General features: G+C 40.0%; 1 protein-coding gene across 1 annotated transcript; it reads right to left on the bottom strand.

The window, feature by feature from the left end:
• Positions 1-32,084: 32,084 nt before the first annotated feature.
• On the bottom strand, positions 32,085-195,004 carry CNBD2 (cyclic nucleotide binding domain containing 2). The gene is made up of 16 exons (XM_053715651.1): positions 194,907-195,004; positions 193,568-194,108; positions 183,077-183,226; positions 180,666-180,734; positions 176,388-176,551; positions 149,297-149,453; positions 148,710-148,861; positions 147,365-147,503; positions 143,563-143,668; positions 92,396-92,492; positions 76,424-76,568; positions 62,176-62,225; positions 47,976-47,994; positions 44,658-44,809; positions 42,692-42,902; positions 32,085-32,862 (listed from the first exon to the last, which is right to left on the bottom strand). Exons 1-16 carry the CDS (start codon positions 195,002-195,004, stop codon positions 32,722-32,724), a joined length of 2,391 nt encoding a protein of 796 aa, XP_053571626.1. The 3' UTR covers positions 32,085-32,721.
• Between the last annotated feature and the right edge of the window lie 80,209 nt (positions 195,005-275,213).

The following is a 275,213-nucleotide window of genomic DNA, read 5'->3' as shown; positions in this document are numbered from 1 at the left end:
AAGTTGTGACATCATGTTCTTTATTTCCGCAATACATACACAGGTTTGCTTGTTTTCTTCTTAATTTTTCTTCTGTTGATAATAGTCCTCTTATGGTCCCTATTTCCATAGGTACTACTGTTGAAGTTGGTTTTTCATGGCTCGTGGAGTAATGTTTCCTGGGGTTGGTGTCAGGCTGATATTTTTCATGTCTTCTTTCCCTATATCTTCTATCTATAGAGATGCTTAACTTGATTAAACCTTCCAGAGTCTCAGGTAACTCGACTCTGGACAGCTCATCTTTTAAGTATTCGGAGAGTCCCAATCGGAACTGGTTTTTAAGGGAAATGGAGTTCCATTGTGAGTCAGTACACCAGAGTTGAAACTCGGCTATGTAGTCCTCCACGGCTCTCTTGCCCTGTCAGGGTTCTCTGATTCGGTCATTGATACTGTTATGTATCACTTTCCAATTCTTTGGACAGATACAATGAATATAAAATGATAGTTTGTAGCTATTTGTTACTACTTCGTTCACACCTGACTTAGTGAGGAAGTTTTAACCCAAATAGCAGAATTTTGGTTTAGAAGATTAAAACAGAGGTTAACACAAATTCACAATGAGTTAATTTGTGTTGGATTTTATATAGGATTGTATGAATAAGAAATAACTAACTCTCTCCTTAATTTTAAGTAAAGCAAGTATAATATCTGATGGAAGATGATTTCTATTTTCTTAACGTTATATCAGAGATGTGAAATTCCTCCTCTTTTAATAAACGGTTTTAGACAAAAGTATAAGTTCAGGAATGAATTAGTATTAATTGAATGTAAACAGTCTCTTAGAGAGAAGTTCGCAATAAGGATGATAATACTTGCGGTTCCGGTCACAGCAGCTGAGCTGTTGTCTTGTTTAACTCCGTTCTCCTCCGGTACTGCTGACAGTCAGGATAACATTTATCCGGTAAGATAGGGTTTGGTATCCAGTGTAAGAATTCATCACCGAAGTTACCTTATGGATATCCAAAAGATCACTCAGTCGATGTCCAGGCACTCGATGGAGGAGCAGTGAATGAGACACTAGCGGTTAGCGTGTGACGTCACACAGCAGTGTGAAATGCTGACAGGCACACGGATCCGTAGCAGAGGAGAGGGAGAGATGATGAGATTCTTTACTTTTGTTTTGAAAGTAAACTCAAATAAAGAGATGAGAGTTTTAAATGAGCAGGTTGAAGATTGAACATTAGTGAGAGGTTTATGAGGAAAGAAATAATTATTTGTAATCCAAGTGATGGGAGAGAAATACGGTCTAGCTAACTATCCCTATACTCTTTCAATAATCAAGCAGGAAACAGATGAAAAGGTGTTCCCTTTATAGATTCAAGCAGGAAGTTGAATGTTAGTGCTTAAAGGAACAGTAGTCCTTAACAGATACCTTGATTCAGGCATGTTAAGCCTGTTACTAGAAAGATTTACCATAAGATATGGCGTAAATATCTTTATTGGTGCGAATCCAAGGGCTACTCATGGAGTAAGGTTAGGATTCCCAGGATTTTAGCTTTTCTCCAAGAAGGTTTGGAGAAAGGGTTGTCAGCAATTTCCTTAAAGGGACAGATTTCTGCTTTGTCTATTCTGTTACACAAACGTCTGTCAGATGTTCCAGACGTTCAATCTTTTTTTCAGGCTCTAACTAGAATTAGGCTTGTGTTTAGACCAATTGCTCCTCCTTGGAGTTTGAATTTAGTTCTTAAAGTTTTTCAAGGGGTTCCGTTTGAACCTATGCATTCTATAGATATTAAGTTGTTATCTTGGAAAGTTTTATTTTTGGTTGCTATTTCTTCTGCTCGCAGAGTATCTGAGCTTTCAGCTTTACAATGTGATTCTCCTTATCTTATTTTCCATTCTGATAAGGTGGTGTTGCGTACCAAACCTGGTTTTCTTCCTAAGGTTGTTTCTAATAAGAATATTAATCAGGAAAATGTTGTTCCTTCTTTGTGTCCTAATCCTTCTTCTAAGAAGGAGTGTCTGTTACATAATTTGGACGTAGTCCATGCCCTGAAGTTTTACTTGCAGGCGACTAAGGAATTTCTTCAATCATCTTCATTATTTGTTGTTTTTTTCTGGGAAGCGTAGGGACCAGAAAGCTACGGCTACCTCTCTTTCTTTTTGGCTGAAGAGTATCATCCGTTTTGCATATGAGACTGCTGGACAGAAGCCTCCTGAAATAATTACGGCTCATTCTACTAGAGCTGTGGCTTCCTCATGGGCATTTAAGAACGATGCTTCTGAACAGATTTGCAAGGCTGCAACTTGGTCGTCTCTAGTCTTCACGCTTTTTCCAAATTTTCCAAATTTGATACCTTTGCCTCGTCAGAGGCTGTTTTTGGGAGAAAGGTCCTTCAAGCAGTGGTGCCTTCCGTTTAGGTTCCTGTCTTGTCCCTCCCTTTCATCCGTGTCCTGTAGCTTTGGTATTGTATCCCATAAGTAAGGATGAAATCCGTGGACTCATCCTATCTTGTAAAAGAAAAGTAAATTTATGCTTATCTGATAAATTTATTTCTTTTACGATATGACGAGTCCACGGCCCGCCCTGTCAATTTTTCAGACAGGTTTTTATATTGTTAAACTTCAGTCACCTCTGCACCTTGGCTTTTCCTTTGTCTTCCTAACTTCGGTCGAATGACTGGAGTGGGAGGGAGGGGAGGAGCTATATATACAGCTCTGCTGTGGTGCTCTTTGCCACTTCCTGCTGACCAGGAGGCGTAATCCCACAAGTAAGGATGAAATCCGTGGACTCGTCATATCGTAAAAGAAATACATTTATCAGGTAAGCATAAATTTCCTTTTTAAAATATATCACAATAGCTACAAATAACTTAATACACCAGAGAAATTTAACTACGATAACCAATTTATATGAAATTTCACAATAGTAAAACTGATTTATAAATATTAAATACAAATTATTTTCTAGCAAATAAAATTATTTAGCATTAATGTGACTAGTTCTAAACTACACAGGACTATGGATATAAACTTAAAACACCAAATATGCTCTTTAAATTACCAGCTGCAATCTAATTATAGCTTTAGAATACCTTTGATTTAAAACATTAAAAATATAGAGCAATCATATACATCACAAAATGAACCAATTTGAAGTTCAGCTTTTTCAGATAAATCCAGTTCACCTTATAAATAAGAGAGGTATTTGCAATTATGGGAATAGGTTAGCCCAGTTTCGCTTATAGTGACTGTGTTCCAAAAGGCAGCAAGGTTATCAGTCAAAGACCCTTTCTCTCCCATTGCATCAAGCTTTTATTAATTGATAAAGCCACCTCTATTTTGTAAGCATAGGTGAACGTTTTGGATATGCACTTCCGGTGCTGTCTCTAATTGGCCCTCGGATCTGAACATTTCATTGGCTTATTGGGAAATGTATAGGTTTTAACAGTCAATTTGTTTGGCTGTCATACTAGTTTTAGTCCACTAGGGGGCAGCAGATAACTAGAAATGCAGTTTCATCATCAATACTGCTACAGTTTAATATCTCACCTTAAAATGTTTATCAGATACACCTACAATTTTCAGTATTAATAAATCATATGTTCCATATGTATGGGGTTATATTATACTATTTACCCTGAGTATTTTCATACTAAACATGAAAATATTCCACTTCATTATGGCACTTAAGAGGATTTTAATACTTTTAGCATGGAACTAATTAATATTTTCTCAATCTACACTTCCCATCTTATATCATAGACATACCATGTGAGTAGCAATCTGATGTAATTTCATATAGCTATATTTACATTTGATTATTATCCCATATTAATATAAACAATGCATATCTGTATATCTCCTGCTGAGTGTATAAAAACACAATTTATATATAATTTATGGGACAATTTACTGTTTTCTCCTAGGTCTGAAATAGGAGACAATGTTGTTATTCTGACACAGTTAAACATTTTAGATTGACCATATAGTTACTTATTAAATTCAGCAAATACTTATCTAATATGTTACTGTTAGGCATTTCTTCTCAGATCCACAAATATATCTTTATATATTAAATATTTGGAAACTATATAGATAGTTTGTTTAAACTTTAACACTTCAAGACCTTTATGCTTTCAAAGTACACATTTTGCTATTAACCCTTTCATGACAGGGTCATAATGTCTACATCGGAATTGAAATCCTGCGATCGTGCACGTGATCGCGAGATTTCAATTATGGGATCGGGTCTGGGGGGCGTCCCTATGATCCTAGGAATGCCCTCCAGACCTCAATGAAATCAAGGAAGCGCAGTTGGCTTCAGGACATCCAACCGCTATGACGTATTTCGACCTAACGGTGCTAAAGCCCAGCGCCGTTTGGACGGAATACAATGGCATAACGCCGTTAAAAGGTTAAGGTTTAAGTTGTCACCAAGTCTGGGGAGGATGTTTATTGAAAACTCAGCATGTATCAATTTGTATTGAAGTGTGAATGGTCCCTCTACCTATAAAACTGGTTCTCTGCATACACTTAAGCTTCAAAGAGTTGAATATTGTAGACCTCTCGGCTGCTTATCCACAAGGGTTAGTTATGTTCACTAATTGAACAAATGTTTACCTTTTGCCCTTAACTTGTCTTAAGCAGTGAGGGGGCAGGGGCTGTAGTGAAACCAATTCATATCAAATTAGATATTAGCTAAAATGAAATAGTAAATTATGTGATACATCTGTAGTTTAATTAATGTTAATTCACAGGTACCCTGACAGCACGTGTACTGGTGTAAGTGTGTGTAGTACAGTCTTTGATTTGCCACCTGTATATACACCGGAACACGTTTTATCTGAGTGACTGCACAAACTATCCAACGGCACTAGCGATACATAATTGCCGATTCAGTCACATGAATAAAATATGAAATCTCTTTTATTGATAATCTATTTAAAAAAATGAAAATTTGAAAATGTGTTTTGTACAAAAACAAACTGTTATTAGACTTGTGCAATTTCGAAAAATTTGTTTCGGTTCGGATCGATTCGGATCGATTCGAATTTCGGTTCGGATCTATTCGAATTCGGAAAAATTCGAATGAATTCGTTTCGGATTCATTCGGATTCGGAAAAAATTTGGTTTGATTCGGTTCGAATCGATTCGGAAATTCGGAATTTCGGTAAGTGTTAGGTGGGATGTGCTGTGTATTACACTAGTATTATGTACTGTATATTAGGTTTAACCCATAGCAGAGTGATAAAACCTAATATACTGTACAATACTAGTGTAATACACGGCCATCCGAATCTACCGAATACATCCGAATCGATTTGGATGTATTCGAATCGATTCGGATGTATTCGATTCGATTCGGATTTATTCGGTAGATTCGGCAGTATTTTAATTCGGAAATTCGAATCGATCCGAATCTCCAAATTTTCCAAGTTTCCGAATCGATCCGAAACGAATCGCACATGTCTAACTGTTATCGTGGGGATGTCTTCAGGTAGTGACCAAGATGGCCGACTTACTTTCGTGCCCTGAGGCACCACTGATTAATTTGCTGCACATTAGTGCATAGAACCTTCATCCAAGATCAATATATGCAAGACTTAAAGGGATAGTCTAGTCAAAATTAAACATTCATGATTCAGCTAGGGCATGCAATTTTAAACAACTTTCCAATTTACTTTTATCATCAAATGCTTGGTGCTTTGCTCTCTTGGTATTCTTTGTGGAAAGCTAAACCTAGGTAGGCTCATATGCTAATTTTTAAGCCGTTGAACTGCCTCTTATCTCAGTGCATTTTGACAGTTAGATAGTGCTAGTTTATGTGTGTCATATAGATAACATTGTACTCACTCATTGTGGAGTTATTTAAGAGCCAGCACTGATTGGCTAACATGTAAGTGTCAAAAAACTGAGATAAGGGAGCAGTCTGCAGAGGCTTAGAAACAAGGTAATCACAGAGGTTAAAAGTATATTAATATAACCATGTTGGTTATGCAAAACTGGGGAATGGGTAATAAAGGGATTATCTATCTTTTTAAACAATAAAATTTCTGGAGTAGACTGTCCCTTTAATACAGGATACTCTGCTGAAAACGCAGACGCAGATTTTGAAGTCTCTATCTCAGGTGCTAAGGTACTGGAGTGGTGGGCCTAAATAGGCGATGCATGTGTGTCTGAAGCTTCTACCTAACACCCCGGTAGAACAAGGTACAACAGCCAATGTGATCTGCATAACAAGGCATATCCTAATACCTCTGATTACGAGGAGCAAACTGCTCTAAAAGTTTATTACTATACCTGTTATTACCCGCATCATGCATGTCTCTTCCGAAAGAGGTGTATATTTGGAGAAGACATCACTTGCCCCTACATAGGAGAGTGGAACTGACATTGCATTCTTACTAGAACATCATGCAGATCACCCATGCAGTGTCTTCTTCTTGGGCCTTTAAGAATGAGGCTTCATTTGAGCAGATCTGTAAGGCTGCTACGTGGTCCTCGTTACATACTTTTACAAATTTGATGTTTTTGCCTCAAAGTGGTGGAGCCTACTGTTTAGGACTGCCTTTCTGTACTTTCCTTCCCTGTTTATTCCGTGTCCTCATCAGCTTGGTTTATTAGTTTCTTATAAGTAATGAATGAATTTGTGTACACTCACTACCATTAGAAAGAAAACATAATTTATGCTTACCTAATAAATTATTTTCTTTCTTGGCAGTGAGAGTCCACAAACCCACCCTGATATTGGGTTATAGACCTATCTCATTATTAAATCTGGACTATAGGATATTTATGAAATTACTGGCAGATAGATTAAAAACAATCCTCCCCAACTTAATACACTCTGACCAGGTGGTGTTCGTGAAGGGCAGAACGTCGGAAAGTAACATCAGAAGAATCCAGCATATTATCTATCACTATATGGATGGGATAGAGAGAAGGGATTCCTCAGCTCTGCCAGAACCCTTTCTCCTATCACTGGATGCAGAGAAGGCCTTTGACAGAGTAGAGTGGGACTTTATGTATCAAGTCCTAGCCAATTTTGGGTTCCATGGCAATTTTTTAAATTTAATCTCAAATGTATACTCTGATGCTAGTTCCACTCTTTTGGAACCACTTGCATCAAAACTGAGAAACATTGAATAGGCTGTAAACTGGATAAGAAGACCTTTCAACTATTGTTATTTGTGGATGACCTGTTGTTGTGTGTAACTACACCAGATAAACAAATAAAGGAAATCATTAGCCAATTAGAAACCTATGGAAGAGTTTCAGGGTATAAAATTAACTTCTCAAAATCTAAAATCTTATGGCTAAAAAAGACCAATTTTAATCTTAATCATCCTTTCTTTCATGTAATTGGCAAGAGTCCATGAGCTAGTGACGTATGGGATATACAATCCTACCAGGAGGGGCAAAGTTTCCTAAACCTCAAAATGCCTATAAATACACCCCTCACCACACCCACAATTCAGTTTTACAAACTTTGCCTCCTATAGAGGTGGTGAAGTTTGTGCTAAGATTTCTACGTTGATATGCGCTTCTCAGCATTGTTGAAGCCCAATTCCTCTCAGTGTACAGCAAATGTCAGAGGGACGTGAAGGGAGTATCACTTATTGAATACGATGATTTCCCTAACGGGGGTCTTTTTCATAGGTTCTCTGTTATCGGTCGTAGAGATTCATCTCCTACCTCCCTTTTCAGATCGACGATATACTCTCAATTTACCATTACCTCTACTAATAACTGTTTTAGTACTGGTTTGGCTATCTGCTATATGTGGATGGGTGTCTTTTGGTAAGTATGTTTTTTATTACTTAAGACACCTCAGCTATGGTTTGGCACTTTATGCATTTATATAAAGTTCTAAATATATGTATTGTACTTATATTTGCCATGAGTCAGGTTCATGTATTTCCTTCTGCAGACTGTCAGTTTCATATTTGGGGAATATAAACATTTTTTAAAAGAAATTTATTTCTTACCTGGGGTTTAGTCTTTTTTTCAATTGACTACTTCTTGCAAATTGCGGGTGGTATTAGGCCCGCGGGTGCGTCAAATGCTAAACTTTATTGCGTCATTCTTGGCGTGAAAATATTTTTGGCGCAAAAAAATACGTCTATGATGCAAGTTCGTCATTTCCGGCGTCATACTTGACGCCGAGACCTTTCACACAGCTGTGTCATTTCCGGTTTAAGTTACGTTGTGCGTCATACTTGGCGCCAAATTTTTTTCATTATTTCAATACCCCATTGATGTTTGCCTCTTGCTTTTTTCTCTATCAGAGGGCTATGCTATTTGCATTTTTTCCCATTCCTGAAACTTTCATATAAGGAAATAGATAATTTTGCTTTATATGTTGTTTTTTCTCTTACATTTTGCAAGATGTCTCAATCTGATCCTGCCTCAGAAGTTTCTGCTGGAACACTGCTGCCTGACATCGGTTCTACCAAAGCTAAGTGCATTTGTTGTAAAATTGTAGAAATTATTTCACCGAATGTCATTTGTAATAGTTGCCATGATAAACTTTTACATGCAGATAGTGTGTCCATCAGTAATAGTACATTGCCAGTTGCAGTTCCTTCAACTTCTAATGTGCATGATATACCTGTAAATTTTAAAGAATTTGTTTCTGATTCTATCCTGAAGGCTTTGTCTGCATTTCCACCTTCTAATAAACGTAAAAGGTCTTTTCAAACTTCTCATTTAGTTGATGAAATTTCAAATGACCAACAACATAATAATTTATCCTCTTCTGATGAGGATCTATCTGATACAGAAGATACTATCTCAGACATTGACACTGACAAATCTACTTATTTATTTAAAATAGAGTATATGCGTTCTTTATTAAAAGAAGTGTTAATTACTTTGGATATTGAGGTAACCAGTCCTCTTGACTAATTTATTATTGTCTAATAAACGTTTAAATGCTGTTTTTAAACCTCCTGTGGTTTCTCCAGGGGTTTTTCCTGTTCCTGAGGCTATTTCTGATATGATTTCTAAGGAATGGAATAAGCCAGGTACTTCTTTTATTCCTTCTTCAAGGTTTAAAAAATGGTATCCTTTACCAGCAAAATCTATAGAGTTTTGGGAAAAAATCCCCAAAGTTGATGGGGCTATTTCTACTCTTGCTAAACGTACCACTATTCCTATGGAAGATAGTTCTTCCTTTAAGGATCCTTTAGATAGGAAGCTTGAATCTTATCTAAGGAAGGCCTATTTATATTCAGGTTATCTTCTCAGACCTGCAATTTCTTTGGCTGATGTTGCGGCTGCATCTACTTTCTGGTTGGAGAATTTAGCGCAACAGGAATTGGATTCTGACTTATCTAGCATTATTCGCTTACTGCAATATGCTAATTATTTTATTTGTGATGCTATTTTTGATATTATCAAAATTGATGTTAGATCCATGTCTTTAGTAATATTAGCTAGAAGAGCTTTGTGGCTTAAATCTTGGAATGCTGATATGACATCTAAGTCTAGATTACTATCTCTTTCTTTCCAAGGTAATAATTTATTTGATTCTCAGTTGGATTCTATTATTTCAACTGTCACTGGGGGAAAGGGAGTTTTTCTGCCTCAGGATTAAAAACCTAAGGGTAAATCTAAGGCTTCTAACCGTTTTCGTTCCTTTCATCAGAATAAGGAACAAAAACTCAATCCTCCACCCAAGGAATCTGCTTCCAATTGGAAGCCTTCCTCAAATTGGAATAAATCCAAGCCATTTAGGAAACCAAAGTCAGCCCCTAAATCCGCATGAAGGTGCGGCCCTCATTCCAGCTCAGCTGGTAGGGGGCAGATTAAGGTTTTTCAAGGATATTTGGATAAAATCTGTCCAAAATCAATGGATTCAGAGCATTGTCTCTCAAGGGTATCGAATAGGATTCAGAGTAAGACCTCCTGTAAGAAGATTTTTTCTCTCACGTATCCCAGCAAATCCAGTAAAAGCTCAGGCTTTCCTGAAGTGTGTTTCAGACCTGGAGTCTTCGGGGGTAATCATGCCAGTTCCTCTTCTGGAACAAGGTTTGGGCTTTTATTCAAATCTATTCATTGTCCCAAAGAAGGAAAATTTATTCAGACCAGTTCTGGATCTGAAGATTTTGAATCGTTATGTAAGAGTACCAACTTTCAAGATGGTGACTATAAGGACTATTCTGCCTTTTGTTCAGCGAGGACATTATATGTCCACAATAGACTTGCAGGATGCATACCTTCATATTCCGATTCATCCAAAACATTATCAGTTTCTGAGATTCTCTTTTCTAGACAAGCATTACCAATTTGTTGCTCTTCCATTTGGCCTAGCAACAGCTCCAAGAATCTTTTCAAAGGTTCTGGGTGCCCTACTCTCTGTAATCAAAGAACAGGGTATTGCAGTGTTTCCTTATTTGGACGATATCTTGGTACTAGCACAGTCTTCACGTACTGCAGAATCTCACACGAATCAACTAGTGTTGTTTCTTCGGAAACATGGTTGGAGGATCAATTTACCAAAAAGTTTCTTGATTCCTCAGACAAGGGTCACCTTTTTAGGCTTCCAGATAGATTCAGTGTCCATGACTCTGTCTCTAACAGACAAGAGACGTTTAAAATTGGTTGCTGCCTGCCGGCACCTTCAGTCTCAGTCATTCCCTTCAGTGGCTATGTGCATGGAAGTTTTAGGTCTCATGACTGCAGCATCGGATGTGATCCCCTTTGCTCATTTTCACATGAGACCTCTACAGCTTTGTATGCTGAATCAATGGTGCAGGGATTATACAAAGATATCACAATTAATATCCTTAAATCCCAATGTACGACACTCTCAAGGGGCTTATTTTGTTCCGCCAACCTGGACTGTGATCACATCAGTTGCGAGTCTTTCAGGTTGGGGAGCTGTTTGGGGATCTCTGACAGCACAAGGGGTTTGGAAATCTCAAGAGGCGAGATTACCAATAAATATTTTAGAACTCCGTGCAATTCTCAGAGCTCTTCAGTTTTGGCCTCTGTTAATGAGAGAACCGTTCATTTGTTTTCAGACTGCAATATCACAACAGTGGCATATGTCAATCATCAGGGTGGGACTCACAGTCCTCAAGCTATGAAAGAAGTATCTCGGATACTTGCTTGGGCGGAATCCAGCTCCTGTCTAATCTCTGTGGTGCATATCCCAGGTGTAGACAATTGGGAGGCGGATTATCTCAGCCGCCAGACTTTACATCCAGGGGAGTGGTCTCTCCATCCAGATGTGTTTTCTCAGATTGTTCAGATGTGGGGTCTTCCAGAGATAGATCTCATGGCCTCTCATCTAAACAAGAAACTTCCCAGATACCTGTCCAGGTCCAGGGATGTTCAGGCGGAAGCAGTGGATGCGCTGACACTTCCTTGGTGTTATCATCCTGCTTACATTTTCCCGCCTCTAGTTCTCCTTCCAAGAGTGATCTCCAAAATCATCATGGATCAATCATTTGTGTTGCTGGTGGCGCCAGCATGGCCACACAGGTTTTGGTATGCGGATCTGGTTCGGATGTCCAGTTGCCCGCCTTAGCCACTTCCGTTACGGCCAGACCTACTATCTCAAGGTCCGTTTTTCCATCAGGATCTCAAATCATTAAATTTGAAGGTATGAAAATTGAACGCTTAGTTTCTCTGACTCAGTGATTAATACTATGTTACAAGCTCGTAAATCTGTCTCTAGAAAGATTTATTATAGAGTTTGGAAGACTTACATTTCATGGTGTTCTTCTCATAAATTCTCCTGGCATTCTTTTAAAATTCCTAGAATTTTACAAGGGTTTATCTGCAAGTACCTTGAAAGGACAAATCTCCGCTCTTTCTGTTTTATTTCACAGAAAGATTGCTATACTTCCTGATATACACTGTTTTGTACAGGCTTTAGTTCGTATTAAGTCATTAAATCAATTTCTCCTCCTTGGAGTGTTAATTTGGTTCTGTAGGCTTTACAGGCTCCTCCATTTGAACCTATGCATTCTTTGGACATTAAACTACTTTCTTGGAAAGTGTTGTTCCTTTTGGCCATCTCTTCTGCTAGAAGAGTTTCTGAGCTATCTGCTCTTTCTTGTGAGTCTCCTTTTCTGATTTTTCATCAGGATAAGGCAGTTTTGCGGACTTCTTTTCAATTTTTACCTAAGGTTGTGAATTCTAACAACATTAATAGAGAAATGGTTGTCCCTTCCTTGTGTCCTAATCCTAAGAATTCTTTGGAAAGACCCTTACATTCTTTGGATGTGGTAAGAGCTTTGAAATATTATGTGGAAGCTACTAAAGATTTCAGGAAGACTTCCAGTCTATTTGTTTTATTTTCTGGTCCTAGAATAGGTCAGAAGGCTTCTGCTATTTCCTTAGCTTCTTGGTTGAAACTTTTGAGTCATCAAGCCTATTTGGAGTCGGGTCAGGCCCCGCCTCAGAGAATTACAGCTCATTTTACTAGATCAGTCTCCACTTTGTGGGCTTTTAAGAATGAAGCTTCAGTTGATCAGATTTGCAAAGCAGAAACTTGGTCCTCTTTGCATACATTTACTAAATTCTACCGTTTTGATGTATTTGCTTCTTCGGAAGCAGTTTTTGGTAGAAAAGTTCTTCAGGCAGCTGTTTCAGTTTGATTCTTCTGCTTTTGATTTAAGTTTTTTTCTTTCAATTATGAAAATAAACTTATTTTTTGGGTTGTGGATTAATTTTTTCAGCGGAAAATGGCTGTTTTTATTTTTTTCCCTCCCTCTCTAGTGACTCTTGAGTGGAGATCCACATCTTGGGTATTGCTATCCCATACATCACTAGCTCATGGACTCTTGCCAATTACATGAAAGAAAACATAATTTATGTAAGAACTTACCTGATAAATTAATTTCTTTCATATTGGCAAGAGTACATGAGGCCCACCCTTTTTATGGTGGTTATGATTTTTTGTATAAAGCACAATTATTTCCAAATTTCCTTTGTTGATGCTTTCTACTCCTTTCTTTATCACCCCACTGCTTGGCTATTCGTTAAACTGAATTGTGGGTGTGGTGAGGGGTGTATTTATAGGCATTTTGAGGTTTGGGAAACTTTGCCCCTCCTGGTAGGATTGTATATCCCATACATCACTAGCTCATGGACTCTTGCCAATATGAAATAAATGAATTTATTAGGTAAGTTCTTACATAAATTATGTTTTTTCAGAAAAACACTTGTTAAAATATTTGGGTATTTGTCTTCTTCTCCTGAAAATTGGTATAAAGACAATATAACGAATATTATAGATAATAGTATTAACAAACTAAAGTGTTGGCATAGCTTTCATCTTTCATTATCTGGTAGAGTTGCATCATATAAAATGTTTGTTCTTCACAAAATTTTGTACACTCTACAAATGTTTCCACTGCTAATTAAACATCAGGACATCAAAAACATTTCAATATGTTCTACGGCAGGGCAGGAAGTCCAGGATTAAAATGAGTAAGCTATACCTTCCTTATAACAGAGGGAGACTAGTGCTACCTAACCTATTGTTTACAACTATGCCACTCTTTTGATATTTTCGTTGGACTGGCTATTTCAAACCACCAAATATACAAACCGAAATATAGATGATAGACTCTGTGAACCTCTTTCCTTGAATTTAGTTCTTTGCGCTTCTAATAAAGAAGTGGGGAAAAAAATCTCTCGTCATCCCTTATTGAGAGATATCCTCAAGGCCTGGAGGGCTTCCATGAAACTTCTGGATATAGAACCTAAATGTTCTAAATGGCTACCTCTTTTAGGGAATAGCCAATTTCCACCAGGCCTAAAGTATCAAAAATGGAGGGAACTTCAGATAACCAACCTTGGGCATCTGTGTGACTTCATGTCTAAGCATATATACAGTTTTGTAGAATTTCAGAATCAGTACAATGTCCTGTCTAAGAATAGATTTCATTTCTTGCAAGCTAAACATTACTTAAACTCAGTTATTCAAGTTGCTCCTGATTCATTTTTTAAAAAGCATCCACTTTTAGATCACCCTAAAGCAATGGTAGGCTCATTATCAGTTATATATTAAATTGTATTATCTTTATTAGAGCAGCAACAGATAAGTGAGCTATATGTCAAATAGGATCTTACCAATATTTAGCTGTGAAAAAATGATACAGAAAAGCTTGGGGGTCTTTTACCAATTAGACAGAACTATGTCTTTTAGGCAATCCCATTTAAGACTTATTCATCAGGATTACAGGATTACCATGGATAGCGCTTGCTTATTGGAGGATGACATTTACCCACCAATAAGCAAGCATAACCCAGGTTCTTAACCAAAAATGGGCCGGCTCCTATGCATCACATTCCTCCTTTTAAATAAAGATAGCAAGAGAATGAAGAAAAATTGATAATAGGAGTAAATTAGAAAAAAAAATCTGGGTTTAGTGTCCCTTTAATATCTCATTATTGGGAGTAAATATAATATTTCTTACTAAATGTGACGACCAGGGTTATCCAACCCTGCGCCAGTCACTTATTTGGCAAAGAAAGGGTTATCAGACTCCTTCTACTCTCACTAATATATCACAATCTAGCCACACCAGGCCAGCTTGTGATTTAGTTCAGTGGGTGCAAGGGTTAACAACACTCTCTAGTCTGTACTAGACTTAAAAGAAATGCCCAAAACTCCCCTTTAATGCCACCCACACTAAACTAACTATGCTGCCACCACTTATGATTTATTAAAGGGAAAATCCTAAGGAAAAACCCAGACTTACACATTAACTCTCAGAATACAATTTAGCAGAGAATAACCTAAATTATACAGTTCTAATACTCCAGTCCTTTCAGTAACGTGGTTCAATTATTAGACAAAGGCCAACACTTAATAAAGGAATTATTTATTATGCCAAAAATATGATGCACAATGCATTATTAATAAAAAGTTGTTACAAATACAATTTCACACAGCAAACAGTTTTTAAAATAAAAAAGGAGAAAAACATATTGAATACTTTACTCGTCTTTGGAATCTGTTACCAGAGAGATGGCATGAAGCAATTGGGTCCTTACTCTGTGTTGTCACAGCCTCCCTTGTAAGAATGACAATCTTATAGTTAAAAATAAGATTCTTATACCTATTTTCCAGAGATCAAGTTGCCTGACCACACCCTCCTGGGCGGGCTAAGAAACCCCCCTGTCTTTATGACCTTCAATAAACTAAGTCTTTGCCTGAAATTATAGAACCCATTATAATTTCTGCTAGGTAAATCTATTTTCAGATATACTGACCGGTAATCTATTAGTTTAATTGGGAGAATCAATCTGATACCAAGTATGACAGGGTTGTCATATTTTTCTTAATTTAATGTCCTAATCTGCTTTAACCACATATATACATTAGACCAATGTCCTTTTATTGACCTCATCAGGATATGGGGAAAAGCACTGTTTTGTATCATGCCATCTCCTGACAGTTTGAGCCATAAAGGTCCCTTCTGTGTACAAGTATTTATAAGGCTCCTGGCACTTCAAAGATAACACAAACACAGGACACACTTCTTCTTGAAAAACAAATTAGCTCACAGGCTAAAGAGAATTAACCCCTTAGCAGCTAAATCATGAGGTATTCGTGACACTAAACAACTAGATTGGGGGCCAAATACTATTTTTTCCAGGTAAAGATTCTGAAAACGAGATCTTTGATCTTTAAAAACTGGATCAATAATAGAGTGCCATCAATTAAACAGCTAAAAAATATGTTGATGTAATCCTGGTGGCATATGATTATAAAATGTACAAATTGGACAACCTCGAGGAATACGTTAAGATTTAGGGGAAGTTAAACTTTTATGGCATCAGAATATAAGAACCAAATAAACCGAATAATTTCAATCAAACCAATTCACTGGAACTGAATTTTGGTAGAGGTGGGGGGAAGGGTTCATGGAGAGGAGCTAGAGTACCAGTTCATATCTCCCTTTTTTCTTTTTTGGGACAGCATTATTATAAGGATCTGTCAGGGCCCAATCTAGGCCCTTAATTAATTAGTCAATTCTTATGATTGTTATCTTTATTCACATCCTTAGACAAGAATTGAACAAGATTTGAGGAAGATTTGAGGCAAGCAAAATATTTTAATTCAAAAAACTTTTGCACTTAACATTCTGCTATGTTTTTTGGACTGCTTTTCCTTTTAACAGTCTCATGTCTATTCCACAAGCATACTCACATGCTCATACCATACCCTTCTCCACACACAGTTTTTATAGGCCCCTCTCTCCTTTCTTCTCCATACCTTAGCTCTCATGAACTACTTTCTATTTTAAAATCTATATCAACAAACTGCACCACCTCCCAGAAATACCCCCACTGCTATAAATCTCATTCTCACCTACTCTTACTTTCCATCTTGATGCTATTAGCCTCAGGCGACATCTCTCCAAATCCTGGGCCCACCCTCATTCCCACCATTACCCAATCACGCACTCCTTATAAGAACTTTAATAAAAGCAACACACATAACCTCATTTCCATCCAATGCATCCCACACGCACACACTCCTTTCGACTGCGCACTATGGAACTCTCACTCTGTCTGCAACAAACTTACAGCCATTCATGACCTGTTTATATCAAATGCTTTCACCATTTTAGCAGTTACAGAAACCTGGTTATCTCCTTCTGACACTGTCTCCATTGCTGCTCTCACACATGGTGGCCTTCACTTTAGCCATACCCCTAGGCCAGGTGAGAAACAAGGCAGCGGTGTTGGCATCTTGCTCTCCCCCTCCTGCACTTATCAATACCTACCTCCAATCCCATCGCTCTCCTTCTCCTCCTTTGAAGTCCACTGTATTCGCCTGTTCTCCCCTCTCTCCCTCAAAGTTGCAGTCATCTATCACCCTCCTGGACCAACCTCCCAATTCTTTGACAACTTTGCCGCCTGGCTTCCTCACTTTCTCTCTTCAAATATACCAACCCTAATTCTTGGGGACTTCAACATTCCCATTGACAACCCAGCTGCCCCTGCTGCCTCTAAACTTCTTTCACTCACATCCTCCTTCGGTCTCTCACAATCCACCCTACTCCCGACTCACCGTGATGGACACTCCATCGACCTGGTATTTTCCTACCTCTGCTCTATATCTGACACCACCTGTTGCCCTTTTCCCATTTCAGACCATCACCTGGTCACCTATAATATTAATGCAAAAGCTAAACCCACTTCTCCATCCCGCCCCCGCACCTGCAGAAATACACATGCTGTGGACCCGCTCCAATTTTAAAAAATCATTCAAAATCTCCTCCCTTATACTTCCACTCTAACCTGCCCTGATCTTGCTACAGCCCACTATAACAAAACTCTCTCCTCTGCACTAGACACACTTGCCCCTCCCCAGCTGCGCAAAATACCACGCAGTCAGTTACAGCCCTGGCATGCTCAGCATACACGCTATTTGCAAAAATGCTCTCGTACTGCTGAGCATGTCTGGAGGAAAACTCACTCTGAACCTGATTTCATACACTATAAGTTTATTCTTCGCTCATACACTTCTGCCCTTCACTTAGCCAAGCAAACCTACTTCTCTTCTCTCATATCTACTCTTTCCTCAAACCCTAAACGACTCTTTTCCACCTTTAACTCTCTCCTCTACCCACCTGCTCCACCACCGTCGTCTGTCTTTAGTGCTCAAGCCCTGGAAGACTACTTTTTAAACAAAACACGTACTATCCGAAGTAACATCCCAACACCAACCTGCAATATTCCAACAGGCCCAATTACTCCCTCTGCCACCCTCTCTATCTTCCATCCAGCCACTGAAAATGAAGTTTCTTCCTTACTATCTTCCTCACGCCTCACTACCTGCCCACTCGACCCTATCCCTTCCCATCTAATACCCTCCCTATCTTCCACCCTCACTCCTGCTCTTACCCACATCTTCAACCTATCTCTCTCTACCGGCTCATTCCCATCTTCTTTCAAACACGCTAAAGTCACTCCCATACTCAAAAAACCCTCCCTCGACCCTAATTCTCCCAAAAGCTACTGCCCCATATCACTGCTTCCACTAACATCAAAACACTAACAAAAACTAGTTTACAATCGCCTAACCCACTTCCTGTCCACCAACTCCTTGCTTGACCCACTGCAATCCGGTTTCCACCCAAAACATTCAACTGAGACTGCCCTTACTCGACCTCTCAGCTGCCTTCGACACAGTTGACCACCCCCTCCTCCTACAGACCCTTAGCTCTTTTGGCCTCTGTGACACTGCTCTTTCCTGGATTCAATCCCATCTTTCCCACAGGTCTTTTTCTGTGTCATTTGCCGGTGACTCCTCCTCTCCTATGCCTCTGTCTGTTGGAGTACCTCAAGGATCTGTTCTGGGTCCTCTACTCTTCTCCATCTATACTTCTTCGCTGGGTAAACGTATCAACAGTTATGGCTTCACCTCAAATATCACATCTATGCTGATGACACCCAGATCTACCTCTCCACCCCTGCTCTCTCTCCCTCTGCCCTTTCTCATGTCAGCGACTGCTTATCTGGTATTTCTTCCTGGATGGCCTCTCACCACCTAAAGATTAACATGTCCAAGACTGAGCTCCTTCTTATCCCCCCCTCAAGTTCAACACCGACTTCTGACTTCTCTATCCCTGTTGACGGCATCACCATTTCCCCATCGCCCCAAGTCCGCTGCCTCGGAGTCACACTTGACTCAAATCTATCCTTCGTCCCCCATATCCAATCGCTTTCTACATCCTGCCGCAACCATCTACGCAATATTTCCAAAATTCGCCCTTTTCTGAGTGCTGACACCACAAAGCAAATAATCCACTCCCTTGTTATCTCCCGACTTGACTACTGCAATAACCTACTCGCTGGCCTTCCTCTTTCCCGCCTCTCCCCCCTTCAATCCATCCTAAATGCCTCCGCCAGGCTGATCCACCTTTCCTGTCGATCTGCATCACCTCTCTGCGAGTCCCTTCATTGGCTCCCCATTCACAGCAGAATTAAATTTAAAATTCTCACCCTTACATACAAAGCTCTCACCAACGCCACTCCCCTCTACCTATCCTCTCTAATACACAAGTATACTCCAGCCCGTCCACTAAGATCCAACAATTACCTGCTCCTTACATCCGCAACCATCACCTCTTCTCATGCTAGACTGCAGGACTTCTGTCGTGCAGCACCTACCTTCTGGAACACTCTCCCTCGTGCTGTCAGGCTTTGCCCTAATCTGTCTTCCTTTAAATGTTCCCTGAAGACTTTTCTGTTCAGGGAAGCCTACCACCCAACTCAATAATAAATTAACTTCACTTACCTAACATTTCCCTCATCTAACTCTGTATTAACATCTTTCCAAATCTTGCAGTCCTCACCTCCTGTTTTCTCAACCTCCTACCCTTCTAGATTGGGTAGGAATAGGGCCCTCAATCCCTCCTGTATGTGTTTGTAAATTTTGTCCTGTCTTTTACAAGTCTTGTATTGTTTTATTTAAATGAATTGTATCCATGGACAGCGCTGCGGAATATGTTGGCGCTTCATAAATAAAGTATAATAATAATAACATCCTACTTGTCTTAGACAATGTTTGTCTTTTCTTATGAATACAAAGCTAAAACATTTGAACGATATGTACACTTTTTCTGTATTTAAATTTTTTGAAATATAGTAAAAAAAAAAAGGAGGAGGCTTCATTTGAGCAGATCTGTAAGGCTGCTACGTGGTCCTCTTTACATACTTTTACAAAGTTTTACAAATTTTATGTTTTTGCCTCAGCGGAGGCTTCTTTTGGGAGAAAGATTCTTCAAGTGGTGGAGCCTTCTGTTTAGAACTGCCTTTCTGTACTTCCCCTCCCTATTTATTCCATGTCCTCATCAGCTTGGTTTGTTAGTTTCCCACCAGTAATGAATGAATTTGTGTCCTCTCACTGCCATTAGAAAGAAAACATAATTTATGCAGTGAGAGTCCATAAACCCACCCTAATATTCTGTGTGGCGGCAGTCTTCTGGCACCTCTGTACCCCTTGTATCTCTCTACTTTTTATTATCCTTGGCTTGAACTGCTGGGATGGTGGGGGATATTTGGGGCTCTCTGAGAGTGACTGGGCAACTTAGAGTCACTTATGAAGGAAACTTTTGTGACTGAATGTAATTACTCACCGTCAGTGATTTGTTGCTTTAATTAATACATTGGATATAGGTCTACACATATATTTCTAAAAGAGCTCCAATAATACCAATATATACACTTTTGCCGTCAGTTATAGGCTAATGCCAGACAGTGTCAGACCCTCACTCAAAGATATCTTTAATAAGGATAATAGTACTATGGACATATCGGATGTTTTTCAGCAAATTGAAAGAGCCTTGATAAAGGAATATCAGGTCTGGTGGGACAAACCCTCACTTGAGAAATATATACACATAGATATAATACCAAGGGGGCTTAGGCTTAGCCCTCTTTTATTGTCACAGAAGAAGCCATTTGAATAGGTGTGAACAAACATCAAAGCAGCCTATAAGGAAGCAAGTCATGTTTTCAGACACTGATCCAGATTCAAATGAAGATGGAGAGGTCCAGAGTTTTGTGGACTTTATGTTGATTGGCTCCTCTTCTGAAGAGGATGAGTTTAAAATTGAAGTAGTTGATACTTGAGGATCTGGTGCAGTCACTGCAAACTCAGTCATCTCCTTGCCTCCAGTCACAACCAGTATACTAAAACCTAAGAATAGGACTAGACAAGGTAATTAATATAGCAAGGTCCTAAATAGAGAAGATAACCCACAATCAGTCAGAGGATCAGGTTTTTCAATAACAGGGCAGGGAGACAGGAAACAACAGGTACAGAGCGAACAGTATCCATTGAGGAGAGGAAGACAGAACAGGTACAAGAACTAAAATGTATTAATTTGTTAACAGTAACACTAAGCATAGAATAAATGGGGGTCCTCAAACTAGGTTTATATTTTGTTTCCTCTGCAGACTTCAATGTTTTTGACACTTTAGTAGACCTTAACAGGTTTATTAGTGTATTGACCCTCAAAAAATATTATCATAACAATAAGTCTGAGGTTAAGTTGGATCAAAAATTGGAGCATGGAGAGAGAACAGTACAATATGATTTATTTGATTTTAGAGCGGCCTCTGATTTCTTGAAATTGTATAATTTAGAATAGGAAATTTTGGTCCTATCACCTGGAAAGAGCTTCCATAGTGGATTTAAGCCGAAATCAATTTTTTACCCTACCCAGACTAGGGGAATAGTTTTGGAAGCGTTTGCACAAGAGAGTAGAGGATGATCTATTAAATCTATACAGTAAAACTCAGCTATATAAACAAAATCTCACTTCAGGTTAAAAAATAGGAGTTTAAAAAGTTGAGAGAGAGAAGATATTATTATCAAGGAATCGGACAAATTTGGCTCTATAGTTATCTTAGATAAGGGATATTATATCCAGGAGGCCCTTAGACAGCTTATAGATATTGATCTTTACAAAGTTTTACCAAGTAATTCTACTCTTTCTTTCCGGGAGGAATTTAGGAGTTTACTGGATGATGGATTGGAATTAGGAATAATAGCATAGCAACCTTTAAATATTTGTATGTCAGTGATCCAGTGATTCCTATTTTTCACTACTTACCAAAGGTCCACAAGTCTATTATAGCTGTAAAAGGGAGACCAATAGTGTCCGGCATTGGCTAAATTTCTCTAATTGGGTGCAGTCTTTATTGTAGTCCTTAGTATGGAAACTTTCCTCAAAGACACAAAACATCTTTTGAAATGTTGATAATTTTACTTGGACAAAACATCACAGTTGATTGATAGACGTGTTGGGCTTGTACTCTACAATATCTCAAAAGAAGGGGCTAATGGCCATTGAATATATGCTTAATCATTTTAGTCATTACAATCAACATTGAAATCATATGTACAGAAAGATTTTTGTTTTTTGTTGACTCACAATTATTTTGAATTTTATCAGGTATACTATCTGCAGAGACTTGGTACGGCAATGGGAGTGAGGTTTTCTCCTGCTTATGCCAACCGTATTATGAGTTGGTAGGAGGTCTCCGACATCTATGAAGATAGGAATCCATATCATGAAACTAGTTGGGTATAAAAGACATATTGATGACCTGTTGTTTATATGGTCTGGGACTTAGGAGGAGAGTCAGCAATTTGTACAATGTCTCAATAATAACCAAGTGGGTCTACAGTTTACAGGGGTTTTTCACAAAACTAAGATTTCATATCTGGATGTAACACTAGAACATAGGGTATGGTTACTATCTCTTTGTACACCAAACCGATTACAGCAAATCCTTTGTTGCATGCCAGGGGTTGTCATCCTTGCCACATGATTACAGAGTGGCAAAGGCCCAGTTCCTGAGGATCAGGCAAAATTGCATAGAGAATTAAATATTCCTGGCAGAGAGCAGAGCACTAATGTCTAAGCACGGGGTTACCCAGAAGGACCAATCTTGAAAGCTTTTAACATGGATAAAGATACACTACTTTACCCCAAGCAGGTTTGTACTGGAAATGTGAACAAAAATTAGTTAACATTTGTAACCACCTAAAATAATCAATACACTGCTATATGTAATATTGTATGTAACAATCTCCCTATTTTATGAGCAGATGATCAACTTAAGGAAATAGTTGGAGGCTGGTGTAAATTTGTTTCCAGAAGAGATGTGACCATAGGCAACATGATATCACCAAGTGCACTCAGGAGACCAAAACAAAAGACTAGTTGGTTGTCATGTAAGGGGCATTATCACTGTGGAACTGGGAGATATACGGCTTGTGATTTTACACAGGTCAGCAAGATTATTCAATCTAGTAGCACACAGAGAGTGTATTAACTGCAGATCTGAATATTCAATTTATATAACTTGTAAGGTACAATATGTTGGGTGCACTACATGTGAGACACAAATCAGGATCAGGGTACACCTCAGAGATTTTGAAAAAGGGGACCCATGTGCGGATGCAGACAAACATTTCATTTATGAGCATCAACAAAATGTTAATAGATATACTTGGATGATAATTGATTTGGTAATATCAAAACCATTAGGGGGCAACAGAATACAGGATCTCTATAGAAGGGAAGCCTTCTGGATATTTACCCTTAGAACCAGTAAACCCTTGGGAATGAATATTGAAGATGACTTCATTAATTACTGGCAGTAGTTCTATTTTTTCCAGAAAGAAAAATATTGAATACTGGCACTGGGACTGTTAACTTAGTAGAATAAGACTGTGTACTAATGAGCCTCCACAGTCCGGTGCTAGCTCCCATTAATCACAACATACTAACAAGAGAAAAGAAAAGTAAGAAGTAAGGGGATTTTAGCAATCCATCTACTTAATAAATATAAATATAATAATAGGATTCGCACTCCTTAGCTTCTCAAAGCATGCCAAGGTGTTATCAGGGGTTGTAGATATTCAAAGAACACCCAGCATACTGGGTGTTCTTTGAGTGCCATTTGACAAAGGGACCGGATTGGTACCCTAAACGTTATGGATTTTATGGGCTGAAATAAAAGCTACGTTTTATGGAATGAAGTCCAGTGAGTGCTTTCTTTTCTTTGAATATATATATATATATATATATATATATATACACACACACACACACAATAAAATATAACTTTTATTATTAAGTATTAAACTAGAGAGGTATCACCTCTTCATATAAATAACTCCACCAACGGCTAAAAAAGTGTGATTCACCCCTCTGTTTCCTTGCCTATAACTGCATACTTCGGCATCAGGAGACAGGGGCGAAAAGCACACTGGTTAACCTTATCACACAAACGTATTTCGGCCTTGAAACAGGCCTTTGTCAATGTAATTTGATAAAAATAACATAACACTGAGAAAGGCCTGTTTCCAGGCCGAAATGCGTTTGAGAGTGAATCACACTTTTGTTGGTGATGTTGGTTATTTATATGAAGAAGTGATACCTCTCTAGTTTTATACTTGATAATAAAAGTTATATTTTAATGTGTATACATATTAAGTAGATGGAGTGCTAAAATCCCCCTACTTGTTACTTTTCTTTCCTCTTGTTATTAGTTCTATTTTGAAAGGCTGGTAGTAGTGCAAATAAATATATTTAGGCATTACCTAAGAATATTGAAATTTGATTTTGGTTATGATTCAGTATATTGTAATTAATAGTACCGCATATCTTACTGATCAGTGATATGCGAGGGCTGTCTGTATAAAATAATATTGAATAGATTAACATAAGAACTACATATAGGGACCGATTTATCAATGTGCCGGCAGACATAATCCTTTGTAGCGGATCATGTCCGCCCCACATCGATAAATGCAGACAGCGTGTGAAATGCTTGTGCAATGCAGATTCGGGGCCAATAGGCAGCTAGCAGGGGGTGTCAATCATCCCAATCGTATCCTCAGAGGTGGCGGACCGCTGCGTCTTAACTTTTGTTTTCGGCGAGCCTTGCGGAAACAGCTGCTTTGACAGCTTTATAAATCGGCCCCTTAATATCACAAGAGAGGAATTTGTCTGACCTCATAATATAGGTGATAGTAGATCTGGTCCCTCACAAAATGTAGTCACAATTCCTTGATAGTCAATAACAAGGGGGAATGTAAACATCTTTGGAATTTAGTATAATTCTAAGGAATGAATATGAAGATGATGTAACATTTAAAGGGACAGTCTATTCCAGAATTTGTATTGTTTAAAAAGATAGATAATCCCTTTATTAATCATTCCCCAGTTTTGCATAACTAACAGTTATATTAATACACTTTTTACCTCTGTGATTACCTTGTATCTAAGTCTCTGCAGACTGCCCCCCTATTTCTGTTCTTTTGACAGACTTGCATTTTAGCCATTCAGTGCCCTCTCATAAGTAACTCCACGAGTGTAAGCACAATGTTATCCATATGACACACATGAACTTATACCCTCTAGCTGTGAAAGACTGAAATGCATTGAGATAAGAGGTGGCCTTTAAGGGCTTAGAAATTAGCATATGAGTCTACCTAGGTTTAGCTTTCAACTAAGAATACCAAGAGAACAAAGCAAATTTGATGATAAAAGTAAATTCAAAAGTTGTTTTAAATGACATGCCCTATCTGACTCAGGAAAGTTTAATTTTGACTAGACTGTCCCTTTAGCGACAAATAACATAATTTATGTAAGAACTTACCTGATAAATTCATTTCTTTCATATTAACAAGAGTCCATGAGCTAGTGACGTATGGGATATACATTCCTACCAGGAGGGGCAAAGTTTCCCAAACCTTAAAATGCCTATAAATACACCCCTCACCACACCCACAAATCAGTTTAACGAATAGCCAAGAAGTGGGGTGATAAGAAAAAGTGCGAAGCATATAAAATAAGGAATTGGAATAATTGTGCTTTATACAAAAAAATCATAACCACCACAAAAAAGGGTGGGCCTCATGGACTCTTGTTAATATGAAAGAAATGAATTTATCAGGTAAGTTCTTACATAAATTATGTTTTCTTTCATGTAATTAACAAGAGTCCATGAGCTAGTGACGTATGGGATAATGACTACCCAAGATGTGGATCTTTCCACACAAGAGTCACTAGAGAGGGAGGGATAAAATAAAGACAGCCAATTCCTGCTGAAAATAATCCACACCCAAAATAAAGTTTAACAAAAAACATAAGCAGAAGATTCAAACTGAAACCGCTGCCTGAAGAACTTTTCTACCAAAAACTGCTTCAGAAGAAGAAAATACATCAAATGGTAGAATTTAGTAAAAGTATGCAAAGAAGACCAAGTTGCTGCTTTGCAGATCTGGTCAACCGAAGCTTCATTCCTAAACGCCCAGGAAGTAGATACTGACCTAGTAGAATGAGCTGTAATTCTTTGAGGCGGAGTTTTACCCGACTCAACATAGGCAAGATGAATTAAAGATTTCAACCAAGATGCCAAAGAAATGGCAGAAGCTTTCTGGCCTTTCCTAGAACCGGAAAAGATAACAAATAGACTAGAAGTCTTACGGAAAGATTTCGTAGCTTCAACATAATATTTCAAAGCTCTAACAACATCCAAAGAATGCAATGATTTCTCCTTAGAATTCTTAGGATTAGGACATAATGAAGGAACCACAATTTCTCTACTAATGTTGTTGGAATTCACAACTTTAGGTAAAAATTCAAAAGAAGTTCGCAACACCGCCTTATCCTGATGAAAAATCAGAAAAGGAGACTCACACGAAAGAGCAGATAATTCAGAAACTCTTCTAGCAGAAGAGATGGCCAAAAGGAACAAAACTTTCCAAGAAAGTAATTTAATGTCCAATGAATGCATAGGTTCAAACGGAGGAGCTTGAAGAGCTCCCAGAACCAAATTCAAACTCCAAGGAGGAGAAATTGACTTAATGACAGGTTTTATATGAACCAAAGCTTGTACAAAACAATGAATATCAGGAAGAATAGCAATCTTTCTGTGAAAAAGAACAGAAAGAGCAGAGATTTGTCCTTTCAAAGAACTTGCGGACAAACCCTTATCCAAACCATCCTGAAGAAATTGTAAAATTCTCGGTATTCTAAAAGAATGCCAAGAAAAATGATGAGAAAGACACCATGAAATATAAGTCTTCCAGACTCTATAATATATCTCTCGAGATACAGATTTACGAGCCTGTAACATAGTATTAATCACGGAGTCAGAGAAACCTCTATGACCAAGAATCAAGCGTTCAATCTCCATACCTTTAAATTTAAGGATTTCAGATCCGGATGGAAAAAAGGACCTTGTGACAGAAGGTCTGGTCTTAACGGAAGAGTCCATGGCTGGCAAGATGCCATCCGGACAAGATCCGCATACCAAAACCTGTGAGGCCATGCCGGAGCTATTAGCAGAACAAACGAGCATTCCCTCAGAATCTTGGAGATTACTCTTGGAAGAAGAACTAGAGGCGGAAAGATATAGGCAGGATGATACTTCCAAGGAAGTGATAATGCATCCACTGCCTCCGCCTGAGGATCCCGGGATCTGGACAGATACCTGGGAAGTTTCTTGTTTAGATGAGAGGCCATCAGATCTATCTCTGGGAGCCCCCACAATTGAACAATCTGAAGAAATACCTCTGGGTGAAGAGACCATTCGCCCGGATGCAACGTTTGGCGACTGAGATAATCCGCTTCCCAATTGTCTACACCTGGGATATGAACCGCAGAGATTAGACAGGAGCTGGATTCCGCCCAAACCAAAATTCGAGATACTTCTTTCATAGCCAGAGGACTGTGAGTCCCTCCTTGATGATTGATGTATGCCACAGTTGTGACATTGTCTGTCTGAAAACAAATGAACGATTCTCTCTTCAGAAGAGGCCAAAACTGAAGAGCTCTGAAAATTGCACGGAGTTCCAAAATATTGATCGGTAATCTCACCTCCTGAGATTCCCAAACTCCTTGTGCCGTCAGAGATCCCCACACAGCTCCCCAACCTGTGAGACTTGCATCTGTTGAAATTACAGTCCAGGTCGGAAGAACAAAAGAAGCCCCCTGAATTAAACGATGGTGATTTGTCCACCACGTTAGAGAGTGTCGAACAATCGGTTTTAAAGATATTAATTGAGATATCTTCGTGTAATCCCTGCACCATTGGTTCAGCATACAGAGCTGAAGAGGTCGCATGTGAAAACGAGCAAAGGGGATCGCGTCCGATGCAGCAGTCATAAGACCTAGAATTTCCATGCATAAGGCTACCGAAGGGAATGATTGTGACTGAAGGTTTCGACAAGCTGTAATCAATTTTAGACGTCTCTTGTCTGTTAAAGACAGAGTCATGGACACTGAATCTATCTGGAAACCCAGAAAGGTTACCCTTGTTTGAGGAATCAAAGAACTTTTTGGTAAATTGATCCTCCAACCATGATCTTGAAGAAACAACACAAGTCGATTCGTATGAGACTCTGCTAAATGTAAAGACGGAGCAAGTACCAAGATATCGTCCAAATAAGGAAATACCACAATACCCTGTTCTCTGATTACAGACAGAAGGGCACCGAGAATCTTTGTGAAAATTCTTGGAGCTGTAGCAAGGCCAAACGGTAGAGCCACAAATTGGTAATGCTTGTCTAGAAAAGAGAATCTCAGGAACTGATAATGATCTGGATGAATCGGAATATGCAGATATGCATCCTGTAAATCTATTGTGGACATATAATTCCCTTGCTGAACAAAAGGCAATATAGTCCTTACAGTTACCATCTTGAACGTTGGTATCCTTACATAACGATTCAATAATTTTAGATCCAGAACTGGTCTGAAGGAATTCTCCTTCTTTGGTACAATGAAGAGATTTGAATAAAACCCCATCCCCTGTTCCGGAACTGGAACTGGCATAATTACTCCAGCCAACTCTAGATCTGAAACACAATTCAGAAATGCTTGAGCTTTCACTGGATTTACTGGGACATGGGAAAGAAAAAATCTCTTTGCAGGAGGTCTCATCTTGAAACCAATTCTGTACCCTTCTGAAACAATGTTCTGAATCCAAAGATTGTGAACAGATTTGATCCAAATTTCTTTGAAAAAACGTAACCTGCCCCCTACCAGCTGAACTGGAATGAGGGCCGTACCTTCATGTGAACTTAGAAGCAGGCTTTGCCTTTCTAGCAGGCTTGGATTTATTCCAGACTGGAGATGGTTTCCAAACTGAAACTGCTCCTGAGGACGAAGGATCAGGCTTTTGTTCTTTGTTGAAACGAAAGGAACGAAAACGATTGTTAGCCCTGTTTTTACCTTTAGATTTTTTATCCTGTGGTAAAAAAGTTCCTTTCCCACCAGTAACAGTTGAAATAATAGAATCCAACTGAGAACCAAATAATTTGTTTCCCTGGAAAGAAATGGAAAGTAGAGTTGATTTAGAAGCCATATCAGCATTCCAAGTCTTAAGCCATAAAGCTCTTCTGGCTAAGATAGCCAGAGACATAAATCTAACATCAACTCTAATAATATCAAAAATGGCATCACAGATGAAATTATTAGCATGCTGGAGAAGAATAATAATATCATGAGAATCACGATTTGTTACTTGTTGCGCTAGAGTTTCCAACCAAAAAGTTGAAGCTGCAGCAACATCAGCCAATGATATAGCAGGTCTAAGAAGATTACCTGAACATAGATAAGCTTTTCTTAGAAAAGATTCAATTTTTCTATCTAAAGGATCCTTAAACGAGGTACCATCTGACGTAGGAATGGTAGTACGTTTAGCAAGGGTAGAAATAGCCCCATCAACTTTAGGGATTTTGTCCCAAAATTCTAACCTGTCAGGCGGAACAGGATATAATTGCTTAAAACGTTTAGAAGGAGTAAATGAATTACCCAATTTATCCCATTCCTTAGCAATTACTGCAGAAATAGCATTAGGAACAGGAAAGACTTCTGGAATAACCGCAGGAGCTTTAAAAACCTTATCCAAACGTATAGAATTAGTATCAAGAGGACTAGAATCCTCTATTTCTAAAGCAATTAGTACTTCTTTAAGTAAAGAGCGAATAAATTCCATCTTAAATAAATATGAAGATTTATCAGCATCAATCTCTGAGACAGAATCCTCTGAACTAGAAGAGTCCAAAGAATCAGAATGATGGTGTTCATTTAAAAATTCATCTGTAGAGAGAGAAGATTTAAAAGACTTTTTACGTTTACTAGAAGGAGAAATAACAGACAAAGCCTTCTTTATGGATTCAGAAACAAAATCTCTTATGTTATCAGGAACATTCTGCACCTTAGATGTTGAGGGAACTGCAACAGGCAATGGTACATCACTAAAGGAAATATTATCTGCTTTAACAAGTTTGTCATGACAATTAATACAAACAACAGCTGGAGAAATAGCTACCAAAAGTTTACAGCAGATACACTTAGCTTTGGTAGATCCAGCAGGCAGTGGTTTTCCTGTAGTATCTTCTGGCTCAGATGCAACGTGAGACATCTTGCAATATGTAAGAGAAAAAACAACATATAAAGCAAAATAAATCAAATTCCTTATAAGACAGTTTCAGGAATGGGAAAAAAATGCCAAACATCAAGCTTCTAGCAACCAGAAGCAAATGAAAATGAGACTGAAATAATGTGGAGACAAAAGCGACGCCCATATTTTTTAGCGCCAAATAAGACGCCCACATTATTTGGCGCCTAAATGCTTTTGGCGCCAAAAATGACGCCACATCCGGAACGCCGACATTTTTGGCACAAAATAACGTCAAAAAATGACGCAACTTCCGGCGACACGTATGACGCCGGAAACGGAAATGAATTTTTGCGCCAAAAAAATCCGCGCCAAAAATGACGCAATAAAATGAAGCATTTTCAGCCCCCGCGAGCCTAACAGCCCACAGGGAAAAAAGTCAAATTTTTGAGGTAAGACAAAATATGATAATTTAAAGCATAATCCCAAATATGAAACTGACTGTCTGGAAATAAGGAAAGTTGAACATTCTGAGTCAAGGCAAATAAATGTTTGAATACATATATTTAGAACTTTATAAATAAAGTGCCCAACCATAGCTTAGAGTGTCACAGAAAATAAGACTTACTTACCCCAGGACACTCATCTACATGTTTGTAGAAAGCCAAACCAGTACTGAAACGAGAATCAGTAGAGGAAATGGTAAATATAAGAGTATATCGTCGATCTGAAAAGGGAGGTAAGAGATGAATCTCTACGACCGATAACAGAGAACCTTATGAAATAGACCCCGTAGAAGGAGATCACTGCATTCAATAGGCAATACTCTCCTCACATCCCTCTGACATTCACTGCACGCTGAGAGGAAAACCGGGCTCCAACTTGCTGCGGAGCGCATATCAACGTAGAATCTAGCACAAACTTACTTCACCACCTCCCTTGGAGGCAAAGTTTGTAAAACTGATTTGTGGGTGTGGTGAGGGGTGTATTTATAGGCATTTTAAGGTTTGGGAAACTTTGCCCCTCCTGGTAGGAATGTATATCCCATACGTCACTAGCTCATGGACTCTTGTTAATTACATGAAAGAAAATGTAAATTGTAACAACTATTGATTAGCACATTGTTTCACTAATAATGGCACTGTCTCTTTTAATCTTCTGAGCTAAGTCGTATAGACATCTAAAATACTGTAACCAATTACAATGGGAGGAAGCGAATATCAGCTTCACAGGTGATGGTGTCAAGTGTTCTATGATTAAAGGGACATTCTGGTCAAATTTTAAATGCACACAGATTAATTACATCTTTGGATAGAAACATATTTGCAATATAAATGTATTGGCAAAAATGCTTCTAGTAAAAGTTATCACTGTTTTAGTGTTAACATTTTTCTCTGCACATGCATGTGAAGCATAACTAGATATTGTCACTGCACCTACATTTTAAATATTACAGCTGCTCAGATGATCAGTGGGGCTTGTATCATGTCAGCAATTAACAAACTGAGTCATTACCAGATGGCACATGCACCTTAGGCGCTCTGAGCAAGTGCTGTGTTTAAAATGCTGGTGCACGGTCCATACTTAAAAAAAACGTTTGAAACCGTGATAGTTTTTATTAGAAGCATTTTAGCTAATGCATGTATATTACAAAAATGCTTCTGTTCAATACCGAAATGCACCCATGTGGTTTCCAATTTTGGCTGGAATATCTCTTTAAGGCTGTCAGAGCCGAAACGCGTAAGACGTGCCTGGCATGCCTGTACTAATTTTATAGTATCCATGTGAGCCATGTTTTAATATGCAGTTTCTTAATAAATAATATTTTTTAGCAGCTCCATGTTTTGTACTTGGTATGTACCCAGTCTTGCCTATATTTTGAGGGCACCTGCCAAAAAGTTATCTCCAGTGTTTGAATATCAGAATCTTCTCTGAGGCTCTGGCAGTTTTTATTTTCAACCATACAGTGTAACAGGAAGTCATAGATCTTAATAGATTTACATTTATAATTATGCGAATACTGTACAGACTCTTCTGGAAATATACAAACCTGTTTTGTATAAAAGTCTAATTCCATAGTGGCATTAATTGTCAAGTAAATGTTTGCAAAACTATCCTATTTATAAAAGAAGCCGTATATTTGAAAGGGTCATTTTTTTCATTACACATTCCTTAATATAATCAGTTTCTGAAAGTGCCATTGCAGAATAAGTGTAGAGAAAACTGTATTCTACTAGCAGTTACAAGGTTAAAGGGACATTGTACACTAGATTTTTCTTTGTATAAATGTTTTGTAGATGATAAATTTATATAGTTAATCTGGGAGTGTTTTTGTAACAATGTGTTACAATGTGAGTTTTGCTTATTTTTTTAAGAGCATTGTGCTGATTTTCGGACTTCTAACCAAGCCCCACAGTGTCAGATGTATACACACGTTTACAGACTCCGGCAGGATCCTGTTTATGTTATTTGTCTTTTCATATGCAGCGAAGGGGGAATTGTTTGCTCGTTTTGTTTTTCCAGCCCCTTTCAGTGGGTTTCCCAGACTAACCTCATCAACAGAGCTAAACTGGGAGCTTCTAAGTAAGTTTTTAAAAAGTTTTATGCTGGATTTTTACATCAGTATCTGTTCATATTATTCTTTATAATATTGTCTGTTACATGCACTTATGTGATAATTGGAGTATACTGCCCCTTTAAGCAAAACTGCTCGACTTTCCACTTGTAGGACTGTGACGTTCTAGATCATTTCATCGGTAAGATGTAGGTTTTGTCCTGTTAGTCCGCAATCAGATTTTTTTTTTTAAATTCTACCACACAGCCAAGTCACCACATGATTCTCTTCCCGCACAGCTTCGGGATATCAATCCCATGGATCAGACGGATAGAAGCATGAATAGGAGGCAGAGAGTTTTCCTCTTTTCTTCCTGGGTCAGGGACTTTTTGCTTTTTTGGTGCTGTCCAGAACTATAAATGCAAAAAGGAAGTCAAGTTTTGCTAGCGATAACATTAGTCAAGATTTGTGTTCAAAGCTGATTTACATAATAACATTGTAGATGAGGTTGAAAGAAGTCAGACGTCCATCAAGTTCAACCTATACAGATCCTACAAGATTTACAATAAAGAAGCTGACAATTGGACTTACATTAAAGGGACATGAACCCCAATTTGTTTTCTTCCATGATTCAGAGTTTGCAATTTAAAATAACTTTCCAATTTATTTGTATTATCTAATTTGGTTTGTTCTTTTTGTATCCTTTGTTGAAAATAATACCTATGTATGCTCAGAAGCTACTGATTGGTGGCTGCACATATACCTCTTTACCTCTTGTCATTGTCTAGCTCACAGTAGGATTGCTGCTTCTTCAACAAAGGATATCAAGAGAATGAAGCAAATTAGATCATAGAAGTAAATTGGAAAGTTTTTTTAAATTGTATGATATATCGGAATCATGAAAGAAGCATTTGTGTTTCATGTCTCTTTAATAAAAATAGAAAGGTGACTCATTTAACACAAGGAATAATATCCATGAGTTCTGTTTCTAGCCAAAAATCTATCTAAGACATTTTTTAAATCTATCTAAGGTATTGACATTTACTAGCTCCTTAGGCAATGAGTTCCACAATTTTATTACTCTTATAGTGAAACAAAAAGTTCTTTCCTCTAGCCTTAAATTGTAACCTCTTGTCACAAACAATTAAAGGCATTGTTAGATGTGTTGACTTGTTTTTAGATTTGTAATACTAGTATTCATGACCAATGGGATACATTATTCACCACGCTCATCTACCTGCCCTCCATATTACCTCTGTTAATATTTGTGTTTAATAGGTGTGGCTGTATTAAATCCTTTTTTTATAGTTTTATTTAATGCCCCTTTAAAAAAAATTTTTTTAAGGGGACATTAAAGTAAAAATTATACTTTCATGATTCATATAAAGCATATAATTTAAGAAATATATTTTTGTCAAATTCTTCATTCTGTTCGTATGCTTTGTTGAAGGAACAGCAATGCACTAATGGGAGCTAGCTGAACACAATGGGTGAGACAATGACAAGAGGTATATATGTGCAGCCACCCAGTAGTGCATTACTGCTCTGAAACCTACCTAAGTATGCTTTTAAACAAAGGATACTGAGAGAATAAAGCAAACAGATGTAAACAGGAAAGTTGATTAAAATAGCATGCTCTGTCTGAATTAATGGAATTTTGAGGGAATCGGCTATATAAAGAAAGGAGGGTTTCAAGCATGTGAACTAATGAATCAGATGCGAGCAGGTTTTGTAGAACAGACAAATTAAACACATGGCTACATGCAGTCTCTAATGGATGAGGGGACTTCCTGTGAATCTAAAGTTAAAATGTGCAGTAACATCCTGTGAAGAACACAAATGCAAAGAAAGCCATGTGCAAAGTTATAGAGCTATTCAGACATAAATAACCATATGCTGTATTCAGAAATGATAAATGATTAACATAGAAATACACAGCTTCCGACATGGCTCTCACATTAATACCTAAATATATCATACTAGTTCTAAAGCCTGGTCCCACCCCTTGCTCTCTCTCTCCCCCTCTCTTTTGTGCTCTCTCCCCCTCTCTTTTGTGCTCTCTTTCTCCCCCTCTCTTATGCTCTCTCTCCCCCCCTCTCTTTTGCGCTCTCTCTATCCCCCCTCTCTTTTGCTCTGTCCCTCTCTCCTTTTTTTGCTCTCTCTCTCCCCCTCTCTCCCCCTCTCTTTTGCTCTGTCTCTCTCCCCTCTCTTTTGCTCTCTCTCTCCATCCCTCTTTTGCTCTCTCTCTCCCCCTTCTCTTTTGCGCTCTCTCTCGCGCCACCTCTCTTTTGCTCTCTCTCTCCCCCCTCTCTTTTGCGCTCTCTCCCCCTCTCTTTTGCGCTCTCTTTCTCCCCCTCTCTTATGCTCTCTCTCCCCCCCTCTCTTTTGCGCTCTCTCTATCCCCCCTCTCTTTTGCTCTGTCCCTCTCTCCTTTTTTTGCTCTCTCCATCCCTCTCTTTTGCTCTCTCTCTCCCCCTCTCTCCCCCTCTCTTTTGCTCTGTCTCTCTCCCCTCTCTTTTGCTCTCTCTCTCCATCCCTCTTTTGCTCTCTCTCTCCCCCCCCCTCTCTTTTGCTCTCTCTCCCCCTCTCTATTGCTCTCTCTCCCCCCCTCTCTTTTGCTCTCTCTCTCCATCCCTCTCTTTTGCTCTCTCTCTCCTCCCATCTCTTTTGCTCTCTCCCCCTCTCTTTTGCTCTCTCTCCCCCTCTCTATTGCTCTCTCTCCCCCTCTCTTTTTTGCTCTCTCTTCCCTCTATTCTGCCCTTTCCCCTCTATTCTGCTCTTTCCCCTCTCTTTTGCTCTTTACCCTCTATTTTGCTCTCTCTCCCCCCCTCTTCTGCACTTCCCCCTCTTTAGCTCTTTCCTATCTCTTTTTGTCTCTCCCCCTCTCTTTCTATTTCTCTCCCCTCTCTTTTGCGCTCTCTCCCCCTCTCTTTTGTGCTCTCTCTCGCTCCACCTCTCTTTTGCTCTCTCTCTCCCCCTCTCTTTTGCGCTCTATCTCCCCCCTCTCTTTTGCGTTCTCTCTCTCTTTTGCGCTCTCTCTCTCCCCCCTCTTTTGCGCACTCTCTCTCCCCCTCTCTTTTGCGCTCTCTCTCTCTCCCCCTCTCTTTTGCGCTCTCTCTTTCTCCCCTCTCTTTTGCGCTCTCTCTCTCCCCCTCTCTTTTGTGCTCTCTCTCCCCCCCTCTCTTTTGCACTGTCTCTCTCTCTTTTTTGCTCTCTCTCTCCATCCCTCTCTTTTGCTCTTTCTCTCCTTCCCTCTCTTTTGCTCTCTCCCCCCTCTCTTTTGCTCTGTCTCTCTCCCCTCTCTTTTGCTCTCTCTCTCCATCCCTCTCTTTTGCTCTCTCTCCTCCTCTCTTTTGCTCTCTCTCTTCCCCCTCTCTTTTGCTCCCTCTCTCCCCCTCTCTTTTTCTTTCTTTTCCCCCTCTCTTTTGCTCTCTCTCCCCTCTCTTTTGCGCTCTCTCTCCCCTTCTCTTTTATGCTCTCTCTCTCCCCCTCTCTTTTGCGCTCTCTCTCCCCCCATCTTTTGCGCGCTCTCTCTCCCCTCTCTTTTGCGCTCTCTTTCTCCCCCTCTCTCATGCGCGCTCTCTCTCTCCCCCTCTCTTTTGCGCTCTCTTTCTCCCCCTCTCTTATGCTCTCTCTCCCCCCCTCTCTTTTGCGCTCTCTCTATCCCCCCTCTCTTTTGCTCTGTCCCTCTCACCTTTTTTTGCTCTCTCCATCCCTCTCTTTTGCTCTCTCTCTCCCCCTCTCTCCCCCTCTCTTTTGCTCTGTCTCTCTCCCCTCTCTTTTGCTCTCTCTCTCCATCCCTCTTTTGCTCTCTCTCCCCCTCTCTATTGCTCTCTCTCCCCCCCTCTCTTTTGCTCTCTCTCTCCATCCCTCTCTTTTGCTCTCTCTCTCCTCCCATCTCTTTTGCTCTCTCCCCCTCTCTTTTGCTCTCTCTCCCCCTCTCTATTGCTCTCTCTCCCCCTCTCTTTTTTGCTCTCTCTTCCCTCTATTCTGCCCTTTCCCCTCTATTCTGCTCTTTCCCCTCTCTTTTGCTCTTTACCCTCTATTTTGCTCTCTCTCCCCCCCTCTTCTGCACTTCCCCCTCTTTAGCTCTTTCCTATCTCTTTTTGTCTCTCCCCCTCTCTTTCTATTTCTCTCCCCTCTCTTTTGCGCTCTCTCCCCCTCTCTTTTGTGCTCTCTCTCGCTCCACCTCTCTTTTGCTCCCTCTCTCCCCCTCTCTTTTGCACTCTATCTCCCCCCTCTCTTTTGCGTTCTCTCTCCCCCCTCTTTTGCGCACTCTCTCTCCCCCTCTCTTTTGCGCTCTCTCTCTCCCCCTCTCTTTTGCGCTCTCTCTTTCTCCCCTCTCTTTTGCGCTCTCTCTCTCCCCCTCTCTTTTGTGCTCTCTCTCCCCCCCCCCTCTTTTGCGCTCTCTCCCCCTCTCTTTTGCACTGTCTCTCTCTCTTTTTTGCTCTCTCTCTCCATCCCTCTCTTTTGCTCTTTCTCTCCTTCCCTCTCTTTTGCTCTCTCCCCCCTCTCTTTTGCTCTGTCTCTCTCCCCTCTCTTTTGCTCTCTCTCTCCATCCCTCTCTTTTGCAATCTCTCCTCCTCTCTTTTGCTCTCTCTCTTCCCCCTCTCTTTTGCTCCCTCTCTCCCCCTCTCTTTTTCTTTCTTTTCCCCCTCTCTTTTGCTCTCTCTCCCCTCTCTTTTGCGCTCTCTCTCCCCTTCTCTTTTATGCTCTCTCTCTCCCCCTCTCTTTTGCGCTCTCTCTCCCCCCATCTTTTGCGCGCTCTCTCTCCCCTCTCTTTTGCGCTCTCTTTCTCCCCCTCTCTCATGCGCGCTCTCTCTCTCCCCCTCTCTTTTGCGCTCTCTTTCTCCCCCTCTCTTATGCTCTCTCTCCCCCCCTCTCTTTTGCGCACTCTCTCTCCCCCTCTCTTTTGCGCTCTCTCTCTCCCCCTCTCTTTTGCGCTCTCTCTTTCTCCCCTCTCTTTTGCGCTCTCTCTCTCCCCCTCTCTTTTGTGCTCTCTCTCCCCCCCCCTCTTTTGCGCACTCTCTCTCCCCCTCTCTTTTGCGCTCTCTCTCTCCCCCTCTCTTTTGCGCTCTCTCTTTCTCCCCTCTCTTTTGCGCTCTCTCTCTCCCCCTCTCTTTTGTGCTCTCTCTCCCCCCCCCTCTTTTGCGCTCTCTCCCCCTCTCTTTTGCACTGTCTCTCTCTCTTTTTTGCTCTCTCTCTCCCCCTTCTCTTTTGCGCTCTCTCTCGCGCGCACTCTCTCTCCCCCTCTCTTTTGCGCTCTCTCTCTCTCCCCCTCTCTTTTGCGCTCTCTCTTTCTCCCCTCTCTTTTGCGCTCTCTCTCTCCCCCTCTCTTTTGTGCTCTCTCTCCCCCTCTCTTTTGCACTGTCTCTCTCTCTTTTTTGCTCTCTCTCTCCATCCCTCTCTTTTGCTCTTTCTCTCCTTCCCTCTCTTTTGCTCTCTCCCCCCTCTCTTTTGCTCTGTCTCTCTCCCCTCTCTTTTGCTCTCTCTCTCCATCCCTCTCTTTTGCTCTCTCTCCTCCTCTCTTTTGCTCTCTCTCTTCCCCCTCTCTTTTGCTCCCTCTCTCCCCCTCTCTTTTTCTTTCTTTTCCCCCTCTCTTTTGCTCTCTCTCCCCTCTCTTTTGCGCTCTCTCTCCCCTTCTCTTTTATGCTCTCTCTCTCCCCCTCTCTTTTGCGCTCTCTCTCCCCCCATCTTTTGCGCGCTCTCTCTCCCCTCTCTTTTGCGCTCTCTTTCTCCCCCTCTCTCATGCGCGCTCTCTCTCTCCCCCTCTCTTTTGCGCTCTCTTTCTCCCCCTCTCTTATGCTCTCTCTCCCCCCCTCTCTTTTGCGCTCTCTCTATCCCCCCTCTCTTTTGCTCTGTCCCTCTCACCTTTTTTTGCTCTCTCCATCCCTCTCTTTTGCTCTCTCTCTCCCCCTCTCTCCCCCTCTCTTTTGCTCTGTCTCTCTCCCCTCTCTTTTGCTCTCTCTCTCCATCCCTCTTTTGCTCTCTCTCTCCCCCCCCCTCTCTTTTGCTCTCTCTCCCCCTCTCTATTGCTCTCTCTCCCCCCCCTCTCTTTTGCTCTCTCTCTCCATCCCTCTCTTTTGCTCTCTCTCTCCTCCCATCTCTTTTGCTCTCTCCCCCTCTCTTTTGCTCTCTCTCCCCCTCTCTATTGCTCTCTCTCCCCCTCTCTTTTTTGCTCTCTCTTCCCTCTATTCTGCCCTTTCCCCTCTATTCTGCTCTTTCCCCTCTCTTTTGCTCTTTACCCTCTATTTTGCTCTCTCTCCCCCCCTCTTCTGCACTTCCCCCTCTTTAGCTCTTTCCTATCTCTTTTTGTCTCTCCCCCTCTCTTTCTATTTCTCTCCCCTCTCTTTTGCGCTCTCTCCCCCTCTCTTTTGTGCTCTCTCTCGCTCCACCTCTCTTTTGCTCCCTCTCTCCCCCTCTCTTTTGCGCTCTATCTCCCCCCTCTCTTTTGCGTTCTCTCTCTCTTTTGCGCTCTCTCTCTCCCCCCTCTTTTGCGCACTCTCTCTCCCCCTCTCTTTTGCGCTCTCTCTCTCCCCCTCTCTTTTGCGCTCTCTCTTTCTCCCCTCTCTTTTGCGCTCTCTCTCTCCCCCTCTCTTTTGTGCTCTCTCTCCCCCCCCCTCTTTTGCGCTCTCTCCCCCTCTCTTTTGCACTGTCTCTCTCTCTTTTTTGCTCTCTCTCTCCATCCCTCTCTTTTGCTCTTTCTCTCCTTCCCTCTCTTTTGCTCTCTCCCCCCTCTCTTTTGCTCTGTCTCTCTCCCCTCTCTTTTGCTCTCTCTCTCCATCCCTCTCTTTTGCACTCTCTCCTCCTCTCTTTTGCTCTCTCTCTTCCCCCTCTCTTTTGCTCCCTCTCTCCCCCTCTCTTTTTCTTTCTTTTCCCCCTCTCTTTTGCTCTCTCTCCCCTCTCTTTTGCGCTCTCTCTCCCCTTCTCTTTTATGCTCTCTCTCTCCCCCTCTCTTTTGCGCTCTCTCTCCCCCCCATCTTTTGCGCGCTCTCTCTCCCCTCTCTTTTGCGCTCTCTTTCTCCCCCTCTCTCATGCGCGCTCTCTCTCTCCCCCTCTCTTTTGCGCTCTCTTTCTCCCCCTCTCTTATGCTCTCTCTCCCCCCCTCTCTTTTGCGCTCTCTCTATCTCCCCTCTCTTTTGCTCTGTCCCTCTCTCCTTTTTTTGCTCTCTCAGCCCTCTCTTTTGCTCTCTCTCTCCCCCTCTCTCCCCCTCTCTTTTGCTCTCTCTCTCCATCCCTCTTTTGCTCTCTCTGTCCCCCCTCTCTTTTGCTCTCTCTCCCCCTCTCTATTGCTCTCTCTCCCCCCCTCTCTTTTGCTCTCTCTCTCCATCCCTCTCTTTTGCTCTCTCTCTCCTCCCATCTCTTTTGCTCTCTCCCCCTCTCTTTTGCTCTCTCTCCCCCTCTCTATTGCTCTCTCTCCCCCTCTCTTTTTTGCTCTCTCTTCCCTCTATTCTGCCCTTTCCCCTCTATTCTGCTCTTTCCCCTCTCTTTTGCTCTTTACCCTCTATTTTGCTCTCTCTCCCCCCCCTCTTCTGCACTTCCCCCTCTTTAGCTCTTTCCTATCTCTTTTTGTCTCTCCCCCTCTCTTTCTATTTCTCTCCCCTCTCTTTTGCGCTCTCTCTCGCTCCACCTCTCTTTTGCTCTCTCTCTCCCCCCTCTCTTTTGCTCCCTCTCTCCCCCTCTCTTTTGCGCTCTATCTCCCCCCTCTCTTTTGCGTTCTCTCTCTCTTTTGCGCTCTCTCTCTCCCCCCTCTTTTGCGCACTCTCTCTCCCCCTCTCTTTTGCGCTCTCTCTCTCCCCCTCTCTTTTGCGCTCTCTCTTTCTCCCCTCTCTTTTGCGCTCTCTCTCTCCCCCTCTCTTTTGTGCTCTCCCCCCATCTCTTTTGCGCTCTCTCCCCCTCTTTTTTGCTCTCTCTCTCCATCCCTCTCTTTTGCTCTTTCTCTCCTTCCCTCTCTTTTGCTCTCTCCCCCCCTCTCTTTTGCTCTGTCTCTCTCCCCTCTCTTTTGCTCTCTCTCCATCCCTCTCTTTTGCTCTCTCTCCTCCTCTCTTTTGCTGTCTCTCTTCCCCCTCTCTTTTGCTCCCTCTCTCCCCCTCTCTTTTTCTTTCTTTTCCCCCTCTCTTTTGCTCTCTCTCCCCTCTATTTTGCGCTCTCTCTCCCCTTCTCTTTTATGCTCTCTCTCTCCCCCTCTCTTTTGCGCTCTCTCTCCCCCCATCTTTTGCGCGCTCTCTCTCCCCTCTCTTTTGCGCTCTCTTTCTCCCCCTCTCTCATGCGCGCTCTCTCTCTCCCCCTCTCTTTTGCGCTCTCTTTCTCCCCCTCTCTTTTGCGCTCTCTCTCTCTCCCCCTCTCTTTTGCGCTCTCTCTCTCTCCCCCTCTCTTTTGCGCTCTCTCTCTCTCCCCCTCTCTTTTGCGCTCTCTCTCTCTCCCCCTCTCTTTTGCGCTCTCTCTCTCTCCCCCTCTCTTTTGCGCTCTCTCTCTCTCCCCCCTCTCTTTTGTACTATCTCTCCCCCCTCTCTTTTGCACTCTCTCTCTCCCTCCTCTCTTTTGCTCTGTCTCTCTCTCTCCTTTTTTTGCTCTCTCTCTCTCCATCCCTCTCTTTTACTCTCTCTCCATCCCTCTCTTTTGCGCTCTCTCCCCCCCTCTCTTTTGCGCTCTCTCTCTCCCCCCTCTCTTTTGCTCTGTCTCTCTCTCCTTTTTTTGCTCTCTCCATCCCTCTCTTTTTCTCTCTCTCTCCATCCCTCTCTTTTGCTCTCTCTCTCCCCCTCTCTTTTGCTCTGTCTCTCTCCCCTCTCTTTTGCTCTCTCTCTCTCCATCCCTCTTTTGCTCTCTCTCTCCCCCTCTCTATTGCTCTCTCCCCCCCTCTCTTTTGCTCTCTCTCCTCTCTATTGCTCTCTCTCCCCCCTCTCTTTTGCTCTCTCCTCCCCTCTCTTTTGCTCTCTCCCCCTCTCTATTGCTCTCTCTCCACCCTCTCTTTTGCTCTCTCTCCCTCTCTTTTTCTCTCCCTCCCCCTCTCTATTGCTCTCTCTCCCCCTCTCTTTTTTGCTCTCTCTTCCCTCTATTCTGCTCTTCCCCCTCTATTCTGCTCTTTCCCCTCTCTTTTGCTCTTTACCCTCTATTTTGCTCTCTCTCCCCCCCTCTTCTGCACTTCCCCCTCTTTAGCTCTTTCTTATCTCTTTTTGTCTCTCCCCCTCTCTTTCTATTTCTCTCCCCTCTCTGTTGCGCCGACCGCACCCAACCACGCCCTGCCACGCCCGGCCACACACCCACCTCGCACGACCACACCCCGGACGTGCCCATCACGCCTGGCCATGTCCACGCTCCCTCCCGGCCATGCCCACTTTCGACGCAAACACCAACATGGATTGTCAGGTAAGGCCAGGTGTGTTTGTCCTTGTGCTGTCTCTACTGCGCATGACAGCTTCGGACAAACACACTTGGCCTTTAATATAATAGGATGACCGTCATGCAATATGTCACTTGTCTGAGAAACCACATGTAGTTGTCATGTGGTTGTCTCGTGCTCAGGAAGAATACAAGGACAGCTCACAAGAGGATCTTAGCTACTATTCTGACCACACAATATTTAGCAGCATGTAAGTAATGAGAGAGGAGAACAAACTACTGGCGCTCACTTCACCTGCACACAGATGATTGTCCTTACTCATCACCACTTAATAAAATATTTCCGACACACACCTAGGGTTGCCACCGTGACCTCAGCCATGTTTTCCTGGAAACTTATGAGTTACACATGCAGGGTGTACATGTATTGTACTGTTTATCAGCACTATTCATGTGATGTTCAGAGGCACAATACATGTTCTGCCCTGCTTACCCTGCAGCATGTGTAACTCATAAGTGTCCAGGTAAATATAGCCTAGGTGGTAACCCTACCCACACCGGGGTCATTAACAACTAAATACATTTTATAAGCATAGCATTGAGGTTATTCCCCACTTCCCTCTAGTCATGGGTGCCACCATGTTGAAACCTATCTTTCACTGCATTCAAGTACTGTCCTGTTTGGACATCTGCAGCAACTCTCCTTCAGACAACTGTAGTTATTATTATTATTATTATTATTGGTTATTTCTAGAGCGCCAACAGATTCCGCAGCGCTAGTTTCAATATGGAAGGATCCATAATAATTTATTTTGTGTTTAACATCCCTTTAAATGCTGATGTTGGCCCATCTTGCTCTAATTCTGTTTATGCAGTCACAACAGGCTGTCATTTATTACACACCTTCTCACCATCTTTGTTTTGAGTACCCAGCTGTAGGATCCCTGTTCTGTCTGCAGCTTTATTGCATGGTCTTGCCTTGGCTTGAGTTGAGGGATGTTTTTGATGCACTTTTGGATGAGTGCACTGGCTGGAGCTCAAATGACTCACAAGGTCCGATTTAAACACTTTCCATCTGTTCTGTTGCAAGAAGATCCTGCAGAGCTCATTGTCACTAAAATAATCAGAATTAGACATTAGAAGAACAGGACATAACAGTTGTTACCTCAGATGAGTTAGTGCACTTAAAGTGATGGTAAATTCATATTCATACCAACTGCTCAACATTTTTTAAAAGCTCTTATACTAACTAGCATATCGATATGCTTTTTTAATATTAAAAACATCAGTTTACTGAATAACTTCAATTTTATTACGGTAACGTTACAGTTTATATTCAGTCTCTCTTGGAAATTTTCTAAGCTACTGCTTTGATTGACTTACGTCTTACGCTACTTGTGCATTTGAAATAGAGAATCCTAGAGCTGAGGGTTCTCTATTTCAAATGCGCAAGTAGCGTAAGAGTTGCGCATGCGCATTACAATTAGAGAGTTCAGAGCACAGGGAGCGTGCAGGTACTTTTTAGCATGGGGCACATGGTGAGCCGATGATTGGCTAAAATGTATGTCAATCAAAGCAGTAGCTTAGAAAATGTTCGAGAGAGGCTGAATATAAAACTGTAACGTTACCATAATAATATTGAAGTTATTCAGTAAACTGATGTTTTTAACATCAAAAAAAGCATATCGATATGCTAGTTAGGATAAGAGCTTTTAAAATATGTTGAGCAGTTGGTATGAATTTACCACCACTTTAAACTAAACAGGAAATAGATCATGCTCCTGTTTCCTATAGGGGAAAAGTACTTCATACAGCAAAGGGGGGTAGTGTTATCCCTGGTTAGACCACTTTACGATTAATACCACTACTGATTAGTAAATCTAGAAGGAGATAGACAGGAAGTGATTCAAGGAAAGGCAAAAAAAAAACAGGTGCCCTATGTTGAAAACCAAAACATAACTGAAGAACATGTGGCCTTAAAGGGACAGTAAGCACATTGAGATTTTTATTTAAAATGCTTGGTTAGGTGAAATAAAACTTTGCAATATAATTTCATTTTTTATTTTGCCCCTTTTCATTTAGCTCTTAAAATTATGGATTTTCTCACTTTTGGATCTGTAAAAGCACGCAATAGACTTTTCAAGGCTGGCCATGCTACATATATGTCCCTTAAATCCACCTGATTTTGTTTCTCGTGTACATATGTAAATGTTGGGTAAAATCCCATAAGACTGTGCGAATTAGATAGGGATTTGGCGATATCTGAGTGTATTTCCATAAATTACCCCTAGATAAATTCTTGGATGGTTTCAATGAAGCTAACATTGCTCTGGAAGAATTGAAGTGTGAACGTTTGTTTTCTTGTGCAATAGAGAAGGATCCAGCTTTTACCTGCTTGCCACACACACTTTAATAGTATAGAGAGGACCATAGGTTGCCTGATGCTGGACCATTATAGACTACCCCCTGTAAAAGGAACCTGATTTCAGTTTTAATTGAATCACTTACTTTATTAGAGGGGAGGATACAGCTCCCCTCATCCTCAGCAATTGACCCTGTTCCTGGCTTCTTGTAAAGTATCTGAATTCCATCTACTGTATAAAGTGGCCCAATGTCAACTCTCCATTCGATTAAACTAAATGTTCCTGGTCCCAGTAGCAATTTTGTTTCAGGACACCCACAACCACATATAAATAAAAGGGGAACATCAAAGAGCCCAGGAACTTTACATGCTTAGTGTTGTGTCCCTTTAACTACCCAGGAAACATATCAGGCATGTGACATCTCTCTGCGCCTCCACCAATCAACTAAATGTTTTCAATATGCAAGTAGATAAATGAAAGAACCTCAGTCACATGACTACATATACCTGGGGTATGGAATAATTTGTTCTTTGAGTTTCTCCAGAGTGGTGACATCGGCCAGTTCAGAGAATTTGTCCAGTCTGATGCGGATGACCTCTGCCCCCTGACTGATAATGACCATTGACCTGGGATCCCGATGATTTAATGTAGGGAGGAGCTGTGAGTTAAGGACATAAACAGTTAATACAATACACGGATATCACTGACCTCAGGGACCTCCCTGCTCAGGACATGCACTTGCAGAAGATTTATTCTAGGGCACAAATCCTTTTTATATTTTATACATCACTTTTTATCAGATACCTCTTTGCACTTTAAAATGTCAAGTTATACAATTGTTACTGTCTGGATCTTTTGTATAGTTTACTGTAAACATAGCAGAATGCTTCTTTACGTCACCTTGATTCAACCCAAACTGTGTAATCTGTAAACTTAACATAACACTTTGATCTTTTTTAATCTTTGATAGATATTGTGAATTAAACCATTACTTCATTCTATTGTCATCCTTTACTGAAAAACATACCTAGGCTTGAGAGCACTACTGGGAGCTAGCTCCTTATAGGTGGCTACACACATATGCCTCTTGTCATTGGTTCACTCCTATGTGCTCAGGTAGCTCCCAGTAGTGCATTGACTTTATATGTTTAACCTCTTCACAGGCATTAAGCACATAGTTACATGGAAGCAACAGTGCAATAATATAATGCTTAAAGGGACATAATACTCATATGCTAATTCACTTGAAAGTGATTCAGCATAACTGTAAAAAGCTGACAGGAAAATATCAACTGAGAATATCTATGTAGAAAAGGAAGATATTTTACCTCACAATTCAACTCACCAGAGTAAGTGCTGTGTAAAAAGTTATCTTTAAGTTACTGCCCAGCTGTAAGTAAAAAAAGAGGAAGAAATGAACAGCAGCCAATCAGCATCAGCAGTTCTGAAGTTGTGAACTGTGATCTCATGAGATTTCATAGTAAACTGAATAGAGAAATAACATGAGTGTGCAGGTCCTGGGACAGGCATACTGATTTGCTGCTAAAGTCCTTTACAATGCGGTGTGAATACTTAGGACATTTTGAAGTAAAATATCTTTTTACATAAAGATGTTCAGGAGATATTTTCTAGTTAGTTTTTTACAGCTATGCTGCATCAGTTTCGTGTGCTTCAACATTTGGGTATCATGTCCCTTTAAACACATGTAAATTTAATATTATGAACCTAGAGCTTTCTGGAAACAGAAGATTATTCAGGTCTACCAGTATTTTGTATCACCCTGTGTTTGAAGACTTTTGTCTTGTCTATTGATAGCTAAAGATGAACTCTTATATCTATTTTCATTACATGCACCATTCTTGTGCATGCTCGAACAAGATGGTGCTAACCATGCCAACAATGGAGATGGCCCTTTGTGATAATGAATCCGGCCAATTTAAAACCAGTACTAGATATATCATCATTATCAATTAAATGTACAAAAGAAAACATATCTACAAGATATCGACAGTGGCAATGAGCAAAGAGAGAGGAGATTGTCAGGGGAGGCGAGAAGACTAGACCAGCACAATGGGGATGAACGGCCTGGTCAGTTGTTCTGAGTGTCTGGGCGGCTGAAAGTAGATGGATTTCTTTCATGTATTGATTCCTTAAAGGGACAGTCTAGTCAAAATTAAACTTTCACAATTCAGATAGGGATGCAATTTTAAACAACTTTCCAAATTACTTTTATTATCAAATTTGCTTTGTTCTCATTGTATTCTTTTTTGAAAGCTAAACCTAAGTAGGCTCAAATTGATTTCTAAACCGTTGAAAACCGCCTTTTATCTCAGTGCATTTTGACAGTTTTTCACAGTTAGACAGTGCTAGTTCATGTGTGTAATATAGATAACATTGTGCTCACTCCCGTGGAGTTATTTAGGAGTCAGCATTGATTGGTTAAAATTAATGTCTGTCAAAAGCACTAAGATAAGGGGGCAGTTTGCAGATACCAGGTAATCACAGAGTTAAAAAAACATATATTAATATAACTGTGTTGGTTATGCAAAACTGGGGAATATGTAATAAAGGCAGTATCTATCTTTTTAAAAAAACATAATTTATGCTTACCAGATAAATTCCTTTACTTCTGGATAGTTCCACTGCTTCATTCCTTACTGTTGGGAAATATAACACCTGGCCACCAGGAGGCGGCAAAGACACCCCAGCCAAAGGCTTAAATATCCCTCCCACTTCCTCATTACCCCAGTCATTCTGCCGAGGGAAAAAGGAAAAGTAGAAGAAATATCAGGGTATAAATGGTGCCAGAAAAATAAGATAAATAATAGGGGGCCACCCTTAGACAAGAAAAAACGGACGGGGGCCGTGGACTCTCCCTATCCGGAAGGAAAGGAATTTATCTGGTAAGCATAAATGATGTTTTCCTTCCTAAGATAGGGAGAGCCCACAGCTTCATTCCTTACTTAACTATACCCAAGCTCCAGAGGACACTGAATGAATAACGGGAGGGAACAAAAAGGAAGAAACAGACCATATTCTGAGGGCACCACAGCCTGCAAAACTTTTCTCCCGAAAGCTGCTTCAGCCGAAGTAAAAACATCAAACTAGTAAAAATTAGAAAAAGTATGTAAGGAGGACCAGGTAGCCGCCTTACAAATTTGATCCATAGAGGCCTCGTTCTTAAAGGCCCAAGAGGAAGCCACTGCTCTAGTGGAATGAGTCGTTATCCTCTCAGGAGGATGATGCCCCGCTGTCTCGTAAGCTAAGCGGATAACACTCCTTAACCAAAAAGATAGGGCAGTCAAGGTAGCCTTCTGCCCCTTACGCTTCCCCGAATAGACAACAAACAAAGAGGAAGATTGTCTAAACTCCTTAGTAGCCTGAAGAAAGAACTTTAAGGCGCAAACCACATCCAAATGGTGAAGTAAACGTTCCTTCTATGAAGAAAGATTAGGACACAAGGAAGGAACCACAATCTCTTGTTGCGATCTGACACAACCTTAGGAAGAAAACCTAATTTAGTACGTAAAACTGCCTTATCTGCGGGGGCGGAGCTTGCTGGCGACCAAGATGGACGCAGGGGTATAGAGCTCAGGAGTCAGGTCGGCGTAATTAGCATGTAAAACCCATCGGAATGGGATGTTAATACACTTAAGGAGGATTTAGGCTCTGAGCGTCAGTGGGGAACATCATACGGAAATCTGATCACTCCTACCACATTGTGCCCGAGGACAGCCACCATTTTGGCCTGAGGCCTACTTTAGCCGGTCATAGAGCTGGATCTAATGCAGTGAGGTGGATTGGAGGATCTTTCTTATGAGGACAGGTGGCTCCTGTAACGGCCTTGTCGCTCACTTCAGCTTACCCTGCTCAGCAATAAGAGCACACAATGTAGGGCCACGGCACTTCCACGTGGCGGATCACAAAGACAGGCACGGGAACTTGTGAGTACTTGCAGAGCACCAGATAAGCAGCGCACACATGGCAGAACTGCGGATTATACACATTAAAGTACAGCTTCTTAACGCAGAGAGAGACCAACATTACTATCACTCACTCAGGGATTTGGAGCAGAAATAAACATGGCCAGAAATAACAATAAACGAGTGAGTGCCTGAGCCATGAGAGTACACATGTGACCTACACATATATACAGTAGTAGGGCCCAACGACATAAAACCAACCCTATATTGCTATACATACCCTGCTACAGGAATATATTCCCAGAACAGTGGTCTTATAGACGCTGATTCAGCACCCCTTTTGTACTGCGTCAGCTCAATGGCGGCAAAAAGAGGTCCACGATCAGATAAACTGAATAAAACACAACCTGTATCTAAGCCAAAGGTACACGCTTTTTTCAAGTCCATGGACGCTACTATTGCTGAACCCTCAGATAAATCTGAAAAGATAAGATCTGACTCATCAGATTCAGAAATGAATCCTGAGAGGGAAGCTCCAATAACTAAAGCGGACCTACAGGCTCTACCTTCCAAAGAGGACTTTAATTCTTTCATCACGCAAGTTGGCGAAATTATCAAAAACAGTATGTCAAAAAAAAAAAGAAGAAAATTAATGAGATTGGAAACCGCATCGTTCAGTTGGAGGAAGATATGGAGCAAACAGATAAAGCATTGGACCTTCAATGTAGACAAACTTCTCATAACTACTCTCTGATTCAGCAACTACAAGATCAGGTCGAAGACCTGGATAACAGGGGGAGATGCGAGAATCTGCGGATTAGAGGCATCACAGAAAATATAAAATCGGCAGAGCTGCTACATTACTTACAAAAATTATTCAATACCTTGCTGGATCATGAGGAAGATATGGAATTTCCTCTAGATCGATATCACTGGGCCTTGAGACCCCCTCCAAAGGGTTCAGACCCCCCCCCCCCAAGAGATGTTGTAATCAAATTTACCAGCTTCAGAGATAAGGAAAACATTCTAACTGCTGCCAGAAAGAAGTAAAATAGAAACTCTTTGGACTCATACCCACCGGCCTCAACTGAACGTCAGACTTCAGTCACCTGAAATTCTTATGAGCCAACGTGGAACCATCTATTGACTGTCAGGTATTGGGCCCTAGGGCCTGGAGGCCATTGAGGGCCTTCAGTTTAGAGAGCTCACTGCTGTGAATGACTTCTTGCCCTATATCTAAAAGATCACCATATAGAAATTAAGGCCTAGATTTGGAGTTCGGCGGTAGCCGTCAAAACCAGCGTTAGAGGCTCCTAACGCTGGTTTTGGGCGCCCGCTGGTATTTGGAGTCATTGATTAAAGGGTCTAACGCTCACTTTTCAGCCGCGACTTTTCCATACCGCAGATCCCCCTACGCCATTTGCGTATCCTATCTTTTCAATGGGATCTTTCTAACGCCGGTATTTAGAGTCGTTTCTGAAGTGAGCGTTAGAGCTCTAACGACAAAATTCCAGCCGCCTGAAAATAGCAGGAGTTAAGAGCTTTCTGGCTAACGCCGGTTCATAAAGCTCTTAACTACTGTACCCTAAAGTACACTAACACCCATAAACTACCTATGTACCCCTTAACCGAGCTCCCCCCACATCGCCGCCACTCGATTAAAATTTTTAACCCCTAATCTGCCGACCGCCACCTACGTTATACTTATGTACCCCTAATCTGCTGCCCCTAACCCCGCCGACCCCTGTATTACAGTTATTAACCCCTAACCTGCCCCCCACAACGTCGCCGCCAGCTACTTAAAATAATTAACCCCTAATCTTCCGACCGCAAAGCGCCGCCACCTATGTTATCCCTATGTACCCCTAATCTGCTACCCCTAACACCGCCGACCCCTATATTATATTTATTAACCCCTAATCTGCCCCCCTCAACGTCGCCGACACCTGCCTACACTTATTAACCCCTAATCTGCCGAGCGGACCTGAGCGCTACTATAATAAAGTTATTAACCCCTAACCCGCCTCACTAACCCTATAATAAATAGTATTAACCCCCTAATCTGCCCTCCCTAACATCGCCGACACCTAACTTCAATTATTAACCCCTAATCTGACGACCGGAGCTCACCGCTATTCTAATAAATGGATTAACCCCTAAAGCTAAGTCTAACCCTAACACTAACACCCCCCTAACTTAAATATAATTTACATCTAACGAAATTAATTAACTCTTATTAAATAAATTATTCCTATTTAAAGCTAAATACTTACCTGTAAAATAAATCCTAATATAGCTACAATATAAATTATAATTATATTATAGCTATTTTAGGATTAATATTTATTTTACAGGCAACTTGGTATTTATTTTAACTAGGTACAATAGCTATTAAATAGTTAAGAACTATTTAATAGTTACCTAGTTAAAATAATAACAAATTTACCTGTAAAATAAATCCTAACCTAAGATATAATTAAACCTAACACTACCCTATCAATAAAATAATTAAATAAACTACCTACAATTACCTACAATTAACCTAACACTACACTATCAATAAATTAATTAAACACAATTCCTACAAATAAATACAATTAAATAAACTAGCTAAAGTACAAAAAATAAAAAAGAACTAAGTTACAAAAAATAAAAAAATATTTACAAACATAAGAAAAATATTACAACAATTTTAAAATAATTACACCTACTCTAAGCCCCCTAATAAAATAACAAAGCCCCCCAAAATAAAAAATTCCCTACCCTATTCTAAATTAAAAAAGTTACAAGCTCTTTTACCTTACCAGCCCTGAACAGGGCCCTTTGCGGGGCATGCCCCAAGAATTTCAGCTCTTTTGCCTGTAAAAGAATAAATACAATACCCCCCCCCCAACATTACAACCCACCACCCACATACCCCTAATCTAACCCAAACCCCCCTTAAATAAACCTAACACTAAGCCCCTGAAGATCTTCCTACCTTGTCTTCACCATCCAGGTATCACCGATCCGTCCTGGCTCCAACATCTTCATCCAACCCAAGCGGGGGTTGGCGATCCATCATCCGGTGCTGAAGAGGTCCAGAAGAGGCTCCAAAGTCTTCCTCCTATCCGGCAAGAAGAGGACATCCGGACCGGCAAACATCTTCTCCAAGCGGCATCTTCGATCTTCTTCCATCCGGTGCGGAGCGGGTCCATCTTGAAGCAGGCGACGCGGATCCATCCTCTTCTTCCGATGTCTCCCGACTAATGACGGTTCCTTTAAGGGACGTCATCCAAGATGGCGTCCCTCGAATTCCGATTGGCTGATAGGATTCTATCAGCCAATCGGAATTAAGGTAGGAATTTTCTGATTGGCTGATGGAATCAGCCAATCAGAATCAAGTTCAATCCGATTGGCTGATCCAATCAGCCAATCAGATTGAGCTCGCATTCTATTGGCTGATCGGAACAGCCAATAGAATGCGAGCTCAATCTGATTGGCTGATTGGATCAGCCAATCGGATTGAACTTGATTCTGATTGGCTGATTCCATCAGCCAATCAGAAAATTCCTACCTTAATTTCCGATTGGCTGATAGAATCCTATCAGCCAATCGGAATTCGAGGGACGCCATCTTGGATGACGTCCCTTAAAGGAACCGTCATTAGTCGGGAGACATCGGAAGAAGAGGATGGATCCGCGTCGCCTGCTTCAAGATGGACCCGCTCCGCACCGGATGGAAGAAGATCGAAGATGCCGCTTGGAGAAGATGTTTGCCGGTCCGGATGTCCTCTTCTTGCCGGATAGGAGGAAGACTTTGGAGCCTCTTCTGGACCTCTTCAGCACCGGATGATGGATCGCCAACCCCCGCTTGGGTTGGATGAAGATGTTGGAGCCAGGACGGATCGGTGATACCTGGATGGTGAAGACAAGGTAGGAAGATCTTCAGGGGCTTAGTGTTAGGTTTATTTAAGGGGGGTTTGGGTTAGATTAGGGGTATGTGGGTGGTGGGTTGTAATGTTGGGGGGGGTATTGTATTTATTCTTTTACAGGCAAAAGAGCTGAAATTCTTGGGGCATGCCCCGCAAAGGGCCCTGTTCAGGGCTGGTAAGGTAAAAGAGCTTGTAACTTTTTTAATTTAGAATAGGGTAGGGAATTTTTTATTTTGGGGGGCTTTGTTATTTTATTAGGGGGCTTAGAGTAGGTGTAATTAGTTTAAAATTGTTGTAATATTTTTCTTATGTTTGTAAATATTTTTTTATTTTTTGTAACTTAGTTCTTTTTTATTTTTTGTACTTTAGCTAGTTTATTTAATTGTATTTATTTGTAGGAATTGTGTTTAATTAATTTATTGATAGTGTAGTGTTAGGTTAATTGTAGGTAATTGTAGGTAGTTTATTTAATTATTTTATTGATAGGGTAGTGTTAGGTTTAATTATATCTTAGGTTAGGATTTATTTTACAGGTAAATTTGTTATTATTTTAACTAGGTAACTATTAAATAGTTCTTAACTATTTAATAGCTATTGTACCTAGTTATAATAAATACCAAGTTGCCTGTAAAATAAATATTAATCCTAAAATAGCTATAATATAATTATAATTTATATTGTAGCTATATTAGGATTTATTTTACAGGTAAGTATTTAGCTTTAAATAGGAATCATTTATTTAATAAGAGTTAATTTATTTCGTTAGATGTAAATTATATTTAAGTTAGGGGGGTGTTAGTGTTAGGGTTAGACTTAGCTTTAGGGGTTAATCAATTTATTAGAATAGCGGTGAGCTCCGGTCGTCAGATTAGGGGTTAATAATTGAAGTTAGGTGTCGGCGATGTTAGGGAGGGCAGATTAGGGGGTTAATACTATTTATGATAGGGTTAGTGAGGCGGATTAGGGGTTAATAACTTTATTATAGTAGCGCTCAGGTCCGCTCGGCAGATTAGGGGTTAATAATTGAAGTTAGGTTTCGGCGATGTTAGGGAGGGCAGATTAGGGGTTAATACTATTTATGATAGGGTTAGTGAGGCGGATTAGGGGTTAATAACTTTATTATAGTAGCGCTCAGGTCCGCTCGGCAGATTAGGGGTTAATAAGTGTAGGCAGGTGTCGGCGACGTTGAGGGGGGCAGATTAGGGGTTAATAAATATAATATAGGGGTCGGCGATGTTAGGGCAGCAGATTAGGGGTACATAGGGATAACGTAGGTTGCGGCGGTTTACGGAGCGGCAGATTAGGGGTTAAAAAAAATATGCAGGGGTCAGCGATAGCGGGGGCGGCAGATTAGGGGTTAATAAGTGTAAGGCTAGGGGTGTTTAGACTCGGGGTACATGTTAGGGTGTTAGGTGCAGACGTAGGAAGTGTTTCCCCATAGCAAACAATGGGGCTGCGTTAGGAGCTGAACGCTGCTTTTTTGCAGGTGTTAGGTTTTTTTTCAGCTCAAACAGCCCCATTGTTTCCTATGGGAGAATTGTGCACGAGCACGTTTTTGAGGCTGGCCGCGTCCGTAAGCAACTCTGGTATCGAGAGTTGCATTTGCGGTAAAAATGCTCTACGCTCCTTTTTTGGAGCCTAACGCAGCATTTGTTTGAACTCTCGATACCAGAGTTAAATTTATGGTGCGGCCAGAAAAAAGCCCGCGGAGCGTTAACAGCCCTTTTACCGCCAAACTCCAAATCTAGGCCTAAGGGACCTGCAAGATTTAACTCAGCCGATCACTGTGCATATGGGGTACACCCCTGATTTTCAAATGCCTAGTTTAAAGAATAAGCTTACCCCATATAGCTACCCCCTGTTCTCCCTTTCCCCCCTCCCTCTAATAGACTCTGAACGACCTCCCCTCTCTCTCATACTTGGCGGGTTAAACATCCTGGACAGAAATTTTTTACCTTTTATTCTAACCCCCATAAAAGTTACTCCCGGATAGACTATAATTTTATAGACCAACTAAGTTACTGTTTACTTAAAGATGCAGATATAGCACCAATTAGCTGTTCGGACCACTCTATGGTTAGCATAGATTTGACTTGGTCAGATGCACCACTGGCCCCTTTCCAATGGCGATTGGATGACTATCTCCTCAAAAGCCCTATACTGAACACGAAATTAACAGAACACATTAAGGAATATTTTGCTTTCAATAACTTACCTGAGACCGCTCCTCTTACTCTGTGGGAAGCGCTTAAAACAGTAATACACGGTGAACTCGTAAAACATAAAGAACATCTCACTAAACAATACAGGACAATTTATTCGGACATTTCAAAGACTATTCGGGATCTAGAAACACAACATAAGATAAACCCCTCGGTAGCCAACACAGTCCTACTTCTACGGAAAGCAAGAAATGAGCTTAATCACCTATTATATAAAGAGGCCCAAAAGAAGGCATTACGCCTTAAAAAGATCTATTTTGCGGACTCTAATAAAATAGGCTCATCTTTAGCCAAAACATTAAAGCAACGGAAGCTTAGGAATTACATATATAAACTTAAAGACTCTGAAAGCCATGAGGTAGTAGGTAGTCATCAGATAGCAGACCAATTCAGAACATTCTATAGCAAGTTGTATAACCTCCCGCCCCCTCTATACTCGCAATCCCATACAGCCACTGAACAATATGTAGCAAATGCCCAACTTGCCATATTGCCTAAAGAAATCTCTGATCAACAGAGGAATCTATCTCGGTCCAAGAAACCTTGACAGCTATTAAATCGCTTCCCCTAAACAAAAGGCCGGGTCCCGATGGATTTACTAATCTCTATTACAAACAGTATGCTCCACTCCTTGCCCCTCACCTGACCTCTTTGTTTCAAATTATAGACGATAAACAACCCTGGTCCCAACAAAGTTTGGAAGCGCATATCACCGTCCTACTGAAGGCAGGCAAGGACTCAACTAAAGCTGAAAATTATAGCCCAATATCGCTTCTTAACACAGACATAAAACTGTACGCTAAAATTCTGTCCTCCCGTCTTAATAAAATTCTCCCCCAGCTTACACATCCTGATCAGTCGGGATTCATACCCAAGAGAGAGGCACGGGATAATACGATTAGGGTCTTACACCTAGTGGAATATGACGGTCGGTCGAAACAGTCTGCAATCTTAGTCTCTACAGACGCTGAGAAGGCGTTCGACAGGCTGAACTGGAAATTTTTAAAAATATGTTTGTCTGCCTTCGGGATAGGAACAAAAATGATACATAGAATCCTAAGCCTATATACTCGTCTATCTGCAAAGGTTAAAGTAAACGGTACTATGTCGGACAACTTTGTAATTCGGAATGGCACACGACAGGGTGGTCCACTGTCGCCGCTTCTTTTTGCAATTTCCATTAAGGTTTTGGCCTCCAACATAAGACAGAATCCAGATATTGAGGGGGTGAGGCTAGGACCCGATGAGTATAAAACCACTCTTTACACGGATGATGTCCTGGCTCTTCCCACCTCCCCGGTGTCGTCTCTCCCATCAGAGTTTCAGCTGTTTGGCGATCACTCAGATTTTCTAATAAATGCCCAGAAATCTGAGATTCGAAATATCTCCATGCCCCGAAAGGAGTTTGAATCTTTGCGCTTACTTTGCCCATACAATTTGACTCATGAAAAAATTAAATACTTAGGTGTCTTTCTAACTCCAGCTAGCAGTAAATTGTATAAATATAACTATCTCCCCCTACTTCATAAGATCCGTAAGTATTTTAACACATGGCGGGATAAACCCATCTCTTGGTGGGGCCGAAAACAAAGAAGATGACCACCCTCCAACAAATTGTGTACATACTTCAAGCGGTCCCTATACACTTGCCTCACTCTTTTTTGTCTGAATTGCAGTCCCTAATAAACACCTTCATATGGGGGGGTATTAAACCCCAAATTAATAGAAGAATACTCTTGAGCCCTCTGGGCAGAGGGTGTATGGGTTTGCCGTCTATCTTGCAATATTACAACGCAGTAGCTCTCTAAAGGGTGGCTGAATGGCATGACTACCCCTGTTTTAAATCAAGATTACTTATTTACTCTTACTTACTGAACTCACCAGCCCTTCGACCCTTGTGTTGGCTCAAGGAGGCCAGTAGACCGGCCTTGGTGAAACATTCACTATTATACACTAATTTTTTTAAGACATGGGACCATGTGCGTACCAGGATAAAGGAAATCTCCTCTATGATCTCTCCGATGTCACCTATCCCTTTAAACGCAGAATTAGTGGGATGCCTTATCCCGAAAGCGGTGTCAGGTGGGTCTTGGTCAAAGTATTTCTTTCATTAAATTAACAAACAAAGGGAAGCTTAAGGACCGAACACAACTGGCTTAAACATGCACAATTAACTCACCTAGTTAGTACATCACACCACAAGCATGATCTCCTCAGGGAGCCCACGAATTTCGAGCGCCTTTGCTTGAAAGAAACATTGCCCCGGGGGTCTCTATCGATAGTAAAGAAACTACTGGACGATGTAACTATGGCCCTATCCCATCCGTATATCGCCCATTGGTAAGCAGAACTGGGGGTTACATTAACAGAAAAACAATGGAATAATATATTTTACCACACGCATAAGTCATCTTCATCCCTTAGAATTCTTGAATTAAACCATAAACTGATGGTACCTCACTCAAACGCATATACCCAAATGCCAGTGCTTCTTGCTGGAGAGGGTGTGGCATGATAGGCACTATGTCCCACATTTGGTGGCAGTGCAGCTCCATTTCTCACTTTTGGGAAAATGTGGAGAGTTTTTTTAAAGGTTTACTGGGGAATACTTTCACACTTACGCCAGCCACTGCCTTTTTTAATTACAAAGCTAGTAGACAATGTAAAATAAGGTGGAAACTGTTACAAATAGGGCTAAATAGCGCTAGACAGTTAATAGCATGGAAATGGAAGACTTCACTAACCCCTACGATACAGGAATGGATATGTAACACATCGGAGCTCCTCTCCTGTGAGGAATACTCCTATCTCAGAAATGGGAACTTAGCCTTCTTTCAGGAGGTTCAGTTTTATTAGGAATCTACAATACACTCAAGCCAGCTACCATAAGGAGTATACAAAATTACTCCCCCTGCCCCCCCACATCTTCCCAGTCGAGCCTCCACATTTTTCTCCTTCCTCTCTCTTCTCTCACCTCCCCCACCCTCTTTTCCCTCCCCCCCATCCTTTCTCGAAGGTCAAATTACTTGGCAACCATCTGGTAGACATGTTCCTTTAATATGTTTGTCAAAAAAGCAGAGGTAGTCTCGGGTTGTTTAGATGTGGTCTAGTGTAAATCTAGCTGTGGATAGCATGTGCCCTAAGACTTGTACCATAAGTGAAATGTTGAGGCTTTGGGACTTTTTTGAATCATGCCCGTCAGTTCTTTTGAGGGTCAGAGATGAGAACATGAAAATGGTATGCTAGAAGAAGACATTCACCCTCTGCGATCCGGTAAAGATTAATATATGGGGAGAAGTCTTTGAGTAATTGCTTAAATGTATTATTTGGATAACAGCTGCACAAGTTGTGCAAAGGTATTGAGCTATATTGTTGTTGTTTTTTTTATGTTTATTCACTTGTAACATGCATTGCTTCAAAATAAAGCTTTCGAAAATTTTAAAGAAAAAAAGCCTTATCTGCATGAAAAATCAAATAAGGGAACTCACATCGCAAAGCAAAGATCTCAAACTCTGCGCGCAGAGGCAATAGCCATTAAAAAAGAGAACCTTTCAAGATAACAATTTTAATGTCAACGGAATGCCTGTTGCAAAACACGAAGAACAAGATTTAGGCTCCAATGAGGAGCCCCAGATCTAAACACAGGTCTGATCCTAATCAGAGCCTTAACAAAGGACTGCACGTCTGGAAGCTCAGCCAGCCTTTTGTACAATAAAACAAATTGGGCCAAAATCTGTCCTCTTAGGGAACTAGCAGAAAGGCCCTCCTTCAGTCAATCCCGGAGAAAAGATAAGATCCTGGCAACCTTAACTCTGTGCCAGGAAAAACCACGCTCTTCACACCAGAATAAGTAGGTCCTCCACCCTTTGTGGTAGATACGCCGAGTATCTGGTTTACGAGCATCAATGACTCTTTCAGAGAAACCTCTCTTTGCTAAGACTAAGTGTTCAATCTCCACGCAGTCAGCCTCAGAGAACCTAGATTTTGATGAACAAATGGACCTTGTAACAGCAGGTTTCTGCGAAAAGATAACTTCAACGGAGAAGATGAGGACATCCCCACTAGATCCGCGAACCAGGTCCTTCGTGGCCACGATGGAGCAATCAGGATTACTGATACCCGCTCCTGCCTGATGCGGGCCACCACTTGAGGAAGAAGCGGTAATGGAGGATAAAGATATATTAGTTTGAACCTCCAAGGCAATGCTAATGCATCTATTAGATCTGCTTGGGGATCCCATGACCCGTACCAGGGTAGCTTGGTATGAGATCTATCTCCGGCATCCCCCACTTGCTGCATATCTCTGCAAACACCTTGGGATGGAGAGACCATTCCCCTGGGTGAAATGATTGCCTGCTGAGAAAAAACGCCTCCCAGTTGTCCACACCCGGAATGTGGATCGCTGACAGCGAACAGCTGTGGGCCTCCGCCCACCACAGAATCTGAGATACTTCCTTCATCGCCAAGGAACTTCTTGTTCCCCCCTGATGGTTGATGTAAGCCACCGAGGATATATTGTCTGATTGGAATCTGATAAACTGGGACGAACCCAGAAGTGGCTAAGCCTTCAAGGCATAGAAGATTGCCCGTAGTTCCAAAATTGGGGCACTCACCATCTCTTAGACCCATACAGTTAACAGAGAAAACGCTATCCTCAGGTTGAAGTCTTAGCCGGAATGGAGGAAATGAACATAGCCCACATGCTATGAAAAGTACAGCAAGTTAATAGGAGCTCTGCAACACTTTCAAGAACAAAAGTGAAACCTGTTTGCTCCAGCCAAAAACACAGTCTATGAGCCCAGAAAATAAAATCACACAAAGCAGCATGTAAATAATTAATACACTAATTAATTAACCCCAACTGTTCAATAAACCCCCCTCAGAGGATATTAACCCTGGATCCTATCAAGGTATAAAGGAGCCACACTGTGACCCTGTTATAGCATTTTATATTTAAAAAATTGAAACAATCTTACCTCCAGGATCCATGCTGTGGAACAGAACACAGCCTCTCAAGTGTGACAGTCTTATAGCAGCGCTCCTGACATGGACTTGAGTGAGAGAAAGCAGGCAGTGAAACTCGGCAAAACACTGATTGCTTAGGAGCTGTAAGCAGTAGTCTACATCTCCAGACTCTAACTTTCATCAATACTCTCATTGAGAGGTTGACATGACTACTTAAAACTCCAGTCCTATCTCGAAGGGCAGATACCCTTTCTTCAGGACTCTCCGAATCTTCTGACAATTCTCTGCCACCTCCTATCATAACGAAAGGCAAAGAATTACTGGGGTAATGAGGAAGTGGGAGGGATATTTAAGCCTTTGGCTGGGGTGTCTTTGCCTCCTCCTGGTGGCCAGGTGTTGTATTTCCAAACAGTAAGGAATGAAGCTGTGGACTCTCCCTATCTTAGGAAGGAAATATGATGTTTCAAGTAGACTGTGCCATTAATGGTGGAATATAAAGGGAATTATCAAGCTCAGCTGTGTTTGATTCTGTAAGATTGTGACTGCTCTAATACAAAAAAAAATCATCCTATTCAGTTTTTCAGATCTCAAACGAGAATCAACCCTAATGTCTGAAGTGAAAGCAAAAAAGAACTAGAATTATCAAATGATTTTGTTAGAAGGTCTAATACAGTGTATGTGACACAGGAGACAAAGATTACAGCAATAAAATCTGCTTTTGAGATCAAGAAGTAGAGGTGAGTGTAATGAAAGCAGCAAGAGGTATAAACACATTATAACTCTGAAATGGAGTCAGTGGAGGACAGTTCTAGCTGAAGATTATAAATCATTTACTCAGGAAGTATGTGATCTCAGTCTCAGTCTGAGACCAATTGTAAGAGCAGAGCATAGAAGCACTGATTTTTTAGAACAAGGTGAGAAAAGTAAATTCACACCCTCTTTTGCCTTTAACCCCTTCGATACTGGGAATTTCAGAGAAAAACGTGCCCAAAGTACTGGGCAATTTTTCAGCACTTTTGCTATCACTTCAATTAAACAGAAATAGAGCCCTTGTTTGTTTGTAGACAACCCAACGTATTAATCTTGGTGGTCCTTTGTATATTTCATGCCCCTATTTGGCCACCAAAAACGTTCCCCCCCCACCCTGATACCTATCTGATCCCTCACATACACCTACACCCCCCCCCCTCATTGCCCCCCATATTATGTATTGGCAGACAGTCTGCCAGTATGCAGTTAAGGGCTTTTATTTATTTATTTGATTTTTGAAATTTCTATTTTTTTATATTTATGTTGTGTAGATCCCACCTCCCTGATCCCCCCTCTCCCCCTGCTTACCCACCAAATTTGTTACTGGCACCCAGTCTTTATTTTATATCTATTCATTTTTTTTTTGTAATGTATGTAGGGGCCCCCCTTTTTCCCCCTCCAAGATCACCATTTTCTGAAGTGTAGGGTCCCCTCTTCAGGAGATTTTTTGCGTAGTATAGGTCCCCCATCTCTCCCTCTGTCTTCATACCTTTTCTCTATTGTAGAGAACCCCGCCCCTCCCTTCTCCACATAGCAGCTCACCCGCCTCCCTCCTTCCCTCCCACCACTCTCACCCAGCACTAACAATGATCGTTACAGAGAGGGACACAGCCAGTGTTACTCTCTGTAACGATCAGCAATCTGACTTCATATGGTAAGGAAGCCCAATCAGATTGTCAAGAATGCTTTTGAGCACTAGAGAGCAGCAGTGTCTGCAGAGTGTAACATTGCTAAATGCATTTTTTCAAAACTGCTGCCATATAGTGGTCCAGACACATGCACACTCCTGCTCCTACCTACATATGCTCTTAAACAAAATATACCAAGAGAAGAAAGTAAAGTTGATAACAATGATCATGATAGCTACACACAAAAATAATTTTATCAAATATTTTATCATGCACTGCATGTCACCTCACAGATGTAAGAAAACAGTTTATTTCCAGTGTCCCATATGAAACTTTGAGATTAGAAGATTTATAAACTTTGCATCTACTTTTATTATTTACTGATAACTTGTGTGCAGTTTACAACATGTAGGGTGCATCACTAGGGTGTTTATCAGGACTGGTAATCTTTATTATTATTGGTCCATCACTTTAAACAAAAACCACCAGTTTTAAATGGTTGATATATTGTAATAACATTTATAAGGCTACAGCTCATAATATTGTGTTACATTTTAAAATGTTTACTACTGAGTTATAGTAAAAATACTGCTGTTCCTCCGTCTGCATTTCATACTAGCTTCCTCCAATCGTTGTGTACGCCACAAGCTGGCAGCCAGAAGGAGCACACAATGATTGGAGAAAGCCAGATTCGTGATCGATCTGCTAAATACAGTATGAGATGCGGGCGGAGAAATTGTATTATGTTTACCATAACTCAGTTAATATTTTAAAAATGAAGCGTCTTTCAAAATGTTAATGAATTAAAGTGCCCCTGTTTTAAAGTTTACTTTTATATACTGGCCAGTAATTTGTTAAAGTTTACAATCACTTTAAAGAGATATGAAACCCGAGAAATTAATTTGTGATTCAGACACTCACGAGAGTCGGCTTCCATATGCTCCAATGGGAGCCTTGTTCTGATGCCGTCATACACAGCACAGAACCTAAGCGCAGCGAAGAGGGTAAGTCGTGCAGCAAGTTGACAGTAGCAATAACCAGCCACTTGTAATTGCTAGTTATTTATCGTGCTCCCACAAACAGACACAATTTGCCCGTTTGTGGGCGTGCGATAAATTAGCGCTCCACTTGTCATCTTGCCCTTTATGCGGAATTACGTATTGAACATAATATTCATTTTAGCTCTGCAGTGTTTGTGGTGACGCTGACTGTATTGTTACAAGCTAAATGTGTTTGTACAAATAAAAGGCGCAGCTTAGCACACTATTGTAACAATTCTCTACTTCAGTCCTTCAGGAGCCCATAAAAAGTCCGTTTTATTCCTCACCTGTTCCTGGGTCAGCCGGCCGTCCCTCTCTAAGCAGGACTCAATATAATGCACATCCACACCTTTCTGCAAGAAAAAAGCACATCTGTTGTGAGACACATTAGGACATTTTACACTAATGGTCTGAAACACAAAGAAAAGAAAGAACAAGAAAACAAGAGAGAAAGAAAAGTAAAATGGCAGCCGTAGGTTGAATGGACAGCACAGAGATGCAGTGTACAGATACCTTTACTGTCTATCACTAAAATGAATATTTCTTTCATGTAATTAGCAAGAGTCCATGAGCTAGTGACGTATGGGATATACATTCCTACCAGGAGGGGCAAAGTTTCCCAAACCTTAAAATGCCTATAAATACACCCCTCACCACACCCACAATTCAGTTTTTACAAACTTTGCCTCCCGTGGAGGTGGTGAAGTAAGTTTGTGCTAGATTCTACGTTGATATGCGCTTCGCAGCAGGCTGGAGCCCGGTTTTCCTCTCAGAGTGCAGTGAATGTCAGAGGGATGTGAGGAGAGTATTGCCTATTTGAATACCATGGTCTCCTTTTACGGGATCTATTTCATAGGTTCTCTGTTATCGGTCGTAGAGATTCATCTCTTACCTCCCTTTTCAGATCGACGATATACTCTTATATACCATTACCTCTACTGATTCTCGTTTCAGTACTGGTTTGGCTATCTGCTATATGTAGATGAGTGTCCTGGGGTAAGTAAGTCTTATTTTTTGTGACACTCTAAGCTATGGTTGGGCACTTTATACGTAAAGTTCTAAATATATGTCTTTAAACTTATATTTGCCATGATTCAGCATAATCAGTATTCCTTCTTTCAGACTGTCAGTTTCATTATTTGGGAAAATGCATATGAATAAAATATTTTTTCTTACCTTAAAGAAATTTTCTAATTGACTTTTTTCCTTGCGGGCTGTTAGGCTCGCGGGGGCAGAAAATGCTTCTATTTATTGCGTCATTCTTTGCGCAAACTTTTTTGGCGCAAAATGTTGTCATTTCCGACGCCATAGTTGACGCCGGAAGTTTACACGTGGTTGCGTCATTTTTTGACGCATGTGTGTTACAGACTTTTTTTGTGCCAAAAAGTGTAGGCGTCATACTTGGCGCCAAAAAATGTGGGCGTCATACTTGGCGCCAAAAAATGTGGGCATCATACTTGGCGCCAAAAAATGTGGGCGCCATACTTGGCGCCACTTTTTTCACATTATTTAAGTCTCACTTTTTTGTGGCTTCTGGTTGCTAGAGGCTTGTTTGTTTTGCATTTTTCCCCATTCCTCAAACTGTCATTTAAGGAATTTGATAATTTTGCTTTATATGTTGTATTTTTTTCTATTACATATTGCAAGATTTTCCATAAATTATTCCTGGATCAGAACATACTGAGGGATTCCTGTTGACTAAGAAGTCCTACCAAAGCTAAGTTAATTTATTTTAAATGTTATGAATATTTATCTTTAGCTATGGTTTGTAATAAGTTATCATGATAAACTTTTACATGCAGAATCCATTAGTATTTATGCTTTATGTATTGCTTTTCTTTTTACATCTTATGTACAAGATATACTAAGAAAATTTATAAGAATATTTTTCTGATTCTAGGTTAAGGCTTTGTCTGACTTTGCGCCTTCTATTAAAAAAATTTTAGGTCTTTTTCAAACTTCTTTTTGATGAAGTTTCAAATGACCAACAACATACTGAATTATCCTTCTCTGATGATGTTTTTTCTCTTTCAGAACTTTTCTTCATCAGATATTGACACTAACAAATCTACTTTTTTATTTTTTTTTGTTGAAAAGGTGTTGATTATTTTGGATATTGAGGTAACTAGTTCTTTTTCAAAACTAGCTAACATTTTATTTCTGCTTATTTTATCTTCTGTGTCTTCAGAGGTTTTTTTCCATTCCTTCATACTAGGGAATGGAATAGGCTGACAATTTTCTTCAAAGGTTTTAAATTATATTCTTTGCCGGCAGTTAAATTCAATTTTGAGGGTTCTCCAATTTAATGGGGCTATCTCTACTCCTGCTAAATTATGCTATTGTTTCTATAGCAAAATAGTATTTATTTTCTTTTTAAATGGTTGTATCCTATTTAAGGAAATTTTTTTATTTTCAGGTACTTTTCTTGGACCTGTAATTTATTTGGATGATGTTGCTTTTGCTCCATTTTTTCTGTTTACTTTAAAGATCAAGTATCAGATTATGTATTATTTAGCATTGTTAAGGGACTAAGTCTACTGCTCATTTGAGGTTCAGACTGGGTGCTGTTGCATTTGTCTTGTTGTCTTGCATTTTTGTTTATGCAAGTCCGGTGTGTTCTGGTCCCTTAACTGGATTAACATGCTAATAATTTTATTTGTTTCTTCATTTTTATTGAATATTTTCACAAATGAGGTTTAATCCATGTCTTTAGCTGTTTTTAGCTAGAAGAAATTTTGTGATTTCTAAAAAATCTTTATTTCTTTTTTTCCAAGATAATCAATTATTTGATTCATATTAAATTCATTTCTTAACTGTTACTCTGGGCTTCAAGATTAAGTTCTTAGACTAAAACTTTAAGCTTATTTTAGTTTGGTTGTTCTTACTAAAGAACAAAATTCTAAATTCTTACCCAAGTAACATGTTTTTATTTAGAAGTTTTTTTGGTTCTATTCGGTCCAAAATTCTTAGATTTTGGGTACAAAATAAAATTTCAAGTAAAACTGTCTGTGAGAAGTCTTTTTCTCTCTATTATATTCCAGCTATTCCAGTAAGGCTAATACTTTCCTTAATGTGTTTCAGTCCCATATATTTTGGGTAATGTTGAAGTGCGGTTGATCACCTGTTGAGGATCAAGCGCTGCTCAGATCTGGAATCTTCTGGGGTATTTATTCCAGTTCCATTTTTAGGATCTGGGTTTTGGGGTTTTATTCAAACTATTCATTGTTCCAAAGATAGAAAATCTTTTTATTATATAAATGTACTATCTCTTAGATTGGTATTTATATGGTCTATTCTGACTTTTCTTTGGTCAGTTATAGCATTATTTGTTTTAATTAGATACAATAGATGCATATCTTCATTTCTCTTTTCATTCAGATTATTTTTATTTTCTGAGACTACGGAATCTCATATGATTCAATTTTGTTTTTTCAAGACATGGTTAGAGGATCTTTTTATCAAAAGCTCTTGATTCCTCACACAAGGGTCACCTTTTTTAGGTTTCCAGATAGATTGTGTCACTGTCTTTGTCTCTAACAGATAAGTGATTTTTTTCTTATTGGGTTCCGTTTGTCGGTACCTTCAGTCTCTACTATTTCCTTCAGTTGCTATATATGCATGGAAATTTAGGTCTTATAGCTGCAGCATTGGATTCATTTTCCTTTGCTCATTTTCATAGAAAACCTTTCCATTTTTTTATGCTGCATAATGGTGCAGGGATTCTAGGATTTCACTTTTTAAATCTTCGAATTCTATGTTTATCTATCTTTGATTCGGTGGTTAAGATCACCATCATTTAGTTCTACAGGTCTCTTCGATTCTTTCAACCTGGACCATGATCTCTATAGATGCAAGTCTTTTAGGTTGGGAGGCTGTCTGAGGTTCTCTGTCAGCACAAGGGGTTTGGAAATCTCAGGAGACGAGATTACCATTTGATATTTTGGAATTATCATTCTGTCTATATCTTCCGCCTCTAGTTCTTCAAAAATTCTAATGGAGCGTTCGTTTGTACTGCTGGTGGTTCCAGCATGGCCTCACAGGTTTTGGTATGCGGATCTCATTCGGATGGCCAGTTGCCAACCTTGGACATTTCCGTTAAGACCAGACCTTTTATCTCAAGGCCCATTTTTCCATCAGGATCTCAAATCATTTAATTTCCATCAGGATCTCAAATCATTTAATTTGATTCGGTGGTTAAGATCACCATCATTTAGTTCTCAGAATCTCAAATCATTTAATTTGATTCGGTGGTTAAGATCACCATCATTTAGTTCTACAGGTCTCTTCGATTCTTTCAACCTGGACCATGATCTCTATAGATGCAAGTCTTTTAGGTTGGGAGGCTGTCTGAGGTTCTCTGTCAGCACAAGGGGTTTGGAAATCTCAGGAGACGAGATTACCATTTGATATTTTGGAATTATCATTCTGTCTATATCTTCCGCCTCTAGTTCTTCAAAAATTCTAATGGAGCGTTCGTTTGTACTGCTGGTGGTTCCAGCATGGCCTCACAGGTTTTGGTATGCGGATCTCATTCGGATGGCCAGTTGCCAACCTTGGACATTTCCGTTAAGACCAGACCTTTTATCTCAAGGCCCATTTTTCCATCAGGATCTCAAATCATTTAATTTGAAGATATGGAGATTGAACTTTTGATTCTTAGTCATAGAGGTTTCTCTGACTCAGTGATTAATACTATGTTACAGGTTTGTAAATCTGTCTCTAGAAAGATTTATTATCGAGTTTGGAAGACTTTCATTTCTTGGTGTTCTTCTCATAAATTCTTTTGGCATTCTTTTAGAATTCCTAGAATTTTACAATTTTTCAGGTTGGTTTTGTCTGCAAGTTATTTGAAAGGACAAATGTCTACTCTTTCTGTTCTTTTTCACAGAAAGATTGCTATTCATTCTGATATTCATTGTTTTGTACAGGCTTTGGTTTGTATCAAGCCTGTCATTAAGTCAATATCTCCTCCTTGGAGTCTCAATTTGGTACTGAGGGCTTTACAGGCTCCTCCGTTTGAACCTTTGCGTTCTCTGGACATTAAAATTACTTTCTTGGAAAGTATTGTTCCTTTTGGTTTTCTCTTCTGCTAGAAGAGTTTCTGAGTTTTCTGCTCTTTCTTGTGGATCTCCTTTTCTGATTTTTCATCAGGGTAAGGCAGTGTTCCTTCCTGTTATTCATTATTTTGTTCAGGCTTTGGTTCTTATCAAACCTGTCATTAAGCCAATTTCTCCTCCTTGGAGTTTTAATTTGGTTCTAAAGGCTTTACATGCTCTTCTATTTGAGCATATGTTTTCTCTAGACACTATTTACTTTCATGGAAAGCATTGTTCTTTTTAGACATCTCTTCAGCTAGAACAATTTTTAATTATTTGTTCTTTCTTGTGAGTCTCCTTTTTCTGTTTTTTTCATCAGGATAAGGTGGTTTTTGCTATCCTCATTTCAATTTTTACCTAAAGTTGTGATTGCTATCAACATTAGGGAGGAATTATTGTCTTTTACTAAGACTTCTTTGGTAAGATTCTTACATTCTTTGGATATGGTAAGAGTTTTGAAATCTTATGTTGAAGCTATTCAGATTTCAGCTAGTCTTCTAGTCTATTTGTTATCTTTTCTGGTGTTAGGAAGGTCAAAAGGCTTCTGCCATTTATTTGGCATCTTGCTTAAACTTTTGATTCATCATGCTTATTTGGAGTCGGGTGGATTTCCGCCTCGGAGGATTATGGTTCATTCTACTAGGTAAGTTTCTACTTCCTGGGTTTTTTAAGAATGAAGCTTCTGTTGATCAGATTTGCAAAGCAATGACTTGGTCTTCTTTGCATACTTTTACTATGTTCTACCATTTTGATGTTTTCTCTTTAGAAGCAGTTTTGGTAGAATGGTACTTCAGGCAGCTGTTTCAGTTTGATTCTTCTGCTTATATTTTCAGTTTTTTTCATTATAAAAATTGAAACTTTTTTGATTTGGGTAGTGGATTAATTTTTCAGCGGAATTGGCTGTCTTTATTTTATCCCTCCCTCTCTAGTGACTCTTGCGTGGAAGTTCCACATCTTGGGTATTTATTATCCCATACGTCACTAGCTCATGGACTCTTGCTAATTACATGAAAGAAAACATAATTTATGTAAGAACTTACCTGATAAATTCATTTCTTTCATATTAGCAAGAGTCCATGAGGCCCACCCTTTTTTATGGTGGTTATGATTTTTTGTATAAAAGCACAATTATTTTCCAGTTCCCTTTTTTTATGCTTTTTAACGCCTTATTTTATCACCTCACCACTTGGCTATTCGTTAAACTGAATTGTGGGTGTGGTGATGGGTGTATTTATAGGCATTTTGAGGTTTGGGAAACTTTGCCCCTCCTGGTAGGATTGTATATCCCATACGTCACTAGCTCATGGACTCTTGCCAATATGAAATAAATGAATTTATCAGGTAAGTTCTTACATAAATTATGTTTTTAACGTGCATTAGCAGAAAATATCTATCACTCATACCCTTCCTGAAAAACTTTTTCTTAATTCCACATTACCCTCTGTTACTTACATTTGCCTCCAGATAATTAGAAAGATAAATCTACAACACACTTTCATCCAACTCTTCACTTCATCAATCAGACTTTTGTTCTAAACACCACACAGAAATGGCCCTCCACAAAAGTAACAAATGGTCTTGTCACTGCTAAAATGTACAAGTTCCTATGGATTTCAAAACCATCTCTATGCAAACAACACCCAAATCTACCTCAGGTAACAACCTGTCTTTATGCAGTTTCCTCATGGATGTCTTCATACTAGCTACATCTTAATATCTCAAAAACTGAGAATGTCACTTTTATTCAGGTCTGCTGTCTCAGAGTCACATTAAACTCTTCCCATATCCAAGTACTTGCCAAATCCAGCTTAACCAAGACACCATAAAATATTAAATTCACTCATTGTTTTTAGAGACCTTTCTCAACTATCGTTTGTCCTCTCTCCAATCCATCATGAATGCCACTGCCAGAATAACTCCCCTCACTCAAACAAGAGCATCAGTCATTCCACTCGGCTTCCTATATGCGACTGAATCAAATATAAAAAAAAAAACAATTACTAATGTACAAAGCTCTAATCAATCTTGCACCCAATTATATTTCCACACTTATCTACATATATTCCCCTAACCGTCATCTCCGATCTACCTATGACCTACATCTGTCCCCCTAGGTCATCATCTCCTCTCATCTTCAAAACTACTCTCGTGCTGCACCTACTCTTTACCTTACTCTGTGAGATTGTCTGGCACATTGCAAAGCTTTAAGTTCTCTTGTTCATCACTATCTCACATTTATAAACCATTCTACAAGCTCAGAAAGAAGCCCCTACACCTTTTGCCTCACTCACCAATAACCTCTAGACTGTAAGCTCTTGGGAGCAGGTTCCTCTCCCACCTGTTTTAAATACATTGTCAAGTCTAAATGTATTGTACTGTATACCCCATGACCAGTTATTCAGTGTTGTGGAATATTGTGGCTCTTTACAAATACATAATAAAAATACTAATGACCATTAACAGGAAGTACTTATAAGTCAATTAGCATTAGTAGGAAGTAACTATCAACCACAGAGTATTAACAGGAAGTGCACAACCAATACTGCTGTATTTATAATTATCTAATACTATCCCAGAGCACAGCAACATGTAGTTTTTGTTTCAATACTGCTGTATTCATTTAAATCTAAACAGATTTTTATTTTTTTTATTTTTTTTAATAGAATAATTTTTATTGAGGTTATATATGTGTGGTACAACTTATACGATGTAAAATGAATACACATTATAAAGACTCAAAAATACAAAAACTTTGCGAGGGGAGGCTGAAAAGAACCTCCTCTCTTAAAACCTTGTTGAGTGCTACTTTTTAATATGAATTATATAATTTTTCGTAAATGTCCCTTTAGGAAATAAATATATATATATATATATATATATATATATATATATATATATATATATCATTCAAAAGAGACATGCACTCACTTCCCTTTCATCAATGAATTGCATGAATATGCAGTAGAAGAAATGGGAGGACACTCACAGGTCTTATGTAAAAATATTTCTTTTTATTTATATATTTCACAACATAGCAAAGACGACGTTTCTGCTGTTCTAGACAGCCTTTTTTCAAGACAATCTTACTGTTTAGAACATAATGGCTGACACTTGTATCCTGAATCATGGCGTTGTCAGCCATTATGTTCTAAACAGTAAGATTGTCTTGAAAAAAGGTTGTCTAGAACAGCTGAAACATCGACTTTGCTGTTGTGAAATACATAAATAAAAATAATATTTTTGGATAAGACCTGTGAGTGCCCTCCCACTTATTACACTATATATATTTATTTATTTATTTATTTTTTTTTTTTTTCAAATAATAAAAAATCATTTGCAAATTCTGTTTGCTGTTAGTTACTGATATTTGTATTATTAGATAAGGCGTGTGCACTTATCTAATAATCATTCATGAGAAATGTGTAACTAGCCCTATTCCTCTCACGATGAAGTGGACCAGGCAAAACCTTCCACTGTAGCCACTGCCCCTCTCAGTGCATCAGGAGAAAAGTACTTGGATTATTAAAGGGAAATTACGGTCAAAATTTAACTGCACATAGATGAATTACATCTTTGAACAGAAACATATTTGCAATAAAAATGTATTGGGGAAAATGCTTTGAGTAAAAGTTATCACTGTTTTAGTGTTAACAATTTTCTCTGCACGTGCACGTGATGCATAGTTCGAGATTCTCAGTGCAGCAGTATTTTAATAACTGCAGCTGCGCAGACCACCAGTGGGGCTTGTATCATGTTAGCAATTAACACATTGAGTCATTACCAGATGGTACAAGCACATTAGGCTCTCTGAGCAAGTGCTGTGTTTAAAATGCTGGTGCTCGGTGCATACTTAAATACACGTTTGAAAAAGCTATAGCTTAAATTAGAAGCATTTTTGCTAATTTATGTCTATTACAAAAATGATTCTATTCAAAATTGAAATGCATTCATGTGGATTTCAGTTTTGGTTGGAATGTCCTTTAATTTATCAGACTCTCTACAGACTTGTGTGGCTTTAAAGGGACATTAAACACAAAATACATGCTAGATAGAATGATACATTCAAAGAAAAACACTGAAACACTGGGAGCTGCCATGTTGTAACTTGTGTCACTTTCTTGCAGACGTTTGGATTTTTTCTCTTTTTTAACTCCTGTGTCAGCAAAGATAATGGACTACAAACGACCCTCAATTAACAGACCTCACATGTTACCAGCAACAAGAAACGAAATGGTTACAGCACGGGGAAATAATACAGAGCCTCTAGAAAATACTGTCAATTTCACATTATCATCACCACCAACACTTTCACCTCAAAGGTTTCAATGTGATGTGTATACGAGTTGTTCTTGACAAGAACAACTCGTATACACATTGTAGGCTGTGCGTGAGTATGAGCATTGAATATGGGCATTACAGTTATGTTAGAAAGCATGATCATACTCACGCACAGCCCACAATGCTGCAACACATAATAAGAGCCTGTACATTGCTACAAAGTAATAACACGGAACGGCTTGTAATGCTAGCGCTTCTGGCATTCGACAATGCGATCACTGACGGGGCTCAGTCTGAAAACGGAGGGGGGACAGCTGGCAGGCAAGCAACCAATTAGAAGGGGGAACAGGGTGCTTGGCACGGGGCCCAGTGAGTGTGATTCCCTATTCCCCTGCACAGTTGAATAGTCAGGGAGGGGATTGTAATGGACATGTATTAGCAGCTACAGCATGGGGGCTGGCTATAAGGACACTAGCTAGGAAGCGAGGAAAAACTCCTTGCTTTGTAGCTAGTGTTTCCTACGAACGTATTCTTATTTAGTGACACTTTATCATCAATTTTATAAGCTTTAGAAGAAAAATTGCCAAAACATGTCAATTACAAACTTTATTTTTTTTTTATTCTTTATTTGAATACCCCATATTTTTTTGAGTGTATAATGTCCCTTTAAGTTTCACACGTGAGCATGCTGATACTCGGCTGATAAACTTAATTTGAGAGACAAAACTCTGTTAGCTGAAATATGTTCTCCCTTCGTGCCACCTCTGTCAAATACTACCTGATCCCTACTGAATGTTATAGCCCTTACTCAGATGAATAACCTGCTACGTACACAACACAGTCTTTACAATGTACAAAAGAGCTGGAGGCTGTGATTGGCTATTTTGTGGCCCAGATTGGGTAGTCTACTTGTACCTTTGATTGGATGATGCAGGCCCCTACACTTGGCTGTTTGCTAATTATTTTCTTGTGCACTAGACATCTTCCTCCAGTAAAAAACGGAGCTCTCTCATCTCGTACATCTGAAGACTTGACACACAAGGGCGTGTGATGGTTTTAGGGGTGCTCTTCATTACTGTAGCACCCTCAAACCTTAAAGGTGTTCCACTAACAGAAAATAGAGAGGTAAAGAAGGAAGAATGGGGGGGGCGGAGCCAGCTAGCGAAGTGGATGGACGCACAGTAACAGAGCTCCCGGCCAAAACTTCAATACTAAGGATTTATCCACCTTTATTCTATACTTAAGATTTTCAGAAATGATATCCTGTTCTTAACTTTACACCTAGGAAGAACCTGGGAGCTCACAACAGTACGGCATTACTTATGCTCATAATATGTCTGACCCACTCGCATAAAAATTACTGACAGCTGGGAAAACAGCATCGCCAAGCCCAACAGCTCCACTATGCTCCTGTGACCCAGAGAATAACCAGACCGCCACCGTGAGTAACCCAGACATCAGACACTGAATAGCTGCCAGTGTCACAACCGGAATTCAAAGTGTGAAGCGCCATCTTGGACCGCATGGTTGCACCTATACTAATTTAACAGTATGCATGTACAGGCATTCTATGCAGCCGTTGTGGATTTGATCGCAGATTTTGAGAGGAAGACACGCAATTGCCTGGACAATTCATGTGAGACCACACGGACAGAAGATATAACTGCTGAAGAACATATTTTGAAGCTTGAGGAGAGCCCACAGAATGCAGCCCCAGTCACTCCGTTCATATATGAAGCACCCACGCGGCAACCAGAGGGGTCAGAAATAGCTCAGAAAGGAAGCATGCGAGCTGCCGAGTTCACTGCATCGGACGAGCAGCATGGCTACTTTAGGAAACACAGATTGAAACACGGAGCTGCAGATTACCCCATGGCCTCAGCGGCCTTACCTCACACTTTCATGAAAGCTCCCGGTCTCAAGTCCCGCCAACTGTTAAACTTTGCTCCTGCACCAGTGCCTAGCACCACCAGCAGCAATGAGACTCCCTCCGATCCGCCTGTACTTCTCAAGGAACAAGAGCAGTATATTTCATGGGGCCAGCGGACTGGTATTGGTTAATATGAACATAGCATCCGAGATACCTGGTCACTAAGACTCCTTTACAATTTTCTTTATGGCAATGTTTCCCATGCTTGGATTGGACTGTCTTGAGTACCCCATACGATAAGTGTTCATATTATTAAAAATTGTTTTTCCTAGTATACACACATTTGGCTTTAGCGATCAACAACAGTACTCTCCCCTTATGTATAAGCTGTCTATTTAACCTTAAGTCTTTTGGAATAACTTATTTGTATATATTATCTGCAGATGTATAAATTACAGCCGTCTTACACAGTTTATTTTAAGCATGGCTTATATTCCAATGGGTTAGGATTAATTTACATATCACTGGAGACTACCTTAAGATTATTAACTATGTGTATATTTAGATACCCTATACTTGCATACAGGCAGGACATAGATAGATATATCCTTTTTTTATACTACCTTCTCCAATATTTGTTGTTTTGCAACTTACCACCTCTTATAACAAAATGTATAAAGTTAAAGCTTGGCTGTGTAAGGCCCAGCAGATACTATCGTTTACACTGCAGAGTTAATATGTCCTATGCATGACCCTTTGTATTTGTGGAGACCATGTCTCTATAGAGCTAGCCTTATTATATAGTGGACTAACTAAGCTAATAGCAGAATCCACATTCTCATAGACTATTAGTATACACACTATGGTCATACTCTCCTGTATAGATTGTTCTGTTTTTTTTGTCTACACAACATTCAGACGGCACACTAAGCTTTGTTTACTTTATGCTAACAAGTGTGTCTTACAAGTTAACAGCAATGCTTGTACGCCCTATTATATTTTAAAGCATTCGCAAGCCTTTTATTGTCTACACCTTCTGGGACACTGAATCCACATGCCTTATTACATACTCCTCCATGTTTGTGGGCTTTTATAATGACTGAACATGCAAGGCATGGGCGTGAGAGCTGAGAGCATGTCATCCCGCTGCCAGCGGCCGGGGCGGCGGGATGCCTTTCTTTAACAAATTTTGTAGCTCCATAGCAGAGTTTCAGATACAGTCTTACACCACATTACATACCAATATACATAAGTAAAGCCCTAACCTATTGCTTTAAGCTCAACATTTAGATCCTCCCCTAGTATCCTACCTACAATTGCTGTAAAACCATAGCAAACCTATGTGAATTCTACAACACTTATGTGTCACTACAGTTTGGGAGCTCTGTAACCATACTATTGATTAATAACTACCCTTTGTAGAAGGTGTTTATGTGTACATGATTATTGATCTAATTGCTCACCTTGTGTCAATGTTATTGAAGTGACCTTACTTATCAATCTGTAAGTGTTGTGTAATCATGACATACTTCTGCACTATCAATGGTTCTTATATTTGCATATTTATATAAGAGAGATGCAACAGTACTGCTAACTAAAACCTATTCTATGTTATGACCTTAGTCCCTCCAGGTTGCCCCTCCTTCTAGAGCAGGCTAGACCCTTACCTATACTTAGCTTTTTTATTCCTTATGTTCAGCTTACCACTCCCCCCCCCCCCCCATAGTGGAATATACATCCTAACTTAGAAGAGCCATCTTTGTGACTATCTTGCCCTCTCCACACCATTATCCATATACATCCCACCTTATTACTCAAATACTAGAATGATTTCGCCTTTTCTCACACCCTAAATTTATAGACTTTTCTAAACATCTCCTATATAATTAATTAAGCCTAAAAGGTCTTAAATACCCATTTAGGGAATTCTATCTTCTTGTGTAAAAATAGCTTCACAAAAAAAATAACCTTTTTGGAGCCAATAACTGGAGCATGAGTAATTAGGGCTCCATCGTGTACTTAAACCACCTCCCCCCCCCCTAACCACACTAATGTACCCTCTATTTGTGAGGGACTCAATACGCGGTTTGTCTTGTATATACCGCAATCTAACTACTGCTTTTCTCATTTCCTTAGCCTTATTTCCATCATAATACTTAAGTAGAGAGTCTGTAAGACCATCCGGATCAGCAGGTCTGATCACTGTTGTCTTCCATTTATATGTTTGCTCCTCATACTGCATTTGGTAGCCCCAATTAAGGTACTAGCTTGGATATTCCATTTCAGGCTCCATCTTTTGTTACAGGAAGCAAATATTATATTTAAACACTCCACTACAGATTCTATCTATCACTACAGGAAGAGACTATCATTTCACATCTTTATAGCATTATATCTCTGGCTATATTCTAACTACCCTATTCACTACAAGTAAGTTACTATACGCTTGAATCTTCACAAATTATGAGTAACCCTGTGGATTCTCCAGCATTCCAAATTCACAACCCTAATGTTTTTTGTTATATGTTTCCTCAGGTCCTCAGGAACAATTTTGCTATTAATTCTGTAAATGGAGGTTTATCATTGAGATCCAAAAGCGGTCTCCTAGTTACAAGCTCCTTCTTTCGCCTTATTTTATCCCACTACTTTTGTTGGCCCAAAAGTGATATATTGTATCTTGTAGAAGGTCCATATCAGATTAACATCTTATCTGTCTAATGTTTGTAAATTGTTGGCTAAACGTCTCTTGAATGTTTATTTGGTTTCTCCTGTAAAAGTGAAGCCTATTTCATATGACAAAAGAATATGTTATTATGATCTATGTACCCCTTTCACTAAACCTCAATAAAAAATATTAAAAAAAAAAAAAAAAAAAAAAAAAAAAAAAAAAAAAAAAGAAGGAAGAATGGGGATTCCAAAATAAAACTAAATAGTTAGTGGCAGATGAAGTCTGCACTTACTGCTCTCTTGTACAGCACAATTTTATGGTCTTGAATTGGCCTTAATTTGAGCAGCTGCAGTTGTGCATCTAATAAACAAGTCATGTGTACAGTAAGACAGGGCTGCCCCGAAATTCTGTCTGCCGGACAGATAGCTCAGCAATGCCGGACAGATAGCTCAGCAATGCCAGACAGATAGCTCAGCATGCTACTACACTGTGGCTGAGCGCTGTAGCAACCCAAGGGTTGCAGGTTCGATCCCCGGCAAGGTCCACTCAGCCTTTCATCCTTCCGAGGTCGATAAAATGAGCAGCTTACGAGTGATTAGCCGCACTTTACAAGTACCCAATACATACATACAGACTTACAAAGTACTGGCCGGGCCGGAGGGAGTCTATTCGCAGGTAGACAGCAGCTACAAGTCCTTTTGGCACTTCAAGACTCCTGGGAACTACAGCAGAGGACACGGGAAACTGGTTCCTCATAGTGATGTCCTCTGCAGATAAGAAACCCCTGAATAATAAGGAAAGTGGTTAACATCCAATAAATAAACAGTTTATTATTATATGAAATCATTATTCATCAGGGTATGATTGCTAATTGCAAAGACTAATCATTTAGCTTGTAAGCTCACTTTAGAACTGTGCCCCAAACCTGTTCTGTTTGTTGGATCTTCTGTATAGCATTGTGAAACATGATGGTTCATTTCAAATACCTACTAAATATAATTATTGATAATAAGCAAGTTGCTGGAAGGCTAATTTGGACTTTTTTTTTTTAAAAAGTGATGTAGATTCTAGATCACCTATGGCATGGCTCTAAATGCAGAACAAAATGCTATGAAAAGATATAAGTGCCTGCAAAATATACTTTACTAAAAATTATTTTCATATAACTGTTTATCACTAATAAGGCTGGGCAGGACCTCTTGGTACTGGGGTATCCTTTGGTGGCGTCCTCTAAAGTGTGTATAGGCACTGACATTCTTTAAAATGTAACTGTTTGGCTGAGGTGTCTGCACATGCATCTGATCTGTGGGTTATATATATTAAAAACACATACACAGTTACTCACACAGACACAAAAATCCACACACACATTTATATATATATATATATATACATATATACACACATATATATATATACAAAAATACATACACATGCAAATTGCCAAACACATATTATACTGTGTGTGTATATATATATATATATATATATATATATATATATATATATATATATATATATATATATATAAAACATAATTTATGTAAGAACTTACCTGATAAATTCATTTATTTCATATTAGCAAGAGTCCATGAGCTAGTGACGTATGGAATATACATTCCTACCAGGAGGGGAAAAGTTTCCCAAACCTTAAAATGCCTATAAATACACCCCTCACCACACCCACAATTCAGTTTAACGAATAGCCAAGAAGTGGGGTGATAAGAAAGGAGTGAAAGCATCAAAAATAAGGAATTGGAATAATTGTGCTTTATACAAAAAAATCATAACCACCACAAAAAGGGTGGGCCTCATGGACTCTTGCTAATATGAAAGAAATGAATTTATCAGGTAAGTTCTTACATAAATTATGTTTTCTTTCATGTAATTAGCAAGAGTCCATGAGCTAGTGACGTATGGGATAGCAGATACCCAAGATGTGGAACTTCCACGCAAGAGTCACTAGAGAGGGAGGGATAAAATAAAGACAGCCAATTCCGCTGAAAAATTAATCCACTACCTAAATCAAAAGTTTCAATTTTTATAATGAAAAAAACTGAAATTATAAGCAGAAGAATCAAACTGAAACAGCTGCCTGAAGTACCATTCTACCAAAACTGCTTCTGAAGAAGAGAAAACATCAAAATGGTAGAATTTAGTAAAAGTATGCAAAGAAGACTAAGTCATTGCTTTGCAAATCTGAACAACAGAAGCTTCATTCTTAAAAAGCCCAGAAAGTAGACACTTACCTAGTAGAATGAGCCGTAATCCTCTGAGGCGGGAATCAACCCGACTCCAAATAAGCATGGTGAATCAAAAGTTTAACCAAGATGCCAAAGAAATGGCAGAAGCCTTTTGACCTTCCTAAAACCAGAAAAGATAACAAATAGACTAGAAGTCTGTCTGAAATCTGAATAGCTTCAACATAGGATTTCAAAACTCTTACCATATCCAAAGAATGTAAGAATCTTACCAAAGAAGTCTTAGGAAAAGACAATAATTCCTCCCTAAGGTTGTTAGAATTCACAACTTTAGGTAAGAATTGAAATGAGGACAGCAAAAAACACCTTATCCTGATGAAAAAATCAGAAAAAGGAGATTCACAAGAAAGAACAGATAATTCAAAAACTGTTCTAGCTGAAGAGATGTCTAAAAAGAACAATACTTTCCATGAAAGTAAATAATGTCCAGAGAAAGCATATGCTCAAATAGAAGAGCCTGTAAAGCCTTCAGAACCAAATTAAGACTCCAAGGAGGAGAAATTGGCTTAATGACAGGTTTAATACGAACCAAAGCCTGAACAAAATAATGAATATCAGGAAGTAACACTGCCTTATCCTGATGAAAAATCAGAAAAGGAGATCCACAAGAAAGAGCAGATAACTCAGAAACTCTTCTAGCAGAAGAGATAGCCAAAAGGAACAATACTTTCCAAGAAAGTAATTTAATGTCCAAAGAATGCATAGGTTCAAACGGAGGAGCCTGTAAAGCCCTCAGTACCAAATTGAGACTCCAAGGAGGAGAGATTGACTTAATGACAGGCTTGATACGAACCAAAGTCTGTACAAAACAATGAATATCAGGATGATTAGCAATCTTTCTGTGAAAAAGAACAGAAAGAATAGAGATTTGTCCTTTCAAAGAACTTGCAGACAAACCCTTATCCAAACCATCCTGAAGAAATTGTAAAAATTCTAGAAATTCTAAAAGAATGCCAAGAGAATTTATGAGAAGAACACCAAGAAATGTAATTCTTCCAAATTCGATAATAAATCTTTCAAGAGACAGATTTACGAGCCTGTAACATAGCATTAATCACTGAGTCAGAGAAACCTCTATGACTAAGAATCAAGCGGTATCTCCATACCTTCAAATTTAATGATTTGAGATCCTGATGGAAAAATGGGCCTTGAGATAGAAGGTCTGGTCTTAACGGAAGTGTCCAAGGTTGGCAACTGGCCATCCGAATGAGATCCGCATACCAAAACCTGTGAGGCCATGCTGGAGCCACCAGCAGTACAAACGAATGCTCCATTAGAATTTTAGAAATCACTTTTGGAAGAAGAACTAGAGGCGGAAAGATATAGGCAGAATTATAATTCCAAGGAAGTGTCAATGCATACGCTACTTCCGCCTGAGGATCCCCGGACCTGAATAGGCTCCTGGGAAGTTCCTTGTTTAGATGAGATGCCAACAGATCTATTTCTGGAAGCCCTCACATCTGAAAAATTTAAAAACATATCTGGGTAAAGAGACCATTCTCCTGGATGTAAAGCTTGATTATCAGAGATAATCCGCTTCCCAAATGTCTATACCTGGGAAAAAAAACACAGAATTTAGATTGGAGCTGCATTTAGCCCAAGCAAATATCCGAGATACTTCTGTCACAGCCTAAGGACTGATAGTCCCACCCTGATGATTGACATACACCACAGTTGTGACATTGTCTGAAAAAAACAATAAATGTCTCTTCTTCAAAAAGAAACCAACTGAAGAACTCTGAGAATGCACGGAGTTCCAAAATATCAAATGGTAATCTCGCCTCCTGAGATTTCCAAACCCCTTGTGCTGACAGAGATCCTCAGACAGCCTCCCAACCTAAAAGACTCGCATCTGTAGAGATCATGGTCCAGGTTTAAAGAATCGAAGAGACCTGTAGAACTAAATGATGGTGATCTTAATCACTGAATCAAAGATAGATAAACATTAGGATTCGAAGATTTAAAAAGTGAAAACCTAGAATCCCTGCACCATTATTCAGCATAAAAAACTGGAAAGGTTTTCTATGAAAATTAGCAAAGGGAATTGAATCCAATGCTGCAGCCATAAGACCTAAAACTTCCATGCATATATAGCAACTGAAGGAAATAATAGAGACTGAAGGTACCGACAGACGGAACCCAATAACATTTTCACTTGTCTGTTAGAGACAAAGACAGTGACACAAACTATCTGGAAACCTAAAAAAGGTGACCCTTGTGTGAGGAATCAAGAGTTTTTGAGAAAAAGATCCTCTAACCATGTCTTGAAAAAAGAAGGTTGAATCATATGAGATTCCGCAGTCTCAGAAAATAAAAATAATCTGAATGAAAACAGAAAATGAAGATATGCATCTATTGTATCTAATGAAAACAAATAATGCTATCACTGACCAAAAAAAGGCAGAATAGACCATATAAATACCAATCTAAAAGATGGTACATTTATATAAAAAAGATTTTCTATCTTTGGAACAATGAATAGTTTTGAATAAAACCCCAAAACTCAGTTCCTAAAAATGGAACTGGAATAAATACCCCAGAAGATTCCAGGTCTGAGCAGCGCTTGAGCCCCAACGGGTGGTCAGCCGCGCTTCAACATTACCCAAATATATAGGACTGAAACACACTTAAGGAAAGTGTTAGCCTTACTGGAATAGCTGGAATATAATAGAGAAAAAAAGACTTCTCCCAGACGGTTTTACTCTGAATTTTATTCTGTACCCAAAATCTAAGGAATTTGGACCGAATAGAACCAAACAAATTTCAAAAAAGTCTTAACCTGCCCCTTACCAGCCAAGCTGGAATACGGCACATACACGCACATTTAGGGAGCTGATTTTGAACTAAAAAACTTCCAATTAAAAACATGTTACTTGGGTAAGAATTTAGGATTTCGTTCCTTAGTAAGAACAACCAAACTAATATAAGCTTAAAGTTTTAGAACTCAATCTTGAAGCCCAGAGTAACAGTTAAGAATTGAATCCAATTATAATTGATTATCTTGGAAAAAAAGAAATATGGATTTTTTAGAAATCACAAAATTCTTCTAGCTAAAACAGCTAAAGACATAGATTAAACCTCATTTGCGAAAATATTCAATAAAATGAAGACACAAATGAAATTATTAGCATATTAAGGACCAGTCAACACACTGGACTTGCATAATCAACAAATGCAAGACAACAAGACAAATGCAACAGCACCTAGTATGAATCTCAAATGAGCAGTAGATTTTGTCCCTTTAACAATGCTAAATAAATCATAATCTGATACTTGATCTTAAAGTAAACAGAAAAATGAAGCAACTGCAACATCATCCAAATAAATCACAGGTCCAAGCAAAGTACCTGAAAATAAATAATTTTCCTTAAATAAGATACAACCATCTAAAAGGAAAATAAATACTATTTTGCTATAGAAACAATAGCATATTTAGCAGGAGTAGAGATAGCCCCATTAAATTGGAGAACCCTCAAAATTGAATTTAACTGCCGGCAAAGAATATAATTTAAAACCTTTGAAGAAGGAAGAAAATTCTCAGCCTATTCCATTCCCTAGTATGAGGAACTGGAAAAAAACCTCTGAAAACACAGAAGATAAAATAAGCAGAAATAAAATGTTAGCTAGTCTTAAAAAAGAACTAGTTACCTCAATATCCAAAATAATCAACACCTTTTCAACAAAGAACAAATGTACTCTAATAAAAAATAAAAAAGTAGATTTGTTAGTGTCAATATCTGATGAAGAAAATTCTGAATGAGAAAAAACATCATCAGAGAAGGATAAATCAGTATGTTGTTGGTCATTTGAAACTTCAACAATTAAAAAAGAAGTTTGAAAAAGACCTAAAAATTTTATTAGAAGGCATGATGTCAGACAAAGCCTTTAAAATAGAATCAGAAAAATATTGTTATAAATTTTCTAAGTATATCTTGTATATAAGATGTAAAAAGAATAGCAATACATAAAGCATAAATACTAATGGATTCTGCATGTAAAAGTTTATCATGATAACTTATAACAAACCATAGCTAAAGATAAACATTCATAACATTTAAAATAAATGAACTTAGCTTTGGTAGGACTGAACTAAGTCAGCAGGAATCCCTCAGTATGTTTTGAAACAGGAACAGTGTACGAGAAATCTTGTAATATGTAATAGAAAAAAACAACATATAAAGCAAAATTATCAAATTCCTTAAATGACAGTTTCAGGAATGGGAAAAAATGCAAAATAACAAGCTTCTAGAAACCAGAAGCAATGAAAAAATGAGACTTAAATAATGTGAGAAAAAAAGTGGAACAAAAAAAGACGCCTACATTTTTGGCGCCAAGAATGACGCCCACATTATTGGCGCTAAGTACAACGCCCATATTTTTTGGCGCCAAGTATGACACCACATCCTCTGACGCCGAAACCGACGCCCAACATTTTGCGCCAAAAAAGTTAGCGCCAAAAATGAAGCATTTTCTGCCCCCGCGAGCCTAACAGCCCGCAGGGAAAAATAGTCAATTGAAAATTTTTCAAGGTAAGAAAAAATATATATTTATATGCATTATCCCAAAATAATGAAACTGACAGTCTGAATGAAGGAATACTGATTATCCTGAATCATGGCAAATATAAGTTTAAACACATATATTTAGAACTTTACATATAAAGTGCCCAACCATAGCTTAGAGTGTCACAAAAAATAAGATTTACTTACCCCAGGACACTCATCTACATATAGTAGATAGCCAAACCAGTACTGAAACGAGAATCAGTAGAGGTAATGGTATATAAGAGTATATCGTCGATCTGAAAAGGGAGGTAGGAGAAGAAATCTCTACGACCGATAACAGAGAACCTATGAAATATATCCCCTAGAGGAAGACCATTGTATTCAAATAGGCAATACTCTCTTCACATCCCTCTGACATTCACTGCACTCTGAGAGGAAAACCGGGCTTCAACCTGCTGCGTAGAATCTAGCACAAACTTACTTCACCACCTCCATGGGAGGCAAAGTTTGTAAAACTGAATTGTGGGTGTGGTGAGGGGTGTATTTATAGGCATTTTAAGGTTTGGGAAACTTTGCCCCTCCTGGTAGGAATGTATATCCCATACGTCACTAGCTCATGGACTCTTGCTAATTACATGAAATATATATATATATATACATACATATATATACATACATACACACACACACATAAATTCATACACATGCACAGACACACACACACAGTCACAGACATATTCCCACTCAGACACACACACACATTCTCACACCTAGACACACACAAATTAACATGCACACTCACACACACAAATATTAACACAGACACACACACATTCAAACACATACACACATTGAGACACACATACACATTCACACACACTTATTTACACACCTAGACACACACAAATTGACAGGCACACACACACACACAGACACAAATGCACATATACAAACATACATACACACATACACATTCACACAGATACACACACACAAATGCACACACATTGACACACGTTAACACACATATGGATGTCCTGACTTAGGCCTAGTTTCCATTGAGGTGGCAAGGTTTGGAAACTGGTGGTAACATAAAACATCTCCATAGACTTTAGTTCAAATAATTTTTTATTGAATACAATATTGTTAAAGCAAAAACAGAGTCAAATGTAAGGACACATTTGTACAGGTTTCATTGTAAGATAACTATATGTCATATACAAGAAGCTACAAAGTATCAATTTTTAAAGGCAACATGACGGTAATGATAAATTACATCTTTTTTTTCTTTTCTTTGATAATATCTAGTCCGTCTCATACACTTAGTAAAAAAAAAACCCATAACTGTCCCTAACCCCCCCTCCCCCATTTAACTCCCCTCCCCCTCCAGGTGGTGCCATACAATCTCCAAAGAAAACTAGCAATCATTAAAATATAAATGTACCTAAAAAGACCACATATATCTTATCAATGGGTATTTCCTTGTTCAGAGTTCCAAGACACAAGTAATCCAGAAGGCCACTTATATCCCCGTTTCCTTCTCTGCCTTTCTCAGATAGTACTCTGACCTAAAATCCAATAAAACCAGATCTTCTGAAACTGCTCTGGTTGTCCCTGCGACCAAGCTGCCAGTTCCGACAAGGTGTACGTATCTGTAATCTTTCCCACCACTTCCTGCCATGTGGGTACCCCAACTTTCCAATGTCGGGCTATGCAGATTCTTAAACATGTGCAGAGTATTCTAATAAACTTGTTGGTTGTCGTGTTGAATGGTTTTACCCTTTCGTGTAGTAAGGCCTGCGACATTGTGAGATTAACTCTGTCCCCCAACAAGTTACCTATCAATTCTGACAGTTTCTCCCACAATGATTGAACCCTTTGGCAATCCCACCACATGTGTCTATATGTGCCTTTTTCCTGACAACCCCTATAACAATATCCACTGTGCGACGAGACCAAGTAGGCTGTCCGTTCAGGTGTCAGATACCATCTAAACATTACTTTGATGCAATTTTCCCTCATGTCCACACTAATCAGACCCCCATAAGAGTTCAGCATCAATTCGTTCCACTCACTCGTACCCCACACCTCTGCTGTGTCTCTCTCCCATCTCTCTGTCACAGCTAACTTAGTGTCATATTTAGCTTTCTGTATTAAGACGTAAAGCCGAGAGATCAGTTTTTTCCCCCTAGTAGATGTCCTTACTATTCTCTCAAGTTCAGTGAGTGGGCATGCTTGTTTGTGTTTCGTGTATGCTGCTATTACCGAGCTAATCTGCAAGTACAAAAACCATTGCAGCTTTTCCGGTTCAATTTGATCCCTAATTTGGTTAAACGTAAGTATTTTGAGGCCCGGCAAAAAATCGGCCACACTATATAGGCCTTTGTTCGCCCATTTATCCACTAACTTTCTCAAATCCCTAGGTAGCAGAAACCTGATAGGCCTTAGTAAAGATTCCGGACTACATAACCGTAGACCTATCGCGATTTTATTCCATAATCGAATTGCTTCTAGCGTTATTGGCGATCTATATGCCCCCGATTTTGTAAGTGCCTCCGGGTCCCATATAATGTCTGCCGCTCTAGAACTGCTCGCTATCTCCGCCTCTACCTGTGGCCACACCAACCCAATGTTTTGTTTATTTAAGATAACCGTCTGTGCCAGTCTAGAGGCCTGAAAATATTCTACAAGGTTTGGAACCCCAACTCCCCCTGCCTGCCTATGCAGCTTCAACAGCTGTGAGGCTATCCTAGTTCTACCGTCTCCTCTCAAGAATTTTAGAAGATCAACCTGTAGTGTTTCTAGCTCCGGGAGGGGTATGTTAGTCGGTATAGCTCGGAATAAGTACATTAATCTTGGAAGGACATTCATCTTGATAGACATTAGCCTACAGTACCATGAAAAATGATGTTTCTTCCACCTCCTCAGGTCATTTCTAATAGCATTATAAGCAGGGATATAATTTAATCTATAAATATCCGTCAGTTTGTCGCCCACTTTTAACCCATGAGAATGCAAAATTCAACCCAATTGCTTTCTTAGGCCTAGATTTGGAGTTCGGCGGTAAAAGGGCTGTTAACGCTCCGCGGGTTTTTTTCTGGCCGCACCATAAATTTAACTCTGGTATCGAGAGTTCAAACAAATGCTGCGTTAGGCTCCAAAAAAGGAGCGTAGAGCATATTTACCGCAAATGCAACTCTCGATACCAGAGTTGCTTACGGACGCGGCCGGCATCAAAAACGTGCTCGTGCACGATTCTCCCATAGGAAACAATGGGGCAGTTTGAGCTGAAAAAAAACCTAACACCTGCAAAAAAGCAGCGTTCAGCTCTTAACGCAGCCCCATTGTTTCCTATGGGGAAACACTTCCTACGTCTGCACCTAACACTCTAACATGTACCCCGAGTCTAAACACCCCTAACCTTACACTTATTAACCCCTAATCTGCCGCCCCCGCTATCGCTGACCCCTGCATTACACTTTTAACCCCTAATCTGCCGCTCCGTAAACCGCCGCCACCTACGTTATCCCTATGTACCCCTAATCTGCTGCCCTAACATCGCCGACCCCTATGTTATATTTATTAACCCCTAATCTGCCCCCCACAACGTCGCCGACACCTGCCTACACTTATTAACCCCTAATCTGCCGAGCGGACCTGAGCGCTACTATAATAAAGTTATTAACCCCTAATCCGCCTCACTAACCCTATCATAAATAGTATTAACCCCTAATCTGCCCTCCCTAACATCGCCGACACCTACCTTCAATTATTAACCCCTAATCTGCCGACCGGAGCTCACCGCTATTCTAATAAATGTATTAACCCCTAAAGCTAAGTCTAACCCTAACACTAACACCCCCCTAAGTTAAATATAATTTTTATCTAACGAAATAAATTAACTCTTATTAAATAAATGATTCCTATTTAAAGCTAAATACTTACCTGTAAAATAAATCCTAATATAGCTACAATATAAATTATAATTATATTATAGCTATTTTAGGATTAATATTTATTTTACAGGCAACTTTGTAATTATTTTAACCAGGTACAATAGCTATTAAATAGTTAAGAACTATTTAATAGTTACCTAGTTAAAATAATAACAAATTTACCTGTAAAATAAATCCTAACCTAAGATATAATTAAACCTAACACTACCCTATCAATAAAATAATTAAATAAACTACCTACAATTACCTACAATTAACCTAACACTACACTATCAATAAATTAATTAAACACAATTGCTACAAATAAATACAATTAAATAAACTATCTAAAGTACAAAAAATAAAAAAGAACTAAGTTACAGAAAATAATAAAATATTTACAAACATAAGAAAAATATTACAACAATTTTAAACTAATTACACCTACTCTAAGCCCCCTAATAAAATAACAAAGCCCCCCAAAATAAAAAATTCCCTACCCTATTCTAAAATACAAATATTACAAGCTCTTTTACCTTACCAGCCCTGAACAGGGCCCTTTGCGGGGCATGCCCCAAGAATTTCAGCTCTTTTGCCTGTAAAAAAAAACATACAATACCCCCCCCCCAACATTACAACCCACCACCCACATACCCCTAATCTAACCCAAACCCCCCTTAAATAAACCTAACACTAATCCCCTGAAGATCTTCCTACCTTGTCTTCACCATACCAGGTTCACCGATCCGTCCTGGCTCCAAGATCTTCATCCAACCCAAGCGGGGGTTGGCGATCCATAATCCGGTGCTCCAAAGTCTTCCTCCTATCCGGCAAGAAGAGGACATCCGGACCGGCAAACATCTTCTCCAAGCGGCATCTTCTATCTTCTTCCATCCGATGACGACCGGCTCCATCTTGAAGACCTCCAGCGCGGATCCATCCTCTTCTTCCGACGACTAGACGACGAATGACGGTTCCTTTAAGGGACGTCATCCAAGATGGCGTCCCTCGAATTCCGATTGGCTGATAGGATTCTATCAGCCAATCGGAATTAAGGTAGGAATTTTCTGATTGGCTGATGGAATCAGCCAATCAGAATATAGTTCAATCCGATTGGCTGATCCAATCAGCCAATCAGATTGAGCTCGCATTCTATTGGCTGATCGGAACAGCCAATAGAATGCGAGCTCAATCTGATTGGCTGATTGGATCAGCCAATCGGATTGAACTATATTCTGATTGGCTGATTCCATCAGCCAATCAGAAAATTCCTACCTTAATTCCGATTGGCTGATAGAATCCTATCAGCCAATCGGAATTCGAGGGACGCCATCTTGGATGACGTCCCTTAAAGGAACCGTCATTCGTCGTCTAGTCGTCGGAAGAAGAGGATGGATCCGCGCTGGAGGTCTTCAAGATGGAGCCGGTCGTCTTCGGATGGAAGAAGATAGAAGATGCCGCTTGGAGAAGATGTTTGCCGGTCCGGATGTCCTCTTCTTGCCGGATAGGAGGAAGACTTTGGAGCACCGGATTATGGATCGCCAACCCCCGCTTGGGTTGGATGAAGATCTTGGAGCCAGGACGGATCGGTGAACCTGGTATGGTGAAGACAAGGTAGGAAGATCTTCAGGGGATTAGTGTTAGGTTTATTTAAGGGGGGTTTGGGTTAGATTAGGGGTATGTGGGTGGTGGGTTGTAATGTTGGGGGGGGGGTATTGTATGTTTTTTTTTACAGGCAAAAGAGCTGAAATTCTTGGGGCATGCCCCGCAAAGGGCCCTGTTCAGGGCTGGTAAGGTAAAAGAGCTTGTAATATTTGTATTTTAGAATAGGGTAGGGAATTTTTTATTTTGGGGGGCTTTGTTATTTTATTAGGGGGCTTAGAGTAGGTGTAATTAGTTTAAAATTGTTGTAATATTTTTCTTATGTTTGTAAATATTTTATTATTTTCTGTAACTTAGTTCTTTTTTATTTTTTGTACTTTAGATAGTTTATTTAATTGTATTTATTTGTAGCAATTGTGTTTAATTAATTTATTGATAGTGTAGTGTTAGGTTAATTGTAGGTAATTGTAGGTAGTTTATTTAATTATTTTATTGATAGGGTAGTGTTAGGTTTAATTATATCTTAGGTTAGGATTTATTTTACAGGTAAATTTGTAATTATTTTAACTAGGTAACTATTAAATAGTTCTTAACTATTTAATAGCTATTGTACCTGGTTAAAATAATTACAAAGTTGCCTGTAAAATAAATATTAATCCTAAAATAGCTATAATATAATTATAATTTATATTGTAGCTATATTAGGATGTATTTTACAGGTAAGTATTTAGCTTTAAATAGGAATTATTTATTTAATAAGAGTTAATTTATTTCGTTAGATAAAAATTATATTTAACTTAGGGGGGTGTTAGTGTTAGGGTTAGACTTAGCTTTAGGGGTTAATACATTTATTAGAATAGCGGTGAGCTCCGGTCGGCAGATTAGGGGTTAATAATTGAAGGTAGGTGTCGGCGATGTTAGGGAGGGCAGATTAGGGGTTAATACTATTTATGATAGGGTTAGTGAGGCGGATTAGGGGTTAATAACTTTATTATAGTAGCGCTCAGGTCCGCTCGGCAGATTAGGGGTTAATAAGTGTAGGTAGGTGTCGGCGACGTTGAGGGGGGCAGATTAGGGGTTAATAAATATAACATAGGGGTCGGCGATGTTAGGGGTAGCAGATTAGGGGTACATAGGGATAACGTAGGTGGCGGCGATTTGCGGTCGGAAGATTAGGGGTTAATAAGTGTAGGTAGGTGTCGGCGACGTTGAGGGGGGCAGATTAGGGGTTAATAAATATAACATAGGGGTCGGCGATGTTAGGGGTAGCAGATTAGGGGTACATAAGTATAACGTAGGTGGCGGTCGGCAGATTAGGGGTTAAAAATTTTAATCAAGTGGCGGCGATGTGGGGGGACCTCGGTTTAGGGGTACATAGGTAGTTTATGGGTGTTAGTGTACTTTAGGGTACAGTAGTTAAGAGCTTTATAAACCGGCGTTAGCCAGAAAGCTCTTAACTCCTGCTATTTTCAGGCGGCTGGAATCTTGTCGTTAGAGCTCTAACGCTCACTGCAGAAACGACTCTAAATACCGGCGTTAGGAAGATCCCATTGAAAAGATAGGCTACGCAAATGGCGTAGGGGGATCTGCGGTATGGAAAAGTCGCGGCTGAAAAGTGAGCGTTAGACCCTTTAATCACTGACTCCAAATACCAGCGGGCGGCCAAAACCAGCGTTAGGAGCCTCTAACGCTGGTTTTGACGGCTACCGCCGAACTCTAAATCTAGGCCTTAGTATGCTGAGGTAAATTGACCGCCAGCGCCTCGCACTTATCAGAGTTTATCTTATAGCCTGAAATCCCTGCGTATTCTCCCAAGATGTTATGAAGATGTGGCAAGGAACTTATTGGCTTGGTGAGTGTTAGCAACACGTCATCGGCAAACAGCATCAAATCTCCATAGACTTTAAAGGGACACTGAACCAAATTTTTTTCTTTCCTGATTCAGATAGAGCATGCAATTTTAAGCAACTTTCTAATTTACTCCTATTATCAATTTTTCTTCGTTCTCTTTCTATCTTTATTTGAAAAAAATGCATCTAAGCTTTTTTTGGTTCAGAACTCTCGACAGCACTTTTTTATTGGTTGAGGAATTTATCCACCAATCAGCAAGAACAACACAGGTTGTTCACCAAAAATGGGCCGGCATCTAAACTTACATTCTTCTATTTCAAATAAAGATACCAAGAGAATGAAGAAAATTTGATAATAGGAGTAAATTAGAAAGTTACTTAAAATGTCATGCTCTATCTGAATCACGAAAGAAAAAATTTGGGTTCAGTGTCCCTTTAAGGGAGATAAATGTAACTAGGCCTTACTTGACATACGCATACATATAGGGCTAGATTACAAATATAGAGCTAATTTATCGCGTGCCCATAAATAACCATTACAAGTGGGTGGTTAATGATACTGCGAACTTGCGGTAGCCATTAGCGCTCCAAAAATTAACTGATGGTCAGACCTCTGTTTAACTTTACAAATATCCACCAATTGTCCCCAAAATAAAGTGTGAGGTCCCTTTTTAAATTAAAAAAAAATTGTAGCATTTTTATTTTTGTTTAAAAAAAACTGCACAAAGCAGTTTTTAGTGGGCTTAACATTGCATTCTATGGGGAACTGTGTGTTCTCTATAAATATACTGTATATGTATGTGCTTATATACATATATATTTAAAATCTGCTGCCCATTGCTGCGCGACTTACCTCCTTTGCTGTGCTAGGTTCTCGGCCGTGTCTTGGAGTCTATGGAAGCGCGCTCTAGTTAGCGCAATGCTTTCCTGCAAAGCGAACACGAGGCCATATTCACATTGCACCTAACTTGTGATACCAGCGCATATTTACGTACACTGGTATTACTTAGTGGAGTGCAAATATCATGCTCGCGATATTTTGCGCTCTACTCGTAATCTGGACCATAATGCATTTTGTAAATCACATTAGACCTCTGTGTTATGCATATATATATATATATATATATATATATATATATATAGTATGTTCTGTAAATCACATTAGGGGGCCGATTTATTATAGTGCAAGCGGACATGATCCGCTGTAGGCATTTGTTGCGACAGCCGCAAAACCCGACAACTGCAAAACCCGGTGTCGGCAATTTTTAGTTGAATCAAACAATCACATATACGGCACAGCATACAAGTTACACATGTATATTTTACCCGTCGCCCGCAGTTTTTTCTCCTATAAACTAACATAGAACCAGCGTCACCAGTCAGTATCATATATTTAGCACAAGGACTTACGTGCGCAGAATGGAGAAATATTACTCAATTTTCACCTTGCCGCATATAGGCAGGCGCAGCAAGCCTTGTGCTGAGTATAAAAGTACTGTAACTCCCTGGAAGCCTTAACAAACACCCAACGCATGCGCAATATCATCCCCTAAACCGCCATCCCCCCACATCACAATAACTAATAAAAGTATTAACCCCATATCCGCTATCCCCCCACAACGCAAACCACTATATAAACCTATTAACTCCTAAACCACCAACCCCCAACAATGCAAACTATAATATAAACCTATTAACCTCTAAACCGCCAATTCTCCCACAACGCAAACTACATAATTAAACTGTTAACGCCTAAACCACCATCCCCCCCACATCACAATAACTAATAAAAGTATTAACCCCATATCCCCCATCCCCCCACATCACAATAACTAATAAAAGTATTAACCCCATATCCACCATCCCCCCACATCACAATAACTAATAAAAGTATTAACCCCATATCCGCCATCCCCCCACATCACAATAACTAATAAAAGTATTAACCCCATATCCGCTATCCCCCCACAATGCAAACCACTATATAAACCTATTAACTCCTAAACCACCAACCCCCAACAATGCAAACTATAATATAAACCTATTAATCTCTAAACCGCCAACCCCCCCACAACGCAAACTACATAATTAAACTGTTAACACCTAAACCACCAACCCCCCAATGCAGAGTATCTAATTACACTATTAACCCCTAAACAGCCAACCCCCACAATGCAAAGTATTAACCTAATAACTAAGCCCCCTACCGAACACCCCCTAACTTAACCCCAATTAAAATACACTTACATAAAATAAAAAATACTAACTACAATAAAAACAAATAAAAAAATTACAAAAAACAAAAAACATAAATTACTAAAAAAAACAAAAAAAACTAACATTACATAAAAAATATAAACCTAACATTACAAAAAATAAAAAAAACTAACATTATAGAAAATAACGAAATTATCCAAAATATAGAGTTATTCCTAATCTAATACCCCTTTCTACTGACCTATTCGCCAAGATCCTGATTTGCTCAGCGCTGAAGCTTCTGCTCTCATTGTTTTCATCGTCCTCCTTTGTTCTGTGAATTTTGGAGATTGATTTCTCTAGAAAGTAAAACAAATGGAATTTTTTTATGTCAGCGAGATTCTAAACTGTGTTTTCTTTGTATAATATTTATTAAAATTGAAAAGAAATGGAAGTGAATTACAGTAACATCTTATCAAAAGATAACCTATATGGGTTAAAATATATTTTTAATGATTTAAGAAATGTTTTGTATAGATCACCTTAGCTACCATAAAGAACTGCAATGCACTGTAAGGAAAAATATGAAGGGATAATTAAAGTATATATATATATATTCACACAAACACACACTACTGTGCAAAATGTATATACAGGATATATATATATATATATATTCACACAAACACACACTACTGTGCAAAATGTATATACAGTATATATATATATATATATATATATATATATATATATATATATATATGTATATTCACACAAACACACACTACTGTGCAAAATGTATATACAGTATATATATATATATATTCACACAAACACACACTACTGTGCAAAATGTATATACAGTATATATATATATATATATATATGTATATTCACACAAACACACACTACTGTGCAAAATGTATATACAGTATATATATATATATATATATATTCACACAAACACACACTACTGTGCAAAATGTATATACAGTATATATATATATATATATTCACACAAACACACACTACTGTGCAAAATGTATATACAGTATATATATATATATATATATATATATATATATATATATATATATATATAAATATAAAATTCCGAAAGAGTTGGGACAGTATGGAAAATGGAAAAAAAAACAAACATTCAATTGAAAATTCAATTCACCCTGTACTATATTGAAAACACATTATTTGATGTTTTACTTTGTGATTTTAATGTATTTTTGAAAATATACACTCATTTCAGATCTGATGACTGCAACACGTTCCAAAAAAGTTGGGACGGGGGAATTTAGGACTAATAGCGATGTGACAAGTTGAAATAAGGTGGTGATGGGAAACAGGTGAGGGAATCGTGTAATAATAGTATATAAGAAGCCTCCAAAAAAGGCCTAGTCCTTTAAGAGCAAGGATAGGTCGATGCTCACCATTCTGCCAACAGATGCGTCTGCGAATAATCCAACACTTTGAGAACAACATTCCCCAAAGACAAACAGTAGGATTTTGGGCATTTCATCTTCTACAGTGTACAATATAATTAAAAGATTTAAGGAATCCGGTCAAATCTTGGTGCATGATCTCCAATCCCTCAGACGTCACTATCTCAAAAACTGCCAGGCGTCTGTACTGGATATCCGGACATGAGCTAGGAAATACTTTGGTAAACCTTTGTCAGTTAACACTATTCGCCGCTGCAGCCACAGATGCAAATTAAGGCTTTACTATGCAAAGCAGAAGCCATTCATCAACACTGTTCAGAAGCGCCGCCGACTTCTCTGGGCTCTGTCTCATCTGAGATGAACAGAAGCACAGTGGAATTGTGTTTTGTGGACCGGTGAGTCAACATTTCAAATAGTTTTTGGAAAAAACAGCCATTGTGTTCTCCGGGCCAAAGAGGAAAAGAATCATCCAAGCTGTTATCAGCGTCAGGTCCAAAAGCCAGCGTCTGTCATGGTATGGTGGTGTGCCAGTGACCATGGCATGAGTAACTTACACATCTGTGAAGGCACCATTAATGCAGAAAGATATGTTTACATTTTAGAGCAACATATGCTGCCATCCAGACATAATCTTTTCCATGGAAGTCCCTGCATTTTCCAGCAAAGCTAAACCACATTCTGCCCGGATGACGAGTGCAGGGTTGCGCAAGCAAAGAGTGGTGCTAGCCTGCCTGTAGTCCTGACCTGTCCCCGATTGAGAATGTGTGGCGCATTATGAATCGCAAAATAAGGCAACGAAGGCCCTGTACATATATATAACAATGGAGTGATAATATAAATATAAATATATATATATATATATACATACATACACACACTCTACTCTGCAAAGGCTTATACATATATACACTACTGTGCCCTTTGTAGTTTAAATAATTGTTATTAATATTATGAGAATGAGATTACAACACAACATACATCAATATATGACAAATAATGTTACATTTTGCTTCCCATGCTAAAGGTTGACATGGTTGTGACCTTAAGAGGTTGTTCACAGTTTTTTAAGGAACACGGCATGTAGGTTGTTCCAAACATCTTTGAGAAATAAGTGTTAACCACAGCTCTTCTGTCTGTTTAGGCAGCTTCAGTTGATACTTCATGTACTCCCAGACAGACTTGACGTTGAAATCAGGTATCTGTGGGGGCCATACCATAATTTCCAGGACTTCTACATAATTTCCAGGGCATAAGTTGGCTGTATGTTTCTGGCCATTGTCATGCTGCAGAATAAATTTGGGGACAATCAGATGCCTTTCTGATGGTATTGTGTGATGGATAAATATCTGCCTGTACTCAGCATTGAGGAGACCCTTCATTCTGACCAAACCCCAAACTCCGGAACAGTGTTGCGCTATTCTTTTACTGCTCATGAGTGCTAACTGCGCTCAAGGTAAAAATGTAGCACTGTCAAGTTAGAGCTGGTATTACAAGTTGAAAGTGAAAAGTTATAGTGAGAGCGAAAGACTCAGACGTACTAACTTAAGGACTTCAGATATCACAACCACGCTAACTCCCTTTTCCCATATACTTCTATGGGGATTTCTAAAGAAAGACTTTACATTTATCGTTCACACTCTACCCCACTCTAACCCAAAACTGCACTAGATCAATTGTGGTAAAGCCGATGGTGCGTTACTTTAAATTCCTATGTTTTCCACTTAGAAGAAAATGTTCTTTTTATTTTTTAATATATATTTCTATATATATTTGAATATCTTTTTGTAAAATATATATCTATAGTACTATAAACAGATTAATATATGCACATATATATACTATATACAGATATATATCGAAATATATATTTAAAAAAATTCTAAGTGAAGAACATAGGAATTTCAAGCATTTCTATTCAAAAGACATTCAAACATTAACGGCTAGATTTGGAGTTTGGCGGTAAAAGGGCTGTTAACGCTCCGCGGGTTTTTTTCTGGCCGCACCATAAATTTAACTCTGGTATCGAGAGTTCAAACAAATGCTGCGTTAGGCTCCAAAAAAGGAGCGTAGAGCATTTTTACCGCAAATGCAACTCTCGATACCAGAGTTGCTTACGGACGCGGCCGGCCTCAAAAACGTGCTCGTGCACGATTCTCCCATAGGAAACAATGGGGCTGTTTGAGCTGAAAAAAAACCTAACACCTGCAAAAAAGCAGCGTTCAGCTCCTAACGCAGCCCCATTGTTTCCTATGGGGAAACACTTCCTACGTCTGCACCTAACACTCTAACATGTACCCCGAGTCTAAACACCCCTAGCCTTACACTTATTAACCTCTAATCTGCCGCCCCCGCTATCGCTGACCCCTGCATATTATTATTAACCCCTAATCTGCCGCTCCGTAAACCGCCGCTACTTACGTTATCCCTATGTACCCCTAATCTGCCGCCCCCGCTATCGCTGACCCCTGCATTACACTTTTAACCCCTAATCTGCCGCTCCGTAAACCGCCGCCACCTACGTTATCCCTATGTACCCCTAATCTGCTGCCCTAACATCGCCGACCCCTATGTTATATTTATTAACCCCTAATCTGCCCCCCACAACGTCGCCGACACCTACCTACACTTATTAACCCCTAATCTGCCGAGCGGACCTGAGCGCTACTATAATAAAGTTATTAACCCCTAATCCGCCTCACTAACCCTATCATAAATAGTATTAACCCCTAATCTGCCCTCCCTAACATCGCCGACACCTACCTTCAATTATTAACCCCTAATCTGCCGACCGGAGCTCACCGCTATTCTAATAAATGTATTAACCCCTAAAGCTAAGTCTAACCCTAACACTAACACCCCCCTAAGTTAAATATAATTTTTATCTAACGAAATAAATTAACTCTTATTAAATAAATGATTCCTATTTAAAGCTAAATACTTACCTGTAAAATAAACCCTAATATAGCTACAATATAAATTACATTTATATTATAGCTATTTTAGGATTAATATTTATTTTACAGGCAACTTTGTATTTATTTTAACCAGGTACAATAGCTATTAAATAGTTAAGAACTATTTAATAGTTACCTAGTTAAAATAATTACAAATTTACCTGTAAAATAAATCCTAACCTAAGTTATAATTAAACCTAACACTACCCTATCAATAAAATAATTAAATAAACTACCTACAATTACCTACAATTAACCTAACACTACACTATCAATAAATTAATTAAACACAATTGCTACAAATAAATACAATTAAATAAACTATCTAAAGTACAAAAAATAAAAAAGAACTAAGTTACAGAAAATAAAAAAATATTTACAAACATAAGAAAAATATTACAACAATTTTAAACTAATTACACCTACTCTAAGCCCCCTAATAAAATAACAAAGACCCCCAAAATAAAAAATTCCCTACCCTATTCTAAAATACAAAAATTACAAGCTCTTTTACCTTACCAGCCCTGAACAGGGCCCTTTGCGGGGCATGCCCCAAGAATTTCAGCTCTTTTGCCTGTAAAAAAAAACATACAATACCCCCCCCCCAACATTACAACCCACCACCCACATACCCCTAATCTAACCCAAACCCCCCTTAAATAAACCTAACACTAAGCCCCTGATGATCTTCCTACCTTGTCTTCACCATGCCAGGTTCACCGATCCGTCCTGGCTCCAAGATCTTCATCCAACCCAAGCGGGGGTTGGCGATCCATAATCCGGTGCTCCAAAGTCTTCCTCCTATCCGGCAAGAAGAGGACATCCGGACCGGCAAACATCTTCTCCAAGCGGCATCTTCTATGTTCTTCCATCCGATGACGACCGGCTCCATCTTGAAGACCTCCAGCGCGGATCCATCCTCTTCTTCCGACGACTAGACGACGAATGACGGTTCCTTTAAGGGACGTCATCCAAGATGGCGTCCCTCGAATTCCGATTGGCTGATAGGATTCTATCAGCCAATCGGAATTAAGGTAGGAATTTTCTGATTGGCTGATGGAATCAGCCAATCAGAATCAAGTTCAATCCGATTGGCTGATCCAATCAGCCAATCAGATTGAGCTCGCATTCTATTGGCTGTTCCGATCAGCCAATAGAATGCGAGCTCAATCTGATTGGCTGATTGGATCAGCCAATCGGATTGAACTTGATTCTGATTGGCTGATTCCATCAGCCAATCAGAAAATTCCTACCTTAATTCCGATTGGCTGATAGAATCCTATCAGCCAATCGGAATTCGAGGGACGCCATCTTGGATGACGTCCCTTAAAGGAACCGTCATTCGTCGTCTAGTCGTCGGAAGAAGAGGATGGATCCGCGCTGGAGGTCTTCAAGATGGAGCCGGTCGTCATCGGATGGAAGAACATAGAAGATGCCGCTTGGAGAAGATGTTTGCCGGTCCGGATGTCCTCTTCTTGCCGGATAGGAGGAAGACTTTGGAGCACCGGATTATGGATCGCCAACCCCCGCTTGGGTTGGATGAAGATCTTGGAGCCAGGACGGATCGGTGAACCTGGCATGGTGAAGACAAGGTAGGAAGATCATCAGGGGCTTAGTGTTAGGTTTATTTAAGGGGGGTTTGGGTTAGATTAGGGGTATGTGGGTGGTGGGTTGTAATGTTGGGGGGGGGGTATTGTATGTTTTTTTTTACAGGCAAAAGAGCTGAAATTCTTGGGGCATGCCCCGCAAAGGGCCCTGTTCAGGGCTGGTAAGGTAAAAGAGCTTGTAATTTTTGTATTTTAGAATAGGGTAGGGAATTTTTTATTTTGGGGGTCTTTGTTATTTTATTAGGGGGCTTAGAGTAGGTGTAATTAGTTTAAAATTGTTGTAATATTTTTCTTATGTTTGTAAATATTTTATTATTTTCTGTAACTTAGTTCTTTTTTATTTTTTGTACTTTAGATAGTTTATTTAATTGTATTTATTTGTAGCAATTGTGTTTAATTAATTTATTGATAGTGTAGTGTTAGGTTAATTGTAGGTAATTGTAGGTAGTTTATTTAATTATTTTATTGATAGGGTAGTGTTAGGTTTAATTATATCTTAGGTTAGGATTTATTTTACAGGTAAATTTGTAATTATTTTAACTAGGTAACTATTAAATAGTTCTTAACTATTTAATAGCTATTGTACCTGGTTAAAATAAATACAAAGTTACCTGTAAAATAAATATTAATCCTAAAATAGCTATAATATAAATGTAATTTATATTGTAGCTATATTAGGATTTATTTTACAGGTAAGTATTTAGCTTTAAATAGGAATCATTTATTTAATAAGAGTTAATTTATTTCGTTAGATAAAAATTATATTTAACTTAGGGGGGTGTTAGTGTTAGGGTTAGACTTAGCTTTAGGGGTTAATACATTTATTAGAATAGCGGTGAGCTCCGGTCGGCAGATTAGGGGTTAATAATTGAAGGTAGGTGTTGGCGATGTTAGGGAGGGCAGATTAGGGGTTAATACTATTTATGATAGGGTTAGTGAGGCGGATTAGGGGTTAATAACTTTATTATAGTAGCGCTCAGGTCCGCTCGGCAGATTAGGGGTTAATAAGTGTAGGTAGGTGTCGGCGACGTTGTGGGGGGCAGATTAGGGGTTAATAAATATAACATAGGGGTCGGCGATGTTAGGGGCAGAAGATTAGGGGTACATAGGGATAACGTAGGTGGCGGCGATTTGCGGTCGGAAGATTAGGGGTTAATTATTTTAAGTAGCTTGCGGCGACGTTGTGGGGGGCAAGTTAGGGGTTAATAAATATAATATAGGGGTCGGCGGGGTTAGGGGCAGCAGATTAGGGGTACATAAGTATAACGTAGGTGGCGGTCGGCAGATTAGGGGTTAAAAATTTTAATCGAGTGGCGGCGATGTGGGGGGACCTCGGTTTAGGGGTACATAGGTAGTTTATGGGTGTTAGTGTACTTTAGGGTACAGTAGTTAAGAGCTTTATGAACCGGCGTTAGCCAGAAAGCTCTTAACTCCTGCTTTTTTCAGGCGGCTGGAATCTTGTCGTTAGAGCTCTAACGCTCACTGCAGAAACGACTCTAAATACCAGCGTTAGAAAGATCCCATTGAAAAGATAGGCTACGCAAATGGCGTAGGGGGATCTGCGGTATGGAAAAGTCGCGGCTGTAAAGTGAGCGTTAGACCCTTTAATCACTGACTCCAAATACCAGCGGGCGGCCAAAACCAGCGTTAGGAGCCTCTAACGCTGGTTTTGACGGCTACCGCCGAACTCTAAATCTAGGCCTAAAATTGTTAAAAAAATGTTATTGCATGTTTCAAAATATTTGACTTGAAATGGCACAAAATTGTATGTATGTATACAGTATATATATTTGGGAAATAGACATATGAGTGCTGCCAACATTGCTGCAGAGGTTGAAGGGGAGGGTAAGTCAACCTATCAGTGTTCAGACCATACGCTGCACACTGCACCAAATTGGTCTGCATGGCTGTCGTCCAAAAAGGAAGCCTCTTCTAAAGATGATGCACAAGAAAGCCCGCAAACAGTTTGCTGAAAACAAGCAGACTAAGGACATGGATTACTGGAACCATGTCCTGTGGTCCGATGAGACCAAGATAACTCCCATATATATGGTTGAGATGGTGTCAAGCGTGTGTGGCAGCAACCAGGTGAGGAGTACAAAGACAAGTGTGTCTTGCCTACAGTCAAGCATGGTGGTGGGAGTGTCATTGTCTGGGCCTGCATGAGTGCTGCCAGCACTGGGGAGCTACAGTTTATTGAGGGAACCATGAATGCCAACATGTACTGTGACATACTGAAGCTCTATGGTTTTCTTAGTATGGGGGGTAGAGCTATTGGTAGTTCCTCACACTTCTCAAGATTAATTTTATATCCTGAGATCTTTGAAAATCTATCGAGAATATTATATAAGTTCGGGAGAGATATCAAGGGCTTTGTGATTGTAACTAAGATATCTTCTGCAAACAGGGTCAGTTTGTAGTCGTGATTAGCTATTTTTGCACCGGTTATGTCTGGGGACAAACATATTCTAGCTGCTAGGGGTTCTATGCAGAGTGCGAATATTAGGGGAGAAAGAGGGCACCCCTTTCTGGTTCCATTCCATATGGGAAATGGTTTAGACCTATATCCTGCCAAAACCACCTGTGCTGTGGGATTAGAGTAGATCGCTTGGATTGCCTTAATAAAGGGACCATCAAAGCCCATATGTTGGAGAACCTTCATCATATATCTCCAGTCTACCCTATTGAACGCCTTCTCCACATCTAACGATAGGAGCAGAGAAGTCGTTTTCTCTCTACCAAGGTGATCTATGTTTATTTATGTTTATTATATTATCAGGGGCCTCCCTATTCACCACAAATCCCACCTGGTCTGGGTGGACAAGTGAGGGTAGTATTGTTTTCAAACGATTGGCCAGTATTTTGGTAAAGATCTTTAGATCCTGATTGATAAGCGATATAGGGCGATAGCTGGAACACAGTTTAAGATTTTTCCCTGCTTTAGGCATAACCACTATTTTAGCTCCTAGTAGCTCCCTCTGTATCTCATGGCCTTCTAAGAGGTGATTACAGAATTTTGTGAGGTGAGTCAGCAATGTTGTACAAAATAGTTTATAATAGTCTCCCGGGAATCCATCCAGACCCGCCGTTTTTCCCACCTTTAATTCTTTTATGACCCGTATGACCTCTACAGGAGATATGGGGGCATTCACAATTTCCGTATCTTTCTCAGAGATGACTGGAAGGTGGGCATCCAGCATCCAGTAGGAAGTCATGGGTGCCCTGTGCAGTGAATGTACAGTCTTGTGCCCGTCATAAAGTTGTCCGTAGTACCTTGCGAACTCATCAACTATCATACTATTGTATTACAGTCTGCCTGTTGGATGAGAGGGATAGCCATGGCTTTATTTTTCTCTTGTATTTGGTGTGCTAAATATCTATCTGGCTTGTTAACAAATATGAAGCATTGTACTTTCAATTTATGCAGTGTTCTAGTGGCATTCGTAGTCAATAAACTAGCTAACGCTGTTCTCTTCAATTGTAAAGTCCGCAAGGTGCCAGTATTGGGTGTGAGTCTATGTACCTTCTCTAAGTTGGCTATCTCCTGATGGAGTTCAGATATCTGTTGTCATTTTTGTCTAGTATATGCCGCCTTTCCCTGAATTAGTAAGCCCCTCAAATATGCTTTATGAGCTGCCCACGTGTAGAGGGGGTTGGAAGTGGTGTTTACATTTATGTCCCAATATTCTCTAAGATGTTTTAGATGTGTTCCTGGGCTAAAGGTTGTTTGAAATATTGTGGGTCATAAGTCCACGATTTTTCTTGTTTGGTATCTTGTACCCCATCTAATAGTAAAGATACTATGGAGTGGTCGGACCACACACAGATATGGATCTCAGAGGATAGCAAGACTGGATGAAAAACTTGGCTGGCATAAATATAATCAATCCTTGTGTAGATTTTATGGGCGGCAGAGTAATAGGAGGTGTCAGTTGTGGTACCGTATAAGGCCTGCCAAGTGTCTATAAGAGTGTGGGATGTAAGGTGTTCTCGTATATATTTAACATCACGGTTGTGTTGTTGTTTCTTGTGAGATAAAGCCTCCCGATTGGGTGCTGTGATTGGAGACAGGTCAATGTTAAAATCCCCAGCCATAATGATCCTATTCTGAGACCATTGAGTCAGGAGATAAGATATCTGGGAAAAGAATTCTGCTTGTTTTTCGTTGGGTGCGTATATATTACAAAGCACTATATTGGTGTTGTCAATTTGACCTTTAACTATTAGATATCTCCCTTCCTCATCTATGATTGTGGATTCATGTATAAAGTTAAGGGCCTAATGGATTAAAATGGATACTCCCCTTTTTTTAGTAGAGGCAGTTGCATGAAAATGTTGTTGAAAGTGTCTGGACCAGTATTTAGGAACATGATGTCTAAGAAAATGGGTCTCCTGTAAGAAAAGGATGTTAGCCTTAATATTTATATATTGGTTCATAGCCACTCGTCTTTTAACATCCGTGTTCAGACCTCTTACATTGTGAGAAATCAGTTTAATTTTTGGGGCCATCAGGGTAAGTATTGTTTGGAGCTATAGAGCAGCTAAAAAGTATCTTTATAATGCTATTACACCAAGTATCTTTCTGGAGGGAAGCATCTGCTAACCAATCCCATATAGGGTCTGTGGGGAACACATGGCATGTATCAGTGACTTGTGGGTCCAAGCCGAGAATATGTTTGGTTGTGTGGGTATAGTAAAAAAGTAACAAACTAACCATAAAAAAACATAGTCATTTCCCCGCGAGAGGGTTAAGTAATAGAACAGATAACATTGAAATATTAAAATAAATCTGCAAGTGCTATATATCAGAAATGAACAATAACAGGTGAAACCCCCTCCATAGGCATATATTGTCTGCAGTAGACACCCATCCTACCTCTGGGTTGCCCATGAACCTGCATATATCATCATCAATAATCTGGTAGCACATAAAGGGAGTCCCACAATGCAAACGTTCATTAAACATTACAACTGTAGAAAGTCTTATAGCTAACAACTCTCCAGTACAGCTCAGTGGAGAATCTCAAAAAAGGATACTCTGTTCGAGATGGTTAGGCCCTCCAAACATCTTTGGGCCTTCTTCTGTCATCTCCTCACCTCTAGAAGATTTCTGGGACATAAATCTGTATTTCAATTAATTTTGGGACGTCTTTTGCCTGTTGTTTTCCATTTGGGTAGAGTGCTTGATTTTCAGCTGTGCTTGAGGTTCCAGTTGCAATACTGAAACCGCCGGATCAGGCATTTTTGGTGTCTCTAGTCCCAATCTTTGACACAGATCCGGAATGTCAGTCGCCTCCTTAATGGTTATGGTCAGGTTGTCCTTTAGGATATAAAGAGCAAAGGGGAACCCCCACTTGTATTGCTTTCTTAATAATTGCGTGAGAGGGCGCAGAGAGTTCCGTCTTTGTAAAGTTCTAATGGACAGGTCTTGGTAAAATTTAACAACTGACCCTTGGAATTTGAAGGTGGGGGTATTTCTGGATGCCGAGAGTATCATTTCCGTATCCTGGAAAAGTAGCATTTTCACTATTACATTGGTGGAGCCTCCCCCCTGGGTTTAGCTTTCAGGGCCCTGTTGGCCTTTTCCATGGTGAATTCCATATCTCCTTTGTTTCCCGTTATGCTTCTGAAGAGCTGTTGCAGGTAGGTGGTATTCACAGACAGTCTCCGGTGGGTATCCTAATGGATTGAATGGTAGATATTGTCGGGAAGAAGAACAGCCTTGTACAGGATGGGGAACCACTGGAGATCTTATATGCTGGGAGAGAGGCCCACACCACATATTCTAAGTTTACATATATATATGGTACCGGAGTGACTGGAGTATTACAGGGGGTCACTCTGTTGCATTATGAGTGGTATGTTCTAGCAGATTATTCCCCTGAGATCCATACATAATATCTTTTCTGTGGGACACAGGTTGTCTAGCCTCCAGGGGAAACTATAGAGTGTGAAAGTCACTAATGTAGCACTTGCACAGTATGCGTCTGAAGTTTAGAAGGCACGCATATTCCTGGGTGTTGTTTGCATCTATTTATTCAAGAGTGCAATGTTTCAGGTCTATCTCTGCTCCCCAGGGTCAGTGTCCTCACAGGACGATAAACGGAGAAGGGGACTCAGGATATGACCCACCATCACTGAGGATGGCAGGAAAAGGGGGGGGGGAGAGTAGTGCCTTAATATAATTAAGTTGTTGCTGCTGAATTTGGGCTCCCAAAACTGTGGGCCATAACAGAACCGGTGGGTGAGGCCCTGTAGGGGGCTAGTGGTTGTTATATCCTGTGGTGCTACGGATCCACAACTTGAGTATGAGGAGATTTTAAATTTTATTTCACAACATGCCAGTCCAAGTTCCCAGTGGGCTATAAAATATCTGTGACCCGGTACACTAGTTGCAACCAGCACCGTCTTAATGAGAGCAAATGTGTGATGCTGGTCCTGTAACTTACAGATTAGTACCAACCCAGTGGTGTTTCAGTTGTCAGGTGTCCCAGAGTCTAAGTCTGTTGGTCTAGTGTATATGAATGATCGATTGTTGCTTCTCATCCACCCCTGGTGGGGTTGCTGACACTTTTGTTGGCTTTCTTAGGGCCTGGAGTCCCGAAGAAGGCCACAGCCCCGGACTTTCCTAGAAATTTGCTGGTTCTCTGTTTCTGGTGTATTGTGAACCCTCTCAAAAATGTCCCAAATCAGCACCGGACTGTCTGTGTTCATGTATTTTGCACCCAGGAAGATTTTTTAAGGCAGAGTACCTCTGTTAAATGCACAAATACACTTTTAAAGATCAAGATCTGCACAGAGCTTCACAGTGGTGCTGCTGCTCAGGTTTCTGGCAAACTCCGCCTCCTTCCTTAGACATGTTAACGGAGCACTGAATTGAATTTAATGGGGTATTAAATTGTGTGTATTATATATACAATCAGGTTAACTTTCAGCACTCCTGAACATTGAATTGTGTGTATTATATATATATATATACTGTAGTATATTCTCAGCTATCCAGCACCATTCTCTTCCAGACCCATTTTTTGCTATTTATGACACCCCTCTCACCCCCTCCCTCCCTTCCATCTGTTGTGTTTAGTGTTTTACTATATCAGATTGATCAGTATTGCTTCAGACCTGATGAAGAAAAGAAAACTCTCAAAAGCTTGTATTTGAAATATTATGTTAGTCCAATAAAAAAGGTATCACTGCATACTGCAATACTCTGGTATTTGAGCATCTTATCTACTGGACTAATGCAGCTAATAAAATCTTTACTATATATTTATATATATAAATTATTGGAAAAAGTTTCAGTCCCAGCTGAAAAACAGAATTTATGTTTACCTGATAAATTTCTTTCTCCTACGGTGTATCCGGTCCACGGCTTCATCCTTACTTGTGGGATATTCTCATTCCCTACAGGAAGTGGCAAAGAGAGCACACAGCAAAGCTGTCCATATAGCTCCCCCTCTGGCTCCGCCCCCTAGTCATTCGACCGACGGTTAGGAGAAAAAGGAGAACCATAGGGTGCAGTGGTGACTGTAGTGTACAAAAATAAAAATTTAAACCTGACTAAATGCCAGGGCGGGCCGTGGACCGGATACACCGTAGGAGAAAGAAATTTATCAGGTAAACATAAATTCTGTTTTCTCCTACATTGGTGTATCCGGTCCACGGCTTCATCCTTACTTGTGGGAACCAATACCAAAGCTTTAGGACACGGATGAAGGGAGGGAACAAGTCAGGTAACCTAAACGGAAGGCACCACTGCTTGTAAAACCTTTCTCCCAAAAATAGCCTACAAAGAAGCATAAGTATCGAATTTGTAAAATTTTGCAAATGTATGCAGTGAAGACCACGTTGCTGCCTTACAGATCTGTTCAACAGAAGCCTCGTTCTTGAAAGCCCATGTGGAAGCCACAGCTCTAGTAGAATGAGCTGTAATTCGTTCAGGAGGCTGCCGTCCGGCAGTCTCATAAGCCAATCGGATGATGCTTTTAAGCCAGAAGGAGAGAGAGGTCGCAGTAGCTTTCTGACCTCTCCTCTTACCAGAATAGACGACAAACAAGGATGATGTCTGTCTGAAATCCTTTGTTGCTTCTAGATAGAATTTTAAAGCACGAACCACATCTAGATTGTGTAACAAACGTTCCTTTTTAGAAACTGGATTTGGACACAGAGAAGGAACAACTATTTCCTGGTTAATATTCCTATTGGAAACCACTTTTGGAAGAAAACCAGGCTTGGTACGTAAAACTACCTTATCCGTATGAAACACCAGATAGGGTGAATTACATTGCAAAGCCGACAATTCAGAAACTCTTCTAGCAGAAGAAATAGCAACCAAAAACAAAACTTTCCAAGATAGTAACTTAATATCTATGGAATGTAAAGGTTCAAACGGAACCCCTTGAAGAACTGAAAGAACTAAGTTTAGACTCCATGGAGGAGTCACAGGTCTGTAGACAGGCTTGATTCTGACTAACGCCTGTACGAACGCCTGAACATCTGGCACGGCTGCCAGACGTTTGAGCAACAAGACAGACAGAGCAGATATCTGTCCTTTTAGAGAACTAGCTGACAGACCTTTCTCCAAACCCTCTTGGAGAAAGGAAAGTATCCTTGGAATCCTAATCTTACTCCATGAGTAACCCTTGGATTCGCACCAGCAAAGATATTTCCGCCATATCTTATGGTAAATTTTCCTGGTGACAGGCTTTCTAGCCTGGATCAGAGTATCTATAACTGATTCCGAAAACCCACGCTTGGCTAGAATCAAGCGTTCAATCTCCAAGCAGTCAGTTGCAGAGAAACTAGGTTTGGATGTTCGAATGGACCTTGTACTAGAAGGTCCTGTCTCAAAGGTAGCTTCCATGGTGGAGCCGATGACATATTCACCAGGTCTGCATACCAAGTCCTGCGTGGCCACGCAGGAGCTATTAGAATTACCGAAGCCTTCTCCTGTTTGATCCTGGCTACTAGCTTGGGGAGGAGAGGAAACGGTGGAAAGACATAAGCTAGATTGAACGACCAAGGCGCCACTAAGGCATCTATCAATGTCGCCTTGGGATCCCTGGACCTGGACCCGTAGCGTGGAACCTTGGAGTTCTGTCAAGACGCCATCAGATCCAGATCTGGAATGCCCCATAGTTGAGTTAACTGGGCAAAAACCTCCGGATGAAGTTCCCACTCCCCCGGATGGAAAGTCTGACGACTCAGATAATCCTCTTCCCAGTTGTCTACACCTGGGATGTGAATTGCTGATAGGTGGCAGGAGTGATCTTCTGCCCAATTGATGATCCTGGATACCTCACTCATCGCCAGGGAACTCTGATGATTGATGTACGCTACAGTCGTCATGTTGTCCGACTGAAATCTTATGAATTTGGCCTCCGCTAGTTGAGGCCATGCCAGGAGCGCATTGAATATCGCTCTTAGTTCCAAAATGTTTATCGGGAGAAGAGATTCTTCCCGAGACCATAGACCCTGACTTTTCAGGGAGTCCCAGACCGCGCCCCAGCCTAAGAGACTGGCGTCGGTCGTGACAATGATCCACTCCGGTCTGCGGAAACTCATTCCCTGAGACAGGTGATCCTGAGACAACCACCAGAGGAGCGAGTCTCTGGTTCTCTGGTCCATTTGTATCTGGGGAGACAAATCTGCATAATCCCCATTCCACTGCTTGAGCATGCACAGTTGCAGTGGTCTGAGATGAATTCTGGCAAAAGGAACTACGTCCATTGCCGCAACCATTAGACCGATTACCTCCATGCACTGAGCCACGGAAGGCTGAGGAATGGCATGAAGAACTCGACAAGCATTTGAAAGTTTTGACTTCCTGACCTCCGTCAGAATTTTTTTTATCTCTACCGAGTCTATTATTGTTCCCAGGAAGGGAACCCTTGTGACCGGGGAAAGAGAACTTTTTTCTATGTTCACCTTCCACCCGTGAGACCTTAGAAAGGCTAGAACAATATCCGTATGAGCCTTTGCTTTGTGGAAGGACGAAGCCTGAATTAAGATGTCGTCTAGGTAAGGTGCTACCGCAATGCCCCTTGGCCTTAGCACTGCAAGAAGGGACCCTAACACCTTTGTGAAAATTCTTGGAGCAGTGGCCAATCCGAAGGGAAGAGCCACAAACTAATAATGTTTGTCCAGGAAGGCGAACCTTAGGAACTGATGGTGAACCTTGTGGATCGGAATATGCAGGTATGCATCCTTTAGGTCCACGGTAGTCATATATTGACCCTTCTGGATCATCGGTAAAATTGTTCGAATAGTTTCCATTTTGAATGATGGAACTCTGAGGAATTTGTTTAGGATTTTTAAATCCAGAATTGGCCTGAACGTTCCCTCCTTTTTGGGAACTACAAACAGGTTTGAGTAAAAACCCAGTCCTTGTTCTGCTTTTGGAACTGGGTGTATCACTCCCATCTTTAAAAAGGTCTTCTACGCAATGTAAGAATGCCCGTCTCTTTGTCTGGTCTAAAGTCAAGCGAGACATGTGAAACCTCCCTTTTGGAGGAAGGTCCTTGAATTCTAGGAGATACCCCTGAGAGACAATCTCTAAAGCCCAGGGGTCTGGGACATCTCTTGCCCAAGCCTGAGCAAAGAGAGAGAGTCTGCCCCCTACCAGATCCGGTCCCGGATCGGGGGCTATCCTTTCATGCTGATTTGGTAGCAGCAGCAGGCTTTTTGGCCTGTTTTCCCTTGTTCTAGCCTTGCAATGGTTTCCATGCTGGTTTGGGCTGGGATGCGTTACCCTCTTGTCTAGAGGCTGTAGAGCTAGGAGCCGATCCGTTCCTGAAATTGCGAAAGGAACGAAAATTAGACTTATTTTTTGCTTTGAAAGGTCTTCCTGTGGAAGGGCATGGCCCTTTCCCCCAGTGATGTCAGAAATAATCTCTTTCAATTCTGTCCCGAATAGGGTCTTACCCTTGAAAGGAATATTAAGCAATTTTGTTTTGGATGATACATCCACCGACCAAGATTTTAGCCAAAGCGCTCTGCGCGCCACTATTGCAAAACCTGAATTTTTCGCCGCTAATTTTGCCAATTGAAAAGCGGCATCTAAAATAAAGGAATTAGCCAACTTCAGTGCGTGAATTCTGTCCATGACCTCCTCATAAGGAGTCTCCTTCTGGAGCGAAATTTTTAGTTCATCGAACCAAAAAGACGCCGCCGTGGTGACAGGAATAATGCACGAAATTGGTTGCAGAAGGAAACCTTGCTGAACAAAAATTTTCTTAAGTAACCCTTCTAGTTTTTTATCCATAGGATCTTTGAAAGCGCAACTGTCCTCTATTGGTATAGTTGTGCGCTTAGCTAATGTTGAAACTGCCCCCTCTACCTTAGGGACCGTCTGCCATGCGTCCCTTCTGGGGTCAACAATGGGGAACATTTTCTTAAATATATGAGGGGGAACAAATGGTACACCTGGCTTCTCCCACTCCTTAGTCACTATATCTGCCACCCTCTTGGGTATTGGAAACGCATCAGAGTGCACTGGGACTTCTAAAAATTTGTCCATTTTGCACAATTTTTCTGGAATCACCAAAGGATCACAATCATCGAGTGTAGCTAGCACCTCCTTAAGTAGGGCGCGGAGGTGTTCTAGTTTAAATTTAAATGCAATGGTATCAGTCTCTGCCTGCTGAGAAACTTTTCCTGTGTCAGAAATTTCTCCCTCAGACAGGCCCTCCCTCACCGCCAACTCAGATTGATGTGAGGGTACCACAGATGAATTATCCCCTGCGTCTGCTTGCTCATCCTCTGTATTTAAAACTGAGCAATCACGCTTTCTAGGGAAAACTGGCAGTTTGGATAAAAAGGCTTCTAAAGAATTATTCATTACTGCCGCTAATTGCTGCATAGTAACAGCCATAGGCGCGTCAGATGTACTAGGTATCGCTTGCGCGGGCAAAGCTGGCGTTGACACAGAAGGAGAGGATGATGAACTATCCCCACTACCTTCATTTAAAGAATCATCTTGGGCAACATTTTTAAAAGTGACATTACTGTCCTTTATCTGTTTGGACGCTATTGCGCACTTTACACATACATTTAATGGGGGAACCACCTTGGTCTCCATGCACACAGAACATAGGCTATCTGAAGGCACAGACATGTTAGACAGACTTAGGCAGAGTTTTAATGCAATAAAAATTATTTTATACAAAACCGTTACTGTCTCTTTAAATAATAAAAGTGTACACTTTATTACTGAAACGACAGAAAACCATCAAAGAAATATCCAATCTTTATGAAATTTTCATCACAGTGTCTTAATGCTTTGAAAGTATTGCACACCAATTTTTAGACAATTTAACCCTTAAATGCCCAAACCGGAGCTAATAACAGTAATTAACCGGTTAAAGACACTACAGTCCAATGCCACAGTCTCTGCTGCGGCGTTTACCTTCCTTAGGGGTTATTCAAATAAGTAATAAGCCTCTCTGAAGTCCTTTTCCAAGCCTCTGGATACTCCACGTGAAGCTGTATGAACTGCCTAGTGAAAAGCAACTGCGTAACTGAGGCGCGAAAATGAGGCCTCCTTCCTCTGCATTCCAGAGTGAAGGGGCCTTTCTGACAAGACTAGGTGTCTAAACAATTGCCAGGCGTAAATAAAATTCCCCAAAAGTGTTTCAAGTCTGAAAAACACTTAAAATGTCACATAAACATGATAAAAAGTAATCGACTTAGCCCACAGTAGTGTCAACCAGCATAGAGCCCTAGTTATAAGCCTTAATTCTGTTACTGAGTCTAAGAAAATGGCTTACCTATCCCAGAAGGGATAACTGACAGTCTTCTAGCATTACTTGGTCTTGTTAGAAAAATGACTGATCATACCTGAAGCAGATAAGCCTGCAAACTGTTCCCCCCAACTGAAGTTCTCTGGTTTCAACAGTCCTGCGTGGGAACAGCAATGGATTTTAGTTACTGGTGCTAAAATCATACTCCTCTTTTAACAGAAATCTTCATCACTTTCTGTTGTAGAGTAAATAGTACAAACCGGCACTATTTTAAAATAACAAACTCTTGATAGAAGAAATAAAAACTACAACTAACACCACATACTCTTTACCACCCCCGTGGAGATGCTACTTGTTCAGAGCGGCAAAGAGAATGACTGGGGGGTGGAGCCAGAGGGGGAGCTATATGGACAGCTTTGCTGTGTGCTCTCTTTGCCACTTCCTGTAGGGAATGAGAATATCCCACAAGTAAGGATGAAGCCGTGGACCGGATACACCAATGTAGGAGAAACCTGATAAGTTCACCACTTGGTGTTCTCAAGTTTTGTCTATGTGCTTAAGGCATTCATAGTCTAACTAGTTGTTTATGTCTACCTACCACCTGTGTGCATGTATACATATATGTACAACCTTAATTATTTGACTGACCTTCTCGCCTTTCCTTTTGGCATTACACACTCTCGTATGAAGTTTTGTCAAGCTAGGTATATAAAATTGCCATATTTGAATATCACCTCCTTTTTTCCTAAAAAGACATACGATGTTTCCCATTGTTTTAAATCATGTTTAATATCATGTGAATAGCAATAGCAATGTCAAAAGTGATGTTGCATAATATACAGCTCCATTTATATTAGCCAGGATGTGTGTACATATGTACTGTATATAGCAAATTTCACAATTAGATTTATGTATTTCAAGGTTTCCCTAATCTTACGGATTTAAGGTAGTATCCCTTTAAATTGTATAAGGCATCAGATTGCAGCATTTGTTTTAACCAATCATTACACCTTTGATGTTTTAAAAAGGTGAACAGGTGTAAGATCCTTAGCTATGATTACGTTTGAATAGACGAAACATGTTAGTGGATCTTGCTGCATATTGTCTCTCTGTGTGACCTATGGATTTATTTTCACCTAAGTTGTGTAATTAAGTATTATATGTTTTAACTATGATCTGCTACAGAACTTTTTTCTTCTATTATCAATACCGGGCAGCAGGGACGGATTTTGTGCTCTTGGATCCTTAGAACATCTAATTGATGACAGCTACGGTATTTGGAGGAATGGATTGGATCAGCAGAGTCACATGCTTTCCCCTTCCTGCACAGTAGGACGCCTGCGTTTACTATGAGACGCAGAGTGCTTTGACCGCTCCTGAAGCTAACCCTGGATAAAGACATTGCCCTGACCAGCAGCGGTGAGTGATTTAGGTCTGTGTGACCGCATAAGCAAGGGCTGCTTTTGAGTCTGCCGTAGTGCTTTACCGGTGGGGTGTGAAGGTCTGTCCATACATGCAAAGCACTTTAAATTGTCTACTTCTGGCGTGTTAAAGGGAATACAGGGACTCAGGTCTATGATACGCTATATATTTCTCTGACCTATTATATGTTTCCAGGTACGTGGCTAATTGTATACACTTGCTTTAAGCCTCTTAATGCTATAGATGACATGAATGTATCATCTTAAAGGATCAGTGAACACTTGTTGCCTTTAAATGTTATATATATAGAATTCGAAACAGGCATGCACTCGCTGGATTTGTGAAAGTAAGGTGCATTTATTGGCACATCAAAAAACAGGTAACGCTTTGTGGATCAATCACCCCTTCATCCGGGGTGTCACTTGGTCTGATGAAGGGGTGATTGATCCCCAAAGCGTTACCTGTTTTTTGATGTGCCAATAAAAGCACCTTATTTTCACAAATCCAGCGAGTGCATGCCTGTTTCGAATTCTATATCCACATTCGCCTGCACCCTGGTAGATGCCGCTTGAGTGGGAATGCGCTCTCTTCTGCAATTTATATTTATATATACTTCTGAGCCTTTCCCAGCCAAACACTTTTCCATATAACCATATACTCATCAAGAAATCCTGCTATACACCAGATCCCCTTTTTTTTTTTTAAATAAATCAATATAAATGTTATATTTTTTAATTAAAAAAAGTGTATTTATGAGTGTAATCATTTATTTTAATGTGTTTTAGATGTATTTTTTTAACCCTTATACTTTACTTCAGGTCTCAAGTCACGCTAATTTTTCTAGCAGGATATCGTCCACACTAAACCTTCTCTGGTAAATTTGATTTACCATGGACTTGTAAAATAAAGTTGCAATGTTAGCGTGGTCTAGCGAAACTGCTTATTACGCCCCCCACTATCATTAAAGTGTCACTTGTAACCTAGACCTCCATTTGCAGAAATACAGTCCCAAACTTGCAAGGAACCTCTACCATACTTCACTGTTGCCTGTAGATACTCATTCTTGTACCGCTCTCCAGCCCTTCGGCAAACAAACTGACCTCTTCTATCAGTCCAGAGTATCTGCTGATATTTTTCTACACCCCAGTTCCTGTGTTTTAGTCACTTGGTCTTGTTGAATCTACACATTTAAATATGTCCCTTCTCTTTGTGACTTTGTGGGTCAATTTTCTAATTGCTGCTTATTTATTGTAAATCAGGTCATCTCTGTATAGGTTAAACTCGATGGGCTTCTATCTTCTTTCAACCTCATCTACTATTTTACTTTGTTGTTTTGCTTTGGTATGTTAAATCACGACATTAAAGGGACAGTCTAGTCAAACTTTAACTTTCATGATTCAGATAGGGCATGCAATTTTTTTTTTTTAAAACCAAAACACAATTCCAAAAATCAGAAATAATACATTTGTTGTCTTGTTCAGAAAAGAGAGAATAAAAACAAAAGAGAAATTGAAAATTGCAAAACTATTAAGACTCAGTGTGGCCTGATGGCCTTGCTTAGTTTAAAGGACCAGTCAACACAGTAGATTTGCATAATCAACAAATGCACGATAACAAGATAATGCAATAGCACTTAGTCTGAACTTCAAATGAGTAGTAGATTTTTTTTCTGACAATTTTAAAAGTTATGTCTTTTTCCACTCCCCCTGTACCATGTGACAGCCATCAGCCAATCACAAATGCATACACGTACCATGTGACAGCCATCAGCCATTCACAAATGCATACACACTTATTCTTGCACATGCTCAGTAGGAGCTAGTGACTCAAAAAGTTTAAATATAAAAAGACTGTGCACATTTAGTTAATGAAAGTAAATTGGAAAGTTGTTTAAAATGGCATGCTCTATCTGAATAATGAAAGTTTAATTTTGATTGAGTGTCCCTTTAAACAATATTATGTTAATTCTGCTTAACCTGTATATTTAAGATTATCTTAATTACCATTCATAGGCGTAGATTTGGAGTTTGGCAGTAAAAGGGCTGTTAACGCTCCGCGGGCTTTTTTCTGGCCGCACCATAAATTTAACTCTGGTATCGAGAGTTCAAACAAATGCTGCGTTAGGCTCCAAAAAAAGGAGCGTAGAGCATTTTTACCGCAAATGCAACTCTCGATACCAGAGTTGCTTACGGACGCGGCCGGCCTCAAAAACGTGCTCGTGCACGATTCTCCCATAGGAAACAATGGGGCTGTTTGAGCTGAAAAGAAACCTAACACCTGCAAAAAAGCAGCGTTCAGCTCCTAACGCAGCCCCATTGTTTCCTATGGGGAAACACTTCCTACGTCTGCACCTAACACTCTAACATGTACCCCGAGTCTAAACACCCCTACCCTTACACGTATTAACCCCTAATCTGCCGCCCCCGCTATCGCTGACCCCTGCATATTTTTTTTTAACCCCTAATCTGCCGCTCCGTAAACCGCCGCAACCTACGTTATCCCTATGTACCCCTAATCTGCTGCCCTAACATCGCCGACCCCTATATTATATTTATTAACCCCTAATCTGCCCCCCTCAACGTCGCCGACACCTGCCTACACTTATTAACCCCTAATCTGCCGAGCGGACCTGAGCGCTACTATAATAAAGTTATTAACCCCTAATCCGCCTCACTAACCCTATCATAAATAGTATTAACAGATAATAGTGGTGGTATTCTAGCGCTAAGAGTGCCCTAAGCTGTAACCAAAAAATGGGGTCTAACCTCCCCCAGAAAAAAGTAATACTGAGACACAAGGATCGGTACAGCGCCAAAAGGCCAAGGGACAAATATACAAAACTGCCGATACGTTAAAAATGTGGATTTATTACAATCAGATAAAACAATAAATTGTACAATAAGATAAAACCAAATGGTGTAGTGGCAAAAAATTGCCAAGCAAGTATTAAAAAATGTATAAAACCATAGGACGGTAAGTTAATTCAAAAAATTATAAAATCAGAAATAACTTGGCATTCATATAATTAACGTAGAAGTCTAGGGTACATAAAAAGGTTGATAACGCTGTCTGAGAATTCAATGGGTGGGATGTGGTGGGTCAGTGGAGTAGGTTATGGATCCATATTTGGTGTACACTGTGGTGAAGTGTGGGAGGTGCGTGCAAAGTTATGCAAAGTTATGAGAATAACCCTTTTCAGAGTAGACCTGGATATGGATGCTTGAAAGCTGCCAGAGAACAAATACAATGTGGCAAAATACAACACAGTTAAAATGGTAACAGGTAGAATGTGGCAGAGTGCAACACAGTGGAAATAATAAAACTTGATGTAAGATCACAAATAAAAGGTACACATAAAATAATGTCGAGTGGAGACTAGGACTCCGACACAAAAACAGAGGATATCCAATCCAAAAATAGTGAGGGATCCTAAAAAACAGATAAGGTGACAATTAAAAGTCAAATATATAGTCAATGAAAAAATAAAAAATCCAAAAAATGATGCTCAACAAAGGGGGATGGAGAACAAAGTGGGTGCAAAAATCGGTGCGAAAAAATCGGAAAAGGCAGGCATAAAAAGTTAATCCATTTGTTATCCAAATGTGACCAATAGGTGATCCAAATATATCACAGTGGTGAAAAAAATCAAAGTCTAATCACAACAAAGCCAGGTGAAAAAAAGAAATGTAAAACAAAGTGTAATGGGTGAGACAAGGTAAAATCCAGGGATCCCAATGAACTTTAGGCAATCAGCGGCTCAATATTGTCGTCCCTAGTAGATTCCTGTAACCCAAATAACAACATAGCGTAATACAGTTAAAAATAGTAATAATCGAGTTGAAAAGATGCTTACCAAAGGGTCTACGCGTTTCGGTCCTCAAAAGACCTTTTTCAAGACTCTGTTCCGATCAGCCAATAGAATGCGAGCTCAATCTGATTGGCTGATTGGATCAGCCAATCGGATTGAACTTGATTCTGATTGGCTGATTCCATCAGCCAATCAGAAAATTCCTACCTTAATTCCGATTGGCTGATAGAATCCTATCAGCCAATTGGAATTCGAGGGACGCCATCTTGGATGACGTCCCTTAAAGGAACCGTCATTAGTCGGGAGACAACGGAAGAAGAGGATGGATCCGCGTCGCCTGCTTCAAGATGGACCCGCTCCGCACCGGATGGAAGAAGATCGAAGATGCCGCTTGGAGAAGATGTTTGCCGGTCCGGATGTCCTCTTCTTGCCGGATAGGAGGAAGACTTTGGAGCCTCTTCTGGACCTCTTCAGCACCGGATGATGGATCGCCAACCCCCGCTTGGGTTGGATGAAGATGTTGGAGCCAGGACGGATCGGTGAACCTGGTATGGTGAAGACAAGGTAGGAAGATCTTCAGGGGCTTAGTGTTAGGTTTATTTAAGGGGGGTTTGGGTTAGATTAGGGGTATGTGGGTGGTGGGTTGTAATGTTGGGGGGGGGTATTGCATTTATTCTTTTACAGGCAAAAGAGCTGAAATTCTTGGGGCATGCCCCGCAAAGGGCCCTGTTCAGGGCTGGTAAGGTAAAAGAGCTTGTAACTTTTTTAATTTAGAATAGGGTAGGGAATTTTTTATTTTGGGGGGCTTTGTTATTTTATTAGGGGGCTTAGAGTAGGTGTAATTAGTTTAAAATTGTTGTAATATTTTTCTTATGTTTGTAAATATTTTTTTATTTTTTGTAACTTAGTTCTTTTTTATTTTTTGTACTTTAGCTAGTTTATTTAATTGTATTTATTTGTAGCAATTGTGTTTAATTAATTTATTGATAGTGTAGTGTTAGGTTAATTGTAGGTAGTTTATTTAATTATTTTATTGATAGGGTAGTGTTAGGTTTAATTATATCTTAGGTTAGGATTTATTTTACAGGTAAATTTGTTATTATTTTAACTAGGTAACTATTAAATAGTTCTTAACTATTTAATTGCTATTGTACCTGGTTAAAATAATTACAAAGTTGCCTGTAAAATAAATATTAATCCTAAAATAGCTACAATGTAATTATAATTTATATTGTAGCTATATTAGGATTTATTTTACAGGTAAGTATTTAGCTTTAAATAGGAATCATTTATTTAATAAGAGTTAATTAATTTCGTTAGATGTAAATTATATTTAAGTTATGGGGGTGTTAGTGTTAGGGTTAGACTTAGCGTTAGGGGTTAATACATTTATTAGAATAGCGGTGAGCTCCGCTTGGAAGATTAGGGGTTAATAATTGAAGGTAGGTGTCGGCGATGTTAGGGAGGGCAGATTAGGGGTTAATACTATTTATGATAGGGTTAGTGAGGCGGATTAGGAGTTAATAACTTTATTATAGTAGCGCTCAGGTCCGCTCGGCAGATTAGGGGTTAATAAGTGTAGGCAGATGTCGGCGACGTTGAGGGGGGCAGATTAGGGGTTAATAAATATAATATAGGGGTCGGCGGTGTTAGGGGTAGCAGATTAGGGGTACATAGGGATAACGTAGGTGGCGGCGCTTTGCGGTCGGAAGATTAGGGGTTAATTATTTTAAGTAGCTGGCGGCGACGTTGTGGGGGGCAGGTTAGGGGTTAATAAATGTAATACAGGGCTCGGTGGGGTTAGGGGCAGCAGATTAGGGGTACATAAGTATAACGTAGGTGGCGGTCGGCAGATTAGGGGTTAAAAATTTTAATCGAGTGGCGGCGATGTGGGGGGAGCTCGGTTTAGGGGTGCATAGGTAGTTTATGGGTGTTAGTGTACTTTAGGGTACAGTAGTTAAGAGCTTTATGAACCGGCGTTAGCCAGAAAGCTCTTAACTCCTGCTATTTTCAGGCGGCTGGAATTTTGTCGTTAGAGCTCTAACGCTCACTTCAGAAACGACTCTAAATACCGGCATTAGAAAGATCCCATTGAAAAGATAGGATACGCAAATGGCGTAGGGGGATCTGCGGTATGGAAAAGTCGCGGCTGAAAAGTGAGCGTTAGACCCTTTAATCACTGACTCCAAATATCAGCGGGCGGCCAAAACCAGCGTTAGGAGCCTCTAACGCTGGTTTTGACGGCTACCGCCGAACTCCAAATCTAGGCCATAGTATTGTTACATCTTATACATTTATCTATGAAAAAATGTCGGGGTTTTATCTGCTTTTTCAGCCCTACCCTATTTCTCCTCCCTTGCCAAAGAAATTCTATAAGTGCGCTATTAATCAATCGTACATCTTTTTCTAATAGTGTTATTGATGTATTTTAAAGAATGTAGAGTAGTTTCGGGAGGAGAGCCATATTAAATAAAGCAATCCGACCAGATAATGATATTGGCAGATTTTTCCAGTTCTTAAGTTTTTCTTTGATCACCTTCAACACTGGGGGAATATTAAGATTGTAGAGATCTGTAGTTTTGATTGGGATATAGATCCCTAGATATTTAAAGGAGTCCGTAACCTGCCTGAGCGGGATGTTTGTTATAGAGTTTTTATTGTTTCTAAGCCAAAATATTTCAGATTTAGTGAAGTTCACTTTATATCCCGAAAAGGAACCAAAATGGTCATTATACAAAAAAGCTTCAGCATATTTAATTTGGTATTTGTCATATAGACAAGCAGATCATCTGCATAAAGCCCAATTTTAATTTCATGGTTATGAATTTTGATACCATCCAGAGATTGTCTTATTTTAATTGCCAAAGGCTCGATAGCGATGTTAAAAAGAAGCGGGGAGAGAGGGCAACCCTGACGCGTCTCTCTACCTAAAAGATTAGGAGAAGAAAAATTATTATTTACTATCAATTTTGTAGCAGGTTGAGTATAAAGGTTCGCTATGAAATCAGTAAACTTGCCCCTGATACCGAAATGAAGTGAAGAATAAATATGTTCATGAATAATTTAATCGAATGCTTTCTCGGCATCGATAAATATAATAGCAAGATCATGTATGCCCTCTCCCCCGCTATCCACGCAAGACATTGCCTCATAATATTCTGTTACGACCAAGACCTCCCTAATTTTTGCCGCGGAGTTCCTATTATTTAGGAACCCTGATTGGTCTGTATGAATAATTTTTGCAAGTGCCCCTTGTAATCTAGACGCCAGGACTGCAGCTAAGATTATGTAGTCGGCGTTGAGGAGAGCTATTGGTCTATATGACTCCTTGCAAGAGGGATCTTTACCTCCTTTAAGTATCAGTGTTGTATAAGACTGAGAAAAAGAGGGCGGGATAGATTTACCATCAATGTAGAAACTATTAAAAAGAGCGCAGAGGTGTGGAATAGCTTCATTAAAGATAATTTTATAAAATTCGCTAGGAAGACCATCAGGGCCAGCTGCTTTATTCAGAGACAATTTATATATTATTTTTCCAATCTCTTCTATCATGACAGGGGCGTTAAGACTATTAGAAACTTCTGGAGCCAGAACAGGATTTTTAATCTCGCGCCAAAAGTCGGCTGATTTCTCTACATCCTTGACTTTGAGCGTATAAAGCTCTTTAAAATATTCATGAAATACATTCAAAATATCATCGGATTTGGTAAGGTATTCCCCTTTATGCTGAAGTTTATCTATATTTGAATGTTTTTTTTTTCATTTTTGATTATTTAGCCAACATTCTGCCTGACTTGTTGCCGTAACTGTACATTCTGGCCTGGGTTTTCAACTCTTTTTGTGTTTCTTGGGATAAGACAAAAGTGTCCCTTTCATTTTTTGCTCTCTCATATTTTGCCCAGTTAAGAGGGGTTTTATTAAGTAAATATTGATTGTAAGAATTAAGCAAAAATTTGCCTGATTCTTTTTCCCGAGATCTAATTTTTTTAAGTAAAACAGCGTTATATGCAATAATTTCTCCCCTCATCACTGCTTTCGCAGTCCCCCAGAATATTTCAGGGTTTTTCAAATATTCCCTATTAAAGTGTGCATATTCTTTATATTTATTTACAAGACAATTTTTAAATTTTTAGTCAGATGCTAAATGATATGGGGAAAAAAAGCGTGCTGGGGTAGAATATGTATGAGCTAGTTGTAGCACGAGAGAAATAGGTGCATGATCTGAGATTAAAATCGGCATTATTGCCGACTTGATCTTTGCTGTTAGAATGCGCTCATCGACCAAAAATATGTCGATTCTAGACAGCGTCTTATGAGCCTTTGAAAGGCACGTAAACAACTGGGTAGTTGGGTTCTGATTTCTCCATATATCACATAGAGCTAAGTTATGCATATTTTTTTATACATCTTAGATTCTAGATTGTCCCTTTTTTGTTTCGGACATTTAATATCTTGTCCTAGCCTATCTAGTGGACATTGAGGTGCCATGTTGAAATCACCACCGACAATTAAGAAACCTTCTGCATAGGATAAAAGCTTCGACTGTAAAGTGTTCCAGTATTCTGGATCGAACACATTTGGACCATATATATTACAGAGCGTGTACATCCTCTGAGCAATCTTTAATTTTAGTAGAACATATCTCCCCCCCGGATCGGCCACCGAGTGAACAACTTCTGGATTTATTTTTTTACCTATTAATATTGCTACCCCCTCTTTCTCTTAACACCGGCAGCAAAATCTCTTTAACCCAGGAAGTTTTTAATTTTAAAGTTTCCTCTGCAGTTAAATGAGTTTCTTGAATGAAACCAATATCAGTTTGGGATTTACGTAGTTGTGTAAGAATTGCCTTTCGTTTAATAGGTGTAGAAATCCCTCCTACATTCCATGACACTATTTTACATTTATCTGTCCGATCCATTTAAAATAATAGAAAGAGGAAAAAAAAAAACTTTTTTAATTTAAAATTGTCCCACACGTGGGGGAAAGGAGTCCCACGACCTTTTTCTGTCCAAGGACAGGGGTCTTCCCTAATGAAAACCTGCATTTCAAAACATTCCATTTTTTAACTTTCACAGTTTATTACACTCCTGTATTGAATTATGGTGTCAAGTGTTTTATAAAAGTTTTCAGCCAAGCTGATTTCTTTGAACCAATGCGTTTCTTCCTGCACTATAACCTTAAGTTTGTGAGGATATATTATCATTGCTCGGTAACCTTTTTGTATAAATTTGGAACATATGGGAGCGAGCTCCCGTCTTTTTGCTGCTGTGTCGGCTGAAAAGTCTTGAAACATTAAGATTGTGGCCCCTTCAAATGTAATTGGCTGTTGTCTACGATAGTACTGAAATAGGGTAATTTTGTCCTGATAGTTTAATAACTTTGCTATAACCGGTCTAGGTCTATTTCTGCCTTTGTTATCTGTACGCGGGGATCCTAATCTATGTGCTCTCTCAACCAAAATAGGTTGATGTGTGGATGGTATTTTCAAAATTCTAGGCAATAAATCTGAAATAAAGGATATAAGATTCTCATTTTGTTGTTCCTCTGGAAGACCTATGATTCTTATGTTGTTCCTTCTGGAACAATTCTCTAAATCTTCTAATTTGTTTAGAATTTTTTGCAAATTAATATTTGCTGTTTCAAGTTTAGAACTATGTAGAGTCGTTAGGTCTTCCAGATCAAATACCCTTTGTTCCACTTCTTGTAGTCTAGTGGAGAACTGCCGAACTTCCTGCGTTAACAGGAGAATATCTTGTCTGAGTTCAATTTTAAGGGCGTCAAATTTTGGGGAGAGAGCATCCGAAATGCTAGTAACCAAATTTTGAATACTTGTTGCTTCTTGTAGCACTGATGCATTTGCCAAGATTGGTTGTATATCAGTAACAGTTTCTTGCGTGTTCTTCAATTTCCTATCCCTCTGTCTGGCTGCCATGGCTGGAGAGGGAGTCTTATGTGCGGTGTGTAAAAATGTATCCATGTGCCGGAAAGATCAAAAAAGTGAAAAATTGTTAGCGTAGCGTGGGAAGAGTTATAGTGAGGTGCTCTGTAAACATAGAAAAAACCGTGAGGGAGTGAGGTTTGGGGAGGTAGTTATACCTCAGAAAGGAGAAGTGAAGGAAAAGTGATTAGTGCAGGAGAAGTGAAGGAAAAGTGATTAGTGCAGGACAAGTGAGAAGGGGAAAGAAGAAAAGAAAAAAAAAATTGAGAAAGAGCCTATATAGGGGTGCTTTAATTAATTATGTGGGAGGTCCAGCCATGGAGGTGAGGAAGAGGGGGTATTTGTTGAAACTGTGTAGACTTTGTCGCAGTAGATTACACCCAGTTATCAAAAAACTAAGTTTTTAAGTCTCCACAACAAGATTAATATATGTTAAAGCTGTATGAACAACATCACCAATAGGTAAGCTGGAGAAGATAAATCTTTAAAAAATCTCCTGAGTTTCAAGAAGTAGAGAGACTATATTTCAGGGGATTCTACAACTAAGAAATTACCCTTCCTTTCTTAACTTATCTTTATAGTTCTTATGCTATTAACATCATAGCTCTAGTAATATTATCTGTTTTGCTCACTTTAAATACAGTTTAGAATATGCTGCAGGTAGATAAACATATAAACTTGTATCGTAACAGTTATCTAAGAAAAGAAAAAAAAAATCTGTGTTGATCTATACCTATGCCCGTTTGACTTTTATTAAACTCAGGGATTATAGAGTTTCACTTCCCTTCTTTTTATTCCTGTAGATACACCTTGAATAGGATTATAGCTTTAAGCAACTATCAAATTATCATGCCAGTGTGGGGTCATAAATCAGGCTATCCAAGTAGCAACCTGAAATCTGTCTCTACAGATTATACATCACTAGTTCTCATTAGATGCAATTTTGCTGAAATGTGGATAGAGAAGTAATTAATTTTTCAGAGACTCTAAGAAATATATATCCTTGCTTCACCTCAAATACAATTTGTTATATTACAGTCAATTACAGGGCTTAGCTCCTATTGTAGCAGTTATCTGTTCTATGAGGAAAAGCTTGTATTAGGCTATGTCATGCATTACAAAGGAAAATAAGGCAATTTCTTTTTGCTGTAGAGGAAGTGGAAATCTAAGATATAACATTTCTAGAGTTTCCCCCTATTTCAGCCAGACCTTGGTTGTACAGAGGAAAAAAAAAAAAAAAAAAAAGAGGCCCTATAGAACTACACCTACACAGATTAATATGTACAAATTAGTAAAAACCAAAATAATAACAATTTACTGCCACATTTTTCCCACTCTGTTCGGTGTAGCCGGCAGGGAGAATAGGAGAATAGAAATTATAATAAGCAGTCCCCGCTAAGTTTTTTAGCTAAGCTATATATTTTTTTTTTTTTTTTCTCTTCCCTTCCCTTAAACCATTAGATTACTTGCTAACTACCACCAATCAGGGTGAGAAACAATACTATAGTACCTTATAAGTAATTTAATTTTTATAGAACCAAGGGAAAAGATTACTTCTCTTTTCTCTCTTCTTTCTCATCCCCATCCTCTCCTTATAACATATCAACTTAAACCTTAGGTGATATAATTACACGGGCCAATGTTCATCTGCCCACGAATGAGCACTTTAAACAGTTATAATAAATTTGAGCTCAGTCCAAGTAGGAATCTTTGAAAAAAGTCAAATGCTCTAGGGGTTTGCATAAATGAAGGTATGTCCCCCAATTTTCCCCATACAGCCAAGGTAATGTTCACTTCCCGTAACTCCCTTAGCCGGTTCTTGCCCCTATCTGTAGGAATATTTTCCTGTCAAGGGAAGAAAAGGCAGGGAACATAGATTCTGTATGGTCAGTCAACTACAACTTTACCCGCTGTTGACTCCGGGGATGTCTATGATGGAGAAAAAGGCCTTTTTTCCAATGTGGCCCTCCCCCGCGCAGCACCGGTGGAGGAGGGAAGCGCTCAGTCAGGCTCAGCAGAGATAAGAAATGCTGCCCGACTTCCTTGGATCTAAACCAGCATGTAGAGGCGGAGAGTGGAAGGTGGCCAGCTCCAGACCCGGGAGAATGAATGAAGCGGTCCGTGCCCCTCGCGCAGCACCGGTGGGAGGGGACACCAGAACCGAAGGCAGAAGCGGGTCTCTGAGCCTTTCTGCCCCTCACTCCCTCGTAGATAGGCACAGAGAACAACTCGGGTCCCTGACGATCCGGTCAACCAGGCAGCCTTGGCTCCACAGCGGGGCCACACACAGTGTCAAGTAGGCAAAGCAGCTGCAACTCTCACAGGCTCGACCTTGGCAAAAGACAGCCGGCTCTCCACTCCAGGTTTAGCAGCCACTAAGGAGTTAGCCGTAGAAAGGATCTCAACCAAACAGGTCTGCAGAGCCAAGCCAAGCACATCCTCAGCTCCTACTCAGGCATGTCGCCAGGTTGCCGCAGGTTAGGTAAAGCCTCCAACTTTTACTGCTTGTATCAATCAATAGCGAGATAACAAAATCTTTCAAATAGCTGCAGGTTACAGCCCAGTGCAATGTCGTGGCACTGTATTCGTTCCAGAAGCGGTAGATCAGCTAAGCAAGTCTCCCATGGTCTGTGGGTTTAGGCGCGAGAATTTCGCCAAGAGCCTGCAGTGGAGGTAATACTGAACAGGTGTTTCAAACGACCACACACCTGAGCTCCTCCTCCGGAACCCTCTCAGCTCAGGGCATGCAATTTTAAACAACTTTCCAATTTACTTTTATCATCAAATTTGCTTTGTTCTCTTGGTATTCTTTCTTGAAAGCTAAACCTAGGCAGGCTCATATGCTAATTTCTAAGCCCCTGAACACTGCCCCTTATCTCAGTGCATTTTTACAGTTTTTCACAGATAGGCAGTGCTAGTTCATGTGTGCTATATAGATAACATTCCGCTCACTGCCGTGGAGGTTTTTATGAGTCAACACTGGCTAAAATGCAAGTCTGTCAAAAGTACTGAAATAAGGGGGCAGTCTGTGGAGGCTTAGATACAAGGTAATCACTGAAGTAAAAAAATATAACTGTGTTGGTTATGCAAAACTGGGGAATGGTAATAAAAGGATCATCTATCTTTAAAAACAATAAACATTCTGAAGCATTTTGTGTTGAGTGCCATATGCCTAGCATGGCTATTGGATAAGAGGTGAAAAGGTCAGCTCTTGAAGAAAAAAATACATTTGTGGTAGGCGGCCAGAGAAGGGTAATGTAAGAAAACAATTAAACTAATCAAATTAGGTTACATCAAATAAGTTTTAAAATGATGAAGGAAGGTCAGGTTAATTTAATCCTTTCATTCTATATAGCTTTATTGGATCATTTAAATTTACTATCATTTTAATCAGAGGCTGTCTATTATAGAACCATATTTATATTTTTTATATAGTTAATCTTTTGTTTACATAGATGTAAATTTAAAGAGATAGGCTCATTAGCAGCAATGCACTACTGGGAGCTAGCTGGTGATTGGTGGCTACACGTATATGCCTTTTGACATTGGATCACTAGATGTGTTCAGCTAGCTCCCAGTAAGTATATCTAGAGATACCAAGAGAATGAAACAAATTTGATAATAGGAGTAAATTGGAAATTTGTTTAATATTGTATGTTCTATTTGAATCATGTAAGAAAATGTTTGAGGTTCCTGTCCCTTTAAGCCAGGGGTTACAAACTCATTTGAGTCGCGGGACATTTTCTATATAAGTATAACTCACGTAGGCCGCACACCACCTACATAACTTGCCATTGCTAAACAAAGCAGTGATGTTTGCTATAACTGTATAGAAACATTGTTTTCTGTAACGCAGAAATACGCTCTAATGCTTTTAAGAAGGGAACACACACGTTCCATATGGTTGCTTTCCCATGTCCATGATTTTTTTCTCTCTCTATCAGCCCTGTACCGAGCATGCTCACAGTTTAGCATAGGCATGTGCACAGTGTAACATTTCCTCTGCATTATAATCAGTGGATCACAATGCTGTCGGCATAGCGATATACTGTTTATATAGTGATATATCTGTTATGATAGCTGCCAATAATTTATTTACTATATATATATATATATATATATATATATATATATATATATATATAAATAAAAATCTAAAGGGCTAGATTACATGGGGAGCGCTAATTTATCATGCGCCGGTAAATTGGCAAATGCGCCTTTTAACGGGCATGCAATGAAAAAAAAAACAATCCACGGGACGTGCATGCTCTATAGCACACAATTGCAAATTGAGGAACCGAGTGATCGCTTGAAAGTATCGGTCTTCAACTGATATGGAATCTGTCGTTTGCGAATACCAAAAATCTGCATATATTTATACATAGAGCATCTCCAGAGCTGTTATTATTTATTAACTATTAAGTTGATCATTTATATTATATAGCCGCATCAGAAGAATCATTAGATCCATTAAGTCATTTGAGCATTTTTAACTTCAAAAATCTCAATTCTCAAAAATTTTACATTTCTAATTTTATTTATCAATCCCAATGTTAAAAATTTATAAATAATAGAAACGAAGTCTATATTTATCAATTTGATATTATCCTAACAAAAATAAAATTAATTAATTGATTTGAGACTGAATTAGTGAAATATCTTGATATATTAAATAAAATTTAATATTACAATTTTGTAATCTAATTTAATTAATTATATGTATATAATGTATATTTAAACCATTTATGAAATTTAATTTTTAGATAGAATATATGAGACTACGTGTAAATAAATCCATGTTACCAATTCACAATATTTGTGGTCTTATCTTACTATGGTAACTACATTCCTTAGAAATATACTAAGAAACAGTACTATTCCATGTTCATTATAATTACTTTTATTCTATTATTAGAACAAACTGCTTAGCATTATATCAATTTATTTTAGAAATGTATTTTTTTATATTGGCAATAATGATCCGCAATAATCACCTTTGGGAATGCTCAATTTTAATAAATAAAATAAACTACATTTACGTTATTAATGTATTTATCTTTTTCTATTTTACTTATCTTACTATTTAGCAATCCTATAAAATGTGTATATATGTGTATATATATATATATATATATATATAATATATATATGTTTCTGTAAAAATCTTGATTAATCTACATTTATTGTTATTTATGTTAATCTCTGTCTCTGTTTATATTTATGTCTAAATATCTATCTATATATCTTTCGGTATAAATTAAATTCAGTATAAATGTTTTTTACTTGATGTTTTCCTTGTCACTGTATCTTTCTATCTATCTCTCTATCTATTTAATTATCTATCTATCTAGCTTTCTATCTATTTATCTATCTATCTAAATGTGAACCTGTCTCCACATATTATTCTTTATGGATTATCTTTCTCTCTCTCTCTCTCTCTCTCTCTCTCTCTCTCTCTCTTTGTCTTTCTCTCTCTATCTATCTATCTATTTATCTATCTCAATTATTTTTGGTCTCCACTTATTGATCATTATGTATTCTCTGTCTAATTATCTATCAATATAACTATCTATATATCTATCTAAATGTAAACATGTTTCCAATTATTCTTCTTGATGTATTCTCGTTCTCTCTCTCACTCTCTCTTTTTATCTATCTATCTTTCTATATATCTATCTATATAGTGATCTATCTATTTTTCTAAGTGATTGTCTGTCTCCAATGATTGTTCATCAAGAATTCTCTTTCTCTCAGTCTATCTATGTATCCAAATTATGATTGGTCAAAAAAACAGAATTTATGTTTACCTGATAAATTACTTTCTCCAACGGTGTGTCCGGTCCACGGCGTCATCCTTACTTGTGGGATTATTCTCTTCCCCAACAGGAAATGGCAAAGAGCCCAGCAAAGCTGGTCACATGATCCCTCCTAGGCTCCGCCTTCCCCAGTCATTCGACCGACGTAAAGGAGGAATATTTGCATAGGAGAAATCATATGATACCGTGGTGACTGTAGTTAAAGAAAATAAATTATCAGACCTGATTAAAAAAACCAGGGCGGGCCGTGGACCGGACACACCGTTGGAGAAAGTAATTTATCAGGTAAACATAAATTCTGTTTTCTCCAACATAGGTGTGTCCGGTCCACGGCGTCATCCTTACTTGTGGGAACCAATACCAAAGCTTTAGGACACGGATGAAGGGAGGGAGCAAATCAGGTCACCTAAATGGAAGGCACCACGGCTTGCAAAACCTTTCTCCCAAAAATAGCCTCAGAAGAAGCAAAAGTATCAAACTTGTAAAATTTGGTAAAAGTGTGCAGTGAAGACCAAGTCGCTGCCTTACATATCTGATCAACAGAAGCCTCGTTCTTGAAGGCCCATGTGGAAGCCACAGCCCTAGTGGAATGAGCTGTGATTCTTTCCGGAGGCTGCCGTCCGGCAGTCTCATAAGCCAATCTGATGATGCTTTTAATCCAAAAAGAGAGAGAGGTAGAAGTTGCTTTTTGACCTCTCCTTTTACCAGAATAAACAACAAACAAGGAAGATGTTTGTCTAAAATCCTTTGTAGCATCTAAATAGAATTTTAGAGCGCGAACAACATCCAAATTGTGCAACAAACGTTCCTTCTTTGAAACTGGATTCGGACACAAAGAAGGCACGACTATCTCCTGGTTAATGTTTTTGTTAGAAACAACTTTCGGAAGAAAACCAGGTTTAGTACGTAAAACCACCTTATCTGCATGGAACACCAGATAAGGAGGAGAACACTGCAGAGCAGATAATTCTGAAACTCTTCTAGCAGAAGAAATTGCAACCAAAAACAAAACTTTCCAAGATAATAACTTAATATCAACGGAATGTAAGGGTTCAAACGGAACCCCCTGAAGAACTGAAAGAACTAAATTGAGACTCCAAGGAGGAGTCAAAGGTTTGTAAACAGGCTTGATTCTAACCAGAGCCTGAACAAAGGCTTGAACATCTGGCACAGCTGCCAGCTTTTTGTGAAGTAACACAGACAAGGCAGAAATCTGTCCCTTCAAGGAACTTGCAGATAATCCTTTCTCCAATCCTTCTTGAAGAAAGGATAGAATCTTAGGAATTTTTACCTTGTCCCAAGGGAATCCTTTAGATTCACACCAACAGATATATTTTTTCCATATTTGGTGATAAATTTTTCTAGTTACAGGCTTTCTGGCCTGAACAAGAGTATCAATAACAGAATCTGAGAACCCTCGCTTTGATAAGATCAAGCGTTCAATCTCCAAGCAGTCAGTTGGAGTGAGACCAGATTCGGATGTTCGAACGGACCTTGAACAAGAAGGTCTCGTCTCAAAGGTAGCTTCCATGGTGGAGCCGATGACATATTCACCAGGTCTGCATACCAAGTCCTGCGTGGCCACGCAGGAGCTATCAAGATCACCGATGCCCTCTCCTGATTGATCCTGGCTACCAGCCTGGGGATGAGAGGAAACGGCGGGAATACATAAGCTAGTTTGAAGGTCCAAGGTGCTACTAGTGCATCTACTAGAGTCGCCTTGGGATCCCTGGATCTGGACCCGTAGCAAGGAACCTTGAAGTTCTGACGAGAGGCCATCAGATCCATGTCTGGAATGCCCCACAGTTGAGTAATTTGGGCAAAGATTTCCGGATGGAGTTCCCACTCCCCCGGATGTAATGTCTGACGACTCAGAAAATCCGCTTCCCAATTTTCCACTCCTGGGATGTGGATTGCAGACAAGTGGCAGGAGTGAGTCTCCGCCCATTGAATGATTTTGGTCACTTCTTCCATCGCCAGGGAACTCCTTGTTCCCCCCTGATGGTTGATGTACGCAACAGTCGTCATGTTGTCTGATTGAAACCGTATGACCCACTCTGGTCTGCGGAAGCTCATCCCCTGTGACAGGTTGTCCAGGGACAGCCACCAACGGAGTGAATCTCTGGTCCTCTGATTTACTTGTATCGTCGGAGACAAGTCTGTATAGTCCCCATTCCACTGACTGAGCATGCACAGTTGTAATGGTCTTAGATGAATGCGCGCAAAAGGAACTATGTCCATTGCCGCTACCATCAAACCTATTACTTCCATGCACTGCGCTATGGAAGGAAGAGGAACGGAATGAAGTATTTGACAAGAGTTTAGAAGTTTTGTTTTTCTGGCCTCTGTCAGAAAAATCCTCATTTCTAAGGAGTCTATTATTGTTCCCAAGAAGGGAACCCTCGTTGACGGAGATAGAGAACTCTTTTCTACGTTCACTTTCCATCCGTGAGATCTGAGAAAGGCCAGGACAATGTCCGTGTGAGCCTTTGCTAGAGGAAGGGACGACGCTTGAATCAGAATGTCGTCCAAGTAAGGTACTACTGCAATGCCCCTTGGTCTTAGCACCGCTAGAAGGGACCCTAGTACCTTTGTGAAAATCCTTGGAGCAGTGGCTATTCCGAACGGAAGTGCCACGAACTGGTAATGCTTGTCCAGGAATGCGAACCTTAGGAACCGATGATGTTCCTTGTGGATAGGAATATGTAGATACGCATCCTTTAAATCCACCGTGGTCATGAATTGACCTTCCTGGATGGAAGGAAGAATTGTTCGAATGGTTTCCATTTTGAACGATGGAACCTTGAGAAACTTGTTTAGGATCTTGAGATCTAAGATTGGTCTGAACGTTCCCTCTTTTTTGGGAACTACGAACAGATTGGAGTAGAACCCCATCCCTTGTTCTCCTAATGGAACAGGATGAATCACTCCCATTTTTAACAGGTCTTCTACACAATGTAAGAATGCCTGTTTTTTTATGTGGTCTGAAGACAATTGAGACCTGTGGAACCTCCCCCTTGGGGGAAGCCCTTTGAATTCCAGAAGATAACCTTGGGAGACTATTTCTAGCGCCCAAGGATCCAGAACATCTCTTGCCCAAGCCTGAGCGAAGAGAGAGAGTCTGCCCCCCACCAGATCCGGTCCCGGATCGGGGGCCAACATCTCATGCTGTCTTGGTAGCAGTGGCAGGTTTCTTGGCCTGCTTTCCCTTGTTCCAGCCTTGCATTGGTCTCCAGGCTGGCTTGGCTTGAGAAGTATTACCCTCTTGCTTAGAGGACGTAGCACTTGGGGCTGGTCCATTTCTACGAAAGGGACGAAAATTAGGTTTATTTTTGGCCTTGAAAGACCTATCCTGAGGAAGGGCGTGGCCCTTGCCCCCAGTGATATCAGAGATAATCTCTTTCAAGTCAGGGCCAAACAGCGTTTTCCCCTTGAAAGGAATGTTAAGCAATTTGTTCTTGGAAGACGCATCCGCTGACCAAGATTTTAACCAAAGCGCTCTGCGTGCCACAATAGCAAACCCAGAATTTTTCGCCGCTAACCTAGCCAATTGCAAAGTGGCGTCTAGGGTGAAAGAATTAGCCAATTTGAGAGCACGGATTCTGTCCATAATCTCCTCATAAGAAGGAGAATTACTAGTGATCGCCTTTTCTAGCTCATCGAACCAGAAACACGCGGCTGTAGTGACAGGGACAATGCATGAAATTGGTTGTAGAAGGTAACCTTGCTGAACAAACATCTTTTTAAGCAAACCTTCTAATTTTTTATCCATAGGATCTTTGAAAGCACAACTATCTTCTATGGGTATAGTGGTGCGTTTGTTTAGAGTAGAAACCGCCCCCTCGACCTTGGGGACTGTCTGCCATAAGTCCTTTCTGGGGTCGACCATAGGAAACAATTTTTTAAATATGGGGGGAGGGACGAAAGGTATACCGGGCCTTTCCCATTCTTTATTTACAATGTCCGCCACCCGCTTGGGTATAGGAAAAGCTTCGGGGGGCCCCGGGACCTCTAGGAACTTGTCCATTTTACATAGTTTCTCTGGGATGACCAAATTCTCACAATCATCCAGAGTGGATAACACCTCCTTAAGCAGAGCGCGGAGATGTTCCAACTTGAATTTAAATGTAATCACATCAGGTTCAGCTTGTTGAGAAATTTTCCCTGAATCTGAAATTTCTCCCTCAGACAAAACCTCCCTGGCCCCTGGTGTAGGGGCCCTTCAGAAACAATATCATCAGCGTCCTCATGCTCTTCAGTATTTTCTAAAACAGAGCAGTCGCGCTTTCGCTGATAAGTGGGCATTTTGGCTAAAATGTTTTTGATAGAATTATCCATTACAGCCGTTAATTGTTGCATAGTAAGGAGTATTGGCGCGCTAGATGTACTAGGGGCCTCTTGTGTGGGCAAGACTGGTGTAGACGAAGGAGGGGATGATGCAGTACCATGCTTACTCCCCTCACTTGAGGAATCATCTTGGGCATCATTTTCTCTAAATTTTGTGTCACATAAATCACATCTATTTAAATGAGAAGGGACCTTGGCTTCCCCACATTCAGAACACAGTCTATCTGGTAGTTCAGACATGTTAAACAGGCATAAACTTGATAACAAAGTACAAAAAACGTTTTAAAATAAAACCGTTACTGTCACTTTAAATTTTAAACTGAACACACTTTATTACTGCAATTGCGAAAAAGTATGAAGGAATTGTTCAAAATTCACCAAAATTTCACCACAGTGTCTTAAAGCCTTAAAAGTATTGCACACCAAATTTGGAAGCTTTAACCCTTAAAATAACGGAACCGGAGCCGTTTTTATATTTAACCCCTTTACAGTCCCTGGTATCTGCTTTGCTGAGACCCAACCAAGCCCAAAGGGGAATACGATACCAAATGACGCCTTCAGAAAGTCTTTTCTATGTATCAGAGCTCCTCACACATGCAACTGCATGTCATGCTTCTCAAAAACAAGTGCGCAATACAGGCGCGAAAATGAGACTCTGCCTATGATTGGGGAAAGCCCCTAGAGAATAAGGTGTCCAATACAGTGCCTGCCGGTTATTTTACAAAATTCCCAAGATTAAAATAATTCCTCAAGGCTATGGAGTATAAAATATGTTTATATATAAATCGATTTAGCCCAGAAAATGTCTACAGTCTTAAAAAGCCCTTGTGAAGCCCTTATTTACTGTCTAATAAAATGGCTTACCGGATCCCATAGGGAAAATGACAGCTTCCAGCATTACATCGTCTTGTTAGAATGTGTCATACCTCAAGCAGCAAAAGTCTGCTCACTGTTCCCCCAACTGAAGTTAATTCCTCTCAACAGTCCTGTGTGGAACAGCCATCGATTTTAGTAACGGTTGCTAAAATCATTTTCCTCTTACAAACAGAAATCTTCATCTCTTTTCTGTTTCAGAGTAAATAGTACATACCAGCACTATTTTAAAATAACAAACTCTTGATTGAATAATAAAAACTACAGTTAAACACTAAAAAACTCTAAGCCATCTCCGTGGAGATGTTGCCTGTACAACGGCAAAGAGAATGACTGGGGAAGGCGGAGCCTAGGAGGGATCATGTGACCAGCTTTGATGGGCTCTTTGCCATTTCCTGTTGGGGAAGAGAATAATCCCACAAGTAAGGATGACGCCGTGGACCGGACACACCTATGTTGGAGAAATATTCTTCTCTATGTATTCTCTTTATATCACTTTCTATATCTCTTTCTTTCTTTATTTATCTTTGTATGTATCTATTTATTTATCTATCAATCTAAATGTTTGTCTCCACTAATTTTTATTTATGTATTCTCTGTCTATTTATTTCTCTGTATTTCTATCTATTTATATATTTAAACGTGGATCTGTCTCCACTTATTATTTTATATGTATTCTCTTTCTCTCTCCCTATTTCTCTCTCTATTTATCCATCTATTTATGTATCTATCTATCTATCTATCTATCTATCTGTGTATCTATCTATCTATCTATCTATCTATCTTTCTACTTATCTATAATATTGTCTGTCTATACTTATTGTTCTTTATGTATTCTCCTTCTCTACCTCTATCTATATATCTATCTATCTCAATTTATTTATTTGTTTCATTATTTTTTCTCTGGTTTTTTTTTCTATCTAAATATTTATATCAATATGATTCTGCTGCTTGCGCTAAAAGAATAGTATTCAATGGATCGATTTATTCAATAAATACTATGTTGCGCTCTGAGGATATCACATTTTAACGTATGCGCAGAGTAAGTATATCTGATTTTTTTTTATTTATAAGTTTTATTTTTATTGAGGGAAACAAAAATAAACAAACATTTTGCTCGTATAACAGAAAGTTCACATAAAACAAGGTAAATTGTTTTTACAAATTGCATAATATAATGTTAGGGGAGCAAACCCAATACTTCCCTCATTTTTTATCCCCCTCGTCAATTAAAACAGCAGAGACCCTTTTTGGGCCTGAATGAAATTTTCTAGTCTGGGGATTTTAAGATAGGATAGGTCACTTATGGGCCTATACTATCCGGTCGCCTTCCTATGTCGCAAGGACCACAGGTGAGTCCAAGAGACAAACAACAAAAAAGGGTAAAGGGAGGGCGAATGGATATAAAGGTTCAATATTCGCTGTGTTGGGGCTCGGAGAGCAAACAGAAGTTCTCCGAACTGGGCAGAGACTACATAACTCTGCCAAAATAAACAGAGGAAGGAAAAGGGAAAAGGAGCATAAAGTAATACGGAGGGATAATTATGCCTCTAAATTCACATGTTGGATAAGGTTTTTTACAATTATAATCACTAGGTATTTATGGACACTGGGAGTCTATTAGATAGCTAGGGACGTTCTAGGGCTTTTCATGACATAAATAACAATATAAGAAACAGCACAGAGCCCATATCTTTATCAGCAGACACTAAATTATAATAATCTACCTGCTACGGACTTCAGGAAATCCATGCTGCTCTCCCTAACACTATAGATAAGCCTCTATATCGCTATAGGAGTTTGGTGGGATCGCAGGTCACTATAGACAGTCATAAATCCCTTATTCATTTGGATAAGCTAATGTGCCAATATAAGTACCTGTACTCTGCTAAGCTATAAACACTAGTATACAAGGATGAGCTGTTTAACATATACCAATTAAATGACCTATGAATTAACCTCCGTATATGCATCTTACAGGGCAATAAACAATAATACAGTGGGATACTTTAGGATACAGTAGCATGGGGACAATAGTAATTGTATGTGAAAAGGGGTGGGATAAGCGCTCTGTATGGGAGCTCACCAGATAAAGAAATATGATATAATATATTCTATTAGTTTAAAGAGAAAGGAGCCAAGTGATATATAAAAGGTTTAATGAAAAATGTATATTAGTCATATGTGAATATCGTAGTAATGAATACCGTAATATACACTATACACAAATTGGTTAAAATTACATATATGATGCCGGCATCGACTGAGTTAAAATATAGCTAAAAATTAGGCCATATACATTAAATGTAAATGTTAGTTGTAAATATTTAAAAAACAATTAGTACTGTAATGTAGCATAGATATCTAAAACATAAGTACAACCTTGATTAGGCAGAGATATATATAATAGCAATATATCGATTAACAGAAAAGAGTATGGCTGCAGAGAGCTAATAATTTCAAACCGCTCTTGTGTCTGGAGCAAAGCAAGCCGTGAGCTGTGTGCGTCACGACATCTGACTAATCAAAGTCCTCCAATCCTGTGAGCCAAAATGAATACAAATTTGAAACAAAAGAGTCTCAGTAGAAAATAGACACTTTATGTCACTTATAATACTTGCGAGTGTTCAATGATTTTCTTTAAAGTCCGTGATGATGTATTTTCAGCTGTTCAGAACAGCGCGATGTGGATTTCTTTTAAAAAATATTCTTCAAATGAATCTTTGAAATTATTTTTTACATAGAATAGGAACAGTATCACTATCACTCTTTATATATATATATATATATATATACACAAATTCTGAAAAAAGGTCTCACTTTTGCACCGACTTGCAAGATGAATAAGTTTGAAACTTTAATAAATGTTAATTTGTCCGCAAACTAACTCTGAAAAAAAAATTTTTAACAACCCCTCTAACTAGAACACAAAATAAAGCTAGCAAATACATACATTCCAACCTAAAAGAAAAATCATCTTTTTACCCCATGCAAGAAAAAGGTGATTTTATCAAAAACTTTGAAACTAAAGTTAAAGAAGACATTGACAAATTAGAAACCAATAATAAAATAAAAGATAATCTCAAACCAAATGAACGTAAAATATTAAAATCATTGCAAGATAACAAAGAAATTATAATAAAACCCACCGACAAAGGCGGGGGAATTGTAATTATGGATGTACAATATTATTTAGATGAATCATATAGACTTCTACATGATAACACCACCTACACCAGCCTTAAACATAACCCTATAGAATCTCAAAAAAAAGAAATTAAATGTAATGCTAGATAAGGCCAAGACCTCCAGGGTCATCACAGATTCTGAATTTAATTTTCTTACAATAGATTTTCCAAAAACCCCCACTTTTTACTTTCTGCCAAAAATCCATAAGCATCTCACCAAACCCCCAGGACGTCCCATTATATCTGGAATTGAATCAATATCCTCCAATCTCTACCAATACGTTGATCATTATCTTCAAAATTATGTCATACAGCTACCATCATACTTAAAAGATTCCACCCACTTTCTAAATATCTTGAACGAAATAAAATGGCAAAATAATTACACTATGGTTACATGTGATGTTAATTCATTATATACAAATATTGATCACAACCTTGGACTAAAAGCTATTACTCACTATTTAGATAAAGATCATAATCTATTATATGAACAAAATAAATTTATTTTAGACAGTATAGATTTTATTTTAAAGAACAATAGTTTTATGTTTAACAACAAATTCTTCCTCCAGACCAGGGGTACCGCCATGGGCACAAGGTTCGCTCCCAGTTATGCAAATTTATTTATGGGCCTTTTTGAAGAATCATTTATTACTAACGGCCAATGGGGAGCGAACCTTGTGCTCTACAAAAGATATATTGACGATATATTCCTGGTCTGGAGGGGTGACCATGAGGTTCTAGAACTATTTCTGGAAGATATGAACACTAACAATTTAGGCCTGACCTTCACATACGAATATATAGTATGAAATTGATGCATTTCTTAGACATTGAAGTCGAAATTATAGATAATTTAATAAAAACCAGAAATTACTTCAAAACCATAGATTCAAATAACTTTATTCATTATCAAAATAGGTGGAAGGATAATATCCCAAAAAGCCAAATGCTCAGAGTCAGAAAGAACTGTTCTGACTTAGAATCTTATGACATACAATCTAATATTTTACTCGATAGATTCACAGATAAAGGATATAATAAGAAAAAAATCCAGAACACCATCACATCACAGAGAACTCACTCTCCCCTAGTGAACAAAACTTTATTCCTTTCATCACTGAATACAATTCACACCATAAAGAGATCAGAACAATTCTCACTAAACATTGGCACTATATTGTACAAGATCCCATACTTGGAACCATAGTCAAAAAAAAGCCAGATCTCACATTAAAGAAAGCAAAAAATCTTAAAAGCTATCTATCACCGAGTGAATTTAAAAGGAAAAAGAATAATTTTATTGATATTGATTTGAATAATGAAAAAATATTTGGATTTTATCCATGTTACAAGTGTAAATCTTGCAAATACAGCAGTAGAAACAAAAATATAATCTCTACTAATCAACTATTTACATTTACCATTAAAGATACCATAAAATGCAGTGACTCAAATGTAATATACTGCATAAAATGCTCATGTGATTTATTTTATATAGGCCAAACGAGTCGTACACTCAAAGATCGAATAAGAGAACATATCTGGAATATCGAGCATAAGACTACTAAAACTATACTGTACAAACACTTTACTGAAATACACTCTGGAGATCTCAAATGCTTTCATTTTTGGGGTATGAAAAAAATTCAACAAAGCTCGAGAGGGGGAAATGTAGAAAAAACACTTTTAAAAAAAGAAGCAGAATTAATTTTCAAATTTAAAACAGTGCACCCATGGGGATTAAATAGTGCCTTTGACCTTAATTCTATTCTATAATCATTTTAAACTATCCTATCCTCCTCATACATAATATCACTATATGTAAGTTTTTTTCTATAATAATTATCACATACACATATTATATATTGGAATCCTATACAATATATAATATATATGTTTCAGTATACAGTACAACTATAGATTTGAAGTTAAATAACTACACACATCTCCTTCTACTCACTCAAAGCACTTGCTCATTTCCTTTTAAACTTTCTGCTAGTCTACTATGTACATAGGGTTACATATTTCCCTTTAAATATTAACCAATATCTATCTATCAAATAAATTGTAAATGCAATATAAGCAAAATGAAATATCAGTAACAAATCTAATATGAGAATTCCGAATATGAATATGTTTGATATAACTAGCGGATATCCATCCACAGACATATTCATATTTCTTTATATTACACCTATATGTGTCATGTGTAGAGCCGTGTATAAATGGGTACCATATATACAAAAATACAAAAAAACACTAATATATTTTTTATTATTATTTTTCTTTTATTATCCAGTTATAAATGTGTATATATACGATTGATATACAAATGAAAACTTTCTTCTTCTGAGATTGTGACCTATTGACTCACTGATACATGTTACTAATACATACTTTCATTACTGACAAACAAACCACTTTGAGGCCAGCATAGTTAACTATGACCTCACACCACCACACCTGATGCTGAGTACATATCCCTCTATATAAAGCGTCAGTTACATTAAGTAAGCATCTTGATAAAGGCAGCTAACACTGCCGAAACGCGTAGATTTGCTTACTTTCACTACAAACCTATTCATACTGATTGTCATATGTTACAACTCACAGGTTCATTTCGACCTCTATGATAAATATAGAGAGAGATATATGAATAATCCCTGTGTGTAACTTTCTCTCAGTGCTGATCTATATCCTCTTTCCTCTCACGGCACAAAAAACAGGTTCATTTCTACCTCCCTGCAAGCATTGAGGTAGATGTAAGAGTAATTCCTGTGTGCCCATCTATTGCATTGTGTTTGCATTATAGTAAGAATTCCCTGCTGTATAGAAAAATCATTCACAAATTACAGCGGATACTATACAGGCCGGAACCTACTTTGGACAAAGAATCATCTACCAAAAGGGAGAAAGACGGATCCACATCGCGCTGTTCTGAACAGCTGAAAATACATCATCACGGACTTTAAAGAAAATCATTGAACACTCACAAGTATTATAAGTGACATAAAGTGTCTATTTTCTACTGAGACTCTTTTGTTTCAAATTTGTATTCATTTTGGCTCACAGGATTGGAGGACTTTGATTAGTCAGGTGTCGTGACGCACACAGCTCACGGCTTGCTTTCTCATTGCTGCTTCTAACGGCTAACAGTTTGGACTCACTCGATATTTGCTCCAGACACAAGAGCGGTTTGAAATTATTAGCTCTCTGCAGCCATACTCTTTTCTGTTAATCGATATATTGTTATTATATATATATCTCTGCCTAATCAAGGTTGTACTTATGTTTTAGATATCTATGCTACATTACAGTACTAATTGTTTTTTAAATATTTACATCTAACATTTACATTTAATGTATATGGCCTAATTTTTAGCTATATTTTAACTCAGTCGATGCTGGCATCATATATGTAATTTTAACCAATTTGTGTATAGTGTATATTACGGTATTCATTACTACGATATTCACATATGACTAATATACATTTTTCATTAAACCTTTTATATATCACTTGGCTCCTTTCTCTTTAAACTAATAGAATATATTATATCATATTTCTTTATCTGGTGAGCTCCCATACAGAGCGCTTATCCCACCCCTTTCACATACAATGCACTTATAGTCAGTATATGGAGATTTACTAGACTACCAAGGAATTTAAGCTTACACCGTTTTTTCTAGCACTCACACCACATTTTTTACTTTTTTTTTCCCCGACAATAGTAATGGGTCAAAATATCAGTAGTTTGCAGCATAAATAATTTTTCATCTCTAACACATAGAAAAGACATCATCAGACAATAAAGTCGTCATAAGACAGGAGGAAAAGTTAGGAGCCCATGTAATAGGAGAGAAGGGTAGGATGCAGCATGGTTACTGGGAGTTAATGTATTGTGTCTATCTATAAATTAGTTTGAAGAATAATAAATGTGCACAGATAAGTGAGCTGTTTCACAATACACGAGAGTAGCCAGATCCACGTTAAAGTGCATCACACAGTCCCTCACGAGACTCCAATACCTAACCCACTCAGTTTTCTCAATGTCTGCGGTATATTTGGCGTTCAAACCATTCTCTGTGAGCGGAACCCTTTTGCAGATTTGTGCGCCAGGCAAATCAGTGAGGCTTAACCGATGCGAAAAATTCAGCTGCCTCTGTAGTGTAGGGGTATGCGATCCCCAAAGTCTTCTCTTTCTCGTAGGTCTCTGAGGCTTCCCTTGACCTGATCGCTTTGTGATCCTGTGATGGTCTGATTGTTTAACAGACCCTGTTGCAGCTAAGGCTCCAGTTATCTTGCGTGATAGGAAGATTGTCTTTATGTGGACTTGTCCACTATGTGTCTTGATCTGGTCGATCGGCTGCTCTGCAATGCTAGGCAAGGCGTTCGCTTTAGGGTAGGAGGCTGCTTCTTCAGAGCCATGGTTCTCATCCTGTATTCCCTCCGGAAAATTGCGGCTCCTAATGAGTGACTCTATGCGTCTCTATAATCTGCCGTAGTGATCACTTAGTAACTTCTCTAAAGTCCCCCATGTTATGCTAGGAACACAATCCATAGCTGTTGGACAGGGTTAGAATGCGATCTGCAGCAGAATATTATTGGAGTATGCGGTAGGAGCTTCCCTTTAAACTCTGTATGCGCCCCCTTAACCCAGGTGGCCAGGGGGGGGGGAAAATGCCTCGTTCATGTAGGTAGGCCGCAGCCACCCGGAATCAAATATAAAGACATTTAATATGGCTTAAAATAGGTTCCTTCAGCTCGTCCTGAGCTCATGCGGCTTTTAACAAGAACCCATAATGTAGATTATGTCTTCAGCTAGTAAAATTTTATAGATTGTTGAGGATTCCTGACGAGCTGCAGACAATGCGTCCTGTCATGGCCGCTGCTTGGACGTGCCCCCAGTATATCTGATTTTAATGCTTGCGCATAGTAAGTTTATCGGTTTTCGAACGCATGCACAGAGTAAGTATATAGGATTTTAACGCATGCGCATAGTAAGGGCTCCACGGGTGCGCGCTTCAGACATACGTATAGAGAGGGTGAGACCGCTCTATACGTCACCCTGTGAATAACACGTAAGTGCTGGATGGGAGGAGTTAGATCGAAATCGAACCTAAGTTAGTATTTCAAATATTTAATAAATGATTTATATTTCAACAACAACAAAAAAAGTAGCGGTTTGAATACAGATGTGTAAACCAAGTATTAGGAGGCTTCAGATTTTGTAAAATTGACATTCACTTTAAGTGTGCAGGTTATACAAATTTATTACAATAAAAACACAGAGTAGACTGAGATAATAAAACGATTACACAGTAATATTGAGAAAACAGATGAAACAAAAAGTAAATCAAAAATGATAAAATATGATAAAAATATAAATAAGTGTACACTTAATGGTGTCAATGACCCATATCCACTGAAAAAAACTGAAGTGGATTGAAGAAACCCAAACAAAATAATATAAATGTATTTGGTATATTAAACCAAATTCGGGAAAAAAAGGGAGAGGGGATGAATATATAGTGTCCGAAATATAGTGTCCAAAATATGAGGCTATATCCAAAAACGTATAGCAGTGTCCAAAATAGAAGTATAAATAGAAGACCCGGTGTGGTCTTCTGCTGCTGTAGTCCATCTGCTTCAAGGTTCGATGTATTGTGCATTCAGAGATGATATTTTGAATACCTTGTTTGTAATGAGTGGTTATTTGAGTTACTGTTGCCTTTCTATAATCTTGAACCAGTCTGCACATTCTCTGACCTCTGACATCAACAAGGCATTGTCTTCCACACAACTGCCGCTCACTGGATATTTTCTCTTTTTTTGCACCATTCTCTGTAAACCTTAGAGATGGTTGTGCATGAAAATCCCAGTAGATCAGCAGTTTTTTAAATACTCAGACCAGCCCGTCTGGCACCAACAACCATGCCAAGTTCAAAGTCATTTAAATCCCCTCTCTTCCCCATTCTGATGCTCGGCTTGAACATCAGCAAGTCGTCTTCATCGCGTCTAGATGCCTAAATGCATTGAGTTGGTGCCATGTGATTGGCTGATTAGCAATTTGAACAGGTGTACCTAATAAAATGGCCGGTGAGTGTACAGTATATTTTTATGTGTTAATATGTTTTATTACACATATAAACACATAAATATATATGTATATAAGCATATATAAATATATTTAAATCTGCTGCCCATCGTTGCTCATGGTTCCCATGCCGTGTCTCATCGCATGAGAACGAGGCTCCCGTTGGAGCCTATAGAAGCATGCTCTATTGAGCGCAAAGCTTCCATGCAATGCATTGCACTCTACTAGTAATCTGGCCCACAATATATATATATATATATCTCAAATATAAAGTACTGTATGTGATTATAGTTAAAAAAAAAAATTATGGAAAAGAATGGGCAAAAATGATGTGTGCTGCTGCCATAGTAATGAACACATATAAGAAGTGCTGCATGTGTCAAATAAATTGTTATGCACTTATCTGTGTTTGCCTTTTTTTGTTATAACAATGTGGCTCGTTGAAGTCTGAATAGTTTTAATGATCTTGCTACCGTAGCGCAGCTGCTCACCATACGAGTGAGTCGCAATGCCGGAATAAAGGGATACAGTCATTAAAATGGAGAGTTGAATGGAGGTTATTATTATTATTTATTATCAGGTATTTGTAGAGCACCAACAGATAACGCATGCGCAACCCTAACAGTAAGCGCACTCGATCTTTAAGTAATAAGGATATTATAATTAGTATTTTTCATATTATTTTTCATGGAGGTGTCGCAGGTCGCAAAAAATTAGGCTGGGCTGCCAGTTTGGCACCCCTGCTTATAAGCCATTAAACATCTAATTTCTGTAAAATGTGTGCTTGTCTCACATTCCCTAGAGGCAAATACAAAATTCTATAACCTGCAAATCAAATAGTTGGTTTGAGTCAATTTGCAGACCTATGTTACAAATGTTGCTTTTTGGCTTCTCCAGTCCAGGGAGTGTGGAACAAGCACATTTTTATACACAAAAGCAGGAGGTGTTTAATATACCTTTAAAGGTTTCATACCAGGGCTCACTCTAGACCTCCTAAAGGCACCACTGTGTCACATAAGTTATTTTTATACAATTAGTAATATATATATATATATATATATATATATATATATATACATACATACACCTGTATATATAAATACACTTTTCCTTTTCATGACAATGCTTCTTTATTCCAAACAAGACTTGTGGTACCTAAAGCCATTATTCATTACCCAGAGGGAGCATCGGTCTCCCTAGCAGTGTTTCATGCTGTTTGATCCACTTCAGGAAGGAAGGACATTGACTGAGGTCAACCAAGCGCAGAACTTCACAGCGACCCTGTGAGCAGAAGCAACAGCACATCATTTTGTGGGTCATTTTACAAAATTATAGCCATTTGTAAACAGTAAATGTTACCCTTAAATCAAGTCAAATTGTCAGTTATTACACTGCTGCTAAACCCTTAGGGGCACTGGTGGAATTAACAATTTAAGCTTCACCATAATTGTTATCTATAAATTGTAACCTGCTCTACAAGAGGAATACAATAAGCACCTAATCGCACCCATGGTTTCTTCATTCAACACATATTGGAGGGATCGGCTATACTAGTAGGTGAGCTGAAAAAAACATGAAGAATACAAGTTTGACTTTAAAGATAAGATAGTAAATAATTCACATATTTGATGGATCTTATCCTGGAAGTGCTAAACCAGGATTTCTGGGTACTCACAACATATCAGCTGCTAGTAACCAGCACTCAGGTTTCATTGCTTTATTCTTTCTGGTAAAAAAAACTACATTCTGCTTTTCCAGCAGGCTGTGGTGCTGTAGATACCCAATGCGTGAATTAGCGCTTCCAATACAAGGTCATCAAGCATAAGAGTTGTGGTTACTATTTTTATCATTGGGAGATAATTACATTACGCATGTGTTTTTTCATACTGCACATACAGCAACCTGGCTGGACAGGAGGTCTGTAATTTCCACAGGGGATTGACTTCAGAGCTGGAGCTATCTAGTGCATGGGGGGTGGGGTTTATACATGCTGTCAGCACAGGAGGAGGGGTTTAGCTGGCTACTTGAGCGCAAAATGTGTCAGCGCAGGAGGAGGGGGTTGAGCTGGCTACTTGAGCGGCACATGAGGAGAAGGGGCTGAGTGAGCTACTTGGTGCAGATTGACACGTGTGACAGCACAGGAGGGGGTGGGTGGTTTGTGTGATGGAGTGGTACTACTGATGTGAGTGAGAAATTTTGAAGGATGTCAGTGGTCTGGTCCCTGGGAAATGTATAAATTTTAGCCATTGACTTTGTCAACAGTATAAACCTCTTTTCTGCCCTCGCGCTGTCACTTGTCTCTGTTGTTCACGTGGGCAGTGTGACTGGCAGGCCGAGGACAGTGTTTGGAGCGGGAGTAGATGGTAAGAAGAAAGGGTTGTTGGAACTTGGAAAGGAATATAGTTTGTTCTGGGATGGGTCGATGCGCAACAACTTTTTATATAATGTATGGCTGCTTATAAAAACAAGGTACTAAAAACCAGTTATTATAGGCTTTTATCTGGAGATCCCACTTATTATAAGTCACTGATTGACCTGAAAATCTACTTACCAAAAAAGAAAGAGATTACCTTATACCAGCAAAACCTAATGTAGCATTTTATTACCACCTAACTAAAATTGATAAGGATAAAACCAAACCACCCGTTGTCCTATAATTGCTGGTATAGGTAGTCTCACCAATAATTTATCCGCTTCGATTGATTTTTTTTCTTGCAAAAATATGTTGTTGGTCTGGATTCTTATGTTAAGGACTCTTCGGATTTACTTGATAAATTTTCTTCTTTGTCTTTCCAGAAGCATTACATATGGATGACTTGTGGCGTGAATGCACTTTATTGTAATATCACTCATTCTTTGGGAGTTGCTACTGTGCAAAACTTTTTTTGTCCAAATTCCTTAACAGACTAATTTTTTGCTTAAATTAATTTATTTTATTCTGACTCACAATTACTTTATTTATCAAGATGAATATTATCTTCAAGTCAATATATGATTCTGTATATGGGGCAAACCTGGTCTTCTATGGCCGCTACATTGATGACTTGTTTTATATTTGGGAGGGAGATATTTAATCGGCCTCCTCTTTTTTGTCACACATTTAAATACCAATAACATGGGAATTTCTTTCACTTATCATATAGATCCCTACTCGATAGTGTATTTGGATTTGGTTTTATTTTTCTCTTCTGATGGTACTATTTGTTCTAAAACACATTTCAAGCCTGTGGAGAGCGATAGTTATCTACCATCGGATTAGTAGTAACTGTAGTTTTTTTTAAAAATTATGAACAAAGTAAAATCCTAATGAATACATTCTTAGAAAAAGAATACCCTTTAAAAATAGTAGAAGAAGGTTACAAGAGAGCAAGATCTCTTGAAAGAAAGGACCGACAGACCAACGAGAAACTGCCTTTCTGGCCTTGTCAGCCTCTTAGTCCATCGGTATGTTGATATATTTTAAAAAAGGGGGCGGACTCAAAAAGTGCCAGTGAGTGGCAATGTGTCATCTCCCGTAGGAAGTAATAGGGATCACAGCTTCTGCAAAAGTATGCTAACATTGTTTCTTTTTGACACTTTCAGTGGGAGGGGGCGTATTTGAAGTGTTCCTACACAGCACAGACAGTGCGCTCACTGAAACCAAAGATGGTTTCTGTGTAGGAACACTTAAAGGAACAGTTTACTCAAAAATGTTCTCCCCTTTAATTTGTTCCCAATGATCCACTTTACCTGCTGGAGAGTATTAAATGGTTTACATTCCATTTTCCATTGCCCTTATATTGGCATTTGAAATAGTTTATTTAGCTTGTGGTATCCCCACCCATCCTGAAAGATTTTGGCCTCAAGGCCAAGCTGTGTTTACACAGCCAGTAGAAGAAATGACACTCCCATTGGGCTATAGAAGAGATAAGGTAATAAAATGTTAATTTTCCATTGTTCACTCCAAGTATTAATGATTGGTTTATGGACAGATATAAGATAAAGAAGCAGGTATATATACACAAGGTGATAAGGTAATGAGATTGTATTATACCTAAAAGCTCAACCCATTTTATTAGGTTTGGCTTAAAAACACAAAATCAGCTAATTCATATACACAAAAAAGCAAATCTCATACATGTTATACTCTGCAGCTAGTAAAAAAAGTAATTGGAAAACCATTAAGGGAAAAACTATGTTATAGTATAGTGCCTTTGTGACCTTAGTCTAAGTATACCTACACTACCTGCCTCACACTGTAAAGTCTTGCCGATGAAAAGGTGGCGAGACAAATATGGCTGACACCCTACTTGTAACCTGTACTCCCACACTATGCCTACCCCTACGTCATATTTTAGCTATACTCCCCCTGGAACACCCAGCTAACTCCCCAATACCACCTACACATACGTCATGTTTTAGCTACACTCCTCTGGAACGCCCAGCTAACTTCTACAGACTGCCTACACCTATGTCATATCTTTCCTATACTCCCCCTGGAACGACCAGCTAACTTCCACAGAATGCCTACACCTTCATCATGTCTGCAATATACCTGACTAATAAAGTATACAATTAAAAAACTCCCTATGATAGATAGATAGATGGAGAGTGTATTGTGATGCCCCCTATAGTCAGACAAAACTTATTTTCCCCTAGTGGGTGAGAACTACGATTATAGTGGAATTTCTAAATAGTTGTTTAATATGAGCACTAGACATTTGTACACATATGATTGAAGTGGCCATATGCAGTGAAGCTTCCCCACGAGCTATTATAGCTTAAAAGTCACCCAACAGGTAAGGGTGAAACCCAGTCTCTTATCTGAACATGTAAACTAGGAGGCAGTTGTAATATCTTTACTGCTATCAAAGACTATTTAGGTCCTGGTGTGAAGCTCACTTCCATCCTTCACTAGTCAGGTAATTGTGTGAAGTTGTATTGTTACAGTATCATTTTATGTGAACCACTTAATACTTTATTCCTGTATAAACTTACCTTTGTGACAAAGATGATATTTTTTGTCTCGCTGGTGTCATTCACCATGACCTGGCTGTGATGACTCTCTTCTGTCTTGCAGTGGTCTGCCAGTGTTTCCAGGGACTGATCTGACCAGCTGGAGAACAAGTCGAGAGACCTAGGCAGCAGTCAATATAAGTTCATTCAAGCATGTCTGATCTGATCAAGGTCAAGTTTCAAATAAGGTTGAGGATTTCAATTATAAATAGGGAGATTTAGCTTATTAAACAGTAATACAATTAAGTCCAATATACATGTAAATGTCTGGCACATTAGAATTCTAAAATGCACTTCACCAGAATACCAGGATATCGTTCTTTGTTATACATTCTACCAAGATATCAGTATGGATAGCATTATGGAAGCTGCTCTATTGCACGACTAGCACAATGGAACGCAGTCTATCAGGAACTCTTTAATCTGCCAGTTAAACTCTAAGGGTATATTAGTATGACTCCCTCCAAGGAAGGTACTTCTGTAGGACATTGGTTTATCTTTTCCGTGATGGTCTTATTTTACTAGGATACTACTCTATGGAAGTCACATTACTGTGATATCAATATGACCCGCTCTAATGAAAAGTACTAGGATCACAGACATTCAGAGTCATTCTATGGAAGGACCCCTCTTTCAGTTGTTTTAAAATTGTCTAAATAAAATGTTATATTTTGTGTAGATTTTCTTTCTCTTTTTTTTATTAACTTAAAACTTTTATGTTTCACAGAGAAATATTTAATTATACTGTTATCTCTTTAACTATGTTGCTATGTTGAGTCTAGAAATAAAATTAAAAAAAAAATATGATACAGGTCCAGATAGACAAACATGATCTCCACAAATTATCTCTACTATTATTTTAATCACTTTGCATTTTATACATAAAAAGAATATTAATATTTAAAGACCAAATAAATAAATAATCCCTCATTTTGAAAGGAAAATTAAATATTGTAGAATTGCATATTAAACAATTTCATAATAAAAAGACTATAAAATAGCACTTACAGGCAGTAGAATTTTTTTTCCCTGACAAGTTTCCTTTCATTTCTCTGTCTCCTTTATCAGGTGACACCCATCAACCAATCACACTCATAAACATATATGAGCTGTGAACTTTTTGCTCTTCTTTTTTTTTTTTCCAAAAATTGCATTTTCTATCAGAATCAAAAAAGTTCAATGTATACCTTCATGCCTCTTTAAGACATACACAGTAACAGTATCCATTGTAGGGAAGTGTGAGGCTTGTAAAATGCACTGGAGGGACACATTATGGCTCCTGTGCTTAATGTGCATGTACATTAAATTATACCATCTGCCCCCTCACCTGAAGAAATTGAATCTGTACTCCAGCTCCTTCTTAAGCTCTTTGTCCAGTTTGTTTCTGAAGAATTCCTCCCTGTCCACTGCTAGAAACTCTGTATCTTCCATACAAATAACTGTAGCATTTCGTCTCAGGCCTTTTAGAAGAGCCACTTCCTAAGGACAGCAAACAAGTTACAAAACTTCATACATCAGTGTTTTACATCTTCCATTCTGGGGTCAATGGCCAATCGATTAACACATGGGGCTGCAGATTCATATTTTAGAAGCCATAAGGGCTGCATTCAAATTTATAAAACAAATAATAAAATATTTCTTAAAAATCTCAAGGTACACAGGGCTACATTTAGGTAAGGATGCAGGTTATCCTCTGTCTGCTGTTCTCCTTTACTCATTCCCACTCCAGAAATTGCTTATGAGTATCAGCCATCTTGTTTGCCCAGTCATCTGAAGTCTCTAAATCACACATTCTTAGTTACCCAAAAGCCATTGATGCAGGCTGCATGTGGCCCAAGGGCCACCAGTCAGTCATTTCTGCCTTAGCTCATCATACTACATGTGTGTGCAAAAAAGGGTTCTGTCTATCCTTACCCCAAAGCTGGCTCCTTTGTGAAGCAGTATGGGCTCTGGGTCCAAGAGGGCACTGCTACCATCCTCATCTTGAGTGATTGCAATGACCCCAGAGAACACAAAGTAGAAACTGTCCCCTCGATGTCCTTTACGCACAACAATCCTCCCACGTCCAAACCTAGGAGAAAAATTCAGAACTTTTATAAGCTCCAAATAAACCAAATGTGGAGAAATGTTGCTATCTTAACTGTAATAAACCACTGCCGAGATAAGTCCACGTTTACTATGTTATTCTATGATAAAGGACAGTGTGATAGACAGTAGAAGACTCCATATACTATTAATATGTATAGCTTGAAGGAGAAGCCAGAGAGAAGTGATGTGATAACGTAAGTGCATTAAAGGGTCATAATACTCATATACTAAATCACTTGAAACTGATGCAGCATAACTGTAAAAAGCTGACAGGAAAATATCACCTGAGCATCTCTATGTAAAAAAGGAAGATATTTTACCTCACAATTTCCTCAGCTCACCAGATTAAGTCCTGTGTAAAAAGTTATACTTCAGCTGCAGGTAAAAAAAAAAAAAAATATGAAGAAATGAACTGCAGCCAATAAGCATCAGCAGTGCTGAGGTCATGAACTCTTTTACTGTGATCTCATGAGATTTCATAGTAAACTTCCTTAAACTGAATAGGGAAACCGCATGAGTGTGCACAAGGCTCACTCCCTTGCCTGTCCCGCGACAGACATACTGATTTGCTGCTTAAAGTCCTTTACAATGGGATGTGAATATTTAGGACATTTTGAGGTAAAATATCTTTCTTTTTTACATAGAGATGTTCAGGTGATATTTTCTAGTCAGCTTTTTACAGCTATGCCGCATTACTTTTAAGTGTTTCAACATTTGGGTATCATGTCCCTTTAAAGGGACATAATGCTCATATGCTAAATCACTTGAAACCGATGCAGTATAAATGTAAAAAGCTGACAGGAAAATATCACCTGAGCATCTCTATGTAAAAAGGAAGATATTTTACCTCACAATCTCCTCAGCTCAGCAGAGTAAGTTCTGTGTAAAAAGTTATACTCAGCTGCTGCTCAGCTGCGGGTAAAAAATAAATAAATGAAGAAATGAACAGCAGCCAATCAACATCAGCAGTGCTGAGGTCATGAACTTTTACTGTGATCTCATGAGATTTAACTTAGCTCTCATGAGATTTCATTGTAAACTTCCTTAAGCTGAATAGGGAAATAAGATGAGAGTGCACGTAAGCTCGCTCCTTCTGCTATCCCGGGACAGACATACTGATTTGCTGCTTAGAAGTCCTTTACAATGGGATGTGGCTACTGAGAAACTTTTGAGGCAAAATATCTTTCTTTTTTACATAGAGATATTCAGGTGATATTTTCTAGTCAGCTTTTTACAGCTATACTGCATCACTTTCAAGTGTTTGAACATTTGGGTATTATGGCCCTTTAAGGGATTTAATAAAGTTCTGGAAGAAATTATTTAAAAATAAGATTCAGTAGTATTTTTTGTATGCACTTCTTTAGAGAAAGGGGTGTTTTTAATGTATTAGACATCTAAAAGAGGTAGTAAGGAGAAACTGTATGGGAAATCAAGAATGCTTGGGAATACTAAGACTTATGGTTCTTATCTGCTATCAAATGTATGCTTTCATGTTATACTTCTCAGGCTTTTCCTTATACAGAATATGAATTAGTGAGTTTGCATCTTATTTTGTAAGATCCTGTTTGTAGCGATCTATAAAATAACATAATAACCTCTCTTTTTTTCTGCAATTAATACCTATTCCTATACCACCAAGCAGCCCTCTGGCCTTACTTGTTATGCTGCTGCATTGTTTTCCAATCTCTCATTTAATATTAAATAATAATTCCAAAGTCATGTTTCTCTACTATTACTCAGCTAGATTACGAGTTTGGTGTTATGAGTGAAAAAGCATCGTTATGGCCCATAACAATGCTTTTTCCCCTACCGCTGCTATTACAAGTCTTGTCAGAATAGCTGAACCGCACACTTTTTTGGCTGTCACGCAACGTCAGTACCGCACTTTAAGAAAAGTCCTTTTTCAATGGGACTCCCATAGCGCCGGTATTACAAGTTTTGCTGTGAGGCCAAAAAGTGAGCGGTACAGCCTAAAATGACAAGATCCGTACCGCCATCTAACCCTAAATCTAACCCTAAGCCTAACGTAACCCTAACCCTAACACCCCCTAACTTAAATATAATTAAAACTTACTATTATTACCTAAATAATTCCTATTTAAAACTAAATACAAACTTACCTGTAAAATAAACCCTAAGATAGCTACAATATAACTAATAGTTATATTTTAGCTAGCTTAGGTTTTATTTTTATTTTACAGGTAAGTTTGTTATTAACTATTTACTAGCTACCTAGTTAAAATAAATACAAATTTACCTGTAAAATAAAACCTAACCTGAGTTACACTAACACCTAACATTACAATAAAATTAAATAAATTAAATTAATAAAATAAAATTATCTAAATTACAAAAAAAATAAACACTAAATTACGCAAAATAAAAAAAGAAATTATCAAAAATAAAAACGAATTAGTCCTAATCTAATAGCCCTATCAAAATAAAAAAGCACCCCCAAAATAAAAAAAAACTCTAGCCTACACTAAAATGCCAATAGCCCTATAAAAGGGCCTTTTGCGGGGGATTGCCCCAAAGAAATCAGCTCTTTTACCTGTAAACAAAAATACAGACAACCCCCCAACACTAAAACCCACAACCCACACAACCAAACCCCCCAAATAAAAAAATCTAAATAAACCTAAGCTTCCCATTGCCCTGAAAGGGGCATTTGGATGGACATTTCCCTTAAAAGGGCATTTAGTTCTTTTACATTGCCCAAACCCTAATCTAAAAATAAAACCCACCCAATAAACCCTTAAAACCCTTGATTGGAATAGCCAATAGAATGCGAGCTCAATCCTATTGGCTGATTGCAACAGCCAATAGGATATTTTCACCTTTAATTCCTATTGGCTGATAGAATTCTATCAGCCAATCGGATTGTAAGGGACGCCATTTTGTATGACGTCATTTAAAGGGAAACTTCATTCTTCAGCGAACATTGTAAGAAGAGGATGCTCCGCGCCGGATGTCTTGAAGACGGACCTGCTCCGCGCCGGATGGATTAAGATAGAAGATGTCGTCTGGATGAAGACTTCTGCCCGCTTGGATGAAGACTTCTGCCGCCTTTGAGGATGGATGCCCGGTCTTCAAAAACTAAGTGGATCGTCGGGGGTTAGTGTTAGGTTTTTTTAAGGATTTATTGGGTGGGTTTTATTTTTAGATTAGGGTTTGGGCAATGTAAAAGAACTAAATGCCCATCCAAATGCCTTTTTCAGGGAAATGGGGAGCTTAGGTTTATATGATAGGTTTTTATTTGGGGGTTTGGTTGTGTGGGTGGTCGGTTTTAGTGTTGGGGGGTTGTTTGTACTTTTTTTTTTTTTTACAGGTAAAAGAGCTGATTTCTTTGGGGCAATGCCCCGCAAAAGGCCCTTTTAAGGGCTATTGGTAATTTAGTGTAGGCTAGGGGGGTTATTTGGGGGGGGGGGGCTTTTTTTATTTTGATAGGGCTATTAGATTAGGATTAATTCATTTTTATTTTTGATCATTTATTTTTTTATTTTGTGTAATTTAGTGTGTTTTTTTTGTAATTTAGATAATTGTATTTTGTTAGTTTAATTTATTTAATTTTATTGTAATGTTAGGTGTTAGTGTAACTCAGGTTAGGTTTTATTTTACAGGTACATTTGTATTTATTTTAACTAGGTAGCTAGTAAATAGTTAATAACTATTTACTAACTAGTCTACCTAGTTAAAATAAATACAAACTTAGCTGTGAAATAAAAATAGCAACTAAGATAGCTACAATGTAACTATTAGTTATATTGTAGCTAGCTTAGGGTTTATTTTACAGGTAAGTGAGTATTTATTTTTAAATAGGAATTATTTAGTAATTAATAGTAAGTTTTATTTAGAATTATTTTAATTATGTTAAAGTTAGGGGTGTTAGGGTTACTTTAGGGTTAGACTTAGGGTTACATTAGGCTTTAATATATTTATTTAGTGTTAGTGATGTGGGAGGCCAGAGGTTTAGGGGTTAATAACTTTAGTATAGTGGTGGCAGCAACATTGGGGGCAGCAGATTAGGGGTTAATAACTAATGTAGGTGGCGGCAGATTAGGGGTTAATAACTGTAATGTAGGTGGTGGCGATGTTAGGGGCAGCAGATTAGGGGTGTTAAGACGTAGTTTTTATGTTATGGTGTTTAAACATACATTTTTTTTTCCCCATAGACATCAATGGGGCTGCGTTACAGAGCTTTTGTTTCTGCGATCGCAGGTGTTAGGCTTTTTTTGCCGGCTCTCCCCATTGATGTCTATGGGGAAATCGTGCATGAGCACGTCAAAACACCGCTTGTACAGGTAGCCCTCAATTTACGCCAGGGTTAGGTTGCAGAAGGAATAGTTGTAAATCAAAACCGTTGTAAATTGAAACCCAGTTTATAATGTAAGTCAATGGAAAGTGAGGGAGATAGGTTCCAGGCCTCTCTCAAAATTGTCATAAGTAACACCTAATACATTATTTTTAAAGCTTTGAAATGAAGACTTTAAATGCTAAACAGCATTATAAACCTCATAAAATAATCACACAACACAGACTTCACTTGCATTTTTCTGCAAACAGTTCTTTCTATGCATTCCAATCTGGACTGATTTATAGACAGGAAGCTCTTGTTCCTTTGAAATCTGCTCGATAGCTCAGGTCTGGTTAAACTGATTAATTTCAGCTTGCTTGGCTTTGCTGCAACACAAGCGGACAGCTCCACCTACTGGATATTTTAATAAATGCACTGCTTCTCAATGCTTTTCAATAGCAGTCACATGACTGGAAAAAAGTTTGTTGTTCTGAAACGGTGTAAATTGAACCATTGTAAAACGAGGGCCACCTGTATTTGGGTGCGGTATGGAGCTCAACGCAACCATATTGCCCGCACAAGCCGTTTTTTTGCAAACCTGTAATAGCAGCGCAATGAAAAGGTGAGCAGTGAAAATAACGTACAAGTAATTAGCGAGCCAGCCATAACGCAAAACTCGTAATCTGGCTGATTGTCAATAAACTGCTGTTAAGTCACTAATTAACCTTTTTGGTTTCTGCATCCTAAATTTACACTGTAATGTTAAACTTTAGATCCTCCTTTGCCCAATCCTTCATATCACTAGTCATTTGATTAAACATTCCTTCAGTGTCAACTCTAATACAAATGGTTGTACCATCTGCAAATAAACCTTCTTTCAATTGAAGCCTGCTACCAATATCACTGATGAGTTGGGTAAACAAAACAAGTCTATACATAGAACTCTGGGGCACACCACTAGTAGCTTTACCTTACTGTGAATGTACCCCATATATTTTAACAAATTGCCATGTATTCCTAAGCCATCGTCCTACCTACTCAACTATTCTTGAGACGCATCCAAGACAATACAGTTTACAAACTATGTTCTGTGGAACAATGTCATAAGCTTTACTAAAATATACAAAATAAAATATATCTACGGATTCACTCCTGTCTAGTATGTCAGTTACATAGTCAAATAAATCATATGATATGATCTTCCTGTAGTAAGACCATGCAATATTGTATCCTCTAAGTTGTTTGCCTTTATGTGACACAATATTCTTTCTTTTAGAAGAGTTTTTTTTTCCCCCATTAACTTTTCTACTATTGAAATTTTACTGGCAACTAGTTTTTCCTACTGCCCTTCTCATCAAGAGGAACTACATTAGCAATGCTCAGTCATTCAGAACCAGCCCTTTTAACAGTGACTGATTAACAGATCAGCTAATGGTGCAGCTAGCACAGATCAAAGTTCCCTTAAAACAGTTGGATGAGTAGTATTTGAACCCACAGGTTTATTTGGTTGATTTTTATTCTTTTTATTTTTTTTAATAAGGACATTACAAATATTATATTTCCAATATACAGTACAGACATATCAAATATTTTCTTCATATTCGATGATTTAGAGAAATGCAGTCCTCATTTTTTTTGACCCCTTAAGCTCAATAGGTCAATCTTGGACCTGCAGTGATGTGATGGACTTAAAGATAGAGGTTTAGAATTAACATATTAAAGAAACAAAAAAGATTTGCATCTAAAAATGAGATATTACAGTAACATGGTAAATCAAATAATAACTGAGAACAGAGATGCAAATAGCCAGAACTGTGAAGATCAACATTACATTATATATCCCAGATGCCTAGGGCCTGATGAAAAGGAGTATATAAAGATTTGAAAGACACTACTTCTCAGTGATAGTACTACTTTGTTGTTTCCAAGTTGATATACGGTGGCAAATAATTAGCTATTGAAGACTATTACTTAATATAGGAGGATACTTTAAAATCTCTGATAACCCCTCATGTGTATTCTATGTTTTATTTTATCAGATATACATTGGCGCTGCTACTACTAAATATGTGCAAGCCCCCCTGTGTGTTGCCTTGGGTGCCGGCCGCCGGCCACACCCAGGTAGGCAATATATAGGTTTAAGATATGCGCTATGTTATCAAAAATCAGTGTCATCATATCAACTATGTGCTAGTGGGTTAGATTTTGCTACAGCTAACCTATAATCAGCTTCTCCCATTCTATGTGTGCAGTATCTATATTTGATATATAATATTGTGCATGCATGAGCAGTATATGTTTAATTCATACAAGCATTTGTTAAACAGCACAATTAAAACGTCACCATTTTTCAACATATAATTCTCCAACAGTTATAGCCTATAGAGACAGTAGTACTACATCTTTAACATAAACAGTTTCTCCCGCTCTGTTTTCAATATCTGTTTATCATGCGTAGTGCTATAAGGGTTGTGTATATAAAAGCAGGATAAGTATAAGCTCAACAGGATGGTAATATACAATTCAATTAAAACATTCATTAATACTTTTCAACATGGAACACTTTGGCAGTTATATATTATATTTTACTCTCTTAACCCCCAGAGTTTATCTGTGTTAAGTACATAGCTTTGGCCTCTTCAATATGAATAACTGGAAAAGGATCATTGACACCTCTCATCAGCTGGATTATATTTCCAAATGGTATGTCTGCGGAAGGTGTTCCTGAGGAACTCAGATTACATATTGAGCTGTATGGCATAGTGATGTTTCCACCTTGCGGTGTGGGGTCTAGAAAAGCGTCAGGAGGGTCCTTAGGAAAAAGTGGAATTAGTGTCTCTGATCTTACAGTCTCCCGGGCCCCCCCCCCCAAGACCCAGAGGCGGCTGCTCTGACTCTGGTTTCTGTCCCGACCATGAGGACGGACTTGTTGTTCCGGTATGATCCCAGGACGATTTTATAATTAGAGGTACTCCCCACTGGCCACTGGTGGAACTTAGATGGTTGATGTTTCCAATTTGTTTCTCCTCCGAGTGGTCTGGTTGTGGAGTAAGGAACATGGCTTGTGGATCTTTCCAACACAAGCTATCCACATGCATGTAGTTATCGCTCAGCTTTGTCAACAAGAATGGAGTTATTGGGTAGCCTGTTTACTGAGAGAACTCCCAGTCTTCTGCCAGTTAAATTATGTGGACTCCTCGGACCTTAAAGGTAAGTTGGGCTTGTAGATCTTAGGGCGCTGCATAATCGAATGTGCCGACTTTGCTGGTGGTGCTCTGTCCATGAGAAGTTGAAGCTCTTGTTCTGAGAGTGTTTTATCTATTAATGTTTGAAACAGAGTCTCCAGTTTGGCGATCATTAGATCATGCATGTTAGAAGAGTCTTCTGCCCACGTGGCGGTGTTAGGAATCATTGTCATTCCTTACTGTGTTGTTGTGCTGCGTAAAGGTTTATTCCTGCTTGTTGAGATAAGTATTATAGGCAATCTGGGGTATTAAAGAAGCTTGGAGTACAGTTAGTTCTGGCAGAGTACCCCGGCAGGCCAGGGGGGGATACTGCCTGTGAGTTCGCTGCTGCTACAGACCTCAGGTGTCCTTTTATGTTGCTAGGATTATCTATACAGCAACTTAAGCTGAATTAAGGGAGCGAGTTATGTAAAGGTACGATTTCAATCGTATGTGATGTTAGATGCTGTGGTTATGGATCAATAATCGGCGGATTATGTTCTCCTCTCCCGGAGCTCCAGAAAAATGTGACCGATCAGTGCCGCTGCTTGGACACGCCCCCTTATTTGGTTGATTTTTGACAATCGCAAACAAATCATTTATAAAAAAATAAAATAAAAGTGAACAGCACTCAAAAAATGTATTATATATATATATATATAAAGAAAATAACTCATTGTGTAGTTCATTTAACATATCTAAACAAGTCAGGAGGCTTGCTTTTCCCAGAAAACATCTGGATACTCTGTTTCCAATGCAGCATAGGATTCTGGGTAAGATATGCAAATGAGGTTCACAATGACTCACTTTTTTACTTTAGTCAGCTTTTATGCAGACTCCCTTTATGCCATAGCATTGCTGTATACACAGCTTTTAAGCTTAGCTAGGGTTAGTACAGTGATTCAGACCATCCCAGGACAGCTGTTCATGTTTTTTGACACTCATCAGCTGGGAGTAGGTGAACCAGTGCTGGGTGAAGTTGATTTCTGGGTGAAATACAACAACTTTTTAAATTATGGGGAGGTGAAAAACATAATATATGCTTACCAGATAAATTTATTTCTCTTGTAGTGTATCCAGTCCACGGATCATCCATTACTTGTGGGATATTCTCCTTCCCAACAGGAAGTTGCAAGAGGATCACCCACAGCAGAGCTGCTATATAGCTCCTCCTCTCACTGTCATATCCAGTCATTCGACCGAAACAAGACGAGAAAGGAGAAACCATAGGGTGCAGGTGTGACTGTAGTTTAATTAAAATTTAGACATGCCTTAAAAGGACAGGGCGGGCCGTGGACTGGATACACTACAAGAGAAATAAATTTATCAGGTAAGCATAAATTATGTTTTCTCTTGTTAAGTGTATCCAGTCCACGGATCATCCATTACTTGTGGGATACCAATACCAAAGCTAAAGTACACGGATGATGGAAGGGACAAGGCAGGAACTTAAACGGAAGGAACCACTGCCTGTAGAACCTTTCTCCCAAAAACAGCCTCCGAAGAAGCAAAAGTGTCAAATTTGTAAAATTTTGAAAAGGTGTGAAGCGAAGACCAAGTCGCAGCCTTGCAAATCTGTTCAACAGAGGCCTCATTTTTAAAGGCCCAGGTGGAAGCCACAGCTCTAGTAGAATGAGCTGTAATCCTTTCAGGGGCTGCTGTCCAGCAGTCTCATAGGCTAAACGTATTATGCTCCGAAGCCAAAAGGAGAGAGAGGTTGCCGAAGCTTTTTGACCTCTCCTCTGTCCAGAGTAAACGACAAACAGGGCAGATGTTTGACGAAAATCTTTAGTAGCCTGTAAGTAGAACTTCAAGGCACGGACTACGTCCAGATTATGTAAAAGACGTTTCTTCTTTGAAGAAGGATTAGGACACAATGATGGAACAACAATCTATTGATTGATATTCCTGTTAGAAACCACCTTAGGTAAAAACCCAGGTTTGGTACGCAGAACTACCTTGTCTGACTGAAAAATCAGATAAGGAGAATCACAATGTAAGGCAGATAACTCAGAGACTCTTCGAGCCGAGGAAATAGCCATCAAAAACAGAACTTTCCAAGATAAAAATGTAATATCAATGGAATGAAGGGGTTCAAACGGAACTCCCTGAAGAACTTTAAGAACCAAGTTTAAGCTCCACGGAGGAGCAACAGTTTTAAACACAGGCTTAATCCTAACCAAAGCCTGACAAAATGCCTGGACGTCTGGAACTTCTGACAGACGCTTGTGCAAAAGAATAGACAGAGCAGAGATCTGTCCTTTTAAAGAACTAGCTGATAAGCCTTTGTCCAAACCCTCTTGGAGAAAGGACAATATCCTAGGAATCCTAACCTTACTCCATGAGTAACTCTTGGATTCACACCAATAAAGGTATTTACGCCATATCTTATGTTAGATTTTCCTGGTGACAGGCTTCCGAGCCTGTATTAAGGTATTAATGACTGACTCGGAGAAGCCACGCCTTGATAGAATCAAGCGTTCAATCTCCATGCAGTCAGTCTCAGAGAAATTAGATTTGGATGATTGAAAGGACCTTGTATTAGAAGGTCCTGCCTCAGAGGCAGAGTCCATGGTGGAAGGGATGACATGTCCACTAGGTCTGCATACCAGGTCCTGCGTGGCCACGCAGGCGCTATCAGAATCACTGATGCTCTCTCCTGTTTGATTTTGGCAATCAGTCGAGGGAGCAGAGGAAACGGTGGAAACACATAGGCCAGGTTGAAGAACCAAGGAGCTGCTAGAGCATCTATCAGCGTTGCTCCCGGGTCCCTGGACCTGGATCCGTAACAAGGAAGCTTGGCGCTCTGGCGAGACGCCATGAGATCCAGTTCTGGTTTGCCCCAACGATGGACCAAACCGGATGAAAAGTCTGACGACTTAGAAAATCCGCCTCCCAGTTCTCTACGCCTGGGATGTGGATCACTGACAGGTGGCAAGAGTGAGACTCTGCCCAGCGAATTATCTTTGAGACTTCTAACATCGCTAGGGAACTCCTGGTTCCCCCTTGATGGTTGATGTAAGCAACAGTCGTGATGTTGTCCGACTGAAATCTGATGAACCTCAGTGTTGCTAACTGAGGCCAATCTAGAAGAGCATTGAATATTGCTCTAAACTCCAGAATATTTATTGGGAGGAGTTTCTCCTCCTGAGTCCATGATCCCTAAGCCTTCAGGGAGTTCCAGACTGCGCCCCAACCTAGAAGGCTGGCATCTGTTGTTACAATCGTCCAATCTGGCCTGCGAAAGGTCATACCCTTGGACAGATGGACCCAAGAAAGCCACCAGAGAAGAGAATCTCTGGTCTCTTGATCCAGATTTAGTAGAGGGGACAAATCTGAGTAATCCCCATTCCACTGACTTGGCATGCATAATTGCAGCAGTCTGAGATGCAGGCGCGCAAATGGCACTATGTCCGTTGCCGCTACCATTAAGCCGATTACTTCCATGCACTGAGCCACTGACAGGCGTGGAATGGAATGAAGGACATGGCAAGCATTTAGAAGTTTTGATAACCTGGACTCCGTCAGGTAAATTTTCATCTCTACAGAATCTATAAGAGTCCCTAGGAAGGAGACTCTTGTGAGTGGTGATAGAGAACTCTTTTCCATGTTCACTTTCCACCCATGCGACCTCAGAAATACCAGAACTATCTCTGTATGAGACTTGGCAATTTGAAAGCTTGACGCCTGTATCAGGATGTCGTCTAGATACGGAGCCACCACTATGCCTTGCGGTCTTAGAACCGCCAGAAGTGAGCCCAGAACCTTTGTAAAAATTCTCGGGGCAGTAGCTAACCCGAAGGGAAGAGCTACAAATTGGTAATGCCTGCCTAGAAAGGCAAACCTTTGTGATCTTTGTGAATCGGTATGTGAAGGTAGGCATCCTCTGTGGTCATGTACTGACCCTCTTGGATCATGGGTAGGATGGTCCGAATAGTTTCCATTTTGAATGATGGAACTCTGAGGAATTTGTTTAAGATCTTTAGATCCAAGATTGGTCTGAAGGTTCCCTCTTTCTTGGGAACCACAAACAGATTTGAATAAAATCCCTGTCCTTGTTCCATCCGCGGAACTGGATGGATCACTCCCATTACTAGGAGGTCTTGCACACAGCTTAGGAATGCCTCTTTCTTTATCTGGTTTGCTGATAACCTTGAAGATGAAATCTCCCTTGTGGAGGAGAAGCTTTGAAGTCCAGAAGATATCCCTGAGATATGATCTCCAACTCCCAGGGATCCTGAACATCTCTTGCCCATGCCTGGGCGAAGAGAGAAAGTCTGCCCCCCACTAGGTCCGTTTCCAGATAGGGGGCCGTTCCTTCATGCTGTCTTGGGGGCAGCAGCAGGCTTTCTGGCCTGCTTGCCCTTGTTCCAGGACTGGTTAGGTTTCCAGGCCTGTCTGGAATGAGCAACAGTTCCCTCTTGTTTTGAAGCGGAGGAAGTTGATGATGCTCCTGCCTTGAAATTTCAAAAGGCACGAAAATTAGACTGTTTGGCTTTTGATTTGGCCCTGTCCTGAGGAAGGGTATGACCCTTGCCTCCAGTAATGTCAGCAATAATTTCCTTCAAGCCAGGCCCAAATAGGGTCTGCCCCTTGAAAGGAATGTTGAGTAATTTAGACTTTGAAGTCACGTCAACTGACCAGGATTTAAGCCATAGCGCCCTACGCGCCTGGATGGCGAATCCAGAATTCTTAGCCGTTAGTTTAGTCAAATGAACAATGGCATCAGAAACAAATGAGTTAGCTAGCTTAAGCGTTCTAAGCTTGTCAATAATTTCATTCAATGGAGCTGTCTGGATGGCCTCTTCCAGGGCCTCAAACCAGAATGCCGCCACAGCCGTGACAGGCGCAATGCATGCAAGGGGCTGCAAAATAAAACCTTGTTGAATAAACATTTTCTTAAGGTAACCCTCCAATTTTTTATCCATTGGATCTGAAAAAGCACAACTGTCCTCAACCGGGATAGTGATATGCTTTGCTAAAGTAGAAACTGCTCCCTCCACCTTAGGGACCGTCTGCCATAAGTCCTGTGTAGTGGCGTCTATTGGAAACATTTTTCTAAATATAGGAGGTGGGGAAAAAGGCACACCGGATCTATCCCACTCCTTGCTAATAATTTCTGTAAGCCTTTTAGGTATAGGAAAAACGTCAGTACACACCGGCACCGCATAGTATCTATCCAGCCTACACAATTTCTCTGGAATGGCAACTGTGTTACAGTCATTCAGAGCAGCTAATACCTCCCCAAGCAATACACGGAGGTTCTCAAGCTTAAATTTAAAATTAGAAATCTCTGAATCAGGTTTCCCCGAGACAGAGATGTCACCCACAGACTGAAGCTCTCCGTCCTCATGTTCTGCATATTGTGACGCAGTATCAGACATGGCTCTAACAGCATTTGCGCGCTCTGTATCTCTCCTAACCCCAGAGCTATCGCGCTTGCCTCTTAATGCAGGCAATCTAGATAATACCTCTGACAGGGTATTATTCATGATTGCAGCCATGTCCTGCAAGGTATCGCTATGGGCGTCCCTGATGTAATTGGCGCCATATTAGCGTGCGTCCCCTGAGCGGGAGGCGAAGGGTCTGACACGTGGGGAGAGTTAGTCGGCATAACTTCCCCCTCGACAGAACCCTCTGGTGATAATTCTTTTATAGATAAAGACTGATCTTTACTGTTAAGGTGAAATCAATACATTTAGTACACATTCTCCTATGGGGCTCCACCATGGCTTTCAAACATAATGAACAAGTAGGTTCCTCTGTGTCAGACATGTTTAAACAGACTAGCAATGAGACTAGCAAGCTTGGAAAACACTTTAAAACAAGTTTACAAGCAATATAAAAAATGTTACTCTGCCTTTAAGAAACACAAATTTTCCCAAATTGTGAAATAACAGTGAAAAAATGCAGTTACACTAACAAAATTTTTACAGTGTATGTAATAAGTTAGCAGAGCATGGCACCCACTTGCAAATGGATGATTAACCCCTTAATACCAAAAACGGAATAACAAATAAAACGTTTTTTAAACAGTCACAACAACTGCCACAGCTCTACTGTGGCTTTTTACCTCCCTCAATACGACTTTTGAAGCCTTTTGAGCCCTTCAGAGAAGTCCTGGATCATGCAGGAAGAAGCTGGAAGTCTGTGTCTGTAATTTTTGCTGCTCAAAAAAGCGCTAAAATAGGCCCCTCCCACTCATATTACAACAGTGGGAAGCCTCAGGGAACTGTTTCTAGGCAAAATTCAAGCCAGCCATGTGGAAAAAACTAGGCCCCAATAAGTTTTATCACCAAACATATTTAAAAAACGATTAAACATGCCAGCAAACGTTTTAAAATACACTTTTATAAGAGTATGTATCTCTATTAATAATCCTGATACCAGTCGCTATCACTGCATTTAAGGCTTTACTTACATTACTTCGGTATCAGCAGCATTTTCTAGCAAATTCCATCCCTAGAAAAATATTTTAACTGCACATACCTTATTGCAGGAAAACCTGCCCGCTATTCCCCCTCTGAAGTTACCTCACTCCTCAGAATATGTAAGAACAGCAAAGGATCTTAGTTACGTCTGCTAAGATCATAGAAAACGCAGGCAGATTCTTCTTCTAAATACTGCCTGAAATAAGCAGTACACTCCGGTATCATTTAAAAATAACAAACTTTTGATTGAAGAAATAAACTAAGTATAAAACACCACAGTCCTCTTACGACCTTCATCTTAGTTGAGAGTTGCAAGAGAATGACTGGATATGACAGTGAGGGGAGGAGCTATATAGCAGCTCTGCTGTGGGTGATCCTCTTGCAACTTCCTGTTGGGAAGGAGAATATCCCACAAGTAATGGATGATCCGTGGACTGGATACACTTAACAAGAGAAAGTGAGTTTAAAATCCCCCACTAAGCACAAAATATTAAGAAAATAATGAATTGTGTAATTCATTTAACAAATCTAAACAAGTCCGGAGGCTTGCTTTTCCCAGAAAACCTCTGGATACTGGGATGATCTGAATCACTGTACTAACCCAAGCTGTGTATACAGCGATTATATGGCGTAAAGGGAGTCTACATAAAAGCAGACTGAAGTAAAAAAGTGAGTCATTGTGAACCTCATTTGCATATCTCACCCAGAATCCTATGCTGCATTGGAAACAGTCTATCTAGAGGTATTCTAGGAAAACATAAATTATGCTTACCTGATAATTTTCTTTTCTTCAGATGGAAAGAGTCCACAGCTGTGTTCATTACTTTGGGGAATTCAGAACCTGGCCACCAGGAGGAGGCAAAGATACCCCTCCCACTTCCCTCATCCCCCAGTCATTCTACCGAGGAACAAGGAACAGTAGAAGAAATATCAGCGTGAAAAGGTGCCAGAAGAACAAAAAACAGACGCCCAACAGAAAAAATACGGGTGGGGAGCTGTGGACTCCTTCCATCTGAAGAAAAGAAAATTATTAGGTAAGCATAATTTATGTTTTTCTTCATAAATGGAAAGAGTCCACAACTGCATTCATTACTTTTGGGAAAACAAAACCGAAGCTATAAAGGACACTAAATGCTAAAACGGGAGGGTACAAAAGGTGGCCCATTCTGAGGGCACCAGGCCTGAAACCCCTACCCATTAAAAAACCCGCTTTGTCCAAAGCCGAGAAAACTTTGAAAAGGACACTGACCCACAGAAGTTCACAAGCCTTGCTAGAGACCACAGAAAATAGACTCGACAGAGCCAACACGCCTCCAAGAGACACCATCGCCCAGCAGACGGTTCCCCACAACACACCCCTTACGAGAGAAAGGATCAACTACCGTAAACCTCCCAAAAGGAAGAGAACATGGAGAAACCAGATAAGGATACCTGAAAGACCCTAAATAGGGTACAACAAGTTCGAAATAAAATAAGGAAAACCTCCAGACCAAGTCAAGCTCACAGAGACCAAAAACTAGTCCTGAGAACAAGGGGAGGCAACGCCCAGACCCCAAAGAGTACAGAAACCACAAGACTAGGACCGGGATCCGAAAACAGAGAAGAAAACTTCTCCTATTACAGATCGAACGCACCCTAAATAACAACTGAAGACGAAGTCCTCAAGTTGGAAGGAACGCAGAATATCATGATATTCAGAAGCCAAAATACGTGCCGCAACCCAGATAGAAAACACCTGCATCAAGCACACGCAATAGTCATACGAGGATGACTTGAAACAAAAATACTTGCAGAGCAAGTAACGTGCAGCTGAAGTAGATTTGATAAAAATGCACTACCCAGAAATGGGAATCAAACCTAAATTGTCAACAGACCTAAGCTGTTGCTCTAACCAATATACCAGATCAGAGCAACAACCCCACCTTCAAACTGTGAAACATCCACTGAGTAGTGGACACATCACAAGCGGCTATCCACAAGCCACCAAAGCTACTCACATAACTTGACCATGGAGAAGCACCGAAACCTCAAAGAGGCTCACTGTACCTCAAGACCCGAGGACTAACTCCAGATCCCAGATTCTGCTCCCAGCACCAGACCAGACCAGCAACAGGAAGGTCTGACAGCAGGGGAACAAAAAGGACCCAATATCCGGTCCAGAAAGAGTTCACCCAATAGAGTTCGGGTGCCAACCCAAATAGGTCCCTCAATTAGGAACTCCCAAGAGAACCTCATAGAGAAGAATGGAGAAATGCAGAAGATCACCATAAGACCCAGCACAATACTATGACAGTCTCAACACGGAGACTTCATCTACATCGATGGAACAAAACAACAAACTATAGGGTAAAATACCCATTCCATCACCTGCCCACAAGACAGGACAGCCAACCTTCCGAGAGAGGAATTCCACCTCCTAAAGGAGAACAAAACTACCCCCCAAGGGGGAGAGCACAGAAAACAGCGCACAAGCCCCAAACAGGAAGCCGTAGTCTGATGAAAACAAAAGCTGATTGAAAAATCATCCAGACCTCAAAAACACAGAAGAACTCCCAATGAAGGAGAGCACCCATCATTCAAAGGACAGGACAGACCAAAAGGAGCGTTTCAAAAAATGTCCAGATCCTGGCCAAGCTGCAAACAGCTCAACTAACTAGACCATAAGTCATAGCCAATGTTCCCTGAAAAAACTAGAATGCTCTGAACCAGCCACAGGATCATAAGGTTCCGGACATCCGGAAAAAGATCCAAGACAAAAACTATAGGTTCGAGCCCAGAAGGTGCTGAACCAACCACACCTCAAGGAACACAAGTACCCCTTCTGAAAACAGACCTCACCGGGGAATGACCGGACTAATCTAGAAAAACGGAAAACAAGAGTCACTCGAAAATTCCCAACTCCAAGGAAGAGAACACCCCTAGCCGGAGTCCAGCACTGCAAAAGGTAGAGCACAACAGAGTCGCTACAAGACTCTGGAGCCCAAAAGGCGTGAAGAACAACACCAAGACAGCTAAGACCAAGGGAAAACATTGAGGACCAAGTCGTCCGAAGAGAGAGTAGACAAGGCTAGAGCAAACCACGAGGCCACGCCAGTGTGCCCCTAAATGTCTCCATAAACACCTCCGAGTATGTAACCAGAGGAACCCACCTAAGGAAAAAGAATGCAAAGCATCCCAACCCTGGTAGAAAAACTCCTAAGCAAAGCTTGGAGAAGGAGACAACAGAGCCTATCATCACCAATAGGGAAAAACTAACTCCCAAAAACAGGAAAAGGCCACAGGCCCTCTAAGAAAGTGGCTAAACCGCAAAGGATAACGGACAAAGTCCGTAAGTCCCTAAGGAGAGACCGAAAAGCCCCTAAAAGGCAAGACCACCAGGAACTGGTGGCAAGGAGGCCCTAAATCCTCCAAACCTTCACCTACGTGGGAAGGAACTGTCAGGGTTTTCTCCCTGTTGTGTTTGCCATGTGCTGCTGGCATCCATTTTACTCACCTCTCTTCCTGACTATGGTGCATTGTGGGGGATGCTGCTCAATTCCTGCACTTCCTTTTATGGCCAGACTGGTGTGCATCATCCATGTGAGACAGGATGCAGTCTCAGAATTGTGATGTCATCACTTATTATTTAAAGGGCCTCTGTTCAGTATGCTTTGCCTTTGCGTTGTCTCAGACCTGTTTGTGAGAGTTCCTGTGTATTACCTGGCTGCCTGACGTCCTTCCTGGTTCCTGATCCTTGGCTTGTTCCTGGCTCCTGACTCGGCTCGTCTGACTACCAGCTCTGGTTTTGACTCCTGGCTTGTTATTTGACTTGTGGAATTTTTATTATTTTTTGCTATTATTAAAGGTGTGTTTGCACTTCTCGTCTCAGTCTGATTCCTGGCACCCTGACATTACGCAAAGGCCATGAATCCTGATGGTGCTATTAATCCACCTTTACCTGCCATCATTTCCAGGATGGATGTACAGGATCACCGCTTGGATCAATTTGCACTAGCCCTGCAAACCCTGCTGACTCGCACTGCACATTTGGACCAAAGTGTCCCGCAAGTTATGGCTGCTCCTGTTTCCGTTGCTGCACCTATGCCTACCAGGAGCATATCTGGTTCTGCACCTCTACCTCAGCGATATGGAGGCGATCCTATTCAGTGCAGAGGGTTTTTGAAGCAGGTGGGCATTTACTTTGAGATGTTACCTGACGTTTCCCTCTGACAGAGCTAAGGTGGGATTTCTCATCTCGTTACTCTCTGACACAGCTCTTGCCTGGGCTAATCCCTTGTGGGAGACTAATAAACCTATAATTTCAAATTACCCTGAATTTGTGGCCTCCTTTTCGAAGGGTATTTGATGTTCCAGCTCGCTCCTCCTCTGCTGCTAAATGACTCATGTCCATTCAGCAAGGTACAAGATCTGTTGCTCAGTATGCTATTCAGTTCCGTACGCTTGCCGCAGAGGTAGGTTGGAACAATGAAGCCCTTGTTGCCGCCTTTTTTCATGGGCTCTCTGATGCGATTAAAGACGAAGTTGCTGCCAGAGATTTACCAGAGGATCTTGAGGCATTGGTATCTTTTTTTATCCTAATTGACATCAGACTCAGAGAGAGGCCCTCTTTCAAGGAGAGCTTGCGGAAGCCTCCTGTTCCGTTGTCTCCTACGTGTTTGTTCCCACCCATGCCTCCCTCTCCTCCCATGTCTCCTGGTCCTGAGTCACCAGGTACTACTGAGCCAATGCAGCTGGGATTCACGCATCTCTCCACGGCGGAGAGGGCCTTTAGGAGGACGGAGGGGCTCTGCCTCTATTGTGGGTTACAGGGTCACCATTTAAAGTCTTGTCCTACACGGCCGGGAAACGCTCAGTCTCACACCTAAGGTCCCGTAGGGGGCAGACCTTGGGTGGTTTATCCTCGTCCCCGGAACCGCTTAAGGAGAAACCTTTGGTCACGGTTGTCTTTTCCTGGGTGGACTCCTCCACAGTCACTCAGGCTCTTGTTGACTCCGGTGCTGCGGGCTATTTCATTGACAGTGCTTTTGTATCAAAGCACTCCATTCCTGTTTTGCCTCGGTCCGTTCCGCTTGCTATTGAGGCCATTGATGGCAGGTCTCTTCAGCCCGCACTCGTTACTCACGAAACTGCTAAGTTGTCCATGGCTGTTGGGGCTCTGCATTTTGAAACCCTCCAGTTCCAGGTGATAAACTCTCCGCATTTTCCAGTTGTTCTGGGTTATCCTTGGCTCCAAAAGCACAATCCCAGTCTCGACTGGCGCAGGTCTGAAATTTTGTCGTGGTCCCCGCAATGTATTTCCACTTGTCTTCGGAAACCAGTTAAAGTCTTGTGCACTTCTTTGGTTTCTCAATTGCCAGGGGAGTACCGAGAGTTCCTAGACGTGTTTGACAAGGTGCGTGCCGGTACGTTGCCTCCTCACCGGTCCTACGATTGTGCCATAGACCTGCAACCCGGAGCCATTGCTCCTCGGGGCCGGGTGTACCCTCTGTCTGTTGCAGAGAATTGTGCTATGGAGGAGTATGTTGCCGATGCTCTGTCGCGGGGGATCATCCGCAAATCCTGCTCTCCTGCAGGGGCTGGCTTCTTCTTTGTGAAGAAAAAGGGTGGCGAGTTAAGACCATGTATCGATTATAGGGGTCTTAATCGTCTTACCATTAAGAATGCTTACCCTATTCCACTTATTAAGGAACTCTTTGACCGCCTCAAGGGAGCTACGGTCTTTACTAAACTTGATTTGAGAGGAGCGTACAATCTCATTAGGATTAAGGAGGGCCACGAATGGAAAACAGCATTTAACACCAGGAGCGGACATTATGAGTATCTTGTAATGCCCTTTGGCCTATGTAATGCTCCTGCTGTTTTTCAGGAATTTATTAATGATGTCCTACGAGATATGTTGCAACAGTGTGTTGTGGTGTACTTAGACGACATCCTCATACACTCACCCACACTTGAGGCTCATCGTTCTGATGTTACACAGGTTCTTCAGAGACTGCGTGAGAATGGCCTGTTTTGTAAACTCGAGAAATGTGAGTTCCATCAGACTCAAGTAACCTTCCTAGGTTATGTTATCTCCGTTGCAGGGTTCTCCATGGATCCTGACAAGTTATCTGCAGTTCTGCAGTGGCCTCGCCTAGTTGGTCTTCAGTCTATTCAACGTTTTTTGGGGTTCGCCAATTACTATAGAAAGTTTATTAAAAACTTTTCTTCCTTGGTCAAACCTATCACAGACATGACCAGTAAAGAGAATGATCCACTCCATTGGTCACCTACCGCCATTAAGGCCTTCTATAGTCTTAAGACTGCCTTTGCTGCCGCTCCAGTTCTGGCTCATCCTAACCCTGTCCTGCCTTTCGTTCTTGAGGTCGATGCGTCTGAGACTGGAGTAGGTGCCCTCTTGTCTCAACGTCCTACACCTGACGGTTCCTTGCATCCGTGTGGTTTCTTCTCTAAGAAATTGTCTCCAGCGGAGTGCAATTGTGAAATTGGCGACAGGGAATTACTGGCCATAATTTTGGCACTTAAGGAATGGAGGCATCTTCTCGAGGGTACTAGCGTGCCAGTGCTCATTCTTACTGACCACAAGAATTGAACTTATCTATCTGAAGCAAAACGTTTGTCGCCCCGACAGGCCAGATGGGCGCTATTTTTGTCTCGGTTTAATTATGTGGTCTCCTACCTGCCTGGTAGTAAGAATGTTAGGGCTGATGCCCTCTCTCGACAATTTTTGTCTCTGTCCAAGGAGGAGTCTGTACCTACTCCAGTTATACCTCCTGACCATATTTTGGCTACCATACGTACTAATTTGACTTCTCCCTTGGGGGAGGAGATCCTGGCTGCACAAACCAATGCACCTCCTGAGAAACCTAGTGGTAAGTGTTTTGTTCCTGAGACTCTTCGAACTAAACTTTTGCACACTTACCACTATCCTAAAGCCGCAGGTCACCCAGGCAAGAACCAAATGATTTGGTCTGTCACACGACAATTCTGGTGGCCAGGTCTTCGTTTTGATGTTGCTGCGTTTGTTGCCTCCTGCTCAGTTTGTGCACAGAATAAGACTCCTCGACATCTTCCTGTGGGTCTTCTTCAACCTATTGCTAATGGTCAAGCTCCCTGTTTCCAATGGCAATACTGTTATCCTTATGGTGGTTGACCGTTTTTCTAAAATGTCACATTGCATTCCCTTGATGAAGCTGCCTACCGCTCAGGAGCTTGCTTCAATTTTTGCCCGGGAGGTCTTCCGTTTACATGGGTTACCTAAGGAGATAGTGTCGGACCGGGGTAGCCAGTTTGTCTCCAGATTTTGGCGTTCCTTTTGTGCTCAAATGGGGATCTAGCTTTCCTTCTCCTCAGCATATCACCCTCAATCCAATGGGGCTGCGGAAAGGTCTAATCATGCTCTGGAACAGTTCCTCCATTGCTATGTCTCAGATCACCACAATAATTGGCCTGAACTGTTACCTTGGGCAGAGTTTGCTCGTAATAGTGCTATTAATGCTTCCTCCAAGATATCCCCGTTCATGGCGAATTATGGGTTTCAACCATCCTTGTTGCCCGATTCATTCATGTCTCAGGGTATTCCGCTTTGGAGGAGCATCTCCGGCAACTCCGTTCCACGTGGGTGCAGATTCAGGATTGCCTTCATCGTTCTATGCAGCGCCAAAAGTTCCAAGCTGATAGTAGGCTGATAGTAGACGTCTACCCGCACCTTCCTACCAGGTTGGTGAGAGAGTTTGGCTGTCGTCCCGCAACTTGAACCTTCGTGTGCCTTCCAATAAATTGGCTCCCCGTTATGTTGGTCCTTTTCGAATACTCCGACGGGTTAATCCTGTGGCCTACGCTCTTGACCTTCATCCTGCTATGCGCATCTCCAATGTTTTTCATGTCTCCCTCTTGAAACCATTGTAATCGGTTTACCACTGTGTTGCCTCGTCCCTGTCCTATCTTTGTTGACAACCATGAGGAGTATGAGGTCAGCAGCATCATTGACTCTCGTATGTCCAGGGGCCGTGTACAGTATTTGGTTCACTGGAGAGGCTACGGTCCGGAAGAAGCGTTCTTGTGTTCCCTCCTCTGATGTTCATGCTCACGCCCTCCTCCGTGCCTTCCATGCCCGTTTCCCCAAAAAGCCTTTTGTCCTCCCGCGGGGGAGGGGTCGTTGAGGGGAGGGTACTGTCAGGGTTTTCTCCCTGTTGTGTTTGCCATGTGCTGCTGGCAGCCATTTTACTCACCTCTCTTCCTGACTATGGTGCATTGTGGGGGATGCTGCTCAATTCCTGCACTTCCTTTTATGGCCAGACTGGTATGCATCATCCATGTGAGACAGGATGCAGTCTCTGAAATGTGATGTCATCACTTATTATTTAAAGGGCCTCTATTCAGTATGCTTTGCCTTTGCGTTGTCTCAGACCTGTTTGTGAGAGTTCCTGTGCATTACCTGGCTGCCTGACGTCCTTCCTGGTTCCTGATCCCTGGCTTGTTCCTGACTCTGCTGTTTTCCTTGTTCCTGATTCCGGCTCGTCTGACTATTCGCTTTGGCTCCTGACTTGGCTCGTCTGACTACCAGCTCTGGTTTTGACTCCTGGCTTGTTATTTGACTTGTGGACTTTTTATTATTTTTTGCTATTAATAAAGGTGTGATTATTTTTGCACTTCTCGTCTCAGTCTGATTCCTGGCACCCTGACAGGAACACTCCAAGTCCCGACAGTCATCGGAAAAAACTGAATGTGTCGCAGCGGAACTCAACCGAATCCCAGACGACCACCTAAAAAGGCTAATGAGGACTGAACCAATCCTCCACGCCACACAAACCCTTAGGTCCTTCTAGAATGCTCAATAGAACTTCTAAATTAAAAACAATAATAATAATAATGTGAAGCACTCTGAGCCTTAACCGGAGCAGCCAGGCAGAACAGAAGCTCTGAGTCTGAAATAGGGAAAGAAGGAACTGAACCCAAGCAGGACTATCCTGCAATCAAGGGCCCAAAGCCTCATATATTCACCCAGAGGGAGAATAAACGGCAGATAAACAAAGGACCAAACACGTCCTCTAGAGCAAACTTCCATAGAAGTAAACAGTGCGATCAAAAGGTCGAGAGAATCTATTTCATAAAAAAAAAAAATCCCGAAGGAAATAACACAAACATGAGCTGTAATCAATAAACAATCATCCGAACTGGGGTGAATAAGGAAGGCACCTATAGGTTATCGCCCATAAGAACAGACGCACCCGCAGGAATAGCCCAACAGGGACCCTGTTCTACCAAGCTCAGAACTGGAAAAAGATGAAAAAGATACTCAACCAATAAGCCTATAAGAGGAATACTTCATCCCCTTATATCTAATTCTGAAAGCTATTCGAAGACGGAGACTGAGGATTCTTAGATCCATTAAGGATCGGATCTTCCAATGACTCCAAAGCGTGTCTCATTAGAACACGAAGGCGCGCCAGTCTATACTGAAAAGCACAGCATAACCCTGCCAGAGCAAAAGACGACTCCGGCCCCGAAGGTTGACCCCCTGAATCCTCAGGGACAGTCGTTCCCCCCCAGAGAGCTGAACAGGCCATCCCATGCCTGAGGAGCCCCGGATAACGGAACACGAACAATATCTGAAGCAACTTTCTGGAAGTTGCAGGTTCGCCAGCGCCAAAATTATGGACATGCGACATCGTCGTGCCGAAACCCCCCGGAGGGAACAAGCCACCTTCCTGAGAAGGATAAGCAAAGTCTGGGTTACCTGCATGCGTAGTAAGAGATGGTGGAAGGGAACTCGCCACTCGGAGGACAGAAGTCTCAGAGGTGGATGGCTCAGCGGCCCCTTGATTCCCAGATCTCAAGGAATTGAGCACTCTAATACGGCATTCAGAACATAACTGATAGGCTTGTATCATCTGGGGCAATACGCATTCTGCGCAAGGAGTAGAATCTGAAACAGAGACGTCCGTCTCCACAAAATCAGACTCTTCTATAACTAGGATACTGAATTCAAAAGAGTGGACTAAAAAATCTAAACGGCACCTGACACCCACAATGACTGGGGCACTTACCACCTCCTATGAAACAGACACCAGCAGACCAGAATTTCTCTGTCACCACACAGTCAGGAATGCGGAAATGGAGCACAAAAACTTGACCACGCCCGGTCACCAGGTGAACCATATAGTCAAAAAAAAGTGTGCCCCACTACAAGGTTGCGTCACTTTCCAAAATCCGTTATGTTCCACAAGCCAGGAGCCAAAATAACACTACACATAAGCAGGTTGAATCATATAACAAACATGATTAAAAAAAAAAAAACCTGTTCAATAACCCCCCTCAGGAGATATTAACCCTGGATTCTAAGATACAAAAAAGGAGCCTCACTGAGACCCTGTAATAATTTAGTCCCGCGAGGTGGTAGCCCCCTCGGGAAAACATCTGTAATACAGGACATTTCATGCAGAAAGTAAAAGGAAACAATCTTACCGGAATCTACACCGTGGAACAGGAACACGGCCCTTCAAGTGTGACAGATAGTAGCATCACTTCTGCCATGGACTTGAGAGAAGAAAGCAGGCAGCGAAACTCGTCAACGCCGATTGCTTGTGGAGCTGTTATTATGAGTCGGGATGGTTTCGCAGAAAGACTCTCCCTGCATCTCCGGACTCTAACTTTCATCCATGCTTTCACTGAAAGGCTGACAGGACTACTTAAAACTCCAGTCCCATTCTGAAGAGTACTACCCACCATAAGAGACTATCGAAAAAACTTCTGAAACTTCTCTGCCAACCTCCTGGGACAAAAGGCAAAGAATGACTGGGGGATGAGGGAAGTGGGAGGGGTATTTAAGCCTTTTGCTGGGGTGTTTTTGCCTCCTCCTGGTGGCCAGGTTCCGAATTCCCAAAAGTAATGAATGCAGCTGTGGAGTCTTTCCATTTATGAAGAAAAAGCAAATCTTCTGACTTGTTTAGATTTGTTAAATAAACTACACAATTAGTTATTTTCTTTATATTTTGTGCTTAGTAGAGGATTTTAATTTCACTTTTCACCTCCTCATAATTTAAAAAGTTGTTTTATTTATATATATATATATATATATACACATACACACACACACAGTACATATATATATATATATATATATATATATATATATATATATATAATTAAAGGCACAGTCTAGGCCAAAATAAACTTTCATGATTCAGATAGAGCATGCAATTTTAAACAATTTTGCAATTTACTTTTATCACCAATTTTGATTTGTTCTCTTGGTATTCTTAGTTGAAAGCTTAACATAGGAGGTTCATATGCTAATTTCTTAGACCTTGAAGCCCACCTCTTTCAGATTGCATTTTAACAGTTTTTCACCACTAGAGGGTGTAAGTTCACATATTTCATATAGATAACACTGTGCTTGTGCACGAGAAGTTATCTGGGAGCAGGCACTGATTGGCTAGACTGCAAGTCTGTCAAAAGAACTGAAAAAAGGGGCAGTTTGCTGAGGCTTAGATACAAGATAATCACAGAGGTTAAAAGTATATTATTATAACTGTGTTGGTTCTGCAAAACTGGGAAATGGGTAATAAAGGGATTATCTATCTTTCAAAACAATAAAAATTCTGGTGTAGACTGTCCCTTTAATTATATTTAAGTATAAATATTTACAGATACATATAGGAATATCTATTTAAAAATACTTATTCCCCTATGTGCAGAACATTGGAATATTAAATATTTACATATTTTTGTCTGTGAGGAATATCATGAGGTTAAGAATACCTCGTTTTTGGATAAAATATTTGTAATAAGATTTTTTCTGAATTAAACAGAAGGTAGAGGAAATACCCTATTAACAGAAATGTTATGATAATAAAATCACACTTGCTATAGATACTGTATATATGAAACCTATGCCCTCTTTTTGTGTGTGTTTCATTTATAGAGATGCTGAGGGTATAAGTTTTTTTTGGTGGTCATCAGTAATTCTTTCATGTCCACTGATATTTAACCTGAATATGTGCTTAGTTTATGAGTTTCAAAAAGATAAAGTAGAAGGAACATTTTATCAAGCACTGAAAAATGCAAGAAATAAGTTTATTCTTGGTATTACTGCAAGAATATTTTATGTTTGTTTACTACTCATCTATATCTATGTATTTAGGGCACAGGTTGATATTTTATTATGCCTGAAAGAACTTCTGATGACACCAAACACCACACCTCCTCTGATGGCTGTCAATCACCCCATGTTTCCCATAAAGCACTGCTGCTCAGAGCTCCCTAGTGTTCAGACCTCTGTTTCTAGTGTCCAGTTTCCTGCCTGTTATTACCGTGTATGAACCATAGCTGCCTGCCCTGACCTTCCTGTCTGTTTACCGCTTATGAACCTTTGCCACCTGTATCGACCCCTGGCCTGTTTATACGACTATGATTACGGATCTCCCTATATTGGCTGTGGTTACCTGCTCTGTTATATAGTGACTGTGTTCAACTATACTCAAGGTCTGCATGATTATACGGCTATATCTGCTTACGCATTGCCCTATAAATTATATCTATCCCACGCCACTGGGTTCCACCTATTATCCTCCAAGATCTGTTACGTGCTTGACAGATACGAACTATGATTGTTTGATGAGATGGATGAATATTCTGTGATTGATCCCCTTTTTTTTGTTTTCTCTGCTACCTTGTCTTATGTGCAAAAAACAATTTAAAAAAGGTGAAAAAACAACAAAGACCATTGACTAAGCCCAGAAGACATTTCTTTTTTGAGTTAAATATATTTAGTTTTTAATTTTACAAATATGTTTTTTAAAGTTTGCTTTATTATACATCCATATATGTATTTATTGGATGTCTTGAGTTTTTACAATTTTTTTTAACTTTTTTCAGCGACCCTTTATTTTTTAACTGTGCCAAATGATTTATTATATTATATAAGTTTGCTATTATGTTTTACAGCTGCGTCATCTGCTACTGACCTCCGGTAATAGACAACTCTGGCCAGCATAAGCTGCATCTGGGTACTGTATCTCCTAAAGCTCAGGATTCCCATCATCATGCTGCGGATAAAGCGAATGTCCTGTTCCGATCTCTCTTCCGGCCTGAGCAGGGCAACCTCAATGGCCTTTTCAGGAAAGGTAAACTACATGGTAAGAAATTAAAGATATGTATGGATTTTACTGTTCATTGGGTAGTTACATCACAACTCCTCTATATAACATTACTACCCATAATGCAAATGTCTCATGCGTCACACATGTATTTCTCTTTCTGTGTAGCGCAGCACACTCCCTTATTGTGCTGGGCAGAATCTTCTGCTGCTAGATATGATAACCCTCTATAATAAATTATCTACAGTGTCTCTGGTTAAAGGGACACTCAACTCAAAATTATACTTTCATGATTCAGATAGCAGCAATTTTAAACTAATTTCCAATTTACTTCCATTAACAAAATGTACACATTATTTTTATATTTACACTTTTCTAATGAGCATGTGCAAGAATTCAGAGAATATTCGTATATACATTTGTGATTGGCTGATGGCTGTCACATGATGCAGTGGGAGTAGAAATAGACATAACTTTAAAATTTGTTAGAAAAAAAAAATCTAGTACTCATTTGAAGTTCAGACTATGGGGCCGAATTATCATTGTCTGGCAGACATGCTAGCAGGGGGTGTCAATCAACCCGATCGTATGCGATCGGGTGGATTGATGTCCGCAGCCTCAGAGGCTCTTATGAAGCTCTTAAGACCGTTGCTTTATAACTGCTGTTTTTGCGGAAACAGGGGCATCAGGGGACGTTTGGCCCTAGATAAATAGGAAGTGCTAGAGCATTGTCTTTTTATCATGCATTTGTTGATTATGCAAATATACTGTATTTACTGGCCCTTTAAGCTCATTACTTTCATAATTTTCCTTTTGTTAAAACTGGAGCCGTTTCTGGTCCAATCGCTTGCAAGTATCATATGACCACAGGTGCCGCAAGGTACATCAGGCAATGATGTTACGCTCTTTGTTTTCACGCAACATTAAACAGTAAATAAACACTAGACATAATGATGTATTCAAAGGTTAGCCCAATTATTATACACAGGTTTTGTTTAAAAAAATATATAAAATTATGTGAACTTTTAAAGGGACACTGAACCCAATTTTTTTCTTTCGTGATTCAGATAGAGCATGACATTTTAAGCAACTTTCTAATTTATTCCTATTATCACATTTTCTTCATTCTCTTGGTATCTTTATTTGAAATGCAAGAATGTAAGTTTAGATGCCGGCCTATTTTTGGTAAACAACCTGGGTTGTCCTTGCTGATTGGTGGATACATTCATCCACCAATAAAAAAGTGCTGTCCAGAGTCCTAAACCAAAAAAAAAGCTTAGATGCCTTCTTTTTCAAATGAAGATAGCAAGAGAACGAAGAAAAATTGATAATAGGAGTAAATTAGAAAGTTGCTTAAAATCGCATGCTCTATCTGAATCACAAAAGAAAAAAATTGGGTTCAGTGTCCCTTTAATTTTGTGCTACCATGTTGAGGTATATGTTTCATTTGAAGTGATGGTAAACTTTACACGTTGTAGAATCAGGTCTGGAATCTAAGTGATATTTTCCACAGACTTTAATTCAGCAATTCTAAAGGTGCGCTATCACGTAAAGGGAACAAAAATTTCACAATTCAGATAGGGCTATGTGATTTTAAACAACTTTCCAATGCACTTTTATCTTCAAATTTGCTTTGTTATCTTAGTATTCTTTTTTGAAAGCTAAACCTAGGTAGGTTTAAACTGATTTCTAAACCATTGAAGGCTGCCTCTTATCTCAGTGCATTTTGTCAGTTTTCACAGTTAGACAGTGCTAGTTCATTTGTGTCATATACAGAGCATTGTGCTCACTCACGTGGAGTTATTTATGAGTCTGAATTAATTGGCTAAAATTCAAGTTTGTCAAAAGGACTGAGATAAGGGGGCAGTCTGCAAAGGCTTAGATACAAGGTAATCACAGAGGTAAAAAGTGTATTAATATAAGTGTGTTGGTTATCCAAAACTGGAGAATCTATACTATAATCGCGTTTGTAACATGTCCGTAGCCAGTTGCGTACGCATCCTCAAAGGAATGTTGGCTGCGTGCGGCAGCCAAAAGAATGTTGGCTGCGCGCACAGCCAGAAGAATCCTGCATCCAGGTGGATTCCGAAAATGCCAGGGTGGATTCTTTCACCACCGTGCCATTTTCGAAATTCACCTGGATGCAGCGTAGCCGTAGGCAAACCCGAAGCCTTAAAAAAAAAAAAAAAGCATGCAACCGCCGGCATGAAATAACTAAAAAACACATAACCACCCGAAAGAAATAAAAAAAAAAAGGAACCGCTCGCACGAAGTATAACAAAAAAAAAACCTAACCTCCCGCACAAAGTATTAACAAACACCTAAACTGCCAACCCCCACATCGCAAAACAATAAAATAATTAACCCCTAATCTGCAAATAACATAATTAAAATATTAACCCCTAAACCGCCAACCCCCCACATTGCAATAAACCTAATTAATCTATTAACCCTTAAACCTCAAAAACCCCACATCACAATAAACCTATTTAACCTATTAACTCTTAAACCGCCAACTCCCCACATCCCAAATAACCATAATTAACCTATTAACCCCTAAACCGCAAAACCCCCACATCGCAATAAACCTAATTAATATATTAACCCCTATACCGCCAACCCCCCCACAACGCAAATAACTAATTTAATTACTAAGCCCCCTAACCTAACACCCCCTAAATGAACCCCAATTACTATTAAATTACAATTAAAATAAAAAATCCTGACATTAAATTACAAAAAATAAAGTCTAACATTACAGAAAAAATAAACAAAAATAAAAAAAATTATACCTATTCCCTATGAAAATAAAATAGCCCCCCCAAAATAAAAACACCCCCTAATCTAAACTACCAATAGCCCTTAAAAGGGCCTTTTGTAGGGCATTGCCCTAAGTTAAATAGCTCTTTTAAATTTAAAAATTACTAAATCCCCCTGAACAGTAAAAAACCCCCACCCACCAAACCCCCCAAAATAAAAACTAACACTAAAAAAAACTAAACTACCCATTGCCCCTTAAAAGGGCATTCAGCTTTTTTACTGCCTTGAAATGGCAATCAGCTCTTTTCCATCCCAAAAAACACTAATCTAAAAAAAAAAGCCACCATAAAAAATAAAAAAAAACCCTAAGACTAAGCCCCAAATAGGTACTCACCGTTCCTGAAGTCCCGCAGAGAAGGTCTTCTTCCAGGCGACTCCATCATCTTCTATCTTCATCCGGAGCGAAGGTGGCGCAGAGCTGGCTTCCCCGATGCACGGATCCTCAACAGCAGCAGTCCTCGGCGGCGTGGAGGCTCCTCTTCATGCGATCATCCTTCGCACACTGAAGATTGAATGCAAGGTACCCCATATTTATTGGGGTACCTTACATTCCTATTGGCTGAAATTTTGAAATCAGCCAATAGGATGAGAGCTACTGAAATCTTATTGGCTGATTTGAACAGCCAATAGATTTCAGTAGCTCTAATCCTATTGGCTGATTTCAAAATTTCAGCCAATAGGAATGCAAGGTACCCCAAATTGAATGAGGTACCTTGCATTAGATCTTCAGTGTACGACGAACATCGGATGGAGAGGAGCCTCCACGCCTATAAGGACCACCACCGAGGACCATCGCCATTGAGGAGCGCCGCCGAGGATCCACGCATCGGGAAAGACAGCTCCGCACCTCCGCTCTGCGCCGCCTTCGTTCCAGATGAAGATAGAAGATGATGGAGCCACCTGGAAGAAGACCTTCTCCGCCGGACTTCAGGAACGGTGAGTACCTATTTGGAGCTTAGTCTTAGGTTTTTTTTTATTTTTTAGGGTGACTATTTTTTTTTAGATTAGTGTTTTTTGGGATGGAAAAGAGCTTTGTTTACTTTTTTCTGTAATTTTACTTTTTTTTATTTTTTGTAATTTAAGCTTGGGGGTGTGTATTTTTTAAAACATAGACTGCCCCCTGGGCAGGCTTATCGCCTAGTGGTAAATAAAGGGATTATCTATCTTTTTAAACAATACATAGTTTTCAAGTATACAGGGGTGTCAAACTGACGTTATTTGCAAATAATCAATTAGTGTTGCCAAGGAACACAACATTAAAAAATACAATTCACAAACATAGCAATGGCAAGATATGAGTTTAGTAATTACAAACGGCTTCCTCACCTCATACTGACTTTTGAACACCTTCGTATCAAATGCAAGGGACACTTTATTTCTTCTCTTGTTTTTATCCTGTAAATATAAACATTAGACAGAAATGTATAACAAAAACATAAATTCATTATTGCAAAAGGAATCTGTTTACTAATTGTGTCTCTTTAAAGGGACGGTTAACATCAAAATGGAACTTTCATTATTTAGATGGAACATGCAATTTAAAAAATAAAATTCCAATTGACTTCTGTTATCTAATGTGTTTCATTTTCCTCGTATCCATTGTTGAAGAGAAAACCTAGGTATGCTCATAGGAGCTCAGTAGCGTGCATGTGTCTTTAGCAGTCTATGACAGAACGGTTTGCAACAATATATAACATTGCATTGTATAACGCTAAGCATGTTAAAGGGACATTGTACTAACATTTTCTGTCATCACTAAGAAAGAGAAGCATTTTACTCTGGACTATACATTAACTACTGAGCTATAGTGAAGAAAGATGTGTTGGGTATGAGATGAGAAGTGTCAGTGGCTTATCAGAACAATTGCTGAAAACCAGACAAAGTTATCCAACTCCTTCCTTTCCACTATCTCCAGTCTCAGCTTGTGACGCTCTCTCTTGCAGTCCTATTGGTAAACACAAACTGATCTCCATTACCTACCCTGAGCTTGCAACGCTTAAAGGGACAGTCTACACTAGAATTTTTATTGTTTTAAAAGATAGATAATCCCTTTATTACCCATTCCCTAGTTTTGCATAACCAACACAGTTATATAAATACACGTTTTACCTCTGTAATTACCTTGTTTCTAAGCCTCTGCAAACTAGCCCCTTATTTCAGTTCTTTTGACAGACATGCATTTTAGCCAATCCGTGCTGGCTCCTAGGAGCTCCACGTGCATGAGCACAGTGTTATCTATATGACACACATGAACTAACACCCTCTAGTGGTGAAAAACTGTCAAAATGCCCTGAGAGAAGAGGCGGCCTTCAAGGGCTTAGAAATTAGCATATGAACTTCCTAGCTTTAGCTTTCAACTAAGAATACAGAACAAAGCAAAATTGGTAATAAAAGTAAGCTGGAAAATTGTTTAAAATTGCATGCCCTATCTGAATCATGAAAGTTTATTTTGGACTAGACTGTCCCTTTAAAGAGTCATTAAACCCCTGATAATTACAGGAGTTTTCTGTTGTCATGAAATCAATTAGCATATTGTCCAAGTGTGAAAACCTTTGAAATGATGATTATGCCTGTAGTATCATTACCTATACTGAAGTATTGGCTATAAAATGGCTATGTAAATATAGCTTACAGGAGAAATTACAGTCCGAGTGGGGGTAAGAGAGATAAGTAATAAAATGTTAATTTTCAATTGTTCTCATTATTTTATAACTTTCTGTACAAACACATGCTTTTTGAGAGATCTGATTTCCCTGAAAGCTTACCCCATGTTAATGGGCTGTGGTTTCAAAGAACAAAACCAGCTATTTCATATACAAAACTAAACCCAAATAATCTATTTCTCGTGCATTGTATGCTCTTCGGCTGGTATAACAAATCATTGGAAACACATTAAAGGAAATAACAATTTTACAGTGCACTGTCCCTTTAACCCATCATTTCCTGCAGTTGTTTTTCAATGGCTTAACCATTTTCCATTTGGAATAGACTATTTCGACTTGGTACTGAAGTAGACAAGGTTAGCCACAGTTATTTCCTTGTTTAGCAGTATCTTATCTCTGCTGGGACTCATTATGGACAGATATGCAGTAGGGTGAGAATTGTGATGACAGTGTTGTGTGCACAGACTTAAATTACAGGAAGGGGGACAAAGTAAATAAAATTATATGGGAAAGTTTTTTCTATACATAATTAATTTAAGCTGTTTAAATTATAATGTTGAAGTGATTCATGTCTCTTTAAAGCAGTGGTCTCAAAGTACCGGCCCTGGGGGCATATCCAGCCCAAACATTATGATTTAAACTGCTTTTTTTTTTTACAAATTATTTTTTTTCTCCCATTTTCCGGACCCCTGTATCATGTGACAGACTAGTATACATATATCCAGTGAGCTTGTGCACATGCTCAGTAGGATCTTGTTCCACAGAACATGTGAATATAAAAAGACTGTGCAAAATTTGATAATGGAAGTAATTTGGAAAGTGTCTTAAAACTGCATGCTCATTCTGAATCATTAAAGTTTATTTTAACTTGAGTGTCCCTTTAAGTTACTGCTTTTGAACAAAAGATGCCAAGAGGAGTAAGACATTTTGATAATAGAAGTAGATTAGACAGTTGTTTAAAATGGCATGGTCTATCTGAATTATGAAAGAAAAAGTTGGGTTTAATGTCCCTTTAAGGTTCTGCAGCACTAGTTGTTAACTAAGTTACTACTAATATGCTTTAAGATTATTCACCTCTTCTTCATAGGTTGTCTCCTCGGATGGGAAGTTGGACACTTGGACTGCTCCCCAGAATGATGAGCCCCGAGCCTCCTCTGCATTATGGATAATGGTCCGAATGACCTTTTGCAGAAATATTACCTTGTGAACTACATCCCAGAGGTGCTGCAAATAAAAGAGGATACAGCCAGGGTGAAATTAATTACAGAAGAAGTTTGAACAGCTATAGGAGCGCTTAGGATCCCTAATAGGAATCTTAGCTGAGTAGAGTCAAAAGTATTTAGACTAAACCAAATATTTATAAATGGTTTTTTAAAAATACGTATTTATTATACAATATTTATTTTACAATGTTAAAAACAGTGTTAAAAACAATATCTTACAATATAGAATCGGTAAGCAAAGGTGTATACACTTTTACCCTGATGTTTAGGTAATAAGAGTATATACTATAGTATTAACCCTAATTGAACATAAATCTCTATATGAACGTATAACTCTCTGTCTGACCATATATCTCTATATGGGCATGTATCTATACCTCACAATATGAATATAGGATCACTTTGCAGATAATTTGAATTTTCTGGTTCACAGTATGTAATTCAGACCTTAAGAGACTTTTCAGCCATAAGGTAAAAAACACATAAGATAAAAAACAACATACGTGAATTTCCAATATATGTGATAACGTGATAATCCTTAAAAAAGTAAACAATAAAAGGTGGTAATCCTTGAAAAAGTTGAAAATGTATAAAAAGTGAATAAAAAAGGAAAAAAAAAATTTTTTGAATAAAAATGTTTTTCAAAAAACAAAAAAACAAAAAACAAAATAAAAGCCGGTGTACACCTTAAAGGCTTTAGTGTGGATATCCTTGCAAATAGTGACAAAATCGTGTAAAAAATATATATATATATAATTGTGAGAAAAGTCTTAGTTCAATCTGATGTTCTTTATGTGACAGTTTATATCCGGTGTGTGTTGATGTCGATATTCTTTTAAATGATGTTTAAATCCTAGTGTTCCTTTAGTCCAAATGTCGATATTCACAGAAATTCACAGATTCTTCTATGTCCTAAATAGAAGAAAATAAACAAACATAGTGCAATATGCCTATCCAAATGTGGCTTAAATGGTATAGAACTCACCGATTGGGGACCTGAGCCTTCAATATCAGTATACGATCTACGCGTTTCGATCCTGCTGGATCTTTCTCAAGACTGATATGGCTCTATATGGTCCTGTCTTAAATAGGCTGTTTGGGCCCAAAACCGCCAAAAATAATGGCACCAAAATTGCTTCTCTTCCGGGATTCTTTTACCCGGAAGTATTGCTTCAATGTGTTCTAGCCCTCCAATGTTGTTTTGCTATAATGGAGGTGTGTATGTACACGCCATCTCCAAACAACCCCCTGTTGCGCCGCACCGGAAGTTACACGTGGGCGAGATTGAAAGCGAAACCTGGAGTGATGCTAAATATATGACGTCACTTCCGGATTTTCGCTCTCGACTCCATATTTGTCATGGGATATTCTCTTATCTCAGATCCCCTTTGTGAGTTCTGATACCTTACATTTCTTTGCCAACTTAGGTACTGATGCATAATTGATTGGGAATATATATCCAATATCAAGATGTAATTAAAAATATATATTATGACATTATATGTTAAAAAATATATATTATGACATTATATGTTAAAAAATAATAATGATTGAATCAGCCAATCAGATTCAAGTTCAATCCAATTGGCTGATCCAATCAGCCAATCAGATTGAGCTCGCATTCTATTGGCTGTTCCGATCAGCCAATAGAATGCGAGCTCAATCTGATTGGCTGATTGGATCAGCCAATCGGATTGAACTTGAATCTGATTGGCTGATTCAATCAGCCAATCAGATTTTTCTAACTTAATTCCGATTGGCTGATAGAATCCTATCAGCCAATCGGAATTTGGCGGACGCCATCTTGGATGACGTCATTTAAAGGTACCTCATTCGTAGTTCAGTAGTCGTCCGGGATGGATGCTCCGTGGCGGCGGAGCGAAGAAAGAAGATTGAAGATGCCGCCGGAAGAATGAAGACTTTGCTGCCGCTTGGAGGAAGACATCGCCGGAGGAAGAATTCTTCTTTGCCGCTTGGAGGAAGACATCGCCGGAGGAAGAATTCTTCTTTGCCGCTTGGAGGAAGACATCGCCCGGATCGGATCAGGAGTTCGGCCCGGTGTGGTGAAGACAAGGTAGGGAGATCTTCAGGGGGGTAGTGTTAGGCTTTTTTAAGGGGGGTTTGGGTGGTTTTAGAATAGGGGTATGTGGGTGGTGGGTTGTAATGGGGGGGGTATTGTATTTGTATGCAAAAGAGCTGAATTCTTTGGGGCATGCCCCACAAAAGGCCCTTTTAAGGGCTGGTAAGGTAAAGAGCTTTGAAATTTGTTTAATTTAGAATAGGGCAGGGATTTTTTTTTTATTTTGGGGGTTTATTATTTTATTAGGGGGCTTAGAATAGGTGTAATTAGCTTAAAAATCTTGTAATTTTTTTTTATTTTTTGTAATTTAGTGTTTGTTTTTTTTTGTAATTTAGTTTAGTTAATTTAATTGTATTTTTAGATAGATGTTTGTAGTTTATTTAATTTATTGATAGTGTAGGTGTATTTGTAACTTAGGTTAGGATTTATTTTACAGGTAATTGGGTAATTATTTTAACTAGGTAGATATTAAATAGTTAATAACTATTTAATAGCTATTATACCTAGTTAAAATAATTAACAATTTACCTGTAAAATAAATATTAACCCTAACATAGCTACAATGTAATTATTAATTATATTGTAGCTATCTTAGGGTTTATTTTATAGGTAAGTATTTAGATTTAAATAGGAATATTTTAGTTTATAAATGAATTAGATTAATTTAATATAAATTTAGTTAGGGGTGTTAGGGTTAGATAGAGTTAATATAGTTAATATAAATACTATAGTAACTATATTAACCCTAATATAATTAGGGTTAATATAGTTAATATATATAATGTAATACCTATATTAACTATAATATACTTAGGGTTATTATAGATAATATAGCTGGCGGCGGGGTAGGTAGATTAAATTAGAGGTTAATCATTTTAATAGAGATGGGGGCGGTGTAAGGGGCTTACATTAGGGGTTAATAATATTAATATAGCTGGCGGCGGTATAGGGGGATTAGATTAGGGGTTAATAATTTTTATATAGGTGGCGGCGGTGTAAGGGGTCAGATTAGGGGATAGATAAGGTAGATGACAGCGGTGTAAGGGGTTCTAATTAGGGGATAGATAAGGTAGATGGCGGCGGTTTTAGGGGCTCACAGTAGGGGGTTAGTTTATGTAGATGGCGGCGGGGTCCGGGAGCGGCGGTTTAGGGGTTAATAACTTTATTAGGGATTTCGGGGGGGGGGGGGATCGCGGTTGACAGGTAGATAGACATTGCGCATGCGTTAGGTGTTAGGTTTATTTTAGAAGATCGCGGTTGACAGGGAGATAGACATTGCGCATGCGTTAGGTTTATTTTAGAAGATCGCGGTTGACAGGGAGATAGACATTGCGCATGCATTAGGTGTTAGGTTTGTTTTAGCAGCCAGTTTAGGGAGTTACGGGGCTCCAATAGTCAGCGTGAGGCTTCTTATGGCTGCTTTTTGTGGCGAGGTGAAAATGGAGTAAGTTTTCTCCATTTTCGCCACGTAAGTCCTTACGCTGCATATTGGATACCAAACTGCACTGGTTTGGTATACCTGACTATAGCCCAAAAAACTACTAGGTTACGCCGTATATGTGATACCAAACCCGCGCAAATATTGGCGTCGCTGGCTTTTGCGGGCGACGATTTTTATCGGATGGACCCCCATGTATGGATGTCAGTGATCACCACATTTATTATGGAAAAGAGAAAGGCCAGCAATGTTATATAAAGATGACAACGGTACTACTGAATATCTACAGAATGGGAATTTGTAATTAGTAGTGTGGAAAAAAGCAATATGAGATGGTCCAAAAAATGTGTTATTTCTTTATACACAACAGGCTAGATTACAAGTGGAGTGCAATCAATAGAGTAAGTTATCTTTTGCGCAACCTCGCACATAGGATAACACACAATCTGATATTAGAAGTGCATTTTTTTAATCCAATATTTATTGAGAAAATATTATTTGTATATACAAAATATACAAATGTTTCCATACATTGTTATAATGTATCTTATATAATACAAAAGCATAATAAAATCTTACAACATAAATATGCTCCAATTAAGTGGATTAAATATTTTAGCCAAAGCATCTTAAAGTGACTATTTTTTTTTAGCATCTTATACTTTTTATGGATATCTCAGGGAATGTTATCAGTGAGCTCATATTGCAAGTGGTTATTTAAATGTTGTACTTAATTGCAATTAAAAATACCACTGTAAAAATCTTGTGCTTTTTAAGACCTGAAGTAAACACTTATTATTAATAGTGCAGCACAGAATTCCATGAAGAATTGCAATAATGATGCCCCTTTAGCTTAGCATGTGAGTGATATCCATAGAATTACATTATGTGAGGGATTTAGTGCACCCAATGTAATCTGATATGTAGACTGCTGCTCAAGCACTAAAAAATAACTTGTAATATGAGTCCTATTGATTATGCTTGAGTGATGTTAATGAACAAAAGTGCTAACATTTTTGTACTCCACTTGTAATATAAACAAAGCTAGACATAACATCACAGCGCAATGTTCGCGGTTTAGAACTTGGTTCATATATAAGGTTGCCACCTCAGCCATGTTTTCCTGGACAGTTATGAGTTATACATACTGCAGTGTGTGCAGGGAGGAACATGTATTTTGCAATCCAGCAACACTGTTCATGTTATGTCCAGAGGGAGAATACATGTTCCTCTCTGCGCACCCTGCAGCATGTATAACTCATAACTGTCCTGGAAAACATAGCTGAGGTGGCAACAGGGATAGGCACAGACAAAAGCTGTGGCGGACATTTTCCAAAGTACAGACCTTAGTGAAGGAAACCAAGGTACATTTGAAATTAAAAACATTATTATATAGTGCTTGGTGTTATTATACTGATGCAGATACCACTGATCCTATAATCAGCCCTTGTCTGGCTATACCCATGTGCCAGTGTCACTACTGTACATTATATAGTGCTTGGTGTTATTATACTGATGCAGATACCACTGATTCTATAACCAGCCCTCTTCTGGCTATACGCATGTGCCAGTGTCACTACTGTATCATTATATAGCGCTGGGTGTTATTATACTGATGCAGATACCACTGATGCTATAACCAGCCCTCCTCTGGCTATACGCATGTGCCAGTGTCACTACTGTGTCTTTGTATAGTGCTGGGTGTTATTATACTGATGCAGATACCACTGATCCTATAATCAGCCCTCCTCTGGCTATACCCATGTGCCAGTGTCACTACTGTGTCATTATATAGCGCTGGGGGTTATTATACTGATGCAGATACCACTGATGCTATAACCAGCCCTCCTCTGGCTATACGCATGTGCCAGTGTCACTACTGTGTCATTATATAGCGCTGGGGGTTATTATACTGATGCAGATACCACTGATGCTATAACCAGCCCTCCTCTGGCTATACGCATGTGCCAGTGTCACTACTGTGTCATTATATAGCGCTGGGGGTTATTATACTGATGCAGATACCACTGATGCTATAAACAGCCCTCCTCTGGCTATACGCATGTGCCAGTGTCACTACTGTGTCATTATATAGCGCTGGGTGTTATTATACTGATGCAGATACCACTGATCCTATAACCAGCTCTCCTCTGTCTATACCCATGTGCCAGTGTCACTACTGTGTCATTATATAGCGCTGGGTGTTATTATACTGATGCAGATACCACTGATCCTATAACCAGCCCTCCTCTGGCTATACCCATGTGCCAGTGTCACTACTGTGTCATTATATAGCGCTGGTCGTTATTATACTGATGCAGATACCACTGACCCTATAACCAGCCCTTGTCTGTCTATACCCATGTGCCAGTGTCACTACTGTGTCATTATATAGTGCTGGGTGTTATTATACTGATGCAGATACCACTGACCCTATAACCAGCCCTTGTCTTGCTATACCCATGTGCCAGTATCACTACTGTGTCATTATAGAGTGCTTGGTGTTATTATACTGATGCAGATACCACTGATTCTATAACCAGCCCTTGTCTGTCTATACGCATGTGCCAGTTTCACTACTGTGTCTTTGTATAGAGCTGGGTGTTATTATACAGATGCAGATACACATCCAGTATTTCACTCAGACTTTATTCCATAACGTATCACCCAATATCACTAGCAGTCTTTTGACAAGCCACTATCTTTATTCACACTACATATTTTATTTTTTTTAATCAGAAAGAAAATATATACTAAGGTTGTGGCGGACACTGCAAGGGCTAGTCACGGACACCAGTGTCCGTGTACGGACACCTTGCCTATCCCTGGGTGGCAACCCTATTCATATATGATGTATAGAGTCTGCACAATATATAGCCTACTCCTCCGTGCAAATAACTAAAGCTGTACTGACTGCAGAACACACTGTTACCCCACAAATACCTCCCTCAGCTTTTATTAACCAATACAAAGTGCCAGCGTTTTTGTCAGGCCTGTGGAGGAGGCAAATTAAAACCAAACTTGGTATTAACCCAAGAGAAACAGGATTACTTTAGAGACCATCCTGGAGTAATTTGATGATCATCAAACTACTTTAGAAATCCTTTGCCAATTATCAGACATCATCAGGCTCTAAAGTCATCAGCTAAGGTAAAACATTCTGGGTGATGACTTCAGAATGATTAGCAGATTACCTTAGTGATTACTTCACATGAACAGCCAGTGAATGACTCTAGACTCATCTCATCTAAATATTTCGACATGTGGGCAAACTTCAGGATGGCTTCTGATGACTAATCTGGAGTCATTGATTACTTAAGAATGACTCCTGTAATATCATCCTTATTTCCAATGTAAATTTATTAAATGACACTTTATATATTGTTTCCACTGAGTACTGATGATTTTTAGATACCAGTTGAGTTTTTATAAAAAAATGTGTTTTATATTGTTCTTTATCATTTTAGTTATTTGTATATGGAGTATTATTCTCTTGATGATTAGCACATCACCTACTTGTATATTCTACAAGTATAAACTACTGCTTCCTTGGTAATCTGTGTAACAGATGTATGTTTATCTGTTTGTGCTTTCAACATATTGTTTATTGTATATTGATAACTTGTTTTATACCAAAGTCTTTTAATAAAGAGGAATTGAGGGTGGAGTCCCTGTGTTTTCTACAACACAATACATAAGGGGCCAATGGATAAATAAACATGATAACAGCAATATAATATGCCATCTGGCACAGATTGGGTTGGGTGACTGCTTCTATAAGAGATTACAGTCTAAGCAAAATAGTTGGTGCCCATGGGCAAAATTCACTAAGGGGTCTCTCTGACTTCATCATCCTTACCAACATCTCTATTTCACCAGCTCAATATTATTCTGTAAGGTAGATACAATAAAGTCCCCCCCCTCTCTAATAGAGCCCTAACTGCCCCACATATTGTGGGATTGTCACAGTGTGAGAGTTCTGCCCCACTGTCTCTTCTGGAGCATTCCCTTTCCTATAAATATCCTGGTTTTCTAAGTAAAATGAGGGATCACACGCACAATGCCACACAACCAACCCTACTCTACTTATGGTCATCCAAACTAATTTCTTGTACCTGTCCCCTGAATCCCATCCCCTCAAAACTACTGCCCTTCCTCTCTTCTACTCTTACTCCAATCCTCATGCATATCTTCAATTTCTCCCTCAGATGGTATATTTCCCTCATCTCTTAAACAAGGACTAATCACACCTATCCTCAAAAAATCTTCTTTCAATCCAATATCCTCATCCAACTACCGCCCTATTTCCCTACTCCCCCTTGCCTCAAAACTTCTGCAATGGCTTGTATATACACGTTATCCCATTTCCTCACATTAAATTCCCTCCTTGATCCATTGCAATCTGGATTTTGCCACCAACACTCCACAGAGATTGCAATCATTAAGGTTACTAATGACCTAATTACAGCAAATTCAAAAGGCCACTTCCCTCTGCTAATCCTTTTCCATATCTGCCTGTAGCCTTTGACACCATTGACCACCCTCTCTTGCTCCAATCCTTCCAATCCTTTGGCATTTGCGACACAGCCCTTGTGTGGTTCTCCTCCTACCTCCTTTAGTGTCGCCTTCTCTGGCATGTCCTCGGCCGCTTTATCACTTTCTGTCGGGTTTCCACAAGCCTCTGTCCGTGGTACCCTTCTCTTCTCAATTTATACATACTCCTTAGGTCATCCTTAGGCTCCTTAATAAAGTCACACAGGCTTCAATATCATTTGTATGCTGATACCCAAATCTACCTCTCTGCACCAGACCTATCACCTCCTTTGCCAACATGTGTCACTTACTGTCTCATAACCTTAAGCTTATTATCTCTCCCCCTTCTTCCAAAATCTCTACTTTTTAGTTGATAATAACATCATTAAAGTCCCATAAAACATGTTGAGATCTGTGCATATCCTAAAAGGGTTAATTAAGTAAAAATAGTTTGCATAAAAAAAATGTTTAAAAATTGCTGGCAAGTATCTTAAATTAATTTTAAAATAAGCAAAATTAGTTACATAGCCATGCTGCCTGGATTAGTCTGATTCACACCCTTATCAGTGTTTAGCATCAGAAACACAGGCATTGTATTTCACATCAGCTTACTGACTTCTAAGCATGCTCCAGCAGATGACTGTACAGGGCTGAATTCTACTAAAAGCAAATGTAGATATAGATACAGACATAGAACAACATTTGTGGGGGGAGTTAGAGCTGTACAATTCAGAAACTAAAAAGAAATGGTTAATGGCGAGGCACTGCAGTATAAATTTGCAGGTAAAGTAAAAAGTACATATTATATTTTGTCTCTATCCCAACTTGGTTTATGTCCCTTTAACCCAACCTCACATGCCCAATGTTTTCGGGTCACACTTGACTCAGATCTTTCTTTCACTCCCCACAACCAGTCTTTGGACAATTCCTGTTATGTATACCTTAAAAACATGTAAAAAAAATGTACCACTTCTTCACACATGAAACAACTAGGATTTTAGTCCACTCTCTTATTATTTCCAGCTTTGACTATTGCAACTCCATCATCTGGTGCACCTCTCTGCCCATCCCTTCACTGACTTCCTCTAACCTCCAGAATAAAACACAAAATCCTGTCTCACATTCAAGGCCCTCTATGGCACTGCTCCTACCTATATCTCAGAACTCCTCTCCAGATACTCTCTGTGACAGATCCCAGCTACCCCGACTGGGTAGCTCCGCCAATGGATCCTCCCGATGCCTGGAACCTGCCGCTATGTAGCAGAGAAAGTGATTATAGCAGGAGCCCACCCATATAACTAGACAGACTAGCATTCAGGTGAAACAAGAACTGATTTTATTGGAAAACACATACTCCTTTTATACACAAACACAGGGTCTTATCTTGCTCCCAAATCTCCCGCCATTCCCGCTCCTCCAGACAGGCTGGCACCTGCCATAGCAGCCACAGTCCCACAGAAACCCAGGAAACAGAGGTGGTGGTTTCGGGGTGATCCCGGGAGAGCGGCGGCACTTCCAGGGTATTATTTGAAAGCTCTCGGTCCCCAGATGCCACAGACCAAATAGTGATCCGTTACTGGGGACCAGAGTTAAAGCACGGTAAAGATAGGGGGGTAGGGGTGTCTAAAACCGCTGGTTCCCAAAGGAGCTCCCCTCCGACAATCACCCCACCTCTTGTCCTCCCTAGGGACTACCAATCCCCAAAAGAGTAGAGCTGTAAGGCAAAGGGCCGCTGGAGAGACCAGGGGTAAAGTTAAAGGGTGTCCAGTGGGAAGCAGCCAACTGGGAGTTCCAGGATCCCGGCTAGCCTGAGAGGGGTTAGACGGGTATCTGTTGCAGTGCGGCCGGCCGGCAGTTCCAGGAGCCCGGCCAACCTAGAAGGGTTTTCCCGGTCAGAGATAAAACACAAAATCTTGTCTCACATTCAAGGCCCTCTATGGCACTGATAGGTGTGACAAAGTTCACATTAAAAAAAGCAGGTCTGGGGATCACGGTTGCTCTAAGGAGCCCAAATCCGCTGAGAAATGAGAGGGGGTGAGGTAGTAGGGGGTAGGGGTTTAACCCTTGCAGCCAGGTATCCGTGACAACTCCCCCCTTCCAGTTCGGCATTTCCATCGGTTTTTCCCGGCCTATACTGAATGTCAATGTCAATGGCTGCAGGGCTAAACTCCACTGCAACAATCTTCCATTGTCTCCGGAAACTCTGTTAAGCCATATGAGGGGGTTGTGGTCGGTGAGGATGGTGAAGGGTCTCCTATAGAGGTAGGGCTTTAGCTTCTCAGGGCCCATACCAGGGCCAGACATTCCTCCACCGCTGCGTAGCCTACCTCTCTGGGTAACAGCTTTCTACTAATGTAGGCTACGGGGTGGTCCTGCCCCTCTTCATCTGCCTGGCTTAACACAGCTCCCAACCCGAACATGGAGGCATCTGTGTGGACAGAAAAACGTTTGGTGGGGATAGGAGCTGCCAGTACTGGAGCAGAGACTAAGGCAGACTTAAGGCTCTGGAAGGCAGCTTCGCACTTGGGGGACCACAGGACCTGTCGGGGCAGTCGTTTAAGGGTCAGGTCTGTCAGGGGGACAAATCTTTGGTAGTAACCGGCTGTTCCCAGGAATGCTAGCACTTGGATTTTGGTTCGGGGAGTGGGCCAGTTGGCCACTGCCTCAACTTTACCTGGCTCTGGCCACTGCTTTCCGTAGCCCACTTGGTGGCCTAGGTACTGGACCTCTGAGCGACCAATGGTACATTTATCGGGCTTCAGAGTCAGCCCGGCTGCTCTGAGGCAATCTAAAATGACACCTAAGTGGACCAAATGGCTCTTCCAGGTGTCGCTATAGATGGCGATGTCGTGCAGGTATGCACAGGCATAGTCCTGGAGGCCATCCAGTAGACGATCCACCATCCTTTGGAAGGTGGCTGGAGCGTTCTTCATCCCAAACAGCATTACTTTGAACTGGTAGAGGCTGAAGGGGGTGATGAAGGCAGACTTAGGGTCTAAAGGGATCTGCCAGTATCCCTTGCAGAGGTCAAAGGTGGTTAGGAAGTTGCCACAGGCAATTCTATCTAATAGGTCATCGACTCAGGGCATAGGGTAGGCATCAGTGGTGGTTCTGTCATTGAGCTCACAGTAGTCGATGCAGAACCGGGTAGCCCCTCCTTTTTGGGTACTAACACCACCGGGGAGGCCCAGGGGCTGCTGGACAGTTTAACAACACCAAGGTCCAGCATTCCCCAGAGTTCATGGTGCATGCTGTCCCTGACTGCCATTGGAACCCTGTAGGATGCCTGTCCCTGAGGAGCCTGTCCCAGGGTCTCCACTCGGTGTATGGCCGTTGTGGTGTACCCAGGGACAGTAGAGAACATATCTTGTCTCTCTTCCAGGAGGTGTCGGATTCTCTGTGCAGTCCCTAGCCTCTCGTCTAGGGGTATGTCGGCCACGCCTTGGGGGGTCTCACCTGATCCGGGGAGCTCTGGCATTGGAAGACTAGATAGTGGCTACATCCTTGGCCCTTTCTACATAGGCCTTCAACATGTTCATATGAAAGGTCCGGTGGATCCAGTCATCTGAGCATTTGGTGACCAGGTAGGTGGTGTCATTCAGTTGTTCCACTACCCTGTAGGGTCCTTACCAGGAGGCCTGTAGCTTGTCTGTTTTGACAGGCTTCAGGGCAAGGACCTTATGTCCTACTGTCATGGTTCGGGAACGAGCATTTGGGTCGTACCACATCTTTTGGTTACGTTGGGCGACCTGAAGGTTCTCTCGCACCTGTTCGGTGAGATCTTTCAGTCGGTCCCTGAGCTGAAGAACGTACCCCCCAACTGAGTGTTTTTCCCCCCCTGTAGTCCCTTCCCAATGGGCTCTTAATAAATCAAGGGGTCCCCTTATCTTCCAGCCATATACTAATTAAAGGGGGAGAAGCCTGTGGATTCCTGGGGCACCTCTCTATATGCAAAGAGGAGGTGTGGCAGGAATCGTTCCCAGTCCTTTTGAGTGGCCCAGAACGTCCTAAGCAGCTGCTTAAGTGTCCCGTTGAACCTATTCATCTGGGGATGGTAGGGGGCACTATGCAGAGGTTTGATCCCGCACAATTTACACTATTGCTGGGTGAATTCTGCAGTGAACAGCGTTCCCTGATCAGAAATCACCTCCCGGGGGAAGCCTACCCATGTGAATATCCAGAGCATTGCATCTGCTATAGTCTCCGCCTGGATATTGGCTAAGGGGATTGCCTCCCTGTATCTAGTGGCATAGTCTACTACTGTAAGGATGTACCTTTTTCCAGAGTGGCTGGGTCGAGCTAACGGACCCACTATATCGACTGCAATCCTGCTAAAGGTTTCATCAATAATGGGAAGGGGGTGCAGGGGGGCCTTAGTATGGTCTCCGGTCTTACCTACTTTCTGGCACACTTTGCAAGACTTACAGTAGTCCCTAATGTCTGCTGTAATTCCTGGCCAGAAATAGGTTTGGGTCAGGTGGTGGTGAGTTCTGGACTGGCCTAAATGTCCAGCTAAAGGAATATCATGTCTTATCCCCAGTAAGTCGGACTGAAACCTCTTTGGTACAACCAACTGACGTTTGGGCACTGGTTCTTTTCTCCTCTCAGAGATCCGGTACAGGAGCCCTCTTTCCCACTGGAACCATTCCTACCCGGGGCCCTGGGGGTCAGTTTCTACTTGGTCCTGTTAAGGGGTTATGGTCGGGTCGTTCAGGGTCTCCTGGGCAAAGTTGGAGGGGGATGCCCAGGGGGTTTGGTCGGGAGATAGGGTTGGGGGGGAAAGTCGGGACAAGGGGAAGTCAGGTAGGAATGTCTCACCTGGGTCCCCGGAGCTGGTGCAGTAGCTTGGCGTCTGGCTAGCTGATGAGTGGTTACTGGGTAGGCATCCGGGGAGTTATTCCCCACAAAGACTGAGGCCAGGTGTCAGAGGTCATTTCCCAACAAGACCTCGGCTGGTAGCTGTTGCATGACGCCCACCTCTACATCATGGGAGCTGGCTCCCCAGTTCAGATGTACCCAAGCTGTGGGGGTATGTAACACGGCTCCTCCAGCCACCTGAATGGCAAGGGTCCTCCTGGGTTCGACTGGATGTGGAGGCTAAGTGGGGTTGGATCAGGAAGACAGTGGCGCCAGTGGCCCTTAATCCCTGGGCCGCCTGCCCATTGACTCAGATGTCCTGGTGATGGTGCCAGCGGTTATCTTGGGTCACCAAGCTGATTTCATGCAGAACGCCAACTTTTTCATCTGGCCATTCTGCATAGCTATCAGGACCCGCCACATAGGCGCAGTGGGCAGTGGCCTGGTAGGTCCTGGGTGGAGTGGTCCCCCACTGAGCCGAGGAGGAGTTCCTCGGCTGCTGGGCTGTTTTTTTTAGCTTTGTTGGACAGAACCATTGGAAGTGGCCGAGTTGTCCACACTTGTAGAACCCCCCTGTATTGCTGGCCCCGGCCGGGGAAACAGGAGCCGGCCAGGCTTGGGGCTGTTGGGGGTCGAGCAGGAGTGGTAGCAGAGCAGGGTACGGGTGGGCGTTCTGGGGCCGCCTGGCACTGGGCATCCACATACTGATCTGCCAGGGAGGCTGCTTAGTCAGCTGTCGTAGGTCTTTTGTCCTTGACCCAGTCCTGTACCTCTGCCAGAGTGCGGTTATAAAACTGCTCCAAAAGAACTAGCTGTACCACTTCACCAAGAGTGGTTATGTTGCAACCTGTGAACCATGCGTCCAAAGACCAGGCTAACCGGTGGGTCCACTCTGTATAGGGCTGTCCCTCTTGTCTTTTCAGTTCTCTGAACTTCAGTCGGTGTGCCTCCGACATGAGTCCATACCGGGCAAGGATGCGCTCTCTCACCTGATCATAGTTGGCTTGGTCTTCCGTGGGTACAGTGTGGAAAGCCTCCAAAGCCCTGCCGGACAATTTCGGGAGCAGGATAGTGACTCGGTCGGCATTGGCGACCCCATGCAACCGACACTGGGTCTCAAACAGCTGAAGATAGCAGTTGATCTCCTCCATTCCATCATCCTGGAAAGCCCAGAAGGCAGCATGGGGTAGCTTCTTGGGTCTGGTAGGAGAAGCTAGGGGGTCCGGCACAATTCCCCCCATAGACTTCTGCAGCTCCATCAAGTGTACCTTAGTGGTCGCACTAGATCTGCCTCTGGAGATCCGACATGGTGTTCTCTGGGGTTGAGGCGGTACTGGGTCGTCTACTGCTTTGGTTGTCATGCGACCCACCCGCCAGCTCGTTAGCCTGATCACCCATCACCTCAGCTACGAGTGCAGTTTTTGTCTTGTTACCAGCTACTCCTCCTCAGGCTTGCAATAAACTCTGCAGTTCATCCTTCCAGAGCCTGTGATATTTTTCCATCCAGCAAGGACTTCAGGTGGTGGTTTGGATGTTCCAGGTAATCAAAAGCATCCCACCGCTGCCACCACTGTGACGGATCCCGGCTACCCTGACTGGGTAGCTCCGCCAATAGATCCTTCAGATGCCTGGAACCTGCCATGTAGTGGAGAAAGTGTTTATAGCAGGAGTCCACCCAAATAACTAGACAGACTAGCATTCAGGTGAAACAAGAACTGATTTTATTGGAAAACACACACTACTTTTATACACAAACACAGGGTTTAATCTTGCTCCCAAATCTCCCACCATTCCCGCCCCTCCAGACAGGTTGGCGCCTGCCATAGCAGCCACAGTCCCACAGAGGACATAAAGGACACAGGGGTGGTGGCACTTCCAGGGTGTTATTTGAAAGCTCCTCGGTCCCCAGATGTCACAGTCCAAAAAGTGGCATGATTCGTTACTCCTTACCTGAGTTACAGCCCGGTAAAGATAGGGGGGTAGGGGTGTCCAAAACCTCCTGTTCCCAAAGGAGCTCCCCTCCGGCAATCACCCCACCTCTTATCCTCCCTAGGGACTAACAATCCCCAAAAGAGAGGTGCTCTGAGGCAAAGGGCGGCTGGAGCGACCAGGGGTAAAAGTTAGCGGGTGTCCAGTGTGAAGCGGCCAACCGTGAGTTCTGGGAACACGGCTAGCCTGAGAGGGGATAGGCAGGTATCCATTGCGGTGCGGTCAGCAGTTCCAGGAGCCCAGCCAGCCTAGAAGGGTTTTCCCAGTCAGAGATCAGCTTTTTTCTGACAAAGTTCATATTACAAAACAACAGGTTTGGGAGATCGCAGTTGCTCTCAGGAGCCCAAATCCACTGAGAAATGAGAGGGGGTGAGGTAGTAGGGGGTAGGGGTTTAACCCTTGCAGCACGGTATCCGTGACACTCTCCCTCCCGTTCTCTTTGCTCTGCTGGCGACCTCCTTCTCGCCTCCTCTCTTGGTACATCCTTACATTTCCGTCTACAGGACTTCTCCAGATTGGTCCCTATCTTGTGGAACTCTCTGCCTTGCTCCACAAGAGTCTCCTCTAGTTTTCATAGTTCCAAGCATGCCTTAAAGACTCTACTGTTCAGGGATGTATTCAATATACACTAACATTTTCTTACTTTAGTTCCACTCCTGCTTTTTTTCATTCCCTGAACCCCCTTAGCAGGTAAGCCTACAAGCCCAGCTGTTTTGTAGATCACTTTCACGAGAGCTGATTTACAACAGTGGTTCTCTTGGCAGGGCCCTCTACTATTTGTCTTCTATAAATGTTATCTACATATAATACCTATGTGTACAGCACTGCAGAATCTGTTGGCACACTACAAATAACTCATAATAATAATTGTAGTATTGCTTGCATATAACATATGAATTTAACAACTGTAAAGTCAGCAGTGCACTACTGGGAGCTAGCTGAATACATCTGCTGAGCCAATGAAAAGAGTCCTATGTGTAAAACCACCAATCCCCAGCTAGCTCCCATTAGTGCATTACTGCTCTTGAGTCTACTTATGTATGCTTTGCAAAAAAAATAAACTAACAAAGTGCATTTGAAAATTTGTTAACATGACATGATCTATCTGAACCAGGAAAGTAAAAATTTGACCTTTATGTCCCTTTAAGGCATTGTAGTGTGCTAAAATAAATGAATAGCTGTTTATTGATATTGATATTTTATTTATAAATGTATCTAAAATGATCAGACAAAATATATTAGTATACAAGTACAAATGTATCCGATAGTGACTATACACATCTGATCTAGTCACATTTATCTTCCCCTCCCTATTAAACCTTTTCTTAAAGGGACAAGCAAGTCAAAACTAAACTGTAATGATTTAGATAAAATGTACAGTTAAATAAAAAATGTCCAATGGTCAAATGTATTGTATCTCTTGGTATCCTTTGATGAAGTGCATACATAGTAGGAGCATGAACTATATGGGAGCAATGGTTTGCAAAAATGTAATACATATAGGGCTAGATTACAAGTGGCGTGCTATCGTAGCACGGGACAGAATAAGCAATATTGTGACCGCGCTAACTGGCACGCATTATTAGTGGAAAGTTAATGGTTGTGCTCGAGCGAAAGCAAAATTTGCCCTCAACAGATTAGCACACTTGAAGCCCTAGTGTAAGGGCTAAAAAAAAAAGTTGCACCAAACACAACATAAATACTATATGAATATATACAGGTATGTATGTAAACAGTTAAGTAGAGAAATTAGCAAACACTACACAATGCAGACTGCAAGGTGTGGCTCCCTTATTAACCGTTTCACTGCTGGGCCCCACACAAAACTGGCCTTAGAGGGAACACTTGACAACAGTTTTGAAAAGTGTTGTGCCACCTCAAACCTCCTGCATCCCTGGTCAGCATCAACCACTGTGTGTTTGGCACAAGGGAATTTAATGCCTCATTTCACCCATTATGCCCACTTTACAACAATAATATAATATATTTTGTTGCTTTGCAGCCTGAAATAAAGACAGACACAGTTTTTGTTTATGCGGTTGTAATTATAACATCCAAGTGAAAGATATAACACCAACATGTCAGGCAAAAATAAAGACAATTCAAAAACAGAATCACTGAGTTGCAAAAAGGATCACACCCTCCTAAAATTACTTGTAAACTCAATCAGGTGTAGCTAATCACCTTCTCAGTCTTTTGGCCTTCAACTGTGATCAGCTGTGGGCATATTGATTAGCTCAGCATGAAAAGAGCTTTCCTGTAGCATCTCAGTCCCTGGTAGTGCAACTGAAGCAAATAATCAACTATGGGTGGCAAGGCACTGTCAAAAGATGTCTGGGATATTGTTGTGGACAGGCACAAGTCAGGAGATGGATACAAAAGAATATCAAAGGTTTTATCAATGCCTAGAAGCACAGTGAAGTCTATTATTAAGTGGAAGGTATTTGGTACAACATAGACCCTCTCTGGATCAGGACATCGCTCCAAACTGGATGAAAGAGCTAGGAGGAAACTAGTCAAAGAGGCTACCAAGAGGCCCACAGCAACTCTGAAGCAGTTGCAGAAATTTATATGACAAAGAGTTGTCATTGTGTGCATGTGACAACAATATCAAGAATTCTCCACAAATGTGGCTTGTATGGGAGGGTTGCAAGAAAAAAGCCACTCCTCAAGAAAGGCCACATGCAGTCACGACTGAGCTTTGCCATAACACACCTAGGGGATTCTGAGGCCACATGGAAAAAGGTGTTATGGTCATATGAGACTAAAATTGAATTATTTGGCCTCAACACCAAACGATATGTCTGGAGGAAATCCAATATTGCTCACCATCCAAATAACACCATACCTTCAGTAAAGCATGGAGGTGGTAATATCCTGATATGGGGTGTTTCTCTGCAGCAGGCACTGGAGCACTTGTCAGGATAGAAGGAATAATGGATGGGGCAAAATACCATTAAATTCTTAAGGAAAATCTGCTGCCCTCTTCCAGGAAGTTGTCAATGGGAAGAAGGTTTACCTTCCAACATTACAATGACCCAAAGCACACAGCAAAAATGACCACACAATGGTTGAAGGAGAAAAGGGTGAATGTCCTTGCATGGCCTAGTTAGAGCCCAGACTTAATTGAATAAACAAACAGTCAGGCTGCACAGCAGGTCACTCAAAGACATCCACATTTAATGGGATAAAAGATACATATATTACCTAGACAGACACGGTAGGAGACAAGGCAGCCTGATGCGTTTTGCACCCTTTAGTAGTGCTTAATCCCATTAAATGTAGATGTCTTTGAGTGACCCGTTGCGCAGTCTGTTTGTTTACGCTACATTGGCGGTTTGGTTCCCGCCTCCTAGGCTAGCATCTTGTCTGATTTGACGTGACCTCTTTTCTCTGCTGCTGTTTTTTGAATGACGTCAGTGTCCTGCGACCTACCACTCTAGCGGAGCGCCGGCAGTTGCGGTCTCTGATTTACCTTGGATTAAACCTCATTGAATATCTGAAGACTGCAGTCCACAAACAGTCACCATCAAATGTAACGGAACTGGATCAGTTCTGCAAAGAAGAGTGGGCAAATATTGCACAGTCTAGATGAGCAAAGTTAGTAGAGACATATCCCAACAGACTAAAGGCTGTAATTAAAGCAAAAGGTGGTTCAACAAAATACTGACACAAGGGGGTGATCCTTTTTCCAACTCAGTGATTCTGTATTTGAATTGTCTTTATTTTTGGTTGACATGTTGGGGTTATATCTTTCACTTGGATGTTATAAGCTGCACTGAGTAATTACAACTGGATAAACAAAAACTGTGTCTGTTTTATTTCAGGCTGTAAAGCAACAAAATGTGATTATTATTTTTTTAAGGGGGGTGATTCTTTTCAATACCCACTATATATTACACCATGACCTATATACTGTATATGCTGCTTGTCCTGAGAACATGAACAAACACATAGATTCCCTGTTACAATCACATCACAACAGAATAAGATATAACAAGAGCCTCATATTAGGTTATCATAAGCCACTAAATTGCAGCGTCACCCGCATACTCCTGGCTAATCAGTGTTTTACCTCCAGGAGTGTTTCACTGCAGTCCTATAGTAACTGACTATTTATTAACTCGGAGGGTCACAGAGGGGTAAGGACCAGAGCGTTTAACATACAGAGCCCATGTCTCACTACTTCAGAGAGCTTTTAATGTGCATATAGATTGTTTTTGTTTATATTAACTGGACTTGTTTAAATTATTTGTTACGGATTTATTTAGTAATAATAAAAAATATATATATGGTTACATTGAGCACCTATAATTAAAACTAAAATATTACCTACAGCATGATTCAATTATGAAGGTAACTATATATAAATTGTACCAAATTGTGATTGTCGTAGCAATTATAATAGTATTAGTGTAACAGTAACCCAATACTATAAATAATAAAGCTTTGTGTTATATATATATATATATACAGGGAGTGCAGAATTATTAGGCAAATTAGTATTTTGACCACATCATCCTCTTTATGCATGTTGTCTTACTCCAAGCTGTATAGGCTCGAAAGCCTACTACCAATTAAGCGTATTAGGTGATGTGAATCTCTGTAATGAGAAGGGGTGTGGTCTAATGACATCAACACCCTATATCAGGTGTGCATAATTATTAGGCAACTTCCTTTCCTTTGGCAAAATGGGTCAAAAGAAGGACTTGACAGGCTCAGAAAAGTCAAAAATAGTGAGATATCTTTCAGAGGGATGCAGCATTCTTAAAATTGCAAAGCTTCTGAAGCGTGATCATCGAACAATCAAGCGTTTCATTCAAAATAGTCAACCGGGTCGCAAGAAGCGTGTGGAAAAACCAAGGCGCAAAATAAATGCCCATGAACTGAGAAAAGTCAAGCGTGCAGCTGCCAAGATGCCACTTGCCACCAGTTTGGCCATATTTCAGAGCTGCAACATCACTGGAGTGCCCAAAAGCACAAGGTGTGCAATACTCAGAGACATGGCCAAGGTAAGAAAGGCTGAAAGACGACCACCACTGAACAAGACACACAAGCTGAAACGTCAAGACTGGGCCAAGAAATATCTCAAGACTGATTTTTCTAAGGTTTCATGGACTGATGAAATGAGAGCGAGTCTTGATGGGCCAGATGGATGGGCCCGTGGCTGGATTGGTAAAGGGCAGAGAGCTCCAGTCCGACTCAGACGCCAGCAAGGTGGAGGTGGAGTACTGGTTTGGGCTGGTATCATCAAAGATGAGCTTGTGGGGCCTTTTCGGGTTGAGGATGGAGTCAAGCTCAACTCCCAGTCCTACTGCCAGTTTCTGGAAGACACCTTCTTCAAGCAGTGGTACAGGAAGAAGTCTGCATCCTTCAAGAAAAACATGATTTTCATGCAGGACAATGCTCCATCACACGCGTCCAAGTACTCCACAGCGTGGCTGGCAAGAAAGGGTATAAAAGAAGAAAATCTAATGACATGGCCTCCTTGTTCACCTGATCTGAACCCCATTGAGAACCTGTGGTCCATCATCAAATGTGAGATTTACAAGGAGGGAAAACAGTACACCTCTCTGAACAGTGTCTGGGAGGCTGTGGTTGCTGCTGCACGCAATGTTGATGGTGAACAGATCAAAACACTGACAGAATCCATGGATGGCAGGCTTTTGAGTGTCCTTGCAAAGAAAGGTGGCTATATTGGTCACTGATTTGTTTATGTTTTGTTTTTGAATGTCAGAAATGTATATTTGTGAATGTTGAGATGTTATATTGGTTTCACTGGTAAAAATAAATAATTGAAATGGGTATATATTTGTTTTTTGTTAAGTTGCCTAATAATTATGCACAGTAATAGTCACCTGCACACACAGATATCCCCCTAAAATAGCTATAACTAAAAACAAACTAAAAACTACTTCCAAAACTATTCAGCTTTGATATTAATAAGTTTTTTGGGTTCATTGAGAACATGGTGGTTGTTCAATAATAAAATTAATCCTCAAAAATACAACTTGCCTAATAATTCTGCACTCCCTGTATATATATATATATATATGTGTGTGTGTCTCTATATGTATACATATGTATTTATGTATTTATATGTGTATATACTGTATGTATTTACAATGTATCAAATAAAAAGACTAATCATCTGTTGCAAATAAAAGTCTATTTTATTGTATAGAAAGTATATACATGTTTTTGTTATATGTATTTACAGACATATGTACACATATAAAACACATAAATACATATGTATAGATATAAATACATACATTTAAAAGGGGCTTTAACATACACATACATACATAAACATGTCTAAATATCTATATGTACTGTATATGAAAAAAAATATTTATGCAATATTATTTTTATTTTTTTTATTGAAGTTTAAATTAGGCATACAGGCAGTGAAAAATAGTGAAATATAGTAGCAAGACTGTTCAATACAAATTGCACATCACAGTAGTCAATATATGTAAAAAACAGAGAATCACACATTAGTGATGTTACACTGACACCATTATAATATCCAACTTGCATATAGTATGCCTGCACATCTGTAAGCCTTCTACAAACTCAGGCGGCCACTTTTGGACCTCTTATGAAGTAAGTAGTATAGCAGAAGGCGTCTTGTTGCAAGATGACCACTCTTGGGACTTAGAAAATTAAACTTCTGTTTTATAATATTATAACATATTGCTTTAAAAGGTCAACAGATTAAACAAATATATAATATATAAACTGGTATACTGTCTTATTAAAATATGCGAGGGTAAGGTTGTTAAGATCAAACAGGTGCGGCTCCAGAGTAAAAAACAAGAGTTTAAATATAGAAATAGTAACATGAAGTCATCTTAACCCCTTAACGACCAAGGACGTATGCCACACGTCCTCAAAAAAAATACAGTTAATGACCGAGGACGTGTGGCATACATCCTTGGTCTGGAAAGCAGCTGGAAGCGATCCTGCTCGCTTCCAGCTGCTTTCCGGTTATTGCAGTGATGCCTCGATATCGAGGCATCCTGCAATAACCCCCCTTGGCCATCCGATGCAGAGAGAGCCACTCTGTGGCCCTCTCTGCACCGGACATCGGTGGCCGGTATCGTTGGTGGGTGGGAGCAAGTCTGGGAGGCGGGTGGGCGGCCATCGATGTGCCCGAATGAAGTGGAGGGGGGCGGGACAGGTGGGAGCGCGCACGGGAGCGCGCACGTGCATGGGGGGCGGCGGGCGGGCGCGTGCACGGGGCGGGAGGGAACCACTACACTGCAGAAAAATAAAGGTTAATAAAAGTAAAAAAACAAACATTTAAAAAAAAAATAATAATAATCTAAGGGATCTGGAAGGGGTGGGGAGTTGATCTGGGGGGGGGGAAGCTACACTACAGAAAAGGGCAATTAAATAAAAAAAAAAAACACTTTTTTTACTAAACTGGGTACTGGCAGACAGCTGCCAGTACCCAAGATGGCGCCCATTAAGGCAGAGGGGGAGGGTTAGAGATCTGTTTGGTGGGGGATCAGTGAGGTTGGGGGCTAAGGGGGATCCTACACAGTAGAATATGTAAATATGCCAAGAAAAAAAACAAATATAGCTTTTATTTTAGTACTGGCAGAGTTTCTGCCAGTACTTAAGATGGCGGGGACAATTGTGGGGTGGGGAGGGAAGAGAGCTGTTTGGGAGGGATCAGGGGGTCTGATGTTTCAGGTGGGAGGCTGAGCTCTACACTAAAGCTAAAATTAACCCTGCAAGCTCCCTACAAGCTACATAATTAACCCCATCACTGCTAGACATAATACACGTGTGATGCGCAGCAGCATTTGGCGGCCTTCTAATTACCAAAAAGCAACGCCAAAGTCATATATGTCTGCTATTTCTGAACAAAGGGGATCCCAGAGAAGCATTTAAAACCATTTGTGCCATAATTGCACAAGCTGTTTGTAAATAATTTCAGTGAGAAACCTAAAGTTTGTGAAAAAGTTTGTGAAATAGGAAACGTTTTTTTTAATTTGATCGCATTTGGCGGTGAAATGGTGGCATGAAAATGATGAAATATACCAAAATGGGCCTAGATCAATACTTTGGGTAGTCTACTACACTACACTAAAGCTAAAATTAACCCTACAAGCTCCCTACAAGCTACATAATTAACCCCTTCACTGCTGGGCATAATACACGTGTAGTGCGCAGTGGCATTTAGCATCCTTCTAATTGCTAAAAAGCAATGCCAAAGCCATATATGTCTGCTATTTCTGAACAAAGGGGATCCCAGAGAAGAATTTACAACCATTTAAGCCATAATTGCACAAGCTGTTTGTAAATAATTTCAGTGAGAAACCAAAAGTTTGTGAAAAAAATTAGTGAAAAAGTGAACGATTTTTTGTATTTAATCGCATTTGGCGGCGAAATGATGGCATGAAATATACCAAAATGGGCCTAGATCAATACTTTGGGATGTCTACTAAAAAATATATATATATACATGTCAATGGATATTCAGAGATTCCTGACAGATATCAGTGTTCTAATGCAACTAGCGCTAATTTTGAAAAATAATGGTTTGGAAATAGCAAAGTGCTACTTGTATTTATGGCCCTATAACTTACAAAAAAAAGCAAAGAAGATGTAAACATTGGGTATTTCTAAACTCAGGACAAAATTTAGAAACTATTTAGCATGGGTGTTTTTTGGTGGTTGTAGATGTGTAACAGATTTTGGGGGTCAAAGTTAGAAAAAGTGTGTTTTTTTCAATTTTTTCCTCATATTTTATAATTATTTTTACAGTAAATTATAAGATTTGATGAAAATAATGGTATCTTTAGAAAGTCCATTTAATGGCGAGAAAAACGGTATATAATATGTGTGGGTACAGTAAATGAGTAAGAGGAAAATTACAGCTAAACACAAACACAGCAGAAATGTAAAAATAGCCTTGGTCCCAAACGGACAGAAAATGGAAAAGTGCTGTGGTCATTAAGGGGTTAATTGACATGTCTTGCAGAGAGGGGATTGCTGCCATAATAATAGTACCAACTGCAGTGCATTAACATTGCTTATATAATAAATTGGCAATATCAGCTAAGTATGATACACGCAGGCTATAGAGGCCTTGTATATATGTAACCAGAGGTCTAAGATAGTTACGGCTAGATTTAGAGTTTTGTCGGTAACGACCCGTGTAGCTAACGCATGCTTTTTTCCCCCCCGCACCTTTTAAATACCGCTGGTATTTAGAGTTCACAGAATGGCTGCGTTAGGCTCCAAAAAAGGAACGTAGAGCATAATTTACCGCCACTGCAACTCTCAATACCAGCGGTGCTTACGGACGCGGCCAGCTTCAAAAACGTGCTCGTGCACGATTCCCCCATAGGAAACAATAGGGCGTTTGAGCTGAAAAAAAAACCTAACACCTGCAAAAAAGCAGCGTTCAGCTCCTAACGCAGCCCCATTGTTTCCTATGGGAAAACACTTCCTATGTCTGCACCTAACACCCTAACATGTACCCCGAGTCTAAACACCCCTAACCTTACACTTATTAACCCCTAATCTGCCGCTCCGTACACCGCCGCAACCTACATTATAGCTATGTACCCCTAATCTGCTGCCCCTAACACCGCCGACCCCTATATTATATTTATTAACCCCTAATCTGCCCCCCACAACGCCGCCGCCAGCTACCTACAATAATTAACCCCTAATCTGCCAACCGGACCTCACCGCTACTATAATAAATGTATTAACCCCTAATCCGCCTCACTCCCGCTTCAATAACCCTATAATAAATAGTATTAACCCCTAATCTGCCCTCCCTAACATCACTGACACCTAACTTCAAGTATTAACCCCTAATCTGCCGACTGGACCTCACCGCTACTCTAATAAATTTATTAACCCCTAAAGCTAAGTCTAACACTAACACCCCCCCTAAGTTAAATATAATTTTAATCTAACTAAATAAATTAACTCTTATTAAATAAATTAATCCTATTTAAAGCTAAATACTTACCTGTAAAATAAACCCTAATATAGCTACAATAATAATAATATAATTATATTGTAGCTATTTTAGGATTAATATTTATTTTACAGGCAACTTTGTAATTATTTTAACCAGGTACAATAGCTATTAAATAGTTAATAACTATTTAATAGCTACCTAGTTAAAATAATTACAAAATTACCTGTAAAATAAATCCTAACCTAAGTTACAATTCAACCTAACACTACACTATCAATAAATTAATTACATAAAATACCTACAAATAAATACAATTAAATAAACTAACTAAAGTACAAAAAATAATAAAATCATTTACAAACATTAGAAAAATATTGCAACAATTTTAAGCTAATTACACCTACTCTAAGCCCCCTAATAAAATAACAAAGCCCCCCAAAATAAAAAAAATGCCCTACCCTATTCTAAAATTAAAATAGAAAAGCTCTTTTACCTTACCAGCCCTTAAAAGGGCCTTTTGCGGGGCATGCCCCAAAGAAAACAGCTCTTTTGCCTGTAAAAAAAAAAACATACAATACCCCCCAACATTACAACCCACCACCCACACACCCCTAATCTAACCCAAACCCCCCTTAAATAAACCTAACACTAAGCCCCTGAAGATCATCCTACCTTATCTTCACCACGCCGGGTATCACCGATCTGTCCAGGCTCCGAAGTCTTCATCCAAGCCCAAGCGGGGGCTGAAGATGTCCATGATCCGGCTGAAGTCTTGGCCTTCTTCACCGACGACTTCCCGACGAATGACGGTTCCTTTAAGGGACGTCATCCAAGATGGTGTCCCTCGAATTCCGATTGGCTGATAGGATTTTATCAGCCAATCGGAATTAAGGTAGGAAAATTCTGATTGGCTGATGGAATCAGCCAATCAGATTCAAGTTCAATCCGATTGGCTGATCCAATCAGCCAATCAGATTGAGCTTGCATTCTATTGGCTGTTCCGATCAGCCAATAGAATGCGAGCTCAATCTGATTGGCTGATCCAATCAGCCAATCGGATTGAACTTGAATCTGATTGGCTGATTCAATCAGCCAATCAGAATTTCCTACCTTAATTCCGATTGGCTGATAGAATCCTATCAGCCAATCGGAATTCGAGGATGACGTCCCTTAAAGGAACCGTCATTCGTCGGGAAGTCGTCGGTGAAGAAGGATGTTCCGCGTCGGCGGGATGAAGATGGATCCGGAAGAAAGAAGATTGAAGATGCCGCTTGATAGAAGACTTCAGCTGGATCATGGACCTCTTCAGTTCCCGCTTGGATCAAGACTTCAGCCGGATCATGGACATCTTCAGCCGCCGCTTGGGCTTGGATGAAGACTTCGGAGCCTGGACGGATCGGTGATACCCGGCGTGGTAAAGATAAGGTAGGATGATCTTCAGGGGCTTAGTGTTAGGTTTATTTAAGGGGGGTTTGGGTTAGATTAGGGGTATGTGGGTGGTGGGTTGTAATGTTGGGGGGGTATTGTATGTTATTTTTTACAGGCAAAAGAGCGGTTTTCTTTGGGGCATGCCCCGCAAAAGGCCCTTTTAAGGGCTGGTAAGGTAAAAGAGCTTTTCTATTTTAATTTTAGAATAGGGTAGGGCATTTTTTTATTTTGGGGGGCTTTGTTATTTTATTAGGGGGCTTAGAGTAGGTGTAATTAGCTTAAAATTGTTGCAATATTTTTCTAATGTTTGTAAATTATTTTTTTATTTTTTGTAACTTAGTTCTTTTTTTATTTTTTGTACTTTAGTTAGTTTATTTAATTGTATTTATTTGTAGGTATTTTATGTAATTAATTTATTGATAGTGTAGTGTTAGGTTTAATTGTAACTTAGGTTAGGATTTATTTTACAGGTAATTTTGTAATTATTTTAACTAGGTAGCTATTAAATAGTTATTAACTATTTAATAGCTATTGTACCTGGTTAAAATAAATACAAAGTTGCCTGTAAAATAAATATAAATCCTAAAATAGCTACAATATAATTATAATTTATATTGTAGCTATAGTAGGGTTTATTTTACAGGTAAGTATTTAGCTTTAATTAGGATTAATTTATTTAATAAGAGTTAATTTATTTCGTTAGATAAAAATTATATTTAACTTAGGGGGGTGTTAGTGTTAGGGTTAGACTTAGCTTTAGGGGTTAATAAATTTAATAGAGTAGCGGTGAGGTCCGGTCGGCAGATTAGGGGTTAATACTTGAAGTTAGGTGTCGGTGATGTTAGGGAGGGCAGATTAGGGGTTAATACTATTTATTATAGGGTTGGTGAGGCGGATTAGGGGTTAATAACTTTATTATAGTAGCGGTGAGGTCCGGTCGGCAGATTAGGGGTTAATAATTGTAGGTAAGGTAGCAGCGACGCTGGGGGCGGCAGATTAGGGGTTAATAAATATAATATAGGGGTCGGCGATGTTAGGGGCAGCAGATTAGGGGTACATAAGTATAACGTAGGTGGCGGCGGTGTGCGGTCGGCAGATTAGGGGTTAAAATAAATTAATAGAGTGCCGGCGATGTGGGGAGGCCTCAGTTTAGGGGTGCATAAGTAGTTCATGGGTGTTAGTGTACTTTAGAGCACAGTAGTTAAGAGCTTTATCAACCGGCGTTAGCCCAGAAAGCTCTTAACTCCTGGCTTTTCTCTGCGGCTGGAGTTTTGTCGTTAGATTTCTAACGCTCACTTCAGCCAAGACTCTAAATACCGGCGTTAGAAAGATACCATTAAAAAATAGGATACGGAAATGGCGTAGGGGGATCTGCGGTATGGAAAACTCGCGGCTGGAAAGTGAGCGTTAGACCCTTACCTACACGACTCTAAATACCAGCGGTAGCCCAAAACCAGCATTAGGAGCCTCTAACGCTGGTTTTGACGGCTAACGCCAAACTCTAAATCTAGGCGTTATTTAGCATTATCTAGGAGTAATTTTATGCAACTATGATCAGGGAAAGGATCCTCAGATTTTAAATATAGTTAAGTTTTGCCGCACCAGCCGCATGCGGCGCCACTCTAGATCTTATAGGGAGGAGATATGATAATTTCCTGATATATTATTGAAATTAGATATAATTTATACATTGCTATGCATCAACATTAATATCACATATATGATTGTCCTAGCAATAAAAGGCGAATTAGAAAAGAATGTGCCCGTTCAGAAGTTCTATGAATAATGGGAATTCTTAGAGATTTTAGTAACGCAGGTTAGCACACACAGAATGAGATGATCATAAAACTATGAGTGGCCATTACAGTGGGTGACACAAACATACAGACAGCAATAGTCCTCATATACAGTTCCAAACTATTCAATAGCATAAGAGGTGGGGAAAAGTCAGTGTAAAATACTTTTATTTCGGGAAAATCCATATAGACCATATAAACAGCTTATGTAAAACTGGGAAACAACTATTAGAACTAATTGCAAGCTGACAACGGTTCCTTATGAAAAGTACTGCTAGGTTGTCAGCCTATTCCTATCCTCTGAGAAACCTTGTCCTTTGCAAAATGAACAGTCTGCAAGAAAAGGATAGTTATACCCGCCAGTAGTGATGTCGCCAGGGGTGTACATCGTGAGGATGGTCGATCTGGAAAGTCCAGTCTCTGTATCCCGCTTTGCTGAAGTAGTTTGTAAATAGAGCAACACCAAAGTGAAGTACCCCGTTCCCAAGCGCCAGGACGAGGGGAGAAAGTTGAATACTTAGTGACCCCTGGGATGGCAGGAAGCAATGTTGTATGTATCCCAGCGCCTACGAACATCTCAGGAGCCGCAACAAGACAATGAAAATCTTCTGCCGGTATATCAGCTGAGGGCCAAACTGCCAGAGGTTTCGTCGGCAAGATTCTCCTCCTCTTCTCCATATGAGATTTCTCCACCTGGTCTGTAGCATCACGGGATGACTCTGCATGATACCTGCTTTGGTTAGGTAGGTGCAAGATTCTCGCATCGCAATTAGCATTCTCATCTGTGGCTCCGACAGGAAAATGATCAGTGTCGCCATACCCATCTAGGTATGTAGGCAGAAGGTCTTGAAATGCCTTAAGAATAAATATACTAATGTCCTCCATTGTGATAAAGGGTAGAGGGTGCTTGCAGTGACACACAAGAGAGCACTGCGCACTCGACGGTTCCGGGATTGTAGCCGCCGAGGGGGGTTTAAGTGAGGCCTTCTCCTCCTCTAAAAACTGCCTCGATTTAGAGCCCGGAACGCTGGTGCTGGGTAGAAAATAATTAGCAATTTCGGACGCACGCAGTTAGGGCTCCATGTACTAAGAGGCGGGCGGACAGCTTCTTAACTCGCGAAGCTGTCCGCCCGCCTCCGCTACACACGGGCAGCGGATCTATTGATCCGCTTGCCCGTATGTATCATTACACACTCAGCGGAGTGTGTAATGCCCGCCCCTTCAGTCGCGCGACCAATCACGCGACTGAAGGGGCTGTCAATCACCGAGAGCGAGCGAGCTCTCGGTGATTTTGCTTCGCCACCTAAGAGGTGGCGTAGGGTGTAGGAAGCAGCGGTCTACTGCTTCTTACATTGCGGGAAGCAGGCTCGCATATGCGAACCTGCCCCGCAAAGGCTCCGGAGCAGCTTACGCTGCTTCGTACATGGAGCCCTTAGAATGAACAATTGCATTCATAGTAAGCTGTGGATGCCTTCATAAGCAAGAGTTATTCAGTAGATTAGCTTGAGACACGGTGCCAGCTCTCAGCATTGCGACCTGTCATGGCCGCTGCCCGGAAGTTCCCCCCGCAATATTATTTTTTAATAAAGTGTATACTGTGTATTTACTGAAAATATTTTACATTCCAGTTTTCTGCAGATAGCAGAATATGTTCTATGTATTTATAAATAGATATCCCTATATATATATATATATATATATATATATATATATATATATATATATATATATATATATACTGTATACCTATTTATAATTATATATATATATATATATATATATATATAAACCTGATGATATTTTGGTACAATATATAATAAGTATGTATGAATAAATAAAACATATTATTCTATGTGAAAAACATTGGAATGTGAAATATTCATATTTTCATGTTCGGTTAGCACACTTGAGAATGTGCGTTCAGGTTAGCGCTTGAGTGGGGTGTTTGTTTTTTCTCCATTGACTTCTATGAGGGAATAGGTTATCGCGCGTGTGCAATATTCTAACGTAGGCTTTTCAGGTTAGCTCGCGAGCAATAACTTTTTACTTTCAACTTGTAATACGAGTGCAACATGACACACGCAAAAATTGACTTCTGACACATTTATCGTGCAAGCGAAAGCGCTAAATAGTGCTCCACTCATAATCTGGCCCTAAATATGGTATTTCCCTGTATACTTTCTTAAATTAAAAAAAAATGACTTCATAATTTAAATTTTGCTGTGTATTTTTCATACAAATTATAATGATCCCTTCTATCAACATGATTTTTAAAGGGTATTTAATTTGCAATTTTTTACTTACTAATTACAATTCACTTTTTAAAATGATTATTTTATTGAGCCCTACTGTATGTGTCTCTCCCTAAGCACAAAAAAACATAATTTATGCTTACCTGATAAATTTATTTTTCTTGTGGTGTATCCAGTCAACGGATTATCCATTACTTGGATATTCTCATTCCCAACAGGAAGTTGCAAGAGGACACCCACAGCAGAGCTGTCTATATAGCTCCTTCCCTAACTGCCATATCCAGCCATTCGAACGAAAACAAGCAGAGAAAGGAGAAACCATAGGGTGCAGTGGTGACTGTAGTTTAAATTTAAAAATTACCTGCCTTAAAATGACAGGGCGGGCCGTGGACTGGATACACCACAAGAGAAATAAATTTATCAGGTAAGCATAAATTATGTTTTCTCTTGTAAGGTGTATCCAGTCCACGGATCATCCATTACTTGTGGGATACCAATACCAAAGCTAAAGTACACGGATGAAGGGAGGGACAAGGCAGGTACTTAAACGGAAGGTACCACTGCCTGTAAAACCTTTCTCCCAAAAATAGCCTCCGAAGAAGCAAAAGTATAAAATTTGTAGAATTTTGAAAAAGTATGAAGCGAAGACCAAGTCGCCGCCTTGCAAATCTGTTCAACAGAAGCCTCATTTTTAAAGGCCCATGTGGAAGCCACAGCTCTAGTAGAATGAGCTGTAATCCTTTCAGGAGGCTGCTGGCCAGCAGTCTCATAAGCTAAGCGTATTATACTTCTTAGCCAAAGCGAAAGAGAAGTTGCCGAAGCCTTTTGGCCTTTCCTCTGTCCAGAGTAGACAACAAACAATGCAGATGTTTGACGAAAATCTGTAGTAGCTTGTAAATAATACTTTAAAGCACGAACCACGTCAAGATTGTGTAATAGACGTTCCTTCTTTGAAGAAGGATTAGGACACAATGATGAAACAACAATCTCCTGATTGATATTCTTATTAGATACCACCTTAGGTAAAAACCCAGGTTTGGTGCGCAGAACTACCTTATCTGCATGGAAGATCAGATAAGGAGAATCACATTGTAAGGCAGATAACTCGGAAACTCTACGAGCCGAGGAAATAGCTACCAAAAAAAGAACTTTCCAAGATAAAAGCTTAATATCTATGGAATGAAGAGGTTCAAACGGAACCCCTTGAAGAACTTTAAGAACCAAATTTAAACTCCATGGCGGAGCAACTGGTTTAAACACAGGCTTGATTGTAACTAAAGCCTGACAAAAAGCCTGAACGGATGGAACATCCGCCAGACGCTTGTGCAAAAGAATAGACAGAGCAGAAATCTGTCCCTTTAAAGAACTAGCTGACAATCCTTTTTCCAATCCTTCTTGGAGAAAAGATAATATCCTGGGAATCCTGACTTTACTCCATGAGTAACCCTTGGATTCACACCAATAAAGATATTTACGCCATATCTTATGATAGATTTTCCTGGTGACAGGCTTTCGTGCCTGAATTAGGGTATCAATGACTGACTCGGAGAAGCCACGCTTTGATAAAATCAAGGGTTCAATCTCCAGGCAGTCAGTCTCAGAGAAATTAGATTTGGATGGTTGAACGGACCCTGAAGTAGAAGGTCCTGTCTCAGAGGCAGAGTCCATGGTGGAAAGGATGACATGTCCACCAGATCTGCATACCAAGTCCTGCGTGGCCACGCAGGCACTATCAAGATCACCGATGCTCTCTCCTGCTTGATTTTGGCAATCAGACGAGGGAGCAGAGGAAACGGTGGAAACACATAAACCAGGTTGAAGGACCAAGGCGCTGCTAGAGCATCTATCAGCGTCGCCTTGGGATCCCTGAACCTGGATCTGTAACAAGGAAGCTTGGCGTTCTGGCGAGACGCCATGAGATCCAGTTCTGGTTTGCCCCAACGATGAATCAATTGTGCAAACACCTCCGGATGGAGTTCCCACTCCCCCGGATGAAAAGTCTGACGACTTAGAAAATCCGCCTCCCAGTTCTCTACACCTGGGATATGGATAGCTGATAGGTGGCAAGAGTGAATCTCTGTCCAGTGAATTATCTTTGAGACTTCTAACATCGCCAGGGAACTCTTTGTTCCCCCTTGATGGTTGATGTAAGCCACAGTCGTGATGTTGTCCGACTGAAATCTGATGAACCTCATTGTCGCTAGCTGAGGCCAAGCCTGAAGAGCATTGAATATCGCTCTCAGTTCCAGAATGTTTATTGGAAGGAGTGTCTCCTCCTGAGTCCATGATCCCTGAGCCTTCAGGGAGTTCCAGATTGCCCCCCAGCCTAGAAGGCTGGCATCTGTCATTACAATTGTCCAATCTGGCCTGCGAAAGGTCATACCTTTGGACAGATTGACCCGAGATAGCCACCAGAGAAGAGAATCCCTGGTCTCTTGATCCAGATTTAGTAGAGGGGACAAATCTGTGTAATCCCCATTCCACTGACTGAGCATGCAGAGTTGCAGCGGTCTGAGATGTAGGCGTGCAAAAGGCACTATGTCCATTGCTGCTACCATTAAGCCGATTACTTCCATGCTCTGAGCCACCGAAGGGCGAGGAATGGAATAAAGAACACGGCAGGAATTTAGAAGTTTTGATAACCTGGTCTCCGTCAGGTAAATCTTCATTTCTACAGAATCTATCAGAGTCCCTAGAAAGGAAAATCTTGTGAGGGGGGATAGAGAACTCTTTTCCTCGTTCACTTTCCACCCATGCGACCTCAGAAATGGCAGAACTATGTCCGTATGAGACTTGGCAATTTGGAAGTTTGACGCCTGTATCAGGATGTCGTCTAAATAAGGGGCCACTGCTATGCCCCTTGGTCTTAGGACCGCCAGAAGCGATCCCAGAACCTTCGTAAAAATTCTTGGGGCTGTAGCTAATCGAAAAGGGAAGAGCTACAAAATGGTAATGCCTGTCTAGGAAGGCAAACTTGAGAAACCGATGATGATCTTTGTGTATCGGAATGTGAAGATAAGCATCCTTCAAATCCACTGTAGTCATATATTGACCCTCCTGGATCATAGGTAGGATGGTACGAAGAGTCTCCATCTTGAATGATGGAACTCTTAGGAATTTGTTTAAGATCTTGAGATCTAAAATTGGTCTGAAGGTTCCCTCTTTTTTGGGAACCACAAACAGATTTGAGTAAAATCCCTGTCCCTGTTCCTCCCTTGGAACTGGATGGTCTTGTACACAGTGTAAGAATGCCTCTCTCTTTATCTGGTTTGCAGATAATTGTGAAAGGTGAAATCTCCCTTTTGGAGGGGAAGCTTTGAAGTCCAGAAGATATCCCTGGGATATAATTTCCAATGCCCAGGGATCCTGGACATCTCTTGGCCAAGCCTGGGCGAAGAGCGGAAGTCTGCCCCCTACTAGATCCGTTACCGGATAGGGGGCCGTTCCTTCATGCTGTCTTAGAGGCAGCAGCAGGATTTTTGGCCTGCTTACCTTTGTTCCCGGTCTGGTTAGGTCTCCAGACCGACTTGGACTGAGCAAAAGTTCCCTCTTGTTTCGCATTAGAGGAAGTTGATGCCGCACATGCCTTGAAGTTTCGAAAGGTACGAAAATTAGACTGTTTGGCCCTTGATTTGGACCTATCCTGAGGAAGGGCATGACCTTTTCCTCCAGTGATATCAGCAATGATCTCCTTCAAACCAGGCCCAAATAGGGTCTGCCCCTTGAAGGGAATGTTAAGCAGCTTAGCGCCCTGCGCGCCTGGATAGCAAAACCAGAATTCTTAGCCGTTAGTTTAGTCAAATGAACAATGGCATCAGAAACAAAAGAATTGGATAGCTTAAGTGCTCTAAGCTTGTCAAGTATGTCATCCAATGGAGTCGCTACCTCCATTGGATCTGAGAAAGCACAACTGTCCTCGACAGGCATAGTAGTACGCTTTGCTAGGGTAGAAACTGCACCCTCCACCTTAGGGACTGTCTGCCATAAGTCCCGTGTGGTGGCATCTATTGGAAACATTTTCCTAAAAATAGGAGGGGGAGAGAACGGCACACCTGGTCTATCCCATTCCTTAGTAATAATTTCTGTAAACCTTTTAGGTATTGGAAAAACATTAGTGCACACCGGCACTGCATAGTATTTATCCAGTCTACACAATTTCTCTGGCACTGCAATTGTATCACAGTCATTCAGAGCAGCTAAAACGTCCCTCAGCAATACGCGGAGGTTCTCAAGCTTAAATTTAAATGTAGACATGTCAGAATCAGGTTGTATCATCTTCCCTGAGTCACAAACATCACCCACAGAAAGAAGCTCTCCTTCCTCAGCTTCTGCATATGGTGAGGCAGTATCAGACATAGCTCTTAAAGCGTCAGTATGCTTTGTATTTCTTCTAACTCCAGAGCTATCTCGCTTTCCTCTAAATTCAGGTAGTCTGGCTAATACCGCTGACAGTGTATTATCCATGACTGCCGCCATGTCTTGTAAAGTAAACGCTATGGGCGCCCTAGATGTACTTCGCGCCATTTGAGCGTGAGTCCCTTGAGCGGGAGTCAAAGGAACCGACACGTGGGGAGAGTTAGTCGGCATAACTTCCCCCTCGTCAGATTCCTCTGGTGATAAATTTTTTAAAGACAGAATATGATCTTTATTGCTTAAAGTGAAATCAGTACATTTGGTACACATTCTAAGAGGGGGTTCCACCATGGCTTCTAAACATAATGAACGAGGATTTTCCTCTATGTCAGACATGTTTAACAGACTAGCAATGAGACCAGCAAGCTTGGAAAACACTTTAAATCAAGTTAACAAGCAAAAAATAAAAACGGTACTGTGCCTTTAAGAGAAACAAATTTTGTCAGAATTTGAAAAACAGTGAAAAAAGGCAGTAAATCAAACGAAATTTTTACAGTGTGTATAATAAGCTAACAGAGCATTGCACCCACTTGCAAATGGATGATTAACCCCTTAGTTCAAAAAACGGATAAAAAAAACGATATAGACGTTTTTTAACAGTCACACCAAACTGCCACAGCCTTGCTGTGGGTCTACCTTCCCCAACAAACGATTTTGGAAAGCCTAAGAGCCCTTGAGAGAGGGCCTATAGCATTCAGGGGACTCCTGGAGGAAGCTGGATGTCTCAGTCTGTAAAAGTTACTGCACAAAAAAGCGCTAAATTAGGCCCCTCCCACTCATAGTAACACAGTGGAAGGCCTCAGGAAACTGTTTCTAGCCAAATTTAAGCCAGCCATGTGGAAAAAAACTAGGCCCCAATAAAGTTTTATCACCAAAGTATATATAAAAACGTTTAAACATGCCAGCAAACGTTTTACATTGTAAATATATAAGAGTATTACCTCAGAAAGTAAGCATGATATCAGTCGCTATTAAATCACTGTATTCAGGCTTACCTTACATAAATTTGGTATCAGCAGCATTTTCTAGCATTCACATCTTCTAGAAAAAAATCTTAACTGCACATACCTCATAGCAGGATAACCTGCACGCCATTCCCCCGCTGAAGTTACCTCTCTCTTCATTCATGTGTGAGAACAGCAATGGATCTTAGTTACAACCTGCTAAGATCATATAAATCACAGGCAGATTCTTCTATTTTTCTGCCTGGGACAAAATAGTACAACTCCGGTACCATTTAAAAATAACAAACTTTTGATTGAAGCAAAATAACAGCTACATTTCACCACTTCTCTCTTACTACCTCCATGCTTGTTGAGAGTTGCAAGAGAATGACTGGATATGGCAGTTAGGGGAGGAGCTATATAGACAGCTCTGCTGTGGGTGTCCTCTTGCAACTTCCTGTTGGGAATGAGAATATCCCACAAGTAATGGATGATCCGTGGACTGGATACACCTTACAAGAGAAATGTAAGTTACACCGGTTAGCGAAATACACAGATCTCAATATGCGTTTATAGAACTGTGAAGGGCTGCGTAGCACTGATGTATCATATTATATATTCTAGCCAAGAGGACAGTCTAGTCAAAATTAAACTGTCATGATTTAGATTTTAAACAACGTTCCAATTTACCTTTATCAGCATATTTGCTTTGTTCTCTTGGTATTTTTTGATGAAAGCTAAACCTTGGTAGCTTCATATTTTATATATATATATATATATATTTTAAAAAACATAGGCCTGTATCAGCCCTAGAGTGACTCTCATGATTCCTACATCCATAAACTTGTTACAGTACACAAACACATTGCACAACAGGTCAAAAGGTTTACTGACAGGTGGTCAAACCTGTAATTATATTGTAGCTTTTTTACTCTCATAAAACCATTTAACTGCACAGCGCTACAGCTTATGAACATAATTACACGTCACCTGAGTAACATAGGGGATAATAAGCAGAGTGTCACAGGCATCTAGTTCATTTTCATGAGAACTGTGACCTGATGTGACTTCCTGTCACTTTGATATAGCAAAGGAATGGGAAAACAGCACTGAAAAAGTGCTCGGTGAAAGGGTTAACCGCAGTAACCCTGTAGTGAATCCAAATATACAAAATTCACCAGCACTATATCTGTAGAAAATATAATCTTTATTGTAGACCCATTAAAAGTAGCGACGTTTCTGGGATTATCCCCTTAGTCATGCTATCTGATATTTTGTATATTTGGTGTCACTGTGATATGGGACCGGGACCAAAAGTGACTACTAAAAGCCTGTGACAACTCATTTACTATCGTTGTGCAGGTAGCTAAAGCAAAGTGACAGGTAGATTGTATTGGATACAAGCACATACACTGTATATCTCACCATTTACTCAGCACTACAGATTTATGGTGGTGCTAGACAATAAATTATACTACTCCTAACAATACTAAAATAATAATGTATCAAATTGTGAATCAAAACATAGACACACTCATCTAACACACATGCGCACTAACACATAGGTCTAAGTGATCGTTTTCCATCCTTGGTTCTTGGGAACCAACATTTTTATGTGAAATTTGCCCCAAAATGTTTCCCTCTTTGAAAAATGATGTACAGTACATGTAGCAAAAAGGCAGCAGCTGTAGCTGTCCGGTCCTGGGGACTAGTGTTATGTTACTGGAGAGAGATGGTCTATATAAGATTTGTGTGTTCAGTTTTACTTCTGAAGTGAAGCCTCCAAAAAGTTGTATAAGAGAATTAAATTGGAAAACACTGGTCTACATCAGGGGTCTCAATCCGTTTCTGTAAAGGACTAGATAGTAAATATTGAAGGCTTTGCAGGCCAAGGGGTAAAATTAAGGATTCTATGTAGTTATTGATGAAAAACAAAAATATATTACACACAAATGAGCCAATCAGAATATTACTTTGGTCACTGCTTTTTCATTTTTTTGTTTTGTAAAGAAATTCTTCTGTGATGAGATTCTATTATAAATTTTCTAATTTGCTATTTTTTTTTAACCCTCTACGAACAACGTCGTATTCTGTATGTTGCTGGTCTTTCTATGGGGCTTGAATTTTTAATAGCGCAGACAGCACTATTTCTGGTGGCCAGCAGGAGGGATGGTATAATAGCGCGCTATTATAACCATAAATAGCCTTAACGACCAGTGACATACAGGGTACATCGAAACTACTACTTCAGGGAGATCATGTCAGACTAATCTAATTGACTTCTTTGATTATATAACTAAAGTATTAGACCAATGTGGAGCAGTTGATGTAACGTAGTAATATTGACCTATTAAGTCGTCTATTACCGGCCCCCCACCTAACCACATCATTATTAACTTATTACTTTACCAATAAAGAGCCATACACGTATATCGTGGTATAAAATTCTGGCCACAGCCTGTTTATTAATTTAACATAACTTAAATAACCAAATAAATAAATAAATAAACGAAGTGCAATCATAAAACAATAATAAAACAATAATAAACAATAACCCAACTCTCAATGCGCTAGCATCACTGTACACCACTTTTTTCTTAACCCGCCCCCAAGGGGTTAGAAACCATCATCACCACTATCAGACCAGGCCGTCTTTTTCTCAGGACTTCGCAAGGCGCTAAGTCCGTTCCAACCACCTAATACCAGCTCCAAGGGACCCCGTGCCCAAGGAGCCAATTACCTAGCTCTCCCCACCCATTGGGAGGCTAACCACCAGCCACTTCTTGCCTTGGTCTGACAATTGATGATGCTAGCACACCGCCACAAACTAGGAAGTCACCTCTTCCCCAGTTCCGCCACCAATCACATCAGCAATTGGAGTCTTTCCCGAATGGCCAGAATGAAAAGCCGTATTCCAAAATCGTTCAGGTGAACACCGTCCTGTAGGTAAAATTCCCCTTTTCCAACATCCTCCAAGTCCTCATGATGGACCACCGCCCCACTAATCTTCTTCATAAAGGCTGTGATCAATTTGTTCACTTTTCGTCTACTATTATCCAACCTAACTTGATCCCATGCTGTTCTCCAATGTAAACGCGGGACCATTGTGGACCAAACAATCACTACTCCAGGAAATAATTCTCGTAATCTTGACATGTCTCTCTTAATTCTCCTGACCAGTTCTTTTTGTGGCAGGGACCCCAGATCATTGCCACCGGCATGAATCACCAACACATCAGGACGGGTAAATTGTTTGGCATATCCGACGACGGAAAACACGACTTGGTCCCATCGCAAGCCCCGAATCCCGAACCACCGGAGAACCGCTTTTTCTTTTGGTAAACCTAGTTGCAGGCTGTCTTCCTTGGACCCTGCAGCCCTTTGAGCCCAATAAATGAAAGAATGGCCCACCAACCAGACCTGCAGCGGCACTGAGACATGAAGGGGGGGGAGAAAACATATGATTAGATCAACAGATGAGGACGGACGTAAGTCCGATAACACTTGGATGACCATCTCCCCACCCCTTTTACCACCTCCTCCCCCAATCCCAGAGCAGCAGCCTTGGTTGCTGCGCCTATTCTAAAGGAATGTGAGCCAAATTCCTTCGGATTGAATCCTCGCCGTCTTTATGCAACAGCAACGACCCTCTCAACTTCGGTCTTATTGCCAAAAATTCCTGCAATATCCTACACGGACACAACTCCACTCCCGTGGAATACAACCTCACCGTTTTGCCCTTCCCTCCTTGATCGGTCTTTGAACGTCTCAAAAATATGGACACATACGAGTCCGTCACCACGACATCACAAATACCCACTCCACCTTGCGCACTCCTCGAGCGACTTATCAGTTCTGAAATCCGGAATGCTCCGAAAAAGGCCAAAGCAAAGGCCGTTTGAAAAAGTCTTGTCTCATACTAAGATTTACACACCGCCTTCAGTACTCCCCAAAGGCGTGACAACAGGGAAAAGGAAATCGGCCTTCTACTATCCGACCCACTTCCCTTTTTTTTCAAACCCTTCAGAATCTGCCTGACACAAAACATTTTGGTGATATCGACCACCCCCATCAACTTAAATCGGAAGGCCAACGCCGTCAGCCGTTTTTCAATAGCGGAGGGAGATAAACCGCACACCTTCTACTGCCATATCCATCTCAACAAAAGATTCTGACACCCTTGTTCCCCCTCTGCGATTTCCTGCTGAACTAGCAAAACCTCCCACTCTCTCCAAATCTTTTCGTATGCTTTCCAAGAACTCGGGGCCAGTGAAGATCTTACCACATCGGCCAATCCCCCGAACCAAGGCTCCATAAATGTTCCGGAACTTCCTTCCCCAATTTGTCTGCCAGCGGAGCCAGTTCCCGAAAACGCTGCCACTGAAAGCGAGAGAGTGCATCAGCTACTGAGTTCTGCACTCCAGGTATGTGCTGTGCCCTGACCAAGATGTTCAACTTCATACACTGCAGCACAAACACCCTCAACAGCCGGATCACCGCCGGAGAGGATGATGACAAACTATTAATTGCAGCCACGACCCCCATGTTATCAGTGAACAACAGGAGCGACTTGTCACGCAGTTCCATGCTCCACACAAACAATGCTACCAAAATCGGAAAGAATTCTAGGAATACCAAGTTCGTTATCAATTCACTCCCACTCCATTCCATTGGCCACGCTGCCGCGCACCATTCATTGCCAAAAATAGCACCAAAGCCTTTACTCCCTGCGGCATCCGTCATTAGCCCAAGTTCCTCACCCGATATTCTGGGTGGCTGAATCAAGGCGGACCCATTGAAATTCTCCAGAAAGACTTTCCATACCCTGAGATCTTTCTTAATGGGCGACGTCAGCCGTATGAAATGATGCGGCTGATTAACGCCCGCTGTCGCCAATGATAACCTGCGACAGAACACCCTACCCACTGGGATGATCCGGCATGCAAATTTTAGCTTTAGCTTGCCGATCAAGGACTGCATCTCCACTAGTTGCACTTTCGAAACTGACAAGAAATGTAAAATGACGCCTACCAGATCCTGCACCTTATCCGCAGGAAGCCTGCATTCCATCAACCTAGAGTCAATAGTAATGCCTAGAAAATTCAGCATTGTCACTGGACCCTCGGATTTTTACATCGCAATGGGTACCCCAAAATCTTCCGCTACTTGGTAAAAAACATCTTGCAATATTTTGCAAATTGTGGTCCCCTCGGGACCCACAAATAGAAAATCGTCCAGGTAATGTACCACTGACGAAAATCCAGCCCGCACCTTGACCACCCACTCCATAAAAGTGCTAAAACTCTCAAATAATGCACATGAGATGGAGCACCCCATGGGTAGGCATAGGTCAATTAACACCTTTCCTTCGAAACAGCACCCAAGCAACTTGTGTGAAATCGGGTGCACTGGGAGTAACCGAAAAGCTGATTCAATGTCAACTTTTGCCAACTGCGCTCCACATCCTGCCGCCTTGACCATAGCTACCGCTGAGTCAAATGAGGCATATTTTACCGATGCCAGCTCAGGTGGGATCCCATCATTCACCGAATTACCCTTCGGGAAGGATAGGTGATGTATCAGCCTAAATTTTCCAGGATCCTTCTTAGGGACCACTCCTAACGGAGATAGCCTTAATCCTGGAAAAGGCAATGAGTCAAAAGGCCCCGCCATCCTGCCCAGCTCCACTTCCTTACCCAATTTTTCTTTCACCACATGTGGCCATTCTCTACCTTGTAACCTGGACACCGTTGCATCTGTTAAAAACATAACCTGATTATTACCCATATCCAACCTTCCCCCCGAAATTTGCCCCACAATTTGCCCAACACCAGTACCTCCATGTAAATTAGTCTCCCTGCCCTGCTCCCGCCCGCTTGTTCTGTATCTATCCCCCCTACGGTCAGGGGATGGGGGAATCATGTCCTCCACATCTGAAGAGCTAGGGAACTCCTCTATGAGTACTGGTTCTTCATAAACATTAGGGATGGGTTTTACATTGTTGCCCCTCCCTCTCCCGCAACCCTTAAGGGGGCGGGATGCCCTGTGCCAATGTTGAACTGTTGCCGTGCCCGCCCCCCTGCCTCCCCTACTGGCCCTCTCCCTTTCGAAATGACAATCCCCGTTATTGCTCGTTTCCACCCCCCCCCCAGTTGTCCTGGAATAATTCTGGGCTTTCCCTCCCATTTACCATACCTCCATCCGCCTGCGTAGTGGCACTGTCCACCGTGACCTTCCTTGCCTCATGTGGCCCCCCTCTCTCTACCCCCTCCTCGCAAGCCGCCCTACTCACCCTGAGCTGCCCCGCCCTATGTTCCCCTCGCTGGGTGTCTTCCCCGCTAGCCTCTATGCGTTCCTGAGGCGGCCCGTCCGTATTTCCTCCCCCTCCAACCGCCTCTTTTCTCTTTGCAATGGAGGCCCCGAGGGGCCGTGCGGGCTATTCTCCATACTCTTTCCCCGCTTGTGGCCTTGCGTGCCCGCCCAGTCCCCCTCCCCCCAGCTGCTTCCTTCATTCTCCCTAGAGTCACTCCTGTTATGCTCCGCTCCCCTACCTCTTCCCGCCACTGTCTTTTCCCTTCCTGACAATGAAGGCCCTCCCGGGCCGTTAGCGTTACCCCTTTTTATACCTGCTGCTGGCCTTTGTTCCTGTACCTCCACCTCTGCTTTGACCGTGAAACGCCGGGCGTCCCCCACTGCCCTCACCTCATGCTCGACCGCCACACTCCCCGACTTCTTACCCGGTCTCGCCTCTCTGCTTGGACGTCTGCGTCGAGTACCTTGGGGCCTCTGATCCGGGCTGAGTCGATTGGGAGGCCGAGTCCGTCGTACCGGTCTGGATCTTGGAGCCGCCGCATCCTCTTCCACTCCGCCTTCTTCGTCGCCCAGGAGCCTGCTGATCCAATCCTGGATCCAAGAAGAACCTTTCTCCGCTGCTGCTGACCGGATCCTCGCCAACAAATCTTCGATCTCCATCTTCAGTAACAATCTTCGGGAGCTGCTTCCGCGACCAGGTAAGTTCAGGAACTGCCTGGTCTCGCGCGTCACTTCCTTTCCTGGGCTCCGCCCACCGACCGGGCCTTATCCTCCCATCCGGTCAACGGGCCCCTCCTCCTACGTCCCTATGTTTCCGGGGCCCCACCAAGATGTAGATTTCAGCAAAGCATTTGACACAGTCTTGCACAGTAAAATTGTACATAAACTGTATCTCCTTGGTCTAGGCTCAAACATTGGTGGCTTAAAAGGGACATTAAACCCAAATTTCTTTCTTTCATGATTCAGATAAAGAATACAATTTCAAACAACATTCCAATTTACTTCTATTATCTAATTTACTTCATTCTTTAGATATCCTTTGTTAAAGAAATAGCCATGCACATGGGTGAGCCAATCACATGAGGCATCTATGTGCAGCCACCAATCAGCAGCTACTGAGCCTATCTAGGTATGCTTTTCAACCAAGGATATCAAGAGAATGAAGCAAATTAGAAAGTTGTTTAAAACTATGTACTCTTTCTAAATCTTGAAAGAAAAAAATTGAGTTTCATGTTGCTTTAAGGATAGAAAGCAGAGTGTTTTAGTAAAAGTACATTCAGCAGAGGGGGCTGTTACTAGTGGTGTTCCTCAGGGGTCCGTTTTGGCGCCTGTTATATTTACCATATGTATCTGTGATATCAGCAAAAGGCTACAGGGTAAAGTATGTCTGCAGATGATACAAACATTTCTAATAGAGTGGATGTTCCAGGGGGGTAGACAAAATGAGAAATGATATACAACAATTGGAGGATTTAGACTGGGATCTAAAGTTTAACACAGCAAAATGTAAAATAATGCATTTAGGGAAGAAAAATCCAAACGTGAATTACAGACTCAATAACACTTTACTGATTGTTACAAATGAGGAATGGTACTTGGGAATTATTATTTCAGATTATTTAAAACTTAGTTGTGCTAATTAAACATAGCTAATATTAACTTGTTTTTTATTAAAGGGACATGAAACACAAAATGTTTCTTTCAGATCAGATAGAGCGCAACATTTTTTAAACTACTTCCCAATTTATTTCTATGATAAATTTGCTTCATTCATTTGGTATCCTTTGTTGAAAGAACAACAATGCACTACTGGGATCTTGCTGAACAAGCTGAGTGAGCCAATGACAGGAGCCATTTATGTGCAGCCACCAATCATCAGCTAGCTCCCGGTAGCGTATTTGCTACTGCTGAGCATATATACAGGTAGCCCTCAGTTTACGCCAGGGTTAGGTTCCAGAAGGAATGGTTGTAAATTGAAACCGTTGTAAATTGAAACCCAGTTTATAATGTAAGTCAATGGGAAGTGAGGGAGATAGGTTCCAGGTCCCTCTCAAAATTGTCATAAGTAACACCTAATACATTATTTTTAAAGCTTTGAAATGAAGACTTTAAATGCTAAACAGCATTATAAACCTGATAAAATAACCACACAACACAGAATATATAATTAAACTAAGTTAAATGAACAAAAACATTTGCTAAACAGCAATATAAACCTAATAAAATATCACACAACACAGACTTCACTTGCATTTTTCTGCAAACAGTTCTTTCTATGCATTCCAATCTGGACTGATTTATAGACAGGAAGATCTTGTTCCTTTGAAATCTGCTCGATAGCTCAGGTCTCGTTAAACTGATTAATTTCAGCTTGCTTGGCTTTGCTGCAACACAAGCAAACAGCTCCACCTACTGGCTATTTTAATAAATGCACTGCTTCTCAATGCTTTTCAATAGCAGTCACATGACTGGAAAAAAAGGTTGTTATTCTGAAACGGTGTAAATTGAACCGTTGTAAAACGAGGGCCACCTGTACATATGTTTTTCAAGAAAGGATACCAAGAAAACAAAGCTTTCTGAATAATTTTGACTTTACTTTCCCTTTAATTAGAGTATAAAATTCAGAAGGAGTTTGCTGGGAGTAAAATCTGCGAGAGGATTGAAAAGGTACTGTCATTGGATAAATAGTATGCTGGGGCTGTATAAACCAAGCATGCTACTGTGACATAATATAAAGGCGGTCACCTTTTACACTCTGATTGGTGCATACTCTCTTTTGTACAAGCTGGATTGACTTGATGGACAGGACAGGTAATTAAAAGCACCGAGCAAACAATCAGCTTATATCTAGTCAACTCCAGGCTTATGTGACAGTGCCAGTCTTGGAGTTAAAAAAACACACATGTAAAGGGATATTCAGGGATTCCTGACAGATATCAGTGTTCCAATGTAACTAGCGCTAATTTTGAAAAAAAACAAAATTTATGATTACCTGATAAATTTATTTCTCTTGTGGTGTATCCAGTCCACGGATTCATCCATTACTTGCGGGATATTCTCCTTCCCAACAGGAAGCTGCAAGAGGATCACCCACAGCAGAGCTGTCTATATAGCTCCTCCCCTAACTGCCACCTCCAGTCATTCGACCGAAGACAAGCAAGAGAAAGGAGAAACTATAGGGTGCAGTGGTGACTGTAGTTTAAAAATAAAAAACACCTGCCTTAAAATGACAGGGCGGGCCGTGGACTGGATACACCACAAGAGAAATAAATTTATCAGGTAAGCATAAATTTTGTTTTCTCTTGTAAGGTGTATCCAGTCCACGGATTCATCCATTACTTGTGGGATACCAATACCAAAGCTATAGGACACGGATGAAGGGAGGGACAAGGCAGGCGCTTAAATGGAAGGCACCACTGCCTGTAAGACCTTTCTCCCAAAAATAGCCTCCGAAGAAGCAAAAGTATCAAATTGGTAGATTTTAGAAAAAGTATGAAGCGAAGACCAAGTCGCCGCCTTACAAATCTGTTCAACAGAAGCCTCATTTTTAAAAGCCCATGTGGAAGCCACCGCTCTAGTGCAATGAGCTGTAATTCTTTCAGGAGGCTGCTGGCCAGCAGTCTCATAAGCTAAGCGGATTATACTTCTTAACCAAAAAGAAAGAGAAGTTGCTGAAGCCTTTTGGCCTCTTCTCTGTCCAGAGTAAACAACAAACAATGCCGATGTTTGACGAAAATCCTTAGTAGCTTGTAAATAAAACTTTAAAGCACGAACCACGTCAAGATTGTGTAACAGACGTTCCTTCTTTGAAGAAGGATTAGGACACAGTGACGGAACAACAATCTCCTGATTGATATTCTTATTAGATACCACCTTAGGAAGAAACCCAGGTTTGGTACGCAAAACTACCTTATCTGCATGGAAGATCAGATAAGGGGAATTACACTGTAAGGCAGATAACTCTGAAACTCTTCGAGCCGAAGAGATAGCTACCAAAAACAGAACTTTCCAAGATAAAAGCTTGATATATATGGAATGCAGAGGTTCAAACGGAACCCCTTGAAGAACTTTAAGAACTAAATTTAAACTCCATGGCGGAGCAACAGGTTTAAACACAGGCTTGATTCTAACTAAAGCCTGACAAAACGCCTGAACGTCTGGAACATCTGCCAGACGCTTGTGCAAAAGAATAGACAGAGCAGAAATCTGTCCCTTTAAGGAACTAGCTGACAATCCCTTCTCCAATCCTTGGAGAAAAGATAATATCCTGGGAATCCTGACTTTACTCCATGAGTAACCCTTGGATTCATACCAATGAAGGTATTTACACCATATCTTATGATAGATTTTCCTGGTGACAGGCTTTCGAGCCTGAATTAAGGTATCAATGACTGACTCGGAGAAACCACGTTTTGATAAAATCAAGCGTTCAATCTCCAAGCATTCAGATGCAGAGAAATTAGATTTGGATGGTTGAAAGGACCCTGAAGTAGAAGGTCCTGCCTCAGCGGCAGAGTCCATGGTGCAAGGGATGACATGTCCACCAGATCTGCATACCAAGTCCTGCGTGGCCACGCAGGTGCTATCAAAATCACCGAAGATCTCTCCTGCTTGATCTTGGCAATCAGACGAGGGAGCAGAGGAAATGGTGGAAACACATAAGCCAGGTTGAAGGACCAAGGCGCTGCTAGAGCATCTATCAGCGCTGCCTTGGGATCCCTGGACCTGTAACAAGGAAGCTTGGCGGTCTGATGAGACGCCATGAGATCCAGTTCTGGTTTGCCCCAAAGTTGAATCAACTGTGCAAACACCTCCGGATGGAGTTCCCACTCCCCCGGGTGAAAAGTCTGCCGACTTAGAAAATCCGCCTCCCAGTTCTCTACTCCTGGGATATGGATAGCTAATAGATGGCAAGAGTGAACCTCTGCCCATAGAATTATTTTTGAAACCTCCAACATTGCTAGGGAACGCCTTGTTCTCCCTTGATGGTTGATGTAGGCTACAGTCGTGATATTGTCCGACTGAAATCTGATGAACCTGACCGCAGCAAGCTGAGGCCAAGCCTGAAGAGCATTGAATATCGCTCTTAGTTCCAGAATGTTTATCGGAAGGAGTGTCTCCTCCTGAGTCCACGAGCCCTGAGCCTTCAGGGAGTTCCAGACTGCACCCCAGCCCAGAAGGCTGGCATCTGTCGTTACTATTGTCCAATCTGGCCTGCGAAAAATTATACCCTTGGACAGATGGACCCGAGATAGCCACCAGAGAAGAGAATCTCTGGTCTCTTGATCCAGGTTTAGTAGAGGGGACAAATCTGTATAATCCCCATTCCACTGACTGAGCATGCAGAGTTGCAGCGGTCTGAGATGTAGGCGGGCAAACGGCACTATGTCCATTGCCGCTACCATTAAGCCGATTACTTCCATACACTGAGCCACTGATGGGCGAGTAGTAGAATAAAGAACACGGCAGGAATTTAGAAGTATTGACAACCTGGCCTCTGTCAGGTAAATCTTCATTTCTACAGAATCTATCAGAGTTCCTAGGTAGGAAACTCTTGTGAGAGGGGATAGAGAACTCTTTTCTTTGTTCACTTTCCACCCATGAGACCTCAGAAATGCCAGCACAATGTCCGTATGGGACCTGGCGATTTGAAAATTCGACGCCTGTATCAGAATGTCGTCTAGGTAAGGGGCTACTGCTATACCCCGCGGCCTTAGGACCGCTAGGAGTGACCCTAGAACCTTCGTAAAGATTATTGGTGTCGTAGCTAACCCAAAGGGAAGAGCCACAAACTGGTAATGCCTGTCTAGGAAGGCGAACCTGAGAAACCGATGCTGATCTCTGTGTATCGGAATGTGAAGATAAGCATCCTTTAAGTCCACGGTAGTCATATATTGATAGTCTCCATCTTGAAGGATGGGACCCTGAGAAATTTGTTTAGGATCTTGAGATCTAAGATTGGTCTGAAAGTCCCCTCTTTCTTGGGAACTACAAACAGATTTGAATAGAAGCCTTACCCCTGTTCCTCCTTTGGAACTGGGTGGATCACTCCCATAACTAGGAGGTCTTGAACACAATGTAAGAATGCCTCTCTCTTTATCTGGTTTGCAGATAATTGTGAGAGATGAAATCTCCCTTTTGGGGAAGAAGCTTTGAAGTCCAGAAGATATCCCTGGGACACAATTTCCAGCGCCCAGGAATCCTGGACATCTCTTGCCCAAGCCTGGGCGAAGAGAGAAAGTCTGCCCCCTACTAGATCCGTTTCCGGATCGGGGGCTGATCTTTCATGCTGTCTTAGAGGCAGCAGCAGGTTTTTTGGCCTGCTTTCCTTTATTCCAAGCCTGGTTAGGTCTCCAGACCGGCTTGGACTGGGCAAAATTTCCCTCTTGTTTTGTATTAGAGGAAGTTGAAGCTGCGCCACTCTTGACGTTTCGAAAGGAACAAAAATTAGTCTGTTTGGTCCTTAATTTGTTGGACTTATCCTGAGGAAGGGCGTGACCTTTTCCTCCAGTAATATCAGAAATTATCTCCTTCAGTCCAGGCCCGAATAGGGTCTGCCCCTTGAAGGGAATGTTGAGAAGCTTAGACTTTGAAGTAACGTCAGCTGACCAGGATTTAAGCCATAGCGCCCTACGCGCCTGAATAGCAAAACCTGAGTTTTTAGCCGTTAGCTTGGTTAAATGAACAACGGCGTCAGAAACAAATGAATTGGCTAGCTTAAGAGCTTTAAGCTTGTCAAGGATATCATCCAATGGGGTTTCTACCTGTAGAGCCTCTTCTAGAGACTCAAACCAGAAGGCCGCAGCAGCAGTGACAGGGGCAATGCATGCAAGGGGCTGGAGAATAAAACCTTGTTGAGTAATAATTTTCTTAAGGTAACCCTCTATTTTTTATCCATTGGATCTAGAAAAGCACAACTGTCTTTGACAGGGATAGTTGTACGCTTCGCTAGAGTAGAAACTGCTCCCTCCACCTTAGGGACTGTTTGCCACAAGTCCCGTGTAGCGGCATCTATAGGAAACATCTTTTTAAAAACAGGAGGGGGAGAGAACGGTACACCTGGTCTATCCCATTCCTTAGTAATAATTTCTGAAAACCTCTTAGGTATTGGAAAAACATCAGTGTAAACAGGCACTGCATAGTATTTATCCAATTTACACAATTTCTCTGGGACTACAATGGCGTCACAGTCATCCAGAGTTGCTAAAACCTCCCTGAGCAACATGCGGAGGTGTTCAAGCTTAAATTTAAATGTAGACATATCAGAATCAGGTTGACGTGTCTTCCCTGAGTCAGAAAAATCACCCACAGATAGAGGCTCTCCTGCTTCGGCTTCTGCACATTGTGAAGGTGTATCAGACATAGCTACTAAAGCGTCAGAGAGCTATCTAGCCCCAGAGCTGTCTCGCTTTCCTTGTAACCCTGGCAGTTTGGACAATACCTCTGTAAGGGTATGATTCATAACTGCCGCCATGTCTTGTAAAGTATACGCAATGGGCGCGCTAGATGTACTTGGCGTCCCTTGAGCGGGAGTTATAAGCTCTGACACGTGGGGAGAGTTAGTCGGCATAACTTCCCCCTTGTCAATTTCTTCTGGTGATAAATCTTTTAAAGCCAGAATATGGTCTTTATAACTTATAGTAAGATCAGTGCATTTGGTACACATTTTAAGAGGGGATTCCACAATGGCTTCTAAACATAATGAACAAGGAGTTTTCTCTATGTCAGGCATGTTTAACAGACTAGTAATGAGACCAGCAAGCTTGGAAAACACTTTAATTAATGTGAAAAAGCAGAATATAAAAAATGGTACTGTGCCTTTAAGGGAAAAAAACAAACACAAAAACTGCAAAACAGTGAAAAAAAGCAGTTAACTCTACGAAATTTTTACAGTGTGTAAAACAGACTAAAATAGCATTGCACCCACTTGCAAATGGATGATTAACCCCTCAGGTTCAAAAAAGAAGCAAAAAAACGGTAAAACCGTTATAACAGTCACAAGCAAACTGCCACAGCTCTACTGTGGCTCCTACCTTCCCATAAAACGACTTTTGTAGGCACAAAAACCCCTTACAGAGGTCCAATATGTCAGGGGACTCCTTCAGGGAAGCTGGATGTCTCAGAATGTAAAAACTACTGCGCAATTAGAGCGCGAGAATAGGCCCCTCCCACCATGCACTCAAAGTGAAAGGGCCATAAATAACTACTCCTAGAAGAAATCTAGTCAGCCATGTGGAAAACTAGGCCACAAATAAAGATTTATCACCCTCAGTAAAAAAAATGTCTTTATATATCATGCAAACGTTTTACATACTAAGCCATAAGAGCAAGTAACATGAATATTACCCTTTACTGCAAGTATGATGCCAGTCGTTCGTTAAATCACTGCAATCAGGCTTACCTTAAATATATCAGGCACTGTCAGCATTTTCTAGACCTTATCATCTCTCTAGAAAAAAATATACTGAACATACCTCAGAGCAGTTAATTCTGCAGGCCGTTCCCCCAGCTGAAGTTTTCCCATACTCTTCAGTTATGTGTGAGAACAGCAGTGGACCTTAGTTACAACCTGCTAAGATCATCAAAAACCTCAGGCAAAACTCTTCTTCTAATTTCTGCCTAAGGTAAAAACAGTATAACGCCGGTACCGTTTAAAAATAAACTTTTGATTGAAGATAAACTACACTAATTCACCACATTTCTCTTGATACTTCCTTTCTTGTCGAGAGCTGCAAGAGAATGACTGGGGGTGGCAGTTAGGGGAGGAGCTATATAGACAGCTCTGCTGTGGGTGATCCTCTTGCAGCTTCCTGTTGGGAAGGAGAATATCCCACAAGTAATGGATGAATCCGTGGACTGGATACACCTTACAAGAGAAAAGTGGTTTGGAAATAGCAAAGTGCTACTTGTACTTATTGCCCTATAACTTGCACAAAAAAAAAGCAAAGAACATGTAAACATTGGGTATTTATAAACTCAGGACAAAATTTAGAAACTATTTAGCATGGGTGTTTTTTGGTGATTGTAGATGTGTAACAGATTTTGGGGGTCAAAGTAAGAAAAAAAACTTTCATCATATTTTATATTTTTTTTATAGTAAATGATAAGATATGATGAAAATAATGGTATCTTTAGAAAGTCCATTTAATCGTGAGAAAAATGGTATATAATGTGTGTGAGTACAGTAAATGAGTAAGAGGAATACTACAGCTAAACACAAACACAGCAGAAATGTAAAAATAGCCCTGGTCCCTAACGGTCAGAAAATGGAAAAGTGGTCTGGTCACTAAGGGGTTAATGGAAGTAAGTTGGAATGTTGTGTAAAATTGCTGCTCTATCTGAATGAATCATGCAAGTTTAATTTTGACTTGAGTGTCAAAGAAAGGACTGTGTCTGGATCAATGTCATTGTGTGTACACAGCACCTGCTAGATGTCCTGTAGTCATTTATTTATATAACCAACACAACCTGAAGACACAGTGCAAACTCAGGTGATAAATGAGATTGTTTAGTGCGTATGTTCAGGAACAATAGCATAATTAGACACCAAGCTGTGTCAGATTCTGAACGCCAATCATTTCTTGCGTTTGTGCCGACTGGCTATTGTGCTCAGTGACAATTATTACGATAATATAAATATAATTATGGTGACATCTCCCTTCCTTGAAAAAAATACTATTACTAGGAAAATGTAAAACTATTGAATAACCATTTCAAAATGTCTGACGCTAAATCAAAGGAAGGTTAAAAAAAAAGGAAAACACTATTGATGTCAATCATCTTTTTTACAGTTACAATGTGATATTCATAAGTATATCTTTGAGTGTGTTTACTTAAAGGGGCAGTGTACTCTAAATGTTTATCGCCTTTAATTTGTTTTCAATGATCCATTTACCTGCTAGAGTGTATTAAATTGTATAGAGCCAATTTACCTTTATTTTTGCATTTGAAATAGCTGATTTTGCCTGTGGTATCTCTACCTATACTGAAAGTTTTTATACTTTAGTACTATATAAAAAAAAAAAAAGCGTGTAAACATAGCCAGAGAAATTACACTCCCAGTGGGAGACAAGAGAGATAAGTAATAAAATGTTAATTTACTATTGTTTTCTCAAAGTACTGGGCTTTGGTATACAGACAATATAAAGACATGTGTATGTGTATGTGTATAGAAAGTGATAAAATAAAGAAATCTGATTTCCCTGCAAGCTGAACCAATTTTAAAGGGTTGTGTTTTCAAAGAACAAAAACAGCTATTTCATATATAAAAATAAACACAAAGAAGCAATTTATAATACATTTTATATGCTGCAGCTTGTATAAAAATTCATTGGAAAAACATTAAGATAAAAACTATTTTACAGTATACTGCCCCTTTAAACTTGGGGAAAATCTAATGCAATAATAAATGTCTCTAATTTGTTACAGCATTTTATTATCTCATGGATACATGTTGCTATTTATGATCTGGATTTAAGCGCATCACAGCTTCCACCAGAAAACATTATATGATGGCTTAAGAGTTTTGGTTTTGTTTTGTATCATTTGTGAAGTTGTACTAATGCTTATGAGCCTGTTTGAATGAAAAAATAGAAGCTTAAAGGGACAGTCTAGTCAAAATTAAACTTTCATGATTCAGATGTGGCATGCAGCTTTAAACAACTTTCCAATTCACTTTTATCCTAAAATTGTCTTTGTTCTCTTGGTATTCATTGTTGAAAGCTAAACCTAGGTAGGTTCATATGCTAATATCTAAGCCCTTGAAGGCCACGTCTTTTCTCAGTGCATTTCTAAATTTTTCACAGCTAGACAGCACTAACATTGTGCTCACTCCAGTGCAGTCATCACTGATTAGCTAAAATTCAAGATTGTAAATATCACTGAGATAAGAGGCAGTCTGCAGAGGCTTAGATACAAGGTAATAACAGAGGTAAAAGGTGTATTAATATAACTGTGTTGGTTATGCAAAACTGGGGAATGGGTAATAAAGGGATTATCTATTTTTTTAAACAATAAAAATTCTGGAGTAGACTGTCCCTTTAACTATAAAACAATATACCATCACTACAAATAAAAGGAAATAGATTAGAAAGACTGGTATCGCAAAATGGTGAGAATTTTCAAAAGCCTTTGAGAAGTAAAATATATGCAACCAAAGCAAAAGTAAAATATTCTCGTTAATTAATTCACTGTTCATAACTTCCTAATGCTTTTTAATTTTCCGCATAACTATTAACATCAATTCATGATGTGTGCAGTTAATTTTTGTTATATTTTTCCTTCATTTTGTAATTATAAATGAATATTCTAATAATCGTATTTAATTTTGTTCATGGCTTTGTTTGAAAAGGTGATTAGAAGTATATTTAAAAAAAAAAAAAATAGAAAAAAAGTGATTTAACAACGGAGCATACTCAAGAATTGTAACTGATAAAAAAAAATATGTGCACAAACAGGCAAAAAAATCTCACTCAAAACAAGCAAAAACAGATTTTTAACAGCACTAGGGTGTAAAATATGAGAAGTATTCCCTTACAGATTGATATACCAGGATTAAATTGTCCCCATCTAAAGTGTAGGCAGCAGTATTATTGTGCTAGGAATGCAGTTCTTTAAATGGGTTAAACACATATTTAAACTGACATCGAGGAGCAGGAGAGCCAATCAGTAGTCAGATACAAACTGATGACCAGCACAGGACCATGTCTAGTGCAAACGTTTATGTGTTTAACCCATTTGCGAATGTTAAACACAAATAAATTGATCACAATCTATTGTTTGCTAAATATCTACACATTAAGAGCTGCTGATGAGTTATTTTTGATGTCAACACAATCAGCGTTTTCATTGTTTATCTGCAGAACTTTTTCTGGTCGCAATCCAAATTTTTGTTACTTAAAGTGATGGTACAACGTAGAGTTTGGGAAACGCTAGGATTTACCTTTTGGAACAAATAAAGGGGACTTTCAGTCATGAAGTATAAAATAATTCATTCTGAAAGTGTCTTTATTTGTCTGCAGCGTTCGCTGCACTGAGCTTCTCAACCAGCCCACGGCAGAACGCTATTTGCCTGAGAGGTGACATTTTCCTGGCGCCAGCTGGCCCGCATGGCTATTTGCTATTTTATACTTCATGACTGAAAGTCCCTTTTATTTGTTCCAATGGTAAATCCTAGCGTTTCAAAAATTTTACGATTTACCATCACTTTAATTTTTCTCTTACTAAAGGGACAGTAAACACCAGAATTTTTGTTGTTTAAAAAGGTTGATAATCCCTTTATTACCCATTCCCCAGTTTTGCATAACCAACACGGTTATAATAATACACTTTTTACCTCTGTGATTACCTTGTATCGAAGCCTCGCTTTTTAGACTTGCTTTTTAGCCAATCAGTGCTCACTCCAGGGTAACTTCACGTGCATGAGCTCAATGTTATCTATATGAAACACATGAACTAATGCCCTCTAGTGATCAAAATGCATGCAGATTAGAGGCAGTCTTCAAGGTCTACGAAATTAGCATATGAACCTCCTAGAATTAGCTTTCAACTAAGAATACCATGAGAACAAAGCAAAATTGGTGATAAAAGTAAATTGGAAAGTTGTTTAAAATTACATTCCTTTTTTTAAATCATGAAAGTTTTTTTTTGGCCTTAAATGTCCCTTTAAATTCACCAACTAACAGGACTTGATAAACCCCAGTTAATTTATTACTAAGTAACCTAAACTATTTTACTATGTGGTTTTGCACAGGAGTAACACACTAGAACTTCTTAGGAAGTAACTTCATCAGATACAAATACTACTTGTGTTCGGTCAAGTAAAAGAAGCATTTTTTACACTAATAAAAACGCAACAACTCAAATGTTTACTATACTGATAATAGCCCTGTTCAAATCCCTTAAAGAGACATACACACATATCTCTACGATTTTATAGCAGATTAATAACACACGTCACATCACTACACACTAATAGGAATAAATCATCAAACAACCTTCAGCCAGTCATACATTTTGTTTGTTGTAAATCACGCACATTTCGTTTTTTTTTGTTAATTACGCACATTTTGTTTTTAGGTAATTAAGCACATTTTGTTATTTGTGCACATTTTGTTTTTGGATTAGGAGATCGGGTATATAATAATTTCATGTTGTTTTTGGAGATAACAATTTCAAGCATCAGAAGTATTAACAGCAGAAGTATTTGTAGGGTTGTATCACTGTCAAAACACTCCAACCACAACCAGGCGCAGTTCAGAAATCATTATCTAACAAAAACAAGCACAAAATAGTGATCAACCCCATAGTTATCAATTATCATTTGTGTAGTGGTAAATAAATTAGAGAATTGGGTTATTGTGTCACTTAAAGGGACAGTATACACCAATTTTCATATAAGTGCATGTAATAGACACTACTATAAAGAATAATATGCACAGATACTGATATAAAAATCCAAATAAAACCCATTAAAAACTTAGTACAATTTATGACTCCACTTCCATTAAAAACTTACTTAGAAGCTCCCGGTTTAGCACTCTTGATGCGGTTAGGCTTGGACACCCAGTGAAATGGGCTGGAAAGCATAAATAGCAGAAACCCCCCCCCCCCCCCGTGCATATGAAAAGACATTATACAAACAGAAGCAATGTGAGGTCTATATACATCAGTATACATCTAAGACTTTGGGGCTTGGTTACGAGTCTGAAAATCAGCACAATGTTATTTTAAAATAAGCAAAACTATATATTTTTACAAAATCACTCCCAGATGGGCTATATAAATGGATCATCTACAACACATTTATGCAAAGAAAAATCTAGTGTACAATGTCCCTCTAAAGTCATGAAGACTTTATTATTCAGACAGTGCATTCACCTGCTTCTCTGGCATTGCACGCTATACTGAAGATAAGGTCTGCTAGTTATCTGTAGAGAGGTACAGGACTGTTCTTCTGCTGCTTATAAAAGTAATCAGAATATTTCCATGAAGCAGGACAGAGTTAACCCTTGTCTTACCTTGCGTGACTTTGCACTCTGCATGATACAGGGAGACTCAAGCCGTTGCTGATCTCGCTCAGCTCACATATACACTGCACTGTACAATCTGCAGTCTGTGACATATAGACACTAGCTCACACCTACCCACTGTGACCTGCAGGATTACACCATGTGCTTCCTAAGCAACACTAACCTGTACACACAAGGCGATGTCCCACACTCTGTATCTGCACACTCTCAGCTAGAAAAATATCTGATCTTTTATAGATAATAAAAAAAAAAACAACAACAGATTTTAATAAACACATTTTAATATGTTTTATACATTTTTAGGTGCATTCAAAATATTTTTTTTTAAATTCACTGTATATTTGAAATTTATATTTTTGGAAGGTTTCCTGTGTATATATTCATTAAAACAAAAAGGATGCAGTGTTACACTAATATTTACATTGTTATAAATGATAGAAACAAATTATTAAAAAAAAACTAATAACTTGCACATTTATTGTATTAGCTGGAGGATAAAATAAATCAATAATTTAACAGTATGCTGGAGTGGGATGTAACCACAGTCCTTGCTGGCAATCAATGGATTAGACAAATGGGGATAAGCAGTTTGATTGACATGAATGTTTGGAGACAGATTGTATAACTGAACAGCTTTTATTCCTATGAACAGACTTTGCAAATGTGATTTCACAATGTGCCCTCATTTGCATTTCCAATAATCTGTTATATAATATTTATTTGTGCTCAGTTCTGCTTCTTAAAGGGGCATTGAAAAGCTATTGCTTTTGAGCTATAGAGGTAGCTAGATATGAAATAGCTAGAGGTAGGTAGATATGAAATAGCTATAGAGGTAGGTAAGCATAAAATAGCTTTATAGGTAGCTAGATATGAAATAGCTATAGAGATAGGTAGATATTACGGAATTTGGTGGCACTATACAATTAAATGATAATAATAATAATAATATAAAATAGCTATAGAGAGAGGTAGATATGAAATAGCTATAGAGAGATAGATATGAAATAGCTATAGAGAGATAGATATGAAATAGCTATAGAGAGGTAGATATGAAATAGCTATAGAGATAGGTATATATGAAATTGCTACAGAGGTAGGTATAAAATTGCTTTAGAGGTAGGTAGATATGAAATAGCTATAGAGGTAGGTATGAAATAGTTATAGAGGTAGGTATGAAATAGCTATAGAGGTAGGTAGGTATGAAATAGCTATAGAGTTAGGTATGAAATAGCTATAGAGGTAGGTAGGTATGAAATAGCTATAGAAGTAGGTATGAAATAGCTATAGAGGCAGGTAGGTAGGTATGAAATAGCTATAGAGGTAGGTATGAAATAGTTATAGAGGTAGGTATGAAATAGCTATAGAGGTAGGTAGGTATGAAATAGCTATAGAGTTAGGTATGAAATAGCTATAGAGGTAGGTAGGTATGAAATAGCTATAGAAGTAGGTATGAAATAGCTATAGAGGCAGGTAGGTAGGTATGAAATAGCTATAGAGGTAGGTATGAAATAGCTATAGAGGTAGCTAGATATGAAATAGCTATAGAGGTAGCTAGATATGAAAAAGTTATAGAGGTAGGTATGAAATAGCTATAGAGGTAGATATGAAATAGCTATAGAGGTAGCTAGATATGAAATAGTTATAGAGGTAGGTATGAAATAGCTATAGAGGTAGCTAGATATGAAATAGTTATAGAGGTAGGTATGAAATAGCTATAGAGGTAGGTAGATATGAAATAGCTATAGAGGTAGGTATGAAATAGCTATAGATGTAGGTATGAAATAGCTATAGAGGCAGGTAGGTAGGTATGAAATAGCTATAGAGGTAGGTATGAAATAGCTATAGAGGTAGCTAGATATGAAATAGCTATAGAGGTAGGTATGAAATAGCTATAGAGGTAGGTAGATATGAAATAGCTATAGAGGTAGGTATGAAATAGCTATAGAGGTAGGTATGAAATAGCTATAGAGGTAGGTAGGTATGAAATAGCTATAGAAGTAGGTATGGAATAGCTATAGAGGTAGGTAGGTATGAAATAGCTATAGAGGTAGGTATGAAATAGCTATAGAGGTAGCTAGATATGAAATAGCTATAGAGGTAGGTATGAAATAGCTATAGAGGTAGGTAGGTATGAAATAGCTATAGAAGTAGGTATGGAATAGCTATAGAGGTAGGTAGGTATGAAATAGCTATAGAGGTAGGTATGAAATAGCTATAGAGGTAGCTAGATATGAAATAGCTATAGAAAACAAAATGTGTGCTTACCTGATAAATTCCTGATAAATTAATTTATTTCATGGTGGTGAGAGTCCACAAGACCTGCCCAATTTTACAATTTTTTTTTTTCTGGCGGTAGTTCTAGTTTGCTTCTCATTTTTCCTGCCACCATATTTATAAAAGGCAAATCCATACACTTTCCTAACATTCGCCTTTTTAGAGTTCTGCGTTAGCCGTCCAAACCAGCGTTAGGGGGTCCTAACGCTGGTTTTGGCCGCCCACTGGTATTTAGAGTCATTCAGGAAAGGGTCTAACGCTGACTTTCCAGCTGCGACTTTTCCATACCACAGATCCCCTTACGTCAATTGCGTATCCTATCTTTTCAATGGGATCTTTCTAACGCTGGTATTTAGAGTCTTGGCTGAAGTGAGCGTTAGAACTCTAACGACAAAACTCAAGCCGCAGAAAAAAGTCAGGAGTTAAGAGCTTTATGGGCTAACGCCAGTTCATAAAGCTCTTAACTACTGTGCTCTAAAGTACACTAACACCCATAAACTACCTATGCACCCCTAAACCGAGGTCCCCCCACATCGCCACCACTCTAATAAAAAATTTTAACCCCTAATCTGCCGAACGCACACCGTCGCAACCTACATTATCCCTATGTACCCCTAATCTGCTGCCCCTAACATCGCCAACCCCTATATTATATTTATTACCCCCTAATCTGCCCCCCCCAACGTCGCCGCTACCTTACCTACACTTATTAACCCCTAATCTGCCAACCGGACCTCGCCGCCACTATAATAAATGTATTAACCCCTAAACTGCCTCACTCCTGCCTCAAAAACCCTATAATAAATAGTATTAACCCCTAATCTGCCCTCCCTAACATCGCCGACACCTAACTTCAAGTATCCAATCAGCCAATCAGATTGAGCTCGCGTTCTATTGGCTGATCAGAACAGCCAATAGAATGCAAGCTCAATCTGATTGGCCAATCGGATTGAACTTGAATCTGATTGGCTGATTCAATCAGCCAATCAGATTTTTCCTACCTTAATTCCGATTGGCTGATAGAATCCTATCAGCAATTTGGAATTCGAGGGACGCCATCTTGGATGACGTCACTTAAAGGAACCTTCATTCGTCGGGAGTCGCCGGAAGAAGAGGATGGATCCGCGTCGGCTGCTTCAAGATGGTCCCGCTCCGTGCCGGATGGATGAAGATAGAAGACGCCGCCTGGATGAACATGTCTACCGGTCCGGATGTCCTCTTCTTGCCGTATAGGATGAAGAATTCGGACCCTCTTCTGGACCTCTTCTTGCCGGATAGGATGAAGACTTCGGACCCTCTTCTGGACGGATCGGTGATACCCGGCGTGGTGAAGATAAGGTAGGGAGATCTTCAGGGGCTTAGTGTTAGGTTTTTTAAGGGGTGTTTGGGTTAGATTAGGGGTATGTGGGTGGTGGGTTGTAATGTTGGGGGGTATTGTATGTTTATTTAAATGCAAAAGAGCTGTTTTCTTTGGGGCATGCCCCGCAAAAGGCCCTTTTAAGGGCTGGTAACTTTATTTTAGAATAGGGAATTTTTTTATTTTGGGGGGCTTTGTTATTTTTTTAGGGGGCTTAGAGTAGGTGTAATTAGTTTAAAATTCTGGTAATCTTTTTTTATTTTTTGTAATTTAGTGGGTTTTTTTGTAATTTAGTTTAGTTGATTTAATTGTAGATAATTGTAGGTAGTTTAGTTAATTAATTTATTGATAGTGTAGTGTTAGGTTTAATTGTAACTTAGGTTAGGATTTATTTTACAGGTAATTTTGTAATTATTTTAACTAGGTAGCTATTAAATAGTTATTAACTATTTAATAGCTATTGTACCTAGTTAAAATAAATACAAAGTTGCCTGTAAAATAAATATAAATCCTAAAATAGCTACAATATAATTATTCGTTATATTGTAGCTATATTAGGGTTTATTTTACAGCTAAGTATTTAGCTTTAAATAGGATTAATTTATTTAATAAGAGTTAATTTATTTAGTTAGATAAAAATTATATTTAACTTAGGGGGGTGTTAGTGTTAGGGTTAGACTTAGCTTTAGGGGTTAATACATTTATTATAGTAGCGGCGAGGTCCGGTTGGAAGATTAGGGGTTAATACTTGAAGTTAGGTGTTGGCCATGTTAGGGAGGGCAGATTAGGGGTTAATAAGTGTAAGGTTAGGGGTGTTTAGATTCGGGGTACATATTAGGGTGTTAGGTGCAGACTTAGGAAGTGTTTCCCCATAAGAAACAATGGGGCTGCGTTAGGAGCTGAACGCTGCTCTTTTGCAGGTGTTAGGTTTTTTTTCAGCTCAAACTGCCCCATTGTTTCCTATGGGGATATCGTGCACGAGCACGTTTTTGAAGCTGGCCGCGTCCGTAAGCAACGCTGGTATTTAGAGTTGCAGTGGCGGTAAATATGCCTCTACGCTCCCTTTTTGGAGCCTAACGCAGCCCTTCAGAGAAATCTAAATACCAGCGTTGTTTAAAAGGTGCAGGGGGGAAAAAACACGCGTAGCTAACGCACCCCTGCTAACGCAAAACTCTAAATCTAGGCGATAGTGATCCCTGTTTTACAGATAGGGCACACAGAGGGGGCAGGTATGATACAGAGCAGCAATGCACTTCTGGTGTGGAGGCTGAACATAGCTCTTGATTACCTGCTACACATACAGTATATGCCCCTTCTGATTAGCTCAACGGCCGTGCTCTGATCCCGACAAGCAGGGCATTGCTGGCCTGATATTGACTTTAACTATGTGCTTAAACCATTTTGTGTTAAGCAATAGTGCAATGAGAAAATTAGACATTAGAGCCTAGTATTCTTATTGCAGATGTATGTCCCTTTAAAGTTTTTTTCATATGTGCATAGTACAGCACTGCGTTGCAGATCTTTTAAATACAATGCATTTAAAACTGACAATTTGCTTGCAACGTTTGCATTAGTTTTGCAATCCAATAGCATAAACCTTGAAAACATTTTTATGAGGAAAACATTTTATCATTTTTTTTGTTTAATGTCCTTTCAAAGTAATTTTAAGAGACCATTTACTTATATTATCAAATTTATTTTGCTCTTTTGGAGCTTTATTTATAAAGCTGCGATAGCAGCTTCAGACCCCGGTGTTTCAGGCTCGCTCAGAGTGATCCATGAAACGCTAGTTAAGACTCAATAGCAGCAATGCACTACTGGGAGCTAGCAATTGTTTCATTGCTACACATGTGCCTTTTGTCATTGGCTCCCAGATGTTTTCAGAGAGCTCTCATAAGTGCATTTCTGCTCTAGAGCTGGCTTTAGCTATGTGTTTAACCTCACTATAGGAGTTAAACACATAGTTATATACAATTAATATTGAAATAAAAAAATGCTGTCATTCATTAGGTCATTTTTTTTTTGAACGTGTATCTTCCTCTAACAGAAGGCAGTCTGTCCGGAAAACCCTATTTATTGCAGAACCTGTCCTGTTTGATGAGTTATACAGATTACAGCAGATTATAGGAAACCTCTCAAGCGGAACTGATGTGTTATCCTTAGCCCTAAATTATCATGAGCCTCAAATAACGTTGTTCTATTTTTAAGCTGATTAAACACATTTACCTCCTTGGTGACACAAAATGATAAATCCATTCTGTCCCTGGTTACTGGGGAAAAAAACAAAACAAATCCTTGCTACATACACAAACAAAGGAAAGAGAAACTGTATGACTTGCACATAATACATAAAAATGACTCAATTCCATCAATACAGATTTACTTTGAATTAGGGTGAACATACACTCCCTTTAAAGGGATTTACCTTGTAAAACTTTGTGTTTAGAGGGGGGATGTCTGGGCAACGACCATCACAGGTCAATATCAGAAGCTCTAGATGAAAACTGGATAATCCAGTGATTATTGCCAGAAATATACAGCATCATCGGTGTACAAGATCATTTTACATTTCAGCATACCTTGATGAACAGTCAATACCAAATTTGCTGAGTATATGATTCCTGAGTGCTGATTTGGATTCTCGAGACCTTGGCACCCCCTAGTCATCTGGTTGGTGCAGTCTTAGTAAAACTAATCTCTAAGTATCTGAGCAAGATGGTATTGATTATACAACAGTTTGGGGAAGCTGTGCAGACAGTGATTTAGGAGGATTTTTGGAAACTCAGCTTGCTCTTTGATAAAGAGGAGCTGAAGCGAGACGTCTATCTTTTGTACTGACAACTTATGTAGGGGATACTTATGTTTTGGGAGAAGTCCCTGAAAAGCCTTAAAGGGACATATAACCCAAATGCTTTCTTTCATGATTCAGATACAGCTTACAAATTTTGAACATATTTCCAATTTACATCTATTACCTAATTGTCTTCATTCTCTTGGTATCCATTGCTGAAGAAGCAGCAATGCATTACTGGGAGCTAGTTAACACGTTGGGTGAGCCGATAACATGAGACATATATGGTGCTGCCACCAATTAGCAGCTTTCTGAGCCTACCTAGGTATCCTTTTCAACAAAGGATACCAAGAGAACCACACAAATTAGATAATAGAAGTAAATTGGAAAGTTGTTTAAAATCACAAGCTCTATCTGAATCATCAAATAAAAAATGGGTTTCATATCCCTTTAAGTGCTAGGAATAAAAATTGACTTTACAAATGTTATAAATAACTGCTCCTCCGAGGTCGTATTCACATTGTGCTCAACTTGTAATACCAGCGCACATTAGCATGCGCTGGTATTACTCGGTGGGGCACAAATATCGCTTTTGCATATATTTTATAGTAGAAGTACCTATGTCTGTTGCATGGTTATGTAGGCATGATAGTTATAGTTTTGTAATGGTTTCATTCCTATATATAGTTTTTCTCTTAAAGCCAATTTTACAATCTCATTCTGACAGTTAATGAGTCATAAGGAGGTACCCAACATTTGATTGCTCTGCAAGTTACCTAAAAGGTTGCGTAAAGAGTTTGTCCAGATGAAACAGTTGCACTAAACTTCACTATGAAACCCTAAACAGCCGGACAGATAGGTCAGCATGCTAAGGCACTGTGGCTGAGCTCTGTAGCAACCCAAGGGTTGCAAGTTCGATCCCCGATGAGGTCCACTCAGCCTTTCATCCTTCCAAGGTTGATAAAATCAGCAACGCCTTGAGACCCTTATGGTTGATTAGCTGCGCTTTACAAGTACCCAATACATAAACCGCCAGACCCCCACATTGCAAAGTCTGCACTACACTATTAACCCCATAAACCACCAGCCCTCCACATCGCAAAGTCTGCACTATACTATTAACACCTAAACCGCCAGCCCACCTACATCACAAAGTCTGCACTACACTATTAATCACTAAACCGCCAGCCCCCCACATTGCAAAGTCTGCACTACACTATTAGCCCCATAAACCACCAGCCCTCCACATCGCAAAGTCTGCACTATACTATTAATCACTAAACCGCCAGCCCCCCACGTAGCAAAGTTTGCACTATACTTTTAACCCATCAACCACCATCCCCCCACATCGCAAAGTCTGCACTACACTATTAGCCCCTAAACAACTAGTCCCACACGTCCCAAAATCTGCACTACACTATTAAACCCTAAACCCCCCACATTGTAAAGTCTGCACTATACTATTAACCCCTCAACCACCATCTCCCCACATCGCAAAGTCTGCACTATACTATTAACCCCTAAACAGCCAGCCCCACACATTGCAAATTCTGCACTATACTATTAAACCCTAAACTGCCAGCCCCCCACATTGCAAAGTCTGCACTACACTATTAACCACTAGACCGCCAGCCCCCCACGTTGCAAAGTCTGCACTATACTATTAACCCCTAAACCACCAGACCCCCACATTGCAAAGTTTGAACTACACTATTAACCCCTAAACCACCAGACCCCCACATTGCAAAGTTTGAACTACACTATTAACCCCATAAACCACCAGCCCCCACATTGTAAAGTCTGCACTACACTATTAACCCCTCAACCACCAGCCCCCAAGATCGCAAAGTCTGCACTACACTATTTAACTCTTAACCAGCAGCCCCCCACATCAAAGTATGCACTACAATATTAACCCATAAACCGCCAGCCCCCCACTGCAAAAGCCCCAATCCTAACAACCTCTAAGTTAACCCAAAATAGACTAACCCTACCTTTAAAAAAACAAACAACTAAATACCTTAAAAAATATAAAAACATACTTGAAAAATATAAATAAAAAATAACCTTACCTTTAAAAAAACAAAAAAAACAAAAAAGAAACTACCATTACTGTTAACGCCCCCCTAACATTACAATACAAAAAAACCCCATAACATTGCAATAAAAAATCCTAACGTTACAATAAAAAAAAATTAACATTACAATAAAAAAAAAGAAAACTTACATTACAGTAAAAAAAACAACTAACATTACAGTTAAAAAAATAAAAAACTACCATTTCAAAAAATAAAAAACACTAAACTTACAAAAAATAAAAATTACCAAAAATAATAAAAGAGTAATTTATACAAACTTTTTTAATAAGGTAAACGTATTTCATTAACTTGCTTGTCACTTGATGACAGTTTACAAATAAAATAACAGTTATGGGGCGGAGTCTGGAGCCGCATGGAGGAAGGTGTGTAAAAGAGCAGCTCCGAGTCACTCAACACAATGAAGGTGTTTTCTGACTATGGGACACCAAAGAAACACCGATAGGGAATATTGCTAACCTATGCAGACACTTTTGGTAACCTGGAGGAGACGGATGGGTCACCGCAACACGGACAAAGCTAAATAAAAGACTCGGGGAAAACCCCGCTATCCGCCATCTTGAATCTCGGCTGCAAAGACCGGGCTCAGATCCCTTTCACGGAGGATGGCCGGACCGACCTGGGATTATAAGATTATGTGGGATGGCTAGAAAAGAAGCAGAACTGAAGGAGACCGTGCTAATACCAGAAGCCGCACACAAGCACTGGGTAAATATCATATGAAGCTGCGTGTACAACACGGCACACACGTGGATCTCAAAAAACACATCATAGAAACAGGGTCACAGAGCACAGGGCCTGAGGTTAAATATAACAGCCTGGAAAGACATGTCCAACTAAACCTGTATGGGATAACTAATTGACCCAGGAACTAACACCTTTACTACTACTTCTTAAAGATATATAGGCCTGATTGAAGGTGAATAGGAGATACCGGAACCTCTATTATGAAACAAACATAAAGGCTGACAAATACGTTAACGCTAAATCAGTAACATCTTATAAATTGAGATACTTTTGCAGAAGTGTGTAAGCCGCATGACATACTAGGGACACCAAACTTAGTAAATCTCCCTTTTGGTGGAGGGGCCTGTGGTGATCTAAGATTTGTTCTACTAACAAGATTACAACACCATTAGCACTCCCTGACCTAATAGTAAAACTCAAGATGTCGATAAGGAGACAGCAAAAACCTCCTACATCAACTAAAAATATGCAACAATCTATTTTCTTTAAATCCAATAAGGGAGACAAAACCTTGGACAGTCATAATCTTTCAATGGAGGAAGATCAAAGTATTTCTGCAACACCACAGAATACCCCCCAAGACCTTACTCCAGTTACCAAAGCAGACTTGCAGTCACTAGTCTCTAAACAGGACATTGCATTAAATTTTGAAAAGCTTTGGGAAAAGTTTGACAACCTTCAGAATACAGTGACTAGCAGTCTTGAACAAATTAAACAGGATGTATCAGAACTTGGCACAAGGGTAGCCTCTCTAGAAGACACTGAAACCTCCATGGCGGAAGAAATATCACAACTGTCACATCAGGTTTTGTCACAGCAGCAACTGCTCTCTGATATGGAGGACAAAATGGAAGATTTAGAGAACAGAAGTCGACGATGCAACTTGCGACTGAAAGGAATTCCTGAATCAATAAGTAACATAGAATTAAATGAATATTTATCACGACTGTTTCACAATATTACAGACGCTCCAGGTGACAAAAAATTCCCTATAGAAAGAGCACACAGGGCATTAAGAGCTAAGCCCAGAGGAGACGCACCTCCCAGAGATGTGATTGTGAGGATGTTGCGATACCCAGATAGGGAAACCATTTTATCAGCAGCAAGAAGTAATCCCACATACAAATTTCAGGGTTCGGTGATACAGATATATCAAGATCTATGTGTGCAAACCCTGCAAAAAAGATGGACTCTGAGACCCCTAACAGCCCTTCTACGTAAGAACCAAATTACCTACAGGTGGGGATTCCCATTCGCCTTGCACATTCAGCATGACAACAAGGTCTTTACCATCAAAGAAGCAGCTGATACACCGGAAATTTGCAGATATCTTGGACTAGACCCTCCCGAGTTCCCTACGGGCCCCTCTAGAGAGACTGAAATACTCCCCAAAGCATCGACAGGAAGATCACAGAAGCAGAATTGGACCAAAGTCCCCTCCAAGAAAAAGTTGAAAACTTGAAATAAAGTGTTTATTTTGGAACTTTTTTTTTTTCAGACATTATTCAAACTCCCTGACAAAGAAGGGATTGGATGCTCAAGAGGGACATCTATAATACAATGTTGATAAGTATACTTTTGCAGCTGTTCCTTGTATGGGTCATAATGTGTGAAATTAGGGGGCTTAGATTACAAGGGAAAATGTCTTCACAAATCCAATGAAACGCTCTTCCATAAACATTAAGATTGATAATATAGAGTAGAAGCCAGTTAATAAATCGATGAGCAGAGAACAGGTCAGCACTAATTAAGGAACACACAGTCACATCCCCTAGAACAGAGTAAGATACTCGCACATTGCTCAAGTCAGCAAAGGCTTACCAACCAGTCACTCCCTGTTCTATCTATTCCCATAGGACAGAAACACTCAAGTATGATATTTATTTTCAGAGATTAATATGTGGAGTGACTCTAGGAGCGTTTAGACGCCCAACCAGAGTTTAATCTAGTTTTTAGATTTTCTTTTTTTTTTTCTTGTCATACCTCCCCCCCTATTTTTTCTTTTCCTTTCCCCATTTTTTTTTTTCTCTCAGGTTTACTCTTTTGAGTTTATTAATATAACATAGCCTTTACGTACTCTTAGCTTCTATATATAACCAACCAAAAGGTTATGAGTTATTCTGTTCATGTTTTAATTAGTTTAAATAATTTTGTATGGAATAATTCTTGCAGTAGAAATGTTTTGACTTCATGGTCATTTGTTTTGCTTTCATGGTCATTAACTGTTTCTGTATGTCTAGATTATGCAAAAGTGCCATGCCAGAGGAGGAGAAGAGAAAATAAGAGCTCCACCACATACCATCGATCTAGGCGAAATGGTTTCAACAATTCTAGATGGGAGACGGGTAGAAATTATGCTTGGGTGACGGTAATATGGAAACACTTTGAAAATATAAGCACATTTTCACATTGGTATAAATGGATCCCTGGACACTCAATCTAATATCACACAATGTCAGAGGTCTTAACTCTGATGTAAAACGTAGAACAGCACTCACACAGTATAGATCCCTTAGGGCGAAGGTACTTTTTCTTCAAGAGACGCACTTCCCGAAAGGACAGATTCCCAAGTACTGGACTAAAGATTTTAAACAACACTACCATGCCACGACTGACTCCAAGAAAAGAGGGGTATCAATATTAATACATTCCTCTCTTTACTTTAACCACACAGAAACTATAGCCGATAAGGAGGGCCGATATTTGTTAGTAAGGGGCACGATTCAGGGCACAGAGATATTGTTTTGCAATGTATATGCCCCAAATGAACGACAAGACAGGTTTTTTCGACAGATCTCACATCTACTGACGGGGTGGTCCCAAATTAGGATCATCCTAGCAGGAGATTTTAATATTGATATGGCAGCACATTCTAGGAAACATTCCCAGCAACTGACACGTAAACAGACTAATTTACATAAGATATTTAAAAATATTCAAGAACACCTACTGGCGCATACACTTATAGATACATGGGCGACCTTATATGGTGACACTACAGATACTACATTTTTTTCAGCAGCCCATAAAACGTATACTAAACTGGACTACATTTATATTAGTCAAACACTACAACCTGCTCTGACTGCAGCCAATATCCATGTCTGTGTATGGTCAGATCATTCAATAACTCAGCTACATCTAGGCAATTTACAAAATACGGGGAGATCCAGATCATGGACATTTGATCCGATTTGTTTAAAGGATCCCACAATCAAAAATAATATAACACAACAAATGGCACACTATTGGGATATTAACACGGGTTCTACCAGCAATCCCATCTACACCTGGGCAGCCCATAAAACTTTTCTGAGAGGTTTGCTAATTAAAGAAAAATCCACGTATCTCAAACAATTAAATTCACAAAGAAAGACCTTACAGGAGGAAATAGAAACACTAGAAACACAACATAAAATTACACGGTCAGATGCAACATTGAAAAAAATACGGGAGACCCGCACAAAATTGGCTAACATATTAAATGATCAGGCACTCAGAACAACATTTAGATTGAAAGCAAACTATTATATATACACAAATAAACCAGACCGATATATGGCAAACAAAATAAGAGAGAAAATAAGGTCATCCACAATTGCCCAACTCCAACAATCTGATGGTACATTAACTAGCAATCCACATGAGATAGTAGAATGCTTTGCGCAATACTATCGCAATCTATATGACGGGACCACTGTCATCCATTCAGAGAAGACTGATTCCTTGAGGACAGAATTCCTGGAAGAAGCAAGTCTACCATTTTTATCAGATGTAGATAGGGAAGCTCTTAACCAAGATATAACCAGTAATGAAGTCCAACAGGCCATAAAAGAGTTGAAACCAGGCAAAGCCCCGGGACCTGACGGTTTCCCGGGGGAATATTATAAATTATTTAAACATTCTTTGATTCCCCACCTAGTGAAGTTCTCTAATTATGTGATGCAGGGACATGAAATACCTAAAGATCTTCTGGGAGCCAGGATTGTGGTGATCCCTAAACCTGGGAAAAACACAAAATGGTGCGCCAGTTATAGACCTATTTCCCTGATAGATCAGGATTTGAAAATCTTTACTAAAATACTGGCCAATAGGCTAAAGAAAATCCTACCGGAACTGATACATAGGGATCAAGTGGGGTTTGTGATGGGTAGGGAGGCACCGGATAACATTAGACGCACGATAGCAATTATGTCCCACTTGGATAAAACTCAAACGCCTTCTCTGATTCTTTCTTTGGATGCGGAGAAGGCGTTTGACAGAATTGATTGGTCATATATGTTTGCAGTTCTGGAGGCTATGGGCTTTAGGGGACCCTTCATAGAAGCATTGCAAAACATTTATTCAACACCCACAGCTGTGATTAGATCCATGGGGTACCAGTCCCAACCGATAGACATTAAAAACGGTACAAGACAGGGATGCCCACTATCCCCCTTACTATTTGCTATCTGCATAGAACCGTTGGCATCGTTAATTAGGAAATCTCCCAATATTACAGGACTCAGAATTAAAGACAACGATTACAAAATATCTCTCTTCGCAGACGACGTGTTATTGACATTAACTAAACCCCTGACCTCCCTTACATATTTATATGAGATTCTTGACTGGTTTTCTGCCATATCGGGATACAAAATTAACTTAGATAAGAGCGAAGCCTTACCGATAGCATTACCTTCCCACACACAAAAACTAATAGAAATAAATTTCACCTTTGCTTGGGTTAAATCCCACATAAGGTACTTGGGAGTCAATTTGACGACTCATTATGACGACCTGTATAAGGCTAACTACCTTCCCCTATACAAAGAGCTGAACAAAGATATTAATAGATGGAAACATTTCCAGTTTTCATGGTATGGCAGAATGTCAGTCATTAAAATGAACCTACTCCCAAGACTCCTATACCTATTCCGAACTTTGCCCATAGGAGTACCCAAAAAAGACATTAAAACCATGCAATCGGAAATTACACATTTTATAAATGGGAAAAAGCATTCAAGAATTTCCTTTCATACACTTGCTAAACATCGTCAGCTGGGAGGTGTGGGGGTTCCCAATATATTAGATTACTACGATGCTGCCAGGCTAGCTCAACATATGCTACTGGGTGCGATGAGAAGAGATGTGATCTGGCCCAAACTAGAAGCAGATCTTGGAGGATTAAACTCTCCAGAGGATCTCATCTGGGATAGGGCCCTCTTTAACACCAAGACACAGACTTACTCCCAACCCACCAACTTTTCTGCACTTCACTGGAACACAAGAACCAAAAATAAAAGTATATTCCCAGAATTTTCGGCTAAAATGCCAATTAAATATCTGGTTCCTGCAGAATATAGGAAACAACTGGATATATGGGAAAACAAAGGTTTTTACCGAGTGGGTGATTTGATAAATCAGGGTAAAATTCTTTCCTTTACTCAAGTACAGACGACTTTATCCCCGATCCCATTACCGTGGTACCTTTATCTTCAATTGCAATCGGCTTTAAATAAAATTATACCCAAAATTCCTAAACAACCAAGCACCCCCTTGGAGAAACTTTGTAGTACGCACATCAGACCGAAACAAGCAATTTCGCAGATTTACATAATGCTACAGACAACATATAGTACTGACAAATCCTCCATAATGCTTAAATGGGAGTTAGAAACTAACACAACACTGGAAATCCACGAATGGTGGGAACTGTTACATTCAGCAAATAGAGGTCTTTTGAATGCAGATCTCAGGGAGAATAGTATTAAAACCATTTTTAGATGGTACCTAACACCAACCAGAACATTTCACTTTGGGGAAGGACAGAGTAAACACTGTTACAGAGGGTGTAATACAGAAGGGTCATATAACCATATGTGGTGGACATGCCCTGGGGTAGCACAGATATGGTCTACTCTTTCATCATACCTGAGTGTGCTGCTAGAAGAACAGATTACACTGACTATGGAACAAGGGCTTCTCAACGCCCCCTCCCCAAGATTTCATAAACACATCAATACTTTCATAAAAATTCTCTGCACAATAACTAGAACAGTAATTGCTAGATTTTGGAGGGAGAGACCCCCGACATGGCAGGAAGTTACAGATAAATTTAGGCTGACCTACTCTCTACATGAGACAGCTGCAGTAATTTTGGGGACAACCGAAACATTTCAGAAGGTATGGTTCTATTGGATGATGCACCCTACAATAGTTAACTCATCCTCCTTGGAGGTAAGAAACATGCGGGGCGACCTGACTCCCTAGTAATAAATAACAAAAGGATTAAGACGGACAAAAGTTTATAAACTTAGCAAACGATAATACATTTTGCTAATAATGTGGTGGAGCTATCTCTTTCTCCTCATGAACGACGTGAAAAATTCTCTTTTGATATGGCATAGGCATGAACATTGAATGCAACAGACTGAAGGATTATTGTTTTTGTTTAAAATGGTTTTGTAGTGTGAGGGGGGGAGGATTTTTCTCTTTTCTTCCCCTCTCCCCTCCCTTCCTTTCTTTCTTCTTTTCTTTTTTCTCAATTTTGAGATTCTCCCTTTTTCCCCCTTTTTTTTTCTCTCTTTCTTCTCTAAAAAAATTTTTTTTAACACACAGCAGATAATGTAGAACTTGTTTTTATTTTGTTAAAAACCATCTCAGGATTTATACTTTGTAAATTGAATACAACTGAAAAACACTGATTTGACATTCTCAACCATTGTCTGTAATACTGATATGTAAGTTGATTTTGTTATAATAAAAAATATTTTAAAATAAAATAACAGTTATTTAATTAGAACATTTTATTTTCAAGCAGATTCCTACATTTACTATGCAAAAAAACACACCTTTCCTTGTAGCCAACTATAATAATCTGTTAAACAAAATAGGCCCAAGGACTAACGCCTGAGGCATTGCACTAATAGCTCTCTACAGCCACACCCTGGTCTATAGCTTTAGGTGCATAGTCAACACAACTAGATTAGTCTGACATAATCTCCCTGCAGTAAAATTGTGAAGTCTTTGTTTTCATTGGATAGAAATATCTTTGTGGGTTTATGACAAAAAAGAGAAAGAGAACCCCCTTGGGGATTAACTACTTCTATGCACATGACGAGAATGGGGGGTTAAGCAGATCATGCAGATCTCTGCCAGTAAACGCACAATGACCTGTTCTTGTGATGGATGGGCATCACCGATCCAATGCTGTTGGAGCGATGGTGATCCACTGTAGATCACAATCGTTGGTGGTGTAGTGGACAGCCCCCCAAAATCAAAATTTCAGACAAAAAAAAAAAATCACGGACGCGGCTGTCAGTCATCTCTGTCAGACTTGTCCAGGGTGATTGCAAACTCAGAGGTGGTGTATAGGTTAAAGCGAATGTCAAGTCACATTCACCACTCATCTTGTTAATTACCTAAAATAAACGTTAGTTTAATTCATCATTTTTTTTATAATTTAAGACTAAAACCATAATCGAAGGATTTATAACCCTACTTCGCTTACTTTCTTCCTCTGCCCGCCATCTTATCCCTCGTATCTAATTTGATTGACATTGCCCTTAACGAATTATAGCTCATACCCCGTGGCATCAAGCCCCTTTTTGCACACGTAACGCGATCAAACTGCGCATGCGTTCCCTAACAAATCGTCATTGACAATCCATGCTCGTTCACATGTAGCGCATGCGCAAACAATTCCGAACACCTAACGCATGCGCAATGTCTATCTACCTGTCAACCACGGTCCGCGATCCCCCGCCGCAATCCCTAATAAAGTGTTTAACCCCTAAACCGCTGCTCCCGGACCCCTCCGCTACCTAATAAAGTTATTAACCCCTAAACCGCCGCCATCTACCTTAGCTACCCCGCTGCCATCTACCCCGCCGCCATCTACCTTAGCTACCCCACCGCCATCTACCCCGCCGCTATCTACCTTACCTACTCCGCCGCCATCTACCCCATCTACCCCGCCAGCTATCTACCCCATCTACCCCGCCGCCATCAACCATACCTACCCGCCGCCATCTACCTTAGCTACCCCGCCGCCATCTACCCCATCTACCCCGCCGCACTCTACCTTAGCTACCCCGCCGCCATCTACCCCGCCGCCATCTACCTTAGCTACCCCACCGCCATCTACCCCGCCGCTATCTACCTTACCTACCCCGCCGCCATCTACCCCGCCGCCATCTACCTTACCTACCCGCCGCCATCTACCTTAGCTACCCCGCCGCCATCTACCCCATCTACCCCGCCGCCATCTACTTTAGCTACCCCGCCGCCATCTACCCCATCTACCCCGCCGCCATCTACTTTAGCTACCCCGCCGCCATCTACCTTAGCTACCCCGCCGCCATCTACCTTAGCTACCCCGCCGCCATCTACCCCACCGCCATCTACCCCACCTACCCCGCCGCTATCTATCTTAGCTACCCCGCCGCCATCTATTTTAAAAATATTAACCCCTAATTTAATCCCCCTACACCGCCGCCAGCTATATTAACTATATTAACCCTAATTATATTAGGGTTAATATAGTTATTATATTATATATATTAACTATATTAACCCTAATTATATTAGGGTTAATATAGTTAATATCATTATTATATTATATATAGTATAATAACCCTATCTAACTCTAACATCCCTAACTAAATTCTTATTCTGATTGGCTGATTGAATCAGGCAGATTAACTTGAATCTGATTGGCTGATTGAATCAGCCAATCAGATTTTTCTACCTTAATTCCGATTGGCTGATAGAATCCTATCAGCCAATCGGAATTCGACGGATGCCATCTTGGATGACGTCATTTAAAGGTACCTCTTTCCTCGTTTAGTCTTCGTGCCGGATGGATGCTCCGCGGCGGAGGAGCGAAGAAAGAAGATTGAAGATGCCGCTTTGCTTGAAGACATCGCCGGATGGAAGAAGAGTTCGCCTGCCGCTTGATTGGACATCGCCCGGATCGGATGAAGAGTTCTGCCCGGCTGGGTGAATACAAGGTAGGGAGATCTTCAGGGGGGTAGTGTTAGGTTTATTTAAGGGGGGTTTGGGTGGGTTTAGAATAGGGGTATGTGGGTGGTGGGTTGTAATGTTGGGGGGTGGTATTGTGTTTATCTTTACAGGCAAAAGAGCAGTTTTCTTTGGGGCATGCCCCGCTAAAGGCCCTTTTAAGGGCTGGTAAGGTAAAAGAGCTTTGAACTTTTTTTAATTTAGAATAGGGCAGGGAAATTTTTTTATTTTGGGGGGCTTTATTATTTTATTAGGGGGCTTAGAATAGGTGTAATTAGCTTAAAAATCTTGTAATATTTTTTTTATTTTTTGTAATTTAGTGTTTGTTTTTTTTGGTAATTTAGTTTAGTTTATTTTATTGTATTTTAGTTTAGAAAATTGTAGTTTATTTAATTTATTGATAGTGTAGGTGTATTTGTAACTTAGGTTAGGATTTATTTTACAGGTAAATTGGTAATTATTTTAACTAGGTAGCTATTAAATAGTAAATAACTATTTAATAGCTATTGTACCTAGTTAAAATAAATACAAAGTTGCCTGTAAAATAAATATAAACCCTAAAATCGCTAGAATGTAATTATTAATTATATTGTAGCTATCTTAGGGTTTATTTTATAGGTAAGTATTTAGATTTAAATAGGAATATTGTAATTAATAATATTAATTAGATTTACAGGGAGTGCAGAATTATTAGGCAAGTTGTATTTTTGAGGATTCATTTTATTATTGAACAACAACCATGTTCTCAATGAACCCAAAAAACTAATTAATATCAAAGCTGAATAGTTTTGGAAGTAGTTTTTAGTTTGTTTTTAGTTATAGCTATTTTAGGGGGATATCTGTGTGTGCAGGTGACTATTACTGTGCATAATTATTAGGCAACTTAACAAAAAACAAATATATACCCATTTCAATTATTTATTTTTACCAGTGAAACCAATATAACATCTCAACATTCACAAATATACATTTCTGACATTCAAAAACAAAACAAAAACAAATCAGTGACCAATATAGCCACCTTTCTTTGCAAGGACACTCAAAAGCCTGCCATCCATGGATTCTGTCAGTGTTTTGATCTGTTCACCATCAACATTGCGTGCAGCAGCAACCACAGCCTCCCAGACACTGTTCAGAGAGGTGTACTGTTTTACCTCCTTGTAAATCTCACATTTGATGATGGACCACAGGTTCTCAATGGGGTTCAGATCAGGTGAACAAGGAGGCCATGTCATTAGATTTTCTTCTTTTATACCCTTTCTTGCCAGCCACGCTGTGGAGTACTTGGACATGTGAGATGGAGCATTGTCCTGCATGAAAATCATGTTTTTCTTGAAGTATGCAGACTTCTTCCTGTACCACTGCTTGAAGAAGGTGTCTTCCAGAAACTGGCAGTAGGACTGGGAGTTGAGCTTGACTCCATCCTCAACCCGAAAAGGCCCCACAAGCTCATCTTTGATGATACCAGCTCAAACCAGTACTCCACCTCCACCTTGCTGGCGTCTGAGTCGGACTGGAGCTCTCTGCCCTTTACCAATCCAGCCACGGGCCCATCCATCTGGCCCATCAAGACTCACTCTCATTTCATCAGTCCATAAAACCTTAGAAAAATCAGTCTTGAGATATTTCTTGGCCCAGTCTTGACGTTTCAACTTGTGTGTCTTGTTCAGTGGTGGTCGTCTTTCAGCCTTTCTTACCTTGGACATGTCTCTGAGTATTGCACACCTTGTGCTTTTGGGCACTCCAGTGATGTTGCAGCTCTGAAATATGGCCAAACTGGTGGCAAGTGGCATCTTGGCAGCTGCACGCTTGACTTTTCTCAGTTCATGGGCAGTTATTTTGCGCCTTGGTTTTTCCACACGCTTCTTGCGACCCTGTTGACTATTTTGAATGAAACGCTTGATTGTTCGATGATTGCGGCGGTGTCCGGGAGCGGCGGTTTAGGGGTTAATAACTTTATACGGAATTGCGGCGCATATTAACAGCTGTTTCAAAACGCATGCGCAAATTGTTGTCTCCTCGGTTCACGCCTACGTAAGAGAGCAGGAGGGACTGCTCTATAAGCAATACCGGAAGTCAAGGATGGGAGGAGTTGGCGTTCAAGACGTAGATAAGTTATAAATTAAATTATAATATCACAAGATGCTTATTTTCCAAAATAAATATTGCGGTTTACATTGCAAGTATATTAGGAATTAATAATGTTCATTAGAAAGCATATGATTTACATTCACTTTAAGAAGCAGCGGTATAATGGCAGCTGTTCCTAAAAGGGACATGAAACCCTAAAGTTCTCTTTTGTGATTCAGATAGAGGATACAATTCTAAACACCTTTCTAATTTACTTAAATAGCAAATTTGCATTATTCCTTTGGTATTCTTTATTGAAGGAGCAGCATTGCAATACAGGAAGCTAGCTGAACACATTTAGTGAACCAATGACAAGAGGTATTTATGTGCAGCCACCAATCAGCAGCTACTTCCCAGTAGTGCATTGCTACTCCTGAGCCTTCCTAGGTGTTCTTTTCAACAAATTATACCAAAAGAACAATGCAAACTAGATAATAGAAGTAAATTGGAAAGTTGTTTAAAATTGTAAACTCCCTCTGAATCATGAAAAAAAATTCTGGATTTCATGTCCCTTTAACTATCAGTTGCAGGCTCGTTCATGTGAGACGGCACCAAAGCGGGCTAAAGCTGAATCACGCAGCTTTATTAATATCCCCTAAAGTGTTGTCCAGCCCTCCATCCATGAACAACTGTTGATATAACATTTGGTATGATAGAAATTGTTATGATTGCCTCTTGCAAGTTAGTAATCTAACAAATATCTATTAAACTGGATTCATTTGTTGCTTAAGAGATAACCCCCTTCATCACATATTTTATATCGTAACAAAAAGGTTAACTGTAAAAATAAAAACTGATTGACCTCATCTGATCTAACAAATATAGCTATATATTTGTTGCACTTTTTTGTTATGGGGGAGCTGGCACCCCATAATCAATACATAGAGGCTCCTACAATATGATTATTAATGTCAGCTTTTGTGTTTAATAAACACTTAATCTAAACTGATCTAAAAAATATTAGCCTGAATGTTTTTTTGCCTAAAATGCTTAAGTGGGAGCTAGCCCCTTTAATTTAATACCTTATGTTGGATCTAACAAAAAAAAAAGACCATACCTGATCACATATCTATCAACTTAAAGGGACAGTCTAGTCAAAATTAAACTTGTCATGATTCAGCTAGGACTTTGAAAGCCCTTGAAGGCTGCCTCTTAAATCAGGGCATTTTGACAGTTTTTCACAGCTAGAGGGCATTAGTTCATGTGTGCCATAAAGATAACATTGTGCCCATGTACGTGGAGTCAGCACTGATGGGCTAAAATGCAAGTCTGTCAAAATAACTAAAATAAGGGTCAGTCAGCAGAGGCTTAGGTACAAGGTAATCACAGAGGTGAAAAGTGTATTAATATAACTGTGTTGGGTTTGCAAAACTGGGGAATGGGTAATGAAGGGATTCTCTATCTTTTAAAAAAATAACAATTCTGGAGTAGACTGTCCCTTTAAATATTTTTTTTGTTAATGGAAGCTTATGGCAGCTTAGCCCAGCCCCCCCCCCCCACCAATTAATTGTTAATACCGCGTCTTGTACGCTAGATCTAGCGAAAACAATTGCTCAAACTTGATCTAACAAAGATCTAACCAACCAATTGAAGTTTGTTTTAAAATTTTAATTTGGAGGGGCTAACCCGGCTGAGGTGGCTACCCCTAATGACAATTTTGTAAGGTGATCACACTAAAACAGGAATCATCTGTAAAATCTTAACGGAACACTGAACTCAATTTTTTTTCTTTTATGATTTTCAGATAGAGCATGCAATTTTAAGCAACTTTCTAATTTACTCCTATTATAAAAAATGTTCATTCTCTTGTTATCTTTATTTGAAAAGCAAGAATGTAAGTTTACATGCCGGCCCATTTTTGATTCACAACCTGGATGTCCTTGCTGATTGGATAGCACCAATAAAAAAGTGCTGTCCAGGGTACTGAACCAAAAAAATGGCTAGATCCTTAGCTTAGATGCCTTCTTTTTCAAATAAAGATAGCAAGAGAACGAAGAAAATGTCATAATAGGAGTAAATTAGAAAGATGCTTAAAATTGCACGCTCTATCTGAATCATGAAAGAAAAAAATTGGGGTTTAGTGTCCCTTTAACAAAAATATACATTTTGTTTAACATTTTTGTTGCAGCCTGGGTGTGAAAAAGGCTTAGCAGCAAAGATGTTAAACACATAGGTCCTGATATTTAAAGGATTCTCCAGATTAGAGAAAAATTGTAGTTCAGACTTCACAGGGGCTGAACTCACTGAATGTTCAAAAGAAAAAGGGCAGAACTCTCTAGCACTGTGAGATCTTTCTCATTTATGATTATAAAGCAAAGACAAGCCCAGTGCAATATAGCAATGCATGATAAGAGAGTTTTATTACACTCAAAATATATGATACAAAATATATGCAAATTATGTGCAACCAAAATATGTGATGTAATATGTGATATAAATTATTATTGTATGAAAAAAAATTAAAAAAAGGTTGTGATAGATGATAAAAAAATATGTTATAAAATAAACATAAAAAAACATGAACTAATTGGACAAATTAATAGTCTCTGAAGTCCGTGATCTATGGATCTAAATTGAATCCAGACTGCAATTATCCAACCACTGGTGTTTGAGTGTAATGGTGTTTTTGTGATTTCTCTGTGTTATTAGCGTGTTATTTTCATGATGACCCAAAAAATATGCCAATATCATCTGGTAAGCAGCTCTCTTTGGGAGTGGGGTAGTCAAAAAACAATCCCCTGAATGAAAGGAAAGAAAGAGGCGCCTGATGGTGTAATGACAAATGTACAAGCGATTGGATAGATAATGAGTACAGCTTTATACTCACAAGCCAAGATGCACATCCAGTGCAATAATCGACAAGCCGAGGCTACGGAGCCGCTCAGCTGACTCGATCCCAGCTGGGTTGGGAACAAGAAGTAACTCCTCAGTAACGTCACCAAAACCAGAGGTGATGGAAGCCAAATAGGAAGTACCTATAAACGGTGTGTGTTAATACGGCTCATAAGCCGATCTTACAGTAGTTCAAGAGCAAGGCACGGATTAAAAAGATTAGTTTATTTAAAACCAAATTTAAAATACAATACAAGCACAGCAACGCGTTTCTCAGAGAATATGTCGTTTCATTGGGCTTGTGAGTATAAAGCTGTACTCATTATCTATCCTATCGCTTGTACATTCATTATTACACCATCAGGCGCCTTTTTCTTTCCTCTCATTCAGGAGATTGTTTTTAGATTTAGCTATGATTTTACAAATTTTTATTATGTTTTGAAAGTTTGTTACTTTAACAAATTAGGATCATACGGTGTATATTTCTATGTATCTTTTACAAATTACATTGCACTTTGTATTTGCTCCATTGTAAACTAAAACAGTTTAAGAAAGTGGTAGGGACAAGGCAGTTCACTGGGCTGAGTTCCCAGGGTATGTATGACTCAGAAGCTCTCTCACAACTCTTGTGAAATTTAAGCATTTTAAACTAGCTTATCTCACTGAATTTTTTGCCAGCTGTATGCAGGTGAAGTTTGCTCAATATTCACAATACACTTATTTTAACTAACAGAAAAGGAATATATACTTAAATATAAACAAAAGCAAGTTAAACTGTAGGGAAAACATTTCAGTTTCATTTGTAATTGATGCAAACCGTGCCTTTATATCAGCCCCAGGGGTTCTCCAGTTACCTTCTCTCTCCCATGTGAAATTTTGTATCCCAAAGCGTTTCATTACTTTATATGGAAGTCATCTCTCATCTCTCTGGGACTTCCAGGTTTCTACCTTTTTCTTAGAAAATTCAGTGAGTTCTGCCCCTGTGAAGTCTGCACTATAATTTATTTCCAAATTAGAGAATGTCTGATAATCTGGCCCATAGAAAGTTACAAAGCCATCTGGGAAACTGAAGCTGACAGTTTTTCAGTTTTAATTTAAATAGAAGAAACTTAAAGTGCAATATAATTTGTAAAAGATGCACATAAATATACAAAGTGTGATCCTAAGTATATATCTGCCTTTTGAGCATTCCTGGAGGATCATTTTAGATCATCTCACCTGAGCAAAGAGGTTTTAAACATCAGGCCCAAAGAGTTGGAGCATTTATAATGCATAAATTGTATGCGCTAATGAACTAGAGCATGCAGGTTTTTTGCACTAGAATGTCACTTTAACTAACTTATACATTAGGTATATGCAGTACAGTATGGTGTTATGCCGTAGCTCCAAACCTAGTATACAAGGCTCCATTAAGATATGAAAAAACACTAACTGCACATTTTTTTTTTAAATACAACTTTTTCTAACATGCTTACACTCTCTCCAACATTAGATTTTACAAATTGAAGGGTCAAAAACATGAGTATGTATTTTTTGCTTTCGCTACATATATGTCCATTTGAAATTATATATATTAAAGGGACATGAAACCTAACATGCGGCTAGATTATGAGTTTTGCGGTAAGAGCGGCTCGGTACTAACTTGCAAGTTATTTCCACTGATCACCTCCCTATAGCGCTGCTATTACAGGTTTTCATAAACCCGGCGTTAGCGGGCAATAAGTGAGCGTTGAGCAAAATTGAGCTCCGTACCGCACTCCAATACCAGCGCTGCTTTGAACTGGTTTTACGTGCTCATAGACATCAATGGGGAGAGCACCTGCAAAAAGAGGAGCGTAATTTTCCGTAACGCAGCCCCATTGATCCCTATGGGGAAAGAAAAGTTATGTTTACACCTAACACCCTAACTTAAACCCTGAGTCTAAACACCCCTAATCTGCTGCCCCCGACATCGCCGCCACCTACATTATACTTATTAACTCCTAATCTGCCGCCCGACATCGCCGCCACCTACATACACTTATTAACCCCTAATCTGCCGCCCCTAATATCGCCGCCACCTACATACATTTATTAACCCCTAATCTGCAGCCCCTAACATCACCGCCACCTACCTATATTTATTAACCCCTAATCTGCCGCCCCCAATGTCGCCGCCACCTACATTACAGTTATTAACCCCTAATCTTCCGCCCCCAACGTCGCCACCACTAAAGTTATTAACCCCTAACCCTAAGTCTAACCCTAACGTAACCCTAACCCTAACACCCACTAACCTTAATGTAATTAAAATAAATCTAAATAAAACCTACTATTAATAACTAAATAATTCCTATTTAAAAATAAATACTTACCTGTAAAATAAAACCTACGCTAGCTACAATAAAACTAATAATTACATTGCATCTAGCTTAGGTTTTATTTTTATTTCACAGCTAAGTTTGTATTTATTTTAACTAGGTAGACTAGTTAGTAAATAGTTATTAACTATTTAATAACTACCTAGCTAAAATAAATACAAATTTACCTGTAAAATAAAACCTAACCTGAGTTACACTAAAACCTAACCTTACACTACAATTAAATTAATTACATTTATTAAATACAATTAACTAAATTACAAAAAAACAAACTAACACTAAATTTCACAAAATAAAAAATAAATTATCAAATATTTAAACTAATTAACATAGCTCTATCAAAATAAAAAAGCCCCCCCAAAATAAAAAAAACCCTAGCCTAAGCTAAACTGCCAATAGCCCTTAAAAGGGCCTTTTGAGGGGCATTGCCCCAAAGAAATCAGCTCTTTTACCTGTAAAAAAAAAAAAAAAATACAAACACCCCTCAACAGTAAAACCCACCACCCACACAACCAAACCCCTCAAATAAAAACCTACCTAAAAAACCTAAGTTCCCCATTGCCCTGAAAAGGGCATTTTAGGTTTTTTTCTGCCCAAACCCTAAGATAAAAATAAAACCCACCCAATAAACCCTTAAAAAAAACTAACACTAACCCCCGAAGATCCACTTACAGTTTTTGAAGACCCGACATCCATCCTCAACGAAGCGGCAGAAGTCCTCAGTGAAGCCAGCAGAAGTCTTCATCCAAGCGTGCCAAAGTCTTCATCCAAGCCGGCAGAAGTCTTCATTCAGACGACATATTCTATCTTCATCCATCCGGCGCGGAGCGGCTCCATCTTCAAGACATCCGGCATGGAGCATCCTCTTCTTCCGACGGCTCTTCTCGAATGAAGGTTCCTTTAAGTGGCGTCAGCCAATCAGCCAATAGAATGATTGGATCAGCCAATAGGATTGAAGCTCAATCCTATTGGCTAATTGAATCAGCCAATAGGTTTTTTCACCTTTAATTCCGATTGGCTGATAGAATTCTATCAGCCAATCGGAATTCAAGGGACTCCATCTTGCATGACGTCACTTAAAGGAACCTTCATTCGAGAAGAGCTGTGGCAAGAAGAGGATGCTCCGCGTCAGATGTCTTGAAGATGGAGCCGCTCCGTGCCGGATGGATGAAGAAAGAAGATGCTGTCTGGATAAAGACTTCTGTCGGCTTGGATGAAGAATTCAGCCCGCTTGTATGAAGACTTCTGCCGGCTTCGCTGAGGACTTCTGCCGCTTCATTGAGGATGGATGTCGGGTCTTCAAAAACTGTAAGTGGATCTTCGAGGCTTAGTGTTAGTTTTGTTTAAGGGTTTATAGGGTGGGTTTTATTTTTAGATTAGGGTTTGGGCTGAAAAAGAGCTAAATGCCCTTTTAAGGGCAATGCCCATCCAAATGCCCTTTTCAGGGCAATGGGGAGCTTATTTTTTTTTTTAGAGAGGATTTTATTTGGGGGGTTTGGTTGTGTGAGTGGTGGGTTTTACTGTTGGGGAGGTGTTTGTATTTTTTTTACAGGTAAAAGAGCGGATTTCTTTGGGGCAATGCCGCAAAAGGTCCTTTTAAGGGCTATTGGCAGTTTAGTTTAGGCTAGGGTTTTTTTATTTTGGGGGGGGGGCTTTTTTATTTTGATAGGGCTATTAGATTAGGTTGTAATTAGTTTAAATATTTGATCATTTCTTTTTTATTTTGTGTAATTTAGTGTTTTGTTTTTTGTAATTTAGTTAATTGTATTCAATAAATGTAATTTATTTAATTGTAGTGTAAGGTTAGGTTTCAGTGTAACTCAGGTTAGGTTTTATTTTACAGGTAAATTTGTATTTATTTTAACTAGGTAGCTAGTAAATAGTTAATAATTATTTACTAACTAGCCTACCTAGTTAAAATAAATATAAACTTAGCTGTGAAATAAAAATAAAACCTAAGATAGATACAATGTAACTATTAGTTATATTGTAGCTATCTTAGCGTTTATTTTATAGGTAATTATTTAGTTTTAAATTAGGAATTATTTAATTATTAATAGTAATTTTTATTTAGATTTATTTTAATTATGCTAAAGTTAGTGGGTGTTAGGGTTAGGGTTAGACTTAGGGCTAGGTTTAGGGGTTAATAACTTTAGTATAGTGGCGGCGATTTTGGGGGCAGCAGATTAGGGGTTAATAACAGTAATGTAGGTTGTGGCAATGTTAGGGACAGCAGATTAGGGGTTAATAATATTTAACTAGTGTTTGCGATGCGGGAGTACGGCGGTTTAGGGGTTAATATGTTTATTCTAGTGGCGGCGATGTCCGGAGCGGCAGATTAGGGGTTAATCATTTTATTTTATTATTTGCGATGTGGAAGGGCCTTGGTTTAGGGGTTAATAGGTAGTTTATGGGTGTTTGGGTACTTTTTAGCACTTTGTAACATAAAAGCCATAACTACTGACTTTCAGTTTACGGTATGAATCTTGACGGTATAGGCTGTACCGCTCACTTTTTGGCCTCCCAGGCAAACTCGTAATACTGGCGCTATGGAAGTCCCATTAAAAAAGGACTTTTGCAAAGCTGCGGTAGTTACATTGTGTTACAGTCAAAAAAGTGTGCGGTATAGATATACCTGCAAGACTCATAATACCAGCGGTAGTGAAAAAGAGCCTTAACGCTGCTTTTCACTCATAATGCAAAACTCGTAATCTAGCCGAAATTATTTAATGATTCCGATAGAGCATACAATTTTAATCAACTTTCCAACTTACTTCTATTAACAAATTTGCTTCATTCTCTTGGTATCCTTTGTTGAAGGAGCAGCAATGCACTATTGGGAGCTAGCTGAACACATTTGGTGAGCCAATGACAACAGGCATTTATGTGTAGCCACGAATCAGCAGCAGTGCATTGCTGCACCTGAGCTTACCTAGGTATGGTTTTCAACAAAGGATACAAAGAGAAAGAAGCAAATTAGACAAAACAAGTACATTGGAAAGTTGTTTAAAATTGCATGCTCTATCTGAAAACCAAAAGAAAAAAAATAACTTTACTGTCCCTTTAATGAAGTAATTGGTAATTGTATCATTTATTATTCCAGTTATATTTATAAATATTTTAATAGTTAGTGATGAAAATGTTTATTATTTTATTGTATTATGAGATAAGCATCTCTGATAATTATATGAATACATACAAATAATAAAAAAAAAATCCAAAATAATTTTCACTTGATTAAGAGGATTTTTCACAGAGCAGCCCAGTGTTAATTAAACAAACAGTTCTCAGTGCATTCCTGTAACTATGGTGATGCAGCAACCAATAAAAGTTCACATCCCACATATAATTACACACGACTGATTGGAACCTTTCATAAACAACTTTTGTTGCAGATCATTTTGAACTTGTAACATTGTTATTAATAAACGACTAACAGATAAGTTATATGGGGTTGGTCACTCATCACCCACCTAGCAACCATGTGATTAATTGTTTCAAGTATTTAGCTACAATTTACAAAAGGTACTTATAGACAAAGTGCTGCTGAGCATAATGTACGTTTTTGTAAACTGCACACTACTGGCAAAGCTATTGCACGAGTATGCAAAGTGTCACGTATCTGACACAGCTTGGTTTCACTATCTGCAATTGTAGTCCTTATTCAATTATTTTCTTATGAATTCAGGCTATATACCAGCAATAAAGCTTTAAAAAGAAAATAAATCCTAGCGTTTTACAAACGCTAGGATTTACTATTGAAACAAATAAAGGGCACTTTCATTCATGAAGTATAAGATACTTCATGTAGAAAGCTCCTTTATTTGATTCAACCGATCGCCGTTTTTAGCTCCTACAGCAGCCCACGGCTAAAAAATGTTTTGGCTAAGAGGTGACGTTTTCACCTCTTAGCCAATAGCAGTGCGGTAAATCCGGCTTGGCGCCCATGGGAGCCGGATTTTCCGCACTGCTATTGGCTAAGAGGTGAAAACGTCACCCCTTAGCCAAAAAATTTTTGAGCCGTGCTCTGCTGTAGGAGCTAAGAGCGGCGATCGATTGAATCAAATAAAGGAACTTTCTACATGAAGTATCTTATACTTCATGAATGAAAGTCCCCTTTATTTGTTTAAATAGTAAATCCTAGCGTTTGTAAAATGCTAGGATTTACTTTCACTTTAAAGGACACTCAAGTCAAAATTAAACTTGCATGACTCAGATAGAGCAGCAATTTTAAACAACTTTACAATTTACATCAATTAACGAAATGTGCACAGTCTTTTTATATTTACACTTTTTGAGTCACCAGCTCCTACTGAGCATGTGCAAAAATTCACAGAATATACCTATATGCATTTGTGATTGGCTGATGGCTGTCACATGATACAGGGGGAGTGGAAAGAGACATAACTTTGAAAAAAGAAAAAAAATCTACTACTCCTTTGAAGTTAAGAATAAGTGCAATTGCATTGTCTTTTTATCATGTACAGTATGTGTTAATTATGCAAATCAACTGTATTTACTGGTCCTTTCATTGTTAATCTATTATCTGTCTGTCCATCTATCTTGTTACGATACTGGTTCTCATAAAAATATGAATAATGTGCAGTAAAGATGTGTATTAGTTTTTGGACTAATGCAAATTTGTACCAAAAATTGGATTTTCGTTTTCGCAAATGAAAACAATTATCTGAATGAATGCACCAGTTAAAGAAAGAAAACAAAAAAAAATACTGACAAAATGAATCAGTATTTATTTGCTTCCTTTAAATTAATTTTAAAGGCTAAATATTTAACTTAACACACTCTAGAGAACCTGCTAACCCAATTCTCTTTTTGCCAGATCCCTGCCTGTGCTAACAGGATACTTAGCGCGTTCGGAACCCAGCACCTGCAATCAGGGCCGGTGCTAGGATTTTTGGCCACCCAAGCGAGGATACATTTTGCCCCCCCCATTACATACCATTCCATTGCTAGTTAAAAGAATAAAAGAAAATGAAACCCAATTTTTTTCTATCATGATTCAGCTAGAACATGACATTTTAAGCAACTTTCTAATTAACTCCTATTATCAATTTTTCTTCATTCTCTTGGTATCTGTATTTGAAAAGCAGGAATGTAAGCTTAGGAGCAGCACTTGCTGATTGGTAGCTAAATGCAAATCAAACAGTGGTAGCGCAGCATTGCAAATCAAACAAAGGTAGCACAGCATTACAAATCAGACTGTGGTAGAGCTGCAAATCAAATCAAACTGTGGTAACGCTGCACAGCAAATCAAACTGTGGTAGTGCTGCATTACACACCGGATGGTGGTTGTGCTGCATTAAACATCAGACAGTGGTTGTGCTGCATAACAAATCAGACAGTGGTTGTACTGCACAACAAATCAGACAGTGGTTGTGCTGCACTGCAAATCACACAGTGGTTGTGCTGCATTGCAAATCACACAGTGGTTGTGCTGCATAACAAATCAGACAGTGGTAGTGCTGCATAGCAAATGAGACAGTGGTTGTGCTGCATAACACATCAGACAGTGGTTGTGCTGCATTACACACCAGACAGTGGTTGTGCTGCATTACACACCAGACAGTGGTTGTGCTGCATTACACACCAGACAGTGGTTGTGCTGCATAAAAAATCAGACAGTGGTTGTGCTGCATAACAAATCAGACAGTGGTTGTGCTGCATAACAAATCAGACAGTGGTTGTGCTGCATTACACAACAGACAGTGGTTGTACTGCATAACAAATCAGACAGTGGTTGTGCTGCATAACAAATCAGACAGTGGTTGTGCAGCATTACACATCAGACAGTGGTTGTGCTGCATTACACATCAGACAGTGGTTGTGCTGCATAACAAATCAGACAGTGGTTGTGCTGCATTAAACATCAGACAGTGGTTGTGCTGCATAACAAATCAGACAGTGGTTGTGCTGCATAGCAAATCAGACAGTGGTTGTGCTGCATAGCAAATCAGACAGTGGTTGTGCTGCATAGCAAATCAGACAGTGGTTGTGCTGCATAGCAAATCAGACAGCGGTTGTGCTGCATAGCAAATCAGACAGTGGTTGTGCTGCATAGCAAATCAGGCAATGGTTGTGCTGCATAGAAAATCAGACAGTGGTAGTGCTGCATAACAAATCAGACAGTGGTTGTGCTGCATTAAACATCAGACAGTGGTTGTGCTGCATAACAAATCAGACAGTGGTAGTTCTGCATAGCAAATCAGACAGCAGTTGTGCTGCATAGCAAATTAGACAGCGGTTGTGCTGTATAGCAAATCAGACAGTGGTTGTGCTGCATAGCAAATCAGACAGTGGTTGTGCTGCATAGCAAATCAGACAGTGGTTGTGCTGCATAGCAAATCAGACAGTGGTTGTGTTGCACAACACACCAGACAGTGGTAGTGCTGCACAACAAATCAGACAGTTTAAGTGCTGTATAGCAAATCAGACAGTGGTTGTGCTGCATAACAACAGCAATTTCATTTTGATCTATCAAATAACTGAAGGACACAGTAATATTTCAGTAGTGAAATGAGGTTTATTGGATTAACAGAAAATGTGCAATATGCATCAAAACGAAATTAGACAGGTGCATAAATTTGGGCACCCTTGTCATTTTGTTGATTTGAATACCTGTAACTACCTAGCACTCAAAAATTTGAACATACAATTGGTTTGGTGAGCCCATTAAGCCTTGAACTTCATAGACAGGTGCATCCAATCATGAGAAAAAGGTATTTAAGGTGGCCAATTGCAAGTTGTTGTTCTCTTTGACTCTCCTCTGAAGAGTGGCAACATGGGGGCCTCAAAACAACTCTCAAATGACCTGAAAACAAAGATTGTTCAACATTATGGTTTAGGGGAAGGCTACAAAAAGCTATTGCAGAGATTTAAGCTGTCAGTGTCCACTGTGAGGAACATAGTGAGGAAATGGATGAACACAGGCACAGTTCTTTTTAAGGTCAGAAGTAATATATTGGAGAGGCAAAGGCAAATGATGGTGAGAATGGTCAGAAACAGCCCACAGACCACCTCCAAAGACCTCCAACGTCATCTTGCTGCAGATGGTGTCACTGTGCCTCGTTCAACAATTCAGCATATGGGAGAGTGATGCGGAAGAAGCCTTTTCTGCACACATGCCACAAACAGAGTCGCTTGAGGTATGCAATTGCACATTTAGACAAGCCAGCTTCATTTTGGAAGAAGGTGCTGTGGATTGATGAAACAAAGATTGAGTTATTTGGTCATAGCAAGGTGCGTTATGCATGGCGGCAAAAGATCACAACGTTCCAAGACAAATACTTGCTAGCCACAGTAAAATTTGGTGGATGTTCCATCATGCTGTGGGGCTGTGTGGCCAGTGCCGGTACTGGGAATCTTGTGAAAGTTGAGGGTCACATGGATTCCACTCAATATCAGCAGATACGCCGGAGCTGGATATTTCAACAAGACAACGACCCAAAACACTGCTCAAAATCTACTCTGGCATTTATGCAGAGGAACATGTACAATGTTCTGGAATGTTCCCCAGACCTGAATATCATTAAAAATCGGTGGGGATATTTGAAGTGGGCTGTCCATGCTTGGCAACCATCAAACCTAACTGAACTGGAGATGTTTTGCAAGGAAAAATGGTCCAAAATACCTTTATCCAGAATCCAGACACTCATTACAGGCTATAGGTAGCGCCTAGAGGCTGTTATTTCTGCTAAAGGAGGTTCTACTAAATATTGATGCAATATTTTTGTTGGGGTGCCCAAATTTATGCACGTGACCTGTCTAATTTCGTTTTGATGCATATTGCACATTTTCTGTTAATCCAATAAACCTCATTTCACTACTGAAATATTACTGTGTCCTTCAGTTATTTGATCAAAATGAAATTGCTGATCCAAACACCCAATCATTTATAAATGAAAATCATGGAAATTGTCAGGGGTGCCTAAAATTTTGCATATGACTGTATGTATACACACATATATATTTAAAATTACCTCTAAATCTAATTGATTTATTATTACTTACTGACAGTGACAGTGAATGAGGGGGGCGGGGGCAAAGTGTGAGTGACATGGAGATAGAGCCACTGCCCCAGAGTACTTACCTCCTCCATTTGTCCCTCAATGTCGTTAATAGTCTGCAAGGCTACAGTGTGATGGGGCTGTAGCTGCGAGGAACTTCTCCGGGTGGGAGCAGCTGGACACACCAGTTAGTGTAATTCATAAAGCTTGTGTGGGATGCCAAAGACGCCAATCCGCCATCCAAGGAGCACAGAGTAAGGGAGGGCAGCAGCACATGTAACCCACTTCTGCCCTGTGTACTGAAACCAAGCATCGCTGCACGGGGGGGGGGGGGGCAGGGCTCGGTGTCCAAAGCGTGCGCCTGACACTTCAGCTCAAGTTGCTTAAGCATTGGGGTCCCGGCTCTGCAGTCTTTAAAAACTGGCAGCAGTTATCACAGCCAAGGGCTGAATACATTTCATGATGGGCTATTGGCAATATATGTTGCGCTGCACAGCGCACAAAGTGTTGGCTGCCTGTCTGGAGTAAAAAAAAAACTTAGTCTGCACATCAGTGACCCCTGCTGGCAGTGCGCCTTAAGGAATATGAGTTAAGAAAATCAATTTGCACCTGTTTTAATGTGCTCTGCAGGCAACAACTAAAAACAAAATAGGCTGGCGGACAGTGTTGGCTAAAAAATAAAAATGTAAAAAAAAATATATCAGTGTTGCGCCCCCCTGCCTAGTCTGCCTGTATGCAAGCGCCGGCCCTGCCTGCAATGACTTTAGTGCATGTCTTGGAAGCCGAACAGCTAAGGGCTCTGGCAAGAAGAGAATTGGGTTAACGCATTCTCCAGTATTGTAGCTACAAGAGAACTTTTCACCTGTAGATTTGAAACACTTACATTCATAAGATAGTAGATGAGGTTGAAAAAAAGACAAAAGTCCATCAAGTTTAACCTATACAAATCGCAATATAGTTACAAAAAAGCTCCAGTTAAGCTTTTCTTTCACGATTCAGATAGAGCCTGCGCTTTTAAGCAACTTTCTAATTTACTCCTATTATCAATTTGTTTTTGCTCTCTTGCTGTCTTTATTTGAAAAATCTGGAATGTAAGCTTAGGAGCCGGCCCATTTTTTTATTCAGCACCTGGGTAGCGCTTCCTGATTGGTGACTAAATGTAGCACCTACCCAGGGCGCTGAATCAAATATGAGCTGCCTCCTAAGCTTGCATTCCTGCTTTTGTCAAATAAAGATACCAAGAGAACGGAGAAAAATTGATAATAGGAGTAAATTAGAAAGTTGCCTAAAATTGCTGCTCTGTCTGAATCATGAAAGAAAAAATGTAGGTTTCATATTCCCTTTAAATAAATTCCATTAAAAAAGGTGACCAATTTAACACAAGCAATCATATTTAATGAAAATGAATGTAAATTAATGTAAATGTATAACGAAAATTCTATATCTATTTTACTTGCTGGAGTGTATTTAATTGTTTACAAATAGTTCAATTACCTTTATTTTGTCATTTGAAATAGCTGATTTTGCCTCCTGAAACCACTACTTATGCTGAAAATATACATACTTTTGAATTATCTAAAGAAAAGCTAGTACAGACAATAAGATAAGGACGCATTTGTGTAAAGAGAAATAAACAAGATAGGGAGGCCTGCTCTTTCTGCAAGCTCTGACTATTTCAAATGGGTTGTGTTTTTAATTTCCAAACCGCTCCAACACAGCAGCTATTTCATAAACAAAAATAAACATCAATTATCAATTTCCCAAACCTTTTATACAGTTTGGTTTGTGTAACAAGTAATTGGAAACATATTAAGGGGAAAACAATTTTACCGTACAATGTCCTTGTAAAGGGACATTGTACACTAGATTTTCTTTGCATAAATGTTTTGTAGATGATCCATTTATATAGTCCATCTGGTAGTGTTTTTTTATAAAAATGTATAGGGCTACTGCTCTAAGCAAGGACATTTTTAACTTTTTTAAAGTGTTGTTTTTTGTTTTTTTTAAACTAACAGAATATGAACCCCAAATGTTTTATTTCATGACTCAGAGTATGCAATTTTAAACAACTTTCTCATTCACTTCTATTATCAAATTTTCTTGAAAAAGTCTGGACGTTGTCAGGTGAAACGTGTCGCGGTCACGTGGGTCTCAACTGACACTTGCTGACGCCCGGGATTTGAATCGATCACTGGCTGGATCACGACTTGTACCAAGCCAGTGGAATTGAATTCACAAAGCGGAATCCGACAGAGGCTACCAGCTTGCAGTTCTAGACGATCACACGGTGATATGTGTTATTGATATCTTGTAAGTCTGATTTTATCTTTGCGCTTTTGAGCGCTAA

Source organism: Bombina bombina, chromosome 5 (assembly GCF_027579735.1).
Source record: "Bombina bombina isolate aBomBom1 chromosome 5, aBomBom1.pri, whole genome shotgun sequence".
NCBI classification, from domain to species: Eukaryota; Metazoa; Chordata; class Amphibia; order Anura; family Bombinatoridae; genus Bombina; species Bombina bombina.
The sequence above is the reverse complement of the archived record's forward strand: the minus strand, read 5'-3'. Positions and strand labels throughout refer to the sequence as shown.

Coding starts and splice junctions, on each gene's coding strand:
- CNBD2 (XM_053715651.1), bottom strand. CDS start 195,004: ATGTGGTACGACCCAAATGCTCGTTCCCGAACCATGACAGTAGGACAT. Junction 62,226..76,423: donor TCCGGCCCGGCCAGTACTTT/GTAAGTCTGTAT, acceptor TTTTTCTTGCAG/AAAGGTGTGGATGTGCATTA. Junction 42,903..44,657: donor CAAATTATTCCATACCCCAG/GTATATGTAGTC, acceptor TGATTATTTTAG/TGACAATGAGCTCTGCAGGA.